This window comes from Engystomops pustulosus, chromosome 3 (genome assembly GCF_040894005.1).
Source record: "Engystomops pustulosus chromosome 3, aEngPut4.maternal, whole genome shotgun sequence".
NCBI classification, from domain to species: Eukaryota; Metazoa; Chordata; class Amphibia; order Anura; family Leptodactylidae; genus Engystomops; species Engystomops pustulosus.
The window spans coordinates 102,991,450-103,279,807 of record NC_092413.1 but is presented as its reverse complement, the minus strand read 5'-3'; the positions used below and the strand labels follow the sequence as shown (position 1 = coordinate 103,279,807).

The following is a 288,358-nucleotide window of genomic DNA, read 5'->3' as shown; positions in this document are numbered from 1 at the left end:
GAGCCTAATGGGGTTGAATTATACCACGAGCAGACCAGCTGGTCATGGGGCCCAATAAGAGACGCGCTGTCCATGCAGGGCGCCCCCGGGGGCCAGGAACCGCCAATGGAGTCATGCATAAGTGTCCATGCCTAAATAGGAAAACATTGCAAAGTGAACTTAGATGCAATCAGGTCAACCATAAACACTATAGAACTGTAATAAGGTATGACTACGAGACACTGTAAAGGATACTGCAGGAGTCTACTAGAGACCAGTCCAATAAGAACGACTGATAGGAAAGAAAAAGGCCCAAGTGATCCTTAAGAACAGCACAGAGTCCGGATTGGATCAGAAGATGTTCATCTTGGGTGGGGGGGGGGGCCCTGGGCACCCTTATCGCGCCTATCCAGAGAGTGTTTCCTGGCTCTACGTCTGGGAAATCTCTGCTGTCTCAGTGGTTGAGGAAAGGGACCGGTCAGGAGGAAAGAGGGCCAATCTGGGATGGAAGACTCTGGCAGGTTCGGAGCAGCGAGGAACACTGGGAGGTCCCAGGGATGGCGGAGCACCGCCAGGATGCTGTCGCGCCTAACTTGGAGGCAAAACGGAAAGCCCGAAGAGTATGGTATGTTTCTATCCTGTAAGATACCCAGGAGGGGCTTGAGGGCCTTGCATTTCTGTAGTGTCAGGAGGGACAAATCAGGTAACAGCTTGATACCCAACTCCTGGAAGCGCACTCTGCCTGCCTCCCTTGCTTTGGTCATGATTTGCTCTTTCAATTGATATCTATGGACTCTACAGATAATGTCCCTAGGCCGGGATGGGTCAGTTGAGCGAGGGCCGAGAGCTCGATGGGCTCTATTTAGCTCTACAGGTGAGTCCACAGGAACCCCAAGGATATTGTTAAATATGGTTCTCAGAGTCCCGTCAATCTGTTGGTTATCGATGGATTCCGGCACACCCCGAACTCTGATATTATTCCTGCAGCCCCTATTCTCGGCATCGTCCATCTGTTCTGTGAGGGCCAATAGTTGCTGGGAATGGAGCGAAATCTGTATATTTTAGACTGCAAGCCTTTCTGTTACAGCGCGATGGGAGGATTCAGTAGTAGTAACTCTTTGCTCAAGTTGAAGTACCTCATCACGCAGGTTGGATATCTCCACTCTGTACGATTGTTCAAGACGAGCCACGTAGCTCTCCATATCCTCCCTCGTTGGAATAGCTCTGATATGATTACAGAGTGCAAGCAAGACCGCTAGCACACACACCTCTATTATGTTACTTTGGTAACTTGGAAAATGCTGTGGAGAGGTGTGTGCCCCCATTGCGGGTAACCGGTCAAGGGACTGGACAGATATACTGTCTTGGGTATCTTGAAGGCATAAATTTGGCTCTGTGACAGAGATGACTGAGGTGGCACAGGAGATTGCCAAGTCGACGTGTTCTGAGGCCAGGCATCAGGGGAATCAGTTGGGGCTTCCAGAGAGCACTTGGCTGGGCTTGAGTGTGTGTGAAATGACGAGGGGGCCTTCTGCACCACCACCACTGGGTACAGTGCAGCCTGCTGGTATGGGGCAGGTGAGGCCAGCTCTGGGGTTGGGGCTCCTGTTGAGCTTGAGGAGTGCCGCCCAGATGACTGGGGGCAGGGGCTCATAGCCTGAGTGGGGCTCCTCTGTTCCTGTGGTACTAGAATGGGATCAAAGTCCCGGACTGCAGGGGAGAGGTGTTGCTCACCTGCGGCTGCAGCTTGGTCAGTGGGCTGCTGCAGAGTGGAGCTGCACCGTACTGGTGTGAGGCAGGAGCAATCCATCCCTGACCTGAGAGTGGCGAGACCAGAGGGTGACAGGGTATGGCTGGAGGTACCTGTAGCGCTGGCCTCCTGGACTTCCGCCGCCTCAGCAATCCGGTGCGGGGGGTCTCCGGGATGATCCTATGCCAGGATGAGAACCGGGTCTCCATTGGTGGGCGTCCTGGCTGAACCACCACTGAAGCTGCTGGAGCGGGAGGTGTGCAGAGCCGGAAGTGCGGAGACCCACGCCAGAGGGAGCAGAGGAGCCGCGCCGTCCGCCATCTTGGGACCGCCATGCTGTACCGGGGACCCGCAGCCTGCAGAGCCCGATGGAAGGGGGCCATGTTCCAGAGATCCGGAGAGAGGATCAGGAGGCCGTATCTGGAGCGTGGCAGCCGGGAGCGACAGATAGATCAGGTCGCCGTCCTCCTCCTGAGAAGGCTGCATGTCCTGGGAGGGCTGTGGGACCAGGTACTGGCCTATACCCCTCGATGAGGGCTGCGTTGTGGTGGGGGCGGTGTGCCCCGCACCCCTCTTCTTCCTGGGTCCCATGGGGTGTATAATTAGGCAGGATGGAGGAAGATTTGCTGGCTAGGATTCCTGGCTGGCCCTGGAGCAAAGCAAGGTTGCTTCCTCACTCCTCCATAGCCAGGCCACGCCCGGGATTTCTAAGTTTAGTGATCAACTTTATTAGCTCTATTATTTGAGTTGATAGCAATCAAGATTTTTTAAGTATTTGTTTACAGAAATATCAATTAATTAGAAGAAAACTAGCACATGGGTAGCCATGATTTAAACATGACCGTGTTGCTGCTGCTTGTGGCCATGATGGAGCTGATGCTGTCAATAGACCAAACTATATTGAAGCATTGGTCAGTTACATGGTGGACAGTGCCTTAACTTCCACGGGATTATCTTCACAATGCCAATCCTCAATTGGAAGAGCAATGTCCTCTCCTTCAACCCTCCGTCAACGTAGCATAGCTGTTTTAGCCACAAGTCATAGACAGTCACTCATGCTGTCCAATGACTTTTCTAGCTAAGATTCTATGGCCCATCCATCGGCCCATGCAACTGAGATAGAGACTTCCAAGATTCTCAAGAACTTTAATTGAAGCATAAGGGTATTTACAGTGGACCATCAGAAGAGACCTATGATGGTGATAAAACAACTGCGAATGATTAAGAAGGAGGGCAGTGGTGAGGGCTCAGTGGTAGAAGCAGGAGGTGATGATGAGGCTCTAGACTAGATATGGGTGGAAGGCATTGATAATTCAGAAAAAAAGAGGTGGTGGTTAGGAAGCCCTGGGCAGCAAGCAGAACATGTGTTAGGGGATCAAGGCACAGCAGTTAACAAGTAGCCACTTAGTCAACTGTTACCTCCTGTGCCCAGGGAGGAGGAAAACTAAGGCCATCCCACAGGGTGTCTGCAGTGTGGCATTTTTATCACAAAATGCAGAAGACAGAACATGTGTCATATGCATGCTGCACCGCCAGTCCATTAAGCATTCCAAAAGCCTTAACAAGCTGATCACATCATGTTTGCACAAGCAGAGTACACATGAACTACAGTGACTCACACACCAGAAAATCCTGGAAATACCTAAGGCTCCCCTGATGCTTCAGTTGGCCAAGCCTGTACCCCCAGCTCCCAAATCATAAGACCAACTGTCTCTCAGCAAAGTGAGGATGAGATGCCACCACCAGTTTTGTATACCCGTTGCAGCAAGTCCAACCCTCTTTGCGACAGGCTCTGGTGAACACCTGGTGTCACTATGAATCTGTCCCAGGTGTCAGCTTCTCATGGGGATACAGTGGGTTCACTTGCCCTGATCCTGGCATATATTGCAGAAAAAATCTAGGTAATTTATCTGTAAAATCTTACATATAGATATATGATGATTATATAACCACAGAAGATAAAGTTCAAGTAATAATAGTGTTGATAAACCATGCAGGGTCACCTGCAAAAGAGTACTTTTGATATAGCCCATAAAAAGAAATCTAACACTAGGGCTTCTTTACTTAACAATGTGACACATACTCAATACTTCTAGAAAAAGAACTAAAGTTCTAGTGACTGAAATAATAACTATCTTTAAAACAATGATTCAATTGATTTTGATCCATATGAACAGTTTTCAAGAATCATATATTAGTAGCACACTGGTGTTATCCGGGGGACTCTATACTGTAAATGACTGTGGTATTTTTTATTGCCGCAGTGTGGAGATATGCTGCAAGGAGTCAAAGCCATAGGTGAAACAATTCAGTGGGAGAAATTAGTTATTATTTTCTTGATCCAATTAGACAGAATTATCACCTGGAAGTTGCTTGATGTCATTTCGAGTATTTCAGTATTGAAGACACTGACTAACCTTCTAGTTTGTGTAACAATTATATTGTGCTCATATATAAGGTTGTACTCAAAAAGAGTTTGTGTAATGTGTGCTTAAAATGTAAAGGTAGGCATAGTTGTTGTCTCCGTTTGACCACTATACGTCAGATCCTCTGAAAAAGGCAGAATGGAGAAACATAGCAAGCTATTTTTTCCATCCTGCTGCCTCCTGCTGAGAAACATATACGCTCAGCGGAGGAAATAGAAGGCTATACGGAGCAGATGCAGTGTATTGAATCCTTCTACTGCCCCCTCAGGGGGACCTGCTGATGTCACTGTCCATATTAGGACAGTGACATCACTGGGGAAGCACCTCATACATTGGCAGCAGCCAATCGTTTGTACACTCCGCCGCCCACATTTAGGTTGGAGGGGGGTTTTTTGGAAACATATCCCACTGTATGAGCATACAGTGGGATATGTCTGTGCAATACACTGTAAAGACATGTTGGAATCCCCCCTAGTGTCCTAACATCGTATGCAGGGCCGCATCTGCCATGAGGCGAGATGAAAATCTCGCCTCAGGCGGCAGAATGCGGGTCCCTGTAAAGGGCGGCGAAATTTGCCGCTCTAAAGTGGGCGATTCGGGCGTCCATTAACGCCCGAATCGCCCACCAGCTAAATAAATCGCGCCTGTCTCTTTAAGACACAGGCGCGATTTATATGCGGAGCGACGCAGCGCCTTTCCGGCAGCTGCGCGCTCCGTCCTAAGCAGTGACACAGGCGTCATGACGTCATGCGCCTGTGTCACTGCGGAGCCGCGGCTCACAGGAAGACCGGAGTGAAGGCCGCGTGAAGACCGGAGCCGCGCCAAGGGAGCAGCTGCCTGCAGGTGAGTAGGATTTTATTATTTTTCATGTACTTTAATTAAATGTGGGGAGGTTTTATGTTATACTGGGAGGGGGGGTACTATATAGGGCTAGAAAACGTTTAATACTGGGGGAGGGGGGGGACGCTATAGATATCATATGGGGCCATAATTATCTTATACTAGGGGGGGGGTGCTATATGTATTATTTGGGGCCATACTTATCTTATACTGGGGGGGGGGGGTGCTATATGTATTATTTGGGGCCATACTTATCTTATACTGGGGGGGGGGGTGCTATATGTATTATTTGGGGCCATACTTATCTTATACTGGGGGGGGGGGGCTATATGTATTATTTGGGGCCATAATTATCTTATACTAGGGGGGGGGGTGCTATATGTATTATTTGGGGCCATAATTATCTTATACTAGGGGGGGGGGGGTGCTATATGTATTATTTGGGGCCATAATTATCTTATACTAGGGGGGGAGATGCTATATATATTATTTGGGGCCATAATTATCTTATACTAGGGGGGGGGGTGCTATATGTATTATTTGGGGCCATAATTATCTTATACTGGGGGGGGGTGCTATATGTATTATTTGGGGCCATAATTATCTTATACTAGGGGGGGGGGTGCTATATGTATTATTTGGGGCCATAATTATCTTATACTAGGGGGGGAGATGCTATATGTATTATTTGGGGCCATAATTATCTTATACTAGGGGGGGAGATGCTATATGTATTATTTGGGGCCATAATTATCTTATACTAGGGGGGGGGTGCTATATGTATTATTTGGGGCCATAATTATCTTATACTAGGGGGGGGGTGCTATATGTATTATTTGGGGCCATAATTATCTTATACTAGGGGGGGGGGGGTGCTATATGTATTATTTGGGGCCATAATTATCTTATACTAGGGGGGGGGTGCTATATGTATTATTTGGGGCCATAATTATCTTATACTAGGGGGGGGTGCTATATGTATTATTTGGGGCCGTAATTATTTTATACTAGGGGGGGGGGATGCTATATATATTATTTGGGGCCATAATTATTTTATACTGGGGGGGGGTGCTATAGATATTATTTGGGGCCATAATTATTTTATACTAGGGGGGGGGATGCTATATATATTATTTGGGGCCATAATTATTTTATACTGGGGGGGGTGCTATAGATATTATTTGGGGCCATAATTATTTTATACTAGGGGGGGGGGATGCTATATATATTATTTGGGGCCATAATTATTTTATACTAGGGGGAGGGGATGCTATATTTTATTTGGGGATTTGGGGCTATAATTATTTTATACTGGGGGGATGCTATATATTATATGTGGGGCAAGATTTTATTTAAGCTGTAGGGGATCTGTATATTGGAGCTGTATATAATTTAATTGGGTGGTGAATAACGAGGCCTTTAAATATATGACAGCAGGGATATTGAAGGGATGTGTTATATATGGGGTAGCGTGCGATCAGTTGTGTTGTGAGGGGTATATAATATTTAGGAGCGCAGTGTTGTTATCCAGGAGACTTTATACTGTAAGTGACTGTGGTATTTTTAGGGACGCCGGGGGGAGAAGCTGCACGGAGCTGAAGATATCCGGCCGTGAATTCACCTTTGATACGTCATGGATTGGAGAACCCGGAATAAAGTCCTCCTGATGGAAGAGATTGTCATCTATAAGGTACTAGATGCCACTAATGACTCCCAGAACCTGTAGTCAGTCACACAGTGTCAGGGAGCTGTCTGTAGGGTTGTTAGTAAAGTTTAAGGATTTACTTAACAGGGAGCGGGGGGTGGGGGGGCAGCATTTTAATATTCGCCTCAGGCAGCAAATATGCTAGAATCGGCCCTGATCGTATGGCATATAACATGATGTAAACCCAGACTTATGCCTCATGCACATGACTGTTAAAGGGACAGATATACGCCCCCATAGAAAGCTATGGAGCACGGGTTCGGTACTGTGAGCACAATGTGTGCTGACCATGGCAGCACAAGCCCTACCCAATAAATAAATAAAGAAAAGACAACAAAGCTCTTTTGGATAAATAATGGCCGTGGTGTTTATTAAAGGGTGACTTAAAATGAATCCATTAAATAATTTAATAAATAAATAAATTCATTACTAATAAATCATTAAATATTACTAAAGCAAAATAACTTCAATTTTATTAATATAAACCCAGTCCACCCAGCATTGCTGGGTGACAATGCCCTACTAACGAACACCACGACAGTTCATAAGCCAAGAATTAGGGAGGGAGGGTGGGTCTCTTCTCTTCTTCACAAACGACGTCTTCTGGCAATCGCCGCCCGGCAACAGCCGTTTAAGTACTTTTTCTCCCCAGCGCAGCAGCCAATCATGAAGATGCCGACATTTATCTGCCCGGAGACCCTGAACGTGCCAGAACGGATAAACCAACTCACGAACAAACAGAGGTGGGTCAGATTAAACCAAAAACCCCCAAAAAACAACTAATGTAAGTTCAACCTAAATAAATAATTAATAAAATTAACATTAAACAGGGAGGGCTGTGCGGCCATGTGTCCCCCAGATTAGTCAATCCTGGGGGGCCCCTATTTCATGGCAACACAAGCCCTACCCAATAAATAAATAAAGAAAAGACAACAAAGCTCTTTTGGATAAATAATGGCCGTGGGGTTTATTAAAGGGTGACTTAAAATGAATCCATTAAATAATTTAATAAATAAATAAATTCATTACTAATAAATCATTAAATATTACTAAAGCAAAATAACTTCAATTTTATTAATAAAAACCCAGTCCACCCAGCATTGCTGGGTGACAATGCCCACAAGCCACGCGCTATAAGCGCGAGGCCCCCCCCCAAAACACCGCAGCCATAAATCTAATATGTTTTCAAAACCAGAATTTAAAATATCATTCCCAATATCGGACAAATGAACAAAGTCCGATATGTACAAACCGTACTCGAAACCCTCTAATTCCACATGCCTATAACTGAAACCACCTAAATTGGGAAGGTATTTAGCCACTGCCCTATTTATCCTTTTCCGAATTTTTTCAATAAACGTGCATTGCCCAAAAGCATAAATGCGCCTAGGTACTATTTCCGAAAAGACAATAAAAGTGTCAGGAAACATACCTTTGATCAACACGAAATCTCTCTTCATGGCCCACAGCAGATCCATAGTCTTTAGTTTACCTAAATCGTTACCTCCAAGGTGTAGAATTAAAAGATCTGGGGAAGGCAATGACACTGCTGATTCGCGCAATACCCCCAGCAAATCCTTCCACTTTAAACCCCTTTTTCCTATCCAGGAAACAAAAAATTGCTTCTCATTTAAAGATAAGTTAGTAGTATACGGCCTAGCTTCAGCCCGCTTCTGGGCCCAATATACAAAAGAATGTCCCACTATTATTATCCAAATAATAATACGACGATCTGTAAAGACAAAATTAACGAGAACCTATGATTAACTCAGGTCTAACATAAAGTCTAAATCTATTGGATGACCATCTACCAATATTTTTAATAACGCCCTCCCCGAGCCCCAAAGATGCCGCTTCAGTTGCAGCTCCAATACGAAACGAATGTGCGGAAAACTTCTCTTCATCAATACCCAACTGTAAAATACATTTTTTTAGTACTGCATTAAACTGAAAACCAGTTAACAAGGATCCATCAAAATGAATAAAGAGATAACTACCTACCGCAGGCCTAATATTCAACCAGGATTTTATATTAGCCACAGGACACAACGGTGAATCAACTAATCTAGCTAGCTTAATGACAGCTCCACGACCACTCTGGTCCGTTTTAGAGCGATGAAGCAAAATCCGCACAAATAGGGGGCAACAAAAAACATCCTGTAACAGTAACCCAGAAGGCTTATACTTACTGATAGAAACCAATTCACTAATTCTAAAAGCCCCAAAATAAGCGAAAATAAAAGCAGCACGAAAAAGAATTACCTCAAAGGTATCAGAACAAACAACTGGCAAAACTTTCCATATTTTATTCAATAACGCAAAAGAAATAGGCCGTCTCCTAACCCGCATAGGCTCGGATTTTTTATAACCCTTAACTAATTGTTTTACCAAGAAATGAGAAGACAAAGGAGATAAACCCCTTACCTTAAAAAAAAAAATGAAATACCAGCTAAAGTCTTAGATATATATGAAGATGACAACTTCAAGGTCATTAAAGAACAAACAAAACTCAAACATACATTTAAATCAATCCACCTTATTTTCTTGGCAAAAATAAAACCAACGTTGCTATGCAGCCTCATAACAGGCCCATGTATTATCTGATAAAGACTTCCTTAAGCACTCAAAGATTACACCCATATCAGATTCCACAGATGACCAGGGCAAGGTATCCCAAATTCTTCCGCCTCTGGAACTAAGCTCTTGAACTTCTCCATCTGGCAACGAGATAAAGCATCAGCGATAATATTAGATCTACCTTCTACATACTTAGCTTTTAACCAAATATTACGTTCCAAACAAATAAGCAGTAAATGCCTGAGTAATCGAACCACCATGTCACACTTAGATGATAAAGAATTAATAGCAAAGACCACCCCTTCGTTATCAGAAAATAATAAAATTCTCTTATTAACAAAATACTCACCCCAAATAACTACAGAAACTACCACCGGGAATAATTCCAATACAACTATGTTTTTTGTAACCTTGCTAATATGCCAAGATTCAGGCCAAGGTTCGGCAGACCACTTCCTATCAAAGTACGCCCCATACCCTAAACTGCCTGCTGCATCAGTAAATAACGATAATGCATCAGAATCAACAAATTCCGATTGCCAACAAGTATGACCATTAAATTTATCCAAAAATTCCAGCCATAGGGACATATCATCCTTAATTTCCCTAGTCAACCAAATATGTGAAGATGGGGACCGCAACCCACGTGTAGACATATAAAGTGCTTTACAAAAAACTCTACCCATAGGTATAATCCTAGTAGCGAAATTCAAAGAACCCAGAACTGATTGCATCTCCCTAAGAATACACTTACGCTTAGTCAACAATCTAGCCAGCAAGCACTTTATTTTGTCAATCTTATCTTCAGGTAAAGAGAACTCCATCCTATTAGTATCGATGGTAATCCCCAGGAAATCAAGCCTATTACAAGGGACCACTGTTTTTTCCTTTGCTAATGGAATACCGAATTCCTCTGTAAGAACACCAAATAAATTCAATAAGTCTAAGCAAACATTAGACCTAGCCGGGCCAACAAAGAGAAAATCATCTAAATAATGCAGAATTCCCCCCTCCTTCACCAATTGATATAGGACCCATTCCAGAAATGATGAGAAAGACTCAAAATAATAACATGACAAAGTAAAACCCATATGTAGCATTTTATCAAAATAATAATGGTTATTGAATTGAAAACCTAGTGAGTTGAAACCAACTGGATTCACTGGCAAAAGTCTAAAAGCAGATTTAATATCAGCTTTTGCAATTAGCGCATCCCGCCCGAACTGTCTCAATAGCACAACAGCTTGATCAAAAGTAGAATAACTAACACTAGCATGTGTCTTATCCGTAAAATCATTCAAAGATTGTTTCAAAGGGAATGACAAGTTGTGAATCAACCTAAATGAATTAGGTTCCTTTTTAGGAACCAGACCTAAAGGTGACAACCGGAAATTAATAAATGGAGGTGAGGAAAATGGCCCAGCGATACGACCATCTTTTAACTCCTTTTGTAACTTACCAAATACAACATCAAAATTCGCATTAACAGAACTAGCATTCTCAACCCAAACACAACCTGAACCTGTAAATGGAGGCACTTCAAAACCATCTGTAAATCCGTTTATCAATAAATTAGCTTTCTGTTTGTCTGGATATACCCTTAGCCATGGGAGCAATCTTTCCAGAATCACTGGCGTACAGGCTTTTTGAAAGCTGCTCCCTGGCGTTCGGGAGTTGAGCTTGGTTTGCCTTTTTAAAAAATCGTGACATTGCGTGTGTCCCACTACAGAAGGAACACTCATGGCGATATCTACAGTTCGATCCCCACTTACACTGGGCGTCATTGAATGCGAAACATACACCTTTTCTAAAAACTGAATTCTGTGTATTGGGTGTTTTTCTACTAAGAAATGATTTCTGAGTTATTAAATTCAACCATAAACCTACATCCTTCACTCCCCATTTCAAAGACTTAGGATAAACCGCCAATTTCTGACGAAAAGACTCATCATAAGAGCACAAGGACATGCCACCAAAATTACGATAGGCATCCAATACAATGTCCATATGGCGTATCAAACCTCCCACATTTGGGTGACGTTCATTTAGAACGGAAGCATAAATAAAAAATGCTCGTAACCAATTAAATATAGATTTTGAAGGGGAACGTTTTTTGTCATCATCAACTTTTTCATTTTTTGACTCAACTTTCACTAACGGCTCCTTAAAAGAAGGCAGCAAAGTAAAAACATCAACATATTCTTCACGCCAAATCTTATCTTTAACTACCAGAGGCAAATGAAAGCCTAATGGTGACAATTCACATGGCAAAGCCTCTTTTGCATAGACTTGCATAACACCAATACCTTTATCAATTTCAGGAAGGACAATATCATTATCAACATTAGTAACATTATCCACATTTGCAGAAATGACCTCAGAATTAACGGGTAACCATGCATCAGCAGGTGAAGAAACTACCCCTGACGGAGTAAAATGTACATGTGAGACACACCCTCTCTCCTCTCCCTGCACTCAACTGGCTCTCCTCATGGCTGCCATGGGTTGCCTGGAGTTCTAAATAATGTGATAATAACATATCTACACTCTTATCTCAAACCTCAGTTTTCCCTACAACACATATATACAAATACACAGCCTCACCTGCCCCCTTCACCTCATGGCAGCAGAAAATGTCAGACAGGAGAGAGCAGAGATAATGGGGCACATTTCCTAATTTTACTAAATAACAGTGTAATGTACAGGGTGCACCAGAGTCATGATTTGTGTCACATTATTCATGAATCCGGTCCACCCCCCCCCCCCCCAGAACAGTTCTGACACAAAACACCATTTTCTGGTGTACCTTTAACATGGGGCATGCAAAACATTTCTGTCGGACTTTGAATGTTAAAGGAAACCTGTCACCACATTTTTTAACAAATACAGCTAGTGGCAGGTTCCTGTAGAGTAACTATCTGGCAGCCTGCTTTTAGTTAAATGTAGTTTCCCCCAGAACCCCATAAAATTAGAGTTAAAATCTTGCCTGGTATCAATGTATCTTTGGAGTGAGTCATTGGGGTGTGGCCTAATGTCATGTGACCAGGGTTACATCATCAAAGGTCCTTAACCCCTTAAGGACCAGACCCTTTTTCGCTTTTGCGTCTTTATTTTTCACTTCCCACCTTCAAAAATCTATAACTTTTATATGGGCTTGTTTTCTGCATAGCAAATTGGTATAGACACAAAGGTGACATTTACTTAGCTGGTCACTGGAGTTCACAGAAAGTGCATTGTCCTACTATAATACAGTGTGTGGTGATTCAATAAGATTGTGCGCCCGAAATCATGAATATGTCGCTTCCCCGCTCAGGTCGGACAGAGTTCACCATCTTTTTTGTGGTGCATCTTAGGGCAAGGGCTCGCAACACAATTTAAAAGTGAAATAACCGCACTCAGTCCGAATCAGTCGGTCAGTCAGACGGAACCCCCCTTACTTTGCATTGCATGGAAGCCAGCGCAGCTGCGCCACAAAAGGGTCACATGTGCCACAATCCCAGTGCAGACACTTCTTAAATACCTGTGTAAGTCGTTTTAGCCCTACAAAAGTCCAACAAAAGTGCAGCATGCGACCCTAAGTAAATGAGCCCCAAAGTGTCACGTGCAACACAATTGTGTTGTATGCACCAGAAATGTGTTTCAGACACTTCTTAAATAAGTGCAAGCATTTTGTAATGCAAAGAATGTGCAAAGTCTGACAGAAAACTGGTGCACGGCCCTTAGTAAATGTGGGCCAATGTGCACTCTACAAATCTTTAATCTGTCCCATGTGCTGTGCTGCAGTTTTACATAGATAGATAGATATGAGATGGATAGATCAAGATAAATAAATAGATAGATGATTGAGAAGATAAAAGGTGTGATAGATGGAGGGAAGGGGTGGATATTTTGTTATTAAACTCTTCTCTAAGTACACCACAAAAAAAGGAAACAAACACCAAAATGTAGAAAGCCTAAAATACCACTTTATTAGATCAATTAAAACAAATCCATTTAAAAAGACAACATACACAGAAAAAGTCCACCAATGGTCAAATATACCTGAAAATAGATCACAATAACCTGTATAGAGGTATAGAAGGTCAAGTCCTCAGAACAAGTCAATGTATCTGTTTATAAACAAGTATTGCACATTACCCAGAGGAATAACAGAGGACAAGGGGCACATACACAGGTATATACAGACAAAGGGTGGACCCCACCCGACACGTTTCGCCTTGCTTTATCAGGGGTATGTGTGTATGTAGACCTGTGTATGTGTCCTGTGTCACCAGTTATTCCTCCGGGTACATTGTGACCATTCCCCCTATTACTCTTGCCCCTTTATTACTGTTCCCTCTTCTGGAGTTTCAAAAGTTATAATACTGAAACTTTTTTGTCATTGAATAAACTTTCACATTTTCATGTATGTATATTATTTAGCCACCAGCTCCCCACTCGCCTGTGTGGGTGTGTCTAAGATGCACAAGCTATGCTCTCATTGGTCAGCAGCAGGTGCTTGTGATGAGGTGACAGGAGGCAGGTCCTGCCCCTCCATCTTGCTGATTGTAGGTTTTTGCTATGGGCCAAAAAATTTGGGACTGGGCAAAATACTTTGAGAAATGGTTTCCAGGGACACCTGGAGCAAAATTGTGGCTCTTTTGTTTTTGTTTTTGCTCAGAATAACCCTTTAAGCAGTTTGCTCCAAGTAGCCAATCAGCAAATTAATGAATGTGTTCTTCTCTTATCCAGATTGTGTTCCTCATTCACCAATGAAACTCACAGATCAGAGTGGATGAAAACAAAGCATATTTTCCTTCATCATAGTCCTATGTTGTCATTTCAGCATGTACTGTATAGTAGCCAGTATTCCATTTCCATCACTCCGCTTTTCTCTTGTCACAATTACAAATATAGCAGAAGACTTGACATAAGCGTGCTGACCTAATATGTGCTATCAATGGAAAAATATTACTCAAAAAGAGAGCTGTTACTAAGACAGTTTTTGATTTTGTAGATGATAGTTATACAGTATCTCACTTCTTTCTCTGCATTTAATAATCAAGCAAATGTATGCACACCAGTAGCCTTAATGATAAAGCATCTGAATATCAGCTCCTTTGCTTTGAGAGGCTGTGATTAGGCATTGAAGACAGAATCAGATTTTACCACTTATTTCTTCTCTGTTTCACATACTCACATAAATGAACATGTGATCTATTTGATGATTGTCAAGATGCCAGGAGTAGTAAGAGACTTATGAATCCAACTAGAAGCAGCCCAGCCCTCACAGTGACAGCTGTCACTCTAACACTGCAAATTTCTGCACAGCTGCCATAGTTATAGTGGATAATAATAATTAGTAAAACTAACAGACTTCATATTCAACCTTAATAATTTAATTTAGAGTTTTCAAAGTACTAACAACTGTTATAGTTTTCCCTTTACTTATGGTCTTTAATTAATCGGTCAATGAGTCAACATCCATTAAACCAGCAGGGGCACTATCTATCTATCTATCTATCTATCTATCTATCTATCTATCTATCTATCTATCTATCTACCTACTCACAAGAAAGTCCAAGCAGCACAAACCTTAGAGAAGGGGAATGGGTGCAGGCATCCCAGGACTTGGCCACAAGTCCTCCAGTTACAATATGAAGAAAGCGGGCAGCACTCCGTTGTAGGTAAAAATTACAAAAGTGTCTTTATTCCATGGTGAGTGAAAATGACAGCGACGTTTCGGCTCTGCAAGAGCCTTTTTCAAGCGGGAGGTGGAATAAACACGAAGTTTTTTTCACTAATTTGGAGTGCTGCCATTTTCATTGATTGGATGTCTATGGGACTCTGACTGGTTAGAGTCAAGGATAGCACCCATTACAACCTCTCACCAGGACTGTGCTGCTGCTTTTTCGATTTTGTATCTATCTATCTATCTATCTATCTATCTATCTATCTAAGTTGAGGAAAAGGCAGCACTCCGTGGTTGGTGTCAAATAAAGTGGGTGTCTTTATTCCATGAGCAACGTTTCAGCTCCTTGCGGGCCTTTGTCAAGCATGGTGAAAGTGGCCAGCACACAAACATATATAGGCTAACAATGCATTTCATTGGTTCACATAGATTGTGCATAAATGACAAATGGTTAATAATAATACAAGTGTCGTTTCAAAATGTATATACAAATGCCATAAGAAGACCAGTGTGGTCTAATTAAAGTGAAAATACATAGTGAGAAGTGAAAATAATACATGTGTATTTGTTACATAAAAACAAACGTCCACCAATCGGCTTACAGATCCTCCCACATCTCGGCACTTTCATTCATAAATCCTGATGTAATTGTGTCTCGTGCTGTGTTCAGGCGCGAAATCTGTCGCTCCCTGCAGGAACCACGTGGTGTTCTAAACTTGGTCCTCCGGAATACACGGAAGTCTTGTGTGTGCTGTAGTAGTGCCGTCGTCCCGGAATTGGCGCATGCGCCCTTAGACATTTGTGAGCCGGTGGCCATCTTAGTTGAGGGCTAATGCTCCACCAGACCAAGTTCGATGCCGTTGACGTATAAAAGGACATCTGGGGTGCCATGGATACCACAGCAACAGAGGTAAGTCACGTATCGCCTCTCCAAGATCCAGGTGTGCCGGTGGACCTAAGTGGTAAAGTTACCTCTCAAGTCCCCGTGCTCGGACTCACAAGCTCTGTCGCGGCGCTGTCCAAAAGGACTGTCACCCTCATTGCTCGGTGTCCTCCTGGTCCATACGGAGATATGGCTTTGCTTACTTGAACCTCTGCCCGTCCTGCGTCAGGGCTATCATGCATGGTACTGTGAATAGGAGTAAAAGCATTATAAATGGACGAAAAACTACATATAGCACTAAGAAAAGTGTGAACACTGTGTATTCATGCTGTGCACGAGACTAGTGGGGTACAGATCCTGGCCGATGGGGGTTGCAAATCGTTATTAAATCTAGAGAAAAAGAAAAACGAAATTCAATAAGCATGTATAGAAAATTACATAATCAAAATAACTTGCCACAGGAGTATTCTCTCCGTACCAGCATCGCCTTATTAGTTGGATTTACAGGAGGGTTGTGTAGAAAATTACAGAACATCAATCTGAACATACTTTTGTCTCTTATAAAATGCTTCCGAGATTATATTCAATGTTTAGACCCTTGGGTTGTAATGTCCCTAGTGTCTGTATCCATCGTAACTCTTTTTTACGTAAAATAGCTTCCCTGTTACCTCCTCTTCTGAGGGGGGGAATGTGATCAATAATCCTGAATTTCAGGTCGCTTTCCTTGTGTCCTGCCTCAAAGAAGTGCCTGCTAACAGGTAAGTCGTTCCTTCTTTTTCGGATCGTGTATCTATGTTGTGTGAATCTTGTTCTAAAATCTAGTGTTGTTTCCCCGACATATTTTAGATCACATGGACATGTAAGTAGGTAGATAACGAAGTCACTATTGCAGTCTAAATAGTACCGAATCTTATATTGTTTCCCGTTGTGGGTAAAGGTGTCACCTTTAATGGCATAAGAGCAATTGATACAGGATCGGCAAGGATAATTCCCTTTGCGCGTGGGTCCACATATACCCCTCTGTGTGAATGTTCTTGTGGGACCAACGTCGGTCTTGACTAACCGATCTCTGACATTTCTGGCCCTCCTGTAAGAAAAAATCGGAGGATTACGTAATTCAGGTACCCCTGCTGGGTCACTCATGAGAATTTTCCAATGTTTCCTAATTATCGCGGAAATTTTGTTACTTGTGTCACAATAGGTAGAGATAAATGGAATTCTCTGTTGTTGATCTGACCGGGGTTTGGGGACAAGTAGTTCCTCTCTATTTTTTGTATCTAGAATCTGTTTGTTTTTTACGGGACTCTTTGTGGATAGCCTCTTTGTTTGAATTTTGACAACATCTGGCTTGTGTTTTTCTCTAATTTGACGTGGTCACTTGATATACGTCTGACTCTGTATAATTGACTAAGTGGAAGGGAATATGGTGTTTCTGTCGGTAGTTTTGACAAAAACATCTGTGGAGATTCCATTTGGTGTATTTTCCACAAGTATGTCGAGAAATTGTAAAGTATGCTGTGAATGTACCATGGTGAACTTAATGTCATTATCAACAGTATTTAGGTACCTGTGAAAGTCTGTCAATTGTTTAAGGCTACCTGTCCATAAGAGGAAGACGTCGTCTATGTATCACCACCACCTCATGACATGTTGGAAGTGGTGGGACACATAGACGAAGTCCTCCTCAAGTGTAGTCATGACAATGTTAGCATATGTGGGGGCCATATTGGCCCCCATTGCCACACCCTTAAGTTGTATAAAGAAATCGTTGCCGAACAAAAAGTAATTATTGTATAGAATTAACTCCAAGAGTTCCAAAATAAAAGTTGTTTCCTGTGTGGTGAAACTTGAGTTCTGGAGTTGTTTTTCTACGCATTTGAGACCCATCTGGTGGTTGATGGAAGTGTACAGTGAGACTACGTCAAAAGAAACTAATGTCAGTTGAGAGGTGTCAGGAAGATGAATTTGGCGTAATTTGCACAGAAAGTCAGTCGTATCCCGGATGTGTGATTGTCCCCTGGTGGAAAGCTCTCTGAGAGCCTGATCTAAAAAGATGGATATATTGGATGTGATAGAGTCCCTACCCGACACTATTGGTCTCCCAGGGGGATTTTCCAAATTTTTGTGTATTTTGGGCAGCATATACAAAATAGGGGTGCGGGGATTCAATACTGTAAGATATTTGTGCATATTGTCACTGATGATTCCTCTGGCTTTTGCCGAGTCAAGAATACTTGAGATGCGACGTTTCAATTCAAATTTAGGATCAGCATTAACATGTTTATAAACTGTAGCATCATTCAATTGACGCTTAATTTCTGCGATGTAAGTTGACGTGTCCATAACAACAACCGCACCGCCCTTATCTGCGGGCCGTATGGTGAGGCTGTCATCACGGGCAAGTTGATTTAATGCATTGATCTCATCAGTGCTGAGATTAGCATGTGTGAGCGTGTTCCCACTGTTTAGTTTCAATGTCTCAATGTCATGTTTAACAGCATTTATAAAAGCCAAAATGGACAGACTTTCTATGTTGGGGCCGAAGCTACTCCTATTGGATAAATTAAATTGTTTCGGATCAAGATTCTCATATACCTTAGGTGTGGTGGGATTATTGTGAAACCAATATTTTAAGCCAACATTGCGATATAATTTAAATAAATCAACATCAAGCTCAAACCAGTCAGTACCAGAGCATGGACAATACGATAAACCCTTTTGTAAAATAGATAGTTCATTATCAGTTAACACTTTAGAGGATATATTTACCACTACTGTGTCGACGTTTTCTTGTTGTTGTTTACGGCTCGCGGTGGCAGTGTCCTGTTCTTTGACAGTTAGTTTTTTTCTTTCTCGGTGATGGCGCAATCCGCCCCTCCGGGTTCGTCTGCGTCTTGGTTGTCCACTAAAAAAGACGCCTGTGATGCATCTCCCTCGGACTTTGAATTGATGTCATTCTCCTTTGTTCTCTTAGGTTGGCCCCGTCTTTTTCTCTTGTTGGGTGACTCTCTAGTTGTGGTCCCGGCTGTGACTGTGTGTGTTCCTTGCCAGTTGTAGATTCTGCCGACTCTGTAATCTTCATTGTCTCTTGACCATTTCGTTCTTTTCGTCAGTTCTTGTTCGCTATGTAGATGAGTGACCCTGTTGTCTACCATATCAAGGAATTCTTTGAATTCGCTGGTTGGGATGACGTCCTTCAGTTTATCCCTTAGTTCCGTGATCAGTGTCTCTACTTTTTTAATTTCAATTTGTAAAAACTCAATGTTCAACATGATGAGGTCCATGGAATACTTATTCGAAATATGCATAAACTTCAAACAAAAAGATACATCTTGAGAAAAAAGATTAGGGCGGACATTGGACCGCATACCTCTGGGAAGTTGCTGTGCTGCTCCGAACTTTCCTTTTCTATCTATCTATCTATCTATCTATCTATCTATCTATCTATCTATCTATCCATTGTATAAAAAAGATGGCAGGGCTTAAAGGGACTCTCACTAGATTTTACCCATCAAAACTACTAGCACTATTTTTCACCAGTTACAAAATCTCCTCCGATGCCATGTGAAAATGAGCAGAGAAGAGTCATATTTTGCATGAGACGTGTCAAGTTCAGAGGCTGGAGGGGGGCATCACTTCAGACACTGAAAATGTGCAGTGATTCTTCTGCATGTTGGCATCATGTTTTAAAGTATATGAATAGAGACAAGGGGGTATTCATCAGGGCCTCTGTGCCAAGACAGGTTCTGAAATAATCACAAATGTTATCTTATTGTTAACACTTGTGATTATTTTCCCCTTTTCACTACCTCCATGCCAGGGAGCTGTGGAGGGGCGTGAACTGAGGGTGCCGCTTGCCGGGGAGTGGGTTGGTGCGGGAGCTCCTGTCCCTGCACAGGCACTCTCTACGCAGCCTGTGACTTTTCAAATGCCTTTTTAAGTATCCGGCTGCACCAGGAGCAGCAGCAGGACAATAATACACTGGTCCACTATACCCAAGAAGTTTATTCCAAGTCCTGGTAATCCTATTTTTTGTTAATCACTTCAGACACCCTTATATTTGGTTCTTTAATTTCCTGTATCTTTAGTTCTGTAGCTCATAGGAACACATCCTGATATGAAATAAAAGAAGAATTTTTATCTCTAATACAGTTAGGTCCATAAATATTTGGACACTGACTCAAAATCTGGTGAGGACCCCCACTGAGTGTTATCCAGACAGGAAACAGCAATCGCTATATACAGACTCCCAGCAATCACTATATACAGCTCCCCTAGCAATCACTATATACAGCTCCCCTAGCAATCACTCTATACAGCACCCCCAGCAATCACTGTATACAGCTCCCAGCAATCACTATATACAGCTCAGCCAGCAATCAAGATATATAGCTCCCCTGTATTCACTATATACAGCCCCCCAGCAATCACTATATATAGCCCCCCAATAATCAATGTATACAGCCCCCCAGCAATAACTTTATACAGCCCCCCAGTAATCACTATATACAGCCCCCAGCAATCACTATATACAGCCCCCCAGTAATTACTGTACACAGCCCCCAGTAATCACTGTATACAGCTCCTAGTAATCACTATATACAGCCCCCCCTGTAATCACTATATACAGCCCCCCCCCAGTAATCACTATATACAACCTCCCAGTAATCACTATTTAAAGAGCCCAGCAATCACAATATACAGCCTCCCCGGCAATCACTATATACAGCACCCAGAAATCACTATATACAACTTGCAAAGCAATCACCGTATACTGCTCCCAGCAATCACTGTATATAGTCCCCCAGCAATCACTACATACAGCTCCCCAGTAATCATTGTATACAGCCCCCCCAGTAATCACTATATAAAGCCCCCCCAGTACTAACTGTATACAGCCCCCATTAATCACTGTATACAGCCCCCAACAATCACTATATACAGCTCCCCAGTAATCACTGTATACAGCCCCCCCCAGCAATCACTATATATAGCCCCCCCAGTACTCACTCTATACAGCCCCTATTAATCACTGTATACAGCCCCCAGAAATCACTATATACAGCCCCCCAGTAATCACTATATACAGTCCCCCAGTAATCACTATATATAGCTCCCAGTAATCACTGTATACAGCTCCCATAAATCACTATAAACAACCCCCACGGCAATCACTATATACAGCACCCAGCAATCACTATATACAGCAAATGCACAAATAATGAAAACTCATATAAAAAATCTTTAAGTAACTTAGCATTTTTAACATTTACCACTAACCTGCCTTGTTACTGATAAAAGTGCTATATGTCTTCAAACGAAAATTAATGTCCAGATCAAAGCCTGCTCATTATAGAGCCAGCACATCATGATGGGAGGCTATTTTTAAAAGGTCTCTACCAGTACTGTGCAGAATTGATTTCACTGAATGGATTACAGAAGTTAAGATGTTGGCAGCACTACATGTTTTTGCCTTTACTGATTTGAGGACACAGCAGGAAGGATGAATACCCTTTGCATTTAATTTTCTCATTTCTTATAAAATGTCTTGGTAAATAAGAAATTTACTACTTACAAGTGTTTGCTTAATGCTTTCTAAACTGAGTGTGCTTTAAGTGCACTATTAGATGTCTGCATCTTAATGGAAATGTAAGGTTCTTTAGTACCAGAAAAATCCTTTCTTAAAGGAGGTTTGCAAGAATGGTTGTAATACTAATAATGATTTTAGTTTCCTAATGTTTTCATGTATAGAAAAATAACTCACCTTGTAATATTTTAGATTTTGAAAAACTACCCTGGTCTTGCACCATCAGCATCTGTCAATTCACAGATTGTGGCACAATGATGTGTTTGTTCATAGTGATGAACAGTACCAGTTAACAGTGACAGAACAACCAATTTTATTTGGGAATGCGCTGCCAACAAACGCAAACTGTTTCTGGATGAATGAGTTCTTCCTCACCATACAGTAAGGGGCGCACCTGCCATGAGGCGAGTTGAGACTTTCGCCTCAGGGCGGTGCGCCTCCTGCTGGAGGAGGGGGCAGCATTGTGGAGGCTGCTATGCTGCTCCGCTACTACTAACAATCATACTGGCATCATTCCGATGCAAGTACTATTGCTGACAGCACCGCGCAGGAGGTCGTGTGCAGCGCTTCCTGTCTCACTACCACAGAGGTCTGGAGGAGTGAGGGGGGGGGGGAGGAGCGGGAGCGCCACATTCAAAGATGTGGCTGATCTCCCTGAAGGTCCAGGCCCAGGCAGTGCTGACAGGAGAAGCCCCGCCCACCAGCCCAGGCCTCCTGCACAGAGCAGACAGAACCATCCACTGCTATGATGTATCCCCTGCCTGACCTGGACCTGCTGCTGGATATCAGGTAGGTGTAATGTGTATATGTGTGTGTCTTCCCTGTGTATATATGTGTGTGTGTGTCCTGTCATGTATGTATGTATATGTGTGTGTTCCCTGTTTATATGTGTTTTGTCATGTGTATATGTGTGTAAAACATGTCATGTGTGTGTGTGTATATAGAGGTATAACATGTAATAGATGTATATATATATAGGTGTAATGTGTATGACATGTAATAACTGTATATATATAGGTGTAATGTGTGTGTGTATATAGAGGTATGACATGTAATAGCTGTATATATAGGTGTAATGTATTATATGTGTGTGTATATAGTGGTATATATACATGTAATAGGTGTGTATATATAGGTGCCATGTATGTGTATATGCAGGTATGCCATGTAAAGGGTGTAGATATAGGTGTAGTGCGTGTATACTGTATATACAGGTATAACATGAAATAGGTTTATATATATATATAACCTAGTGATTGCTTGCTTTGGGGGGAGCTGTATACAGTCTTTTCTTGCTTGGGGGAGCTGTATACAGTGATTGCTTGCTTGGGGGAGCTGTATACAGTGATTCCTTGCTTGGGGGGAGCTGTATACAGTGATTGCTTGCTTGGGGGGAGCTGTATACAGTGATTGCTTGCTTGGGGGAGCAATATACAGTGATTGCTTGCTTGGGGAAGCTGTATACAGTGATTGCTTGCTTGAGGGGAGCTGTATACAGTGATTACTTGCTTGGGGGAGCTGTATACAGTGATTGCTCGCTTGGGGGAGCTGTATACAGCGATAGCTTGCTTGGGGGAGTTGTATACAGTGATTTCTTGCTTGGGGGGAGCTGTATACAGTGATTGCTTGCTTGGGGGAGCTGTATACAGTCATTGCTGGCTTGGGGGGAGCTGTATACAGTCATTGCTGGCTTGGGGGGAGCTGTATACAGTCATTGCTGGCTTGGGGGGAGCTGTATACAGTCATTGCTGGCTTGGGGGTTATATTGCTGTTCCCTGTCTGGACTACATTCAATGGGGGCCCTTGCTGTATCTGTTTTCTACTACATGACAGTACTCTATGAATTTTATACTACATGGCTGTACACTGTATCTATCTTGCACTACATGGTGGTACGCTGTATGCATTTTATACTACATGGCGGTACTCCGTATGTATTTTATACTACATGGCGATACGCTGTATGCATTTTATACTACATGGTGGCACTCTATGCATTTTATACTACATGGCGGTACACTGTATGCATCTTATTCTACATGGCGGCATGCTGTATGCATTTTATACTACATGGCGGTACTCTGTATGTATTTTGCATTGATTTATATTCACACCAAACCAATATAATGGATCTGGTCCTGACACTCCCTTATATATTGCATAAATGGGGGGGGCGTCTCTCTATGGCTCGCCTCAGGCAGCAGACAGGCTTGGTACTGATCAGAAGCAAACATGCCTAGGAATGTCTATTCCTAGAATAAAGGGCCTACAGTGGGGTTTAAGTTTTGAACCTTTTCAGTGTAATGTTCAAGTACATTATGACAGTTTCCAGCTACACGCTAAAATTGCTTTATTGATATCCTAGAAAATTTGGCCTATGCATTAATTCTTTATCCAGAGATAAAGGATTTGTAATGCAGGTCCAATGGGGAAAATGGACTGATGAGAATGTGTATAATAAATATATAATTAACAAGTGATAAATGAACACTATTTACTGTATAATGTGCGTGTTTCAAGTACATTTAAATTTAATAGACTATAACTGGTCCAAATAAAATGTAATTTCTTTATTGCATATATAAATAACATATACACATACAAATGCAATGAAGCCACTGCCGTGTTATTACAATAATAAATACAATAACATTGTCCAAACACAAAAGCAAATAAGCTGTAAAGCTGATTAAATATATCAACCCATGAAGAGTGATAAATAATGTCATTTTGCACTTTTAGTAGCAGTTATAATATGACCAGTATTGAACATCCCTCCCTATGAAGTATAGAGCCCTGATGGATAAACAGTTTTTTCTTTTTTCTTTCTTACAATGTTCCAGGCCATTCCGATTGAGAGGAAAACAAAAAATATAGTGGTGTATCCTGTACAAGATGTTAAACGCTTTCTCCTTTCCTCAGAGGCTAGGCAAAGTAAGTAATCATCTATGTGTTATAAGGCCATAAGTCCAGCCAAGAATTGGGTTCTGATTCAATCATTTGTACATCTTTAATTTGAAAGGGTTGTCTTAAGAGGTTAGCTAAAGGCGCATAGCCCATCTATATATCTATATCAGTCAGCCACCAATTGTACAAGTTCTCCCACTTAAAAAGATGAGAGACTGTAGTTGACATCATAGATAGATTCAACTATGAGAGACAAAATGTGAAAATAAATCCTAAAATCACGCTGTCTGATTCTTAAAGAATTTTTTACCAAATTATAGTGGAAAAGGAGTATTTGGCCTTTGGAACACAGCTCCATTTTTCAAAACTGTCCTGTGTCACTGTAAGACGTTATAGCTTTGGAATGCTATAACATATCCAGGGGATTTTGAGATTGTTTTCTTGTGACACATTGTACATAAAATTAGTTTAAAAATTTGGAAGATATATTTTTTCTGTCTAGTAGAAAAAATGGAAATCTGTTTTCAAAGTTCTAAATTCTCTACTTTTGAAGCAAATGGCACCCAAATTAATTCATAACTAACATTTCCCAAATGTCTGCTTTATGTTGGTATGGTTTTTTAAGAATTTATTTGACTAGAATGCTATGAGGCTAAGAATTTGGGTGCCATTTTTCATTTTTTTGGAAAACTGCTCAATTGACTGTGAGAGGGCTAATTACCAAGATTCGTAAATTACCCCATTATGGTAACTGCACCCCTCAACGTTAGAACAAAATGGAGGAGTAATATTTATGGACAATGCATTCATTTTGAGCGGAAAATGAAACATTCGCAATGGATTAAATGAAAAAAAGCTCTACAAAGTTTGATATTTTTCCTGAGTGTACTGATAACCCAAATGTGGTGGTAAACTTCTGTATGGGCACACGCCTAAGCATAGAATGGAAGGAGCGCCATACATAACAGATTTGCATTGTCAAATTATACAGGCAATCATTTTTTTTAATGTTTATATATAGGAGTTAAATTTTTTGCCACATCACTTTTCTTGTACATCATTTTGGGGCATCAGTAGCTAATTGGTGAGATTTTATAACCTCTTTGTTGGTGGAGGAAATAAATATCATCCAGATTTTTTGCTTTTCTGGACATTGTTTTTATTCTGTGGGTCCCACAATTCTGGAATACCTCATTTATATGGATTTATTTATATTTTGCCAATTTTACTGAATGAAAACTAATTTGGAGAAATCTTGTAAATTTTAGCTTCACCATCTTTTCAGAGGCATAACATTATTATTTTATGCAAGCAATGGCTTATTTTGTTCTTTTTAGTGATCTTACTTTTAACCCCTTATCACCGACACTAGTTTTCAGCTCAATGACCAGACTCGATTTTTCAAATCTGACATGTCTCACGATAATTGGTTATAACTTCGGAACGCTTTAACATATCCTGGTGATTTTGAGAATGTTTTCTCGTGACACATTGTACTTCATGTTAGTTATAAAATTTAAGTGATAAGTTTTGCGTTTCGTTCTGAAAAAAAGTGAAAATTTGGCAAAAGTTTGTAAAAATTCTTCATTTTCCAAGTTTGAAATGTTCTGGTTTCCAGACAGGAAGTAAAACTACCCAAAAAGTTTGATAATTAACATTTACAGAATATCTGCTTTATGTTGGGATGATATTTTATGCTTCCGGTCATTTTTCTAGGATGTTATGAGGCGCAGAACTTTAGGTGCGATTTTTCTTATTTTCATGAAAATTGCCATAACTCACATTTTGAGGGACAACTCGGCTTCCAAGTGACTTTGAGAGGCCTAAATAATAGTAAAACCTCATAAATTACCCCACTATAGAAACTTCACCCCTCAACATATGTAAAACAACTTCTATTAAGTTCATTAACCCTTTAAGTGTTTCACATGGGTTAAAAAATATGGACCTGCGATTTAGAAACTATGGAATTTTTTTGGAAATACATTCATTTAGGCCAAAACTGACATTTTCAGAATAAATTAAATGATGAAACGCACTGCAACGCTTGATGCCCAATTCCTCCCGAGTTTACTGATACCCCATATGTGGTGGTAAACTGCTGTACGGGCGCACGGCCGAGCATAGAATGAATGGAGGCGCCGTCCACAGCAGATTTGTATTGCCACATTGTACGACCTATAAATTTTTATTTTTTTTGATAATGCGATCATATGAGGGCTTATTTTTTATGGGATGAGATACAATGTATAAATAATTTATTTTGGGAGTCTAAAGCTTATTCATGAGATTTTATTAACTATTTCAAGGGGGACACAAACAAAATCATCAATTTTTATTTTGGATTGTGAGCATTCCCCCCCCCCCGCTCACCGTAACATAAAAATAATATTTTATCTTTATTCTCTGGTTCACTACGATTGCGGTGATACCTCATTTATATAGTTTTTCTTATTTTGCTCAATTTTCCTGAGCAAAACCAATATTGGAGAAAATCGCATTGTTTTTACTATTGACAAGTTTTCAGGGCCATAACTTCTGTATTTTTCTGTTGTCAGATCTGGTTGAGGGCTTATTTTTTGCGAAAACAGTTGTTCTTTTCAGTCGTATCATATTAGGTACCGTAACTTTTTTTGATCACTTTTTAGAACATTTTTTGTGATGGTGTTTGATGAAAAATTGTATATTATGGGAAGTTTTTCGAGTTTTTTTTTACGTAGTTCACCGAGCGGGTTCAATATTGATTTAGATATATTGTACAGATTAATACGGACGCGGTGATACCTCATTTATATAGTTTTTCTTATTTTGCTCAATTTTCCTGAGCAAAACCAATATTGGAGAAAATCGCATTGTTTTTACTATTGACAAGTTTTCAGGGCCATAACTTCTGTATTTTTCTGTTGTCAGATCTGGTTGAGGGCTTATTTTTTGCGAAAACAGTTGTTCTTTTCAGTCGTATCATATTAGGTACCGTAACTTTTTTTGATCACTTTTTAGAACATTTTTTGTGATGGTGTTTGATGAAAAATTGTATATTATGGGAAGTTTTTCGAGTTTTTTTTTTACGTAGTTCACCGAGCGGGTTCAATATTGATTTAGATATATTGTACAGATTAATACGGACGCGGTGATACCTCATTTATATAGTTTTTCTTATTTTGCTCAATTTTCCTGAGCAAAACCAATATTGGAGAAAATCGCATTGTTTTTACTATTGACAAGTTTTCAGGGCCATAACTTCTGTATTTTTCTGTTGTCAGATCTGGTTGAGGGCTTATTTTTTGCGAAAACAGTTGTTCTTTTCAGTCGTATCATATTAGGTACCGTAACTTTTTTTGATCACTTTTTAGAACATTTTTTGTGATGGTGTTTGATGAAAAATTGTATATTATGGGAAGTTTTTCGAGTTTTTTTTTTACGTAGTTCACCGAGCAGGTTCAATATTGATTTAGATATATTGTACAGATTAATACGGACGCGGTGATACCTCATTTATATAGTTTTTCTTATTTTGCTCAATTTTCCTGAGCAAAACCAATATTGGAGAAAATCGCATTGTTTTTACTATTGACAAATTTTCAGGGCCATAACTTCTGTATTTTTCTGTTGTCAGATCTGGTTGAGGGCTTATTTTTTGCGAAAACAGTTGTTCTTTTCAGTCGTATCATATTAGGTACCGTAACTTTTTTTGATCACTTTTTAGAACATTTTTTGTGATGGTGTTTGATGAAAAATTGTATATTATGGGAAGTTTTTCGAGTTTTTTTTTTACGTAGTTCACCGAGCGGGTTCAATATTGATTTAGATTTATTGTACAGATTAATACGGACGCGGTGATACCAAATATGTACGTGTTTTGTGTTTTATATACTTTATTTGCATTTTATGTGTTACTGGGGAGATTATGGGACTTTTATTTTATTTATTTATTTAATTATATTATAAAAAGATTTAATTTTTTTTTTTTTACTTTTTTACATTTTCTACTTCTTGGCTTGAATAAGCGATCATCCGATCGCTTATTCAAGCCTTTACACTGCAATACACTTGTATTGCAGTGTATAGTGTAAGTAACTGAGCATGCCGCGCATGCTCAGTTACTTACAGCCGGGTCCTGCCAGGAAGGCAGGACCCGGTGAGAAGAGGAGCCGACAGCCCCGGGTCACTCGTCGGAACCCGGGGCAGCGGCAGGAGGGATCGGATCCCCCGGTAAGCACACCGGGGGGGTCCGATCCACGGGGGACACACTTGCACGCCGCGGTCATGCTTGACCGCGGCGTGCAAGGGGTTAAACACCCGGGATCGGAGTTTTTCCGATCCCGGGTGTTAGTGCCGGGTCTGGGCTGTAATATCACAGCCCGACACCGGCACTATAATAACCCGATGTCCCGAAATCTTCTTCTGATGCGCCGCCGTAGAAAGGCGTCGCATCAGAAGAAGTACCCTTAATGACCGCCGTAGAATCCCGATAGGGCGGTCATTAAGGGGTTAAGCATGTTTTTTATTGAAGGACACCAAAAACAAAATTGTAGACCTGCACCAGACTGGAAAGACCGAATCTGCAATAGGAAAGCAGCTTGGTGTGAAGAAATCAATTATTGGGAGCAATAATTAGAAAATACTGTTTTTCCCACCACTACTCACATATTTCTATTAATATTGATGTTAAATGACATTTAAGGAGTTCTTTCAACATACCATCAAACATGTATAAAATACCACAATTAGTCCCTAATGTCAGTTCATTTCTTATGTTCATACCAAAAGGGTACATTGTATTTACATTGTAGGATCCATAGAGCTTCACAATCTGACATCAATCTCTTGATCCCACCTCCCTTTTGGGGCACCTGATGGGTTCTATAAAATTGCTGTCAGTTAATGAGGTTGTCCATCATGTTTTTTTAGAAAATGTTGTAATGGTCTGCTGTTAGGTTTCCCACAAAAATGACTAACCACCTAATTCTGCAATAATAAATCAGGCTTAAAATCAGACACAGGACATTTTTCAAACACAAGCAGGGGCCACCAGGTCTGCCTGTACAAAAAAATAAACTTAAAAAATGTTTTATTAACTACAGGCAGTCCCCGGGTTACATACAAGATAGGGTCTGGAGGTTTGTTCTTAAGTTGAATTTGTATGTAAGTCGAAACTGTATATTTTATAATTGAAGTTCTAGACAATTTTTTTTCTTTTGCCCCAGTGACAATTGGAGTTTCAAAATTTTTGCTGTAAATGGACCTATAATTATCAATAAAGCTGCATTACAGATACTTTACAGCTCTTCATTGCAGTCTGGGACTATGGTAAAGCTTCCAGAGAGCTTCACCAGAGGTCGCAGTGGGCAGAGGGGTCCGTCTGTAACTATGGGTTGTCTGTAAGTCGGGTGTCCTTAAGTAGGGGACCGCCTGTACTGTAGTGCCACTTGGGAGAGGAGGTGCAAAGTAATTTGTTTTCATTATTTAGATAATTATTAGTATTTAGAAAGTGTGGCAGATCTATGGGCTTTGCACCATAATCCAAGCTCAATGTAAGGCAGTGACTTCTTAAGCTACACAGGGTCCTGGTGATGAAGTGATCACTAAGTAAGGTGGAAAATAATTAGTAGCTGGGTTGCATTTTAAATTTATTCCTTTATCTGAACTAACTAAAACATAGTTGTGAATATAGATCTTGCCTTTTACAGGTTACAAAACACAAGCAACATGATATCAATATACAGCATGTCTGACTTTTGCAAATCATTTTGTATAACTCCCTGGTCTTCCCAGTTCTACAGCATCAGACTATGTAGCTACCTTTAAACCATACTAAATGAATGTACTATTAATCAGACATTTGCCAAAAAGTTAGACTTGTTTTATAAAAAGTTATTAAACTGCAGAATTTAAAGAAGAGACAAAAAAAAAACATTTGATATACAGTTTTGGTACACCCCAAATCTATTTGGAGTACTGAAAAGCATTTATAAGTATACTTGGTGTTAGTGCATACTAGTTCACCAATAGAGATGAGCGAACATGCTCGTCCGAGCTTGATGCTCGGTCGAGCATTAGGGTACTCGAAACTGCTCGTTGCTCGGACGAATACTTCGCCCGCTCGAGAAAATGGCAGCTCCCACCGTTTTGCTTTTTGGCGGCCAGAAACAGAGCCAATCACAAGCCAGAAGACTCTGCACTCCACCCAGCATGACGTGGTACCCTTACACGTCGATAGCAGTGGTTGGCTGGCCAGATCAGGTGACCCTGGCATAGACTAGCCGCTGCCCGCGCTGCTCGGATCATTCTGTGTCTGGATGCCGCTAGGGAGAGAGCTGCTGCTGGTCAGGGAAAGCGTTAGGGTGTTCTATTAGCTTACTGTTAGGCAGGAGTGATTCTCAAAGAACCCAACAGCCCTTCTTAGGGCTACAATAACGTTCTACTTTTTTTATTTTAATTTGCATCTAGTACCATTTTGTGAGGAATTAGCAGGGGGACTTGCTACCGTTGTGTTTAGCTCTTAGTGGCACACATATCCATAGCAAAGACCGAAGTGGGAAAATTTAGTAGGGGTTGGATTTCAATTAGGCACTAACTCAGTGTCATCTCATCTGACAGTAGTGTGCTTTGATACTTGGCTAGAAAATAGCCATAGGAGAATACAAAGAGCTTACTTACGCATACAGTAGCGTTCTATATATTTGATTTCTGGTTGATCTGCTGGTGGCTGTACTTTTTGCAGTGCATGTACTAGCCAATTCTGAGCAATTTGTAGTGAGACTTGCGACCGCTGTGTTCTGCGCTTAGTGACGCACATATCCATAGCAAAGACCGAAGTGGGAAAATTTAGTAGGGGTTGGATTTCAATTAGGCACTAACTCAGTGTCATCTCATCTGACAGTAGTGTGCTTTGATACTTGGCTAGAAAATAGCCATAGGAGAATACAAAGAGCTTACTTACGCATACAGTAGCGTTCTATATATTTGATTTCTGGTTGATCTGCTGGTGGCTGTACTTTCTGCAGTGCATGTACTAGCCAATTCTGAGCAATTTGTAGTGAGACTTGCGACCGCTGTGTTCTGCGCTTAGTGACGCACATATCCATAGCAAAGACCGAAGTGGGAAAATTTAGTAGGGGTTGGATTTCAATTAGGCACTAACTCAGTGTCATCTCATCTGACAGTAGTGTGCTTTGATACTTGGCTAGAAAATAGCCATAGGAGAATACAAAGAGCTTACTTACGCATACAGTAGCGTTCTATATATTTGATTTCTGGTTGATCTGCTGGTGGCTGTACTTTCTGCAGTGCATGTACTAGCCAATTCTGAGCAATTTGTAGTGAGACTTGCGACCGCTGTGTTCTGCGCTTAGTGACGCACATATCCATAGCAAAGACCGAAGTGGGAAAATTTAGTAGGGGTTGGATTTCAATTAGGCACTAACTCAGTGTCATCTCATCTGACAGTAGTGTGCTTTGATACTTGGCTAGAAAATAGCCATAGGAGAATACAAAGAGCTTACTTACGCATACAGTAGCGTTCTATATATTTGATTTCTGGTTGATCTGCTGGTGGCTGTACTTTCTGCAGTGCATGTACTAGCCAATTCTGAGCAATTTGTAGTGAGACTTGCGACCGCTGTGTTCTGCGCTTAGTGACGCACATATCCATAGCAAAGACCGAAGTGGGAAAATTTAGTAGGGGTTGGATTTCAATTAGGCACTAACTCAGTGTCATCTCATCTGACAGTAGTGTGCTTTGATACTTGGCTAGAAAATAGCCATAGGAGAATACAAAGAGCTTACTTACGCATACAGTAGCGTTCTATATATTTGATTTCTGGTTGATCTGCTGGTGGCTGTACTTTCTGCAGTGCATGTACTAGCCAATTCTGAGCAATTTGTAGTGAGACTTGCGACCGCTGTGTTCTGCGCTTAGTGACGCACATATCCATAGCAAAGACCGAAGTGGGAAAATTTAGTAGGGGTTGGATTTCAATTAGGCACTAACTCAGTGTCATCTCATCTGGCATAGTAGTGTGCTTTGATACTTGGCTAGAAAATAGCCATAGCAATAGGATAGCATTGTTTGGTTTTAAAAACTCAAAAAAAAACAAAAAACACAAAAAAAAAAAAACACACAAAAAAAAACAAAAAAAAGTAAAAAAAAAAATAAAGTTATAACTCTCATTTTAAAAATGTTTAACCCGAGGGCTAGGGGTAGAGGACGAGGGCGGGGACGTGGGCGTCCAACTACTGCAGGGGTCAGAGGCCGTGGTCCTGGGTGGGGTGAGACACCACCTGCTGATGAGGGAGCAGGGGAACGCCGCAGAGCTACACTCCCTAGGTTCATGTCTGAAGTTACTGGGACTCGTGGTAGAGCACTGTTGAGGCCAGAACAGTGCGAACAGGTGATGTCGTGGATTGCTGACAATGCTTCGAGCAATTTGTCCACCACCAGTCAGTCTTCCACGCAGTCCACCCATGTCACCGAAATCGCCACTCCTCCAGCTCCTGCACCTCAGCCTCCTCCCCCCCAGTCTGCCCCCTCCCAGGAAAATTTGGCATTTGAACCGGCATACTCTGAGGAACTGTTTTCTGGACCCTTCCCACAGTCACAAACCACTTGTCCGGTTGCTGCTGAGCAATTTTCCGATGCCCAGGTTTTCCAACAGTCACAGTCTGTGGGTGATGATGACCTTCTTGACGTAGTGGAAGTGTGTAAAGAGGTGTCCGACGATGAGGAGACACGGTTGTCAGACAGTGGGGAAGTTGTTGTCAGGGCAGGAAGTCCGAGGGGGGAGCAGACTGAGGGATCGGAGGATGATGAGGTGACAGACCCAAGCTGGGTTGAGAGGCCGGGTGAACACAGTGCTTCTGAGACGGAGGAGAGTCCTCGACCAGAACAGGTTGGAAGAGGCAGTGGTGGGGCCAGACGGAGAGGCAGGGCCAGAGCTGGTGCATCAGCGCCAAATGTGTCAACTAGTGAAGCTCCCGTGGCGAGGGCTCCTGCGGCGAGGGCTAGATCTTCAGAAGTCTGGAGGTTCTTTAAGGAAACACCGGATGACCGACGGACTGTGGTGTGCAACATTTGCCAAACCAGGCTCAGCAGGGGTTCCACCACTACTAGCTTAACTACCACCAGTATGCGCAGGCATATGAATGCTAAACACCCCACTCAGTGGCAACAAGCCCGTTCACCTCCGGCCGTGCACACCACTGCTCCTTCCCCTGTGTCAGCTGCTAGTCAGCCCCCTGCCCAGGACCCTGCCACAAAAACCCCATCGTCGCCTCCACGATCCTCCACAGCATCCACCAGCGTTCAGCTCTCCATACCCCAGACGCTGGAGCGGAAACGCAAATATAGTGCAACCCACCCGCACGCCCAAGCCCTTAATGTGCACATCTCCAGATTGCTTAGCCTGGAGATGCTGCCCTATAGGCTAGTAGAGACCGAGGCCTTTCGCAACCTCATGGCGGCGGCCGCCCCTCGGTATTCGGTCCCCAGCCGCCACTACTTTTCCCGATGTGCCGTCCCAGCCCTGCACCAGCACGTGTCAGACAACATCATCCGTGCCCTGACCAACGCCGTTTCTGACAAGGTCCACCTGACCACGGACACGTGGACGAGTGCTGCCGGGCAGGGCCACTATATATCGCTGACGGCACATTGGGTTAACTTGGTGGAGGCTGGGACCGAGCCTGACACTGGGGCTGCTCATATACTGCCGACGCCGAGGATTGCGGGGCCTACCTCGGTCCAGGTGTTTCAGGCCTACTATGCCTCCTCCTCCTCCCACCCCTCCTCCACCTCCTCCTCCGAACTACCATCCGTGGGCACGGCGCCATCAGTCGGTAGCTCTAGGCACAGCAGCAGTGCCGTCGCTAAGCGACAGCAGGCGGTGCTCAAACTGCTGAGCCTAGGCGACAAAAGGCACACCGCCCAAGAGCTATTACAGGGCATCACGGCGCAGACTGATCTGTGGCTGGCACCGCTGAACCTCAAGCCGGGAATGGTTGTGTGTGACAACGGCCGTAACCTGGTGGCGGCTCTGCAACTCGGCAGACTGACACATGTGCCATGCCTGGCCCATGTGTTAAATCTGATAGTTCAGCGTTTCCTCAAGACATACCCCAATCTGTCTGATTTGCTCACGAAGGTGCGCCGCATCTGTGCGCATTTCAGGAAGTCCAGCCCAGATGCTGCCACTCTCAGGGCAGCGCAGCGCCGCCTCCAACTGCCCGCTCACCGACTGTTGTGCGACGTGCCCACGAGGTGGAATTCAACACTGACCATGTTATCCAGAGTTTACCAGCAGCGCAGAGCGATTGTAGACTGCCAGATGTCAACTTCCACCAGAACTGGTAGTCAGGTCAGTCAGCTTCCTCAAGTCTACAATGAGGAGTGGACGTGGATGTCTGATATCTGTCAGGTGCTGAGTAACTTTGAGGAGTCAACACAGATGGTCAGTGGCGATGCCGCCATCATCAGCCTCACCATCCCGCTGCTTGGCCTGTTGAAAAACTCTCTGGTCAGCATGAAGTCGGAAGCTTTGCGCTCGTCACAAGAGACAGGGGAAGAATATTCCCTTGTTGATAGCCAAAGCACCCTCAGGTCTGTTTCTCAGCGCATATCGGAGGAGGTGGAGGTGGAGGAGGATGAGGAGGAAGAGGAGGAGAATGTTGGTGAGACACAAGAGGGGACCATTGTTGAGTCCTTTACTGTTCAGCGTGTATGGGCAGAAGAAGAGGAGTTGGAGGAGTTGGAGGAGGAGGAAATGGACAGTCAGGCCAGTGAGGGGAGTGAATTCTTACGCGTTGGTACTCTGGCGCATATGGCAGATTTCATGCTAGGCTGCCTATCCCGTGACCCTCGCGTTCAAAGAATTTATTCCAGCACCGATTACTGGGTGTTCACTCTCCTGGACCCACGGTACAAGCAAAATCTTTCCACTCTCATCCCTGCAGAGGAAAGGAGTGTGAGAATGCATGAATACCAGCAGGTCCTGGTGCACAAGCTGAAACAGTATTTCCCTTCTGACAGCGCTAGCGGCAGAGTGCGTAGTTCTGCGGGACAAGTAGCGAGGGAGAGTAGGCGAGCAGGCAGCTTGTCCAGCACTGGCAAGGGTACGCTTTACAAGGCTTTTGCCAGCTTTATGTCACCCCAGCAAGACACTGTCACCTGTCCCCAGTCTCGGCAGAGTAGGGCTGATCTTTACAGAAAGATGGTGAGGGAGTACGTAGCTGACCATACCATCGTCCTAAATGATCACACAGCTCCCTACAACTACTGGGTTTCAAAGCTGGACATGTGGCACGAACTGGCGCTGTACGCCTTGGAGGTTCTTGCCTGCCCTGCCGCTAGCGTCTTGTCCGAGCGGGTTTTCAGTGCAGCTGGTGGCATCATCACCGATAAGCGTACACGCCTGTCGACTGACAGCGCTGACAGGCTGACGCTTATTAAAATGAATAAAGGCTGGATTTCTCAGAATTTCCAATCTCCACCAGGTGAAGGAAGCTCAACCTGAATAATTGATCCACTCCTCCTCCTCCTCATTTTCCTCCTTCTCCTCCTCTTTGTACAGTAAAGCAGAGGAAAATGGCTATTTTTTGACAGGGCCCACTGGCTCTTGCTATAGTACTTCATGCATTTAATTTTTCTGGAGGGCCACCTACCCGGTCCTCTGTTTGAAACAATTTTTGTGAGTGCCACATACAGGCACTCAATCTATTCCATTTTACTGCAGGGCCACCTACCTGCTCCTCTGGTTTGAAACATTTTTGGGACTGCCACATACAGGCACTCAATCTATTCCATTTTACTGGAGGGCCACCTACCTGCTCCTCTGGTTTGAAAAATTTTTGGGACTGCCACATACAGGCACTCAATCTATTCCATTTTACTGCAGGGCCACCTACCTGCTCCTCTGGTTTGAAACATTTTTGGGACTGCCACATACAGGCACTCAATCTATTCCATTTTACTGGAGGGCCACCTACCTGCTCCTCTGGTTTGAAAAATTTTTGGGACTGCCACATACAGGCACTCAATCTATTCCATTTTACTGCAGGGCCACCTACCTGCTCCTCTGGTTTGAAACATTTTTGGGACTGCCACATACAGGCACTCAATCTATTCCATTTTACTGGAGGGCCACCTACCTGCTCCTCTGGTTTGAAAAATTTTTGGGACTGCCACATACAGGCACTCAATCTATTCCATTTTACTGCAGGGCCACCTACCTGCTCCTCTGGTTTGAAACATTTTTGGGACTGCCACATACAGGCACTCAATCTATTCCATTTTACTGGAGGGCCACCTACCTGCTCCTCTGGTTTGAAACATTTTTGGGACTGCCACATACAGGCACTCAATCTATTCCATTTTACTGCAGGGCCACCTACCTGCTCCTCTGGTTTGAAACATTTTTGGGACTGCCACATACAGGCACTCAATCTATTCCATTTTACTGGAGGGCCACCTACCTGCTCCTCTGGTTTGAAAAATGTTTGGGACTGCCACATACAGGCACTATCCAAATTAAATTGTCTCCATAGCAGCCTCCACACGTTGTCTCCATTGCTACCTCCAAAAGTCGTCCATATAGCTGCCTCCATACATCGTCCCTTTATCAAACGAGGTGTGTCAGGCAGAAATTTGGGTTGTTTTCATGGATTCCACATCAAAGTTGTTAACTTTGTCGCCACCCTGCTGTGTTATCCACAAAATATACTGGCAAACTTTTACCATTTAGGGATATTATTTCAGCGCTTCTTGCGCATCTGTTTACATTCCCCTCACCCGGCATATCCTAAACTTATAAGAACGCTACTACACTTGATCTTATACAAAAGGTTCTTAGAAGTGCTGTTTGGGGAGTAGCCTAGAGACAGGGGCTTGAATTGGCGAAAGCTCGCCTGGCAGCGGAGCGCCAGCTCCATGCGCATCATGCGCTTCTTGCGCATCTGTTTACATTCCCCTCACCCGCCATATCCCAAACTTATAAGAACGCTACTACACTTAACTTGGTGCAGGCTGGGACCGAGTCTGACCCTGGGGCTGGTCATATACTGCCGACGCAGAGAATTGCGGGGCCTACCTCGGTCCAGGTCTCAAAGGCCTACTATACCTCCTCCCACCCCTCCTCCACCTCCTCCTCCTCCGAATTACCATCCGTGGGCATGGCACCATCAGTCGGTAGCTCTAGGCACAGCAGCAGTGCCGTCGCTAAGCGACAGCAGGCGGTGCTGAAACTGCTGAGCCTAGGCGATAAAAGGCACACCGCCCAAGAGCTATTACAGGGCATTCCACATCAAAGTTGTTAACTTTGTCGCCACCCTGCTGTGTAATCCACAAAATATACTTGCAAACTTTTACCATTTAGGGATATTATTTCAGCGCTTCTTGCGCATCTGTTTACATTCCCCTCACCCGCCATATCCTAAACTTATAAGAACGCTACTACACTTGATCTTATACAAAAGGTTCTTAGAAGTGCTGTTTGGGGAGTAGCCTAGAGACAGGGGCTTGGATTGGCAAAAGCTCGCCTGGCTGCAGAGCGCCAGCTCCATCCCAAGATCCAACTAACATAGTTGCAGCACCTTTAATCTACTACTAGTTCACTGCCTCCATAATAATAATAATAATAATCTTTATTTATATAGCGCCATCATATTCCGTAGCGCTTTACAAATCATAGGAAACAAATACAAATGTATTGTAACAGAGCACAACATTTGTATGGAACAACAGGAGTGAGGTCCCTGCTCGCCAGAGCTTACGGTTTATGAAGATGATGGGGTAACACGAGGTAAAAGAATATTTAACGGTCAAGCCATTCTTCTTAGGGAATAGAACAAAATATAATAAATGGAATTGCTGTCGCTTGAACCACTCAGCCTTCATCTTATATACCAGGTCCAGGGTGAATGGGACTGCAGAGAAGTCTGGTGCCTGTTGGTTGCTGGATAACAGATGGGAGGACGACACAGGACGGGTTAGTAGAAGAGTTAAAACTTCATGCAGTTAATGAGTGTTATAGGCTTGCCTAAAGAAATGGGTTTTAAGAGCACGTTTGAAACTTTGGAGGTTAGGTATTAGTCTGATAGTCCAGGGCAGAGCATTCCATAGAATTGGTGCAGCTCTAGAGAAGTCTTGGAGACGCGAGTGGGAGGTCCGCACTAGGGTAGAGGTTAATCTAAGATCACTGGCGGATCTAAGAGCACGGGTTGGGCGATAGACTGAGATAAGAGAGGAGAGGTAGGGGGGTGCAGCATTATACAGAGCTTTATGGATGAGGGTTATTATTATTTTAAACTGTATTCGAAAGGAGACTGGCAGCCAGTGCAGCGACTGGCATGAACTGTAAGCATACATGGTCCCCTTATCAAACGAGCTGTGTCAGGCAGAATTTTGGGTTGTTTTCATGGCTTCCATGTTAACTTTGTCGCCACCCTGCTGTGTAATCCACAAAATATACTGGCAAACTTTTATCATGTACCGATATTATTTGAGCGCTTCTTGCTCACCTCCTTTGGTTCCTCTCTGACACCCATTGGTTTGAAGCCTGAGTCCAATTAGGGTATGTCGCCATGCCACTCTCTAGCCTGCTGCCGCTGCCTCTGCCTCTGCATGCCGTCCCCTATAGTGTCAGGGTCAATTATTGGATGTTTTACATGCTATCTAGCTTCATTCTGTCACTCTGTCATGGCCATGCTGTTGCCCATAATTTCGGCATAATGGTGCGATTAAGCAGCCTCAGAGGCATCCATGCATGCTGCCCCTGCTGTTTCCTGTCCATTTCCGTGGTGTTTCCATCCTTTTCTGAGGTTCCCAGGTGTTTGGCCAAGCTTCCCTGTGCAGAGCCTTGGTCCCCTTGAAAAATGCTCGAGTCTCCCATTGACTTCAATGGGGTTCGTTATTCGAGACGAGCACTCGAGCATCGGGAAAAGTTCGTCTCGAATAACGAGTACCCGAGCATTTTAGTGTTCGCTCATCTCTATTTAAGATCAATTTTGCTGCGGTTCTGCCCGGGTCCACTACCAGCGTTTTCAGGTAATTTCAGTGGCTCTATCAGGCTGTAAAATGAGTATCTGTGAAGAGTTGTGACACCACATGTCTATCACAGAGCCCATTGATGTATGTCTTTTGATTATTATTAATGATGTATAGTAACAGTCTTTTTTTGTGTTTCTTATCATAATAGGTAACAGGAGTAGATATTTGCCAATACTACATAGCAGCTTTTCAGTAAATACTATGACACACAGAGTGTGACAGACTTACTATGTACTCTAACAGCATTTTGGTTAAAGCTTAATACGCAAAACACTAAAAGATGTCATGCATTTATCCCATATCAGCATCATGTAAGGGAAGGTGAGGAAGGGGAGATTTAAAGAAAGTTAAATCATTTGAAATATGATAAGGTGCAAATCAGTTTTATTCTGAATTTACAATTCACAAACATTGTACACTACTGTGCATGCTGATGAACTACAAAATGCCAGATCTGCTTTGCATTATGCATTTTTGATGAATTGCTTATGGCTCAACATTTGAGCAATGGCAGATTGTAAACCCGGAGCAAATCACTTTCCTACCTCCGTGGCATGAAAGATAACGTCTGCATTGTGATGTTCAGCGCATAACAATCACATATAAGCAATTAGGAGGTGTTCATTGTTTGTTTTGATACTAGATTAGTAAAACAGCATGTATTTCCCTCACAAATCATAGTACAAAAACGGACTGCTACTGGAGTAATAAAACTTCATCTACTTTATTATTAATTCTGCTAGTTTAACACATGCAGAGTTTGACAAGAAATGTTAAATCCGAGCAAGTGAATTATTAAATGTTCTGTTATAAGTAGGATTAACATGAGAAACAATGCATCATCAGTACAAAACTCTGACTACTCGTATATTCACTGACAAAAAATTCTGTCTTTTAGAATATTTAAATAGTAAAAATATAAAGTTGTCATTGTCAGACCCGGAAAATTACTTCTTGAAATTTAAGATTGTATAATGTTGTTCTGTGCACAGGCTTCTTGCATCCAACTGCTTTAATTATGAAGCACCAGTTGGAGACCTGTAATTTGGCTATGCTTCTAAATCTTATCCTTTTTTATTGTTTTCACTCTTTTTTTTAAAGAACACTATTTATACTAAAAGTAAACAGTCATCCTTTAGGCTTGGTAGAGCAATGTTGAACACTTTATAGTTATATAGGTATATATTCCTAACATAACCCCTGAGAAGAGGTACTGAATCCCGTAGGCCGGCGCCACACGCACCGCTTTGTCGGTGTTTTGCATTAAACTAACGCAAAACACCGGCAGCTCATTCCCGATCGCAGGCGTTTCCATAGAAACGCCGATGCGATGGGGCCGAGGCCCGTCCCGGTGGGCACGACTTTATCTGCGTTTTCAAACGCAGACAAAGTGGTGCGTGTGGCACCGGCCTTAGGGGATGCTAAGTGAATAGGCAATAATTCCGCAGGGACAGAATAATAAGAAAAGGATACTATTAACACAGCATTAACAGAGTCAGAACTAATCTATGGGGGATATGTATCATTATTTCTGCTAGTCAAATAGTCTCATTTTTGTGACTTTTGTCGTTTTTGCGACTTTTTTGCAACTTTTCACTGTGACTTTTGTTGTCATTTTTCAAGTACGCCTTGGTTTGCACCTTGTGCAGTGTGCCTTATGTATCTTTGTTTTCCAGATGTTCGGTGCGACTTTACACTTATGTATCACTTGTTTTGCTCATATTTGCGACTTTTCAGGCGCAAATCTGAACCTTGTAAAGCGCAGGTGTAAAGAAAGTATTTTTTTTCATGGACACTATTTTAACATGTAAATTGGAATTATTACACATGCTTTAAATGTTTAAAATTTTGCACAGTAATCTCGTTTTTCAAAATTCAGAAATGTTTGCATTATCATTTCTTTTCATTTATTGGTTACTTCTGTGGGCACAGTCACACGTTTAACGCATGTGTTTAAAACAACAACAGCTAAAGAGATATTTGCCTAATTAAACAGCTGTTAACACATGTGTTTACAAAACGCAAATGTTAATGTTTACGTTAACATATGTGTTAACAATGTGTTGCCAAACAAATGTGTTAACGTGATGTTAATGCATGCATTACCAATGTGTTAACAATTGCATTTTGTAACTGCAGGTGCTAACAGCTGTTTGATTAGGCAAATCTCTCTTCAGCTGTTGCAATGCGTTTTTAAACACACATAGGTGACACGTAGCATTTATATTGCACTTTAATTGCATTTTGAAACCTATTACAACAGCTGAGGAGAGGTGATTTGCCTAATTACATCACAAAATGCAATATAAACGCGATGTTAACACATGTGTTCACATAGCATTTACTATGTGTTTTGAAAATGCAAATGTTAACAGTAATGTAATTAGGAAGATCACCTCTCCTCAGCTTTTGTAATGTGTTTCAAAACGCAAACAAAATGCATTATGTGACCGCACTCTTAACACCACAGGTGAACGCAGCCTCATGTCATCATCTCCCTGGGGTGTGACTAGAGCGCTTAAAAATGCAGGACTCAAATCCCAAATTAAGAGTAGTGTCCACTCCTGTATATAACCCCCTCACGTGGCTTGTGTCCACTCCTGTATATAACCCCCTCACGTGGCTTGTGTCCACTCCTGTATATAACCCCTTCACATGGCTTGTGTCCTCTCCTGTATATAACCCCCTCACATGGCTTGTGTCCTCTCCTGTATATAACCCCCTCCCATGGCTTGTGTCCTCTCCTGTATATAACCCCCTCCCATGGCTTGTGTCCTCTCCTGTATATAACCCCCTCCCATGGCTTGTGTCCTCTCCTGTATATAACCCCCTCACATGGCTTGTGTCCACTCCTGTATATAATCCCCTCACATGGCTTGTGTCCACTCCTGTATATAACCCCCTCACATGGCTTGTGTCCACTCCTGTACATAACATCCCTCACGGGGCTTGTGTCCACTCCTGTATATAACCCCCTCACATGGCTTGTGTCCACTCCCGTATATAACCCCCTCACATGGCCTGTATCCTCTCCTGTATATAACCCCCTCATGTGGCTTGTGTCCACTCCTGTGTATAGCCCCCTCATGTGCCTTGTGTCCTCTCCTGTATGTAACCCCCCTCACATGCCTTGTGTCCTCTCCTGTATATAACCCCCTCACATGCCTTGTATCCTCTCCTGCATATAACCTCCTCACGTGGCTTGTGTCCACTCCTATATATAACCCCCTCACCTGGCTTGTGTCCACTCCTGTATATAACCCCCTCACGTGGCTTGTGTCCACTCCTGTATATAGCCCCCTCATGTGGCTTGTGTCCACTCCTATATTTAACCCCCTCACGTGGCTTGTGTCCACTCCTGTATATAACACCCTCACGTGGCTTGTGTCCACTCCTGTATATAACCCCCTCATGTGGCTTGTGTCCACTCCTATATATAACCCCCTCACCTGGCTTGTGTCCACTCCTGTATATAACCCCCTCACATGGCTTGTATCCTCTCCTGTATATAACACTCTCACATGGCTTGTGTCCACTCCTGTATATAACCCCCTCACCTGGCTTGTGTCCACTCTTGTATATAACCCCCTCATGTGGCTTGTGTCCACTCATGTATATAACCCCTAACATGGCTTGTGTCCTCTCCTGTATATAACCCCCTCACATGGCTTGTATCCTCTCCTGTATATAACCCTCTCACATGGCTTGTGTCCACACCTGTATATAAGTCCCTCACCTGGCTTGTGTCCACTCATGTATATAACTCCCTCACCTGGCTTGTGTCCACTCCTGTATATAACCCCCTCACGTGGCTTGTGTCTACTGCTGTATATAGCCCCCTCATGTGGCTTGTGTCCACTCCTATATATAACCCCCTCACGTGGCTTGTGTCCACTCCTGTATATAACACCCTCACGTGGCTTGTGTCCACTCCTGTATATAACACCCTCACGTGGCTTGTGTCCACTCCTGTACATAACACCCTCACGTGGCTTGTGTCCACTCCTGTACATAACCCCCTCACGGGGCTTGTGTCCACTCCTGTATATAACCCCCTCACGTGGCTTGTGTCCACTCCTGTGTATAGCCCCCTCATGTGGCTTGTGTCCAGTCCTATATACACTCACCGGCCACTTTATTAGGTACACTATGCTAGTAACAGGTTGAACCCCCTTTTGCCTTCAGAACTGCCTCAATTCTTCGTGGCATAGATTCAACAAGGTGCTGGAAGCATTCCTCAGAGATTTTGGTCCATATTGACATGATGGCATCACACAGTTGCCGCACATTTGTCGGCTGCACATCCATGATGCGAATCTCCCCTTCCACCACATCCCAAAGATGCTCTATTGGATTGAGATCTGGTGACTGTGGAGGCCATTTGAGTACAGTGAACTCATTGTCATGTTCAAGAAACCAGTCTGAGATTATTCCAGCTTTATGACATGGCGCATTATCCTGCTGAAAGTAGCCATCAGATGTTGGGTACATTGTGGTCATAAAGGGATGTACATGGTCAGCCACAATACTCAGGTAGGCTGTGGCATTGCAAAGATGCTCAATTGGTACCAAGGGGCCCAAAGAGTGCCAAGAAAATATTCCCCACACCATGACACCACCACCACCAGCCTGAACCGTTGATACAAGGCAGGATGTATCCATGCTTTCATGTTGTTGACGCCAAATTCTGACACTACCATCCGAATGTCGCAGCAGAAATCGAGACTCATCAGATCAGGCAACGTTTTTCCAATCTTCTACTGTCCAATTTCGATGAGCTTGTGCAAATTGTAGCCTCAGTTTCCTGTTCTTAGCTGAAAGTAGTGGCACCCAGTGTGGTCTTCTGCTGCTGTAGCCCATCTGCCTCAAAGTTCGACGTACTGTGCTTCAGAGATGCTCTTCTGCCTACCTTGGTTGTAACGGGTGGCAATTTGAGTCACTTTTGCCTTTCTATCAGCTCGAACCAGTCTGCCCATTCTCCTCTGACCTCTGGCATTAACAAGGCATTTCCGCCCACAGAACTACCGCTCACTGGATGTTTTTTCTTTTTCGGACCATTCTCTTTAAACCCTAGAGATGGTTGTGCATGAAAATCCCAGTAGATCAGCAGTTTCTGAAATACTCAGACCAGCCAACAACCATGCCACGTTCAAAGGCACTCAAATCACCGTTCTTCCCCATACTGATGCTCAGTTTGAACTGCAGGAGATTGTCTTGACCATGTCTACATGCCTAAATGCACTGAGTTGGCACCATGTGATTGGCTGATTAGAAAAAACGAGCAGTTGGACAGGTGTACCTAATAAAGTGGCCGGTGAGTGTATAACCCCCTCACCTGGCTTGTGTCCACTCCTGTATATAACCCCCTCACCTGGCTTGTGTCCACTCCTGTATATAACCCCCTCACATGGCTTGTATCCTCTCCTGTATATAACCCTCTCACATGGCTTGTATACACTCCTGTATATAACCCCCTCACCTGGCTTGTGTCCACTCCTGTATATAACCCCCTCATGTGGCTTGTGTCCACTCCTGTATATAACCCCATAACATGGCTTGTGTCCTCTCCTGTATATAACCCCCTCACATGGCTTGTGTCCTCTCCTGTATATAACCCTCTCACATGGCTTGTGTCCACTCCTGTATATAACCCCCTCACCTGGCTTGTGTCATCTCCTGTATATAATCCCCTCATGTGGCTTGTGTCCACTCCTGTATATAACCCCTAACATTGCTTGTGTCCACTCCTGTATATAATCCCCTCACCTGGCTTGTGTCCACTCCTGTATATAACCCCCTCACATGGCTTGTATCCTCTCCTGTATATAACCCTCTCACATGGCTTGTATACACTCCTGTATATAACCCCCTCACCTGGCTTGTGTCCACTCCTGTATATAACCCCCTCATGTGGCTTGTGTCCACTCCTGTATATAACCCCTAACATTGCTTGTGTCCACTCCTGTATATAATCCCCTCACATGGCTTGTGTCCTCTCCTGTATATAACCCCATCACGTGGCTTGTGTCCTCTCCTGTATATAACCCCCTCACATGGCTTGTGTCCACTCCTGTATATAACCCCTAACATGGCTTGTATCCACTCCTGTATATAATCCCCTCACATGGCTTGTGTCCACTCCTGTTTATAACCCCCTCATGTGGCTTGTGTCCTCTCCTGTATATAACCCCCTCACATGGCTTGTGTCCACTCCTGTTTATAACCCCCTCATGTGGCTTGTGTCCATGTGGATTTGAGACATTTGCAACAAAAAGTCTCAAAAAGAAGCCAAAATTTGTGCCTGCCAGGATAGGAAAAACTGAACATTTATCACAACAAAAAAACATGATCATACATAAGGCGCAAAAACTAGCCGCCAAAAGTCTCAAAAATTCACCACAGAGAGACAAAACTATGATACATGTCCTATTATCAAACACCAGTGGAATAATAGCACAAAGTATAGTTGAATACATCAGGATGACTGGATCAGGGGACTGACAGATAAATGGATGACTAAAGACCTCATCTGTGAAACGCATAGCAACTGTTTTGAACAAGATTCAGTATCATTTCTAAATGCTATACTGAAGTGTATTTCAATTGTTTTGATAAATGAAATGTATTCTACAATGTCTAGAATGAAACAACTACTTAAATAAAACTTTGCATAATTCAGTAGCGCATGATGATAGCAATTACATGTGAACTCTTCCATTACTCTAATATGATTGTCGTCTTAAAAGCTCTGATTTGAACTATGTGCATGAACAACAATGCATGAATAGGGCTGTAGACTCTCCTGGCTTCCTGCCAATGTCTATAGTTTTAAATGAGGCATAAGAGGCTAAGGGAAGGTGGATGATACTGTATTAGCCTTGAAAATAACCCACACGGATTCAACTGCATTTGATTTAAATAAATATAATTTTATTAAAATGATATTCAATAATGGCCTGCATAATTTAAAATAGCTTTTATATACATATACTACCGTAGCTGTAGCTACTGGCATTGCGCGGGATAGTAAATAACTGTTCTTAGCTGTAACAAAATAGAATGGGTTGACAAAAATATTTTACATGTTCTTTTTTTTTTTGGACTATAAGATCCACTTTTTAGCAAGAAAAAATCTTGCTAAAAGTTCCTGCATCTTATAGAGGAGGATACAGCACTGGCAGACCCTCCTGACCGCTGTAATGGAGATCGGATGATGCCCTGATATAGAGCTTCATCCGATCTCCCAGAGAGAAGAGCCTCCGCACTGCTCTCCTCTCTGCCTACAGGACCTGCAGTGATGTGAGAATCACCACATACCGCAGAGAATGGGGACATGTTACGCTGGGACAGGGTAAGAAGAAGAGGAGAAGAGAAGAAGAGTGGAATAGGGGAAGAGGGGAAGTGGGGAAGGAAAGTGTGTGTGTGTGTGGGGGGGGGGGGGGAGTCTGGGCGTGTAGAGTAGTTCCCTGTGTGTTCCTTATGTGTGTATAGTAGAGCTGTGTATGTATTCATGTGTAGAGTAGTTCCCAGAGTGTTCCTTATATGTGTATAGCTGATGTGTGTGTAAATGTATGGATGTAGCAGGGCTGTGTGTGTAAATGTATGGATGTAGCATAGCTTGTGTGTATAAATGTATTGATGAAGCAGATCTGTTTGTGTAACTGTATGGATGAAACAGAGCTATGTGTGTAAATGTATGGATGCAGCAGAGCTGTGTGTATAACTTCATGGATGAAGCACAGCTGTGTGTGTAACTGTATGAATGAAGCAGAGCTGTGTTACTTTATGGATGAAGCAGAGCTGTGTGTGTAAATGTATGGATGGAGCAGAGCTTTGAGTGTAAATGTATGGATGAAGCAGAACTGTGTGTGTAAATGTATGGATGTAGCAAATCTGTGAGGGCTGTGCCTTACTGCGACCAACAGGGATATTTTAATTTGTGTAAAATATATCTTTCCTTTTTGGAAGCCTAAATCTGGGGTGCATCCTATAGTAAGAAGCATCTGTCAGGGGCACTCTCATTCCAGTGACTGTATGTTTCGGGCACTCTCATTCCAGTGACTGTCTTGTACACTCTTATTCTAGTGACTATCTCGGGCACTCTCATTTCACTGAATGTCTGTCTCGGCACTCTGATTCCAGTAACTGTCGGTCTAGGGCACTCTCATACCAGCAACTGTCAGTCTTGTGCACTCTCATCCCATTGACTGTCTGTCTCGGCACTCTCATTCCAATGACCGTCTGTCTTGGGCACTCTCATTCCACTGACTATCTGTCTCGGGCACTCTCATTTCACTGACTGTCTCGGGCACTCTGATTCCAGTAACTGTCTGTCTTTGGACACTCTCATTCCAGCGTCTGTCTCTCTTGGGAACTTTTATTCCAGCGACGGTCAGTCTCGGCCACTCTCATACCAGCGATTGTCGGTCTTGGGCACTCTCATTCCAGTGACTGTTTGTCTCGGACACTCTCATTCCAGTGACTGATTGTCTCAGCCACTCTCATTCCAGTGACTGTCAGTCTCGGGCACTCTCATACCAGCAACTGTCAGTCTTGTGCACTCTCATTCCAGCAACTGTATGTCTCGGGCTCTCTCATTCTTGTGACTATCTGCTTTGGGCACTCTCATTCCAGCGACTGTCTCTCTCGGGCACTCTCATTCTTGTGAATGTCTGTGTCTCTGACACTCACTTTCTCTATGGAGAGATTTATCAGAAGTGTCTGAGAGCAGAAGTGCTCTAGTTCTGTCCATGGCAACCAATCAGAGCTCAATTTTCATTTTTGCACAGCGGTTTATAAAATTACAGCTGATCTCTTATTGGTTTCCATGGGCAACTGGAAGAGTTTTATCTCAGACACTTCTGCCAAAAATCTTCCCCTGTCTCTGTATCCCTATCTAGCTTACCTCACACATAAGTGTCTTATACTCATTAACTATAGTAACCAATCAAAGCTCAGAGATCATATTAATGACCTGTGGAAGAACAACAACCAATCAAGGTTCAGCTTCCAACAGCAGCAGAAAATGGCTCCTGTATATGGTGGGTAATAAGTGGATTAAGAAAAGCGTGGGGTGAAAATTTCCGCTCAAAACGTGGTCTAAAAAATTCCCTGAGTCACAGGCAACAGCTGTACAAAATTTGGTGATTGTAATTGCAACAGTGCAGATTCCTTTAGTGGTCATACATACATACATCCATACACACATACATACATACATACACAAACATACACTCAGTTTTATATATTAGACTAGCTGAGCTCAGGTTTCATTTCTGCACAGCTGTTTATAAAATTACAGCTGATCTCTGATTGGTTTCCGTGGGCAACTGGAAGAGTTTTACCTCAGACACTTCTGATAACTATATCTGTCTCAATCAATCTTACCTGACATGTAAGTGTCTTATACTCAATGACCTGTGTCAGAGCAGTAACCAATCATGGCTCAGATCAGGGTAATATAAGGATTTTGGAAAGCATGGGGTGAAAATTTTGGGTCAAAACTTGGCCTATGACGTTCCCTGAGTTACAGAGAACGACTATGCAAAATTTGGTGACGGTAAACGCAACAATGCAGATACCTTTAGCGACATACTGTACATACATAAATACATACACACATACATACATTCATTCAGCTTTATATATTAGATTTAATTCTTAAAGACTCCAGTGTATCCCTATTAATTTTATCCCTAGTTCCCCAGTATAACTAAGCCAGGGAGTATTACCTTATTTAGCTATTGGCACTTTTTAAAAAACAAAACTCCTGTCACTGAGGTCATGTGATCTCATTGTGACCTGATACAAATACAAGTATTTGTGTATCTGACAAGAGATCGGTCTAGCACTTTCTGTTTATGAACTATATCACGCAGTTGCTTCACGGAGGCCAGCACACTTCTTATCAAACGACTGCTGGTGATGAGAGGCTTCTGCCATCCAGTAATAGTGATGGATGGACTGTCAATGTCCGCTCAGAAGGCACAGATGGTACAGTCACTTTCTTTTTGATATAAATGACAGAAGCTATCCTTGCTTACTATCGGAACGAAAGGTTACATCTCATTGGCCCACATTTATTAAAGTCAATGCACAAGTTTTTTGACTGACTTAGCACATTATTTTCAGTGCTAGCTGCTTGCACATGTATTTGTAAAGTGTCATGAAGACCATGCGACACATTTCATGAACCATGAATCACACACTGCACCCTCCACAGGCAAAATGCACATAGTGCAGTTTGAACTATTTTTTTTTTTTTTTTGGTGGTATATGCTTATTATGTTTTTTTTTTTTTTTTTTTGAAAAACAATTTTTATTAAATTTTTTCAACAGTACAGCTGGTTTGAGTAAATACATGCGACAGTACATTGTCATTAGCAATAAGAATATAATGTTCATCCACACAATTTTAGAGCATAGCGATTTTCTCCTGGGCACTTTGCCTTATGTTTAACTTCCAGAAATAGTAAACTCCATGCTGGTATTGGGTGTCCAAGAGGATAGTTATCCTGTTCTGCATCCCGATCAAGATTGGGTCCTTCGGAATGCCTTGACAAGATGGGCTTCATAATTCCCTTCCTTATGTGGAAGATAACCTTGATGCCAAGGTGGTTACAGCTGTACAACAAACCAATTAACTCTAAACTACAATTGAACTGAAATGAACTAACTGGATCGACCTGAGTGAGCCATTCTATATTGTTGCTTTATTCTTTGTAGTATGCACTCTCTATCCACCCTCTCCAGACCTCTTTGAATCTGTTATATTTTAGTTCCCGTTGCGCTATCGCTTTTTCGTAGGTACAAGTAGTATTAATTTGCCTTATTACTTCTTCTATACTGGGACTTAGTATGTTTTTCCAGTGTTTTGTGATTGTTAATTTAGTGGCCATTAGAATATGTGCTATCAGTGTTTGCTCTTTAGTCGGAAATTTGTCTAAATCCACAAGTAAGATGGCCATAGCTGGTGTCAGTGTTGGTGGGTTGCCTACAGTATTTTTTATGATTATTGTTGCATTGTCCCACAGGTTCTTGATCACTGGACATAACCACAGTATATGTAGAAGCGTCCCCTTGTTCCCACAGTTTCTCCAGCAGAGGGGTGATGAGGCTGGGAAACATTTATGTATCCTAGTGGGGGTAAAATACCACCTCATCTGAGATTTTAGAATAGCTTCACAGTGTGAAGTGCATCTGAAACATTTATTTGCCGCAGATATGGCGTTCTGCCACTGTCTCTCTGAGAAGTTCTCTTTTAAATCTTGCTCCCACCTAACCATATGTGGTAGTTTTACAAACTTTGTTTTATCATTAAATATGTTGTATATTGTTGATGTCCCTTTTTAGTACCAGGTTCTGCATTTAGAAATTTTTCTAGGCCTGTGATGTACAAGGGGGTGGGGGATTTTGCCGAATGTAGGAAACTCCTTATTCGCAAGAATGCATGAAACTGTTGAACTGGGATGGAATATTTTTTCATAAGCATCTCAAAGGGGGCTATTTCAGTTCCTGATAATATGTCCTGCAAGGAATGGGCTCCATTTATTTTCCATATTGAGATATCCAAATTCTCTAATAGAAACTCCAGAAGTACTATTGGGGTCTGTCTCGATGGAATTGGCTTTTTTTGTGTAGCATTTTGTGTAATTTTCTCCCATGCTTGGTCTAAGGCCTGGATAGTGAGTAACGGGGATTGTGGTATTTTAGCCTGCCATAGGTGTGAGAGTAACCTAAGCTTTAGAGGGTGGTGGTTTTGATAATATTTTTCAATTTCGCACCAAGACTTTTCGCTTGAGTTGTGCCACCAATACTGAGATTGATCTATAATCGAAGCCTGATAGTAGTCCCTCAATTCTGGGACTCCCAAGCCTCCCATTTCTCTGGGTTTTGTGATAATCCAAGATGCTACTCTTGGGTGTTTGCCTTGCCAAATAAATTTGTTTAATTGGGCTTTGGTTTTTGTGAAGAAAGACTGAGGGATTGGGACAGGGATAGTGCGGAAAAAATATAGATACTTCGGAAGGATCATCATTTTATATGTGGCGATCCTGCCCAGCCATGAGAGCATTAACTTTGAATATTTTGCGAGTTCTACTTCTACTGTCTCTATCATTGGTCTAAAATTATGTGGAAAAAGTTTTGATGTAGGGTGTGTGAGTTGTATCCCTAGATAAGTTATTTTAGAATCTTGCCAATCAAGGTCGAATTTCTGTTTGAGGGAATTTAGCTGTTGACAGTGAATATTGATGGGAAGGACTTGGGATTTTGAATTATTTACTTTGTAAAAAGAAATATTACCGAATAATGTCAATGTTTTAAAAATGTTTGACAGGGAATGATCCAAATCTGTCAATGTTAAAATAATGTCGTCGGCAAAAAGCGTGATTTTATGTTCTGTTGCTCCAATTGTAATGCCTTTAATCTTGGGATTGGTTCTTATGGCTATTGCTAAGGGCTCAATGGAGAGTATAAAAATTATGGGGGATAAAGGGCATCCCTGTCGGGTCCCGTTGGTTAAAGTGAATTCCTTTGATCTTACCCCATTGATAAAGACCGTAGCTGAAGGGTATGAGTATAGAGCCTTGATTGCCATAAAAATATGGCCTTCAAAGCCCATCTTGTGCAATACCTCGAAAGTATATGCCCAATTGACTCTGTCGAACGCCTTTTCGGCGTCGACAGTTACTAGAGCTGCACAGATGTTTTTTAATTCGCAATGCTGGATTAAGTTGATCACTCTTCTAGTATTATCGTATGCCTGCCTTTGTGGGGTGAAGCCTGCTTGGTCTCTAGACACTAGGTGCGGTAGGACCGCTTTCAACCTATTGGCTAGCAACTTGGCATAAATTTTTACGTCCGCATTTAGTAAGGAGATGGGACGGAAATTAGCGGGCCGATCTGGGGGTTTCCCTGGTTTGGGAAGGGCTACTATTACTGCCTCTAACATTTCCTTGGGGAATTCTCCCTTGTTGGCTGCCAACGTGAACACGTTTGATAAATGGGGTGTGAGAATTTTTGAAAATTTTTTATAAAAGTCTCCAGGGAGGCCGTCCGGCCCTGGGGCCTTGTTATGGGGGAGAGATTTTATGGTTTTGATGATTTCTTCTTTTGCAATGCTAGCATTAAGATTGAGGAGTTGTTCTGAGGAGAGTTTAGGTAAAGATATTTCCCCTAAAAAGGCATGTATCATGTCTAAGGGTGGATCCCCTGATGGGTTTTCCCTGGATATGTTATACAAATTGGAGTAATACTCCTTAAAAGCATCTGCTATCCCTCTAGGGGTCATGATCTTCTCACTCGTAGTTGGGTGGTAAATATATGGGATTTTAGACTTTTGTATTCTTTGTTTCAGTCGGCGGGCCAGTAGTGCTCCGGCTTTCTGATCTTGAGAATAATATTTAATTTTCATGTTCTGAAGGGATTTAGCGTATTTATATAATAATAAGTTTCTGAGTTGCAACCTTTTTTCATTTAGCTCGTTTATTAAGGGGTGTGAAGTGTTCGCTTTGTTTTGCCGTTCTAGAAATTGAATGTGCATGAGGATTGCATTAATTTCCCTATTTCTTTCTCTACGTATTTTACTCTCTATTTTTATAAGTTCTTCCTTAGCGAAGAGTTTAAATATGTGCCATGCTGAGAATGAACTTACATCCTCATTGTCATTTATATTAAGGAATTCTTTGAATCTGCTTTCTATGTTAGTAAAGTTGTCTTTCAAAGCTAGAGAAGAAAGATTGGCCCTCCATATATAGTCTCTGTGTTGTGAAAATGTGTCCATAAAGGTTGCCTCTACTGGGGCATGGTCTGACCATTTTATACTTCCGATGGCCGTGGATTCAATTCTATCTAGCATATTCCTGTCAGTAATGATCATATCGATGCGCGAATACGACTTATGTCTGGGTGAGAAATACGTGTAGTCACGTTCTGCAACATGTTGTACTCTCCATGTATCAAATAAATCGTTTTTCCACAGCAGAGGATTTAGGGTGAATCTACCATAAGTTGCCTTACTTGTTGTGTCCCATGCTTTGTGGCCTATTGTGTTAAAGTCCCCACAAATGAGAACATTTCCCCTTTTTATTTCTGCTATTTTGCGAAATAGCTTCCTTAGAAATCTTCCCTGCTTGTTATTAGGGGCATACAAATTAACAATTGTGTATTCTATGTTGTTAATGGAGCAAATTAATATTATATAGCGGCTTTGCGGATCCACTAAAGAATGAAGAATGTTGACTGCTAAGGAGTTACTAAATGCTATAAGAACACCCCTCTTTTTTTGTGGGTAGGAGGAGGCCACTATTTGAGGGAAGCATTTATGTGCTAATTTGGGAGGGTTTTTAGACCCTATGTGTGTTTCTTGAACACAAATAATATCTCCTTTACTTTTTACAGCCTCATTCCACAACATAGCCCTTTTAAAGGGGCTATTTAGCCCTTTGGCATTTAACGAGATTAGTTTAACCCCCATCACAAGCAATGATGATTTTTTTGGAATATAATTCTTTGCTTCTTAGTTTAGACATATTGGCATAGCATAACAGATTAAATATAGCAGTTAACATCGACATGGTTCTCAGGTCAATGAACACACCAACAACTGACCTCATGTTTGAAGTCATAACAAACAACAGATCGGTACTAAATGTATATTAATTAGTACTAGTCCGGGTACTTATCGTAGTCCTGTGGAACGTGAGTAGGACGAGCTCCTCCTCTGGCCGCCCTATGGGTGACAGGATTGCAATTCAGGGATGATCAGGTTGGGTTTTGCACCCGCCACTCTGGATCCATTCTAGGCTGTGTGTTCTGCCTTGTTCTTGTAGACTGAAGGTCTTCCTTAGGGATTCCCCATGTCTCCAGGAATTCAAACCCTTCTTCAATCTTCAACGATAAGGGATTTCGTGCTTTCTCAGTAGAGATGTGACTGGAAGAAAGTCTCTTCTGGCCTGGAGTGTGGCTGCTGAGAGGTCTACAAACAGTTGAATGGAGTCATACGGAGCCGGCAGGGACTTCAATTTTCTTGATTGAGCAAGTAGCCTTTCTTTCACGTGATAAAATGAGAATCTGGCCAATACATCTCGTGGGATTGAGTCTGGTAGATTTGAGGGTTTTGGTACCCTGTGTGCACGGTCAATGCAAAGCTCGTATTCAGCGAGGTCAGGTAATAGAACTTTTGTCATCTGTTGCACATATGCCTTAAATTGAGCATTAGGGACTATTTCCAGGATTCCCCTGATCTTTACGTTGTTGCGTCTATCTCTGTCCTCTGAATCAACCAATTTTGCTTGGATTGCTGTCACTGAGTCTTCTAGTGTATTGTGAGCATCTGCCAGCTCATTAAATGTGGTAGCATATTCTGCCATTTTATTTTCTACGTGGGAGACTCTGTCTCCTATTTCCTCAATGGTGGCTTGAAGCGGTTTTATTATTGTGGATAAGTCTCTTTGAAGAGAAGACCTCAATGCTTCTAACATGGCTTTGAGCATACTTTCTGATACGTTTCTATCAGAAGCTTGAAATGCTGCAAAAGTGTCGGTTTCATTACTCTGCCTTATTGAGTTATTGCTGCATTCACCCACCTCAACTGATACTAGATCAGAGATGCCTTGCTTTTTAGCCTTCTGCTTGGCTGGGCTGCTGGTGGGGGTTCTTGCCTCACTGGAGCCCGAGGATGCTGGAGACGCTGAGGCCTCAGAGCTGCTCTGCATCTGCAGCTGGAGTGGCGGCAAACTAGCTTCTTCCTCCATGTGTGCTGGCGAGGGGATGCTGGGCGATTGTCTGGACCCTGTGCTCCATCTCCCCGGAATATCAAACAGGGGAGAGGATCCGGTAAGTGGAGCGTTACTCCGTTTGGTGGTCTGTGCCTCTTTTCGCTGCGATCCCGCTTCACTAGCAGTGTGCTTTCTTGAACCAGCGCCATCTTTGCTCAGTCCGGGATCTATGTGGAAGAAGCGCTGAATCGGCTTTTCGGCCGGACCCTTCGCTCCTCGCTTCCTCCCTTGCTGTCCTCCGACACTTATGGGCAGTTTGCTGGGCATCTTCTCCCTGTGAGAGCTGGTATTAAACGCTTTCGGGCAGTTGAGGTAGCGGAGCTCAGCTCTCACGCGGCCATGTTCCTTCGCGGCCTAACCACGCCCCCCAGTTTGAACTATTTTGATAAATGTGGAACAGATTAACAGATTCAGACAACTTAGTGTTTAGAGATGAGCGAGCACTAAAATGCTCGGGTGCTCGTTATTCGAGACAAACTTTTCCTGATGCTCGAGTGCTCGTCTCGAATAACGAGCCCCATTGAAGTCAATGGGAGACCCGAGCATTTTTCAAAGGGACCATGGTTCGGGAATAAAATGTGTTATTTAATTGAAAAAGAATGTCTTATGATAAGTTAGCAGATGTATGCAAACATCTGCAATCTAATCTTCACTGTTCCGCGCGTATATTATCTCCCGACAAGTTAGCAGATGTGAAGAACAGTGAAGAATAGAATAAAAACAGTGACCACAGGATCATTTAAGTGAAAAACACAGTGAAAAACACAGTGAAGAATAGATTGCAGATGTTCGGCAATCAGATGTTACTTGTTGGGAGATACGCTGTCCCTGGATCCGCTCCTCTTCTTCCACTGAAGAGTATTGGTAGAGGAAAAATGGCGCTACAGATGGGTGCGCTTGTAACCCAGAAGATTTTTACCAAAACACGAATTGGTGTAGAAGCAAGGTAAGTATTTATTATAAATGGTTAAAATTTGGTTTCAAACATAGGTACATTGGTTACGCGTTTCGGGATGGTGACCCTTCATCAGACCAGTACTACAAAACATGATAACAAAGACAAAATAGATATATAACAAAAATAAAATTTTTTTATATAGATATATAAAAATAGATAAATACAGATTGGTTCACATGCAATGTGTATAGATAAATATATATACATGCGCGGAGGAGGCGAACATGAGAGGTAGAGAGACCGTGCAGGGATAACTTAGGGAGGCGAAATACAGCTAGATTTAAAAAGGCACAGATTACATCATTAAAAAAATTTTTTGGGTGTATAAATATAAAATATAAAATATATATATGTCTTAACTCAGTTACAATAGGAACTGAGTTGATGAACAATGAGTGATTGGGTAAAAAAGTAGGGTTAATGGTAACAATAATGAAGTAAATAGGTGGCCCAGGTGAATAAACCAAAGATAAAGGGGCTGTAAGGGGTTAGCAGTACTTACAAATTGCAGCGCCCGGCAGGATGAGCTGGAGCTGTATAATAGGCGCGCGCTGTAGCGCCGACTGTATATAAACAGTTCGGGCGCTGGTGCGCGCGCGAAAGCAGGACCGTGAGTGCGCATGCGCACTAGGTGTTTTTCGGCCACAGGCCGTGCTCAGTAATGATGGAAGTGGTAGACGGAGTAGGTATGTGAAAGGCGCACGCATTGCTGCGCCGTATATGGCCACAGGTAGTTATACTCGGCTCAGAAACATAGTGGCAGCAAAGAATACATATTGAAATCGTTAACCATATGATGGGTAATTAAAATAACTTAACGCAATACTGAATAAGGACAATGGATACATAATTATATAAATGTATAAGGATAAATGAAATCTAAAACATGAAATCTAAAACATGAGAATACAATGAGTAGTAATGCATAAAGGCAGATAATATGAGGAATAAATATGAATAAATAATTAATTAATTAAAAGAGATAAACTAAATATGCAAAGATGAATATAAGAACACAATGATTAAAGGATAGGACGATAATACTTGATTGATTAAAAGGGATGCAAAGGATAAATACAAGAACATAATGATTAAAAGATAGCAAAGATTGGGGAATCAATTAAATGAGATAATGATATTGATAATAATAATATAAATATAATATGAATAATAGAGGGGAAATGGTAGAAGATGAATGTGATGGGAAGTTAAAAAATGTTTTCAAGTGATTCATTCAGACCCGCTGGTGTGAGAGTTTGGAGTTTAAAAATCCAATACATCTCACGTTTAATGAGAAGATTGTATCTCTGTGGAGTAGACGGGGGGATGTGTTCAATTGGGGTAATTTTGAATTCTTTATAGTTGCTTTTGTGAAATTGTGCTGCATGTCTGGATAGGCTATGTAGAGGGAAGGCGTTGTTGATATTACTTCTGTGCTTATTTAGCCGTTCCCTCAGGGGTTGAATAGTACGTCCCACGTATTGTAGTCTGCAACTACATTCAATTAGGTAGATTACATAATTCGAGCTACAATTAAGAAAGTGTCTAATCTGGAAACATAGCCTATCCAGTTATCCCTGCACGGTCTCTCTACCTCTCATGTTCGCCTCCTCCGCGCATGTATATATATTTATCTATACACATTGCATGTGAACCAATCTGTATTTATCTATTTTTATATATCTATATAAAAAAATTTTATTTTTGTTATATATCTATTTTGTCTTTGTTATCATGTTTTGTAGTACTGGTCTGATGAAGGGTCACCATCCCGAAACGCGTAACCAATGTACCTATGTTTGAAACCAAATTTTAACCATTTATAATAAATACTTACCTTGCTTCTACACCAATTCGTGTTTTGGTAAAAATCTTCTGGGTTACAAGCGCACCCATCTGTAGCGCCATTTTTCCTCTACCAATACTCTTGTGCTAACGGTTCCAACGGATACCGGTTTTCGGAGCGTTTGGGTAGCTGCTGAAGTAACCCGAAGAAGGTTCCACCCATAAGGATAACTGAGATCCCTACATCTATATCTGCCACTAAGCCAAGTGGCTACCAGGTGAGCACCTTCTATCTCTTACCTGGAAACAAACCATTCAAAACGTTATCACACGAGGCGCCGTCCTCTTCGGTTGTGTTTTTTGTTCTTTCCTCTTCATTCAGCTTTACCAACAGAATTATTCTGTTGGGCATCATACAACCGGGAGCGCACAGGCTTTCTACGATTTGGGACCATTCGAGCCCAATCCATAAAGTCTCCAGATCCTACTCCAGTGGACATCAGACGTACTCCTCGCCAACCCACCTGATTTGACCACGATGTGTCCTAAAGACCAAAGATTCCGCGATCGAGAACAAATCTTCATGGACTTCACAAACGCTAAGTACCAACCAGCGTGCAACACAAACATTAATGGTGAAATTTCGAGTTCAGATGAAGACATAATTACAACTCTGTTTCTCGATCTTGAAAGAGCAATGAAAACTGAATCTCAACACCACTTAGACAAGCTCTTTCTGGATACTTACCAGAGAGAGAATATCGTCCCAAGGGGCCTTAGACTCCGTCCCGAACCGGCGTTTAAAAATGACCCCTCCTTTGTTAAATCCTGGGATTCAATATTACATCACAGTTCTATCTCTCTATTGAAATGTCTTTCTGATAAAAGAGCCACATTAATTAACTCTGCTACTACAGCCATAGACACCATTATGTCTAAACTAAAGAAATTTGAACATCATCCACTATACGAGAGATTAAACAAAAAACTAAAAACGGAGACACAAACACTAGAGAAAGAAATTTTGGACAAAAAAAGAGGCAAACTAGAAAGAGACCGCACTGATTATGCCTCATCCAATATTAAATACTGGACTAAAGAGAACAAACTTAGAAAAAATGTATATAGAATGGGTAGGAACTCTTATCACTCTAACCCAGTAACACACGATGGCCCTCGATCTTATCCCCACCCAAATAGGCCCATCCAAAACAATAACAATGATAGTAGACACCAAGGCAATAGATCACGCCCACGTCATCCACCCGTCGGCTCTAGTAGAACCTTCATATCCTCAAACACATTGCCATCAGCCCCCATCTTACGAGCTAAACTCAACGGCACAACATTACCAAAAACCATCCCGAACCGGAGCACCACCACCTCCATACCCCCGGAGACCTCCTCCAACTTTTCTCCTACCCATAGTCCAATAGACCTAAACCTCCCCAGACCAAACTTACCCTCTGGCCTATTTAAAGATCTTAATGACTCTTTGCTCACTACACACAGTAACGGCTCTCGGTCCAGCAGCCCTCTTGAAGAAGCCACATTTTTTACACCTAGAGTCACTCCACTTACTACCACCACTCAAGAGGAACCCGCCCACCCAGTTCCCTCTTCAAATGAGTCTGGCCATTCTTTTTTAGGGCTTCCTCGGGAAGTCAAAAGGACTCCCACGTTCCACTACTCATCAAACCCGGGTATCAGAGAAATAGTCCATCTAGCACCCCCATTAGGTTTAAAAAGAAAAAGCCACACAAGAGAGGAAGCAGAGGAGGAAAACTCAGATCCAGACACTCCACCTGCACTGGAAGACCTCTTAACAGTGATTCCCAAACAAAAAAGGCAAAAATAGTCTGTCCTGAATCAGAAGACCCATCTCCTCCCCCCGTACTACCCCAAAAGCATCCATCCACAGACTTAGTCAAAATATTTAACTTATCCAACTATGTACTAGATGAAATAGAGATCAAGACACTTGAGAAAGGTCTCTCCTTCTGCCCCTCGTCCACTTCCAACGATTTCGATCTATTTGTGGATCTCAACAAATTCGTTCGGAAACTTACCCTTAAACGTCATTTCAACATGACTAATAGTAACCTTTCCACTAAGTCTACCAACACTAAACCATCAGTCTCAATCCCCTCTCCATTCACTCACACAGACCTCAAACCCAGGTCCACCTTCTACCCCACCCACCATAAGGGTAACTATATTGATACTTTTTATGCGTTGGTTTCTACCGACTTCCAGAATATAGAAGCCCGTAACAAAAATAAGGCCAATAAGCATAGAAAAAATAACCTTACGCTCAAAGAGAGAAAAGCTCTGAAGAACCTTTCCAACAATGAAGACATTGTCATCAAATCAGCGGACAAGGGTGGGGGGATTGTTGTTCTCAATAGATCCGATTACATTACTGAATCTCTCCGCTTATTGTCCGACACCAATTTTTATTCTCAGTTTTCCCATAACCCAACTATGGAGTTTAAAACGGAATTATATGCTCTATTAGACGAAGGTCACGGTTTAGGCATACTTTCGAAAAAAGAACTGCAATACTTGAAAACTGAGGAACCACCCACTCCCATCTTTTATTACTTGCCAAAGGTGCATAAAAATACCCAAAACCCACCAGGTCGTCCCATCATCTCGGGAATCAACTCCCTTACGGCAAACTTGTCACATTATGTAGACCTCTTTCTACAAAAGTATGTACGCAATCTCAAATCCTTCACACTAGACACCGCAGATCTGATTAGACATATCCTTCCCGTTCCATGGGAGGACTCTTATTTATTTATAACCATGGACATTTCCTCCCTTTACACAGTTATCCCACATAACCTCGGCATACATGCCGTATCCCATTTCTTAAGAAGCGACCCAACCATGCCAAACACCCAAAGCAGCTTCTTACTCAGAGCTATTCTTTTTATTCTCACCCACAATTATTTTTCGTTCCAGAACAAAATTTATATACAGCAGAGGGGTACGGCTATGGGCAGTAAATTCGCTCCCAGTTATGCGAACCTTTTTGTAGGCCTTTTTGAGGAGCTTAACATCTTCACTCATCCACTATTTGAGAGATGTTTAGTATACAAACGCTATATAGATGATATTTTCATCATTTGGAGGGGTAATAAGGAAGAAGCTCTCAGCTTTATTAATAGCATTAATGATAATGATTGGGGCTTAGAATTCACCTCAAACATATCATCAAAAGAAACCGAATTTTTAGACGTCATTGTTTTCCACAACAACCAAAAAATCAACACCAGAACTTTCTTCAAAGCAGTCGACAGCAACAGTTTTCTGGATTTTTCTAGTAACCATTTTAAAAAATGGAAAACTAACATTCCATACGGCCAGTTTAAAAGAATTAGACGCAACTGCACAACTGATGAGGACTACAAAATACAAAGTAATATTCTGTGCAAACGTTTCAGAGCAAAAGGCTATCCTGCTCCCCTACTTTCTTCTGCATGCTCCAAGGCAAACACTCTCAGCCAATCAGATTGTCTCCAACCGAGGGCAAAAAATGACTCTGAAATGCAAAATGAGATCAATTTCATCACCACTTTTTCAGACAACGGTGGGGAAATCAGGAAAGTTCTTAATAAACATTGGAACCTTTTACTGCATGACCCGCACCTTAAGAACGTCCTGCCCAATAACCCCAGAATTACTTTCAGGAGATCTCGGACTCTCAAAAACTTCCTCGCCCCTAGTCGCTTACGCATGCCTCAAAATAAAACCACCTCATTCTTTCCTAAAATTTTAGGTAGCTTTAAGTGTGGCCACAGCATGTGCAAATGCTGCGAAACCATCTGTCACAGAAAATCGTCCTTCACATCAAACAATTCGGGTGAATGTTTCCAGATTAGACACTTTCTTAATTGTAGCTCGAATTATGTAATCTACCTAATTGAATGTAGTTGCAGACTACAATACGTGGGACGTACTATTCAACCCCTGAGGGAACGGCTAAATAAGCACAGAAGTAATATCAACAACGCCTTCCCTCTACATAGCCTATCCAGACATGGAGCACAATTTCACAAAAGCAACTATAAAGAATTCAAAATTACCCCAATTGAACACATCCCCCCGTCTACTCCACAGAGATACAATCTTCTCATTAAACGTGAGATGTATTGGATTTTTAAACTCCAAACTCTCACACCAGCGGGTCTGAATGAATCACTTGAAAACATTTTTTAACTTCCCATCACATTCATCTTCTACCATTTCCCCTCTATTATTCATATTATATTTATATTATTATTATCAATATCATTATCTCATTTAATTGATTCCCCAATCTTTGCTATCTTTTAATCATTATGTTCTTGTATTTATCCTTTGCATCCCTTTTAATCAATCAAGTATTATCGTCCTATCCTTTAATCATTGTGTTCTTATATTCATCTTTGCATATTTAGTTTATCTCTTTTAATTAATTAATTAATTATTTATTCATATTTATTCCTCATATTATCTGCCTTTATGCATTACTACTCATTGTATTCTCATGTTTTAGATTTCATGTTTTAGATTTCATTTATCCTTATACATTTATATAATTATGTATCCATTGTCCTTATTCAGTATTGCGTTAAGTTATTTTAATTACCCATCATATGGTTAACGATTTCAATATGTATTCTTTGCTGCCACTATGTTTCTGAGCCGAGTATAACTACCTGTGGCCATATACGGTGCAGCAATGCGTGCGCAAGCGCCTTTCACATACCTACTCCGTCTACCACTTCCATCATTACTGCGCACGCGCCACTTCTCTGTGGCCGAAAAACACCTAGTGCGCATGCGCACTCACGGTCCTGCTTTCGCGCGCGCACCAGCGTCCGAACTGTTTATATACAGTCGGCGCTACAGCGCGCGCCTATTATACAGCTCCAGCTCATCCTGCCGGGCGCTGCAATTTGTAAGTACTGCTAACCCCTTACAGCCCCTTTATCTTTGGTTTATTCACCTGGGCCACCTATTTACTTCATTATTGTTACCATTAACCCTACTTTTTTACCCAATCACTCATTGTTCATCAACTCAGTTCCTATTGTAACTGAGTTAAGACATATATATATTTTATATTTTATATTTATACACCCAAAAAAAATTTTTTAATGATGTAATCTGTGCCTTTTTAAATCTAGCTGTATTTCGCCTCCCTAAGTTATCCCTGCACGGTCTCTCTACCTCTCATGTTCGCCTCCTCCGCGCATGTATATATATTTATCTATACACATTGCATGTGAACCAATCTGTATTTATCTATTTTTATATATCTATATAAAAAATTTTTATTTTTGTTATATATCTATTTTGTCTTTGTTATCATGTTTTGTAGTACTGGTCTGATGAAGGGTCACCATCCCGAAACGCGTAACCAATGTACCTATGTTTGAAACCAAATTTTAACCATTTATAATAAATACTTACCTTGCTTCTACACCAATTCGTGTTTTGGTAAAAATCTTCTGGGTTACAAGCGCACCCATCTGTAGCGCCATTTTTCCTCTACCAATACTCTTGTGCTAACGGTTCCAACGGATACCGGTTTTCGGAGCGTTTGGGTAGCTGCTGAAGTAACCCGAAGAAGGTTCCACCCATAAGGATAACTGAGATCCCTACATCTATATCTGCCACTAAGCCAAGTGGCTACCAGGTGAGCCCCTTCTATCTCTTACCTGGAAACAAACCATTCAAAACGTTATCACACGAGGCGCCGTCCTCTTCGGTTGTGTTTTTTGTTCTTTCCTCTTCATTCTTCTTCCACTGAAGTCTCCCCGATCTCTCTGTCTCTCTGACCTTCCCGATGTCTCTGTGCCGCTGCCCCGATGTCTCCTTGCCTGCCGCTGCCCCGGTGTCTCCTTGCCTGCCGCTGCCCCGGTGTCTCCTTGCCTGCCGTTGCCCCGGTGTCTCCGTGCCTGCCGCTGCCCCGGTGTCTCCGTGCCTGCCGCTGCCCCGGTGTCTCCGTGCCTGCCGGTGCCCCGGTGTCTCCGTGCCTGCCGGTGCCCCGCTGTCTTCGTGCCTGCCGCTGCCCAGGTGTCTTCGTGCCTGCCGCTGCCCAGGTGTCTCCGTGCTGCCACTTCCCTGGTGTCTCCGTGCTGCCGGTGCCCCGGTGTCTCCGTGCTGCCGGTGCCCCGTTGTCTCTGTGCTGCTCCCCGGTGTCTCTGTGCTGCTCACCGTGTTCTTCAATGTGTTCTACACATACTATTTTGTTTGCACCGTTCCGCGCGTATCTCCCGACAAGTAAGCAGATGTGCAGAACATCTGTAATCTATTCTTCACTTTGTTTTTCACTTTGTTTTTCACTTAAATTATCCTGTGTTCACTGTTTTTATTCTATTCTTCATTGTTCTTCACTGTGTTTTTTTAATTAAATGCTCGATCTCGAGCAGGGGAAATACTCGTCCGAGCAACGAGCCGTTTCGAGTATCTTAATACTCGAACGAGCATCAAGCTCGGACGAGTATACTCGCTCATCTCTATTAGTGTTTAACCTCTTGGCACTCTGCCCTGTACTATTACGGCGCAGGCTCCTGTGATTCACGCTCAGCGCCATGCCAGCACACCCGTTGCATTGTGTGTAACCATGTCACGTGACATGATGATATCCCGATAGGACTTAAGAATCAGGGACAGCAGAACATCCTACTGATGTCTTCCAGCAAATCGGATTGGTCCTGTCTGCTGATTGCTGCGACTAGAGCGTTTTGGGGCTGAAAAGCGAGGTTTTATCTCCTACCTCCTCATCGAGAGGAGCTGAGCCTTAGGCTGCATTCACACTATGTATGCCCGCCGTACTGTAGTACCCAAATGCACTTTTCAGTGTGCTGTGTTAGTGTTGTTCTGCACTGGGCAGAGTTTTCAGTGTGCTGTGTGAATAGCACTGCACAGTATCTTTAGTGGTGTGCATTTGTAGTGCCTTTTTGCATGGTGCACATTGTCTTTTTTTTCTCCCAGTGCACCCATAGGTGTACCTATAGTTTGGTGCGTATGGAAATATAAAGAAGACAAATGGCAAAAGGTTCCTACAAAAAAAACTTGTGGTATGACTTTTTGTCTAAAAAGTATAACATTTGAAACTTAAAACATTTTAATGTTTTCAAATTTCTCCTAAATTATTGAAATTGTACCCCCAAAAAAAGTAACTGATCAGTGAAATTATACTACTAACATAAACTACAATCTCAAAAACATGGATATGTTAAATTGCTGAAAAGTTATTACCACAGGAGGTCAAATGGCCTGTGTTACCAGTGTGTTAAAACATGCATTTGTTAACACGTGTTAACTCATATGCATTAACGCCTGTGCACACCAGGATGTACTATAATGTCCTGGTGCTGCAGGGGGTGTATTTCTAAAGCTCACGGGCTGAGCCCAACATTTCTCCTTCCCACAAAACCTATACAGAAAAGCCAGCAGTGTGCTGGTTTATTGCTGAATTGTGGAACCAGAAGAACGTTGGATGGTGTGCACAGATTCATCAGAGACGCACATACGGGGATGGGGGGCATTTATCTTAAGGCTGGTGATATATGTGGTGTTTTTGTTGCACTTTTTTCATAGGCTTTTGGCATCCATGCAAAATGCATCTGTTTTGCATATTGGCTTTTTAAATGGGTTTTTGGATAAAGTGTCTTAATGTTTTATCACTTGTGTTTTTTGAAGCTGTGTTCTTTGAGGTGCATTTTCATTGCATTTTTCAAAGTGGTTGTGTCTTTCAAAACACACTCCAATGGACCCACTCAGCTCCAGGTGCACAATCTACCAGGAACGCCTTTCTTTTCCTAGGTAACATAAACTTAAAAATGGTTGAGGTCGGCGCTCACTTGTTCATGAATCCTTTATTGGTCAATGGTAAGAACAGCAATTACAAACTCGCACACATGAATAAAATTGTGATGCTTATCTGACGCGTTTCACACCCATTGATCTTTAGTCATAGAAGTTTTGAAATGCATGTGATTACACGCACCTATCCTATCATTTTTGTTAGGAGGCTTTAGGTGGAACTTTTCACATTTGTATGAAAATTGCCACCACTCGCGTTTTGAGGGACAACTTGGCTTTCCAGTGACTTCAAGAGACCTAAATAATAATAAAAAAACTACACCCCTCAATGTATATAAAACGACAATTGTGGCATCTGTTAACTCTTTCAGTGTTTCATGGGATTAAAACAAAATAGAACAAAAAATCCAATATGGATTGGACATGGATTAAATGATAAAATGCTCTGCAAGGTTTGACATACAATTTCTCCCGTGTATGGCAACACCACATATGTGGTGGTAAACTGTTGTTTGGGCACACAGCTGGGCATAGAATGGAAGCAGCGCCATGCAAAACAGATTTGTATTGTCACATTGTACAGGCTTTAAAATTTTTATTTTTTTGGTAACGCAAACATATTAGGGCTTATTTTTTTTTGCAGGATAAGATATACTGTACAAGTACTTCATTTTGAAGATCTATAGCTTTTTCAAGAGATTTTATTAACTAAGTCAAGGGAGACCCAAAGAAAATCATTCATTTTTGTTTGGGATTTTTCATAATTTTTTTTTGGCCCCTCACCATAAACATAAAAATATGTTATTTTTATTCTTTGGTTCGCTACGGTTATGGTGATACCTCATTTATATAGTTTGTTTTATCTTTGCCCAATTTTTCAAAACAAAAACAAAAGTGGAGAAATTCACATTGTTTTTAGTATTGTCAATTTTTATGTTGACAGAGGTGGTTGAGGGCTTATTTTTTGTGAAAAGATTTGTTTTTTCCAGCTGTATCATTTTTGGGTATGTAACTTTCTTTGATCCTTTGTGAGGGTATTTTTTGAAATATCATATTATGGAATGCTTTTTGTGGTTTTTTTTATGGTGTTCACTCTGCGGTTCTCACAATGATTTTGTTTTATTGTGGAGACTTTTACATATGCAACGGTACCAAATATCTGTGTATTTGTGTTTTTATAGTTTATTAGGTTTTTCTATGGGAATTTGGGGCTTTATGGACTTTTTGTTTTTGGATAGGATTTTTAAATTTTAGGTTTAATAAAAAATGTTTTTCACTATAATTTTTTACTTAATTTTACTTTAAATCGACTTTGACTTGAACCAGCAATGCTCTGATCGCAGGTTCAAATCCAAGACACTGCACTACAATACTAATGTATTGTAATGCAGTGTAAACTGTCTGTGCATGCAGACGAATGTGCAGACCGTGTAGGGTCTGACTGGAGGAGACTGCCCTCGGGGCTGCCCTTCAGAGGATCGGATCCCCCTGGGAATACAAGGATCCGATCCGCATAGAATGTGCAGGGATCATGCATGACCGTGGTGTGTATGGGGTTAACACCCGCGATCGGAGTTATCTCCGATCGTGGGTGGTACAGCGGGGTGCCAGCTGTGTATCACGGTAATCGCGGTAAAACAGCTTCTGGCACTTTCGTGCCGGCACTGTGCAAAAGCTACAATGGCAGGAAGGACAGCCCCGGTGGTCCTTCATTGGACCCCTATCTGTAAAGTAAAGCTGTTGGCACCCAGCAATCGTTTATGCAGGGTGTCGATGAGTGACACAGCGCGGTTAAACACCCGGGATCAGAGTTTTTCCGAGGTGTTAGTGCCAGGTATGGGTTGTGATAACACAGCCCAGTACTGGTACAAAAAGGACCTGATGACCTAAAATCTTCTTCAGACGTGCCGCCGTAGAAATGCATTGTGTCAGAAGAAGTACCCTTAATGACCGACGTAGAAACCCGATAGGGCGGTCATTAAGGGGTTAAGATTGCCGTGGGCCCTGGGCTGTATGAATATTATAGCCCCTACAAGTCTGAAATCACTTCCTACATATGGTACTAGAATTAAGCTTCTTGGGAATTGGGGAATGTGTCCTTTTCTGCCTACTTTCAATCTGCGGTTTTAGGACCCTTGGAGGACCTTTGAAGTTTCTGAAAGGGCTCTTGTGTACATGAACAGATGCCCCCTAGAAGGCTTGGGCCCCGAGCGACCGCCCAAACTGCCTACATTATGATCCACTACTGTTAATTGAATTGAATTGCGCTTAGGACAAAGCCCATGTGTTTTGCATATAAACAATGCAAACACATGTTGGAGCATTTTTTAAACTTTTGGTCTTGTTTGCGGCTTTTTAGCATTTTTGTGCCTTTTTTGTGCCTTTTGTTGGCACTGCACATTGTTTGTCATGTTACTTTTTTTTCAGTGGAGAAACTGATTTGATAAGCTTCCAGATATGGACATCTAAAAAAGTTGCAAATTTTGCGCAATCGTGGTGAAAAGTAACTATTTTTTGTGGAAACTACATTTAGTTCAGAGTAGGTGTAGGCAAGGGGTTAGTTTAAATATTTGAGAATTCTGGGGCGACTTTTCAGACGAAAGTCTCAAAAAATCAACAGACTCATCTGCCTCATTTATTAACCACTTAGGCTGGCGGCACATTTGGCGTTTTGAACCAGTTTTCTGGCCGTTTTTACGCAGTCCGTTAAAAAACGCATTCTTTTTGAAAACGCATCCATTTTTTCAGTTTTTCCTTGATGGTAATTGGGATAAACAGACAAAACGGAAAAACTAATGAGTTTTCAAAAAAACTGATGCGTTTTCAAAAACGCATGCATTTCTGAAACACATGGGTTTTTAATGGACTGCTTAAAAATGGCCCACAAACGTGTTCAAAGCTCCATGTCTTAATAGATAAACAGGTTCAAAGCAGCCAAATGCATGGTAAACAGTAAAATACAGAAGCATTTTTAAACGGACTGAAAAAGCATGCTTAACTCCTTAGTGCTCCGTGGCGGATATATCTGCCACTGAGCTGATGCCGGCTTGGCTTTGGATCGGAGCCGAACTGGCATTGGGAAACACGGGGTGCCGGCTGTAACTAATAGCCGGCACACCAGTGTAACACTCGCAGTCGGAGTGGGCTCCGATCGCAGGTGTGTAACCCATTAAATGCCGCGGTCACCCCGACCGCGGCATCTAACATGCCTCTGGGGGGTCTTTCCCCAACGATCACCCCCAGAATCGCAGATTGCTGCTTTGGAAGTGCTGGGGTCCTATCTGGTCCCCAGCACTGCCCGCAGGCAGTTTCAGTAAGATGGCATCAATGACATCATCTTACAGGCACAGTGTCAGTCTATGTAGAGTATTATCACGAACAAGCAATCATTTTTTATTTAAAAAAAATGTTATTCAATAAAAAATAAAGTAATAAATCAATAAAAATGCCCATAAGCCCCATAACATATAAAAAGACATATAACCCAAAAATAGTCTAAATCATAACAAAAACCCCACATATAGTATCAACGCGTCCATAACAACCCGTGGAATAAAAGTAAATCATTATTGATCACGTACAATGAACGCCGTTAAAAACTGTTGAAAACGCACCAAAAATTATCATTTTCACCTATTCAATCTTACAAAAAATGCAATAAAAAGTGATCAAAAAAGATATGTACTCCAGAAAGATACTGGTGCAAAGTAAAAATGTTATGCCACTTGGAAGATGGCAATGCAAAAATGATAGATTTTTCCCCACATTACGGTTTTATTTGACAAATTTAGTAAAATGTAAGAAACTATATTGAAGTCTGGTATCCCCATGATCGTATTGACCCATAGAATAAAGATAACATGATTATTAGGCTAAATGGTGAACACAAAAAAAAAGTCAAAAATCCAGTACAGAATTTATGGTTTTCTACTCCTGCCCTCAAAAACGAGTTCCTAAATTTTCAACAATAGGTGATACCAACCCCAAAATGGCAACACTGGAAAAAGCATCTCATCCCGAAAAAAAAAATGCTGTCAGATGGCCCCAATAATGAAAAGGCGAAAAATGTTATAGCCTACAAAAGGAGGCATTGAAAACGCAAACGCAGACAAAGCCTCTCCTACCGGGGTGGACTGCGGCCCGATTGCATCGCCGGTGTTTTGCGTTAATTTAATGCAAAACACTGGCGACTTGTTCCGATCGCAGGCGTTTCCATAGAAACGCTGATGCGATCGGCCGCGGCCCGCCCCGGTAGGTGAGGCTTTGTCTGCGTTTGCATTTTCAAACGCAGACAAAGCGTTGCGTGTGGCACCAGCCTATGGAAACGCCTGCGATCAGGAACAAGCCGCCGGTGTTTTGTGTTAATTTCATGCATAACATCAGCGGCTTGTTCCCGAACGCAGGCATTTCCATAGAAGCACTGATGCGATCTGGCCGTGGCCTGCCCTGGTGGATATGGCTTTGTCTGTGTTTGCAAACGCTGACAAAGCGGCACGTGTGCCACCACCCTAAGATAAATCAGTGAAGCTCAAAGGGTGAAGCCACACCTCACGTTTTTTGGACTGTTTTAAAGGAAACCTACCACTTGTAGTGGCAGGTTTCCGATGGCAATACCGAGCACCAGCTCAGGGTGAGCTGGTGCCGGAGCTTATTTTAGTTAGTGTTTTAAACCGCGGTATCGCGGTTTAAAACACTTTTTAAACTTTATAGCCGGCGCAGGCAGGTACGCGCTCGGCGCTTACCGTGCGTGCGGCTACATAGGAAGTGAATGAGAGCCGCGCGCATGGTAAGCGCCGAGCGCGTACCTCCATGCGCGGCTATAAAGTTTAAAAAGTGTTTTAAACCGCGATACCGCGGTTTAAAACACTAACGAAAATAAGCTCGAGCTGGTGCTCGGTATTGCCATCGGAAACCTGCCACTACAAGTGGTAGGTTTCCTTTAAAGCTTGCGTTTTTAGTCCGTTAGAAATGCATGCGGGCGCGGTCATACGTACCGGTAGGCGTCCATCATACGCGACGCTAGCGCACAGGGGGAGGTCCTCGGCCCGAACGCACATGCGTTTCCAGGGAAACGCAAGCGATTGTTAAGCCAATCTCATGCGTTTCTCTGGAAACGCATGTGTGTTCGGGCCGAGGACCGTGCGTTAGCGTCACGTTATGACCGCGGCCTGCGTTTTTTGAACGTTTACCATGCGTTTGGCTGCTTTGAACCTGTTTGGGCGCGTTCACACGTTCCGCTATCGTCGCGTTTATAACGCGACGCTAGCGCACAGTGGGCGGGGCTCGGGCCGATCGCATATGCATTTCCCGGGAAACGCATGCGATTAATAACCCGATCGCATGCGTTTCTGTGGAAACGCATATGTGATCGCCCCAAACTCCTCCCCCTGTGCGCTAGCGTCGCGTTATGAACACGGCGCTAGCGTAACGTGTGAACGTGCCCTCAGGGCGCGTTCACACGTTGCGTTTTGGTTGCGTTTTCATTGCGTTTGAAACGCATACACAACAGCTGATGTGAGGTAATTTGCCTAATTACATTACCGTTTACGTTTATAAACGCAATGTTAACGCATGCGTTAACAAAACGCATGTGTTAATACTTTGTTAACGCATTAGTTAACATCGCGTTTACAATGCGTTTTGTAAATGGAAATGTTAACAGTGATGTAATTAGGCAAATCACCTCTCCTCAGCTGTTGTATATGTGTTTCAAACGCAATGAAAACGCAGGTCAAAACGCAACGTGTGAACGCGCCCTCAATCTTCATTTCTAGAAGTGTAGGCAGCCGTGAAACAGATCAAAACCAGCCAAACACATGGAAAACATTCAAAAATGCATTTTTTTTAAACTGACTGAAAACACATGCTTTAAGGGCGCTGTCCCACGTTGCGTTTGCAAACGCAGACGCAGACCAAACCACGCCCACCGGGGCGGTCCGCGGTCCGATCGCATCAGTGTTTCTATGGAAACGCCTGCGATCGGGAACGAGCCGCGCAGGCGTTTCCATAGAAAAACACCAATGCGATCGGACCGCGGACCGCCCCGGTGGGCGTGGTTTGGTCTGCGTCTGCGTTTGCGAACGCAACGTGGGACAGCGCCCTAAAGCTATCCAAAAACGTGTGCCATCATCCAAAACCTTAGGCCGGTGGCACATGTCCCGTTTTGAACTAGTTTTTGGACCGTTTTTAAGCCACGTTCACATGATGCATTGCGTCACGTTTTTGATACATTCCAAAGGCTTGAACCGGGATCACATGCTGAGGTTACATTGCGTTCCACAAATGCTGTGCAAATGCAATGTAACCTTAGCATGTGATCAAGGCTGAAGCCTTGGGAATATGTCAAAAAAAACCCCAAAAAGTGATACAACGCATCGTGTAAACACGCCCTCAATGTGGAGGATTTCGCAGGTATCAATGAACTTTAACATAAAAGAATGTTAAAAATATATTCATTTTACATCTGTGCAGAGGAAACAAGTTAAGGAACCTGTTGTCTTGAAGACATAGACAGGAAGCAGCCATACACGTCAGCTGCTATCATTTAGACAGGTGGCTCTTGAAATGCATTTGATTACCTCAAAGCATTGCAGGAGGGTGCAGACTGTCACTTGTGGGTCATGGATATTGTCAAGTTGATGGATTTGAGTTTTCTGACAAGCAAAGAGCAGGCAATCATTCAAGAAGTATTAAAAAGAGATGCAAACCTGCGGAAGCGTGAAGAGCGGAGAGTAAGGTATATGTGTAATATATTATTTAAAGAAATCTCATTTAATTGCTTTTGAGATAGAGGCTTTGTGCATGTTACTTAGGGCTCATGCACATGACAGTTTTTCAGATTTGTTTTGTATGGCGTTTTACGACCTATACAGTGCTATGTAAGCTCTCTTAGAATATACTCCATCAGAATCCATGTGTATTGTACCCAATAAGTTTTGCTTCAGAAAAAAACTCTGCCCTGTCATGCTAGAAAGAAGCTGTACCGCAGTACACACACAAAGGTGACAGAGGGTACATGCTCAGGCTGTGTTCACATGCAGCGTTTGTGTTGCATTGCCTGGAGACAGTTTTGGGGTGCTGCCACACATCACAATCTTGGACCGTTTTAAAGCATGCGTTTTCACTCCATTTAAAAATACATTTGAACCTGTTTATCTTCATTTCTAGAAGTGTAGGCAGCTGTGAAACAGATTAAAGCCTGCGGCACACAGCGTTTTGAACTGGTTTTTGGACCGTTTAACCCCTTAGCGCTATGTGCCGTAGCTGTACTGAGCTGAGTCTCGCGAATAGTGCTCAGCGCAGTACAGCTACTGCACAGTGACGATGCCGAATCAGCCCTGCACAGGAGCCGAACCAGCATCGGGGGTCGCGGGATGTCAGCGGTAATCTACTGCTTACATCCCCGGGTAACACCCACGGTCGGAGTGGGCTCCGATCGCGGGTGTTTAACCCATTAAAAATGCCGCGGTCAACGCGACTGCGGCATTTAACATGACTTCCGGGGATCTTTACCCCACGATCGTCGTTTCCCCCCCCACACACGTGGTTTTCAGGGCGCTGATCGCTGCTATGGCACCCCACAGAAGCCTGAAGGCAGTGTCTTTAAGATGGCGTCTGTGATGTCATCTTAAAGGCAAAGTGTCAGCCTATGCATCTGCATAGGCTGACACTGCTACGGCCGGCGCCACACGTAGCGCTTTGTCTGCGCTTGCAAACGCAGACAAAGTCGCGCCCACCGGGGCGGGCGACCGGGAATGAGACGCCGGTGTTTTGCGTTAATTTAACGGGAAAAACACCGGCGGCTCGTTCCCAATCGCAGGCGTTTCCATAGAAATGCTGATGCGATCGGGCCGAGACTTTGTTTGAGTTTGCGAGCGCAGGCAAAGTGCTACGTGTGGCGCTGGCCTAATACCCTGCAATACATCAGTATTGCAGAGTATTGTCATGAACAAGCAATCAGATCATTGCTTGTTCATGTCCCATGGTGGATCAAGTAAAAAAATAAAAAAAAAATGTTTTTCAATAAAAAATAACTTTATAAATCACTAAAAATGCCCATGAGCCCCAAAACATATAAAGAGACATATAACGCTCAAAAAAGTCTAAATCATAAAACAAACCCCACATATATAGTATCACCACGTCCATAACAAACAGTAGAATAAAACTAAATAACTATTGAAAACATATGATGAACGGCGTAAGAAAAAAAACGTTAAAAACCCGCCAAAAATTTGGATTTTTACCTATCATATCCCACTAAAAATGCAATAAAAAGTGATCAACAAAACTTATGTACTCCAGAATGATAATGTTGCAATGTACAACATGTCCCGCAAAAAAACAAGCCATCAACCAGCTCTGTAGCCAAAAAGTAACAATGTTATGCCACTTGGAAGACGGCGATGCAAAAATGATAGATTTTTCTCCACATTAGGGTTTTATTTGGCAAATTTAGTAAAACATAAGAAAAAATATTCATGTCTGGTATCCCAGTAATCGTATCGACCCATAGAATAAATATAACAGGATTATTAGGCTATACGGTGAACACGAAAAAAAAAAGTAAAAAATCCAGTACAGAATTGATGCTTTTCTACTCATGACCTCAAAAAAAGTTCCTAAATTTTCAAAAATAGGTGATACCAACCCCAAAATGGTAACAAAGGAAAAAGCATCTCATCCCGCAAAAAGCGAAAATTTTATAGCCTTCAAAAGGGGCCAATGAGGAAATCCTGGCAGCTGCAGGTCCCTCCTTCACTTCTACGCCTCTCAGTGCGCCCAAAACACGTAATGGCCACATGTGGGGGGTCTCTGCACTCGGGAGAAATTGTAGAACAAACTGTATGGTGGGTTTTCTCTTTTTATCTTTTGGAAATGTGTAAATTTTAGGGCTAAATGAACGTATAACTGTCAAAATTTGACCATTCTAAATTTCACCGCCATTTTGATTCAATTACTATGAAGATCTCAAGGGGTTAACAATCTTCATAAAAGCAGTTTCTGATAGCTTGAGGGGTGCAGATTTGAAAATGGGTTGGTTACATAGGGTGGTTTTAATGCTAAATATGTAAAATTTAATTTCAAACAGTATTTATCCCCAAAATAGTCAATTCTGAAAATACGGAAAATTACTATTCGATTTGTAGGCCGCGTGACGTCAAAATAAATTATCCAAACATTTCAAAAATTATGAAAATGTAAAGTAGACATATGGGAAATGTTATTCGGCAAGTTATTTAGGTGGTAAATCTATCTGCCTGAAAACGCTGTGATTTCGAATTTCGAAAATGGCAAATTTTTCTAAAAAATCATCTTTTTTTTTTTTTTTGGAAATAAACGCAAAACTTGTCAGCCAAAATTTACCACTAAAATGAAGCACAAAATGTGGGGGAAAAACAGTCTCAGAATCGCTTTGATAAGTAACAGTGTTCATAGTTATAACCATCCAAATCCAAAAAAGGGGTTCTCTGGAGGTGGAAAAACATGGCTGCAGTGTGTGGTATTGCAACTAAGCTCCATTCATTTCTATACAGCTGAGCTGCAGTACTGGCAGTAACCATGGTCAGGTGTGGTGCTGTTTTTGGAAGACTGCAGCCATGTTTTTCCACCTCCTGAGAACCCCTTTAAGCTACAAAATGGCTGCGATTTAAGGGGTTAAATAATTGGCAAAACCGGTAAAAAAACAGATGCGTTTTTCAACAGAATGCATAAAAACGGCCAAAAAAATGGGTTCAAAACGCCACATTTGCCGCCGGCCTTAGGGTACGGTCTCACAGCGTTTACAAGTGCAAAGATGGCGCAGGGGGCTGTGCCTCAGCCCCATATCATTAGCGTTAACAGTGAAACGTATGCAATTTCTTATTGGCCGAATGAGTTGGGGCCTAGGTACGCCCCCATTGAGGTAGCGCTGTGCTTGTAAACATACCACTGGAGGTGTGTGGGACTACACCTTTAGGCTGCGTTCACACGTTGCGTTTTGGTTGCTCTTTCAATTTGTTTTAAAATGCATAGCAACAGCTAAGAGGTGATGTGACTAATTGTATTACTGTTTCCATTTGTCAATGCATGTGTTAACATTGTGTTTACATTGCGTTTCGCATAACAGTTATGTAATTGGGCAAATCGTCTCTCTTCAAAATGCATCATGTGAACGCAGCCTTAAACTGCTAGTGTTTCATCAAAGTAGCAGGATGATTGATCTGGCACAATTTAATCCTGATTTAAGTCTCAGGGCGCGTTCACATGTTGTGTTTTTCCTGTGTTTTCATTGCGTTTGAAATGCATTACAACAGCTGAGGAGAGGTAATTTACCTAATTACATTACTGTTTACATTTTTTATGCAATGTTAATGCATGCGTTGACATCTCATTTACAATGCATTTTGTAAACAGAAATGTTAACAGTAATGTAATTAGGCCAATCCCCTCATCTCAGCTTTTGTAATGCGTCCCAAATGTCCGAAATGCGACTTTCACACCTTTTTATATCCCATGAAAAATGATCAAATTGTCGCACAGACCTCAAAATGGTAGCAATGAAAACATCGGCTCATTTTGCAAAAAAATGACATAACACACAGCTCCATGCACCAAAGTATGAAAAAGTTATTAGCGTCAGAAGATGCCAAATTTTTTTTTTTTGTACTAATTTTTGAAAATGTATTAAAACACAAAAAAAAACTATATATAAATTTTATCACCGCGATCGCACCGAACCAAAAAATAAAGCTGAGGTGTTATTTGGAGCGCACAGTCAAAGTCGTAAAAACTGAGCCCACAAGAATGTGACGTGCGTTTTTTTTTTTTTCAATTTTTCCACATTTGGAATTTTTTTTTCAGCTTCATAGTACACGGCATGTTAAAATAAATAACATTGCGGGAAAGTAAAATTTGTTACGCACAAAATAAGCCCTCACACAGGTCTGTACACGTAAAAATGAAAAAGTTATGGATTTTTGAAAAGGGAGAAATGAGCGAAAAAAACGATGCGTCCTTAAGGGGTTAAAAAATGAACATTAGGTCCCACTGTAAGGAGTGCTGCTCATCCTCTATTTTCACTCCACTCCTGGTTTGGGTATCAAAAACTGTGTCTGAAACACATGTTTCATGTGAATGGATGAGCTGGTCTAGCAGCATGTTTCTTTCTGCTCCATTCAACAGGTCAGTGGTGGCAGACCTAAGGCACGGGTGCCTGTGGTGGCACTCAGAGCCCTCTCTCTGGTCACTCGGCCATTAATCCAGAACCGAGTTTGCCTGATAAGGATCAAGGTGTTCTGCTGGAGTCTTGTACAGTCCAGGAAGTGCTATAATATTCATCCAGCCCAGGGCCCACGGTGGTCTTAATCTGCCCCTGGAGGTCATGGTTATATATGACAAATCATCACAGGTTTTCTGTAAAAAATGACAAATAAGTTGCAGGAAGAAAATATAACTACAGTAATTCTTTGCATATTCTCTTATTTGTTCTTGTCACTTGTCCAGGCAGACACAAGGAAGCCAAGTGAGATTGCACAATGCTTGGGTTAATTTCAAGAGACAATTTAGTTTGCTCAGTGCACTGGATGATTGTCAAGTGGAGCATCGAGATAGGATAACACGTGTTTCTCTCAGATTTTTTTTCTAATAAGTGTGCTCATTTTCCAGATATATCTGCTCTCATGCTGACTAGCTATAGATTGCTGGTGGGATTAGTCCTCTACATTCCTTCATATTATTGTTACAATTAGCCTTCCTAAACCTGCATTACAAATTCTAATGACAAATTCAGAAGGGATGTGGCACGCTCTATTTGTTCTTATTTCTAGTGCTCTTTTCCTTAATTCTTCTTAAATGAGCTTTTACTTCCTTCTAAGCATTTGAAGTGCACTCCAGTCTTCCTGCTAGAAGTGTTTTTTTCTTTTGACATTTTAATGTTGTGCTCAGAACAAAGTTAGATCTGGAAATAAGAAGATATTTAGAAACATGTTAACAGTTTGGGGTTTTCTACTTCACACAATTTATAGAAGTTTCTATTCCCTGGATTACACGAAGTATTTTGTAACAGATCTTATACGTTATTCACACTGCCCTAGGCACTCTGTGCTTGTGCCCCCTATTGGAGCTGTCAAGCCTATAACCCATAGAACAGAACTAGAATAGAACAGTGCTGGACCCTGGAGGAGTCTCTCCAATGATCCACTACTACCATTGAGTTCATAAACTGCTTGAGGCATTTTGCATTGTGTTTTGAAATGCATTGGGCAAAATGCTTCATCACATGCAATATATTTTCTTATTATCAACATGTGTGTGACGTTGTTAGACATTACTATTCATGTTAAAAAACAAGACTCCTGTTGCTTTGATGCTTTTACCAAATGCATTGAAATTGCAAATACATCAGCAGAATGCAGCCTCCGTCTGTGTACCCTGTGTTCTTGAATTACATTGAGGGTGCAGTCACACTTAACGCTAGCGCAATGGGGGCATGCCACAGCTCATACGCTTTTGATTTTGCAGTGAAATGCATCCAATCAATAAGCAATCACATGCGCTTCACTGGAAAAGCTAATCGGATTGGGCTGAGGTATGCCCCCACCGTTAGTGCAGTGCTCGGAAAAGCAGCTCTAGCACTACGAAAGCACAGTGTGTGATCGCACCCTTAAGAAGGCAAAACCAGTACTGTGGGGAGGAGTTTCTCCCCGCCGCATCTGAGTTTACACTGAAACACTTGCGATGGGTAATGTGCACCACTTGTTTGCGTTGTGCAGATGGGATCAGGAGAAACTCCTCCCCACTGTGCATGAATTGTTCCTATATATAATTAAAACACCTTGGGGGGGAAATGGATCATAATTTATTTATTTTTTTTTTTTTGCACAATTTTTTAGTGCAGTTATTAAAGGTGGCTCTAATTCGTAAGTTTTTTTGTTGCAAGCAAAAGTTCGGCACATAGCCGTTCTGAGTCTCTGTACCTTATCTGACATAGTGAATGGGTGTTCTGCAGATGTTTGCACTGCATCTATCACTATTTGGCGCCTAAAAAGTAGCAAAAATGTACCTGCACCTGTAAAAAACCTCCCTTTTCATTACTGGCAACAAAGATCAACACTTCAAAAATTACAAATTAACTCTATGCAACGTGAAAAAATATACTTCTGAACAGTTTTAAAATGTAAAATGTCCTCATCTTTCCATTGTAATGGCCTGAAATAACCTCATCATTTTCTATAGAAAATGATGAGGTTCATATTTTTGAGTGGGAATATTGTAAATCTTAATGTGCAGGCTGAATTTCATATACATTATGATAAAAAAGGCAGATACTCATTTGAGCAAGAAATTTTATTTATTTTGTACATATCTTTAACTTTTAGTCTCTACGCTTACAATAAAGTATAGTCTGGACATTGTACATGCAGTTAATTTTTTTTGTGCAAAAATTAAGCTAGGAATGTTCTGTCACCTCTTCTCAGTCTAGCTTCCTTATTGGTTGTAAATGAGATCTACTTTATAGGGGAATAATCTGAGACAATTTAAATCACATTTAACAAGAAAAACGACATACATAAATTACAAGACAAGAAAAGAAAAGAAACCAGGTAAAAAAAAAATGCGAACCTAAGAGACGCAATGATTAATGTCCCCCATTGAGCTGCCCACTAACCCTAAGCAAACTAAACAGCTTTGACTCTTTGATTTATCTTAGAGTGGGACATAACAATGATTTCTAACAATGTGGAGGGAAACCCTTGGGAAAAGCGATCATAACATAATTATTTTCCTCTTAAACTGTAAAAAGCAAAAACAGGTGGGAAAATTGAAAACATTGCCTTTTAAGAAGGCTAATTTCCAGAAATTCAGGGCTGCACTAAAGGATATAGACTGGGATCAGATACTGACACATGATGATACTAATGTTAAATGGGAGAAATTCAAATCTATCCTGGGTCATTATACTTCTAAATTTATTTGTAAGCAACACTTGGAGCAGGCACTACTGAGAATGTAAACAATGTCCACGCATCCCCAAAATCAATATGCAAACACACTTCAGAAAAAGATGGGATGCGTACAAGGGTCTAGACAATAAGACAGAATTTATTTATATCAAAAAATAAATATTCACAGGACAACAAAGAATAAAAACACTTAAAAAATACACCCGAATGGTGTATAAGACTGCCAGGGACTGGTGAGCCCTGCAATCCCTCCCACGTACTGACTAATGCTGACAATAATGAAAAAGCAAATCTGTACAATTTGAAACACCATGTATACAAGATACAATAATGAGTATAAGACAAATATGACAAAGTGCTGAGTGCAAAAGAGGGACCTGGTGCTGAGAAAGCCTGACTGTGAAGGAATACAAGGTTCCTTAAGGGAACGATGTATGAGTAATACCAATCCGGACGGAGTGGACTCCGAATGAGCAGACAGGCAGAGTCAGACGGAGAGGGATGTGGAGGCAGACCCCACGCGTATCGTCGCCCGACTGGTGACTTCTAAATTTATTCCAATAGGTAACAAGTATAGATGGGATAGATCTAAGCTTAATAAAATCAATGTGTACAAGGCTCCTGGACCAGATGGGTTACACCCCAGAGTGTTTAAAGAGCTCAGTTGCTGTAACACTGTCTAAAATCTTCAAGGATTCCGTAATGTCTGGTGTGGTGCCATTGACTGGCACAAGGCAAATGTGGTGCCAATATATAAAAAGGGCTCTAGAACTTCACCAGGCAATTACAGGTCTGTAAGCTTATCTTCCATTGTTGGGAAAATATTGAAAGGGTTAGGCCCCTTCCACACTTGCGTTGCAGATCACATCAGAGTTTGATCAGGGTGTGATCAGGGTTTGGTCAGTGAAAAACGCACATTTTGCATCAGAGTACAATCAGTTTTCAGTCAGTTTGTTCAGTGTCTCAGTTTTTCACGCGCGTTTTCAATGCGTTTTTCACACGCGTTTTCTGCGCGTGAAAGGACTCAGGACTGAGCTCTATCTTTTCTATGGCAATTGCTGCGTGGAAAATGCATTGCACTTGCATTGCACTTGCAAGTGTCTCAGAGTGCAAAGCGTTTTTCACGCGAGTGACTTGTAAAAGTAGAGCATGTCGAGATTTAAACGCGAGTTTAAAAAAATGCAAGTCTGAAAAGACCCATTAATTACAATGGGTGAGAGTGCAATGCAAGTTCTGCACGTCAAAAGCATGCGCAGAAAACGTGCAGAAAAAACGCAAGTGTGAAAGGGGCCTTAGTAAAAGACTTTATACTGGAGTATTTGACATCAAATAGTATAATAAGTGATAGCCAGCATGGGATTAAGAATAGAAGTTGTCAGACTATCCTGATCTGCTTATGAGGAGGTGAGCAGATGCCTGGATGGAGGAGCTGCTGTGGATATTGTGTTCTTGGACTTTGCAAAGGCCTTTGTCACTGCCCCACATAGATGTCTGATGGGCAAAATAAGGTCTATTGGTTTGGCAGGAATCATTTGCAATTGGATTGAAAACTGACTAAAGGATTGTATCCAGAGAGTTGTGGCCAATGATTCCTACTCGGAATGGTCACCAGTAGTCACCCCAGGGTTCTGTACTTGGGCCCACTATTATTTAATATATTTTTTAATGGTATAGAGGTAGGTATTCATAGCACTGTGTCTATTTTTGCAGTTGAAACCAAGCTGTGTAATACAGTCTATGGAGGATGTTCATAGGCGGCAGGTTGACTTGCACAAACTGTGTGTTTGGTCATCCACTTGGCAAATGAGGTTCAATGTGGATAAATGTAAGTTTAGGCACCTGGGGGCTAATAATCCAAAGGCAAAATATTTCCTTAGGGGAGTAAATATAGAAGAGTCCATTGTTGAGAAGGACCTGTGGTACTAGTATTCAAATTCAGAGAAGGAATGGACGGCACTCACCAATCTTCGATAAAAAATCTTCTTGCTCTTTATTTCACTAGTACTGTAGACCATAAATCAAATCACAGCATGCAATGTCAATCTCCTGCATCTCCTTAGTCTGGAAAAGAGACGACTACGAGGGGACATGATTAATTTATATAAATATATGAATGGCCCATACAAAAATTATGGTGGTAAGTTGTTCCAGATTAATTCAAATCAATAGACGAGGGGGCACTGTCTCCGTCTGGAGAAAACAAGGTTTAATCACCAGAGGTGGCAGGGTTTTTTTTACTGTGAGAACTGTCAAACTGTGGAATAGCTTGCTTCAGGTACTGGTCACAGCAGGGACAGCAGAGAGCTTCAAGAGGGGTCTAGATGTCTTTTAACACCTAAATAACATTGATGGTTATGTTATGTAGTCTTGTTTCCCATAAATCTCTTCCTCATCCAATCCCTTCCCTTCTTTGATTGGATTTTATGTCTTTTTTCAATCGTATAAACTGATACTATAATATCAGGCATGTGGTGTTTTGTAACTTTATAAAAAAAAGTCATGCAAAAGTTTCCAATTCTTCTGAAACTCCTTCTAAAGTTTTTCCTATTCCTGTTTGGGAGTGGCGTTCATTTGTGCCAAAATTGTGGGGGTTTTTTTGTTTTTTTTTAAATCTGGATTCTAAAGATATATAACGTACACAATACTGAAAAATTCTGTTACCCTATTGCAGCAAAAAAATTGCAAGTGTAAGAGAAAAAAAGGACTAAGCTAAATGACTTCCATTGTTTTTATCCTAGTGCTGTCTATCTTTATTTGCCGTCATTGGCAGGTAAGCATACTTTACTGACATACGGGCAGCAAATAATGGACTGCGAATCGGTACTTTGCGGTCTGAGAGACTTAGACTACCTGCACACACAGATTTTACGGAAAACCTGCAGCATAATACAGTATTATTTAAGTGAATGCAATTTGGATAAAGGATGCAGACAATGCATTTTTTTCCATTAATAAATTTTTGCTCAATGCTAAAAATAATATGATTTTTTATTTCCTGTGCTTTTTATTTTGTGTGTAATTTATTTACATTGAAGTCATTAGGCATGTGAAAATCTGCATCCAATCTGCAACAAATTTAATCTTGAATCGATTAGGGTAACAAAATGGATAAAAAAACGTATGCAAATCCTCATCAAAATTGCACTACAAATAATATAAATCTGCATCAAACGCACACATTAAAACCATGCGTGTTTGATACAGATTTCATGCATATTTCCATGGGGATTTTCCACATGACAATCCACAAAGTGTGCAGATGACCTTAGGAAGAAAACTTTGCAGATGCCATTTGTAGCTGTCCTACTATTCACAAAGCAAAGTCATTTTCCTATAGACATTATAATGTGACACTATAAATGACTAAACACTTGCAAGACAGAAAAATTCTTGTAAAAATCCCAAAATTAACAGAGTTTTCTAAAAGCTGCATATCTGGTGCATATAATGAGTGAGCGAAAAATTGGCAGGTTTGTTATAATTCAAAAAGATTGCAGTGAAAATGGGAATTCATAATCCTAATGTCTGTTTCCAATGCAATGGATGTTGGAGGAAGGGCTGCCATTGAAACAACATATTGCTTGTCAGATGGATACTGTGTTAATTCATTGAGGCATTGTAAAACTGAGCGGACATAACTAAAGCAGAATAATAAATATCCCCAAACTACTGTTGTTCTTTTGCTATACAGCAGTGTTAAATGAGCTGCAGTCATGCATGAGATGGCACTATAAAACATGCACTCGTACATTAAATCCAGAAGGTAATGCTACTCTAATACATTATTATAATTTGTATGATGTAGAAAAACTTGGTGCACAGAACTATTTAGGAGTACACGGGATTGGATTAGACTAGAAAAGTATTCTGAAGGCTTGGCCTAAGACAGCTGTACAGCTGAATTAATAATTCCCAATTTATTTCAATATCTATAATTGCATTTATATTTTTTCTTTATTTTCTCGGGATTACTTTGGATTTTACGTGTATGTAAATTATCAATATGCAAAGGAGTTTACAGCCTTTTGTGGGGAACATCTTTGACTGTAGCATGCAAGAATCTTAAGTGAGCCAAAAATCAAAAATGGGTTCAAAAAGTACAAACATTTCCACTTGTTAATTAATTTATGTAGATTTGGCTCCTGGTTTTTCCTCTATTGGTGATCCATATGTGGAATGTTTTAAGCAAGTACTGAGTGTTTAAGGCCCTTTATACACTAGTGAGTTTGATCGAGTTGGATGCATCACACTTTCTAGTGTGTCACTTCTGTCTTATGTGTTCAATGTAAACCTGCATTCATGTGTGAAGAACAAAGGGTGCCATTGTCGAATCTACCAATTGTGGTGTTCTCCGGTGTTGCACAATGTTGAGCTACAAGCACAACACCAACTTGTGGACATCAGGTCATCATACCACCCTCAACTGCCAATAATTTCTATCGAATGTCCCATTTACACAACAGGGGGAGAAATTGATTCCCTTACTTTCTATCCAGTGACATTAGCCTAGGTATTTTCATTTGTGCCAGGTCTCATTGCAGTGTAGTAGTGGTGTACAACCCACTGTTCTGAATGCATATTCCCCAATCTAGCCAGGACTTCTCCTTTTAGATTCAAGAGTAACACACTGAACAAGGGAACAGGCCTCTTGTTAACCCCATCCTCGACCAAGCATCTACTCTGCATTATATTTGTTATAAAAAAAATAAATATCAAATACATTTCTAAGTTAAAGTGATACACACAGTAGGATTGCTCTACATAACTTTTATTGATATTATTAAAAATTAATTTTTAGCATCCACACCTTTTCATCTATACTCTATCCTAATCCTTCTATACATCAACAAATTTGGTGGTGTACACCAGTGAGTACTAATTAGATTAACCATCCAAGTCCTTTATCCCTAGCTGTAAATTACACATGTGCTAAACAATGTCAAGCACTTGTCCCAGCAAAACTTATTATTAACCATTATTAATGTGAAAATAAAATAGTGTATAAAAGTACAGTGTTTGAAAAGGCACCACAAAATTTAAATGAAATATTGCACAGACCAAAAATAAACTGCTATTGTAGAATAGTAAATAATAACGCCACAAATCGGCAGAAACCAAAATAGTGGATCTATGTTGAGTGGGGGAGCATAATGTCTAGAAAAAAAGATAAAGATATATATATACATATAGCAAGCACTGGGTACATTTGGAATAGGGGGAAAAGCATTATACAAAGACAACTGATTTTAAAGATCCTTCCAGTCTAAAACAATGTACAAGCTCTTTACTTAATAGACAGATTAGTTGTGTAATTCATTGATGATGTCCTTTTCTCACCCCAAAATGCAACAGAATGGCCAATGATCCACATTACAAAGTGAAATCTTTAGTATAATTTCAAAATAAATTTAGGTTTAATGTGCAGGATGAACTTGCCTGAATCCAAGTAAACATGCTTTTTATCAAAGCCTCTGCTTGAGATTTGCTGTCAACAAAATTAAAAATATGCCAACTTGACCCTTTTGATACATTTATTTCCTATTCATAATAAAACTGTAGTCTCCACCCAACTGAATATCCCCGATCTCCAAACCAGATCTCTTTAAATTTGTTGACACTCCATTTTTCCAAATTTGCCCCAAAAATTCTAAAAGGAAAGCTCTTTTGTTCTTTTAATAGTTTGAATATGTTTTCCTAAGTTAACATACATGCATATTTAAAATTGTTAGGATTTATATTATGCTAGAAACAAACTTGCCTAAACATTTGTAAAGCATCTCTACCTGGCGCCAGCTGATAGAATTCCTGCCACTGAGAACACAACAAGGGTAACGGCACATATTCTGTATTACTTGCATATTTTCTGCCATATATTTCAACATGTCAAATCTGCAGCGTAATACCGTAGCATTGTAGTGTTTAGGATTGATTACAATCATGTACACACATTGCAGAAACAGATGTTCTTTCTCTTTGTCACAAATCTTTTCTTTCGGTTTAGGATCCACAGCAAGCCATGAGAAAATGGCAAAATTGCAGTATTCTTCGAATCACAAAACAGCAAATTGTTTGTTTCTGGTTACTGATGCTTGTAGATTGCCTCTAGGTGTACTATTGGGGTAAATTAGAAGCCATTAGATTTTCTTTAATCCAAATGTTTAATGTTAAATGGCTTAAAACTGAATGACACCATAACTTCGTAATCAGGTCACATTTAGTAGACAGGCATTTACTTGCTTGTAACACTTCCATTTTGTGTACATTCAATAAAATTATTTTCTTCTTAAAATAAAAGCCCCAAATAACCAAATGTACTATAACTAGGAATAATTCAAATAGGGCCATATTCTTTAATAATCCAGCACTTTTTGGCTACATTCACACAATGATCAAGATTTTTCCATCCTGCAGTACCTACATGTAAATATTTTGCACATAACTCTCCAGCCTTTAACCCTTTCAGGACCTGGCCCTTTTTTGTGTTTTCATTTTTTACTCCCCATGATCAAAAATCCATAACTTTTTTTATTTTTCCATGTACAGAGCTGTGTGATGGCTTATTTTCTGCGTAACAAATTGCACTTCATAGAGATGGTATTGAATATTCCATGCCGTGTACTAGGAAGCGGGAAAAAATTTCCAAATGCAGTGAAATTGGTAAAAAATGCATTTGTGCCGTCTTCTTGTGGGCTTGGATCTTACGGATTTCACTGTGCGCCCCAAATGACATGTCTACTTTATTCTATGGTTCTGTGCGATTACGGGGATACCAAATTTGTATAGGTTTTATAATGTTTTCATACATTTAAAAAAATTAAAACCTCCTGTACAAAGTTTTTTTGGGGGATTTTGCCATCTTCTGGCGCTAATAACTTTTTTATACTTTGGTGTACTGAGCTGTGGGTGGTGTAGTTTCTTTGCGGATTTTGATGACTTTTACAATGTTATCAATTTTAGGACTGTTCGACCTTGTGATAACTTTTTAAAGAATTTTTTAAATTTTTTTAAATGACAAAAAAAGTGCCATTTTTGACTTTGGGCGATTTTCCGTTACGGGATTAAACGCAGTGAAAAAACGTTATCATATTTTGATAGTTTGGGCATTTTCGGACACGGCGATACCTAATGTGTTTATGATTTTTACTGTTTATTTATATCAGTTCTAGGGAAAGGGGGTGATTTGAGTTTTTAGGGTTTTTTATTATAAATTTTTTTTTTTTTTTTTACTTTTTTTTTATTTTTAGTACTTTTCAGACTCCCTAGGGTACTTTAACCCTAGGGTGTCTGCACGATCCTATCATATACTGCCATACCGATGACGCCACGGGGAGCGGCGATCCTCGAAAAGATGGCGGCGCCCGCCGTTGCCGGCGATGATCGAGGTGAAAACACCCGCGATCGGTGCTAGCACCGATCACGGGTGTTACCGGTAAGCCTTTGCTGCAATATGCAGCAAAGACTTACCGGCTATGGAGAGGGCTCAGCGCGTGAGCCCTCTCCATGCACCCGCGGCCGACCCGTGACATGCTATTACGTCACGGATCGTGAACGGGTTAAAGGGGTTGTCCGTGATTAATGAAAAATAGTTAGGTGGTCTCCGGGAGGCTGCATAAATTAAGAAATGTGAACTTACTCTATCCATCACTCTTGATGTCCTACATCATGGTCCATTTATGTCGTGCGCCTGTTTGTTTACAAAGGAAGCTCTGCCCTGACAACTTCAAGGCTGCAAAGCATAGCCACCCATCACCATGTCCCAGCACTGTATCAGATGTTGGGTTAGGTGATGGGTGGGGGCATGACTGGCTACCCGGAAACTGTCAGAGTGGAATTTCCATGACCCTGAAAACAAAAAGGGTCAGAGTGCCGAAACAGGTAAGTACATGTTAATATATGCAGCCCCAGGGGACCACCTAACTAATTTTTTTATTACTCTTGGACAACCATTTAATTGACTCCTCCTAGCCCTGCTGTAAGTTCGTTATATGCTAACCTCTGGAGCTATGTTACTGCAGCTTGATGACGTTGCTCCCTTGTAATAAGCTTAAAACCTGTAGCCAACCTAAGATTTTTGCTGTATGGTGGCATTGCCATTTGGCACCCTTGAGGGTACCTGATTCAATCAGCCCTATACGTTTCCAACACATTGGTAAGTGTTGATCAGGCCCCACGTAAACTTCCTATTTTCTATGTCAACTTTCTACTCTTTCTTGGCAATTCAGTCTGTTCCTCATTTTCAGTTATTGCAAGTCTACAATCTGTGCTATGAGCATTCTGTTGTCTTCAGAAACTCCAGCTCCTTACCCTTCATCTAAAGCTTTTGTGTTAGTGACTCGCTCCCAGCCATTCAAGATCCTCCTTATGAACTTATAACCAATGAATCTGACAAGATAATAGGGTGACACAGGTTCCAGGTCTTGGCTTGACTGCAGTAAGTCAGATATTTCAACAATACATTATGCAGCACAAAGTAACAAATGGACTTGCTACAAAAGAATATCAAATTCAAAATAAAAATTATTAACTGTATATAATTTTATGAATATAATTAGGCATCTTTAAACCACAAAAGGAGGTTTCGGGTTTAGCGTTGCACAATAATCCTATGTGCCCCAAATATTGCACTAGATTTGTCTTTCTATTTTCTTCTTTTTTTTTTTTCTTAGTTTTCCTATTTTATGGATAAGTTAAAAATAAATTTAAGCCTTGCAAGTTGTTTACAAAGCCAAAGGGGTACAGAAAACATTTGCATTAGCCTGTGGCCTTTGATAAATTAGTTATGGCCTGTGCTGGCTTAGTTAACCATATAATGTTATATGATGTATAATAAATCATATTGTGAATTCATGCATACAGCCTTAAAGTAATACTTGCTGTGCTCATTTTCTTTTCCTTAATATGATTTTGTTTAATAACCCGGCAGTGCAAAATCAGATTACTGTTAGGTTTACATATACCTGAGATGTTTACTAAAGAAATATAATCAGCATCTGACATTCACATAGTAAATGAAATCATTTTACTGGGTTCGGAAATTAAGTTTTAACATTCACGTTTTCAGCATCATAACTCTTCAACTTTTAGGTTCTTGCAGACTTCAACTTACTTATGGGAAATGTGTATTTTACCATGTTTCTGAAGGGTGAGACTAGATACACAGCTCCAAAGGCAAATAGAATATGAAAGAAGAAAAAGTGTTGTGTTTTGGTGCATAATGAGATGATCACAGCGATTTACTTTTCTGCTTGGGAAACATTTTTGGCCTTAAGGCATACGTAGATTTGTCTCAGCAGGGGATGCACCAAGAAAGAGTATTTGGTTTTCTTCCATGTAGATGTCAAATTACTTTACTTTTGACTAGATGCATTGTTGAAATAGTTTTACTTTAAACAGACTTTTTAGTTAACTGTGTATGTAAAATATGCAGTAGGATTATTCCCTGTTTTTCAATTTATTTTTAGCAATGGAATAGTAAAAAATTAAAGGAAACCTACCACTTGAAGTGGCAGGTTTCCGATGGCAATACCGGGCACCAGCTCAGGGTGAGCTGGTGCCGGAGCTTATTTTAGTTAGTGTTTTAAACCGCGGTATCGCAGTTTAAAACACTTTTTAAACTTTATAGCCGGCGCAGGCAGGTACGCGCTCGGCGCTTACCATGCGCGCGGCTCTCATTCACTTCCTATGTAGCCGCGCACACGGTAAGCGCCGAGCGCGTACCTGCCTGCGCCGGCTATAAAGTTTAAAAAGTGTTTTAAACCACGATACCGCGGTTTAAAACACTAACTAAAATAAGCTCCGGCACCAGCTCACCCTGAGCTGGTGCCCGGTATTGCCATCGGAAACCTGCCACTTCAAGTGGTAGGTTTCCTTTAAGAGCACTCGGATGCTTGTCCAAGGCTCAATAGAGGACATGCTGGCATTTTGTCTTTTATTCAGTCATTAAAAAACCTGTAAAAAAACAGGGATGTCACCCTTGATGATGATCTATACAGGCACAGCACAGTAGTATCCCAGATAATGAAATGATAGGCTGGCTGTTATGTTCGGTCCGCATAATTCTTGATTGGGAGTGTCCCACTTGAGGACTTGTAATAAGGTATTACATGTACAATACAGTGCAAAATGTTGATATTGCAATGTATTATAACTGTCAGTTTTACGTTGACATTAAGCCTATCAGATCTAGCCTATGGCTGGTAGTAACACGCTTCCATAGTTGGCAGTTGGTCACTTGATTGTTAAGAGGTAAAACTGCCCTAAATTGAGTTTTCTTAATTCGGGGTCAGTTATAGCAGGTCAGTTATAGCAAGTCTACTGCTGTTTTTAGGGTCTTCCACATGACTGATGTTCAAAGTATACCTACTTTGGAATAACCTATTCATGGCAGGTATAAAATATTTACAAAAAAAAAATTATGTACAAATTAAAGTTTTGTTCCACTATTTGGACAGAATAAAGGTGGTAAAAGGTGAAAGTCGAGAGGCTTATATTGGTGTTTTTTAACCCTGCATTAAATTTGAAGAGAGAACAAAGATGTTGGGAGATGAAGGGAAAAAGATGTTAATGTGTCTAAGCTTTCACAGCTGGATGAAGGACAGTTTCCAATGTGAACACAATTTGGCTGATCATTAAGTTTGACATTGAATGATGAATACTGTGTGCCACAGTGACCACCCGCACAGTGCAAATCCTTGATAAACACAATGAAATGTACTTCAGGAGGTGGAATGGAAAGGTACCAATGTATGAGGGCTGCTAAACAAGTACAGGTTGTACAAACATGTGAATGCTTGAAATAATGTGCAAATCCCTAGAACAAAATTCACATATATATGAAATGACCTTAGTAAAAACTGCAAACTATTCCCATGTTTTATCCCATTTAATGTATTATACAAATAATTTCTTAAAGGGATGATACTATGATTTATTTTTTGTTAACGTAAAAGATGACATATCATTTTGTAGCATACAGAAATCTAAATTTTGTTCATACATCTGTTGAATTTCTCTTCTTTTAGTAGAAAACAAAGCAGTCTAGAATAAGGCCCCATAAAGATTTCAGTAACCCCTTTAAACAGGGGCCCTTAAGGGTACTTCTAATACAGCATTGTAAAAAGTTGATGCATCAGAAGTAGATTGAAGGACCTAGCATACCTGCTTCTGCCGCATCTGGACCATGTTGTCACAGCCTTGTCCCGGCGCTAACACTCATTTAAGCCTTAAAGGGGTATTCCCACTTTGGCAAATTTAATTTTATTGTTTGTATAATTTAAAAATTTTCACATATAGTTTGTTTCAAGTTCTCTCACTTTGCTAGATCTCTGCTTGCTGTCATTCTATAGAAAGCTTCTATATTTCCAGTAGACAGAAATGTGACCATGGTCACACAGATGCACATCTCGTTATATCGCACAGCTCTGATTACTCTCTGTGATACTAATGAGCTGTCCACCTGTGTGACCATTTTCAGATTTCTGTCCACTGAAAGTAAATAATAAAGATTTATATAGAATGACAGCAAGCCGAGATCTAGAAAACGGTGAGGAATTGATACAGAAAGCATATTGGAAAAGTGTATAACTTTTCATTTTTCAAACAATATCTGTTGCTTGGTGAAATTGGACATTGCAGTCAAACATGTGGGTGGTGGAGGAAGCTCACTCTGTCACCCATTGGCACCCTGCAGCAGAAATTGGGGGATGCCAATGATGTCACAGGTATCCTTTCACATGCATTCTTCCATGGCTGTACCAACCCAGGCTAGAAAAGTATAAAAGTATTTATCCTGTATAACAAAGAAACTTTGGAAAATAAATAACACAAAAAAATCCATCACAGAAAAAAATTATAGTAGATCCAATAAAAACTACAGGTCTTTATGCAAAAAATAAGCCCATTCCCAAGCCACATTGACAAAAATGTAAAAAGTATAAATTTGATGTTGCTGTATGCGTATTGAAAAAGGCTTTTTGTTATTTAGGTAGCACAATAAATGCAGGAACATATTTATTAGAAAAAATATCAAAATAGCAATTTCCTCTTTAACAAAAAAGAAACCAAGACCCTATATATCTATGGGGTCAGAAAAATATAAAAAGTTATAGCTTGTATTAACAGAAGCTGGGAAAATAGCCTTGGCATTAAAGGGAACCTGTCAACAACTAATTCAATTTCACTAAAGACAGGTTGCAAAAACTTCTTTCACCTGCATTGCAAATATGTCTTTGTGCCTTCTATCAGCATTTTCATATAATTGAGTGTTTTAACTTTAATGGCTTTCTGACAGAATCATGTGCCGATTACCATGGTTAGCTTTGGTTTGTATAAGTGTGACTTGTCTGTTCTGCTCACTCATTCCTCAGCTCAGCCCCTACTTTCTGCTCCTGTACAACTCCTCCCTCCCCCACAGATGTCATCTCACCGTGCCATGATCTCCATCTCTGTGCGAGCAAAAGAACAAGAGGAAGAAAAGTGTAGGCTGAGGAGTGAGAGAGCAGCACAGACCAGTTATGTATTTAAGTGGTGAAGGACTTGTGCAACAAAGGGCGTAACTTGATAATATAGGAGGCCTGGCAGCAGGTAGGGAGGGAAAACCCACTTAAAAGGATCTCGGCATGAACTGTGCAATTGCCAATCTGAATGCCAACCGGACATTGTGCCCGAATAATCTCTAAGTTGGGATATACCCTCCCAGTAAAACACATACGAGTTAGGCAGTCTTATATGTAGTAAGGCAGAATTTAATGAGGGACATGTTAGATGAGGATAAGTAAATACATGATGCATAATGTGATACAGTGAGCCATCAGGGATTAAACTCTAGTGATTCCTAAGCTTGTCTTGGTTGCTTAACAAACAAGAGTCGTCAGTCTCGTCCATCAGTCCGAAACGCATAGATCGTGTGTATGGTCTTTATGCAAGATGAGACTTTGCATTTTTAATATTATGGAATAAAATTCATCTATTTTAAGAAGATTAAACGTGTCCCTATTATAAGTGATTGTCTGTGTGACTTAAAAGAAATAAAAGCCCCAAGCTCTATTGTGTTACTTGGTGGGTGCACTATACTGCTTGTAACCTAATCAATTATTAGTAGAGATGAGTGGGTTGTTCGAAATTGGGGTGCAACTGGTCTGAATTTTGCAACCCATGGTCCCAGGCTCGTGAACATACTTTGAGCCAAACACAAACCACTTTAAAGTCAAAGGGGATTTGGATTTTAACACCCAAAAATGGCTGTATAATGTGGCTTCTAAGGGCAGTGAAAGGATCTCTGGGTGTTCAGACCCAGTCATTCTCATAGCAGTAAAATAAGCAATGGCAAAACCACCCACCCCTCCCTCTCTCTGTGGTTAAAGGCACTCTAAATGTTTAGACCCAGTTGTTCAAATGTGGAATTGAAAAAAATATATATTTGAATTCTATTAATCTGAAATTGAAATTTTTTGAATTTTGAAGTTCCATTAACCCGGAATTTAGAAATGTGAAGTTTACATTATGGGAATGCTGAACTTATTCAGACACTGGCAAAACCAAGTCGCTTGGGATGCATTCTTTGTTCATCTTAAGGTTAGGTTATCCAGATTGGTTGTAAAAAGGCAAATCTTGTAACTGATAGCACCACTGGCAGTGCGCTCTCTGACCGCACACTTGCCACAAGACATAGAGGACAAGCTTTGGCCACAGGTCCACTATTCCTACCCAGAAATTGAATGGGGACCATCCTTCAGTAACTGGAGACATGTGGACAAATAATCCTCCACCAGGTGAGTCACTTTATGCCTTATGGGGACAGGAGGGCTGACCTACAGCCTAGCACATTGTAATGAATGAGAAGGAAAATCCCCATATACTGCCATACTGCAGTATGCAGTATGGCAGTATATGATAGGATCGATAAGACAACCTAGGGTTAAAGGTTAAAGTACCCTAGGGAGTCTGAAAAGTAGTAAAAATAAAAAAAAGTTTTAAAAAAAACCTAAAAATTCAAATCACCCCCCTTTCCCTAGAACTGATATAAATATTAATAAACAGTAAAAATCATAAACACATTAGGTATAGCCGTGTTTTTTTTGCCATTTTGAAAAATATTAAAAAATGTATAAAAAGTGGTCAAAAGGTCACACAGTCCTTAAAATTATAGCAATGAAAACACCATCAAAAGTCGCAAAAAATGAAACCATCCACATCTCCGGGCACCAAAGTATGAAAAAGTTATTGGCGCCAGAAGATGACAAAATCCCCCCAAAAAAATTTGTACAGGAGGTCTTAATTTTTGTAAATGTATCATACAAATTTGTTATCCCCGTGATCGTACCGACCCAAAGAATAAACCAGACTTGTCATTTGCGGCACATAGTGAAAGCCGTAATATTCAAGCCCACAAGAAAACGTCGCAAATATGTTTTTTCACAATTTTCACTGGATTTAATTTTTTTCCTGCTTCCCAGTACATGCCATGGAATATTAAATACCGTCACTATGAAGTTAAATGTGTAACGCAGAAAATAAGCCATTACAGAGCTCTTTATGTGGAAAAATAAAAATGTTAGATTTTTGAAGGTGGTGAGTGAAAAATGGAAGTGAAAAAACTAAAAAAGGCCAAGTCGTTAAAGGGTTCAATGCTTATCAGGTCTCATGTTTGCAAGTATTACTGTATAATCAGTAAGAATATCCCTGCACTGTTGCAATTCTTCACAGTTCCCTTATAAATATATCATATTTCCACTTGTCCCTAAGAATATGAGCCTTTTCTATATACATATGTGCCCTGGCCAAGGCAATTGCTGCTGTTTCACAAGTCCCTGCCTAGCTGACTGACGCTATGGTGAGCAGCAAGCCCTCCCTAGATCTGTTATTTGTAATGGCGTCTGTGACCCTGTGACAAGGGACTATGCTCTTATACTGCAGAGTCACATGTCCAGCCCCGCAATTCACAGGCATGCCTACAGAGAACATGCATATAGTTTGCTGAAGGGCTGGCTGTTGTTTGATTGGTTGTTTAAGCAGTCAATCAAGCAGCGTTGTACCTTTTCCCAAATGAAGATCCGGAAAATTGACACATGTTTGCTTATCATTAGTTATTAGTTTTGTGTTTCTGAGGGGTTAAGGAATAAAACCAGCTGGCATATACCTTATTGCAGTAGATTTCACCTGTAACTTTCAAACTTTGCAATGCAACATTTAACAAATACAAGGGCTTGCAGTGTAACATGCAGGTAATCTATACATAAAAATCCAGATTTTTGTTATCTGTTGAGGTGAATGGAGAGAAACACTCTTCTGAATTTGGCTGATGGAAAATTTGCAGTCCTCAAATCATTTGGCCCCCAGCAATATATTTATTGATTAAATCTTTATTCTTTTTTTATAACAATTACATGATAACATTTAATACTGACTTACACTATCCACTTTTCAATTTACTTAAAACGTTTTGGCATATATTTTCTTGTAATTTATAGCCTTTTTCCACTTTAACCTATAACCAAGGCAAATATATATGACTTTAATCATTCTGTCTATAAAAAAAAAGTGCAGTTTGAAGGTAAGGAAAGCGTGTAGACCATCCATTCCCTAAGGGGTTATTAGATTACGATTGCCTTTTCTATATGTAATGGACCATAGAGTGAATTGTCTGAGGATCTATTTACATTGCATAGTAAAAGCCAAGTGTGTGTGCTCTGCTTGCGGGCATAAAACATTTTGTATCCTGATTTAATTGGAAGTTTTTAATACAATGTCCTTTACTCCAAAACAGAGGACACTTTAGGTATGAAATAGGTTACTGTGCTAGCCACGAAACAAATACACATTTAAAGTAAAATGGCTACTACATTGTTTGAAATAATTCAGTATTTTAACCCCTTCCTGCTGCAGCCCTTTTTCGATTTTGCGTTTTCATTTTTCACTCCCCACATTCAAAAATCTGTAACTTTTTTATTTTTCCATGTACAGAGCTGTGTGATGGCTTATTTTCTGCGTAACAAATTACTATTACGTCACATGTCGGGAAGGGGTTAATGGTGTTATATTTTCTATGGATTGCGTGCATTACTTATAGGGAGCATACAATCTTATTCTTTGCTCAAGATTTTCCATTTTGTAGTTAATTATTATTGGCTAGAGTATAAAAAATAGCAATTAAATAAAGGTCACTTCAGCAAAAGAAAACGCCAAGAACTATTTGAGGGGAAAAAATAAATTAATATATATATATATATATTATATATATATAATTTTTTTTTCCACACACACTCACAATTTCACTATTTTTTTTTTTTTTTTTCAGAATTTACAAAAATATGTAAATGTATAATTTGAGGGCTGTGATGAAGGATAGAATGGATAAATTGTTTTACTGTGAAAAGTCAAATGGAAACTATGGGGGACATTCATCAGGGCTTCTATGCCAGAAATCTGTCCTTGATTCCCTTAAATAATTGCAATGTCTTGCAAACTGCCAACGATTGCAATTAGGGTGTTGTTGGGGCATAGTTAGCAGAGGAGTGGGTTAGTGCGGGCATTCCAGTACAAACTTTGGCAAGTGAAAATCCGCAGGATATGGTATATTTCTATATTAGGTAGAACATGGCGGCTGCCCTTCCAGCTGCAGCAGGAGGTTTCCATTGTACACCAGCTCACGATAAATCTCCCCCTATGTCAGTAACTGTGATGGTTGGAGTAAAGTCTAAAAACAATGGCCTCTGGTACCAAGAGACTCGGTCTCCTCCATTTCAGTATACTATATGGTTGCATTGCCTCTGTTTAGTTATTAAGATATATTGGGAGGAAAGTGACTTTATTATGAAATGTTATAAATATTTAGGTTTTTTTTTTTTATTCTCAAACATACAGTAGATATTATTTGATGGGGAAAAAAACCTTCCTGAATTCACAAGTGAGCCACAAGTTCACAGCAGGGCTGGTAACCTGACAGATTACATAGAGGCTATAGTATTCGCTGCAAGATAAATGCTTCATACCCCTAACCAAGCTATAAAAACACAAGCTCTGTATACGGGAGGACTTTTTTACAAATGCACAAAGCCAGGTAGTTAAATTGGTATAACCAATCTAGTTATAAAGTAATCAATGATTGTTTCTAGTTTAGGCATGCTGCAGCCTAATACACTAGAAACACAGATGTATGTACTTTCACCATTCATGAACAATGTATTGCATTTTGTAGGAAAATGAGGAGACAGCCTCTAGATTACAGATCACTGAAACTGCAAACTGGTGAATGGTTTGAAGACCTGAAAGCAAAGCGCTTCTTGGAGTATCCCAGTGCCACAGATCTTCTTAAGAATGTTTTCTATCAGGAAGCTAAGTCAGGTAAACTCCTTAGCCAAGTATTTATTAACACACAAATGTTCTTGGGCAAAACTAACTGTGAAGCTGTTCTATGTATTTCAGGGACTTACTTATGTGGCTTACTGATAATTTCCTTAGCTGTTTTTGGTCCTATTTCTCAATGTAAAATTCAACAATGTGAGAGGCGCTAGCTTACACTTCACAATTCCTCTGTGCTGAGACCGGGTTAAGCTACACTTTCATTTGGTTCTGTAGATTCTACTAGTATCTGATACATAGAGAGAAATGACAGATTGGAGTCATGAAATATAAGACACAATGACTCACTCAGCTCTGCTAGCACATTTAATCAATAATCAGCACTGCTATGTCACCCACTAGCCAGGGATTGGGAACCTTACCTAACTTGTTAAAAACTATATTTTAATAATATGTAAATCAACTGCAGAGGCTACTAGGGCATGTACTAGTCTGGCAGGGCACATACTACTAAAATAGTTTTTAACAAGTTAAGTTAAATGTGCCCAGACCTCATTGACATCAGCCACGCCGATCCGAAACTTTGTTGCGCCTCCACGAGCAATCTACACCTCCAGACCGTGTAGCGAGAGGCACGCGGGTGGAAAGGCAGCCCTGCTACAAGAGCCTCAGAGGCACTGCACAGTCTCCTGATACCATCCAAGGGGAAAAAAATAAAGATACTGCATGGAGATCCCCCCTTTCCATCACAGAACCTGCCAAATGGACACCAACTACAAAGCTTATGCCACCTGCCGCTTAGAGCCCACCATCTAAGCGCTCCTTGGGCTGCAGAACAGAAGCACAGGCAACCTCCCCAATGACTCCTCTCAATGCTGGTGCCCCCATTTTTAAACCCCACACACCTATATAACATGGCTCCTCTGGGACAAGCACCTACTGGGGTAGGAATCCTCTCCACAATGGCCCTTGATATTCCTTCACCAGAAGTTGCTGCTATGACTTTAAAGGGACACCACACCCTCCAAGAGGTACATAGATAATGTAGCATCTGACCTCAAGAGAGCGTGGAACAGAGACCTACAAATGGTGTGAGAAGACATTGAAAACAGAAATCTTGTATGCGGTCATTGACAACATCACCTGGCTGTGCACTTAGATGATATCCAAAACCGTAATTGCCACAACAATATGAGAATACACGACCTCCCAGAAGTGACCCACCAGCCCTACCTTGTTCTACTAGGCCGTACGATCGACACACATATTGAGATTGGGCGCTGAGATCAAGGAGCACAGACTTCCCCAAGCCAAGAGATGTGATCTTCTACTTCTACAAAGTCAAAGAACATATAATTCAAAGAGCAAGGGCTAAAGGTGAACTTATCTTCAATGGTGCGAGGACTAACCTATTCCCAGATCTCTCTCAACGTACACCACATCAAACACCTCACCCTCCTACAGGAGCATGGGGCTTTACCCTATGCCCTTTCGCACCCACTCGAGTACAGCTCAAGAATCTGACACACCCGGAGGATCTAACTGCTTTCCTACAGGAGCTGAACCTCCCCCACCCCCATTAATGTCTTTGCCTGACTGAACCACAGCTATCCTGACCACTCTTCGCCCTTGCTCTCTGGAGGACAGATATCTGCATTACTCTCCTCTTCATGGTGTGGTGAGAAACAAATCCATATCCTAAGCTGTATATGGTTCTGAATATGATATGAGCACTATACAACTCCCCACACGCTCAAGTTCAGGTTGATGGCACGCTGTCTTCCTCGTTCACTATTGACAATGGCACGCCCCAAGGCTGCCCATTGTCACCCCTTCCCTACGCCCTAGTAATCAAGCACCTACCAGAAGCTATCCACTCTAAGAATGCCAAAGTTGCTGTACTTATTTCAGACAAAACTTCTGACACTGCCTAGCCAATTCTTCGGTAAGCTTCAAAAAGTAGCAAATCACTTCCACAGGAGCGCGTCCCCACCTAGGATGGTCAGAAGAACAATCAGAAGGAAGCTACAGGGTGGCCTGGGTTTACCCAATTTTGAAGCATACTACATGGCGATGGTTATGGCACAGGTCCTAGTCCACGCTAGTGCAGAAAAGCTGTGGGTAAAACTAGAAAGCCTACTCTCTCTGCAGTCGCTCTTACAACTCTCCCTTGGTCACCTACGTTTTTAGCACATGACCATCAACTAGTCAGATTGCCCTATGTAACCAATTAGGTCTTAAAAACACTGAAACGCGCAAGGAAAGCCTCACAACTACGTACTGCAGATGACCCAATGACTTCAGTTATTGACCACTTTGACTTCCCACCTGAATGCCACCGAGACTTTCTAGCGCCCTTGTCAAAGAAACCTACACTACTATTCAAATCGCTGCTGGGGGAGACGACAGCGGTTGAGACCTATCCCACTTAAACTAAATGGGAATACACCCAAGTGCAGAACTTTTACAATACACACAAAAACAAACTGAATCTCCATAGATCTTTACTGCATTAACGAATCATCGATTCCTCCATTAGATTTGAGCTATATAAGTCAGACATTCCATATGCTAAAGCGTTGGAACGGGAACTTGAGAGGACTTTCTCTGAGAACCACTGGTCAAAATCCTTTGAACTCTGCCACAGATTCTCAATCTACAGGGAAGCCAAGGAGACTAACTTTAAAGTCCTCTCCCGGTGGTACTGCATCCCAGCTAAGCTACATAAGACTTATCCCAATTGTCCTTGCAAGTGTTGGCATAGTAGACAAGCGAATGTATCTGAGAATGTTGGAATCCCTGCAAAGTTTTGCTGTGTCTCAAAAGATGCCACATGTACTATGTTCACCGGTGCCTGCATGTGCTAAGGGTTTCTTTGTATATGTATCTTGTAAACATGTTTGTATAATCCCCAACGCCCTCAAGCACAAATGGTCTCTCTACTTACTTTCGCTAACATGTTTGTAATCTCTATTTTTTGGCATATGCCTTTCAATAAACGGAATGATTGAAAAAAAACCAGCCATGTTGTACAAAGACCTGAGGCTGTCTGGTTTTAACTCTTCTATTTATGTGCAGTTTTAAAATTGCATACTATCGCAATCCGGCTGTTTAACAACGTAGACGCTGCGGCCAGTGTCTATAGTGCATTGGCGCGATGACTTGGAACCTCTGTGCAGGGCATGGAGGGGTTAATCATTGCCATGGCAACCATGAAATCCGTTAAGGACCTGCCTTCAGCAGCCTATTAGGATCGTTCTTACAGCACGATCTAACAGTGCTGCTGTCAGCCTATGCCGAATGCAAAGGCTGACAGCTGCACTGTTAGATCGTGCTGTAAGAACATATTGGGTATCACCACATCCGTAACAAACCGTACAATAAAATAAAATTGTCACTGAACCCATATGGTGAATGCCTTAAAGTGCAAAAAAATCTAAAAAATTATGAAATTTTCACATCTGACCTCATAAAAGGCACATAAAAAGTGATCAAAAACTAATTTTTAACCCTACATGATACCAAGAAAAATTACAGCTTGTCCCCCCCAAAAAAAGTTCTAAAACTGCACTGTAAACAAAAAACAAGCAAATTTCTAAACACATGAGTTCTATATTTTCTGCAAAAGAAGTTGACTATAAAAAAAAGCTATATATATGGGGTATCACCGTAATTGTGATGACCCATAGAATAAAGATGGCACATTATTTTGGTACATTGAATGTCTTAGGAAAAAAATGCTAAAAACCATAAACAAGAATTAATGATTTTTTTTTTAACTACCACCAAGAAAGAGTTAATAAAATCTGATAATTGGCTATTGAACCCCCTGTAAATAATGCACCTGAAAAGTGGTTCTCATCCACAAAAAAAATAATCCCCCATACGTCCAAATTACAAAAAAAAAAAAAACATTTTATAGCCTGTAAAATGTGACAATGCAGATCTGCTCTGAATGGCGCTCCATCCCTTCTATGCCCGGCCATGTGCCCATACAGCAGTCACCACCACATATGGGGCATCCACATATTCTGGAGAAATTGGTTATCAAACTTTGTGGCTTTTTTTTTTTTTTTCATTTAATACTTTGATGGTTTTATTTTTGGCCAAATTAATGTATTTTAAATTACAACTCCATTTGTGGAGTTGGAAGCTAAGCTGAATGGAAGCATGTGGAGAGAGTTCCTGTGTCAAACCCTGCAGTCAGCGACTTTCCACAGCTTCTGACACGGATACATACCGGCATACGAAACTGGCAATCACGGAGGACCCACCAAGAATGACCAAAAAGAGGAGGAACGTCTCCTCCAAACCCAAAAATTTGATGGACTTTTACTTCGATCCCGCATCGGACCTTAGCCAAGATGTCGCCGTCCTCCATGAGGCCAGAATATCTCCTCTTCAACACGCAACGCAAACTCCCGCTATCGGAAAAGATCATTACTCGCCTCCGAGGCACTAGATATCCGCTCCAGCATCCCCTCAACGTAGCGTGGCAGAGTCGGGGGAGGGGGTGAAGCGATGAGTCAAGGGGAGCCGCTTCTATTAGCTGGGAATACAGGGAAGTGCGTCGGGGAGGAAACAGAGGCCCAGAGACTCTCCCCGGTTCCCTGTTTCCATCTCGGAGCCCTGAGAAAAAGCAGCAACGCATGAGCACGGGTATCTGAAGGGCCCACAGCCAAGGGACACCATATAGATCTCCAGAGACGGACCAGAATGAATTTATGAAGATCCCTGCTATGGACAAAGTGATTATGGAGGCGACAATGAAGCATATGCTGGGGGGCTTCTTCCAATCAGACATTGTTACACTCTTAAAGCCGATATCGGCGGAATTGGAGCAAATAGGTACTAGGGTTAACCACCTAGATGGGGGGAAACGGTGGCATCGTATAACAGCTTAATCGACGCCCATTATGAGCTGGAGGAAGATGTATGGATCGTTCAGAGCAAGATGGCGGACCTTGAAGACAGGTCTCGCTGTAACAACATAAAGTTCAGGGACATAACAGAACTTGTGGGGCCAGCAGAGCTAACAAAATACCTGAATTGGAGTAGTTTAAACTCGTTCTAGAATCTGTGAGATTCCACTCGCTCTCAGTTCACCAGACTAGACTTTTTTCCCCGGATACTAGAGTAGTCTGGACTGACCCTGCTGTATATGAGTAAGATTGTTAGTGTTAGTTTTAACTTGGGTTAAAAGACACCAATTGCGTTCTTTGCTCCTCTATGAATATGAGAAAAAAAACTACAAAAATCTAAGGCATGGTATTATACGCAAGGCAACAAAGAAGGGAAGCTGTCTCAACTAGAAACAAGTCACTCTAAATCAAAGATGGCATAGCTGAGACACCTGAAAGCAGAAGGCAAAATAATCCACCCTGTGGACATAGCCAACAGTTTTAAAGATTTCTATGCCAGCCTTGCCTTGCACCCATCTTCTGAGACAAGATCACAATAGAAAACAAGGTATTGGAATTTTGAGTGTATAATTTTATCCATGTTGGCATAGGTATTGTCAGGTACACCTTCTCCCCCCCCCCCCCCCAAATATCCAGATGTAACGAATGAACAAATATTCGCACCTCATCAAAGCATTACAATTACATGGCCCCCTGTGAGTCCCTTGTTAGTCCATTTGTTAGTCTCTGTTGAGACCTGGTGTTGAAAATGTTGGAAAAGATATGAGCAAATAAGAGTTACAGGTCAAAGAATCCAGTATTCATAAGAGAGCAGAAGGACAAATTGTAAAACTCCTATCTTTATATGATTACCAATGGCATCAGAAATGTTTGTGGACAATATACATACGGAGATAATGACAGCAATTTGAAGATACTTAAAGGGGTATTCCAGGAATAAGCATAATTCATATACAAATGGGTACTCAAAATATAATCCAATGTGCAATTAGTTGTTATTTAAAAATTTTGCTCCCCTTAGTAGAAAATGCTGGTGACATACACTCACCGGCCACTTTATTAGGTACACCATGCTAGTAACGGGTTGGACCCCTTTTTGCCTTCAGAACTGCCTCAATTCTTTGTGGCATAGATTCAACAAGGTGCTGGAAGCATTCCTCAGAGATTTCGGTCCATATAGACATGATGGCATCACATAGTTGCCGCAGATTTGTCGGCTGCACATCCATGATGCGAATCTCCCGTTCCACCACATCCCAAATATGCTCTATTGGATTGAGATCTGGTGACTGTGGAGGCCATTTGAGTACAGTGAACTCATTGTCATGTTCAAGAAACCAGTCTGAGATGATTCCAGCTTTATGACATGGCGCATTATCCTGCTGAAAGTAGCCATCAGATGTTGGGTACATTGTGGTCATAAAGGGATGGACGTGGTCATAAAGGGATGGACATGGTCAGCAACAATACTCAGGTAGGCTGTGGCATTGCAACGATGCTCAATTGGTACCAAGGGGCCCAAAGAGTGCCAAGAAAATATTCCCCACACCATGACACCACCACCACCAGCCTGAACCGTTGATACAAGGCAGGATGGATCCATGCTTTCATGTTGTTGACCCCAAATTCTGACCCTACCATCCGAATGTCGCAGCAGAAATCGAGACTCGTCAGACCAGGCAGCGTTTTTCCAATCTTCTACTGTCCAATTTCAATGAGCTTGTGCAAATTGTAGCCTCAGTTTCCTGTTCTTAGCTGAAAGGAGTGGCACCCGGTGTGGTCTTCTGCTGCTGTAGCCCATCTGCCTCAAAGTTCGACGTACTGTGCGTTCAGAGATGCTCTTCTGCCTACCTTGGTTGTAACGGGTGGAGATTTGAGTCACTGTTGCCTTTCTATCAGCTCGAACCAGTCTGCCCATTCTCCTCTGACCTCTGGCATCAACAAGGCATTTCCGCCCACAGAACTGCCGCTCACTGGATGTTTTTTCTTTTTCAGACCATTCTCTGTAAACCCTAGAGATGGTTGTGCGTGAAAATCCCAGTAGATCAGCAGTTTCTGAAATACTCAGACCAGTCCTTCTGGCACCAACAACCATGCCACGTTCAAAGGCACTCAAATCACCTTTCTTCCCCATACTGATGCTCGGTTTGAACTGCAGGGCATTGTCTTGACCATATCTACATGCCTAAATGCACTGAGTTGCCGCCATGTGATTGGCTGGTTAGAAATTAAGTGTTAACGAGCAGTTGGACAGGTGTTCCTAATAAAGTGGTCGGTGAGTGTAGACTGTAATGAAGAATTAAAATGCTACTGGCCCTTTAATCAGTCCTTTAATTTCCTCCGCACGGTCCGTCACAGAGCAGACACAGGATGGAAGCTGGCTGCTGGTCACATGTCCACATCACATATCCTGCAGCTGCCTGGGCAGGTCATGTGATCTTCACTATGTTTGGCTGTAGTTGGTTGGTTGCAGTGCATCCAGTATGGTCAGTGTTGTGGTGATGGCAGTTACATATCATTACTATGGTAACAGATCAAGAAAACCTGTTACATCATCACTGGGAGAAGAGCATAAGAGGGAGGAGGAGCTACTGAGAACTAAAGGACCATGGAACTTGTAGTTTCCAGTGGCGGCCATCTTGGTGATAACTCCACCTACTTTAGAGAGGCCATTAATTTTGTAAATCATAACAAACTATTTAAGCTCAGTTTTGTGACTAATGACATTGAGTATTGTTGTATTCATTTATTTATTTCATCATGGGTTTTTGTGTCAGACATTCATATTCCCAGAATAACCCTTTAAATATTGTAAGATGGGAAGTATGTGAGGCTCTATGATAACAGCTGTTTCAGATAACGTCTGTATCCCCATATGATTGTATGTTTTCATGTTTAACTTGGAATAACCCAGCAAAAATGGTTGAAACATAAAAAAAGACAGAGGATGCATAAAAATCCACACTAGTATAAAGCAGACATTTGGGAAAAGTTAGTTATGAAGTTACTTTGGTGCTGTGGCTATAGGGCTAAAAAGCAGAAAATGTTGAACTTTGAAGATAAATAATTTTTAGAAATTTTTGCTAAATTTCCGATATTTTCCTAGCTAAGCATAAAAGATGTCATCAAAATGTTTCTATTACTTTGAAGTACAATCTCAAAATCCCCTGGATATGTTTTAAGTGTTACAAAGGTATAACCTCCTATAATGACACAGGGCAAATTTTAAAAATCGGGCCTGGTCATAAAGCTCTAAAATTGCCTAGATCAGAAGGAGTTAATGTTCCCTAGGGGGTCTGAAAAGAAGTATAAAAATAAACTTAAATAAAAATATCTAAACAAATAATTCTAATCACCCCCTTTTCCCTAGAACTGATATAAATATAAAAAAAATTGATATAGTAAAATCAATATAGTAAAAATCATAAACCTGTTAGGTATCCCAAAATGTCCTATCCATCAAAATATAATTACGGTTCTTCCAGTGTAACAGAAAATTACACTTTTTTGACAGTTTGCTAAATGTAGATTTTATAAAAAGTGATCAAAAGGCTGTACAGGCCTCAAAATGGTAGCATTGAAAACGTCCTCTCATCTAGCAAAAAAATTACATCAATCACAGCTAAATAAACTAAAGTATGAAATAAAATATTAGCACCAGAAGATGGAAAAATGAAGAGGAGATTTTAATTTTTGTATCCATGAAAATACTATAAAACCTATATAAATTTGGTATCCCCTGTGATTGCAATGGCCCAACGAATAAAGTAGACATGTTATTTGTGCAAAGTGAAAGCTGTAAAAACTAAGCCCACAAGAAAATGGCGCAAATTCATTTTTTCACCAATTTCACCGCATTTGGAATTTTTTTCCTGCTTCTTAGTACATGGCATGGAATATTAAATACTGTCACAATGAAGTGTAAATTGTTACACAGAAAACAAGCAATTGCACAGCTCTCTACATGGAAAAATAAAAAAGTTAGATTTTTGAAGGTGGGGAGTGAAAAACAAACTCAAAAACTAAAAAGGCCTGGTTGTAAAGGGGTCAATGGTGAAAAATAAGAAAGGATTTATTCATCAATTGTTTTCTTTTAAATCAAACAGTTTTGGCACTCGCATTACTGTAATTGTTTTATCCATGGTTTGTGACTAGGTTTGTGCTTTCACATTAATATTGGAACTGTCTTCACATCCAAGATAGAGTTATTGCACTAAATTGAGATGTATATAATCTAATTCCTTTACATTTTGTTTTATTATAAATGGTTGCTACATTCTTTTTTTGACAGCTATAATGCTTAAAAATCCTTCAACATATTTTTTCCAGCAATTTATAACTGGTGCTATTGATGTCTTCTTTCCTATTAAATTAATATGGCTGAGGAGACACCTGTTTTTAAGACTATGGCTTTGTTTTTAACAAATCTGACCAAATTCATCTTTTTAATGGTCGTTACCCAAAGCAGAAATAGATTTTTTATCTTTTACTCTAATCAAGAAATTGAGGAACAAAAGAAACATTTTTCTTAAATGTGGCCTACCTTTTTGTTGCTCTTCAAAGAGATTTTGTTTCCTTCACAAAAGCTGCATAGAAATTTAACATAGAAAGTGTCTATTCTTTCTAAAAGACAAAATAAGCATACACTGTACCATCAATTAAAAACTCAGAATTTGCCTTTGTTCCTATAAGCTACTGCATGTTGGCTGTGTTCTTATAACTACAGTTATTGCGGTTGTTATAATAGGCTTGTATGAATACAAAGCATGAAATAAACATTTATAGCATACATCATTCATAATAATAATGAGTTTAATGCTCGTCTCTCATAAGAACAATACTTAGGTAGAAGACAAAAGGTTCTGCGTGTTTCTATATAGGCAGTCCCCGGGTTACGTACAAGAAAGGTTCCTTAGGTTTGTTCTTAAGTTGAATTTGTTTGCAAGTCTGAACTGTATATTTTATAACTGTAGTTCCAAACAAAATTCTTTTTTTGCCCCAGTGACAATTGTAGTTGAAAATTTTTTGCTGTAATTGGACCAAGGATTATCAAAAAAGCTTATTTACAGACACTTTACAGCTGATCATTGCAGCCTGGGACATAAGAAAAGCATCCTGAGAGCTTCAACAGAGTTCACAGCGGGCAGAGGGGTCCGTATTTAACTAGGGGTTGTATGTAAGTAGAGGACAGCCTGTATAAAAAATACATTATATAAATTACATAAATAATACTACAGATATGTATGTCTATTATGTGATTTAAAGGACATCTATCATCAGATGTACAAATGGTAGACTGCCCACACTTGCCTGCTTGTTATCTTGTCGTGGGAAAAAAAAATAGCTTTATAAAAATATGTAAATGAACATAAAGTGCTCCGTCAAAAATCACCGGAGCGTCTCTTGGCTCAAGCAGCTCATCCAGCTGGAAAGTATGATCACGAGACTTGAAGACAGCAGGGTGACGCGACCGGATGTCTGCACATTGGCCAGAGGGACTCTGATGGGTGTTTCCTGAGCCCTCAGTGATGTATTTTCACTGGCTGTTACAGTGAGCAGAGCAGGTCTCCTCTCCCCTGCACTTCCTGCTGCTGTTGGATTACACAGACAGAGGAAGGAGAGAGAGAGGAGGGGGATAAATATTCTGCTTATTGTAACAGCCAGCAAAAATACATCATGAGAGGTTCTGGAAAAAAAATGGTGCACTTCGGGCTCATTAGCATAAATGGTAAATTTTAGTTTATTCATGCTTGATTGAGATGGGAGCTTTGCTTTAACAATTTGAAGGCAGCACAGCAATGAACCTGTATTATTATTATTATTATTATTATTATTATTTATTATTATAAATTCTACTGCATCAGGTTTCATAATGGCAATTTGCACATACCCCAGAATGTTATAAAGAGTGATCAGCTTAACAGCAATTAGTTGCAAAGTCAATATTTACCTAGAAAATTAACTTTTTCCCCCCAAAACACATGTCAACTTCATTGCAGGCCTGCATCAAAGGGAGCAGCTAACATTGTTTCAGTGATTGCTCTTTTAACACTCGTGTGGGTGTTTATGAGAACAGGGCTGGAGATCAACATGCACCACTGGACACTTTAAAAGGAGGCTGGTGCTTGGCATCATGGTTTCTCTCCTGTTAACCATGGTTATCTCTGAAGGACAGAGGTTCCATTGTTGCCAAAAAGTCTTCAGGGCGCCCAAGAAGGACCAGCAAGTGCCAGGACCGTCTCTTAAAAGTGTTTCAGCTTCGGGATCAGGCTACCAGCAGTGCAGAGCTTGCTCAGGAATTGCAGCAGGCAGGTGTGAGTGCATCTGCACGCACTGTGAGGCGGAGACTTTTGGAGCAAGGCTTAGTGTCAAGGAGGGCAGCAAAGAAGCCACTTCTCTCCAGAAAAAAAACATCAGGGACAGACTGATATTCTGCAAAAGGTACAGGGAGTGGACTGCTGAGGACTGGGGTAAAGTAATTTTCTCTGATGAATCCCCTTTCCGATTGTTTGGAACATCTGGAAAACGGCTTGTTTGGAGAAGACAAGGTGAGTGATCCCACCAGTCTTGTCTCATGCCAACTGTAAAGCATCCTGCAACCATTCATGTGTGGGGTTGCTTCTCAGCCAAGGAAATCAGCTCTCTCACAGTCTTGCCTATAAACACATCCATGAATAAAGAATGGTACCAGAATGTCCTCCAAGAGCAACTTCTCTCAACCGTCCAAGAGCAGTTTGGTGATCAACAATGCCTTTTCCAGCATGATGGAGCACCTTGCCATAAAGCAAAGGTGATAACTAAATGGCTTAGGGAACAAAACATAAAGATTTTGGGTCCATGGCCTGGAAACTCCCCAGATCTTGATCCCATTGAGAACTTGTGGTCAATCATCAAGAAACGGGTGGACAAACAAAAACCAACAAATTGTGACAAGATGCAAGCATTGATTGTGCAAGAATGGACTGCTATCCGTCTGGATTTGGTCCAGAAGTTGATTGAGAGCTGCCAGGGAGAATTGCAGAGGTCCTGAAGAAGGGTCAACACTGCAAATATTGACTTGCTGCATTAACTCATTCTAACTTTCAATAAAAACACAAACGCACATAAAAACCAGGGGGCCACAGATCATGTGAAAATATATTTGGGTCATTGTCAAAAGTTATGGCCATGATTGTATGAAGCTCGGAGTCTTGTTCTTCTACTCCATGGATTATTTGGAAATGGTGGGAGCTAGAGACAAAATTACATCTGTGGAGCTCCATCAATAACCCTTACAGGACTCTTTCAGTTTTGTGTTTTATTTTTTACTCCAAAAGCAAAAACTTTTTATTATATTTTTACATTTACAGAGATGCGTTAGGGCTTATTGTCTGCGGGAAAAATTGTACTTTTTAGTGGCACCATTTATTATTCCATGCAATTATTCAAGTGAAATTGAGAAACACATTTGTGTTTTCTTGTGGGCTCTGTTTTTATGGGTTTATGGCTGCGCTCCAAATCACACCTTCTCTTTTTTCTTTCGGTTGCTATGATCACAGGGATACCATAATTTATATAGGGTTTTATAAGATTTTAATAGACTTTAAAAAATTAAAATGTTTTGTAAACAAAAAATATTTGCTTGTGAAGGACACGCATCAGCGGTTATTATCACAGAGAGTAATCAGAGCTCATGCACCTGCGTGTCCATCACCAAACCATGAACAGATTCCTATATACTGCACTGGAAGGAAACCTAGAATTTTTCTATAGAATGACAAGCAGAGATCTAGAAAGTATTGATACAAAAAGTATATTGAAAAATTGCATAACTTTTCCTTACACAACCCATATCAATTATTTGCTGAAAGTGGACAACCCTTTCAATAGTCACATTCCATGCTAAATCTCCCCCAGTCTTCCCATAACCATAAGCCATAACGGCCACCTTCATGTCGCTCACCATGCTCTTCACCCATACCTGCTTAAATTTGAACAGTATCTTGTGTATCATCAAATCGCATATTTGATTGCACTATAACAATTTTGTGTCCTAATTTTACAGTTAACTCCTTGTACATCTCCTGAAGCTTGATACACCATTTATTTTTACAATTCAATCATTATTGTTTCAGCATGCTGTATAAGTTTTCACTTGGTTATAGAAGTTGAAAAATAAGATGGCAATAAAATGCGCCAAGGAACGAGTAATTTAATTGGATTCTGGCAAATTACTCATAAAAAGGATGTCAGCATGTGATAATGTTAATATCCAGTGTTGTGTTTTTACCTTTGGCAAATTTAATTATCACCTTTAATTACTTATAGGCTTGTAAAATATAAGTGGGAATGAAAAGCACCATGACTTCTAAATGTAACAAGATGGGAAAGTTGGAATCAATATGTCAATGGGATCCCACATACATTTCACAAGTTCATTGCAAAATGCAACATGCTTCCTTTTTTTGGAAAGGTCAGCTGCCTATTAGCAGTTACTCTCTTAAAACAGTAGCAAGAGCATACAGTTCTTGCAAAGCCATTTATGTTTTCACTTGCTAATGGATTGTATCTTGTAAACAACTTCTCCCATAAGCTTACACCGCTATGTTCTTATTTTATTGTAATTAGAGATGAGTGAACCTGAAGTTCAGGTATGGGTTTGGCATTTGGGTTTGGTTGCCTGACCCAGATATATTGCTGGATTGGCGTTTGAACAGCCAATAACAGCCATGGCTATTTGTTAGGAGCATCCATTTGCTGGGCTGGCCACCAATCCAGCAATATTTCTGGTCACGAGGCCAAACCTGCGCATTAAAACCGAACTTGAACATCAGGTCTGCTTATCTGTAATTGTAATAAATTTTAGGCATGGAACTCCAAATTGCTTTTTTTATGACTGTTTTAATAAAGTATATTGTACCACTTTTACTTTTTATTTGTTTCTAGGATTTTTACAGTCAAGAAAAACTTCTTGTTTAACAAAAATCAAAAGCTTCAAATTTCTCCAGATGATGTTTGCAGACTCCACAAGTTCTGCTGATTTGGCAAAAAGGTAGGTTACCTCTCCCTGTACCCAGGATTTTTGCCTTCACTGTCAAAAAATATTGGAATATCTAGTCTAACGTTGTAGATGAGCAATGTAAGCAATCTAATGTAATACATTTTCTTGATCCCATATTCATTAATGTAGCATCCTGAAAAGTGGAAAATGAAAAGGAAATGAGAACCAAGCAACTGGAAATGAAAAAGATCATTGCTGCTCTTTTCAAAACCGATGTTTCATAACTGACTTTTTATCACCCTACCCCCATCCAAACTGGACCCCCCCCCTCCAAACTTAAAACATCCACTTGGCTAAAACATTTTAGAAGGAATAACATAGGAAATACTTTCTTTAGAAGTATGTCAAGAATAATACATGTATTCATTAAGAGAGCTAAGTCAGGAAAAGTAACCTGTCCTCTATTACAGGATCTTGAAGGAGCAGGATATACATGAAAAAGTGAAAAACTTTATCTTGAGTTGCACAAACATATGTGTAATCTGCAACAGTTTGTATAAATTATGCTAACTCCTTGAAGTCCTTACTGATTTTACTTTCCATACTAACCCCACCTTTTCTTAGAACCTAGTGGAATCTGCATAAAATTGAAAACCAAGTCTTAAATTTTTAACTTTTTTTTTCATGTTTTCAAAAGCATGAAAATAATAATGCAATGAAATGGTAAATGTTACTTTTCAATGCTCTAAAAAATGTTGAATTTGCAAAAGGCAGCAAATGTAAATATGCAAGAAGGAACATCCCAGAACCTAACAATAAGAAGCCTTTCTACACGATATACTAAATCCGGTTATACGATCAGGAAGGCTCCTACACAAAAAATTTCTCTACAAGCCGATATATACCTTAAAAATTCTTTAAATTTATTTCACATCTTGGTAAAATAAGGGATTATACTTCACCAAACTTCTCTCTGTTCATCGTCCATATTTTCATGGTAACATATCATGAGTATAGCGTCTAACTGCTCTTGGGGTTTCACAAAGTGCACAGGAGTGAACCCTGACGTTTCGGTGGCGGCTTCTACTTTTTCAGGCCTGCGCAGTATAGACAGAGGTACGTGTATATAGAAACTTCATTCATTCTTACTTACATCTCTTTACTAATCACAAATTATATACATTCCTATAATTCTCCTTACTGCCCAAACTATCTAAAGAACACCAAATCTATTTTGGAGGTGAATTTTAATAGATCTCAATGTTTGTCCTACGTATGCCATGCCATGCGGGCATTTTAGCATATATATTACATTTTTACTTTGACATGTGAAAAAGCCTCCTATGTCTATTAATGAGCCTTTACATGGGTGGTTAAAATTTATCTTTCTTGATAATGACAATTATGCAATGTTGACATGTTACGCACGGAAGCTTACCCCTTTTCTGAAAACACAAAAAACTTTGTGTGCTGACTTTCCTTTTTTCTCTAATATCTGATTTAATTAATCTACAATGAGTTTACCTTTTTTATATACAAATTGGGGTTTATATTTGAATAATTTACCCTATTTAGGGTCGTGTTGTAACACAGAGCATTTTTTAACAATGGCTTTTTTAATCATATTTGCATGATAATCATATTTAGAAATGGACGGCTTGATCATTTTTCTTCTGAGGTTTTTTCCGTTTCCCTTCCTCTAGATTTTCCGAATACCTACATCCCAATATTTATCATTTTTTCTCTCACGTACACTCGTCAGAAAACGTATCCACTAATTTATGCGTTTGAACACAATATTCAGTATTCTTACTACATATTCTTCTGGCTCTAATAAAATTCCCTTTTGGAATACCATGAAAGATCTGAGGAGCATGTTGGCTATCTCGAGATAGGAATAGCTTACTGTTACTTACTGATGGTTTGGAATATAAAGTAGCAACGAATTTGTGTATGTCTTTGACTTCTTTATGGAGTTCTACATCAGGGTAATGTACCACCTCATAACTATATTCTAATGTAAATTGAATAACACTGATGTAGAGTGTATGATGAAATCGTTCTTGCAACCCCTGTCAATTTATGTTGATTCTTTTTTACAAAATATTGTCAAACAACTGCCTTGAACTTTGCTTAGACCAGACTTGAGGTCCCAGGTTATTAATCTGTATCGCACCATCCTGTCATAAACAGTGCTTACAGCTTCAGAGAAGCTATTTGCCCCATAGCTGACCAAACTGGGAGTATTTTAATTTATACTGTGTGAGTGTGTACAATATACAATATATTATAATATGTAAGGAACTCCAGTATCGTGAGATAACATGTGCTTTGATAATATTGACTGCACAATCCTTCCATACCCTGACTTAATGTTCCTAATAACTTTGGTCACAAATAATCTCAAACCGCATAACCACATATTTTACAACACAGACTGGTTATTTCAGATGTGGCAACTTTTGACTTAAATACACCATCCATGAAATGGCTGTTTTTAAATACTAACATTATGTAGTATATGTCATTTCTTCAGAGCACCTGCTAGCAGAGTCGAGCGTCTGTTTGGTCATGTTTTCGACTAAAGCTCTACCAAACCATTCCATTTTTGGAAGAATAATTTATTCCGCTAATGTTCTTTCGACTTGTTAAAGCAAAATATAAAACTTAATTATATATACTTTTCTTATCCTGCAGCTGTGTCTTATTAGGTTCTGGGCTGATGCTTGATTTTATTGTAATCTCTGACCCTCCTGCCGATATGATCTGGCACAACATAATAATTAAAATCAATTGCGGGGTAGTAAAAAGATAGTGTTTTTTTTTTTTCTTTTTATATTCAGTTTGGGCCTAAAAATTTACTTTGAGTAACATATCATGTGCCATCCTCATAAAGAAAGGTTCAGTAATGGTTATCGGAGTTATTTTAAAAAAAGACATTTTTATCATTTTACTCCTTCTAGAAGTTTTCATAGGAAATCCCTTTGTTTTTAATTTAAATTGCATTTATGAATGTCTGTCTGAAAATGTTACTCTTTTTATATTTGTGCCTAATAAATACTTGTTTAAGCTTTCATGTGTCTTACAAATACCATATTACTCATAGATATTTTAAAACATTGTATACAGCTAGATATATTTTCTGCCCCATAGCACTGACTTTTTTTTTTTTTTTTTTTATAGTGTGGAGGGGGAGGAAGGCACTTTAATGTGGGGGACATTGCTATGGGGCCCATTACTTAAAGAGAACCTACCGCCATGATTCTCCCTATAAAGGTAGATCGGGTGGTAGGTGGATGTAAGGGACGTGAGGATAGCTCTTTTTAGAGCTAATCCTCACGTCGCCGCTAACTTTTGGTACACTTTATTGAGCTAATATGTAAATTTCGTTATGCCCCAGTAGCCACATTACTCCTCCTACCCTCGTAGCTGTGCGCCCTCATCCGACAAGCCGGCTACTGTGCATGCGCAGTAGCTCCGGCCTCGGAGCTGGGGCTGCTCAGCCGCCGGCCTGCGTTCTGTGCATGCGCAGAACGCCATCATGACGGATGAGGGCGCGCAGCTACCAGGAGCTGCGCACCGCACACAACAGGGTAGGAGGAGTAGTGTGGCTACTGGGGCGTGGAGTAGCCGCGCTGCGTAGCCTCGTGCTCGGCTACTCCACGCCCAAGTAGCCACATAACGAAATTTACATATTAGCTCAATAAAGTGTACCAAAAGTTAGCGGGGACATGAGGATTAGCTCTAAAAAGAGCTATCCTCACGTCCCTTACATCCACCTACCACCCGATCTACCTTTATAGGTAGATTTGTGGTGGTAGGTTCCCTTTTAATGGGGACATTTATATATGGGGGCTGATGGGAATATTATATACTTGTGGCTGTGGGGGACACGGTATACTGGGAAATGTGGATGATACTATATACTGGGGCTGTGGGGGATGCTATAAACTGGGTGCTGTGAGGGGCATCACATATTGTGGCTTGTGGGAGACATTATATACTGGAGGCTGTAGGGGTCATTGCATACTAGAAGCTGTGGGGGCAATAATAACTGGGGGCCTTTGTATAGTGGGAGTTATGGGATTCGTTACACACTGGGGGCCATGGGGGCATTACTTAGTGGGGGGGGGGGATTAGTTACTTGGGCTATGGGGGACATTACTTGGTAAGGGCCATTATATACTGAGGGCTATAGGGACATTATATACTGAAGGCTCTGGGGGACATTACTTAATGGGGAATGTGAGGCCTTTAATATACTTGGGTCTGTAGAGGCTGTTCTGTACCGGTGCTGTGGAAGACATTACTTATTACCTGTTCCAGCAGGCCTGTATAGTTGGCTTGGGACCTATGCACCACCAAGTTCAGCACATTCATAAGGATAGAGATGTACGTCAGCCTTGCTCAGGCCAAAGCTGCAACACAATTCTGACTGTTGTTGCACACCACCTTGCCAGGCTTGAGGCTCAGTGGCATCAACAACTCATTTGCCTGCTCCTGGATCCTAGTCCACATTTTCCTCGTGGTATATGTTCATTTGCCCTTTGCATTGACTAGAGGAAGAAATAGGAGAGGAGAAGGCAGGGTAGGATGAGGAGGCATATGAGTGGGGACAGAATGTGAGCCATAGCGCCAACTGCCTCAGGGCCAGCTGCCAGTAGGCAGTTATGGAGATGTTAAGTTCCTGCCGATGCTCATTTTTCCACATGTCATTTATGAGGAGCACCTCTGAAGTAATGTTATTGCACAGTGCACACCAGATTTTGTCCATAACCTGTTGTGTGCAGCACGGTGGGTTAGTGTTTAGCATTACAGCCTTGCAGCGTTGAGGACCTAAGTTCAAGCCTCATGGTCAAGATATGCAAAGAGTTTGTATGTTTTCTATTATTATTATTATTATTATTGATGCAGGGTCAGAATGACCTGCCGGGAAAAGCAGTTGTGGCTGGGATCATCATACTGTGGGACGGAAGCTATCATCTGATCTTTACACGCTTTTTTTCTCCACTGAATGGGAACATTTCAAAGGCCAGCAATTTGGAAATGCTCTTATTCGGGACTAGAGCTCATGCTTGACAAGGCCCGAACTTCAGCTTTCTTTCCTCCCAAATAATGGAGAAAAGGGGTAATAGGTGGTAACTGTGGTGCTGCTGATGATGGTAGTGGTGTCACATCCTCCCTTGGAGGGGAAACATGCCACTCAGATACAGCACAGATGGTACAGTCTGAGCTATCCAAAGCAGCAGAGAGTGCATTACACTGTTGTGGTGTCTCATCTACTAAAGCTTATGTTTAATTTACTGGTGTTCTCTTTTCTACATTCTGTGAGGAATAAAAATGCCACGTCACAGACACCCTGTGTGATGGCCTTTGCTTGGTTCTTGGGCGTGCTTGGTAGTAGCAGGCAACAATGTGGCTATAAGATGACCACTGTGCCTTGGCACCCTTTTGCGTCAACTTTGTATGGCCTATATGGGCCTACCAGGCTGCATGCACCTGAGAATCTTTGAGCAGGCAGAGATGAAATATGTCCTTTCCCCCCACTATGGCCTTGTCTCTGTCTTCAGGCATCGCGGGTGTAAACCCTGCCAAATTTGGTATAGACTCTTTAATATCCATGAATCGTCCATTAAAAGGTTTGTGACTAGGACATGCTCTACATTTAAACAGATGTGTCGCACAGTCTAATAATTGCCATTGGCACTGATCCATTAAAAAGTATTGCATTTAGCACAGTGCATTTTTTCCTGTTGTTCTACCAATAACAATGTCAATACCAATATTACATGTCAAAATTTTTTATATATCAGTTTTCCTATAGAAGAGAAGAAATTGTCTGTTAAAGAAGATTATTCACCTTCACAGGGTGGAGAGGAACAGGTTAGTAGTTTATGGTCTTTTTGAGAACTTCCCTGTTAATAATAATTAAAATGAAACATTCTATTTTTCAGTTAAGCATCACTCAGATACTGAAAGATTTGGAATTAATTCTAGATCTAGAAATCAGTAAGTATCGTCATTTTCTACACAATCTTTAAATGTACTGTACATTGCAGGCTTAAATCTGTTTTCCAAATCTACAAATTACATAATATTTACTGAATGGTTTTGTACATGGGTTTGGTTGCCTTTGACCTCAGATGCTTACCAAACTTACATTTGGATGTTTATTAGCTCTTGCATTAAGAGGATTACTTGTTCAAGCTAACATGTAAACAAAAAAAAAAAAAAAAAAATTTAAAGCTGTTTTTTTTTCCAAGATAAATAAAGCAACCCTGTCAAGCACTTACAATTACCATACACATCACATAAAACAAACAATTTCACAAAAAAACACTTCCATATCTGGTATTGGGGCATAAGAAACAATGGGGCATATTTATCAGGGCCCCTGCGCCATGTCAGTAAATGCTAGCTTATTGCTAGCGCTTGTGATTATTTGCCCCAATCCACCACCTTCATGCCAGTGGGGCATAAAGGGGTGTGAAGGAGGGGCTTGGTTGGCCAAGCTGAGGGCACAGCCGGCTGGGAGTGGGCCGGTGCGGGGCCTGGGGACTAGCTACACTCCAGACAGGGCCTGGTGTAGCATAAGCGCTGCATGGCAGCCTGCCCGATACATCAAGAGGCTGAAGCCTTCTTATGTTTCATGCAGCGAAATTGCATACGCCAGCGCACAATAAATATTCCCCCAATCTGTCCAATAAATAAGAAACATTATTGGACCATCTTGGTAAATTAAAAACTTTACAAAAATGTTAATCTTTCATCAAAAAAGTTATGTGTAACAAGATGGTACCAGTAAAAAGAACAACTCCTTAACAAAAAATAAGCCCTCCACTTGCTCTGTCAACCAAAAAATACTAAAGTTATGGCTCTGAAAAGATGGTGATACTAAAATAAATAAGATTTTCTCATTTAATAGTTTTTCTTCAGTAAAATTGTAAAAATATATTTTAAAAACTTATATCTTCATAATAGTAGTGATCCATATAATGAGGCTAATATATTATTTTTATGGTACGATAATGGTCCCCAAAAAAGCCAAAACTAGAATTGATGATTTTCTTTTCCTCCATATATTCAAGAGTAGAGATGCGTGAATCGATTCTAATGATTCTAACTTCGGTTAGAAATTCAGGAAAAATTGGATTCGCCACGAAGCCGAAGTTTATTCTGATTCTCAGGAACAAAGTTTTTTGTTCCCCCTCTTTTTTCAGCTAAATAGGTGCAAGCACAAGAAGATTAGTAACTAAGAATAACTGATGATAGGACCTAAATCTCTACAAAATATACAAGAAAAATACAAAAAGTGATTTAAAACTTAGCTTTTACTGTAGTATTTAAAAATGGACAATAAATATTGTTGCTTAGAGGCAACTGTGTAAACGCATGGTGCCCATCTGAAAAATAAAGAAACACAATGCAAGTGTGAACCTGGTGGCTTCCTTACAATGTTCAAAAGCAATTATGTATCTGCAAAGAGAAAGGAGAGCTCACCTTTTAGGCTACACAGCACAGTCGTGCAAAGGTTTGATATCTACACTCCGGTCGTCGGATATTCATCCGTTGTGGTGCCAATATGTCAAAAGAGTGGTTACGGGCACCTTGTGTCCATAAAGCGTGCAGAAAGACGTAGAAAGACAGTCCTTCTGACCCTTGCCTTTAACCCTATCATTCTCCTTGTTTATACCCTATGTCTAAAGTCTAATACACCCTGATGACCTAACCTCGGAGTTAGGGGCCCTAAATGGCCCCGACCGGAACCTTACCCTAGATAACTGGCCCTGTTAATGGACCTAATCTATAGGTGTAGTCCCAGTCAAATGTAGGCATGTATCTAATAAAAGATTGGTAAATACCATAGTCTTTTAGACAAAGATAAAGAAAAATATGTCACAGGGTTTGCGTAACCAAATCCCAAATGGGCGTGAGCACAACGTGTTACATGGGGCAGAGAACTATGGGAAGGAGAAATGAACACCCCCGATAACATCTGCAGACCTGTAAGCCAATCAGCAACCGGCAGGCTTATGTGATGTCGCACAGCCCTATAAAACCCAGCCACTTGCAATCTCGGCACTTCACACTGCATGTGCTGTCTGTAGCGTCTAGTTGCTGCTACTGTTCTGTGTAGTAACGGTTCTTCCTGCAATCCCTGGTTGTTCTTTGAGGGGATCTATATTCCCCAAACAGCAGTGTTATTTAGTGACAAAATAGAATAGGAAGAAATCATTTTGACATTCATGCAGCTGCTGTTGTGATTTGTGGACCTCTCACTGGGTGTCAGTTGTGGGGTATCTGTATAACACACATTGCCATACCTTTATGGGGCTATAGTTTACAGCCAGATTTACCTGTCAAATCCGCATAGTTTATAAACCACCCTGGCAGGTGCAGCAGGCAGGATTGGCAGTACAGTAAGGGGACGTTGCAGGTGACTGTGAGGCCAGAACTGCCATTGTCATCTACCGGCAGTGTGTTGATCAACAACCCAAAGGTTGTTTAATGGTTGATTAGGTCATCCAATTCCTCAAATATAACATCTGACAACCCCAGCCATGAGTGCATGAGTTCCTCAGATACAATTCATTGGCATGGCCCAGTGGCCGGTCAGCGGCCCTCACCTGTCCTCAACCAGCCTCTGTTCTGTTCCTTTCCCGCAGCCAGAGAGCTACTAGGTGGTCTTCCGCTGCTTCCTTCAGTAGGCAGGCTGTGCATACTGACACCGGTGAGGAGAGTAGCACTGACCGGAAACGCAAATTGATGATGATGTAGCTGATCGCACATGGGAGCTGGGTGTAGCAGGGGATTCATAATCGTCAGGCAAAGAGAGTGGCAGCTTGTGCGTCGGGCAGCGGAGCAGGCAGCAAGTCGCTACTGTGGCCGTGAGACGGCAGGGTGGCGGCAGTGTGAGGACAGGAGCCAAACATCTGCGGGGTACAAATCCTGATTCGCAGGTCCAGTAAGCAGTGGGCTCAGAGAGACAGCGGCAGTAGTAGTCGCTCAGTGAAGAGTGTTGACGGTAAAATTACCACTTTGGCGGTGTGGCAGTTTTTTATAAAGACACCAGAGGAGCCGAGCGTGGGTATATGTCGTATTTGCAGGCAGAAAGTGAAGCATGGCCAGATAGCTAACGTTGGCACCACGGACCTGCGCCAACACATGCGGCATCGCCATCCAATGGCCTGGGAGAAACGGGTGTCAGATGTGGTCCATCCTGCAGGCGCAGTTACAGCAGGAGCACCTAGTTGCACACATGCTGTTTCAGCAAGTCAAGGCTCCAGCACCTCTGCCGAAGGGAGCTGTTTGTCTTTGACATCATCTCCCAGTCCAGATGCTCCAGCTACTCGCTATGCATGGTGCCAGCAGTCGTTGAGCAAGGCGATTACAAAGAGACAACTCTATGCTTCCAGCCAACCTAAGGTGCAGAAGCTGACTGTGCTCTTGTCGAAGTTGTTGGTACTGCAGTCTCTCCCTTTTCAAGTCATCGACTCTGCACCCTTCAGAGAACTAATGGCTTGTGCCGAACCGAGGTGGAGAGTTCCAAGCCGCAATTTTTTTTTCCAAAAAGGCTGTGCCTTCACCAATATGTACAACAGAAGGTAGGCCAGTCCTTGAGCTTATCAATGAATCTGGTCTGGTGAAATTTGTGGTTTTTCTACTCGGGTGACAGGAGAAGAGGAGCAGGAGCATCCGGAGGAGGTAGAAGATGAGGCAGATGACATCATGGCAGTATACTGTGGAAATGGAGGCCGGGAGTCCCTCAGAGTCACTTGCGCAGATGGCTTGCAGCATGCTGCTTTGCCTATCTAGTGACGAATAGTCAACATAGGGATGACTTTTGGCTCTCCACCCTCTTAGACCCTCGCTACATGTCAAAAATGGGTGACTTTTTTCCAGCTGCTAAGAGGGAGAAACAACTGGCATACTATAGAGAAATACTGTGCACACTATGGCTATTTTGTCCATCCTCTGTCTGGTCTTACTGGGGGATTCCTGGCAGTCATCGCTCACGTACTACTGCCATGGCTGCTGTGGGAAGCTAAGGGGTAGGAGCAGTAGCAGCTCCATCAGCAGCAGCTTAAGTCTGGATTCCTTATTGAGCAACTTCCTTCACCTGCCTAGTGAAGAGGGTAGCCGCCACCAGAAGCAGCAGGACATGGAGCAGATCCTCCACTAGCAGGTGGTGGCCTACTTGGGCAGCACTTTACCACCTGAGGTAGAGGATCAAATGGACTACTGGGCAGCCAAACTTGATACGTGGCCGCAACTTGCAGAGTTTGCAGTAGAGTCGCTTGTCCACCCGTAATGTGGAGAGTATGACCTTTGTCAAGATCAACTGCTACTGATGCCACCTCCACACTATATAATTGTGCCACTCTGCAGGCTCCTGTTGATGCCACCTCCGCACTATATCATTGTGCCACTCTGTGGCCTACCATGTTGCCGTCACCTCCACACCTCTGTCCTCATGCTGCTGCTGGTACCATCTTTGCAGTTCTTTTTTGTCAAAGACCTTATAAATTCAGGAAAACTGTAATGTATCATGGATGTGGCGTCTAGAATCTACAAATTAAAATATACATTGAATATTTGGAATTCAAATTCATTTCCAACTTCATCATTGTGCCACAATGTGGCCCCCTCTGCTGTGGGTTTTGTGGGCTGCTGCTGCTGATGCCATCTCCACACTTTATCATTTTGCCACCCTGCGGGCTCCTGCTGATAGTGATGCCACCTCCACACTTTATCATTGTGCCACTCTGTGGCTTTCCCTGTTGCTGCCACCATGTTGCTGCCACCTGTGGGCTCCTGCTGCTGCTTCTTCTGCCGCTGCTTCTTCTGCCGCCACCTCCACACTCTTATCAATGTGCCACTTTGTGGCCTCCTGTTGCTGCTGCTAATGCCACCTTCACACTATATCATTGTGCCACTCTGTGGCCTGCTGGTGCCACCTTTGCAGTTCCTTTTTGTCAAAGACCAGATATTTTTTCAGGAAAACTGTAAGGTATAATGGATTTGGCGTCTCCAATCCACAAATTAAAATTTAGATTGAATATTTCTAATTCAAATTCATTTCAAACGTCATCGTTGTGCCACAATGTGGCCTCCACTGGTGTAGGTTTTGTGGGCTCCTGCTGCTGCCACCTACACACTATATAATTGTGCCACCCTGTGGGTTCCTGCTGATACTGATGCCACCTCCACACTATATCATTGTGCCACTCTGTGGCTTTTTCTGTTGCTGCCACCATGTTGCTGCCAACTATAGGCTGCTGCTGCTGCTTCTTCTGCTGCCACCTCCACACTCTTATCATTGTGTCACTTTGTGGCCTCTTGTTGCTGTTGAGGCCACCTTCACACTATATCATTGTGCCACTCTGTGGCTTTCCATATTGTTGCCCCCTGTGGGCTCCTTCTGCTGCCGCCACCTCCACAGTCTTATCATTGTGCCACTTTGTAGTCTACCATGTTTCCGCCACCTCCATAATTTGTCATTGTGCCACTCTGCAGCCTACTCATGCTGCTGTCTCCCTGGAACACCCTGTGATTTCCATAATGCTGTTTTCACCCTCCACCACTCTATGACGTTGTTTGGTTTTCCCATTCATTTCATCTGTCAGAAGGATGAAAAGCTTCAGGATTGATAGCCAAAAGCAGGAGTGCATACAGAACACACAGGATATGCAAGTATCCCATTTACTGCTCATCTCTATTCTGGATCAACTCCTGTTTGTTTTTGGCTTGAGCAATACTGATGGATTATTGACCGATTGAAAGAGGACACTGATGGGTGAAAAGAGGGGCAAAATGATCAGTGACGTCAATGCAAAATTGCAATGCAAACACCCTCTCAACTCTTTAGGGGTGTTTTTACATGTATCTGCGTTTAGCAGAACAGGTTCTGTCATAATCTATGGAATCATCTGATGTCAGTGTAAAAAGAGTGCACTCTTTGATGTTATAGTGGGATCTTGGCCATCAGCTCAGTCCTTTCGAGCTGGCACAGACATTACCTGCGTTCCCGCTTCGCTTATTTGGTGAAGTTGGCCTCTAAGTGCACATGGAAGTGGAGAGTGAAGCGATTCTAAGAGCAGCTGCTGTCGTGTGCGTGTCATACTAAAACACAGCATTGTTTGAAGACCAAACCACGCTCCCTATGCATATTTAGGCATGGCACAACATTCTCCAACACCCTACAGGCTCTCTGCAGCCAGGAAATACCTGTTTTTTAATGTGATTCATTATGATTCAATTCGGGTCGAATCAAATTTTTTTCGAAAAATTTGGCGAATCGTGAAGAACCGAATTTTAACAAATTAGCCCATCTCTATTCAAGAGTCAATAAAATCTCACCAATAAGCTAAAATGAAATTTTTTTTAATGCAAATATTTTATTTCAACTTTCAAATTAACAAATATAAAAGCAGTTGATAAACATCTTAAGAAACCTTCAAAGGGTTTATGTAAAGTTTAGGACAATATTGCATTAAAAGGCAATGATATGAAAAAGATAGCAAATACTGTGCACATGCAAAATGACACCAAAGGGACTGAATATCAATATACACAGATTTATCCTTATCTCTAAATGTATGTTTCCCTTTTAACCAGCCGTACATATCATAACAAAGACTAATCTTACAGGCCTCAACACCCAAACCTGACCAAACCGCCTGCCCAGGGGAGAAAAAAGAAAACAAAAAAAGGGAAATAGAAAAAAAAAAAACTTTAATCCCTCCAGATTCTCTCCCAGTACTCCAGTATATTTCTTTTATCGTAGTTTAACTTTTCATAGATTTTGATTTCATCAACTAAAGCCAGCTAGTGTATAGAGTTTGGGTTCAGATTCATCCAATTACGAGCAATCAGTATTTTTTATATTTAGAAAAACTTATAGATTATAGCTTTTGAATATTTGACCAGGTTGGCAAGTTTTCATTAAGAAGATCATTTAATACCAACACATTAATCGATAAGGGCGAAGGAAATTTCAATCTATCTTAGGTAATTTTTGGCAAGAGGTTTACTCTAAGACAGGAAAACTCCAACACATACATGTAAAAATAAAAAAGTTATACATTTTTGAAGGTGGGGGGTGAAAAATAAAAAAAAAACAGGGCCAGGTCCTTAAGGGGTATTAAGTTTTTTCTTTTCCACATATTTTTAATTTTTTTTTAAATTTGTACTTGTGATGCTTGAGGGTCAATGCCCACAATCAGAGTTATCTGATTAGAGGAAGGTGTCAACTATGATGTGCAGCTGACAACCGCAGCTTCTGGCATTGACACTGCTTGTAAGCTGGTGGCAGGAACTGGACGTAACAGTAAAGCAGTTTTTAGGAAGTCAATTCCTGCAAAAAAGGATTAAAGGCCAGGAAAACAATTATAACATTACACAAAAAATATATGTGCTTTTTGCTCTGTTTTTAACAAGAACCACCAGAAAAAACTCAACAAAATGTAAATGATCCTTAATAGTTCACCCAAAAATTCTATTTGAAGCTTTTGATAGAACCATCACTACAAAGAACCAATAGTAAAACCTTTTTCATATTTGGCCAATATGCATTTATTCATTCATATTAATAGCTTTATAAAATATCAAACTAGGAATGTAACATCGGATTTCTATATTAACACATCATATACAATGTTAGTATATGAATAATACTTTTATTTTGCAGTTCCCACCAATCAAAAGTCAATGTGAAAATTGTTTAGGTGAAAAAAAATTTACCGGATATTTTAAATGTGTGCAAGCTTTTATTGCCATGTGGGCACTTTCTTGTCCAGTTCTGTAAGTGCATATGTGTCTACAAGCAATTATCTCTAATCTTCATATTCCTACTTCTCCTAAATACAAGATAGTTTAATCAAGTAGATAGGAGAAAAATATATTTGTATAAAATGTGCAATGTTTATCCATGTGTTTGTATTGTGGAAATGTTTAGAAAACTGCATTTATATTTCCGATCCCGACTGTAACATAAGCCTGGCACAGCTGGTGTACCCTAATCATTATGCCATTGAACAAATAAATACTTGAGTGTTATGGAATTAAATGAAAACTTCTTATTTTAGGGACTTGAATTTGTTTTGGAGAGTCATATTTTTTTTCTTTTGCTCAGTGTTGGCAAAGAATAAATCTTATGTTTTCAATTATTCGCTCCACTGCATAGGTTTCTAAATGAGATTTTTGATGCAACTTCTGTGTAAAGTTGATTACATTGAATGTTCTGGAAAGAAACAATGACAATGCCATTTCCTCAGAAGCACACAATAGTTTAGAGACAATGAATGCTGCGCATTCAAACAGATTGTATTTTCTGCACCTGGATTTCTACAAAGACCACTCGTGCCTATTGTAGTATATCTGTTTGTCATTTTTTTTAAATGATAAATTATATGGGTGAGGGAACTGTTGAGATCGCACACTGCAGCTTCTGACAGGTGTGAGTAAACTTTTAGTTACAGGAAGTTGTGGATGGAACAATTATTGCATATATTGACGTAGTTACATTATGAAAGGTTGAAGTCATTGCATGAAAATGTAAAATATGTCAATATAAATTTTAGCTTTTCTGAACACAGAAGGCTGAACTTGAACTCTTTTACCTATTGCTTTTTAATACTATTTTGGACATTGCCTAAATCCATTAATCCTTGTAATGTACCTGCTCTATATTGTATAATGACTGCAGGAACTTAACTTGAATTTAGATGCAAATATGGGAGTCAAAGTAAATACAGTAAGCCAAACAATACAAACTAATTTTCTTTTGAGGAGCCCTGCAAATTGGTATATAACGCCTTTTAGTCACCTAAAAAAAATATCTTCATAGTATCATAATTTATATGGTTGAAAAAAGACACTTGTCCATCAAGTTCAACCAGTGAAGGGAAGTGATTGGATGATGAAGGGATTTAGGGGAAACAATTCTATACATAACCATCAATGTTATTTAGGTTTAAAAAGGCATCTAGACCCTTCTTGAAGCTCTCTACTGTCCCTCTTGTAATTAGTGCCTGAGGCAGGCTATTCCACAGATTGACAGTTCTCTAGTTCTATTTATTTATTTTTTAAAATCTTTATTTTCCCAACTCTAAAGCTCTGAGATGAACAGTAGCTCTAGCTAGCCATCATTTTAAAGGATTCATCCTAACAAAAGATTTGGATTTGCTTTAATGTCTAAAATAAAATACAAATTTCTTCTTATTCTATGAACGTATGAAAAGATTTGTTCAACTCTACTTGTGAACAATTATAGGAGATTATTTACAATATGACAATAGTAGATTTTTACATAGAGAATTAAATCATTCAAAATGCTTTATTGGTCTGTCCCATCTCAGGTATTTATAATACAATCATTGTAATTAAAGAAAAAACTTTTACAAATACTTAGCTGTAAGCTCAATGGAAGTAAATGTGGAATGGGTTTTTTCTTGTGAAAACCGGTAAAGCTAAAATGTACAGATTTAATTGAATATTTTTTGTATTTCATGGTCTTTACTTCTGTAGAGCGAAACAGAAAGGTATATGAAAGCTTCCCTCTAGTGAAAGAAAATATGCAAGGGAGCTGGATAAAAGCTTTTGTACTTGATGAAAGCATGATCAGTATTTTAAAGTAAAGTTTCCTGACAATCCAAGTCCTTTTATTTTCATTAGTTTCATTTTGTATCAGGACATAGACAATGATCCCATTTGTAATTTACAATTCAGGAGATTATATTTGCCCTTTCCTCACCCAGATAATTACTTTTATTTATTTTGTTATCTTCTCCTCTTCTTTCATGTTATAAAAGTAATTCTTCGCTTGATACTTTTCCATCATTATTCATGATTTGAAACAATATCTAAAAGCCCAATCTTCTAGACCAGGGCCCATTCTTCAAGGTAGATCAGTTTGTGCGAAAATTTGTTTCCCAGAAGGATAATGTCAAGAACTGTCTGTAATGTGTAACAAATTGGATATCTCTCAATGGGGGGAAAATGTAAATGACATTTCTGTATTATTAGGAATACAACATGTGAAAAAAGCATTTAATATCTGCAATAAAGTAAAACTTTTTTTTTTCTTATTCTCTCCTGTGGAAGGAGGATTCAGATTTGATCAGCAGACTTCTACATATTTTATAGCTTTTCATTTTTTTAAACTGCATTTTCTTCATAAAATATACCTTTTTTTTCCTCTAAGATTTCATTCACGCTTTGCAAGAGCCAGAGCGTTCCGAAGGTTGACAAGTCTTTGTACAAAAAGCTAAAATATTTTATGTGGAATAGGAATAGAAACGAACATAATTTGCATAATGTAAAAATAACTTTCTTGTTCTTCTAGTTTCAATGTACTTTTCCTCTAGCTGTCTATATTAGTGATGTAGGTTTTTTCATCTTTTAATTATTTTATTCTAAATAATTATGCAGTAAGTTCCCCATCTTATTTTAATCTAAAAATGAAAAGTTCTCAGCATACAAAGGTCACATTTCAGTTTGATGTATTGCATTTTGGGTACTTTGCCAGAACCTAACTAACCTGTACTGTGCTACGCCTATAACATGCTTTTTCCAACCAGGCATCCATAATTTAATGTGGTGTTCCTATTCTTAGACTATACAGCTGTTGACACGTTCCACTTCACACAGTAACTCACAGCAGCCTTGCTTGGCTACATCTCAGCGAATCCATGTTTGGTACTCTTTACTCTGTCAGACATCCTGACTCTACCTCCTCAAGCTCCTATAGGGTGCTGCTCTCCTATTGTATTAAAGAAACTGTGTGTGCACCTGCATTGATGTACCCTGTCTTTCAGCAGTCACCTGGGGCTGTGTACTCCAGATGCCCTGCTCTCCAGCACCAGAGAAAATATTTCCAGCTTGTCAAGCCCTGCTGTATGGAGTATTTTCTTCTATTGACTCCCCTTGTTTGACCCTTGGCATGTATTGTGACTTACTTTATGATCCAAGTTTCTCCTTGTGCAACCCCATGTTGTTTCTGATAATGTACCACAACCCTTTGGCTGCTTCCTGATGCAACTTGTACACTGCCCGTCTTAAATTCATGCGGACCTTGACCATTTGCTGATCACTATTTGCCATCCACAGGTATCTCTGCACCCACTGGGCTGGCTGCTATTCTCACTGGAGCCACCACAAGAGGATGCTGTCTTGAAATCTCCTGACATTGTAAAGAAAATTATGACCATCCAAAAGATGTTTGCCAAAAATTCATTTATTATCATGTATACAAAGTACAATGGAATATCGGTACAACGTGGTCTCGGTGAAGCCGCGAATGCAGTGTGATTGCAAGCAATGGGCTGCTACTAAAATGAAGATTGGGAGATAAATGAATTTTTGGCAACTATCATTTGGATGGTCATAATTTTCTTTATGATGTCTGGTGAATACTGAAGAGTGAGGGGCTTCAGTGATAGACCTCTGTTCACACTGCAAAGTAAAGGGAGCTAATTTCATGTTTTGATAATTGATGGCCTGCAATCTCCCCAAATCAAAAGGCAAAAAAATTCCCGCTTGCTATAGATAATTTGGAGAAAGAACTCTGAAATGCAAAATCTTCAGTCTTTCATGTTAATTACCTACAATACAGTATTAAAGACATTTCGTAAACTTTATTAGTTTATTAGAGCTTTACACATAAACAATACTATACACATGTATTATTTATTTTGAATTTTTAAGATGTTGTTCAAAACCATAAAGATAGGTCATCAACAGAAGGATGGATTCCAACAACTAGCGGAAGTCTAACACCCATCAATTAGCACTTGCACAGTGTTTGGAGACATTACTAGACCTCTTCATATGTGTTAGTGTAGTTCCTATTGAAATAGTGGGAACTCAGCTGCAATAGATCACTACACAGTGTTCTGGCTCTGCACACTGTGCAGGTGCATTTGTTGATTCTTCTAATAAGATGTATTTTAGCAGTATTTTTGGAGTTAAGGTCTTTAGTGAATTTGACACTTTTAAAGCAAAAGTTGCAAAAAGGCTCCAAAAGGGTGAAGATGTGGTTTTGCACCTTTTGGAATCTAATGATAACTCTGAGAACACTGCAGAAAACTTGAAAGTGTCAACATTTGAAAGCATTCTTTTAGGTGCAATAGATGTTGCAAAAGTGCAGAAAAATTAACAAAAGTGGAAATTTGAAAATCCTTCCTGCTCTTGATATGATGGTAAATAATTTCTCCAGGCAAAGACAATTGGCAGAAGGGGTGGTTTGTTTATATTAGCTGTAGCCACACCTCTTGACACTCTTTAGGTGGCTCTAGAGAATAGCCCATCTTGAATAAAATCCAGGACCTTAGATAAGGTCTTGCTTCTCAATGAGAGGTCATAGGATCAGGGTTCAGGTCGCATTGAATCCATCTTGATCCGTGGATTCGGTACCACCAGAGAGAGATGGGGATCCTCCCTCCAAGGACAGGAAACCTGAGCATAAAAAGAGGCTCCTCCCACTCCACCTCAGTTTGGTTTCCTGTCCTTGGAAGGAGACCTGAGCACCCCGTGATGAAGGTGTCCCTGCGGTGTCTCATTTACCCTTCTCCATGAAAGGAGTGTGGGACGCCGTCAGTTCTATCCTCCGGTGTGGCGATGAGGATCGTGGTGCTTCCTCCCTCTGTACGCGCGGGACATCTACCCGTAAGGCGCACCATAGAGAGTGCAAAATTTGCGCTCATAAACTCCCTTCCAGTTATGAAAAAGCCACCTGTAACACCTGTATTGGCAAGATCTTAACTGAGGAATCTGCCGTTTGGATGGAATCATTAAGGAGCGCGTTTAGAGATGAAGTCCAAAAGGCCAAAGAGTTGTCTTATCCTAACCCCCCCCCCCCCCCCCCCCGTTCACTCAGGAACAGCCAGGCACCTCCGCGGCAGTATAACTCGTCAGGATGACTATGGACAATGAGGACAAAAAGCAACCTAAGTCCGTTCAGGATATTATGTTTGAAGGCCTTAAGGAAAGGCGTAAATTGTCTTTTCCCCTTCATGAGACAGTGTCATCCCTGATACAGAAAGGATGGCAGAAAACAGATAAAAAATCGTATATTCCTAGATCAGTCAAGAGGAAGTATCCCTTTGACTCGGATGTATCCAGTACATGGGGCTCTGCCTCTAAGGTGGATGCGTCTGTAGTGAAGGTCAGTCGCAGGTCATCTCTCCCGTTTGAAGATCTAGGTTCCCTCAGAGATCCTATGGATAAGAAAATTAAAAAGTTTTCTCAAAAGGTCTTGGGATTCGGCTACCTCGGCCTTTAAGCTTAATATTGCAGCCGCTTGTGTTTCCCATTCTATGTTGTTTTGGTTAAATCAACTAGAAACTGATATTTGAAATAAGGTACCGAGGGATGCCCTAGCTTTGTCGGTTTCTAATGTACAGAAGGGAGCTGCCTTTTTAGCAGACTCCTCTGTCGATGCACTTAGACTCGCCTCTCGTTCATCAGCATTGTCCAATTCTGCCAGAAGAGCCCTCTGGCTAAAAAACTGGCCAGAGGACATAGGGTCTAGAAATAGACGATGTGGAATCCCTTGTGATGGGAAGTTGTTATTCGGGAAAGTGTTGGAAGAGTTATTGGAAAATGTCTCCGAGTAGGGGAGCAGAAAGGAATCAGAATTTCAGGCCCTTTCAAAAGAACAGAGGACTCCTGTTTAATCAGTCCAGAGACCCCAAGCGTCAGAGGCCAAATGCCTTATGACACCAGAGCCCCCGTAGGGGGAAGACTGGCCCACTTCTTCAAAGCCTGGTCGGAAATATCAGGGAGCAAGTGGGTGTTACAGACAATTCAGAAGGGCGTCTCGATGGAATGTCTCTCTCCTCCTCCCTCTCGATTAATCATCACGTAACCCGCTTCCAAAGAAAACAAAGAAGCGATGATTACCGAAGTGCGGACCCTGGTCCAGAAAAAGGTACTGTGTCAGGTTCCTCCTGCCGAACAGGGCCAGGGATTTTACTCAAGTCTATTCCTGGTAAAAAAAAATAAAAACGGGGGGTTCATTAAGGGTCATTTTGAATCTAAAGCCCCTAAACAAATTCCTGGTTGTTCCAAAGTTCAAGATGGAAACCCTGAAATCAGCAGTAAACCTGTTGTTCCCCGATTGCTTCACGGCCTCTATAGACCTAGCCGATGCTTATTACCACATCCCCATACATCAGGACTTTCAGAGATAATCGAGTCAGGAGGTACAAAATAAGCTAGGGACATGGTTAGACTCCCAAAGATGGAGGACCTTTCTTCCAGTAGAAAAAGTAGAAAAAATAAGATCACTGGTGCTAGAGGTAAAACGAAATCCCCTGATTTCCTTAAGAAAAAGGGTATGTCTCTTCTGGGTCTTTTTTCAGCCGCCATCCCTGCTGTTCCCTGGGCTCAGTTCCACTCAAGAAGTCTACAGAATTTTCTTCTAGAAAAGTGGCCTCCTTAGAAGTAAAAGTTCTCCTCCCTATAAAAATCTTAAACTCCCTAGATTGGTGGTTAAACGTGAGAAATCTAGAGGTTGGTCTTTCTTGGAACCCCAGTCAAGACAGGCTAATCACGACGGATGCCAGTCCGTGGGGGTGGGGGGCCACATAGAGAATCAGTTTTTTCAGGGTACTTGGGATGTGGCAGAAAGGGACCTGTTGTCAAACAAAAAATAACTATTAGCAGTCTTAAAAGCCCTGATGCAAGCACTTCCTCTATTACAGGGACATGGGGTGGCCGTGATGTCGGACAACACTACAGCAGTTGCCTATATCAACAGACAGGGCGGCACAAGAAATTCAATCCTTATGTTCATAGCCACTCAGATCCTAGCCTTGGCAGAGACCTTTTTTACATCTCTAAAAGGGATTCAAGAGGTGTAGAAAATGTTTCGGCAGACTTTTTAAGTCTAGAGACCCTATATCAAGGGGAATGGGAACTGAGTCAGTCAGTATTTCGGAAGATAGTCAGGCTTTGGGGTTGTCACTGATAGATCTTTTTGCCACAAGGAGAAATCGCAAGGTAGAAATTTTTTTTTCCCTCAACAGGGACCTTCCTTTAGCATCTGCATCTGACGGCATGACTATTGAGAGGATGATTCTCCAAAAGCAAGGTTTGTCTCATGAGGTGATTTCCACTCTACAGAAGAGTAGGAAACCAGTAACATATAAGATCTATCATAGAATTTGGAATGCTTACTTTTCCTTTTCTGGTTAGGACCCAGAGCGGTTGGCTCAGCCTAATGTTAGTCAAATCCTTGAGTTCCTGCAGAAAGGCCTAGAGAAGGGTCTCAAGCCAGCTACTCTTAAGGTTCAGGTTTCAGCTCTAGGAGACTTATTTGATCAGGAGTTAGCCAAACATCCATGGATTTCCAGATTTATTAGGGCAGCAGGTAGAATTCGGCCCACAATTAGGAGTAAGGTGATTCCCTGGGTTCTGTCAATGGTCCTAAAGATTTTGTCAGGCCCTCCGTTTGAGCCATTGGAAAGTATTTCTATAAAGCTTCTCACACTTAAGACCGTTTTTCTTACAGCCATCTCCTCAGCAAGAAGGGTAGGCGAAATGGCAGCTTTGTCCTATAAACATCCATATTGTAGAGTCTTGGATGACAGGGTTATCCTTAGACCAGACCCCGGGTTCCTTCCTAACGTAGTATCCGATTTCCATAGATCTCAGGACATCATCCTTCTGTAGTAACCCCAAGACAGAGGAGGAGAGGGCTTTTCATTGTCTTGATGTTAGGAGTATTGTACAGTATTTGGATGCTACTTCTAGGTGGAGGAAATCAGATAGCTTATTCATTTTCTTTTCAGAAAAGAATAAGGGGAATAAAGCATCTTCCACAGCCATCGCTAGATGGATTAAAGTGACCATTCAGATGGGCTATGAGATTTTCGGAAGTTCCTGTCCCGGACGGCATCCGTGCTCATTCAACTAGATCATTAGCTACGTCATGGGCCGAGTGTAGGGATGCTACGCTGGAACAAATGTGCCAGGCAGCCACCTGGTCTACCCCTCACACTTTCCTTAAACACTATAGGGTGGATGTGATGGGTTCTTCTTCTCTTTCATTTGGAAGAAAAGTCTTATCCTCTATTATCCCCCCTAAATGTTTGTGATTTCTCTGCAATTCTCTCTGGTGGTGCCGTCGTGATGAAGGGGAAAACAATGAATTACTCTTACCGGTAATGTTGTTTCCTCAAGTCACGACGTCACCTGCTATTCCCACCCGGTGCTACTTTTTTGTGTGGTGTTGGTTCACGGGTATCGCAAAAAAAAAAAAAAAAAAGGCATTAAGAAGATAGATAGATGGATATAGATATAGATATATATTATGCCGAATGAATATGTGTATATGTTTTTGTCTACTAACTAAACGGCTCTTCCAAGAATATCTCTGTAACCAAACTGAGGTGGAGTAGGAGGAGCCTCTTTTTATGTTCAGGTTTCCTGTCCTTGGAGGGTGGTTCCCTATCTCTCTCTGGTGGTGCCATTGTGATTTGAGGAAACAACATTAACGGTAAGAGTAATTCATTGTTTTTTTTATGGCTCTGACACTTTTTTTCAGAGAGTTCCCTCCACTTTTTACAAACTGAGTTACTTGGTCCCCCTCCCCCAACAGAGTAAATTACACCTCTGCAGCGTGTCTTCCTGATTTTAAAGGGGTTTTCCCACCAATCAATTTAGGCCCTATACACAGGATAGGGCCTAACTTGCTAATTGGTGGTGGTGTCAGTGATGAGACCCCATAGAATACGAGAACAGGGGGTTCGTAAAGTATAGAATAGATGTCCAAGCTCCTCCATTACACCTGACATTGCCTTTCTTTGTGTATGATTGTTTATCTATGGTCATGCTTTGTTTTTTTTTTCCTTAATTGTTTTGCTGAAAATGTAATAAAAATACAATTAAAAAAAAAAAAACAGGGGTCCGGGGTAGCTCTGTCAGATCCCTTTTCGCTCCCAGAGATAAATGGAGCCGACAGCCACATATGTCCATTCTGCTCCATTCATCTCTGATGGAGATTAACTTGTTTGGTGGGAAAACCCCTTTACTTGCGTTATTCAGATAAGGCTGGGGAAAGTGACGTGTACTGGCACGTTGAACCCTCTCCCCCTGGATGTAAGGTCTATACTTTCATCACGGTGGGGTATTTTAACAGGCTTAACTATATTAAAATAATTTCTTCACACATACTTCCTTAAAAAAGGTATATTGTATCAGTATTGTGCATAGGCTGTATAAAGGGTGGTAAAATGCTAATCCTTTGCTTTCCTGTTCAAGTTCTTTCATTTACAATAACTGCAGATTAAACAAAAGCAGACTGCCACCTGTATATAACATAAAAGCTTTATACCTAACCTTAGTTCCGATATTTGCATAAAGTCTATAATCTAATCAGTACATGCAACATCCATTTGAGAAGTTAGTAGCGTGAAATTACTGAAATATTGCAAAGCCATATATTTTGTGCTCCACTTCACAAATTATCCGAAGATCATACAGGGAGCAGAACTGTGGAAACATGAAGTTCAGAAGTGTTTTCTGTACATGAAATTTGTTGCTTAAGAAAACTCCCATGTGACTACTTCCTTAGATTGTGATATAGTCTTTATAAGGAAGTACCATATATACTTGAGTATAAGCTTAGTTTTTCAGCACATGAAAATGTGCTGAAAACCCAAACTCTGCTTATACTCGAGTAATAAAAAAATAGGTTTTACCAGGTTTTTGTGGTAAAATTAGGGGCCTCTGCTTATACTTGGGTCGGCTTATACTCGAGTATATACGGTGTATATAAAAGAAATGTTACATTTTGCAAAAAACATCCTTATAGTTACATGTTATAGTTACATGGTACTGGGGCTATTAAAATTGTTTTTTAAATGTGTTTTGAAACACTTTATTGTACTTACACAGTAGAATCAATTCTTACAAAACACAAACTACATTTTTTGATTCTTTGTACATGTACATCACATTCTTTCAAGACTGTAACATTTTCCCCATTCGCAATAGACTAATAGACTGAACATATTTTTCTTATTTATCAAGTAAAACTATTTTTAACATTGTCTATAGAAAACCGCAGTAGTAATTCAGAAATTTCAGATATAAATGGTTTCAGTCCAGAGAATGTAATAGTTGACAAGAAGCTGCCTACGGATTACAGCTCACATCAAGTCTGGCATTACCCAGGTATGAAAGTGAAGCTTGAAAAAGTTTTGCTACATCAATTTTCTGTAAATTGTTCAAATAAATAGCAATATAGTACATACCATAAAATAGCTTTATAACACAGCAGTTGAATGTTAGATTTTTTTTTGTTAAGAAAAATAGAACAAGAAAACATGGTCTCTCACATAAAATGTAGCAGAACAAAACTTGATTAGCTGTACTTTTTTTGGATTCAAATACTTGCGGACAATGTGCATATATAATCCTTTTTTTAAAAAAATCTTGGTCAGAGACCCTAACACTAGTTCCTGGTATGTAACACATGGACAAAAGATAAAATGTGAAGCCAATAGATTGCCACAAAGAATTGAGGCAGTTCTGAAGGCAAAAGGGGGTCCAACCCGTTACTAGCATGGTGTACCTAATAAAGTGGCCGTTGAGTGTATAATTTAGTTATAAAAAAACTAAGACATTTGATGCAGTACTGACTACATCAGGGGTGTCATCTCTTTTAGAGAAGTCTGTAATTAATACCAAACTGTGCCTTGTCCCAAACCACCATTGGAATTCACATGTGCACCATCTTACACACCCATTCAGAGTTCCAAACATATGCTAATATAATACCTTCTTTCTGCACAAAGTTTGATAAAATTATGTAAAAAAGAACACAGTAAGGCTATGATGGTTGCCATCTAGGTTGTGTCAGGCTGTATGTCAGGAACCACATCTTTGTAGTCAAAGGCAAGTTAGAGTCGTCATGTTTATCAAGGTTTGGAAAAGAAAGATTAATGCAGGTTCTATCTTGCTGAAAATCTTTTTGCTCAGGTAATTTCTTGTTAAGAAGGTAGTTTTAATCACCAGAGACAAATGCAACCAAGTGACCATGGCCAACAGATTTATACTGGGGCCTCACCTCTATTGGAAAAAAGTGTTTGCACTTGCATGTGAAAGTATGTCCATCCACAAGCCAAGTTTAACCTCATTTTTTTAAGTAATATGCAATATGTTATCACAACCTTTTTTCTACACAGTCCAAACACAGGAATAATGTGTTTTGCTAACTTTGTAAGGTTTACTGTTTTTATGTATGCTTACACCCAGAAACGTGTTGAAATTTGCCCAGTGTGACTACTCGGTGATATCTAACTTCCACAGCGCATCATCAGTTTTAGCCTCAGTGAGAGACAGCACATATTATTTAAGATAGCTTTATGCAGGAATATAGAATTATATTTTGAAAATCTATAGCTGCAGAACAAAATATACAATTTTTGAAGCTCTTACTAATGGATAAATGGAAGCAAGGGTTTGGGCCTTTATGCTTGTCTGTACATTTTTTAAAGTTTTATTTATGCATTGTCAAAGGAGATATTTTTTATTAACATTTGAATTCTGTGAGGTTGCCCTTTTTCATTCCAAGTACATCTAAGGCCCCTTCCACACTTGCGTTGCAGATCACGTCACAGTTTGATCAGCGTGCGATCAGTGTTTGGCAGAGTTCAATCAGTTTTCAGTCAGAGTTTGTTCAGTGTCTCAGTTTTTCACGTGCGTTTTCAATGCAATCTCAATGCGTTTTTCACATGCAGGCAATGCGCGTGAAAGGACTCAGGACTGAGCTCTTTTCTATGGCAATTGCTGCGTGAAAAACACATTGCACTTACATTGCACTTGCGTGTGTGCAATGCGTTTTCTATGCATCTCCATAGACTTGTATGGTGCGTTTTTCACGTGACTTGCAAAAGTAGAGCAGGCTGAGATTTCAACGCGCGTGAAAAAAAAAGTCTGAAAAGACCCATTGATTACAATGGGTCAGAGTGCAATGCAAGTTCTGCACGTCAAAAGCTGTGCAATGGGTAACCAGTGGAGAGAGGCAGAGGAGAAGCGAAAGACCGATGGACTTAAGGTTAGATTGGAGGGGCGTTTGAGCACTATTTGTGAGACCAAAGAGAAGAATGTTGCAGTAGTCCAAGTGGGAGATGATGAAGGCATAGACTAGTAATTTTGTAGAAACTGTCTTGAGGAAGGGACAGATGCAAGAGATGTTTTTAGATGGAGGCTGCAGGTTGCAGTAAGGGTCTGTGTATGAGGCTTAAATGATTGGGCAGAGTCGCAGATGATTCAAAGACAGACTTTAGGGTCTGTGGTAAGTGTGGAGCCATGGAATATGACTGTTAGGTCTGGTGGTAGGGAAGTGGGGGAAATATTGAGAGTTCAGTTTTGTCTATGTTGACTTTTAGAAAACAGGAAAAGGAGGAGGATATGGCTTATGGACACTCTGCAATTCTGGCTAGAAGAGAGGGGATATCTGGACCAGAAATATAGATAGGTGTGTCATCTGCATACGAGTGGTATTGAAAGCCATGAGATTTAATGAGCCGTCTTATGCCAGAGGTGTAGTTGGAGAAGAGTAGGGGTTACAGGACAGAGGTATGCTAACAGAGATGGGGCAAGGTGAAGAGGTAATATGAGTTCCAGGAGAGGGCCAGGTCAGTGATGCCAAGAAAACATAGGGGCAGATTTATCAAGCTGTCTGAAAGTCAGAATATTTCTAGTTGCCCATGGCAACCAATCACAGCTCAGCTTTCATTTTACCAGTGCTCATGAATATTTTAAAGGGGAGCTTTGATTGCTTTCCATGGGCAACTAGAAATATTCTGACTTTCAGACAGCTTGATAAATCTGCCCCATTGTTTCTGCAGTAGGAGGGAATGGTCAACAGTCTCAAAGGCAGATGACCAATGAAGAAGGAGGAGAACAGAATAGTGGTGTTTTGATTGGTTCAAAAGCCAGATTGCAGTTTGTCAAAGATTGAGTTGAAGGAAATGTAGGACGATAGTTGTAGATGGACACGTTGTTCTAGGAGTTTTTAAATAAAATGGAAGTAGTGAGAGAGGGCAATAGTTCAGCTGAGTAAATGAGTCCAGATATGGCTTCTTTGGAATGGGTGTGACCGTTGCATGTTTAAAGGAAGATGGAACAATACCAGTGGATACAGAAAGGTTAAAGAGATGAGTTAAAGCTGGGATGAGCACAGTGAAGAGGTCTGAGATAAGATGCTATGGAATTGGGCAAAGTCCACAAGTAGCGAGGTGTGTGATTGACAGACTGGAGAAAACTTTCTTGTCAGTATGGGAAGAGAAGTGGGAAGATGACTGAACTTACTCTATCTGTTCCGTACATATAACCAAGAGCAGACTTTCACTTTAATAAATATTAAATTAAATTCATAAACTTATAACAAAAATTACATTCACACATAAACCCCGATAAACGTGCTTGCATCTGGGAAGTAACATGTGTATTGCCTTGTGAATTACTCAAATTGTGAAGCTACATGAAGCCCTTTCCTTGAAACCTCCCATTATTTTTGTAAAAATGTAGGGCACAGATTCACTGAATTTCAGTAGTTCAGTGCAAAACTGACCTCAAGACTAAAATTGTGACTTTCATCATATATTTAATGTCAGAAACAACTGTAAAATATATGATAAATCTTCTTAATTTTTCATGATATTCAAGAAACTTACTGAGTCTTTTTCTAAATTGGAAGGATGATGTTTAACATGGACTTGCTTAGGAGATCAAATTAATATTTTTATCCTTCTGTTGTCTGTTGCCTAAATTTTTTTTTAATCCCTTACCAACATGTGACGTAGTATTACGTCACACGCCAGGTGCAGGGAGAGGGCTTACCGGCTGAGCACCTTCCACAGCCGATAAGTCTTTGCTGCATATTGCAGCAACGACTTGCCGTTAACACCTGCGATCGGTGCTAGCACAGATCCTGGGTCTTTACCCGCCCATTGCTACTGCCAGCTGTTTCAAAAAGATGGTGGCGCATGGGCGCTGCCATCTTGCTGAAGATCGTCGCTCCCTGTGAGGTCGTCAGGGAGCAGCGAACCGTCACCATGACAGCCTCCGGTCTGTCGAAGACCCAAGGCTGTCTCGTTTTAATCCCTACATTACGATGTGCTATCAGCACATTGTAATGAATGAGGTGGAAAATCAGGATTGTTCAAACAACCTATGGTTAAAGTTTAATAAAAAAGTTTAAAAAAAAAAGTCTAACAAAAAAAATATAATTCAAATCACCCCCCTTTTCACTAGAACTGATTAGGTATCACCGCATCTGAAAATGCCAGATCTATCAAAATTATTATAATGTTTTTTCACAGCATTTAGCCCCGTAACAGAAAATAGCGCCCAAAGTCGAAAATGGCACTTTGCTATTTTAAAAAATATTTTAAAATTCTATAAAAAGTGAACCAAAGGCCATACCGTCCTAAAAATTATAACATTGAAAACGTCATCACAAGTCGCAAAAAGTGACACCCCCCACAGCTCAGTACACTAAAGTATAAAAAAGTTATTGGCGCCAGAATATGGCAAAATCCAAAAATGTTTGTACAGGAGGTTTTAATTTTTGTAAATGTATGAAAACATTATAAAACCTTTGCAAATTTGGTATCCCCGTAATTGTACCAAGCCAAAGAATAAAGTAGACATGTCGTTTGGGGTGTACAGTGAAATCCGTAAAATCCAAGCCCACAAGAATACGGCGCAAATGCGTCTTTCACCAATTTCACTGCATTTGGATTTTTTTCCCCACTTCCCAGTACACGGCATGGAATATTAAATACCACAATTTTTAAGTGTAATTTGTTACAAAGAAAATAAGCCATAACATAGCTCTGTACATTAAAAAATAAAAAGTTATAGATTTTTGAATGTGGGCAGTAAAAAATGAAGATGCAAAAACGAAAAAAGGCATTGGCAGGAAGGGGTTAAAAGGCAGCAGTTTCAATTTTATACACGGTTAAATACGCACCCCTTTTAAAACCTAAAATCACATCACAGAGGGGAAAAAACTATTAGTGTCTACTATAGGTCAACAGTGCTCTCCATGGGCCTTTATATTCTGAGATTTAAACTGTACCTAAAGCAAAATCTAAAACTGTCAATCTCTGATAAAGACTCATTAGCCATTGATTAAAAAAAAGGATTTGGTGTAGAAGGGTTAAAAAACTGACATTATGTATTGCGATTGAAACTAGATTTTCTTTCTAAAGAGAAGGCTGATAAAAAGAGTTGCTTACTTCCAGATGGGACACGGTGAAAGAAATGATTGCTTTTTTTATGATATATCATCTTTTGTTATTTTATCATGTTTGAGTTGTAGTTTTCCGCTTCTGCTTTGTTTCTTGGCACCTGTTGATGAATACATACTTTAATGCAGTCATTAACAAAACACATGAAAGGAAACTGCAGATGTCTGTACAATATCATCTACACTTTCATCTGTTTATTTTCAATCTGTTTGTTTTTTCCCTACTTTGGAAGACTGAGATTAACATCAAAACATACACAGCTTTATTGCCAGCAACGGCTTCCATAAAAATGAATGTAGTTATCAATATCATATGGACTTTAATTACAATGATTTACATCAAAGAGTGCTCTCTTCCTGTGGCTTCCTTTGTCTATACAGCACATATCTTTGGGACTTTGAATGTGTTATATAAAGTAATGTGGTATATGGTATATTGTATTTTGCATTATCTTATTAAAAAAATAAAAAGTTTTTTTTATAAAGAAGAAATGCATTAGATTTTCATTTTACCCAATTTAAGCCTTAATAAAACCATCAGTTTATTTTTTAAGGATTTATTCTTTTCAGTTACTAAAAACAATTTGACGTTCAGTGGAAGATTGTGTCCCCCACAGATCGCAAAAACGAGGGGTCTGACAGACCCCCTCGTCATTCCATAAGAGTAATAGAGCAGACGACCGTGCCTGACCATCTTGCTTCATTGATCTCTATGGAGCTGACGGAGATCGCCGAGCACGTCCATAGAGATTAATGAAGTAAAAACGGTCACGCGCCACCATCGGATCAGTTAGTCTGAGGAGCGGTGAGGGATCCGTCAGAATCCTCGTTTTCACGGTCTGCAGGGGTCTCAGCACTGAGACTCCCACTGATCAGCAAGTTAGGCCCTAGAAAAAAAATAGCTTGGATGGTATGGAATAACCATGCATAATAATAAACCCCCAATTTTTTTTATATCTTATTGATATAGTTTAAAACACATTTTCAATATGGCAGCTGATACTAAATAACAATATTAGGGATGGACATTGCTTAATAAATAAGCCATGAGTGCAGCCAGAAATGTGAAACTAGTCTATAAAAGCAAAGTACCATACATGATCAATTGAAGCAATGAATCCCAAAAAAAAAATCAAAACTAAAAAATGAGTATAAACATTTCAGAAGGTACATAGATTATACAACTGAAATAATAACCTACTGCTTACTACTTTGGTGTATGAAAAATATCACAAAAACTTGTTACAGTACAACCTAAAGGCAAATGAAAACTCTGGTAATAACAACCTACCTTAAAGCTGGGTTTGCCCACCTTCTGAACACTGCCACATATTTATTGACAATTCTCTTTATTGCAAATACAGGGAGACTATCAAAAGAAAATAATCCCTTAATCCTTTAAGGAAGCAGGGTTTTTTGCTCATTTCTTGCTCTCCACCTTAATCCACCTTAATCCATAACCATATTATTTTTCTGTGTACAGAGCTGTGTGAGGGCTTATTTTGTGTGTAGCAAATTTTACTTCTGTCACATTTATTTATTATCCCATGCCATGTATTGGGAATCTGGAAAAAATATTCCAAATGTGAAAAAATTTGAAAAAAAATCACATTTGCGTCACGTTCTTGTTCGCTCAGTTTTTACGACTTTAACCGTGTACTCCAAATAACATGTTTATTTTGGTTTATTTCTTTGGCTTGGTGCTATCATGGTTATACCAAATTTATATAGGTTTTCTTGTATTTTAACACATTTTCAAAAGTTAAACGGTAGTGTTCGAAAAAGAAAAAAATATTTTTGCCATCTGCTGACGCCAATAACTTTTTGATACTTAGGTGTACGGAGCTGTGTTAGGTGTAATTTTTTGCAAAATGAGCCAACGTTTTCATTGCTACCATTTTGAAGTCTATGTGACATTTTGGTAAATTTTTATTTCATTTTTTATGTGATGTAAAACTGTGTAAAAGCAATAACAGTTTTCATATTTTGATTGGGCATTTTGGGACACGGTGATGCCTATTGTGTCTGTGACTTTACTGTTTTTATTAAATTTTATATCGGCTATAGGGAAATTGGGGTGATTTAACTTTTAAGTTTTTAACTTTTTTAAATTTAAACTTTTTTTAAATTTTTTTTTTAACCCTAGATGGTCTGATCGTTCCTACCATATACTGCAATACTACTGTATTGCAATATATGGGATTTCTGCACAGTATACAATACATTACATTGAGCCACTGTCGAAGACCCAAGCTGTCATTGTAACCAGTCGCCTCCCCCCCAAAGACGTTTGTTGAGCTATGATCGGATCCAAGGTGGTGGTGTCCATGCACTGCCGTCTTTTAGATGCCGCCGGTAAAGCATCGGAGGATGCAAGCACTGACCGCAGTTATTAGCGGTGGGGGTTTGCTGCAATATGCAACAAACCCCCACTGAGTATGAAGAGGGCTCAGCCCGTGAGCCCTCTTTATACAACTCCCCCCCCCCCCCCGCACCTCTGCACCGTATCAAGGGGTTAAGTTGAGTTTTTCATCACAAAAAAAATGTGCTGAAAAATCCCAACTCCGCTTATACACCATTGTATAAAAACCATAAACTTTCATTCTAGGCTTCAGATGCTCCTGCGGCTCTTCTTCCTTCTCTTCACTCCTAACAGAGTTGGCAGAGACGCACCCATGCACTCTTCCCACCAGCACACACTATGAAGCGGCGGCGGTGCTGCTGACATCACAGTGTGCACTCAGGGGTTAAGGGCAGAAGGAAGGGGAGCCCCGGGGAGCATCGCAGTGTCTGAGTATGTAAGTTTATTGTTTTGCACACACACAGGGGCTGCTGGGCATTTCATGAATAAGGGTGCTGCTGGGCATTTCATGAATAAGGGGGCTGCTGGGCATTTCATGAATAAGGGGGCTGCTGGGCATTTCATGAATAAGGGGGCTGCTGGGCATTTCATGAATAAGGGGGCTGCAGGGCATTTCATGAATAAGGGGGCTGCAGGGCATTTCATGAATAAGGGGGCTGCAGGGCATTTCATGAATAAGGGGGCTGCTGGGCATTTCATGAATAAGGGGGCTGCAGGGCATTTCATGAATAAGGGGGCTGCTGGGCATTTCATGAAAAAGAGGGGCTGCAGGGCATTTCATGAATAAGGGGGCTGCAGGGCATTTCATGAATAAGGGGGCTGCAGGGCATTTCATGAATAAGGGGGCTGCTGGGCATTTCATGAAAAAGAGGGGCTGCTGGGCATTTCATGAATAAGAGGCCAGCCTCGGCTTATACTTGAGTTAATAAGTTTTCCCAGTAACTTGTAGTAAAATTGGGGGCCTCGGCTTATACTTTAGAATATATATACTACCGTTTACTACTGTAGTTCTGGACCACAAGCATTTAGTACTCAAAGGGGCACATGTATCATAGTTTCAGCTAGGCAAATTGTAAAATTTTCACGATTTTTGCTGTTTTTTTGCACCATTTTTGCGACTTTTAACTCTGTTCTTTATCAATTACGCCTTGTCTGCACCTTTGTGCCTCATGTATCATTGTTTTCCAGATGTTCCGTGCGACTTTTGCCGTTTTTGCGCCATTTTGCGCTGTTTTTGTGATTTTGGTGTAATTCTGCACCTGGTCAAGGGCAGGTGCAAAGGAAGTTTTTTTTTTTTTTTTTCATGGACTTGATTTTAACATGTAAATTGGAATTATTTCACATGCTTTAACTGTTTAACATTTTGCACAGTAACCTCTTTTTGTCAAAATTTTTAAATTTTTTTTAATTTTTTTTTTATTGGTTACTTCTAAGGGTGAGGTCACACATAGCTGTTTAATTGTGTTTTTAATGCATTTTCAAATGAATTACAACAGCTGAGGGGAGATGATTTGCCTTATTCCATTACTGATAACATTTGCTTTACAAAACGCAATATAAACACCACATAAACATGCGTTTACTATGCGTTTTGTACATTCAAATATTAACAGTAATATAATTAGGAAAATCAACTCTCCTAATAGAAAATCAACTCTCCTAATAGATTTCAAAATGCATTAAAAATGCAACATGTTAAATCCCAAATTAACAGTAGTGTCCACTCCTGTATATAACCCCCTCACAAGGCTTGTGTCCATGTGGATTTGAGACATTTGTAACAAAAAGTCTCAAAAAGAAGCCAAAATTTGCGCCTGCCCGGATAGGAAAAACTGAACATGTATCACAAGTAAAAAGACCTGATCATACATAAGGTGCAAAAACTAACCACCAAAAGTCTCTAAAATGCATCTCAGAGAGACCAAACTATGATACATGTTGCACTTCAAATGTCTTTAACCGGTTAAGGACCGGGCCCTTTCCTGTTTTTTCATTTCCATTTTTCACACCCCACCTTCAAAAATCTATAACTTTTTTTTTTTTACACGTAAAGTGCTGTGTGATGGCTTGTTTTCTGCGTAAATTGCACTTCATAGTGGTGGTATTGAATATTCCATGCCATGTACTGGGAAGTGGGAAAATTCCAAATGCAGTGAAAATGGTGAAAAACCGCATTTGCACCATTTTCTTGTGGGCTTGGATATTACGGCTTTCACTGAGCGCCCCAAATGACATGTCTACTTATTTTTTGGGGTTGGTACGATTATGGGGATACCAAATTTGTATCGGTTTTATAATGTTTTAATAGATTTACAAAAATTAAAACCTGTACAAATTTTTTTTGGGGATTTTGCCATATTCTGGCGCTAATAACTTTGTTATACTTTGTTGTACGAAGCTGTGGGTGGTGTCATTTTTTGCGACATTTGATAATATTTTTAATGATATAATTTTTAGGACTGTACAACCTTTTGATCACTTTTTATAGATTTTTTTTTTTATATTTTTCAAAATGGCAAAAAAGTACTATTTTCAACTTTGGGCGCTATTTTCTGTTACAGGGTTAAACGCATTGAAAAAACGTTAATATATTTTGATCGGGCATTTTTGGATGCGTCGATAACTAATGTGTTTATGATTTTTACTGTTTATTTATATTTATGTCAGTTCTAGGGGAAGGGGGGTGATTTGAATTTTTAGGTTTTTTTATTATAATTTTTTTTTTAAACTTTTTTTAATTTTTATTTTTACTATTTTTCAGACTCCCTAGGGTACTTTAACCCTAGGTTGTCTGATCGATCCTATCATATACTGCCATACTACTTTATGGCAGTATATGGGGATTTTCCTCCTCATTCATTACAATGTGCTGTCAGCACATTGTAATGAAGAGGTTAAAACGAAATAGCCTCATGTCTTCGGAAGACCTGAGGCTACCATGGAGACAGATCGACGCTCCCCGATGACATCACGCGGAGCGACGATCCTAGGCACCGATCGCGGGTGTTATCGGTAAGCCTTTGCTGCAAAAGGCGGGAAAGACTTACCGGCTATGGAGAGGGCTCAGCCCGTGAGCCCTCTCCATGCAGCGGGACATGACCGCCTCCGTGAATACTGGCGGTCGTGAACCAGTTAAAAACACCAAAGGAGATGCAACACAAATTCACACTTTCTTTACAGGTTAAATATATTCTGTACCAGAAACAAACATTAAAAGGATGTTTAAAACGTATAATTAACATTAAATCACCAAGTAATAGTGATCTACTACTGACCATTGTGACAGGTGTGATGAGATCACATGTATATCACCGAAAAGTGCCCGGCTATCCCATAGAACTGAATGACTGCTGCCAGAACTAGAGTCACATGTTAGTACCTCTAGGCCTTCCTAAAATACACATATGCCTTTCTTTTCACCTCCCTAACTCCCACCCAATGAAAGCACTTTCACTAAACAGATACAATGGACAACTATAACAAACCTGTTTATAAAACAAAAGTACATTTGTACATAACATGCTGCCAATAAATTATATTGCTTGGGTAGTTGGTAAACTCCATTTAACATCGATAAGGTAGCAGAATGGTAGGGAAGAGGGAACAAAGGTTCAAGATGCCCCATGGCTAATTAAAATTAAAACTGTTGATGCAAAAGATGTCTGTATGTCAGAAGAGACTGCAAAAAAACAAAAACGTGGAAAAATCAAAAACCTGTAATTTCCCATGTTCCCAATTAGAAAGCTAATCGCATGATGATACCAATGTTAAATGGGAGACATTCAAATCAATATTGGGTCATTACACTTCTAAATTTATTCCTATAGGTGACAAGTATAGACAGGCTAGATTATACTTTGCGTGGCTTACAGTTAAAATGGCAATTAATGATAAAGAGGGCATTCAGAAAACATAAATTTGACTGGTGACCTGAAGCCTTCAATAATTACAAAACACTTAGAAAAATCTGTAAGAAGGAAATAAAATCAGACAAAATACAAAATGAAAGACAGGTGGCCAAAGATGGCAAAACAAATCCTAAGAAATTTTTTAAGTATAGCAATGCAAAAAAATCGGACAGAGTAGGTATTCTGTATCCTGTATTCTGAAAATAGGGCATTGGTGATTGGAGAGCAAGAGAAAGCGGAGATGCTAAATTTTTTTTAGCTACATTTATACCTTACAGAAAAGAACATCTGGAGTGGGTGGTGCCAGTGCGGGCCATGCATCCTATAATATACTAGACTGGCTGATTGTAGACACGATCCAATCTACGATCAATAAAATCAATGTGTACAAGACTCCTGGACCAGATGGGTTACACTCAGAGTGTTTAAAGAATTCAGTTCTGTTATCGCTGTACCATTGTCTAAAATCTTCAGGGATTCTGTAATGTCTGGTATGGGGCCAAGTGACTGGTGCAAGGCGAATGTGCTGCCGATATATAAAGAAGGTTCTAGAACTTCGCCAGGCAATTACAGGCCTGTACGCTTGACTGCAATTGTGGGGAAATATTGCACAAGTTACTAAAAGACTTCATACAGGAGTATGTGACATCAAATAGTATAATACGTGACAGCCAGCATGGGTTTACCAAGGATAAAATTTGTCAAACTAACCTGATCTGCTTCTATGAAGAGGTGAGCAGATGCCTGAATGGAGGAACAGCTGTGGATATTGTGTTCTTGGACATTGCAAAGGCCTTTGACGCTGTCTCTCATAGACGCCTGATGGGTAAAATAAGGTCTATTGGTTTGGAAGGAATCATTTGCAATTTGATTGAAAACTCCATGAAGAATCATATCCAGAGAGTTGTGGTCAATGATTCCTATTCAGAATGGTCACCAATTATGAGTGGTGTACCCCAGGGTTCTGTGCTTGGATAGTGCTATTTAATATATTTATTATAGAGGTAGGAATTAATAGCACTGTCTATTTTAGCAGGCGACACCAAGCTGTTAAGTGTAATACAGTCTATAGAGGATGTTCATAGGCTGCAGGGTGACTTGGACAAATTGAGTGTTTGGTCATCCACTTGGCAAATGAGGGTCAATGTGGATAAATGTAAGGTTATGCACCTGGGGTTTAATAATAAACAGGCAACCCCCCTTGGGGGAGTAAATCTGGGAAAGGTCCCTTGTTGAAAAGGGCGTACTAGTAGTTCATAAATCAAATAGCAGCATGCAATGTCAATCAGCTGCCTCTACAGCCAGCAAGATCTTTCATGTATCAAAAGTGGTATGGACTCTCGGGATAGGGATGTAATGTTACCACTATACAAGGCATTGGTTCAACCTCACCTGGAATATGCAGTCCAGTTCTGGGCACTGGTCTATAAAAAGGATGCCCTGGAGCTGGAACGAAGAGCCACAAAAAGATAGGGGATATGCAGAGTCTCAGTTATGAAGAAAGATTAAAACAACTAGATTTATTTAGTCTGGCAAAAAGACGACTAAGAGGGGACATGATTAATTTATATAAATATATGAATGGTCCATACAAAAAGTGTGTTGGAAAGTTGTTACTGATTAAAACATATCAAAAGACGAGGGGGCACTGTCTCAGTCTGGAGAAAAAAAGGTTTAATTACCAGAGGCGACAGGGCATTTTTACTAAGAGTACTGTCTATCTGTGGAATAGCCTGCCTCAGGCGCTGGTTACAAGAGGGACAGCAGAGAGCTTCAAGAAGGGTCTAGATGTCTTTTTACACCTAAATAATATTGATGGTTATGTTATATTTATATAATGGTTTCCCCTAAATCCCTTTCTCATCCAATCCCTTCCCTTCCTTGGTTGAACTTGATGGACATGTGTCTTTTTTCAAACATATAAATTTTGATACTGTAATGGTACACAGAGAGTCTGCTGGTACATAATATGAACACCAGCAGTGTATGTGTATATGCCTAAGAAAGGTATATTCCAGGTCTCCAAGACTTACTGAATGTTAATTCACTGTGTCAAAGTGTGGACATGTAACAATACAGACAAACAGATAACACAGGGAGATTGTCAATCTGAGTCATAACTAAAAAGGCACAAATCACAGATGTGACGGATAGTCAAGTAGAAAAGCCAAATATCAGAAACAAGAAATACAGAGAACCAAACGAAGCACAGATTGAGCTAGCAAAAAATCTTTAAACCAGTAATGGAGGATTTTTTTTTTTTTTTAATCAGAGTATGATGTATGCTCCAGGTGAGAGGGGCAGAGCTTTGAAAGTATGAGCATGTTAACCCTGGTTTAAAGCAAAATTTGGAGAGCGGGCATGATTGCTGACTGAAATGAACAAAATGAAATTCAGTCTGACAGTATGACTTGCTGAAGACCCTTACTCGGATGAAATGGTCATAACCGTATTTCCCAGAATGGTAATGCAAGAAAACATATCTATCTTTCACGAGAAGGAGCATATGCTGCCATAAAACATTATCTTATTTGAAAAAGGGTATGCTACCTCAAAACCTTCTACTAGAAGCAAGGTTACGCTGTACCCAATAGATCACAAAAGTTTACTTTTTAAATGGCCAGCCTTTTTTCTTTTTTCCCCAAGTCATGTTATCCATAAAATCTGATTTAGTTATATATTAAAAAAAAATCCGAAGTCATTTGCCCCATTGCCAGCTTCTAATATAATCTTCTATTACTTTGCTTTAAAGAGGTGATGCAAATGTGACATAAGTATAACTAAACATACTATTTGTAAGCAAGGTGATTGAATACAGCAAGACATCTGTAGAGCTGGAAGAGGTCATTTTACTTTGGTTAACTGGTTGCAGTCATTGCTTTTTTCCAATGCGGTGCCGGGCGTTCGTTCTTTGAAAAATTGCCCTGGGAATGATGCAGTGGGCACTTCAGTAATTAGAAGCAAAATACATAATATGGATAATTCATTTGAGCTGTTGATTTTCTGTCTTTTTTCCACAAATTACAGAAGGAAAAATGGGTTTGTAACTATATTCCTTTGCTTTTCTATTACAAAAAGGAAATGAATTGTTACATTTCCCTGAAGCCATTGGGGAAGGTTCACATTTATGGAAACATTTACCAAATAAATCACAGCAGGCATTTTCTTTGAAATGCATTCTGCACTAAGCAAAGTAATCCCGGAAACCTCCAAGACAAGTCCTTAGTGAATGCACATTTACTTGATGTGAGCAGAAATCTACATCACATCTCCAGATTATTAATAATAATTATCTTTCTATAGCACCATCACATTCCATGGCACTTTTATTGGCAAAAGCAAGTTATTAAAATGTACACAGCTCTATTACATACTTTTGCAAATTTGTATCCATAAATATTCTATGCCCCTTTTACAACCTTTGCACTGGGCCTATAAGTCTGTTAAAACAGCCCTTGGTCCTATACAACATCATGATGAGCCCTTGTCTGTTTGTTACTGCTTGGGAAGTATTGACTGTTTAGTACTTTTACTACTAGCTAAAATATTCAGAATTATCCAATATTATTTTATTTTCATTTGTTATTTGACCGTAAGTTAAAAAACAAACATTCAATAACTTATTTTAAGCCAATGACACTTCAAGCCTTGATAAATCTTCCATTATGTGTATATGCTGTTCTAGTACAGACAGCTGTCGACTATTAATATAATGATTACACAGTAGGTGGTGAGTTCTCACCTGCTATGAGGCTTAGACCTCATGATGTATCCTCCGGCCATGCTGACTGGCAGACAAAACTACGCCAGGTCCAACCTAGCATAGTTTTCGGCAAAAATCTGCAAATATTCACCAGTTAACAGGTATTGATTTTAAAAAAAATTGCAAAGGCACTGGGCAGGAACACCCCGTGTTCGCCCACTCTGCCCTCAGCTGCACCCCTCCATGCTCAAATGGCGTGGAGGTTGCGTAGTCGCCGGAATGATTGCAATTTCTCGCAGCGCAAAGAAATTTTGATTTCTATCAGTGCTTCTACTCCAGAAAACTGACCTAGAAGCACTGATAAATCTCCCCCAATGAGTTTTTATTTCATGCTTTTAGTTTCGGCAGCAGTAATATGCTGCAGATTGGCACTTACTGCCCTTGCATTGAAGAGGTTGAATTCCACACCACAATCCTTTGCGCCTTTGGTGTATGGAATTGATAGCCATACTACTATATTACACTTCAGATTTGCTGAGTGAAAATTCCACACAACCTATCCACAGGTATAATTAACTAAACCAAAATAAATATATGACCCTTTAACTAGCATGCCCTCACTCCCTCTTTCCCCACATAACCCTTCACGAAAAAATAAGCAATACTCTCATATTAAATCTCACTACTGAGGATTTAACATGACATTGTTGTTTGTTTTTACCATATTGTCTATTGAATAGACACTGGCCCAGATGTATATAAAGTTGTGCAATGTGCCTATTTTAGTTTGTTGTGGCACCACATTATTTAATGGTTTCGCAGGTTCTTAGTTGATCCGATCCGTTTTCAGGATGTGCAAACAGTCTTGTCTATTTTTCTTGGTGCATTTTGCTTCATGCTGTTGTGACAGAATTGTGGCTTATCTCAGTAATACATGTCTCGCAAACTACAAACACACACTGCCACACCACATTACATGCAAGATTTTAAAAAGCAACCACAATTGTGGTACACAAACATAGCAAATAAATGCACAAATTCCAAAGATACTTTTTTTTTTCATGCAAATGTTGACAAACTGGCACAGACAGATTAATATATCTCGCCCACTTTAAGGCTAGAAGTGCCATAAATTTCTTGGAGACAGATCATGTTTAGAGATGAGCGAACATGCTCGTCCGAGCTTGATGCTCGGTCGAGCATTAGGGTACTCGAAACTGCTCGTTACTCGGACGAATACTTCGCCCGCTCGAGAAAATGGCAGCTCCCGCCGTTTTGCTTTTTGGCGGCCAGAAACAGAGCCAATCACAAGCCAGGAGACTCTGCACTCCACCCAGCATGACGTGGTACCCTTACACGTCGATAGCAGTGGTTGGCTGGCCAGATCAGGTGACCCTGGGATAGACTAGCCGCTGGCCGCGCTGCTCGGATCATTCTGTGTCTGGATGCCGCTAGGGAGAGAGCTGCTGCTGGTCAGGGAAAGCGTTAGGGTGTTCTATTAGCTTACTGTTAGGCAGGAGTGATTCTCAAAGAACCCAACAGCCCTTCTTAGGGCTACAATAACGTTCTACTTTTTTTATTTTAATTTGCATCTTTTACCATTTTGTGAGGAATTAGCAGGGGGACTTGCTACCGTTGTGTTTAGCTCTTAGTGGCACACATATCCATAGCAAAGACCGAAGTGGGAAAATTCAGTAGGGGTTGGATTTCTATTAGGCAATAACTCAGTGTCATCTCATCTGGCATAGTAGTGTGCTTCCTTTGATACTTGGCTAGAAAATAGCCAGAGGAGAATACAAACAGCTTCTTGAAGCCTACAGTAGCGTTCTATATATTTGATTTCTGGTTGATCTGCTGGTGGCTGTAGTTTCTGCAGTGCATGTACTTGCCAATTCTGAGCAATTTGTAGTGAGACTTGCGACCGCTGTGTTCTGCGCTTAGTGGCGCACATATCCATAGCAAAGGCCGAAGTGGCAAAATTCAGTAGGGGTTGGATTTCTATTAGGCAATAACTCAGTGTCATCTCATCTGGCATAGTAGTGTGCTTCCTTTGATACTTGGCTAGAAAATAGCCAGAGGAGAATACAAACAGCTTCTTGAAGCCTACAGTAGCGTTCTATATATTTGATTTCTGGTTGATCTGCTGGTGGCTGTAGTTTCTGCAGTGCATGTACTTGCCAATTCTGAGCAATTTGTAGTGAGACTTGCGACCGCTGTGTTCTGCGCTTAGTGGCGCACATATCCATAGCAAAGGCCGAAGTGGCAAAATTCAGTAGGGGTTGGATTTCTATTAGGCAATAACTCAGTGTCATCTCATCTGGCATAGTAGTGTGCTTCCTTTGATACTTGGCTAGAAAATAGCCAGAGGAGAATACAAACAGCTTCTTGAAGCCTACAGTAGCGTTCTATATATTTGATTTCTGGTTGATCTGCTGGTGGCTGTAGTTTCTGCAGTGCATGTACTTGCCAATTCTGAGCAATTTGTAGTGAGACTTGCGACCGCTGTGTTCTGCGCTTAGTGGCGCACATATCCATAGCAAAGGCCGAAGTGGCAAAATTCAGTAGGGGTTGGATTTCTATTAGGCAATAACTCAGTGTCATCTCATCTGGCATAGTAGTGTGCTTCCTTTTGATACTTGGCTAGAAAATAGCCAGAGGAGAATACAAACAGCTTCTTGAAGCCTACAGTAGCGTTCTATATATTTGATTTCTGGTTGATCTGCTGGTGGCTGTAGTTTCTGCAGTGCATGTACTTGCCAATTCTGAGCAATTTGTAGTGAGACTTGCGACCGCTGTGTTCTGCGCTTAGTGGCGCACATATCCATAGCAAAGGCCGAAGTGGCAAAATTCAGTAGGGGTTGGATTTCTATTAGGCAATAACTCAGTGTCATCTCATCTGGCATAGTAGTGTGCTTCCTTTGATACTTGGCTAGAAAATAGCCAGAGGAGAATACAAACAGCTTCTTGAAGCCTACAGTAGCGTTCTATATATTTGATTTCTGGTTGATCTGCTGGTGGCTGTAGTTTCTGCAGTGCATGTACTTGCCAATTCTGAGCAATTTGTAGTGAGACTTGCGACCGCTGTGTTCTGCGCTTAGTGGCGCACATATCCATAGCAAAGGCCGAAGTGGCAAAATTCAGTAGGGGTTGGATTTCTATTAGGCAATAACTCAGTGTCATCTCATCTGGCATAGTAGTGTGCTTCCTTTGATACTTGGCTAGAAAATAGCCAGAGGAGAATACAAACAGCTTCTTGAAGCCTACAGTAGCGTTCTATATATTTGATTTCTGGTTGATCTGCTGGTGGCTGTAGTTTCTGCAGTGCATGTACTTGCCAATTCTGAGCAATTTGTAGTGAGACTTGCGACCGCTGTGTTCTGCGCTTAGTGGCGCACATATCCATAGCAAAGGCCGAAGTGGCAAAATTCAGTAGGGGTTGGATTTCTATTAGGCAATAACTCAGTGTCATCTCATCTGGCATAGTAGTGTGCTTCCTTTGATACTTGGCTAGAAAATAGCCAGAGGAGAATACAAACAGCTTCTTGAAGCCTACAGTAGCGTTCTATATATTTGATTTCTGGTTGATCTGCTGGTGGCTGTAGTTTCTGCAGTGCATGTACTTGCCAATTCTGAGCAATTTGTAGTGAGACTTGCGACCGCTGTGTTCTGCGCTTAGTGGCGCACATATCCATAGCAAAGGCCGAAGTGGCAAAATTCAGTAGGGGTTGGATTTCTATTAGGCAATAACTCAGTGTCATCTCATCTGGCATAGTAGTGTGCTTCCTTTGATACTTGGCTAGAAAATAGCCATAGGAGAATACAAACAGCTTCTTGAAGCCTACAGTAGCGTTCTATATATTTGATTTCTGGTTGATCTGCTGGTGGCTGTAGTTTCTGCAGTGCATGTACTTGCCAATTCTGAGCAATTTGTAGTGAGACTTGCGACCGCTGTGTTCTGCGCTTAGTGGCGCACATATCCATAGCAAAGGCCGAAGTGGCAAAATTCAGTAGGGGTTGGATTTCTATTAGGCAATAACTCAGTGTCATCTCATCTGGCATAGTAGTGTGCTTCTTTTGATACTTGGCTAGAAAATAGCCATAGCAATAGGATAGGATTGTTTGGTTTTAAAAACTCAAAAAAAAACAAAAAACACAAAAAAAAAAAAAAAACACAAAAAAACACCAAAAAAAACAAAAAGAAGTAAAAAAAAAAAAAAAGTTATAACTCTCATTTTAAAAATGTTTAACCCGAGGGCTAGGGGTAGAGGACGAGGGCGGGGACGTGGGCGTCCAACTACTGCAGGGGTCAGAGGCCGTGGTCCTGGGCGGGGTGAGACACCACCTGCTGATGAAGGAGCAGGGGAACGCCGCAGAGCTACACTCCCTAGGTTCATGTCTGAAGTTACTGGGACTCGTGGTAGAGCACTGTTGAGGCCAGAACAGTGCGAACAGGTGATGTCGTGGATTGCTGACAATGCTTCGAGCAATTTGTCCACCACCAGTCAGTCTTCCACGCAGTCCACCCATGTCACCGAAATCCCCACTCCTCCAGCTCCTGCACCTCAGCCTCCTCCCCCCCAGTCTGCCCCCTCCCAGGAAAATTTGGCATTTGAACCGGCATACTCTGAGGAACTGTTTTCTGGACCCTTCCCACAGTCACAAACCACTTGTCCGGTTGCTGCTGAGCAATTTTCCGATGCCCAGGTTTTCCACCAGTCAGTCTGTGGGTGATGATGACCTTCTTGACGTAGTGGAAGTGTGTAAAGAGGTGTCCGACGATGAGGAGACACGGTTGTCAGACAGTGGGGAAGTTGTTGTCAGGGCAGGAAGTCCGAGGGGGGAGCAGACTGAGGGATCGGAGGATGATGAGGTGACAGACCCAAGCTGGGTTGAGAGGCCGGGTGAACACAGTGCTTCTGAGACGGAGGAGAGTCCTCGACCTGAACAGGTTGGAAGAGGCAGTGGTGGGGCCAGACGGAGAGGCAGGGCCAGAGCTGGTGCATCAGCGCCACTGTCAACTAGTGAAGCTCCCGGGGTGAGGGCTCTTGCGGCGAGGGCTAGATCTTCAGAAGTGTGGAGGTTCTTTAAGGAAACACCGGATGACCGACGGACTGTGGTGTGCAACATTTGCCAAACCAGGCTCAGCAGGGGTTCCACCACTACTAGCTTAACTACCACCAGTATGCGCAGGCATATGAATGCTAAGCACCCCACTCAGTGGCAACAAGCCCGTTCACCTCCGGCCGTGCACACCACTGCTCCTTCCCCTGTGTCAGCTGCTAGTCAGCCCCCTGCCCAGGACCCTGGCACAAAAACCCCATCGTCGCCTCCACGATCCTCCACAGCATCCACCAGCGTTCAGCTCTCCATACCCCAGACGCTGGAGCGGAAACGCAAATATAGTGCAACCCACCCGCACGCCCAAGCCCTTAATGTGCACATCTCCAGATTGCTTAGCCTGGAGATGCTGCCCTATAGGCTAGTAGAGACCGAGGCCTTTCGCAACCTCATGGCGGCGGCCGCCACTACTTTTCCCGATGTGCCGTCCCAGCCCTGCACCAGCACGTGTCAGACAACATCATCCGTGCCCTGACCAACGCCGTTTCTGACAAGGTCCACCTGACCACGGACACGTGGACGAGTGCTGCCGGGCAGGGCCACTATATATCGCTGACGGCACATTGGGTTAACTTGGTGGATGCTGGGACCGAGTCTGACCCTGGGGCTGCTCATATACTGCCGACGCCGAGGATTGCGGGGCCTACCTCGGTCCAGGTGTTTCAGGCCTACTATGCCTCCTCCTCCTCCCACCCCTCCTCCACCTCCTCCTCCGAACTACCATCCGTGGGCACGGCGCCATCAGTCGGTAGCTCTAGGCACAGCAGCAGTGCCGTCGCTAAGCGACAGCAGGCGGTGCTCAAACTGCTGAGCCTAGGCGACAAAAGGCACACCGCCCAAGAGCTATTACAGGGCATCACGGCGCAGACTGATCTGTGGCTGGCACCGCTGAACCTCAAGCCGGGAATGGTTGTGTGTGACAACGGCCGTAACCTGGTGGCGGCTCTGCAACTCGGCAGACTGACACATGTGCCATGCCTGGCCCATGTGTTAAATCTGATAGTGCAGCGTTTCCTCAAGACATACCCCAATCTGTCTGATTTGCTCACGAAGGTGCGCCGCATCTGTGCGCATTTCAGGAAGTCCAGCCCAGATGCTGCCACTCTCAGGGCAGCGCAGCGCCGCCTCCAACTGCCCGCTCACCGACTGTTGTGCGACGTGCCCACGAGGTGGAATTCAACACTGACCATGTTATCCAGAGTTTACCAGCAGCGCAGAGCGATTGTAGACTGCCAGATGTCAACTTCCACCAGAACTGGTAGTCAGGTCAGTCAGCTTCCTCAAGTCTACAATGAGGAGTGGACGTGGATGTCTGATATCTGTCAGGTGCTGAGTAACTTTGAGGAGTCAACACAGATGGTCAGTGGCGATGCCGCCATCATCAGCCTCACCATCCCGCTGCTTGGCCTGTTGAAAAACTCTCTGGTCAGCATGAAGTCGGAAGCTTTGCGCTCGTCACAAGAGACGGGGGAAGAATATTCCCTTGTTGATAGCCAAAGCACCCTGAGGTCTGTTTCTCAGCGCATATCGGAGGAGGTGGAGGTGGAGGAGGATGAGGAGGAAGAGGAGGAGAATGTTGGCGAGACACAAGAGGGGACCATTGTTGAGTCCTTCACTGTTCAGCGTGTATGGGCAGAAGAAGAGGAGTTGGAGGAGTTGGAGGAGGAGGAAATGGACAGTCAGGCCAGTGAGGGGAGTGAATTCTTACGCGTTGGTACTCTGGCGCATATGGCAGATTTCATGCTAGGCTGCCTATCCCGTGACCCTCGCGTTCAAAGAATTTATTCCAGCACCGATTACTGGGTGTTCACTCTCCTGGACCCACGGTACAAGCAAAATCTTCCCACTCTCATCCCTGGAGAGGAAAGGAGTGTGAGAATGCATGAATACCAGCAGGCCCTGGTGCACAAGCTGAAACAGTATTTCCCTTCTGACAGCGCTAGCGGCAGAGTGCGTAGTTCTGCGGGACAAGTAGCGAGGGAGAGTAGGCGAGCAGGCAGCTTGTCCAGCACTGGCAAGGGTACGCTTTACAAGGCTTTTGCCAGCTTTATGTCACCCCAGCAAGACACTGTCACCTGTCCCCAGTCTCGGCAGAGTAGGGCTGATCTTTACAGAAAGATGGTGAGGGAGTACGTAGCTGACCATACCATCGTCCTAAATGATCACACAGCTCCCTACAACTACTGGGTTTCAAAGCTGGACATGTGGCACGAACTGGCGCTGTACGCCTTGGAGGTTCTTGCCTGCCCTGCCGCTAGCGTCTTGTCCGAGCGGGTTTTCAGTGCAGCTGGTGGCATCATCACCGATAAGCGTACACGCCTGTCGACTGACATCGCTGACAGGCTGACGCTTATTAAAATGAATAAAGGCTGGATTTCTCAGAATTTCCAATCTCCACCAGGTGAAGGAAGCTCAACCTGAATAATTGATCCACTCCTCCTCCTCCTCCTCATTTTCCTCCTTCTCCTCCTCTTTGTACAGTAAAGCAGAGGAAAATGGCTATTTTTTGACAGGGCCCACTGGCTCTTGCTATAGTACTTCATGCATTTAATTTTTCTGGAGGGCCACCTACCCGGTCCTCTGTTTGAAACAATTTTTGTGAGTGCCACATACAGGCACTCAATCTATTCCATTTTTCTGGAGGGCCACCTACCCGGTCCTCTGTTTTAAAAAATTTTTGGGACTGCCACATACAGGCACTCAATCTATTCCATTTTACTGCAGGGCCACCTACCTGCTCCTCTGGTTTGAACAATTTTTGGGACTGCCACATACAGGCACTCAATCTATTCCATTTTACTGGAGGGCCACCTACCTGCTCCTCTAGTTTGAAACATTTTTGGGACTGCCACATACAGGCACTCAATCTATTCCATTTTACTGCAGGGCCACCTACCTGCTCCTCTGGTTTGAACAATTTTTGGGACTGCCACATACAGGCACTCAATCTATTCCATTTTACTGCAGGGCCACCTACCTGCTCCTCTGGTTTGAACAATTTTTGGGACTGCCATATACAGGCACTCAATCTATTCCATTTTACTGGAGGGCCACCTACCTGCTCCTCTGGTTTGAAACATTTTTGGGACTGCCACATACAGGCACTCAATCTATCCCATTTTACTGGAGGGCCACCTACCTGCTCCTCTGGTTTGAAAAATGTTTGGGACTGCCACATACAGGCACTATCCAAATTAAATTGTCTCCATAGCAGCCTCCACACGTTGTCTCCATTGCTACCTCCAAAAGTCGTCCATATAGCTGCCTCCATACATCGTCCCTTTATCAAACGAGGTGTGTCAGGCAGAAATTTGGGTTGTTTTCAAGGATTCCACATCAAAGTTGTTAACTTTGTCGCCACCCTGCTGTGTTATCCACAAAATATACTGGCAAACTTTTACCATTTAGGGATATTATTTCAGCGCTTCTTGCGCATCTGTTTACATTCCCCTCACCCGGCATATCCTAAACTTATAAGAACGCTACTACACTTGATCTTATACAAAAGGTTCTTAGAAGTGCTGTTTGGGGAGTAGCCTAGAGACAGGGGCTTGGATTGGCGAAAGCTCGCCTGGCAGCGGAACGCCAGCTCCATGCGCATCATGCGCTTCTTGCGCATCTGTTTACATTCCCCTCACCCGCCATATCCCAAACTTATAAGAACGCTACTACACTTAACTTGGTGCAGGCTGGGACCGAGTCTGACCCTGGGGCTGGTCATATACTGCCGACGCAGAGAATTGCGGGGCCTACCTCGGTCCAGGTCTCAAAGGCCTACTATACCTCCTCCCACCCCTCCTCCACCTCCTCCTCCTCCGAATTACCATCCGTGGGCATGGCGCCATCAGTCGGTAGCTCTAGGCACAGCAGCAGTGCCGTCGCTAAGCGACAGCAGGCGGTGCTGAAACTGCTGAGCCTAGGCGATAAAAGGCACACCGCCCAAGAGCTATTACAGGGCATTCCACATCAAAGTTGTTAACTTTGTCGCCACCCTGCTGTGTAATCCCCAAAATATACTTGCAAACTTTTACCATTTAGGGATATTATTTCAGCGCTTCTTGCGCATCTGTTTACATTCCCCTCACCCGCCATATCCTAAACTTATAAGAACGCTACTACACTTGATCTTATACAAAAGGTTCTTAGAAGTGCTGTTTGGGGAGTAGCCTATAGACAGGGGCTTGGATTGGCGAAAGCTCGCCTGGCAGCGGAGCGCCAGCTCCATGCCAAGATCCAACTAACATAGTTTTAACTGCAGCACCTTTAATCTACTACTAGTTCACTGCCTCCATACATGGTCCCCTTATCAAACGAGCTGTGTCAGGCAGAATTTTGGGTTGTTTTCATGGCTTCCATGTTAACTTTGTCGCCACCCTGCTGTGTAATCCACAAAATATACTGGCAAACTTTTATCATGTACCGATATTATTTGAGCGCTTCTTGCTCACCTCCTTTGGTTCCTCTCTGCCACCCATTGGTTTGAAGCCTGAGTCCATTTAGGGTATGTCGCCATGACACTCTCTAGCCTGCTGCCGCTGCCTCTGCATGCCGTCCCCTATAGTGTCAGGGTCAATTATTGGATGTTTTAGATGCTATCTAGCTTCATTCTGTCACTCTGTCATGGCCATGCTGTTGCCCATAATTTTGGCATAATGGTGCGATTATGCAGCCTCAGAGGCATCCATGCATGCTGCCCCTGCTGTTTCCTGTCCATTTCCGTGGTGTTTCCATCCTTTTCTGAGGTTCCCAGGTGTTTGGCCAAGCTTCCCTGTGCAGAGCCTTGGTCCCCTTGAAAAATGCTCGAGTCTCCCATTGACTTCAATGGGGTTCGTTATTCGAGACGAGCACTCGAGCATCGGGAAAAGTTCGTCTCGAATAACGAGTACCCGAGCATTTTAGTGTTCGCTCATCTCTAATCATGTTGCATTCCGCTTTAATAGATTTGCATCTTCATTCCCTCAGTTATTCTCATTTAGTATTCTTTTTTTCTTGATAAAAAAGTGTGTTGGGATTGCTGTATGTTGAAGGCCTGTTAATGGAAAGGCTAATTCTGTTTTCTGATGAGGCCTGTGAAATATGCTCCTATAAAATTACTCTAAGAACAGCTGCAATCTAAATAGTGCATACAGAGCACAGGGGATAAACTACTTCCTTATTACTGTGAGTAGATGTAAATTATGAAGGACAGTACTCTTTGTTTTAGTCTGCACCAAATGGATTAGAATTTTTACATTTACAGGCAGTCCCCGGGTTAAGTACAAGATGGGGTCCGGAGGTTTGTTCTTAAGTTGAATTTGTATGTAAGTCGAAACTGTATATTTTATAATTGTAGATCCAGAAAAAAAAAAATTTTGGCCCCAGTGACAATTGGATTTTAAACATTTTTTGCTGTAATGGGACCAAGGATTATCAATAAAGCTTCATTACAGACACCTTACAGCTGATTATTGCAATCTAGGATTATAGTAAAGCATCCAGAAAGCTTCACCAGAGGTCAGAGGGGTCTGTCTGTAACTATGGGTTGTCTGTAAGTCGGGTGTCCTTAAGTAGGGGACCGCCTGTATTTATATTTATTGTCTCAGATGGAAATTCCTGTTGGTTGAGTTCAATAAGTTGATACAATGTAAAAAATACTAAATTTCAAAATTCTGTGTATTCTGCATGTTGGAGAGATAAAGCTGGGGGATTTAATTAAGGTCTCCTGCACATGAAGATAATTTTTTAGCATATGCCAGCTGTATTTTTTACCAATAAAACATGCCCCAAGAATCCCAATCAAAATATAAAAACTGTCATTCTTAACAGTGAACCTTCTAACAGAAAATAGTGCCATAAGTCCAAAACTACACTTTTTCAACTGTTTCACCACAAATAATTGAATAAAAGTGATCAAACGATTATAAAGTCACTACAATGGTGTCAATAAAAACGTCAGCTTCTCCCAAAAAATATGACACCTTACACAACGAAGTACACCAAAGTATCATTTTCACTGGATTTGGATTTTTTTTTCCAGCTTCCCATTACACAGCATGGAATATAAAATACTGTCAATATGAAGTACAACTTGATACACAGAAAACAATCCCTCATACAGCTCCATACACAGCAAATAAAAAGCTCCTGATAAAAGAACTTTGTGAAAACCTGTAAATGAGCCGGAGCCTCATGGCTCCTACGACAATTAATTATGCATGCCACCCTCCCACACTGTCCATACTTAACACACAGGCGGCGAATATATGCACAAGATTCACAGACAGCCGGCTGACGCCACTAGCCCACTGGCTGTCTGTGGAGAGAAGCAGGGAATGCATGATTTGTTGTCGACAGAAATGTGAGGCATCTAAATTCCTGAGGAAAGAGCTTTGTAAAAATATGTAAATATGTAAATCAATTAAAATGCTTATAAGCCCCATAACATATAAAGGGATATATAACACAAAAAAGTCTAAATCGTAACACAAACCCCACATATATAGTATCATAAAAATTATAAAAATTATAGGCTAAAAATTAAATAATTATTGAACCTGCACAATGAATGTCGTAAAAAAAAAACTGTAAAAAAAACTGCCAAAAATTCTGATTTTTATCAATTGAATCCCACAAAAATGCAATAAAAAGTAATAAAAAAACCTTGTACTCCATAATGATACCATTGAAAACTACAACATGTTTTGCAAAAAGCAATCCACCAATCCACTCCATAGCTAAAAAAGTAAAAATGTTATGCCACTTGGAAGACGGCAATGCAAAAATGATAGATTTGTCCCCACATTAGGGTTTTATTTGCCAAATTTAGTAGAACGTAAGAAAAAATATTCAAGTATGGTATCCCCATAATTGTATCAACCCATAGAATAAAGATAGCATGATTATTAGTCTAACGGTGAACATGAAAAAAAAGAGTTAAAAATCCAGTACAGAATTGATGCTTTTCTACTCCTGCCTTCAAAAAAAAGTTCCTAAATTTACAACAATGGGAGATACCAACCTCAAAATGGTAACACTGGAAAAAGCATCTAATCCCGCAAAAAAAAAATGCCATTACATGGCCCCAATAACGAAAAAGCGAAAATTTTATAGCCTGCAAAATGGGTCAATGATAAAATCCTGGCAACTGCATGGCTCTCCTTCTGCGCCTCACTGTGCGTCCATAAAACAAGAAACGGCCACATGTGGGGGGTCTCTGTACTCGGGAGAAATTGCATAACAAATTGTATGGTGGGTTTTCTCTTTTTATCTTTTGGAAATGTGTACATTTTAGGGCTAAATGAATGTATATACCTCAAAGCTTGGACAAGACTAGACCCCTTGGCCTACCTGCGCATGAATGAGCTTTGCAAACAATGGATCCACAATTAGTTGTTTGTCACACATGTTCCATCAGTGTGTGCAGCAATGACCGTAGATACAACATAATTATAGTCCTATGTCCCATTTTGTCAGGTTGCCTGTATCAATGAAAATATCAGCTCATCCTGCAAAAATTATGTCTTACACGGCTTTGTATACCAAAGTATGGGTGGGTGTTATAGTATGATGTTACAGGCAAATATTTTACACATTTTTTTTAAAGTATTAAAAACATAAATCTAAATAATCTATACAAGACAAAATTCTGCCGTAAACTGATTCATAAATCTGCCCTAATGTGTTTTGTATCCTGTAAAATTCTCTAAAAATTCAAGATCCCATTCAGAAGAATCTGTTTACACTTATTGCAAACTGGTCATAACTAAACTGTAATATCCATCAATATTTCTTTAAAGCCAGAATAACAATATCAAATCCAAAGATAGAACTAAAAGCTACAATATTAAACAATTTGGGTGAAAAGAGCTACTTTATGACCTTTTCAGCATAAACTGTTATGGTACTCCTTTGTCCCTAAATTGACCATATTGTGAGATATTGCTTTTACCTTCTACATTCTCTGAAAGCCTTTAGTGCTACACTCTGTCTTAAGCAGAATTATATCCTAATTCAAGTACTACTGTGTCTTGTATAAAACTCTGAGAGTGATGTGTTATCTGGTATTCGTGCAATGACCTTGTGGTCTGAGTCATTAATCAAAGTATGACCTACTTCTAAAATATCTTATACCAAGGACATCAATATAGATCAAATTTAGGAGGCAAAAAGAATGTGATTTACTAAAGTGTACAAAGCATAAAATAAGCTTTTCTTGGAATGTATCCATTAATTTTATATGTGTGTATATGTATATATGTATATTATTATAATCTAATGCATTTGTACGTATTTATGTGCACACTCATACACACACATGCACAGTGACAGTAAGTCAAGTTTTATTTAAATTTTGGAAATGAAGAGAAAGATGACATACTTTTAAACCCCAGCAGGTAACGGGTGAGTGGACCTATTCTTTAGGCTACATCCGCCTTCATAGAAGCTTCCTAATTGAATAAAGGCCAAGTTTTTCAAAATGGCATATAGCATAGGAACTATCTGTTTTTATAACATAAACCACAAGATATATTGCAAATTCACATTGTGGAATTATTTTTTCCCCTCATATATCTTTAGTAGGGGGTGTCTCCAGGGCCAGGACAAAGCATTTTGCTGGCAGAAAAGGCACCAGCACCCCCTCCCCCCCCCCCCTTTCACACACACAATGTGAGATAGTGACCTTAAATAAGTGTATTTTTAGCCCTCTCTCCTCCATAAAAAAACCGGTGCACGGCCACACACATGGGGGAAAAATAGAGCACCATACCGACGCGGGACTACCAATGCCGTCTATGGGGACATATATGTGGCCGCAAATTTGCGGACGCATATACATCCCCATAGACGGCTGTCTGAATGTACCCTTAAACTTCTGCCAACCCTTTCTTCCACATCCACATCGTTTATTATGGCACACTTATAGATGATATGCTATTGGTTTGGAATGGTAAACAAAAGCTTTGAAAATTGTTTAAATTACATTTAATGAGAATCGCTTTAACGTGTTTTACTGGTGAATTGTTTCTGGACAAGGTCAATTTCTTAGATTTGACATTATATTTGACATTATATGGGAATATACATTAAATACTTGGCAAATAGAAACATCTACCTATATAAAGCCAATAGCAGGTAACACAATATTGGATGCAGGAAGTTGTCATCCATTCCACACGATAAAAACAATACCCATAGGTGAATACGTGAGAACAAGGAGAAACTGTAAAAATATTGATATTTTCATAAAAGAATTGTGAAATAATTGAATTTTAAAATAAAAGGCTATAAAGTTTAAATGCGGGAAAAAAAGCGCAAAAGCACACATAGGAGACAAAAAACAATTTTTTTCTGAACAACCATAAAAAGCAAGAAAAAAGTATTCTCCACTTCATATAGTAATGAATATACAGATATATGTGGCATTCTAAAAAAAAAAAATAAATAAATAAAAAAAATACATCCCAACATTAAACAAAGTTAATATTTTTAGAAGCAGTCTAGGAAATGGCTTTCAATGTGTAGTGAAAAGGGGAAGATCTTTAAGATCTATGTCATCACCAAGATACTATATTGATAAAAACTGCCAAAAAACTAAAACTTGGTTATCAGTAAATCGATTTTATGCCTGTGGAGAGAGTAAGTGCAATACTTGTCAATTTGTGAAAAAGAAAAAAGCTTTGGAAAATGAAGATAAAATCTAGAACATAAAATAGTTCATAAATTGTGATACTTTCTATGCTTTTTGTCATTAGAGTGCATATGTTGCAATAAAAAATACTATGTAGGCAGCACCATTCGTAAAATAAAGACTGAATAGCTGAGCACTTATCTGATATTTAAAGGAAAAGTACAGGAATATCGGGAGCCTCTAGGCATTTCATTGAAACTCACATAAAAAAGGTGTATAGTCCTAAGAGAGGTGGAGACTGGGAGAGTCTAGTGATAAAAAGAGAAGCTTATTGGATTTTAGTGTTAAAAACTGTATTTCCTTTTGGTTTGAACAAAAAAATGTGTATTCAGCTCTCTATTGTTTAAGGTGTGTTTTAAATAGGAGGGTATTTTGAGTATACAATAGCCATGATGAAGAGTCTTTGAACTCGAAACGCGTAAATGTTACATGGAATATCTCTGTATGCAGACAAAGTTTAAGTGATGATCCAATAAAAATGTAGTTTCATTTAAAAGTGCTGGATTTTATGATTTTTTTTCATTGTATGTGCAGTAACTTGTTGAAGATGTACTCTACAGTATTTCATAGCTAAAGCTCTTACATCTCCAAAACAATAACAGAAAGAGTTGAAGCCAAGAGATATTGTAGCATAATGGCCCTTTTCAATGCATTTAACACAGATACTGTAAATCTAGGTTATCAATGTTATCAATGGTTTTGCACCAGTTTTGTGGTGCCCAAAAGCGGCAAATTTAAGCATGTACATAGGAGAATTTACACAAGCCCTTTTGTATCACTTGTGTGCCAGAACTATTACCCTCCATGCCCCCAATTATCAAACTCTTTAAAAGTAGAAATAATTAACCTTAAAGGGGTTGTCCAGTGTTTAAAAAAATATCATATATCTGGCTGGGGAGCAGTAAAAACAAACAAAAAACTTTCCTTGCTTAGCTTCTCTGTTACTCCCGTGGCCCCGTGATGATCCAAATCAGCACCATGACCCTGTTTGTTTAGAGGCAGGTGCTGCCATACAACTAATTCTACTTACTTGCTACAGCATTACATCTAATGATGTAGCAAATAAACCGTGGCACAGCACTGACTGCATTCACATAAAACAGCAGAGAAGGAAAGCATACTTTTTTGGTTTGTTTTTATACACCCCGAGCCAGATATTAGATACATTTTTTTAAGGCTGGACAACTTTAATGTGATCATATCATATCTAATTGAAATAAAAATATAGCTTACGAAAGATATTTTTCAAAATTTCTTTCAGCATCAACAAACATGGAAGACAGTAAAGACATTAACGCTTCATCAGGTTATGACTGTCCGCTATCAACGCCTCAACAAGGTAACATACACTTCTAAATTTTATTCAGTTAGATATTTTGTATGAGAATACTGGTTTAATAATGATAAATGCTGGTGGCAGGGTACCTTTTATCTTTGCGATGTAAGAATTTAAGAGAAAAAAGGTGATCACAGTAAAAACACCCCGTTTTCAGGTGAACTACAAAATGGCCATGATCAGACGAAACTTCTGAGCCTTTTCTGGGCTAAGTTTGTTCTTCCATCCATGATGTTCTACACAGAGTTGTAGAGGGAATGAATTTTCTTGATCCCTTGGAGTATAGGGTAGAACAATGGTACATGTTCTTTTCCTTGCTGGTATAGTGTAAAATAATAAAACAAAAACCTTGTTTTACATTGGTTTACTCAATGTCTTTGTGTTTACATGAGCGCTGTACTGATCATAATTCACGCCTCAAATAAAGAGTATTTTATTAGTAACAAAGATCTACTACTTGACATTCTTATTGATCCCTCCATGTCAGTTTGGTAAGTATAAAACCGGCTAAGGGAGCACAACAATGCTAGGACATAAGGCTAATGCACACTAAAGGTAATTATGCGCAATCTTTATTGTGCATGAGTTTTTTACATGGTTCAGCCATTTTTCTAACCCTAACTTTTGCTTGGTTTTAAAACTAGAGATGAGCGAACATGCTCGTCCGAGCTTGATGCTCGGTCGAGCATTAGGGTACTCGAAACTGCTCGTTGCTCGGACGAATACTTCGCCCGCTCGAGAAAATGGCAGCTCCCGCCGTTTTGCTTTTTGGCGGCCAGAAACAGAGCCAATCACAAGCCGGGAGACTCTGCACTCCACCCAGCATGACGTGGTACCCTTACACGTCGATAGCAGTGGTTGGCTGGCCAGATCAGGTGACCCTGGGATAGACTAGCCGCTGCCCGCGCTGCTCGGATCATTCTGTGTCTGGATGCCGCTAGGGAGAGAGCTGCTGCTGGTCAGGGAAAGCGTTAGGGTGTTCTATTAGCTTACTGTTAGGCAGGAGTGATTCTCAAAGAACCCAACAGCCCTTCTTAGGGCTACAATAACGTTCTACTTTTTTTATTTTAATTTGCATCTAGTACCATTTTGTGAGGAATTAGCAGGGGGACTTGCTACTGTTGTGTTTAGCTCTTAGTGGCACACATATCCATAGCAAAGACCGAAGTGGGAAAATTTAGTAGGGGTTGGATTTCAATTAGGCACTAACTCAGTGTCATCTCATCTGGCATAGTAGTGTGCTTTGATACTTGGCTAGAAAATAGCCATAGGAGAATACAAAGAGCTTACTTACGCATACAGTAGCGTTCTATATATTTGATTTCTGGTTGATCTGCTGGTGGCTGTACTTTCTGCAGTGCATGTACTAGCCAATTCTGAGCAATTTGTAGTGAGACTTGCGACCGCTGTGTTCTGCGCTTAGTGACGCACATATCCATAGCAAAGACCGAAGTGGGAAAATTTAGTAGGGGTTGGATTTCAATTAGGCACTAACTCAGTGTCATCTCATCTGGCATAGTAGTGTGCTTTGATACTTGGCTAGAAAATAGCCATAGGAGAATACAAAGAGCTTACTTACGCATACAGTAGCGTTCTATATATTTGATTTCTGGTTGATCTGCTGGTGGCTGTACTTTCTGCAGTGCATGTACTAGCCAATTCTGAGCAATTTGTAGTGAGACTTGCGACCGCTGTGTTCTGCGCTTAGTGACGCACATATCCATAGCAAAGACCGAAGTGGGAAAATTTAGTAGGGGTTGGATTTCAATTAGGCACTAACTCAGTGTCATCTCATCTGGCATAGTAGTGTGCTTTGATACTTGGCTAGAAAATAGCCATAGGAGAATACAAAGAGCTTACTTACGCATACAGTAGCGTTCTATATATTTGATTTCTGGTTGATCTGCTGGTGGCTGTACTTTCTGCAGTGCATGTACTAGCCAATTCTGAGCAATTTGTAGTGAGACTTGCGACCGCTGTGTTCTGCGCTTAGTGACGCACATATCCATAGCAAAGACCGAAGTGGGAAAATTTTGTAGGGGTTGGATTTCAATTAGGCACTAACTCAGTGTCATCTCATCTGGCATAGTAGTGTGCTTTGATACTTGGCTAGAAAATAGCCATAGGAGAATACAAAGAGCTTACTTACGCATACAGTAGCGTTCTATATATTTGATTTCTGGTTGATCTGCTGGTGGCTGTACTTTCTGCAGTGCATGTACTAGCCAATTCTGAGCAATTTGTAGTGAGACTTGCGACCGCTGTGTTCTGCGCTTAGTGACGCACATATCCATAGCAAAGACCGAAGTGGGAAAATTTAGTAGGGGTTGGATTTCAATTAGGCACTAACTCAGTGTCATCTCATCTGGCATAGTAGTGTGCTTTGATACTTGGCTAGAAAATAGCCATAGGAGAATACAAAGAGCTTACTTACGCATACAGTAGCGTTCTATATATTTGATTTCTGGTTGATCTGCTGGTGGCTGTACTTTCTGCAGTGCATGTACTAGCCAATTCTGAGCAATTTGTAGTGAGACTTGCGACCGCTGTGTTCTGCGCTTAGTGACGCACATATCCATAGCAAAGACCGAAGTGGGAAAATTTAGTAGGGGTTGGATTTCAATTAGGCACTAACTCAGTGTCATCTCATCTGGCATAGTAGTGTGCTTTGATACTTGGCTAGAAAATAGCCATAGGAGAATACAAAGAGCTTACTTACGCATACAGTAGCGTTCTATATATTTGATTTCTGGTTGATCTGCTGGTGGCTGTACTTTCTGCAGTGCATGTACTAGCCAATTCTGAGCAATTTGTAGTGAGACTTGCGACCGCTGTGTTCTGCGCTTAGTGACGCACATATCCATAGCAAAGACCGAAGTGGGAAAATTTAGTAGGGGTTGGATTTCAATTAGGCACTAACTCAGTGTCATCTCATCTGGCATAGTAGTGTGCTTTGATACTTGGCTAGAAAATAGCCATAGGAGAATACAAAGAGCTTACTTACGCATACAGTAGCGTTCTATATATTTGATTTCTGGTTGATCTGCTGGTGGCTGTACTTTCTGCAGTGCATGTACTAGCCAATTCTGAGCAATTTGTAGTGAGACTTGCGACCGCTGTGTTCTGCGCTTAGTGACGCACATATCCATAGCAAAGACCGAAGTGGGAAAATTTAGTAGGGGTTGGATTTCAATTAGGCACTAACTCAGTGTCATCTCATCTGGCATAGTAGTGTGCTTTGATACTTGGCTAGAAAATAGCCATAGGAGAATACAAAGAGCTTACTTACGCATACAGTAGCGTTCTATATATTTGATTTCTGGTTGATCTGCTGGTGGCTGTACTTTCTGCAGTGCATGTACTAGCCAATTCTGAGCAATTTGTAGTGAGACTTGCGACCGCTGTGTTCTGCGCTTAGTGACGCACATATCCATAGCAAAGACCGAAGTGGGAAAATTTAGTAGGGGTTGGATTTCAATTAGGCACTAACTCAGTGTCATCTCATCTGGCATAGTAGTGTGCTTTGATACTTGGCTAGAAAATAGCCATAGGAGAATACAAAGAGCTTACTTACGCATACAGTAGCGTTCTATATATTTGATTTCTGGTTGATCTGCTGGTGGCTGTACTTTCTGCAGTGCATGTACTAGCCAATTCTGAGCAATTTGTAGTGAGACTTGCGACCGCTGTGTTCTGCGCTTAGTGACGCACATATCCATAGCAAAGACCGAAGTGGGAAAATTTAGTAGGGGTTGGATTTCAATTAGGCACTAACTCAGTGTCATCTCATCTGGCATAGTAGTGTGCTTTGATACTTGGCTAGAAAATAGCCATAGCAATAGGATAGCATTGTTTGGTTTTAAAAACTCAAAAAAAACCAAAAAACACAAAAAAAAAAAAAAAACACAAAAAAAAACAAAAAAAAGTAAAAAAAAAAATAAAGTTATAACTCTCATTTTAAAAATGTTTAACCCCAGGGCTAGGGGTAGAGGACGAGGGCGGGGACGTGGGCGTCCAACTACTGCAGGGGTCAGAGGCCGTGGTCCTGGGCGGGGTGAGACACCACCTGCTGATGAGGGAGCAGGGGAACGCCGCAGAGCTACACTCCCTAGGTTCATGTCTGAAGTTACTGGGACTCGTGGTAGAGCACTGTTGAGGCCAGAACAGTGCGAACAGGTGATGTCGTGGATTGCTGACAATGCTTCGAGCAATTTGTCCACCACCAGTCAGTCTTCCACGCAGTCCACCCATGTCACCGAAATCGCCACTCCTCCAGCTCCTGCACCTCAGCCTCCTCCCCCCCAGTCTGCCCCCTCCCAGGAAAATTTGGCATTTGAACCGGCATACTCTGAGGAACTGTTTTCTGGACCCTTCCCACAGTCACAAACCACTTGTCCGGTTGCTGCTGAGCAATTTTCCGATGCCCAGGTTTTCCAACAGTCACAGTCTGTGGGTGATGATGACCTTCTTGACGTAGTGGAAGTGTGTAAAGAGGTGTCCGACGATGAGGGGAGACGGTTGTCAGACAGTGGGGAAGTTGTTGTCAGGGCAGGAAGTCCGAGGGGGGAGCAGACTGAGGGATCGGAGGATGATGAGGTGACAGACCCAAGCTGGGTTGAGAGGCCGGGTGAACACAGTGCTTCTGAGACGGAGGAGAGTCCTCGACCAGAACAGGTTGGAAGAGGCAGTGGTGGGGCCAGACGGAGAGGCAGGGCCAGAGCTGGTGCATCAGCGCCAAATGTGTCAACTAGTGAAGCTCCCGTGGCGAGGGCTCCTGCGGCGAGGGCTAGATCTTCAGAAGTCTGGAGGTTCTTTAAGGAAACACCGGATGACCGACGGACTGTGGTGTGCAACATTTGCCAAACCAGGCTCAGCAGGGGTTCCACCACTACTAGCTTAACTACCACCAGTATGCGCAGGCATATGAATGCTAAACACCCCACTCAGTGGCAACAAGCCCGTTCACCTCCGGCCGTGCACACCACTGCTCCTTCCCCTGTGTCAGCTGCTAGTCAGCCCCCTGCCCAGGACCCTGCCACAAAAACCCCATCGTCGCCTCCACGATCCTCCACAGCATCCACCAGCGTTCAGCTCTCCATACCCCAGACGCTGGAGCGGAAACGCAAATATAGTGCAACCCACCCGCACGCCCAAGCCCTTAATGTGCACATCTCCAGATTGCTTAGCCTGGAGATGCTGCCCTATAGGCTAGTAGAGACCGAGGCCTTTCGCAACCTCATGGCGGCGGCCGCCCCTCGGTATTCGGTCCCCAGCCGCCACTACTTTTCCCGATGTGCCGTCCCAGCCCTGCACCAGCACGTGTCAGACAACATCATCCGTGCCCTGACCAACGCCGTTTCTGACAAGGTCCACCTGACCACGGACACGTGGACGAGTGCTGCCGGGCAGGGCCACTATATATCGCTGACGGCACATTGGGTTAACTTGGTGGAGGCTGGGACCGAGTCTGACACTGGGGCTGCTCATATACTGCCGACGCCGAGGATTGCGGGGCCTACCTCGGTCCAGGTGTTTCAGGCCTACTATGCCTCCTCCTCCTCCCACCCCTCCTCCACCTCCTCCTCCGAACTACCATCCGTGGGCACGGCGCCATCAGTCGGTAGCTCTAGGCACAGCAGCAGTGCCGTCGCTAAGCGACAGCAGGCGGTGCTCAAACTGCTGAGCCTAGGCGACAAAAGGCACACCGCCCAAGAGCTATTACAGGGCATCACGGCGCAGACTGATCTGTGGCTGGCACCGCTGAACCTCAAGCCGGGAATGGTTGTGTGTGACAACGGCCGTAACCTGGTGGCGGCTCTGCAACTCGGCAGACTGACACATGTGCCATGCCTGGCCCATGTGTTAAATCTGATAGTTCAGCGTTTCCTCAAGACATACCCCAATCTGTCTGATTTGCTCACGAAGGTGCGCCGCATCTGTGCGCATTTCAGGAAGTCCAGCCCAGATGCTGCCACTCTCAGGGCAGCGCAGCGCCGCCTCCAACTGCCCGCTCACCGACTGTTGTGCGACGTGCCCACGAGGTGGAATTCAACACTGACCATGTTATCCAGAGTTTACCAGCAGCGCAGAGCGATTGTAGACTGCCAGATGTCAACTTCCACCAGAACTGGTAGTCAGGTCAGTCAGCTTCCTCAAGTCTACAATGAGGAGTGGACGTGGATGTCTGATATCTGTCAGGTGCTGAGTAACTTTGAGGAGTCAACACAGATGGTCAGTGGCGATGCCGCCATCATCAGCCTCACCATCCCGCTGCTTGGCCTGTTGAAAAACTCTCTGGTCAGCATGAAGTCGGAAGCTTTGCGCTCGTCACAAGAGACAGGGGAAGAATATTCCCTTGTTGATAGCCAAAGCACCCTCAGGTCTGTTTCTCAGCGCATATCGGAGGAGGTGGAGGTGGAGGAGGATGAGGAGGAAGAGGAGGAGAATGTTGGTGAGACACAAGAGGGGACCATTGTTGAGTCCTTTACTGTTCAGCGTGTATGGGCAGAAGAAGAGGAGTTGGAGGAGGAGGAAATGGACAGTCAGGCCAGTGAGGGGAGTGAATTCTTACGCGTTGGTACTCTGGCGCATATGGCAGATTTCATGCTAGGCTGCCTATCGCGTGACCCTCGCGTTCAAAGAATTTATTCCAGCACCGATTACTGGGTGTTCACTCTCCTGGACCCACGGTACAAGCAAAATCTTTCCACTCTCATCCCTGCAGAGGAAAGGAGTGTGAGAATGCATGAATACCAGCAGGCCCTGGTGCACAAGCTGAAACAGTATTTCCCTTCTGACAGCGCTAGCGGCAGAGTGCGTAGTTCTGCGGGACAAGTAGCGAGGGAGAGTAGGCGAGCAGGCAGCTTGTCCAGCACTGGCAAGGGTACGCTTTACAAGGCTTTTGCCAGCTTTATGTCACCCCAGCAAGACACTGTCACCTGTCCCCAGTCTCGGCAGAGTAGGGCTGATCTTTACAGAAAGATGGTGAGGGAGTACGTAGCTGACCATACCATCGTCCTAAATGATCACACAGCTCCCTACAACTACTGGGTTTCAAAGCTGGACATGTGGCACGAACTGGCGCTGTACGCCTTGGAGGTTCTTGCCTGCCCTGCCGCTAGCGTCTTGTCCGAGCGGGTTTTCAGTGCAGCTGGTGGCATCATCACCGATAAGCGTACACGCCTGTCGACTGACATCGCTGACAGGCTGACGCTTATTAAAATGAATAAAGGCTGGATTTCTCAGAATTTCCAATCTCCACCAGGTGAAGGAAGCTCAACCTGAATAATTGATCCACTCCTCCTCCTCCTCATTTTCCTCCTTCTCCTCCTCTTTGTACAGTAAAGCAGAGGAAAATGGCTATTTTTTGACAGGGCCCACTGGCTCTTGCTATAGTACTTCATGCATTTAATTTTTCTGGAGGGCCACCTACCCGGTCCTCTGTTTGAAACAATTTTTGTGAGTGCCACATACAGGCACTCAATCTATTCCATTTTACTGCAGGGCCACCTACCTGCTCCTCTGGTTTGAAACATTTTTGGGACTGCCACATACAGGCACTCAATCTATTCCATTTTACTGGAGGGCCACCTACCTGCTCCTCTGGTTTGAAAAATTTTTGGGACTGCCACATACAGGCACTCAATCTATTCCATTTTACTGCAGGGCCACCTACCTGCTCCTCTGGTTTGAAACATTTTTGGGACTGCCACATACAGGCACTCAATCTATTCCATTTTACTGGAGGGCCACCTACCTGCTCCTCTGGTTTGAAAAATGTTTGGGACTGCCACATACAGGCACTATCCAAATTAAATTGTCTCCATAGCAGCCTCCACACGTTGTCTCCATTGCTACCTCCAAAAGTCGTCCATATAGCTGCCTCCATACATCGTCCCTTTATCAAACGAGGTGTGTCAGGCAGAAATTTGGGTTGTTTTCATGGATTCCACATCAAAGTTGTTAACTTTGTCGCCACCCTGCTGTGTTATCCACAAAATATACTGGCAAACTTTTACCATTTAGGGATATTATTTCAGCGCTTCTTGCGCATCTGTTTACATTCCCCTCACCCGGCATATCCTAAACTTATAAGAACGCTACTACACTTGATCTTATACAAAAGGTTCTTAGAAGTGCTGTTTGGGGAGTAGCCTAGAGACAGGAGCTTGAATTGGCGAAAGCTCGCCTGGCAGCGGAGCGCCAGCTCCATGCGCATCATGCGCTTCTTGCGCATCTGTTTACATTCCCCTCACCCGCCATATCCCAAACTTATAAGAACGCTACTACACTTAACTTGGTGCAGGCTGGGACCGAGTCTGACCCTGGGGCTGGTCATATACTGCCGACGCAGAGAATTGCGGGGCCTACCTCGGTCCAGGTCTCAAAGGCCTACTATACCTCCTCCCACCCCTCCTCCACCTCCTCCTCCTCCGAATTACCATCCGTGGGCATGGCGCCATCAGTCGGTAGCTCTAGGCACAGCAGCAGTGCCGTCGCTAAGCGACAGCAGGCGGTGCTGAAACTGCTGAGCCTAGGCGATAAAAGGCACACCGCCCAAGAGCTATTACAGGGCATTCCACATCAAAGTTGTTAACTTTGTCGCCACCCTGCTGTGTAATCCACAAAATATACTTGCAAACTTTTACCATTTAGGGATATTATTTCAGCGCTTCTTGCGCATCTGTTTACATTCCCCTCACCCGCCATATCCTAAACTTATAAGAACGCTACTACACTTGATCTTATACAAAAGGTTCTTAGAAGTGCTGTTTGGGGAGTAGCCTAGAGACAGGGGCTTGGATTGGCAAAAGCTCGCCTGGCTGCAGAGCGCCAGCTCCATCCCAAGATCCAACTAACATAGTTGCAGCACCTTTAATCTACTACTAGTTCACTGCCTCCATAATAATAATAATAATAATCTTTATTTATATAGCGTCATCATATTCTGTAGCGCTTTACAAATCATAGGAAACAAATACAAATGTAATGTAACAGAGCACAACATTTGTATGGAACAACAGGAGTGAGGTCCCTGCTCGCCAGAGCTTACGGTTTATGAAGATGATGGGGTAACACGAGGTAAAAGAATATTTAATGGTCAAGCCATTCTTCTTAGGGAATAGAAAAAAATATAATAAATGGAATTGCTGTCGCTTGAACCACTCAGCCGTCATCTTATATACCAGGTCCAGGGTGAATGGGACTGCAGAGAAGTCTGGTGCCTGTTGGTTGCTGGATAACAGATGGGAGGACGACACAGGACGGGTTAGTAGAAGAGTTAAAACTTCATGCAGTTAATGAGTGTTATAGGCTTGCCTAAAGAAATGGGTTTTAAGAGCACGTTTGAAACTTTGGAGGTTAGGTATTAGTCTGATAGTCCAGGGCAGAGCATTCCATAGAATTGGTGCAGCTCTAGAGAAGTCTTGGAGACGCGAGTGGGAGGTCCGCACTAGGGTAGAGGTTAATCTAAGATCACTGGCGGATCTAAGAGCACGGGTTGGGCGATAGACTGAGATAAGAGAGGAGAGGTAGGGGGGTGCAGCATTATACAGAGCTTTATGGATGAGGGTTATTATTATTTTAAACTGTATTCGAAAGGAGACTGGCAGCCAGTGCAGCGACTGGCATGAACTGTAAGCATACATGGTCCCCTTATCAAACGAGCTGTGTCAGGCAGAATTTTGGGTTGTTTTCATGGCTTCCATGTTAACTTTGTCGCCACCCTGCTGTGTAATCCACAAAATATACTGGCAAACTTTTATCATGTACCGATATTATTTGAGCGCTTCTTGCTCACCTCCTTTGGTTCCTCTCTGACACCCATTGGTTTGAAGCCTGAGTCCAATTAGGGTATGTCGCCATGCCACTCTCTAGCCTGCTGCCGCTGCCTCTGCCTCTGCATGCCGTCCCCTATAGTGTCAGGGTCAATTATTGGATGTTTTACATGCTATCTAGCTTCATTCTGTCACTCTGTCATGGCCATGCTGTTGCCCATAATTTCGGCATAATGGTGCGATTAAGCAGCCTCAGAGGCATCCATGCATGCTGCCCCTGCTGTTTCCTGTCCATTTCCGTGGTGTTTCCATCCTTTTCTGAGGTTCCCAGGTGTTTGGCCAAGCTTCCCTGTGCAGAGCCTTGGTCCCCTTGAAAAATGCTCGAGTCTCCCATTGACTTCAATGGGGTTCGTTATTCGAGACGAGCACTCGCGCATCGGGAAAAGTTCGTCTCGAATAACGAGTACCCGAGCATTTTAGTGTTCGCTCATCTCTATTTAAAACACATATTTTCTGTGTGGAATCTTGATTATTTGCAGGAAGCTGGGAAACCTTTCATGTGAGCAACAATATTAAGACACAAAGCACCACAAATGCCCTATCATACTGTTATGGTCTGAGTTCCAGAACAACTTTCTTCTTGTCCTGCACTGAGAGCTTCAGTAGTTCTAAAATTCACTGAATTAGAACCACTGTTGAACTGGGACATCTGGAAAAACTATAGTTGGGCTGAAAAACATGTACACATTTTAGGAAACTTTGGGAGCCAGGTACATATTTTAATAAGCATTTATGTATAAAATATTATGTAGACTTATTTGAGACCTTTTTAAGTTTTTTCTTTTTCACAGACAGAAATTTTTTAAGCTTTTTTAAGAATTTGCAGAATTAAAAAATCCTTTCATTTCAAGTCTTCTTCTCTGAATATTTTGCCAGCTTGTACATTGGGATGGTTTATTTTGTAACATTTAAAATGCAACACAGGACAAAAGAGCATCTAAAAGGAAAAATATACTAACAAGTTTTATTTATAATTTTTCCATAGACTCTCTAGTAACATCGGGCCACAATATTTTTGATATCTATAATCCCAACATTTAATACTAAGGCGGTGTGTTAATCTGACCGGTGTCATAACATCAGATCTTCTGAATTTTAATTTGGCCAACTAGGATGCTTCTGTAAACAGCCAATGCCTGAAACCTATGCTTGTGTGTTGCACTTTTATTTGCTTGACATGATACTTATGTTGCATTATTTTAATTAAATGAGTAATTTTCTAAATTTCTCATTTGCAGGTCTCTTGAATTTAGATGCGTTTCAGACTAGTTTATCGCCAATTAAAAATGGTAAACTGGCTACAGAAAAAGGTGAATCTAATTATCTGAAGGATGGTGGAATAGAAGATGTTCAGCTTTGTCACACAAATCAGAATACAGAAAGTATTTCCGTTCCTGTATCTTCTGGACTATTGAAAGAACCATTCTGCTCATCACCTTGTTTGGGAATGCAATATCTATTTTTTGGAGATGACCTTGAACATTCTACTAAGTGTACTGACACATTTTACAGTAAAAATTGTCATTTAGATCTGAATGAACTTGAAATTTCTTCTGAAACTACACTGGAAACTGAAAGCACCATAGAATTGCCCACATTGGTAGCAAATAACTCCTTGAGTGTAATGGAAGAGTATGTGCCGTTTCTTGATACAACTTCAAAAAGTAATGGATTATAGATGAACACATTTAGAAGGCTTGCTGTGTACTAATTTCAAGCTGGGTTTACTTATAGAGGGTTTTCTGGATTTGTCTTTGACCCTATTGTAGAGACAACCAGTCCCTGCTTGTAAGTGTATGGGAATTAATGAATTCCCATGCATATACATGTCTAGTAATATATAAGGACATTCTGTGGTTTTTTTAAACCACGGCATGTTCTAGTTTTTGTATTTTACAGTCTTTTTTTCTATGCTGATTTTCAGAAGGTAAAACTCCTGTAAAATACAAAGTGTTAAATATAATTTTAACTTCTCTTAAAAAATTTGCTATGACAATAAAACTTCATGTAGAAACATATAGTTTTATTGTAGTGAGCCCTGCCCTGGAGGAAAAATGAAATCCGTTAAGATAAATAAAGACAGCCCTTAATGTTGGTCACTTATCCATCAGCCTACACAATGAATATAACTCATTACTAAACATATTTACACATGCATTTACAGAACTGTGGTATTCTGTGAGTGTTACTGATGCAAAACTACATTTGTTGCAGTTTTTTTAATTCTTAAAGTAATTACTATATTGTTGGAGTTTGTTTAATTGACTGTATTTAGTTTTGTATTTTTATGTATTTTGAACATGTTTGGTTGCTGTAGAATGTTTGTTAGGTTTCAAAAGCGAAAACATTGATTAGTCACTGAGTAAATCAGGTAGTACTCAAACATAAAAATACAATTTACAGAATTGCATGAGGTAGAGTTTTTTGGGGGGTTTTCCACTTATTTAAATGTTGTTAGTCACATTTTGTACTGTAAGATGGCTAAAAAAATATGTACACTTGTTTTGATAATGTGTTTTTTAAAACACAATATGGAATATTTATATAATGGTTTAATAGTATTAAATAAAATCTTAATAAAGTCAGTGAGAGTGTGTTCGATAATTTTAACTAAACCTGGTATTATGCAGTGAGATAGACGAGAAGCATGTTATAGAGCAGGAGGAGCCAAACGCATTGATGAATACAGGACACCAATTTTCATATTTTTAAAAGCACAGACATAGTTTACACCAAATATGAAAAATAAAAACCTGACACTAGTAGTGATTGGCAAATGCACAGCATAGGTCATAATCTGTATGAATAAACACACTTGCAACTGGTAGGAACTTCGGATTCAACCTTCTGTCTAGTACTATGAATTACAAATCTACTCCCATGAGCCACAAGGTAGTTTCTTAAATCTTCCACTTGCCATCATTATTGAAGTCTTTTAAAATGTTACATCACAGTATACAGATAGAATACAGATAAAATCTCAGGTATGTTGTTACCTACATGTTTAGGTGTTTCGCCTCATGGCTTAATCGTATCAGACCATGATTAAAGGGAACCTGTCACAAGGGACCTCATTTTCACTAAAGACAGGTTGCAGAAGCCCTTCACAGCAGCCGTGCAAATATGCCTTTCTGCCTTTTCAAAGCATTTGCATTACAATATACACTCACCGGCCACTTTTAGGTACACCTGTCCAACTGCTCGTTAACACTTAATTTCTAATCAGCCAATCACATGGCGGCAACTCAGTGCATGTAGACATGGTCAAGACAATCTCGTGCAGTTCAAACCGAGCATCCGTATGGGGAAGAAAGGTGATTTGAGTGCCTTTGAACGTAGCATGGTTGTTGGGGCCAGAAGGGCTGGTCTGAGTATTTCAAAAACTGCTGATCTACTGGGATTTTCACGCACAACCATCTCTAGGGTTTACAGAGAATGGTCCGAAAAAGAAAAAAACATCCAGTGAGCGGCAGTTCTGTGGGCGGAAATGCCTTGTTGATGCCAGAGGTCAGAGGAGAATGGGCAGACTGGTTCAAGCTGATAGAAAAGCAACAGTGACTCAAATCACCACCCTTACAACCAAGGTAGGCAGAAGAGCATCTCTGAATGCACAGTACGTCAAACTTTGAGGCAGATGAGCTACAGCAGCAGAAGAAGACCACACCGGGTGCCACTCCTTTCAGCTAAGAACAGGAACCTGAGGCTACAATTTGCACAAGCTCATCGAAATTGGACAGTAGAAGATTGGAAAAACGTTGCCTGGTCTGATGAGTCTCGATTTCTGCTGCGACATTCGGATGGTAGGGTCATAATTTGGCGTCAACAACATGAAAGCATGGATCCATCCTGCCTTGTATCAACGGTTCAGGCTGGTGGTGGTGGTGTCATGGTGTGGGGAATATTTTCTTGGCACTCTTTGGGCCCCTTGGTACCAATTGAGCATCGTTGCAACGCCACAGCCTACCTGAGTTTTGTTGCTGACCATGTCCATCCCTTTATGACCACAATGTACCCAACATCTGATGGCTACTTTCAGCAGGATAATGCGCCATGTCATAAAGCTGGAATCATCTCAGACTGGTTTCTTGAACATGACAATGAGTTCACTGTACTCAAATGGCCTCCACAGTCACCAGATCTCAATCCAATAGAGCATCTTTGGGATGTGGTGGAATGGGAGATTCGCATCATGGATGTGCAGCCGACAAATCTGCGGCAACTGTGTGATGCCATCATGTCAATATGGACCAAAATCTCTGAGGAATGCTTCCAGCACCTTGTTGAATCTATGCAACGAAGAATTAAGGCAGTTCTGAAGGCAAAAGGGGGTCCAATCCGTTACTAGCATGGTGTACCTAATAAAGTGACCGGTGAGTGTAATTGTTTGTTATAACTTACCTTGCTCCCTGACAAAATCCTGGGGTAGTCACTAGAGATGGGCGAATCAATTCTAATGATTCTAACTTTGGTTAGAAATTCAGGAAAAATTCGATTCGCCACGAAGCTGAAGTTTGTGCTGATTCCCGGGAACAAAGTTGTTTTTTTCCACTCATGTTTCTGCTAAATGGGCGTGAGAACAACGTGTTACATGGGGCAGAGAACTCTGGGAAGGAGAAAGGAACACCCCCGATGACATCTGCAGACCTGTAAGCCAATCAGCGAACGGCAGGCTTATGGGATGTCACACAGCCCTATAAAACCCAGCCATTTTCTACCTCAGCACTTCACACTTCATGTTGTAGCGTCCAGCTGCTGCTATTGTGCTGTGCGATTCTTGCTGCAATCCCTCGCTGTTCTCTAAGGGGGATCTGTATACCCCAAATAGCAGTTCCATTTAGTGACAAAATCGAATCGAAAGAAATCTGTTTGACATTCATGCATCTGACGTAGTGAGCTGTCAGTTGTGGGGTATCTGTATAACGCACATTGCAATACCTTTTTGGGGCTCTAGTTTATAGCCAGATTTACGTGTCAAATCCACGTAGTTTATACAGTGATTTTCGCTGAAATTACACTGTCAGTTGTGGGGTATCGGTATAACGCACATTGCAATACATTTTAGGGGCTCTCGTTTACAGCCAGATTTACGTGTGAAATCTACATAGTTTATACAGTGGTTTTCATTGAAATTTCCCTGTCAGTTGTGGGGTATCTGTATAACGCACATTGCAATACCTTTTGGGGGCTCTAGTTTACCGCCAGATTTACGTGTGAAGTCCACATAGTTTATACGGTGATTTTCGCTGAAATTACACTGTCAGTTGTGGAGTATCTGTATAACGCACATTGCAATACCTTTTGGGGGCTCTAGTTTACAGCCAGATTTACGTGTCAAATCCAAGTAGTTTATACAGTAATTTCCGCTGAAATTACACTGTCAGTTGTGGAGTATCTGTATAACGCACATTGCAATACCTTTTGGGGGCTCTAGTTTACAGCCAGATTTACGTGTGAAATCTACATAGTTTATACAGTGATTTTCGTTGAAATTTCCCTGTCAGTTTTGGGGTGTCTGTATAACGTACATTGCAATACCTTTTGGGGGCTCTAGTTTACAGCCAGATTTACGTGTCAAATCCACGTAGTTTATAAACCACTATGTCAGACAGAAAGGTGGCAGGTTAAGCAGGCAGAGGTGGCAGCACAGTAAGGGGATGTCGCAGCAGGGATGACTCTGTGAGGCCAGAACTGCCATTGTCATTTACTGGCAGTGTGTTGATCAACAACCACATGTTGTTGAATGGTTGACTAGGTCATCCAATTCCTCAAATATACCATCTGACAACCCCAGCCAAGAGTCCATAGGTTCCTCTAATTAAACAATTAGTTGGCATGGCCCAGGAGCAGGTCAGCGGCCCTCACCTGCCCTCAACCAGGCTCTGTCCTCTTCCTTTCCCGCAGCCAGAGAGCTACTAGGTGGTCTGGGCTTCGCGCCACTATTCAGCAAGGATGAAGTGTTTGAGGACAGTCAGCAGCTGCTTTGCAGTGAAGAGGTGGGGCAGACTTCCGCTGCTTCCTGCAGTAGGCAGGCTGTGCATACTGACATCGGTGAGGAGAGTAGCAGTGACCGGGAAATGCAAATTGACGATGATGTAGCCGATCGCACTTGGGAGCCGGGTGTAGAAGGGGATTCATCATCGTCGGGCGAAGAGTGTCAGCTTGCGGAGCAGGCAGCAAGTCGCTACTGTGGCTGTGAGTCAGCAGGTAGGCAGCAGTGGGAGGACGGGAGCCAAACGTCCGTGGGGTACAAATCCCAATTCGCAGGCCCAAATAAGCAGTGTCACAGGGGCTCAGCGAGGCAGCGTCTGTAGTAGTCGCTCAGTGCAGAGTGTTGGTGGTAAAATTACCACCTCAGCGGTGTGGCAGTTTTTTGTAAAGACACCAGAGGAGCTGAGCTTGGGTATATGTCGTATCTGCAGGCAGAAAGTAAAGCGTGGCTAGGGAGCTAACCTTGGCACCACGGCCCTGCTCCAACACATGCAGCGTCACCATCCAATGGCCTGGGAGAAACGGGTGTCAGATGTGGTCCATCCTGCAGGCGCAGCAACAGCAGCAGCACCTAGTGGCACACATGCTGTTTCAACAAGTCAAGGCTCCAGCACCTCTGTCGAAGGGAGCTGTTTGTCTTTGACATGATCTCCCAGTCCAGATGCTCCTGCTCCTCGCTACGCATGGCGCCAGCAGTCGTTGAGCGAGGCGATTACAAAAAGACAACTCTATGTGTCCAGCCATCCTAAGGTGCAGAAGCTGACCGTGCTCTTGTCGAAGTTGTTGGTACTGCAGTCTCTCCCTTTCCAAGTCGTGGACTCTGCACCCTTCAGAGAACTAATGGCTTGTGCTGAACTGAGGTGGAGAGTTCCAATCCGCAATTTTTTTTCCAAAAAGGCTGTGCCAGCCCTTCACCAATATGTACAACAGAAGGTGGGCCAGTCCTTGAGCTTATCAGTTTCTTCCAAGGTGCACGGCAACGCGGACGGGTGGAGCTGTAATTATGGTCAGGGCCAGTATATGTTCTTTACGGCCCACTGGGTGAATGTGGTTCCCACCCAGCAACACCAACAACTTTAACAAGAGGTGACAAACAATGGGAGGAACATGGTGTCCGCGCCGCATCAAGGAGGGATGTTCCATGCGCCCTGCATGGCGCTTGTGTTCAATCTGGTAGTCAACAAGCTCCTGAAGTCTTACACTAGAGATGAGCGAACATACTCGTCCGAGCTTGATGCTCGTTCGAGCATTAGCGTACTCGAAACTGCTCGTTGCTCGGACGAATACTTCGCCCGCTCGAGAAAATGGCAGCTCCCGCCGTTTTGCTTTTTGGCGGCCAGAAACAGAGCCAATCACAAGCCAGGAGACTCTGCACTCCACCCAGCATGACGTGGTACCCTTACACGTCGATAGCAGTGGTTGGCTGGCCAGATCAGGTGACCCTGGAATAGACTAGCCCCTGCCTGCGCTGCTCGGATCATTCTGTGTCTGGATGCCGCTAGGGAGAGAGCTGCTGCTGGTCAGGGAAAGCGTTAGGCTGTTCAATTAGAATAGTGTTAGGCAGGAGTGATTCTACAAGAACCCAACAGCCCTTCTTAGGGCTACAATAACGTTATACTTTTTTTTTTTATTATTTGCAGCTAGTACCATATTGTGAGGAATTTGCAGGGGGACTTGCTACCGTTGTGTTTAGCTCATAGTGACACACATATCCACCTCAAACACCAAAGTGGGAAAATTTATTAGGGGTTTGATTTCAATTAGGCATAGTCTGCCATTTACTTTTTATTTTACGTTTATTTTTTCATAACTCAGCGTCATCTCATCAGTGTGCTTTCATACTTGGCTAGAAAATAGACAAAGGAGAATCCAAACGGCTTACTTACGCCTACAATAGCGTTATATATATTTTATTTCTGGTTGATCTGCTGGTGGCTGTCCTTGCTGCAGTGCATCTACTACCAAATTGTGAGGAATTTGTAGTGAGACTTGCGACCTTTGTGTTTAGCGCTTAGTGACGCACATAACCATCGCAAAGACCGAAGTGGGAAAATTTATTAGGGGTTGGATTTCAATTAGGCACAGTCTGCCAGTTTCTTTTTATTTTACGTTTATTTTTTTAATAACTCAGCGTCATCTCATCTGGCATAGCAGTGTGCTTTCATACTTGGCTAGAAAATAGCCAAAGGAGAATCCAAATGGCTTACTTACGCCTACAATAGCGTTATATATATTTTATTTCTGGTTGATCTGCTGGTGGCTGTCCTTGCTGCAGTGCATCTACTACCAAATTGTGAGGAATTTGTAGTGAGACTTGCGACCGTTGTGTTTAGCGCTTAGTGACGCACATATCCATCGCAAAGACCGAAGTGGGAAAATTTATTAGGGGTTGGATTTCAATTAGGCACAGTCTGCCATTTCCTTTTTATTTTACGTTTATTTTTTCATAACTCAGCGTCATCTCATCTGGCATAGAAGTGTGCTTTCATACTTGGCTAGAAAATAGCCAAAGGAGAATCCAAATGGCTTACTTACGCCTACAATAGCGTTATATATATTTTATTTCTGGTTGATCTGCTGGTGGCTGTCCTTGCTGCAGTGCATCTACTACCAAATTGTGAGGAATTTGTAGTGAGACTTGTGACCGTTGTGTTTAGCGCTTAGTGACGCACATATCCATCGCAAAGACCGAAGTGGGAAAATTTATTAGGGGTTGGATTTCAATTAGGCACAGTCTGCCATTTCCTTTTTATTTTACGTTTATTTTTTCATAACTCAGCGTCATCTCATCAGTGTGCTTTCATACTTGGCTAGAAAATAGCCAAAGGAGAATCCAAACGGCTTACTTACGCCTACAATAGCGCTATATATATTTTATTTCTGGTTGATCTGCTGGTGGCTGTCCTTGCTGCAGTGCATCTACTACCAAATTGTGAGGAATTTGTAGTGAGACTTGTGACCGTTGTGTTTAGCGCTTAGTGACGCACATATCCATCGCAAAGACCCAAGTGGGAAAATTTATTAGGGGTTGGATTTCAATTAGGCACAGTCTGCCATTTCCTTTTTATTTTACGTTTATTTTTTCATAACTCAGCGTCATCTCATCTGGCATAGCAGTGTGCTTTCATACTTGGCTAGAAAATAGCCATAGCAATAGGATAGCATCGTTTGGTTTTAAAAACTAAAAAACACAAAAAAAAAAAAAAAACACAAAAAAAAGTTAAAAAAAAATTAAAGTTATAACTTTCATTTTCAAAATGTTTAACCCGAGGGCTAGGGGTAGAGGACGAGTGCGGGGACGTGGGCGTCCAACTACTGCAGGGGTCAGAGGCCGTGGTCCTGGGCGGGGTGAGACACCACCTGCTGATGAGGGAGCAGGGGAACGCCGCAGAGCTACACTCCCTAGGTTCATGTCTGAAGTTACTGGGACTCGTGGTAGAGCACTGTTGAGGCCAGAACAGTGCGAACAGGTGATGTCGTGGATTGCCGACAATGCTTCGAGCAATTTGTCCACCAGTCAGTCTTCCACACTGTCCACCCATGTCACCGAAATCGGCACTCCTCCGGCTCCTGCACCTCAGCCTCCTTCACCCCAGTCTGCCCCCTCCCAGGAAAATTTGGCATTTGAACCAGCATACTCTGAGGAACTGTTTTCTGGACCCTTCCCACAGTCACAAACCACTTGTGCGGTTGCTGCTGAGCAATTTTCCGATGCCCAGGTTTTCCACCAGTCGCAGTCTGTGGGTGATGATGACCTTCTTGACGTAGTGGAAGAAGTGTGTAAAGAGGTGTCCGACGATGAGGAGACACGGTTGTCAGACAGTGGTGAAGTTGTTGTCAGGGCAGGAAGTCCGAGGGGGGAGAAGACTGAGGGAATCGGAGGATGATGAGGTGACAGACCCAAGCTGGCTTGATAGGCCTGGTGAACACAGTGCTTCTGAGACGGAGGAGAGTCCTCGACCAGAACAGGTTGGAAGAGGCAGTGGTGGGGCCAGACGGAGAGGCAGGGCCAGAGCAGGTGCATCAGCGCCAAATGTGTCACGTAGTGAAGCTCCCGTGGCGAGGGCTCCCGCGGCGAGGGCTAGATTTTCAGAAGTTTGGAGGTTCTTTAAGGAAATACCGGATGACCGACGGACTGTGGTGTGCAACCTTTGCCAAACCAGGATCAGTGGGGTTCCACCACTACTAGCTTAACTACCACCAGTATGCGCAGGCATATGAATGCTAAACAGCCCACTCAGTGGCACCAAGCCCATTCACCTCCGGCCGTGCACACCACTGCTCCTTCCCCTGTGTCAGCTGATAGTCAGCCCCCTGCCCAGGACCCTGGCACAAAAACCCCATCGTCGCCTCCACGATCCTCCACAGCATCCACCAGCGTTCAGCTCTCCATACCCCAGACGCTGGAGCGGAAACGGAAATATGGTGCAACCCACCCGCACGCCCAAGCCCTTAATGTCCACATCTCCAGATTGCTTAGCCTGGAGATGCTGCCCTATAGGCTAGTAGAGACCGAGGCCTTTCGCAACCTCATGACGGCGGCCGCCCCTCGGTATTCGGTCCCCAGCCGCCACTACTTTTCCCGATGTGCCGTCCCAGCCCTGCACCAGCACGTGTCAGACAACATCATCCGTGCCCTGACCAACGCCGTTTCTGACAAGGTCCACCTGACCACGGACACGTGGACGAGTGCTGCCGGGCAGGGCCACTATATATCGCTGACGGCACATTGGGTTAACTTGGTGGAGGCTGGGACCGAGTCTGACCCTGCGGCTGGTCATATACTGCCGAAGCCGAGGATTGCGGGGCCTACCTCGGTCCAGGTGTTTCAGGCATACTATGCCTCCTCCTCCTCCCACCCCTCCTCCACCTCCTCCTCCGAACTACCATCCGTGGGCATGGCGCCATCAGTCGGTAGCTCTAGGCACAGCAGCAGTGCCGTCGCTAAGCGACAGCAGGCGGTGCTCAAACTGCTGAGCCTAGGCGATAAAAGGCACACCGCCCAAGAACTATTACAGGGCATCACGGCGCAGACTGATCTGTGGCTGCCACTGCTGAACCTGAAGCCAGGCATGGTTGTGTGTGACAACGGCCGTAACCTGGTGGCGGCTCTGCAACTCGGCAGACTGACACATGTGCCATGCCTGGCCCATGTGTTAAATCTGATAGTTCAGTGTTTCCTCAAGACATACCCCAATCTGTACAAGCAAAATCTTTCCAAAGGAGTGTGAGAATGCATGAATACCAGCAGGCCCTGGTGCACAAGCTGAAACAATATTTCCCTTCTGACAGCGCAAGCGGCAGAGTGCGTATTTCTGCGGGACAAGTAGCGAGGGAGAGTAGGCGAGCAGGCAGCTTGTCCAGCACTGGCAAGGGTACGCTTTACAAGGCTTTTGCCAGCTTTATGTCACCCCAGCAAGACACTGTCACCTGTCCCCAGTCTCGGCAGAGTAGGGCTGATCTTTACAGAAAGATGGTGAGGGAGTACGTAGCTGACCATACCATCGTCCTAAATGATCACACAGCTCCCTACAACTACTGGGTTTCAAAGCTGGACATGTGGCACGAACTGGCGCTGTACGCCTTGGAGGTTCTTGCCTGCCCTGCCGCTAGCGTGTTGTCCGAGCGGGTTTTCAGTGCAGCTGGTGGCATCATCACCGATAAGCGTACACGCCTGTCGACTGACAGCGCTGACAGGCTGACGCTTATTAAGATGAATAAAGCCTGGATTTCTCATAATTAGCAATCTCCACCAGGTGAAGGAAGCTCAACCTGAATAATTTATGCACTCCTCCTCATTTTCCTCCTTCTCCTCCTCTTTGTACACTAAAGCAGAGGAAACTGGCTATTTTTTGACAGGGCCCACTGGCTCTAGCTATAGTACTTTATGCATTTAATTTTTCTGGAGGGCCACTTACCCGGTCCTCTGTTTTAAACAATATTTGGGAGTGCCACATACAGGCACTCAATCTATTCAATTTTTCTGGAGGGCCACCTACCTGCTCCTCTGGTTTGAAAACTTTTTTGGACTGCCACATACAGGCACTCAATCTATTTCATTTTTCTGGAGGGCCACCTACCTGCTCCTCTGGTTTGAAAACTTTTTTGGACTGCCACATACAGGCACTCAATCTATTCAATTTTTCTGGAGGGCCACCTACCTGCTCCTCTGGTTTGAAAACTTTTTTGGACTTCCACATATAGGCACTCAATCTATTTCATTTTTCTGGAGGGCCACCTACCTGCTCCTCTGGTTTGAAAACTTTTTTGGACTGCCACATACAGGCACTCAATCTATTCAATTTTTCTGGAGGGCCACCTACCTGCTCCTCTGGTTTGAAAACTTTTTTGGACTGCCACATATAGGCACTCAATCTATTTCATTTTTCTGGAGGGCCACCTACCTGCTCCTCTGGTTTGAAAACTTTTTTGGACTGCCACATACAGGCACTATCCAAATTAAATTGTCTCCATAGCAGCCTCCACACGTTGTCTCCATTGCTACCTCCAAAAGTCGTCCATATAGCTGCCTCCGTACATCGTCCCCTTATCAAACGAGGTGTGTCAGGCAGAAATTTGGGTTGTTTTCATGGATTCCACATCAAAGTTGTTAACTTTGTCGCCACCCTGCTGTGTTATCCACAAAATATACTGGCAAACTTTTACCATTTACGGATATTATTTCAGCGCTTCTTGCGCATCTGTTTACATTCCCCTCACCCGCCATATCCCAAACTTATAAGAACGCTACTACACTTAACTTGGTGCAGGCTGGGACCTAGTCTGACCCTGGGGCTGGTCAAATACTGCCGACGCAGAGGATTGCGGGGCCTACCTCGGTCCAGGTCTCAAAGGCCTACTATACCTCCTCCTCCTCCCACCCCTCCTCCACCTCCTCCTCCTCCGAATTACCATCCGTGGGCATGGCGCCATCAGTCGGTAGCTCTAGGCACAGCAGCAGTGCCGTCGCTAAGCGACAGCAGGCGGTGCTCAAACTGCTGAGCCTAGGTGATAAAAGGCACACCGCCCAAGAGCTAATACAGGGCATTCCACATCAAACTTGTTAACTTTGTCGCCACCCTGCTGTGTAATCCACAAAATATACTGGCAAACTTTTATCATTTACCGATATTATTTCAGCGCTTCTTGCGCATCTGTTTACATTCCCGTCACCCGCCATATTCCAAACTTATAAGAACGCTACTACACTTGATCTTATATAAAAGGTTCTTAGAAGTGCTGTTTGGGGAGTAGCCTAGAGACAGGGGCTTGGATTGTCGAAAGCTCGCCTGGCAGCGGAGCGCCAGCTCCATGCCAAGATCCAACTAACATAGTTTTAACTGCAGCACCTTTAATCTACTACTAGTTCACTGCCTCCATACATGGTCCCCTTATCAAACGAGCTGTGTCAGGCAGAATTTTGGGTTGTTTTCATGGCTTCCATGTTAACTTTGTCGCCACCCTGCTGTGTAATCCACAAAATATACTGGCAAACTTTTATCATTTACCAATATTATTTGAGCGCTTCTTGCTCACCTCCTTTGATTCCTCTCTGCCACCCATTGGTTTGAAGCCTGAGTCCATTTAGGGTATGTCGCCATGCCACTCTCTAGCCTGCCGCTGCTGCCGCTGCCTCTGCATGCCGTCCCCTATAGTGTCAGGGTCAATTATTGGATGTTTTAGATGCTATCTAGCTTCATTCTGTCACTCTGTCATGGCCATGCTGTTGCCCATAATTTTGGCATAATGGTGCATTTAAGCAGTCTCAGAGGCATCCATGCATGCTGCCCCTGCTGTTTCCTGTCCATTTCCGTGGTGTTTCCATCCTTTTCTGAGGTTCCCAGGTGTTTGGCCAAGCTTCCCTGTGCAGAGCCTTGGTCCCCTTGAAAAATGCTCAAGTCTCCCATTGACTTCAATGGGGCTCGTTATTCGAGACGAGCACTCGAGCATCGGGAAAAGTTCGTCTCGAATAACGAGTACCCGAGCATTTTAGTGCTCGCTCATCTCTATCTTACACCCATCTGCAAGACATTCTAAAAATGGCCAGAACACTGTGCACGCACTTCAACCATTCTTACAAAACCAAGCACCCCCTCCTCGAGTTGCAGCGCCAGAACAGCCCACCCCAACATAGTCTGATATGCGATGTTTCCACCCGTTGGAATTCCAGCCTCCATATGTTAGACCGCCTGTATGAACAGAGAAAAGCCATTAATGATTTTTTGATGATGCAAGCAGACCGTAGTATGTACGTTCGTAGTGTGTAACTTTTGTGTGAGCCACTGGCAGCTCATGTGTGACACCTGCCGTTTGCTCAGGCCTTTTGAAGAGGCCACGTTATTTGTCAGTCGCCAGGACTGCAGGATGAATAACATCATTCCCCTGCTTCATGTCCTGGAACTCATGCTGCAAAATCTGTCTGGTCACTGGAGAAGTGGAGACTACATCTCATGGCCACATGAGTCCGGTGGGGGCTGAACTGGAGGAGGAGGAGGAGGAGGAGGACATTGGAGCACAAGCAGAGTCTGGTGCAATTTGTGGTTTGTCTACTCAGGTGACAGGAGCGGTGGAGCAGGAGCATCCGGAGGAGGTAGAAGACGAGGCAGATGACCCAGAAGCACTGTGGCATTATACTGTGGATATGGAGACCAGGAGTTTCTCAGAGTCACTTGCGCAGATGGCCCGCAGCATGCTGCTTTGCCTAACTTGTGACAGCCGAATAGTCAACATCCTGCATAGGGATGACTTTTGGCTCTCCACCCTCTTGGACCCTCGCTACTGGTCCAAAATGGATGACTTTTTTTCTGCTGCTGAGAGGAAGGAAAAACTGGCATACTATAGAGATATACTGAGCACATAGTTGGCCCCTGCCTATGTGCGCCATTGTCCATCCTGCCTATGTGGCCCCTGTCCATGTGCGCCAGGTCAGACCGGGGGATTCATGGCAGTCATTGCTCATGTACTACTATCACGGCTGCTGTGGGGAGCTGGGGGGGTAGGAGCAGTAGCATTTGCATCAACAGTCGCTTAAGTCTGGATTCCTTAGTGAGCAATTTCCTTCACCCGCCTAGTGAGGAGGGTAGCCGCCACTGGCAGCAGCAGCAGGACATGAAGCAGACCTTGCACCAGCAGGTGGTGGCCTACTTGGACAGCACTTTACCACCTGAGGTAGAGGATCCCATGGACTACTGGGCAGCCAAACTTGATGCGTGGCCGCAACTAGCGGAGTTTGCAGTAGAGAAGCCATTCTGCCCGGCCAGTAATGTGGCATCAGTGCGCGTGTTCAGTGCGGCAGGAGCCATCATTACCCCCTGGAGAACCTGCTTGTCCACCCGTAATGTGGAGAGACTGACCTTTGTCAAGATGAATCAGGCTTGGATCGGCCAGGATTTCAACTCGCCAATGCCTAATGCATCAGATTAGATCAGCCATGACGCCTCCTCCAAACGTTGAGAAATGAGTTGGGGTTCTAACTACCTGCCTCAGCTACAATTCTGATGCTGCCACCCGCCTGATGCCACACATCTGCTGCTAGTTGCACCATCTGCCTCCTACCATCTTTACCAGGGACTGGAATTGTCCGCCACCTCCACAATATATCATGGTGCACTCTGCAGACTCCTGAGGCTTCTGATGCCACCTTCACACTATATCATTGTGCCACTCTGCGGGCACCTCCTGCTGCTGCTGCTACTGATGCCAACTTCACACTACATCATTTTGCCACTCTGTGGGCTCCTGCTGCTTCTGATGCCATCAACACACTATATCATTGTGCGACTCTGTGGGCTCCTCCTGCTGCTGCTGCTACTGATGCCACCTTCACACTATATCATTTTGCCACTCTGCGGGCTCCTGCTGCTTCTGATGCCGCCTTCACACTATATCATTGTGCCACTCTGCGGGCTCCAGCTGCTGCTGCTTCTGATGCCAACTTCACACTATATCATTGTGCCACTCTGCAGGCTCCTGCTGCTTCTGATGCCACCAACACACTATATCATTGTGCCACTCTGTGGGCTCCGCCTGCTGCTGCTGCTACTGATGCCACCTTCACACTACATCATAGTGCCACTCTGCGGGCTCCTGCTGCTTCTGATGCCACCAACACACTATATCATTGTGCCACTCTGTGGACTCCTCCTGCTGCTGTTGCTACTGATGCCACCTTCACACTATATGATTGTGCCACTCTGCGGGCTCCTGCTGCTGCTGCTTCTGATGCCACCTTCACACTATATCATTGTGCCATTCTGCGGGCTTCTGATGCCACCAATACACTATATCATTGTGCCACTCTGTGGGCTCCCTCTGCTGCTGTTTCTACTGATGCCGCCTTCACACTATATCATTGTGCCACTCTGCGGGCTCCTGCTGCTTCTGATGCCAACAACACACTATATCATTGTGCAACTCTGTGGGCTCCCCCTGCTGCTGCTGCTACTGGTGTTACCTTCACACTATATCATTGTGCCACTCTGCGGGCTCCTGCTGCTTCTGATGCCGCCTTCACACTATATCATTGTGCCACTCTGCGGGCTCCTGCTGCTTCTGATGCCGCCTTCACACTATATCATTGTGCCACTCTGCGGGCTCCTGCTGCTGCTACTGATGCTACCAACACACTATATCATTGTGCCACTCTGCAGGCTCCTGCTGCTTCTGATGCCAACTTCACACTATATCATTGTGCCACTCTGCAGGCTCCTGCTGCTACTGATGCCACCTTCACACTATATCATTGTGCCACTGTGTGGGCTCCTGCTGCTTCTGCTTTTGATGCCACCAACACACTATATCATTGTGCCACTCTGCCGCTCTTGCTGCTTCTGATGGCACCTTCACACTATATGATTGTGCCACTCTGCAGGCTCCCGCTCCTGCTTCTGAGGCAACCTTCACACTATATGATTGTGCCACTCTGCGGTCTCCTGCTGCTTCTGATGCCACCAATACACTATATCATTGTGCCACTCTGTGGGCTCCCCCTGCTGCTGCTTCTACTGATGCCACCTTCACACCATATCAGTATGCCACTCTGCTGGCTCCTGCTGCTTCTGATGCCACCAATACACTATATCATTGTGCCACTCTGCAGGCTCCTGCTGCTTCTGATGCCAACAACACACTATATCATTTTGCCATTCTGTGGGCTCCCTCTGCTGCTGCTGCTACTGGTGTTATACACAGCAGTAGATGGTCCTGATAAGTTAACAGGAAACCAGTCTTTTGACCTGGCAAAAAGAATTCAAGTTCATAAGCAAATGCCTTAAATAATTATATAAAACTTAACATTTAATAATTCTAGATAAAAAATTGTCTCAGCATTAAATACATAAACAGACAAACACAGATGTATTGTATGTCAAACCTAGTCGGGGACAATCAACACAGACCAGGACAATTGGTCCTGAACAATTAAGCATACACAAAGTTTAAGGGCATAAAAATTCCTAAGGTATATAGTACGGTGGCATTGTAGGAGAGGGGAAACCATACATGAATTGTGAATAAGTAGAAAGGCTTGGTCTCACCAGTCTTCATTCCAGGTCAGCCTTTTAAGATGCTCTCCACAGAGATAGGGGTGACATTCTGAGGAAACAGAGTAGAAAGGATGACGATAAGATCATCAGACTCATCACCACTTTCAACAATGGGGCAAATGACGCTAGACAGGTACTGGAGAAACAGTGGGACATCCTTTTGATGGACCCTGACATTGAGGACGTTATCAGTTCAAAACCTATAGTTACCTACAGGAAAGGCCGTTCCCTCAAAGACCGCCTTGCCCGCAGTCACTTCAGTGAGGAACGTGAATCTACATGGTTAGGAAGATCAACCATTACAGGCCATTTTGGATGTAGTGGCTGCATAGCCTGTCCTCACATTTTGAGATGCAAATCTTTTACATCATCAGTTACAGGAGTAAATTACAAGATCAAACAATTTATCAATTGCAGGACAGAGGGAGTGGTGTATAGGGCAGTATGCACATGCAAAATTGAATATGTGGGGAAGACAAAATGTGAATTTAGGCGAAGAATAGGAGCACATCTAGGTGACATAACCCACAAGAGGGATACGCCACTGGCCCGCCATGTCAATCTAGTCCACAATGGGGACTTGTCATCAATACAGTTTCACGGCATCGAGGCAGTTCCTAGACCCCCGAGGGGAGGCGACTGGGATAAAACCATCTTGCAAAAAGAGACAAGATGGATTTTCCTCCTGGACACGGTTGCTCTTAAAGGTCTAAATGAAACCCTGAACTTCGCAAGTTTTCTCTAGTCTTATCCCTCCTGAATACACGCCCCTCCCACCATTGATCATGTTTTCCGTAAAATTAGAGGTCTAACCTATAACAAACATTTATCCACCTCATATCCAGGACATTTCATCCTACTCATACTGTAAGGCACTGATCCATAGAATAGCGTCTGGATATGTTTACTCCATATACTCCATTTACACAACAGTGCCCGGATATGTTCACTCTGTACACACGTTCTGTCGCTTTATGATTGTTTGATGGTGGTGATAATCATGCTAACTGATAGATAGTCATCTTTTAAGCTTAATCCTTTCCCTCTTAGCCCCCTTTTACGAAGCGTGACGGCTTTATGTAGTTCCTATCTATTAACCCTCTTCCTCAAGCAGTAGTTCGAATGTGCCCAAGCAAAACTTTCTCTAAGATTACAAGTCATAGTTCGGTACATGAAGTACGGAACGTATTCGGAACCAGAACCGAAATTGACCCCCGCTTTAAGCCTCAAAGAGTGGTCTGGAGTTGGGGGGCTTACCTGGCCCGATGTAACTTTATCCAGGCAACTCCTATTGTAATCCTGCGGATATGGACCCCTTAGTTGTGACCCCGCACGATTTGAGGTAGACATTCCCCCTTACAAGTGTACTGATACTTACCCGTCGCGATCGATGGGCGTGCTAAGGTGCGATTCCACGGTCATGTGCCGGAGGCGTGGTATGGGAAGGCCTATCTCAGCCTATTTCAGGCGCATGCGCAGTGATTCTGGCGCCGATGCCGTCCTGAACCTAGCGTTTGGGTCCATGCTTACACAGGGAGGATAAGCCACTGCCCGTCTCCCGTAACTATGATGGGCCGGCGTCCATTATATTTTTAAGCTGACGATTTCAACTAAATCTTGCACACTATTCCCCTGAGGAGTGTACCCTGGCCGGTACATGAAACGCGTAGGGAAGTGAATTTGTTATGCATCCCCTAGTGTGTAGGGCATAATAGCCACATTCAGGGGCAGACTGGGGACCGCCCTTGTAAGGGCCGGGAGCTATTCCAAGGGATCAGGGTGAAGATAAAGTAGGGTAAACTAGGACAGCGCTACAGCACATTTCCCTACTCCCGCTCCTTGGGTGAAGACAGGTGAGAGCTTAACCACATGCTTGCTGTACCTGGAATGAAGACTGGTGAGACCAAGCCTTTCTACTTATTCGCAATTCATATATGGTTTCCCCTCTCCTACAATGCCACCGTACTATATACCTTAGGAATTTTTATGCCCTTAAACTTTGTGTATGCTTAATTGTCCAGGACCAATTGTCCTGGTCTGTGTTGATTGTCCCCGACTAGGTTTGACATACAATACATCTGTGTTTGTCTGTTTATGTATTTAATGCTGAGACAATTTTTTATCTAGAATTATTAAATGTTAAGTTTTATATAATTATTTAAGGCATTTGCTTATGAACTGCTACTGGTGTTACCTTCACACTATATCATTGTGCCACTCTGTGGGCTCCTGCTGCTTCTGATGCCGCCTTCACACTATATCATTGTACCACTCTGCGGGCTCCTGCTGCTGCTACTGATGCCACCAACGCACTATATCATTGTGCCACTCTGCAGGCTCCTGCTGCTTCTGATGCCACCTTCACACTATATCATTGTGCCACTCTGCAGGCTCCTGCTTCTACTGATGCCACCTTCACACTATATCATTGTGCCACTCTGTGGGCTCCTGCTGCTACTGATGCCACCTTCACACTATATCATTGTGCATCTCTGCGGGCTCCTGCTGCTTCTGATGCCACCAATACACTATATCATTGTGCCACTCTGTGGGCTCCTCCTTCTGCTGCTGCTATTGATGCCACCAACGCACTATATCATTGTGCCACTCTGCAGGCTCCTGCTGCTTCTGATGCCAACAACACACTATATCATTGTGCCACTCTGTGGGCTCCCCCTGCTGCTGCTGCTACTGGTGTTACCTTCACACTATATCATTGTGCCACTCTGCGGGCTCCTGCTGCTTCTGATGCCGCCTTCACACTATATCATTGTGCCACTCTGCGGGCTCCTGCTGCTGCTACTGATGCCACCAACGCACTATATCTTTGTGCCACTCTGCAGGCTCCTGCTGCTTTTGATGCCACCTTCACACTATATCATTGTGCCACTCTGCAGGCTCCTGCTGCTTCTGATGCCACCTTCACACTATATCATTGTGCCACTCTGCCGCTCTTGCTGCTTCTGATGCCACCTTCACACTATATCATTGTGCCAGTCAGTGTAAAAAGAGTGCACTCTTTGATGTTATAGTGGGATCTTGGCCCTTAGCTCAGTCCTTCCGAGCTGGCACAGATGTTACCTGGTCAGGCTGCGTTCCTGCTTCGCTTATTTGGGGAAGTTGGCCTATGTAAGTGCACATGGAAGTGAAGAGTGAAGCGATTCTAAGAGCGGCGGGTGCCATGTGCGTGTCATACTTAAACACAGCATTGTTTGAAGACCAAACCACCCTCTCTATGCATATTTAAGCAAGGCACAACGTTCTATAAGACCCCACAGGCTCTCTGCAGCCAGGAAATGCCTGTTTTTTAACGTGATTCGTTTTGATTCGATTCAGGTCGAATCACATTTTTTAGAAAAATTCTGCGAATCGGGTCGAAACGAATTTTAACAAATTCGCCCATCTCTAGTAGTCACAGGGGCTGGACTTTGGTTTGGATGCATTTCAAAAAACAACATGTGGCCTTTCTGTGTTGCCCACTCCTCAGAGCTTGGCCCCCACCTTTGTGCTCCTGTCTAGGTCCACTTCCTGCTTCTTCTCAGAGGGCAGATGCCTTGTCAGCCTGACATCAGTGGGGGAGGGGCAAGCTGTACAGGAGCACAAACATGGAGACAGCCTGCAGCTCAAACAGGTCACATGTTGTTTTTTGAAATGCATGCAAACCAAAGTCCAGCCCCTGTGACTACCCCAGGATTTTGTCAGGATGGAAGAGTAAGTTATAACACACAATTATATTCTAATGCAAATGCTTAAAAAAGGCAGATAGGCATGTTTGCACTGCAGGTGTCATGGGCTTTTACAATCTGTCTTTAGTGAAAAATGAGGTTCCTGGTGACAGGTTCCCTTTAAGCTGTCAGAAAGAAGGCAATGATGACATAAAAAAATTAGATATACCAATATATAGATAGCTGCTTAAAAAAAGTTGCATAACAATGTGAAACTGTGTTCATATGGAGTATTAAACAATAATGGAAAATGGCACAAAAAGAAATGGCCAACAAATAATACACATACGCACAACGTGGCACAAGTAGATGCTCTTAAAATAGGCCCAATAATTATTGCAGCAAAATTTCATAAATTAAAAAATGAAAAAAGTCAACAATGCCTGCGTGAGCAAGGCCATATGTGGCGGTCAAGTTTTATGGTGCAAAAAGAAGACAAGTTTGAATAAGATGCACCTCTGGTAGGTGAATGACTGTGAAAACATATACAGCATGCAAACACAACTAAATATAATGGTAGAAATAATATAAATAGATAAAAGAATAAGAATCCAAATGCATATGTATATACTGTATATATATATATACACTCACCGGCCACTTTATTAGGTACACCATGCTAGTAACGGGTTGGACCCCCTTTTGCCTTCAGAACTGCCTCAATTCTTCGTGGCATAGATTCAACAAGGTGCTGGAAGCATTCCTCAGAGATTTTGGTCCATATTGACATGATGGCATCACACAGTTGCCGCAGATTTGTTGGCTGCACATCCATGATGCGAATCTCCCGTTCCACCACATCCCAAAGATGCTCTATTGGATTGAGATCTGGTGACTGTGGAGGCCATTTGAGTACAGTGAACTCATTGTCATGTTCAAGAAACCAGTCTGAGATGATTCCAGCTTTATGACATGGCGCATTATCCTGCTGAAAGTAGCCATCTGATGTTGGGTACATTGTGGTCATAAAGGGATTGACATGGTCAACAACAATACTCAGGTAGGCTGTGGCGTTGCAACAATGCTCAATTGGTACCAAGGGGCCCAAAGAGTGCCAAGAAAATATTCCCCACACCATGACACCACCACCACCAGCCTGAACCATTGATACAAGGCAGGATGGATCCATGCTTTCATGTTGTTGACGCCAAATTCTGACCCTACCATCCGAATGTCGCAGCAGAAATCGAGACTCATCAGACCAGGCAACATTTTTCCAATCTTCTACTGTCTAATTTCGATGAGCTTCTGCAAATTGTTGCCTCAGGTTCCTGTTCTTAGCTGAAAGGAGTGGCACCCGGTGTGGTCTTCTGCTGCTGTAGCCCATCTGCCTCAAAGTTCGATGTACTGTGCGTTCAGAGATGCTCTTCTGCCTACCTTGGTTGTAACGGGTGGCGATTTGAGTCACTGTTGCCTTTCTATCAGCTCGAACCAGTCTGCCCATTCTTCTCTGACCTCTGGCATCAACAAGGCATTTCCGCCCACAGAACTGCCGCTCACTGGATGTTTTTTCTTTTTCGGACCATTCTCTGTAAACCCTAGAGATGGTTGTGCGTGAAAATCCCAGTAGATCAGCAGTTTCTGAAATACTCAGACCAGCCCTTCTGGCACCAACAACCATGCCATGTTCAAAGGCACTCAAATCACCTTTCTTCCCCATACTGATGCTCGGTTTGAACTGCAGGAGATTGTCTTGACCATGTCTACATGCCTAAATGCACTGAGTTGCCGCCATGTGATTGGCTGATTAGAAATTAAGTGTTAACGAGCAGTTGGACAGGTGTACCTAATAAAGTGGCCGGTGAGTGTATATATATATGTATATATATATATATATATATATATATATATATATATAAAATAATTGGTATTTTTGCCATACAACCACTGATGAAAGAATAATCATAAAATCATAATGCCTAAAGTACTGAATACATGTCTCCTGTGTGTCCTGCTCTTATACTGCAGAGTCACATAGGGCAAGCCTGTGGCTTCTAAGGGGTGGGAAGCTGCTTGATCAAGCAACTTGGCAATTTTCCCCTAAGGTAGAACCAGATCCCAAATGGTAGTGCTAATTTGTTCACTGGGTTCATGGGTACCACACCTGCCAAATTTGGTACAGCCCGGAATAGTGCTCTTCAGTTTTGCTCCTCACTATAAGAGATAAGCAATGTTTTAAGAATCATGTTTACCCAATGAAGACTATATCAAGGGTATTTGTAGAAACAAGATACTGCACAGTAGTTACTGACTGAGAGGTCCGATCCCACCTCCAAGCTATGGGCATGCATAATTACCATACTTATGGTCTTGCGCCAGCCTACACCTGAGGTGAGTGGGAGATGTGGGTTTATAGAGAAGAGGCTACAGGCCATAGAGTATTCAAACCCTAAGAAAGTCAAGATGGTGATGTAGCACGTGGGGTGCTCCATGTTCCCCTGACCACAACTGCCTCTACTCCTCTATTAGAGGAACCCTGATTTCTGTTGGTCCAATTGTCTCTGACCATTAATTTGCACTGTATAAACCGAGGGCTTATTTAATATACTAGTATACATTCTACTTTGTGCATATTATTTTGTGCCCCTATTTCACATAGGATTTTTTTTTTTTTGCTTGTTAACGGAAATCGATTATGAAAAGCATATTACACCAGTAACACTTTCTCATATATCCAGGCAATTTGACTGTGGTTATCTGTTTTAAATTTGTCATCCATGGCTTTCTTCCTTCTAAAACCTACTTAATTAATGCTATTAATTTAAATTGATGCTATTGAGCCTTATGGGTTCCTGGGGGTGTTACCAGAACCCCGTCATGGTATAGCTTTACAAGCTGTTACAGTGTTCAAGAGCATTAAGCCCCTTCCACTGTGTACTGAAACTTCCTCTGCTGCAGTGCGATTGCATCAGACAGAAGGCGGGGAGTGCTGAGGTAGCAGGGGGTAGAAGGAGAAATTGTAACAGCCTGTGAAGTGGGAGAATGAAGAGGGGCTCTGGTAACACCACAGTAGCCCATCAGGCTCATTAGCATAGTTATAAAAGTTGATTTTAGAAGGAAGGAGACCATGAAAAATAAATATAAGAAGTCTACCACAGTCACAGTTTCTGGATCTATGTGTGCGTGTCCCTGGTTAATCATGCTTCATGGCAGATTTCCTTTAAGGTAAATATGACTTTTTGTCCTTGTTAAGATAAGCAAAATCTGAAGCTTTCCTTGTAAGTACTTGTAAGTATTGTTTATTACCTTCAGTTTTTCTACTAAGCACTGTTTTTCATACAATACTTCAAAAAATCACAAATCATCATAACATAGACAGGCGAGGTTTACATCTCAATGCTTAGCTAATTCTTAAATACTATGATGTAGAAAATTGTGCATTCCTGGCTCTATTTCTTTTTGTCATTGTAACAACATGACACAGTGTCCAATAATTCCGTCATTCTGCTCACAGCCTTTAGATTTGTGTCTTCCAACCTTCACATTCTTCCTCTTAATCTTTACATTTATTCCAAAATGTCATGTTAAATAAAGACCTATTGGATACTTAATTGCTTAACTCTGAGGGACACTAGAAGGTTCAACCCCTTAAAAAAAGAATAATTGGAATAATTGGGGATGACAGATTGAAGGTTGAACTGAAGGACAACAGAATTTACATTAGTGGAGCTGATGAGATGAAAGACTTGCTGCCAATGTTTTATGGAATATTTAATATGTATATATGACTTATTGTACTGTCTCTGTAAAAGGGATGTCACCTTGAACCCACCTCAAGTGAGGGTTGCTGGAATATTCTGTAACATTGAAAATGCAAGATTTTCTTCTGACCTATTTGAGATTTTATCAACTGTTTCTATTCATAACTTTTGTATTTTACAATAGGCAACTCACAGATTACAACAAATGTGAGTTGCTGAGTGTTGGATCCTAACCTCCTATTCAGGGATACTAATCTGTTTAACAACCGTGATTATCCCCTTACCTCAAACCCCTGTAATAGTACGTCGGTGGGTGGCAACTGGAGTATGGAGAGGGTTCTCAATCCCTCTCCATGTGATGGCACTGATCATTGGTGTTATCCCGCTAAATATCTCTGACAATACTATGATAGGCATTCAAAAACCTGCAGCGTATGAGGGCCGCCATATTCGTTAAGATCGTCACTCTCTCTGATGTCATCAGAGAGCAATGGTCGGTAACAATGTAATTTTTGATATGCTGGGGGAACAGAGGGGTTTCTTATGTAGATTCTTTAGAAGTTCAGTGTGGGACATTGTTTTATCCAGGTGACATTATACTGTTAGTAACTGTGGTATTTTTAGGGGCGCAGTGAGGGGGATCTGATTCCCATGAGCTGAGCACATATGCCAGAAAATTCTGCAACCAGATTTTACGTTGATTCTGGATGGGAAGGAGTCATGGACGTGTCACCTATGAGGTACTAGATCCTACTTCTGCCTGTGTCAGATTTGTATTGTATTCACTGACTAACCTTCTAGTGAGACAGCTCTCAGCTTATGTACTGTTACATCTATAGGGTCAGAGAGCCAGGTGTGACTTGTCTATGTGGTGCGGGGATGCCAAAGTAGGGTTATTGTCATCAGTTCTTATAAATGTTTTCAGCATTTCCTTATTGGAAGGTTGGTGTACAGTGCAAACACTTACATCCCTAACCACAGCCCAGTCACCTGCAGAAAGCCCGGGAAACTAGGGGTAACTCTTACACTATCCCTTACATTAATGCCCTGAGATAACGTCACCACTGCAGCCCCTGTACACACACCAAGAGCCGAGCACTAGCAGAGAGGGAGGGCGAAAGAGCTTAGATTATCCTCTGCTTTACTAGTGATTAGAAATTCCCTTATCCCAGAGTATTTCTATGTAGTAGTAGGTGGGCCCCAGGCACCCCAATCCGACCCTGGATCTATATAAGACTCCATTTGATCATTATATTATATGGTGGTAGTAATGAAAAAATCATTTTGTCCAACAAAAAAATGACACCTTTCAAAATAATAACGACATAATAATGTCTATATAAATTTGGTATCACTGTGATTGTAATAACCCAAAGAATAAAGGAGAGGTGTCTTTGAAACGAGTATGGAATGCCACCGTTAAAACACAAGAGTCCACAAGAAAATGGAGCAAATAAATTTCTTTCTCAATTTTGTCACATTTGGAATTTTTTGCCGCTTCTCAGTATATGGCATGGAATATTAAATACTGTCACTAGGATGAACAATTTGTTATGCAAAAAGAAGAACTCTTATAGCTCAGTACACAGAAAAATAAAAAATTTGGGATTTTTAACCCTTTCAGGTCGCAGGGTTTTTTTTTGCTCATTTCTCGCTATCCACCTTCAAAAATCCATAACTTTTTCATTTTTCCGTGTACAGAGCTGTGTGAGGGCTTATTTTGTCCACAACAACTTTTACTTTTCCATGATGGTAGTTATTTTTCCATGCCATGTACTGGGAAGCTGGATAAAAATTCCAAATGTGGAGAAATTGAAAAAAAAAATGCATGTGCGTCACGTTCTTGTGGGTTCAGTTTTTGCGACATTTTGATCACTTTTTATTACATTTTTTATGTCATGTAAAATGCTGTAAAAGTCGCATTTCTGGCATTTGGTCCCATTTTCCGTTATGGAGGTCGCCGCTGGCCATAACCGTTTTTATATTTTGATAGGTCATATATTTTGATTGGTCATTTTGGAACACGGAAATACCTAATCTATTTTGTGATTTCTACTGTTTATTATGTTTTATATCAGTTCTAGGGAAAGGGGGGTGATTTGAATTTTTAATATTTTATCAATTCTTTAAATTTGTTTAACTTTTTATTTCTTTTTTCACTATTTCTTAAACCATCTAGGGTACTTTAAACCTAGCTGGTCTGAACGGTCCTACCATATACTGCAGTACTAGTGTATTGGCGTTTTTGCATAGGATTCACAAATCTTCAGAAACCCGAGGCTGTCATGGCAACCAATTGCTGCCACCCCGATGACTTTCGGGGGAGTAAAAATCTCAAGAAAGATGGCAGCGCTCATGCGCCGACATGTTTTAAGTACCGCCGGCGTCTTTGCCGGCAGGTTGACACCCGCGATCGGTGCAAGCACCAACTGTGGGGCAGCAAAGCCCATCTCTGTATGAAGAGGGCTCAGCCTGTGAGATCTCTTTATACACCCTTTATAGCTCTGCTATAAGAACATGATGGTCCATGGTTATGTTACATTGTAAATCAGCCACTAATTGTTTCAGAGTGGATATTGTAAGTTGCACTTGTAAGGAGTCCGCTTAGCTTAGCCCAATTTAAGCTGGAGAATAAAATTATGATTTATTACCTCATGTACTCAGGGTGGCAAAGAGAGAAAATGTAGGAGTGCATAGGTTGTCTCTCTAAAGGGTTATGAGAACCAGTTCCTGAGTATAAGTAGATGCTGGACTGCTCACCAGAAGAGACTCCAGCACCAGAATAGACTTAAAAAGCAAATAAGACTGCAGTTGCTGTACCACAGAGCTCCAGCTTCAATCTGGTGATATCAATGCATTGTTCCTAGTCCTGCAGTGCGTAAGAATACACAAATGGATTTAAATTCAAGTACTGTAACTAGAGCTCCAGTGAAGTGTCCACAAGCTACAGTGGTCTTTGTTCTCTGAAAAAAACTGCTCTGCTGTAATATCTAGCCAGAAGAAGGAATTACACAGAGCAGGGAGGAACAGCTGTGCTGTGGGATCTAACCCAGATGAGCACCTCAGTACAATAAATCCAGCTACGACCCTTCAGAATAAGAACCCAACATCGTCTACAGCTTTGTATGGTCTGATTAAACTGGTGATAGTCTTAACATAGATTTTTAGTTTCTTAAGTGTGGCTACCCTACTGTGCTACGGGACCACAACCTTTCAAAGTTTTGTTATGATATAATGTTATTGTGCCTTTTATGAAATATTGCATTATTCAACCAAACTGGAGATCATTGTACAGTATACATTCTTACATATTTATCCTATTGCATAAGCAGTAATATTTTGTATGACTTCTTTTAATTAAAAAATATATAAATGTCAACAAATAAATCAGATGTATATGGTAATGTATCCTTATTGGAGGAATTTATCTGTCAGCACACTTCTATGTAAATACAATTGAAAGAAATATGAGTTCATCTTTTGAAGACGTGAAGTGACTTAATAATGCAATCACAATGCTAGACTTTTTAAAACTCTTCCCTGCTGAGAATTTTGAAGAGTCAGGTAGTCTAAACTTGTACAGCCACTTATAAGAGAGATGTGTGATTTCATTCCCAGTGTGGTATCTCTCAAGCTCTGTATTTTTAGAGATTTGCAGTAATATGACCTAGTGGCAGTAAATAATCCTGCTATCTCTGCTTTAATGGAATACATGATATTTTGCTTTCTATCTCTACCTTTCAATAAGACAATATTTTATCAAAACAATAATGAAAATGATAATGCAATGTTGTTTTATTTATGGGTAGCACTGTATGTATCACAACGTGTCAAGAGGGTACTCATGAATAGAATGATATTAATCAAAGCAAGGTGGCTTTACAACGGGCATCGCTATATATATATCAAACAAGACTTTATAGTTTCTGTAGAATAACAATTTTATATGAAATACAGAATGCTTTCAAATGATATGTATAACTGGGTTTTGTGCACTACTCATTATTTTTCTTGCACCACCTTCCTACTACTTCTTCAATTATTTATAATTGTTTCAGGTTGAAAAGCAAATAATCCTGAAGTAAAAAAATGTTTGTTTACATGATTTGACTAATACATCTGATTCATAAATGGGTCAGGTATGTTGGCGATTTCATCGTACTGTGGAAGGGAAATGCTGATGAGTTTCGTGAGTTTGAGAACTATTTAAATGATAGACATGAACTTATTGGGGAAAATTTATCAGAAGTGTCTGAGGTAAAACTCTTCTAGTTGATCATGGAAACCAATCACAGCTCAGCTTTAATTTTATAAACAGCTGTGGGAAAATTAAAGCAGAGCTTTGATTGGTTTCCATGAGCAACTAGAACAGTTTTGCTCTTAGACACTTTTAATAAATCTCCCCAATTAAGTTTGCAGGTGAATTCAGTGAGATCATGATCAATTATCTGGATGTTGAAGTACAGAAAATTGGTAATAAACTTTAAACTATCGGTGCAGCATAAGACTGTCGGTTCCAACTTTAGACCTACTTTTAGTTGGTCTAAACTGTGCGCCAGAATTTTCGGCGAGCAGACAATCCCTGCAAACCATGCCCTTTCTCACAAGGCCATGCCCAAATCACTCGAAAGCCGTGCCCCTTAATCGGGCAAGTCGGGAACGTGCCAAAAAAGGTCTAAAAGCCTTGGTAAATGTGGTGGAAGGCATTTTAGACAGTGTTTTTGGTGCAAAACCACCACAATTGTTAATAAATAGAGATGAGCGAGCACTAAAATGCTCGGGTGCTCGTTATTCGAGACAAACTTTTCACGATGCTCGAGTGCTCGTCTCGAATAACGAACCCCATTGAAGTCAATGGGAGACTCAAGCATTTTTCAATGGGACCAAGGGTCTGTACAGGGAAGCTTGGCCAAACACCTGGAAACCTCAGAAAATGATGGAAACACCACGGAAATGGACAGGAAACAGCAGGGGCAGCATGCATGGATGCCTCTGAGGCTGCTTAATTGCACCATTATGCCAAAATTATGGGCAACAGCATGGCGATGACAGAGTGACCAAATGAGGCTAGATAGCATCTAAAACATCCAATAATTGACCCTGACACTATAGAAGATGGCATGCAGAGGCAGCGGCAGCAGTGGCAGGCTAGTGAGTGGCATGGCGACATACCCCAAATGGACTCAGGCTTCAAACCAATTTAAAATATTCATTTTGGCGAGGATAACGTGTAGCACTGTATGTATCAGTATTTTGCCTGGTTAAGGCAGCAGAGAGGAACCAAAGCAGGTGAGCAAGAAGCGCTGAAATGATTTCCTATGTGAACAAAAGGTTGACGGTATATTTAGTCGATAACACAGCATGGTGGCGACATAGTGACCAAGTTCCATAACGTATCTGGTGAAACACCTGAAAATTCTGCCTGACACAGCTCATTTGATAAGGGGATGATGTGCTGTATTTCCTCTCGCGCTCCAGCGTCTGGGGTATAGACAGTTGAAAGTTGCACTAGAGACATTGGTGGACGCTGTGGAGGATCGTGGAGGCAAAATGGACAGGAAACAGCAGGGGCAGTATGAATGGATGCCTCTGAGGCTGCCTAATCTTGGGATGGAGCTGGCGGTCCCCTGCCAGATGAGCTTTCACCTGTCCAAGCCCCTGTCTCTCGGCTCCTCCCCACCCAAAATGGGCCTGGGGACCAGAAGCGTTTACTTTGAAAAAAATTTTAATTTTCAAAGCAGACGGAGCCGTTTGAATATTTCATCTAGGAATAATGGAATAGCATAGCAGTTCTATTTTTAATTGTTTTTTCGGAAATGGTTCCATGATTAAGAGCGACAGTATGGGGCATCCATATTGCGCTGCTATGATTGCAACTTCAGGTCTCCAGCATGGCGGCGACAGATGTGACGAGTTCCATTATGTATCTGGTGAAACACCAGAAAATTCTGCCTGACAGAGCTCGTTTGATAAGGGGATGATGTGCTGTATATCCTCTCCCGCTCCAGCGTCTGGGGTATAGACAGTTGAAAGTTGCACAAGAGACATTGGTGGACGCTGTGGAGGATCGTGGAGGCAAAATGGACAGGAAACAGCAGGGGCAGTATGAATGGATGCCTCTGAGGCTGCCTAATCTTGGGATGGAGCTGGCGGTCCCCTGCCAGATGAGCTTTCACCTGTCCAAGCCCCTGTCTCTCGGCTCCTCCCCACCCAAAATGGGCCTGGGGACCAGAAGCGTTTACTTTGAAAAAAATTTTAATTTTCAAAGCAGACGGAGCCGTTTGAATATTTCATCTAGGAATAATGGAATAGCATAGCAGTTCTATTTTTAATTGTTTTTTCGGAAATGGTTCCATGATTAAGAGCGACAGTATGGGGCATCCATATTGCGCTGCTATGATTGCAACTTCAGGTCTCCAGCATGGCGGCGACAGATGTGACGAGTTCCATTATGTATCTGGTGAAACACCAGAAAATTCTGCCTGACAGAGCTCGTTTGATAAGGGGATGATGTGCTGTATATCCTCTCCCGCTCCAGCGTCTGGGGTATAGACAGTTGAAAGTTGCGCATGGAGACATTGGTGAATGCTGTGGAGGATCGTGGAGGCGAAATGGACAGGAAACAGCAGGGGCAGTATTCATGGATGCCTCTGAGGCTTGAGGATGGAGCAGGCGGTCCGCTGCCAGGCGAGCTTTCGCCTGTCCAAGCCCCTGTCTCTCGGCTCCTCCCCACCCAAAATGGGCCTGGGAGTAAGAAGCGTTTACTTTGAAAAAATTGTAATTTTCAAAGCAGGCAGGAGCTACAAACAGCACTTCTAAGAACCTTTTGTATAAGATCAAGTGTAGTACTGTTCTTATAAGTAATTAGCTTGGTTATGGTGGGTGAGGGGAATGTAAACAGATGCGCAAGAAGCACTGTAATAATAACGGTAAATGATAAAAGTTTGCCAGTGTATTTTGAGGATAACACAGCAGGGTGGCGACAAAGTTAACAAGTTTGAAGTGGAAGCCATGAAAACAACCCAAAATTCTGCCTGACACAGCTCGTTTGCTAAGGGGACGATGTATGGAGGCAGCTATATGGACGACTTTGGGAGGCAGCTATGGAGATGATGTGTGGAGGTTGCAGTGGAGACAACGTGTGGAGGCAGCTATAAAAACGACGTGTGGAGGCTGCTATGGAGACAATTATATTTGGATAGTGCCTATATGTGGCAGTCCAAAAAAGTTTTCAAACCAGAGGAGCAGGTAGGTGGTCCTCCAGAAAAATTAAATAGATTGAGTGCCTGTATGTGGCAGTGCAAAAAAGTTTTCAAACCAGAGGACCGGGTGGGTGGCCCCCCAGAAAAATTAAATACATAGAGTACCTGTATGTGGCACTCCCAAAAATTGTTTAAAGCAGAGGACCGGGTAGGTGGCCCTCCAGAAAACTGAAATACATACTATACCTAGAGCCAGTTGGCCCTGACAAAAAATAGACAGTTTCCTCTGCTTTAGTGTACAAAGAGGAGGAGAAGGAGGAGGAGTGCATACATTATTCAGGTTTAGCTTCTTTCACCTGGTGGAGAATGGAAATCCTGAGAAATCCAGGCTTTATTCATCTTGATAAATGTCAGCCTGTCAGTGCTGTCAGTCGACAGGCGTGTACGCTTATTGGTGCCACCTGCTGCACTGAAAACCAGCTCAGACAACACGCTAGCGGCAGGGCAGGAAAGAATCTCCAAGGCGTACAGCGCCAGTTCGTGCCACATGTCCAGCTTTGAAACCCAGTAGTTGTAGGGAGCTGTGTGATCATTTAGGACGATGGTATGGTCAGCTACGTACTCCCTCACCATCATTCTGTAAAGATCAGCCATACTCTGCCGAGACTGGGGACAGGTGACAGTGTCTTGCTGGGGTGACATAAAACTGGCAAAGGCCTTGTAAAGCGTACCCCTGCCAGTGCTGGACAAGCTGCCTCCTCGCCTACTCTCCCTCACTACTTGTCCCGCAGAAGTACACCCTCTGCCACTAGCGCTGTCAGAAGGGAAATACTGTTTCAGCTTGTGCACCAGGGCCTGCTGGTATTCATGCATTCTCACTAGAGATGAGCGAACACTAAAATGCTCGGGTACTCGTTATTCGAGACGAACTTTTCCCGATGCTCGAGTGCTCGTCTCGAATAACGAACCCCATTGAAGTCAATGGGAGACTCGAGCATTTTTCAAGGGGACCAAGGCTCTGCACAGGGAAGCTTGGCCAAACACCTGGGAACCTCAGAAAAGGATGGAAACACCACGGAAATGGACAGGAAACAGCAGGGGCAGCATGCATGGATGCCTCTGAGGCTGCATAATCGCACCATTATGCCAAAATTATGGGCAACAGCATGGCCATGACAGAGTGACAGAATGAAGCTAGATAGCATCTAAAACATCCAATAATTGACCCTGACACTATAGGGGACGGCATGCAGAGGCAGCGGCAGCAGGCTAGAGAGTGTCATGGCGACATACCCTAAATGGACTCAGGCTTCAAACCAATGGGTGGCAGAGAGGAACCAAAGGAGGTGAGCAAGAAGCGCTCAAATAATATCGGTACATGATAAAAGTTTGCCAGTATATTTTGTGGATTACACAGCAGGGTGGCGACAAAGTTAACATGGAAGCCATGAAAACAACCCAAAATTCTGCCTGACACAGCTCGTTTGATAAGGGGACCATGTATGGAGGCAGTGAACTAGTAGTAGATTAAAGGTGCTGCAGTTAAAACTATGTTAGTTGGATCTTGGCATGGAGCTGGCGCTCCGCTGCCAGGCGAGCTTTCGCCAATCCAAGCCCCTGTCTATAGGCTACTCCCCAAACAGCACTTCTAAGAACCTTTTGTATAAGATCAAGTGTAGTAGCGTTCTTATAAGTTTAGGATATGGCGGGTGAGGGGAATGTAAACAGATGCGCAAGAAGCGCTGAAATAATATCCCTAAATGGTAAAAGTTTGCAAGTATATTTTGGGGATTACACAGCAGGGTGGCGACAAAGTTAACAACTTTGATGTGGAATGCCCTGTAATAGCTCTTGGGCGGTGTGCCTTTTATCGCCTAGGCTCAGCAGTTTCAGCACCGCCTGCTGTCGCTTAGCGACGGCACTGCTGCTGTGCCTAGAGCTACCGACTGATGGCGCCATGCCCACGGATGGTAATTCGGAGGAGGAGGAGGTGGAGGAGGGGTGGGAGGAGGTATAGTAGGCCTTTGAGACCTGGACCGAGGTAGGCCCCGCAATTCTCTGCGTCGGCAGTATATGACCAGCCCCAGGGTCAGACTCGGTCCCAGCCTGCACCAAGTTAAGTGTAGTAGCGTTCTTATAAGTTTGGGATATGGCGGGTGAGGGGAATGTAAACAGATGCGCAAGAAGCGCATGATGCGCATGGAGCTGGCGTTCCGCTGCCAGGCGAGCTTTCGCCAATCCAAGCCCCTGTCTCTAGGCTACTCCCCAAACAGCACTTCTAAGAACCTTTTGTATAAGATCAAGTGTAGTAGCGTTCTTATAAGTTTAGGATATGCCGGGTGAGGGGAATGTAAACAGATGCGCAAGAAGCGCTGAAATAATATCCCTAAATGGTAAAAGTTTGCCAGTATATTTTGTGGATAACACAGCAGGGTGGCGACAAAGTTAACAACTTTGATGTGGAATCCATGAAAACAACCCAAATTTCTGCCTGACACACCTCGTTTGATAAAGGGACGATGTATGGAGGCAGCTATATGGACGACTTTTGGAGGTAGCAATGGAGACAACGTGTGGAGGCTGCTATGGAGACAATTTAATTTGGATAGTGCCTGTATGTGGCAGTCCCAAACATTTTTCAAACCAGAGGAGCAGGTAGGTGGCCCTCCAGTAAAATGGGATAGATTGAGTGCCTGTATGTGGCAGTCCCAAAAATGTTTCAAACCAGAGGAGCAGGTAGGTGGCCCTCCAGTAAAATGGAATAGATTGAGTGCCTGTATGTGGCAGTCCCAAAAATTGTTCAAACCAGAGGAGCAGGTAGGTGGCCCTGCAGTAAAATGGAATAGATTGAGTGCCTGTATGTGGCAGTCCCAAAAATTGTTCAAACCAGAGGAGCAGGTAGGTGGCCCTGCAGTAAAATGGAATAGATTGAGTGCCTGTATGTGGCAGTCCCAAAAATGTTTCAAACCAGAGGAGCAGGTAGGTGGCCCTCCAGTAAAATGGAATAGATTGAGTGCCTGTATGTGGCAGTCCCAAAAATTGTTCAAACCAGAGGAGCAGGTAGGTGGCCCTGCAGTAAAATGGAATAGATTGAGTGCCTGTATGTGGCAGTCCCAAAAATTTTTTAAAACAGAGGACCGGGTAGGTGGCCCTCCAGAAAAATGGAATAGATTGAGTGCCTGTATGTGGCACTCACAAAAATTGTTTCAAACAGAGGACCGGGTAGGTGGCCCTCCAGAAAAATTAAATGCATGAAGTACTATAGCAAGAGCCAGTGGGCCCTGTCAAAAAATAGCCATTTTCCTCTGCTTTACTGTACAAAGAGGAGGAGAAGGAGGAAAATGAGGAGGAGGAGGAGGAGTGGATCAATTATTCAGGTTAAACTTCCTTCACCTGGTGGAGATTGGAAATTCTGAGAAATCCAGCCTTTATTCATTTTAATAAGCGTCAGCCTGTCAGCGCTGTCAGTCGACAGGCGTGTACGCTTATCGGTGATGATGCCACCAGCTGCACTGAAAACCCGCTCGGACAAGACGCTAGCGGCAGGGCAGGCAAGAACCTCCAAGGCGTACAGCGCCAGTTCGTGCCACATGTCCAGCTTTGAAACCCAGTAGTTGTAGGGAGCTGTGTGATCATTTAGGACGATGGTATGGTCAGCTACGTACTCCCTCACCATCTTTCTGTAAAGATCAGCCCTACTCTGCCGAGACTGGGGACAGGTGACAGTGTCTTGCTGGGGTGACATAAAGCTGGCAAAAGCCTTGTAAAGCGTACCCTTGCCAGTGCTGGACAAGCTGCCTGCTCGCCTACTCTCCCTCGCTACTTGTCCCGCAGAACTACGCACTCTGCCGCTAGCGCTGTCAGAAGGGAAATACTGTTTCAGCTTGTGCACCAGGGCCTGCTGGTATTCATGCATTCTCACACTCCTTTCCTCTCCAGGGATGAGAGTGGGAAGATTTTGCTTGTACCGTGGGTCCAGGAGAGTGAACACCCAGTAATCGGTGCTGGAATAAATTCTTTGAACGCGAGGGTCACGGGATAGGCAGCCTAGCATGAAATCTGCCATATGCGCCAGAGTACCAACGCGTAAGAATTCACTCCCCTCACTGGCCTGACTGTCCATTTCCTCCTCCTCCAACTCCTCCAACTCCTCTTCTTCTGCCCATACACGCTGAACAGTGAAGGACTCAACAATGGTCCCCTCTTGTGTCTCGCCAACATTCTCCTCCTCTTCCTCCTCATCCTCCTCCACCTCCACCTCCTCCGATATGCGCTGAGAAACAGACCTCAGGGTGCTTTGGCTATCAACAAGGGAATATTCTTCCCCCGTCTCTTGTGACGAGCGCAAAGCTTCCGACTTCATGCTGACCAGAGAGTTTTTCAACAGGCCAAGCAGCGGGATGGTGAGGCTGATGATGGCGGCATCGCCACTGACCATCTGTGTTGACTCCTCAAAGTTACTCAGCACCTGACAGATATCAGACATCCACGTCCACTCCTCATTGTAGACTTGAGGAAGCTGACTGACCTGACTACCAGTTCTGGTGGAAGTTGACATCTGGCAGTCTACAATCGCTCTGCGCTGCTGGTAAACTCTGGATAACATGGTCAGTGTTGAATTCCACCTCGTGGGCACGTCGCACAACAGTCGGTGAGCGGGCAGTTGGAGGCGGCGCTGCGCTGCCCTGAGAGTGGCAGCATCTGGGCTGGACTTCCTGAAATGCGCACAGATGCGGCGCACCTTCGTGAGCAAATCAGACAGATTGGGGTATGTCTTGAGGAAACGCTGCACTATCAGATTTAACACATGGGCCAGGCATGGCACATGTGTCAGTCTGCCGAGTTGCAGAGCCGCCACCAGGTTACGGCCGTTGTCACACACAACCATTCCCGGCTTGAGGTTCAGCGGTGCCAGCCACAGATCAGTCTGCGCCGTGATGCCCTGTAATAGCTCTTGGGCGGTGTGCCTTTTGTCGCCTAGGCTCAGCAGTTTGAGCACCGCCTGCTGTCGCTTAGCGACGGCACTGCTGCTGTGCCTAGAGCTACCGACTGATGGCGCCGTGCCCACGGATGGTAGTTCGGAGGAGGAGGTGGAGGAGGGGTGGGAGGAGGAGGAGGCATAGTAGGCCTGAAACACCTGGACCGAGGTAGGCCCCGCAATCCTCGGCGTCGGCAGTATATGAGCAGCCCCAGGGTCAGACTCGGTCCCAGCCTCCACCAAGTTAACCCAATGTGCCGTCAGCGATATATAGTGGCCCTGCCCGGCAGCACTCGTCCACGTGTCCGTGGTCAGGTGGACCTTGTCAGAAACGGCGTTGGTCAGGGCACGGATGATGTTGTCTGACACGTGCTGGTGCAGGGCTGGGACGGCACATCGGGAAAAGTAGTGGCGGCTGGGGACCGAATACCGAGGGGCGGCCGCCGCCATGAGGTTGCGAAAGGCCTCGGTCTCTACTAGCCTATAGAGCAGCATCTCCAGGCTAAGCAATCTGGAGATGTGCACATTAAGGGCTTGGGCGTGCGGGTGGGTTGCACTATATTTGCGTTTCCGCTCCAGCGTCTGGGGTATGGAGAGCTGAACGCTGGTGGATGCTGTGGGGGATCGTGGAGGCGACGATGGGGTTTTTGTGCCAGGGTCCTGGGCAGGGGGCTGACTAGCAGCTGACACAGGGGAAGGAGCAGTGGTGTGCACGGCCGGAGGTGAACGGGCTTGTTGCCACTGAGTGGGGTGCTTAGCATTCATATGCCTGCGCATACTGGTGGTAGTTAAGCTAGTAGTGGTGGAACCCCTGCTGAGCCTGGTTTGGCAAATGTTGCACACCACAGTCCGTCGGTCATCCGGTGTTTCCTTAAAGAACCTCCACACTTCTGAAGATCTAGCCCTCGCCGCAAGAGCCCTCACCACGGGAGCTTCACTAGTTGACAGTGGCGCTGATGCACCAGCTCTGGCCCTGCCTCTCCGTCTGGCCCCACCACTGCCTCTTCCAACCTGTTCAGGTCGAGGACTCTCCTCCGTCTCAGAAGCACTGTGTTCACCCGGCCTCTCAACCCAGCTTGGGTCTGTCACCTCATCATCCTCCGATCCCTCAGTCTGCTCCCCCCTCGGACTTCCTGCCCTGACAACAACTTCCCCACTGTCTGACAACCGTGTCTCCTCATCGTCGGACACCTCTTTACACACTTCCACTACGTCAAGAAGGTCATCATCACCCACAGACTGTGACTGGTGGAAAACCTGGGCATCGGAAAATTGCTCAGCAGCAACCGGACAAGTGGTTTGTGACTGTGGGAAGGGTCCAGAAAACAGTTCCTCAGAGTATGCCGGTTCAAATGCCAAATTTTCCTGGGAGGGGGCAGACTGGGGGGGAGGAGGCTGAGGTGCAGGAGCTGGAGGAGTGGGGATTTCGGTGACATGGGTGGACTGCGTGGAAGACTGACTGGTGGTGGACAAATTGCTCGAAGCATTGTCAGCAATCCACGACATCACCTGTTCGCACTGTTCTGGCCTCAACAGTGCTCTACCACGAGTCCCAGTAACTTCAGACATGAACCTAGGGAGTGTAGCTCTGCGGCGTTCCCCTGCTCCCTCATCAGCAGGTGGTGTCTCACCCCGCCCAGGACCACGGCCTCTGACCCCTGCAGTAGTTGGACGCCCACGTCCCCGCCCTCGTCCTCTACCCCTAGCCCTCGGGTTAAACATTTTTAAAATGAGAGTTATAACTTTTTTTTTTTTTTTACTTCTTTTTGTTTTTTTTGGTGTTTTTTTGTGTTTTTTTTTTTTTTGTGTTTTTTGTTTTTTTTTGAGTTTTTAAAACCAAACAATCCTATCCTATTGCTATGGCTATTTTCTAGCCAAGTATCAAAGGAAGCACACTACTATGCCAGATGAGATGACACTGAGTTATTGCCTAATAGAAATCCAACCCCTACTGAATTTTGCCACTTCGGCCTTTGCTATGGATATGTGCGCCACTAAGCGCAGAACACAGCGGTCGCAAGTCTCACTACAAATTGCTCAGAATTGGCAAGTACATGCACTGCAGAAACTACAGCCACCAGCAGATCAACCAGAAATCAAATATATAGAACGCTACCGTAGGCTTCAAGAAGCTGTTTGTATTCTCCTCTGGCTATTTTCTAGCCAAGTATCAAAGGAAGCACACTACTATGCCAGATGAGATGACACTGAGTTATTGCCTAATAGAAATCCAACCCCTACTGAATTTTGCCACTTCGGCCTTTGCTATGGATATGTGCGCCACTAAGCGCAGAACACAGCGGTCGCAAGTCTCACTACAAATTGCTCAGAATTGGCAAGTACATGCACTGCAGAAACTACAGCCACCAGCAGATCAACCAGAAATCAAATATATAGAACGCTACTGTAGGCTTCAAGAAGCTGTTTGTATTCTCCTCTGGCTATTTTCTAGCCAAGTATCAAAGGAAGCACACTACTATGCCAGATGAGATGACACTGAGTTATTGCCTAATAGAAATCCAACCCCTACTGAATTTTGCCACTTCGGCCTTTGCTATGGATATGTGCGCCACTAAGCGCAGAACACAGCGGTCGCAAGTCTCACTACAAATTGCTCAGAATTGGCAAGTACATGCACTGCAGAAACTACAGCCACCAGCAGATCAACCAGAAATCAAATATATAGAACGCTACTGTAGGCTTCAAGAAGCTGTTTGTATTCTCCTCTGGCTATTTTCTAGCCAAGTATCAAAGGAAGCACACTACTATGCCAGATGAGATGACACTGAGTTATTGCCTAATAGAAATCCAACCCCTACTGAATTTTGCCACTTCGGCCTTTGCTATGGATATGTGCGCCACTAAGCGCAGAACACAGCGGTCGCAAGTCTCACTACAAATTGCTCAGAATTGGCAAGTACATGCACTGCAGAAACTACAGCCACCAGCAGATCAACCAGAAATCAAATATATAGAACGCTACTGTAGGCTTCAAGAAGCTGTTTGTATTCTCCTCTGGCTATTTTCTAGCCAAGTATCAAAGGAAGCACACTACTATGCCAGATGAGATGACACTGAGTTATTGCCTAATAGAAATCCAACCCCTACTGAATTTTGCCACTTCGGCCTTTGCTATGGATATGTGCGCCACTAAGCGCAGAACACAGCGGTCGCAAGTCTCACTACAAATTGCTCAGAATTGGCAAGTACATGCACTGCAGAAACTACAGCCACCAGCAGATCAACCAGAAATCAAATATATAGAACGCTACTGTAGGCTTCAAGAAGCTGTTTGTATTCTCCTATGGCTATTTTCTAGCCAAGTATCAAAGGAAGCACACTACTATGCCAGATGAGATGACACTGAGTTATTGCCTAATAGAAATCCAACCCCTACTGAATTTTCCCACTTCGGTCTTTGCTATGGATATGTGTGCCACTAAGAGCTAAACACAACGGTAGCAAGTCCCCCTGCTAATTCCTCACAAAATGGTAAAAGATGCAAATTAAAATAAAAAAAGTAGAACGTTATTGTAGCCCTAAGAAGGGCTGTTGGGTTCTTTGAGAATCACTCCTGCCTAACAGTAAGCTAATAGAACACCCTAACGCTTTCCCTGACCAGCAGCAGCTCTCTCCCTAGCGGCATCCAGAGACAGAATGATCCGAGCAGCGCGGCCAGCGGCTAGTCTATCCCAGGGTCACCTGATCTGGCCAGCCAACCACTGCTATCGACGTGTAAGGGTACCACGTCATGCTGGGTGGAGTGCAGAGTCTCCTGGCTTGTGATTGGCTCTGTTTCTGGCCGCCAAAAAGCAAAACGGCGGGAGCTGCCATTTTCTCGAGCGGGCGAAGTATTCGTCCGAGTAACGAGCAGTTTCGAGTACCCTAATGCTCGACCGAGCATCAAGCTCGGACGAGCATGTTCGCTCATCTCTAATTCTCACACTCCTTTCCTCTCCAGGGATGAGAGTGGAAAGATTTTGCTTGTACCGTGGGTCCAGGAGAGTGAATACCCAGTAATCGGTGCTGGAATAAATTCTTTGAACGCGCGGGTCACGGGATAGGCAGCCTAGCATGAAATCTGCCATATGCGCCAGAGTCCCAACTGGCAAGAATTCACTCCCCTCATTGGCCTGACTGTCCATTTCCTCCTCCTCCAACTCCTTCAACTCTTCTTCTGCCCATACACGCTGAACAGTGAAGGACTGAGCAATGCTCCCCTCTTCTGTCTCGCCAACATTCTCCTCCTCTTCCTCCTCATTCTCCTCCACCTCCTCCGATATGCGCTGAGAAACAGACCTGAGGGTGCTTTGGCTATCAACAAGGGAATCTTCTTCCCCCGTCTCTTGTGACGAGCGCAAAGCTTCCGACTTCATGCTGACCAGAGAGTTTTTCAACAGGCCAAGCAGCGGGATGGTGAGGCTGATGATGGCGGCATCGCCACTGACCATCTGTGTTGACTCCTCAAAGTTACTCAGCACCTGACAGATATCAGACATCCACGCCCACTCCTCATTGTAGACTTGAGCAAGCTGACGGACCTGACTACCAGTTCTGGTGGAAGTTGACATCTGGCAGTCTACAATCGCTCTGCGCTGCTGGTAAACTCTGGATAACATGGTTAATGTTGAATTCCACCTCATGGGCACGTCGCACAACAGTCGGAGAGCGGGCAGTTGGAGGCGGCGCTGCGCTGCCCTTAGAGTGGCAGCATCTGTGCTGGACTTCCTGAAATGCGCACAGATGCGGCGCACCTTCGTGAGCAAATCAGACAGATTGGGGTATGTCTTGAGGAACCGCTGAACTATGAGATTTAACACATGGGCCAGGCATGGCACATGTGTCAGTCTACCGAGTTGCGGAGCCGCCACCAGGTTACGGCCATTGTCACACACAACCATGCCTGGCTTCAGGTTCAGCGGTGCCAGCCACAGATCAGTCTGCGCCATGATGCCCTGTAATAGCTCTTGGGCGGTGTGCCTTTTATCGCCTAGGCTCAGCAGTTTGAGCACCACCTGCTGTCGCTTAGCGATGGCACTGCTGCTGTGCCTAGAGCTACCGACTGATGGCGCCATGCCCACGGATGGTAATTCGGAGGAGGAGGTGGAGGAGGGGTGGGAGGAGGAGGAGGCATAGTAGGCCTGAGAGACCTGGACCGAGGTAGGCCCCGCAATCCTCGGCGTCAGTAGTATATGACCAGCCCCAGGGTCAGACTCGGTCCCAGCCTCCCCCAAGTTAACCCAATGTGCCGTCAGCGATATATATAGTGGCCCTGCCCGGCAGCACTCGTCCACGTGTCCGTGGTCAGGTGGACCTTGTCAGAAACGGCGCTTGTCAGGGCATGGAGGGTGGATGTCTGACTTGTGCTTGTGCAGGGCTGGGACGGCACATCGGGAAAAGTAGTGGCGGCTGGGGACCGAATACCGAGGGGCGGCCGCCGCCATGAGGTTTTGAAAGGCAACGGTCTCTACCAGCCTATAGGGCAGCATCTCCAGGCTAAGCAGTTTGGATATGTGGACGTTGAGGGCTGCTGATCCTGGTTTGGTACAGGTTGCACACCATTGTCCGTCGGTCATCCGGTGTTTCTTTAAAGAACCTCCAGACTTCTGAAAATCTAGCCCTCGCCACGGGAGCTTGACTACGTGAAACATTTAGCGCTGATGCACCAGCTCTGGCCCTGCCACTCCGTCTGGCCCCACCACTGCCTCTTCCAACCTGCTCTGTTATAGGACTCGCCTCCGTCTCAGAAGCACTGTGTTCACCCGGCCTGTCAACCCAGCTTGGGTCTGTCACCTCATCATCCTCCGATCCCTCAGTCTGCTCCCCCCTCGGACTTCCTGCCCTTACAACAACTTCACCACTGTCTGACAACCGTGTCTCCTCATCGTCCGAGACCTCTTTACACACTTCTTCCACTACGTCAATAATGTCATCATTACCCACAGACTGCGACCGGTGGAAAACCTGGGCATCGGAAAATAGCTCAGCAGCAACCTGACAAGTGGTTTGTGACTCTGGGAAGGGTTCAGAAAACAGTATGCAGGTTCAAATGGCAAATTTTCCGGGGAGTGAGCAGACTGGGGGGAAGGAGGCTGAGGTGGAGGAGCTGGAGGAGTGCTGATTTCGGTGACATGGGTGGACTGCGTGGAAGACTGACTGGTGGACAAATAGCTAGAAGCATTGTCCGCAATCCACGACATCACCTCTTTGCACTGTTCTGGCCTCAGCAGTGCTCTACCACGAGTTCCAGTAACTTGAGACATGATGAACCTAGGGAGTGTAGCTCTGCGGCGTTCCCCTGCTTCCTCATCAGCAGGTGGTGTCTCACCCCGCCCAGGACCACGGCCTCTGACCCCTGCAGTAGTTGGACGCCTACGTCCACGCCCTCGTCCTCTACCCCTAGCCCTCGGGTTAAACATTTTCAAAATTAGTTTTTTGTTTATTTGTGTTTTTTTTTTAAACAAAACAATGCTTTCCTATTGCTATGGCTAGTTTCTAATCTACACTGACAGCACACTGACAGCACACTGGATTTTGTGCTGTGCCTGAGGACTTTGAGTTTTAATAGTAAATAAACGTAAAAAAAAAATTAATCAGCAGACTGTGCCTAATTCAAATCAAACCCCTAATAAATTGTCCCACTTCGGTGTTTGAGGTGGATATGTGTGTCACTAAGAGCTAAACACAACGGTCGCAAGTCTCCCTGCAAATTCCTCACAATATGTTACTAGCTGCACTACTAGTGCCACCAAGCCCAGCCACAAGGAAACCAAAAAAAAGTAAAATATAACGCTATTGTAGGCCTAAGTAAGCCGTTGGGGTTCTCCTATGGCTATTTTCTAGCCTACACTGAAAGCACCCTGCTTTGCGAGATTACTTTGAGTTATAAAAGTAAATAAACGTAAAAAAAAATAAATCAGCAGACTGTGCCTAATTCAAATCAAACCCCTAATAAATTGTCCCACTTCGGTGTTTGAGATGGATATGTGTGTCATTAACAGCTAAACACAACGGTCGCAAGTCTCCCTGCAAATTCCTCACAATATGGTACTAGCTGCACTACTAGTGCCAGCAAGCCCAGCCACAAGCAAATAAAAAAATATATATAATGTTATTGTAGCCCTAAGAAGGGCTGTTGGGTTCTTGTAGAATCACTCCTGCCTAACACTATTCTAATAGAACACCCTAACGCTTTCCCTGACCAGCAGCAGCTCTCTCCCTAGCGGCATCCAGACAGAGAATGATCCGAGCAGCACAGGCAGGGGCTAGTCTATTCCAGGGTCACCTGATCAGGCCAGCCAACCACTGCTATCGACGTGTAAGGGTACCACGTCATGCTGGGTGTAGTGCAGAGTCTCCTGGCTTGTGACACAACGGCGGGAGATGCCATTTTCTCGAGCTGGCAAAATACTCGTCCGAGCAACGAGCAGTTTCGAGTACACTAATGCTCGAACGAGCATCAAGCTTGGACGAGTATGTTCGCTCATCTCTAGTGAAGATCCAAAATGTCTCGTGATTAAGCCGCTTCCGTCTGTGATCTCCACCTCGGACAGGTTTCCACACCTTCTCAATACCCATGAATGTGAAGGAACTACAATCCCCATAATGCATTGCTTTTAAATGACGTGAGGCCATAGATATATTGACTGCATCCTGGTTTCTCGCTTCCAATAAATGTTTTCTAATGCAAGTTTTAACATATTGGACATTACATTTGTTACACATAATTACATAAATAACATTGGATGTATTGCAATTCATGAAACTTGTAATACAGTAATTGACTCCTGCACTACAAGAAGAAATTTTTTTTAAAGAATTCACAAACTTGCAGCATAAACAAATGTTATGTCCACATCCATAGAAAGAATTGAGTTTAAAGTAGGGGCTCTCCTTGAAACAAAGTTAACTCTTTTTCCTAAAATTTTAGACACCTTATTGTCAATATGTAATAATGGTAGGTATTTTTGTATAATATGCACCACATATGGTTGCTATATGTGGTTGAGAAGACCACTGGTGCCTTATCTTCTAACCAATTCTTTTTTTGTCTTATATACAAGGTCTTTTCTGTTGATGTTATCAAATGTGTGTTGTGCCCTATATAATATCCATTTGGGATATTTCCTTATGGAGAGTTTACTGCACACATTTTGGCTTTCTGTATTATAGGTCACTGGATTCGTACAGTTTCTTTTTGTTCTTATTAATTCTCCAATGGGAATGTTTTTAATTACATGGGGTGGGTGACATGATGTAGCCTCCAAAATCGAATTGGTGGCTGTAGGCTTAATGTAAGGAGAAATCAAAACAGATTCATCACCTATGAGATTGATGTCCAGGAAATTGATGGAATTTAGTTTCATATCATTTTCATTAATGAATTCAATAAAATCTGGGATGCTTTCCTCCAGTCCCTCCCATATCAGGAGGAGATCGTCGATATAACGACCAAACCACCTGATATGGAAGAGACACGGATTTGCTGAAGGAAAAAGAAAAAATTCTTCCCAGTATGACATATAGATGTTCACCAGGGAGGGAGAACACCTCCTCCCCATTGCTGCTCCCCATTTCTGAACAAAAAATCTGTCAATCAAGAAATAATTGTTTTTAAGCAAAAAATCAATGGATTCCAACAAAAATTCCTTTGTGGCATTTGTGTACTTACTATATCTCTCCAGATGGTGACCCAAGGATTTAAGAACCATTGAATGTTCTAATGAGGGTTAAAGTCCTATAACATCACTTGACATCACTTAGACACCCGGGTCCCCAAAGGCATGAACAAAAGGTTGAATATGATCTGTCATTATTGAACATATGCATACTATTGTTAAAACTGTGTTTGTTCTCATGTTTTTATGTATATATCAGGTTAAATGATCAGGATTGGTGTAGAATCCATCATGTGATTCTACCCAACCAGTATTTATTACCTTAAGCATATGGTTGGAGTAGTCATGAATAAGGATATGTGATATCCGAAACGCGTAGACCGTTCTGCTGTGCTATTGAAGATTTTATTACCTGGCATTTCTTGATAGCTGGATTGTGTGAAGTGGCTTTCCCTTCCTTTCTTTCTTTCAAGTTGCTGCTCTCAAGCCAGAGTGATCCGTGTGTGGATGATCCCAGGTGCTACAAGCCCATTCCATCAGGGTGAGCTGACTACAATTTTGTTTGTGGCTTACATTGGTGCTTAGTTGTCATGCACACCACTTTGGAATAGGCATAGAATTATATCTGTTTAGTCATGGAAGTGGATACTTGCAATGGGACTGTATGCTTATCAAATGTGGAAAATATCACAGATCAGCTTTAAATAGCCGCAAGTATTTTTGATTTTGATGTAACTACCCCAGAAGAAAAAACAAAAAAAGAAAAAACGCTTATCACCTTTAACTTCAGAAGATTTTTCAAATTCTTCCATAGGTTCTTCACAAAACAACAGCACTCCTTCATCTAGAAAAGCTGCAAATAATAACAACCCAAAAAATAAGAAAGCGAAACCGTCAAAAAACGAAGGAGAGCCGGATGGAAGCATAACAAAATCGATATCCTCTGAGGCAACAAAAGTAAAGGAGGTTCCGATCAACAACTTATCAAGTTATGTTTAGTCATCTGAACAAATATCGGTACTGTCCAAAGGACTAGGATACTCAACCTCCTGTAATTTTGACCTGTTTTCCACACCCTTAGATGTGAACAAATTTGCTAGAGCAAAATGTTTTTTCTGAAATTGTTTCCCATGAAGATTCCGATAGCACCCATGTGTTTGAAAATGTGGAGTTGAGTCTCAACAGTAATACTAATTCTTTTTCAGATGAATTACATATATGTGGCCGGGAGCGGGCTGCCTAAAACAATAATGCTGTACTTACCTTCCGGTGCCCTCCGGTATGCATTCAGCTTCCGGACGGACCCGACAACCTTCCGGCCCCCATACACAATGCTGTGTATAGGGACGGATAGGCGTACCCGGCCACGGCCGGCTGGAAGCTGAATGCAGCACTGCTCCAGCGGCCATGTTTGTTTACATGGCGCCCGGACCGGAGCGACAGCAGTGCTGGATACCGGAGGGCACCAGAAGTTAAGTACAGCTTTATTGTTTTAGGCAGCCCGCTCCCGGCCACATATACAGTATATACTCGAGTATAAGCCGACCCGAGTATAAGCCGAAACCCCTAATTTCAACACAAAAACCTGGGAAAACCTATTGACTCGAGTATAAGCCAAGGGTGGAAAATGCATTGGTTACAGCCTCCCAGTATATAGTCTGCCAGCCCCTGTAGCATACAGCCTGCCCAACCCCTGTAGCATACAGCCTGCCCAACCCCTGTAGCATACAGCCTGCCCAGCCCCTGTAGCATACAGCCTGCCCAGCCCCTGCAGTAGGAAAAAAAATAACACTGTACTCATCTTTCCGACGTCTCCCATAGATCCTCTTTTGTCTCAGACACAAGAGGACCTATGATGTCAGATGATGTCAGAAAGGTGAGTTTTGACTTTATTTTTTTAGTTGACTCGAGTATAAGCCGAGTTAGGGTTTTTGAGCTTAAATTTTGTGTTGAAAAACTAGGCTTATACTCGAGTATATAAGGTATATACTCGGACAACCCCTTTAAAGACATTTAAATTTTTTTTAAAGGGGTTGTACGGTCCCTTAACCTCCAAAACAAACTCCTGGGTGTAATAAATACACCCACTATGCCAACTACTACATCAACTTTCAGTTTTGTGTTAATAGCTATTTTTGCAAAGAATTACCTCTTTATTCCTGCAGGCAGGAACCGAGGAAACAAGATGGCCGCCGCACTCTGCATTGAGACTACAAGTCCCATGTTGCTTCACTCCCACCAAGCAGAGTGTGCTCGTGCACAGAATACACAGCACAGCAGCGATTGGCTGCTAGTGCTGTGGGCTTGTGCTTGTAGAGGAGTCAGAGGCAGGCACAGTAGTAGATGCTGTACTGCTGCACTGACTGAAGGCACGGCTGCTACAAACAAGCTTTACCTCTTTTGGCGCATAGATGCATGCACACAGGAGGAGGGAGTGTGGAACTGGCAGCAGATCACAGGCAGCTGAACACGCATGCGCGGCCAGCGGAGGGTACAGTCAACATGTTGTTTCCTAGGAGATCAGGTATTATAAACGAAAGCTAACCTTATAAGTTCAGATTTCATTATCTCTAAACGTACCTAAAATCGCTGATAACATTGTATTTATGTATTGAGCTACTTTTGTCTGCAATGTGTAGGTCAATGTCTGCCACCTCACAACCACTTTAAATAATAAAAATTAGATCTCAGGAACCCTAGAACTTGACAAATTTTTGACTCTGCGGTGAGCCTGAGAGGTCCTAAAAACCTTATTTTACCTCCTAGAGCTCTTTATGGTATGCCAAATAGGAGTGCCAATGTAAATGGCTCATTTTGCTGCCAAAATCATCTGTAGTCATAGAGATTTATTGTACTTCCCTGGCCAGGCAGAAGGTAGGAGGTTTAAGTACAGATGTATATCTGGGCAGTTCCACCAAATAAATAGAAGGAACCCTTTGCTTGGTTAATACCTCCTGTACAGGTAAGATATGTTAGCTTTATATTTGTGTAAAACTATGGGAGTTTTACTAGATTGTAGCTAGTCTCCTGGGGAGATGTACATCTGGAGGGACAAGAACAATGCTTGAGAGAAAATAACACATTTTTTGCAAAGTTTTTTGTTTTGTTTTTTTTCTTTAGAAATAAACACCAAACTTATCAACTATATTATAAATTTACCACTAACATGAAATACAATAAGTGATGAAAACAACAGTCTTTGGTAGTAAGTTAACCCCATACCGTTGTGTAACGTATTAGTATGTTCAATTGCTGGCTGCAGGTGTTTGGTGAGGGCTCCCAGCTGGGCCTTCTCCATGCAAGGTGGGTGTTTGCTGCATATTGCAGCAAAAACACCGGTAGCATCCGGGGCTGGTGCTAACACTGATCGCTGGTGTTAACTCTTTGATTGCCTCCAGCAAAGCTGCTGGCGGCATGGGAGTTGCCATTTTGTATTAGATCGCCACTCCCTGTGTCATCATCAGGAAGCAACAATCTGTCACCTTAATTCTTTGTAAGGCTCAAAGCTTTATGTTTTCCGCCCATTTGTTAAAAGCTTATATAATGCCATACTATAGTATGGCATTATATGTTAATATCAATCAGACAACCAAAGGTTTAAGTACCCTAGGGCAATGATGGCGAACCTTTTAGGGACCGAGTGCCCAAACTACAACCAAGACCCACTTATTAATCGCAATGTGCCCGCACAGAAATTTAATTTGTGATTTATACTCCCTGCTCTGTCACAGCTTTCATTGATACCGGCACCCTGAGGACACCAATAAAGCAGAAAATAGAGGAAATTTGGATGATCAAGATCTGTCCACAACTTCCCACTCCTCCAGTAGTCCCAGGTACCTTAGAATAGCTCTATGCACAGCAAGTCCTGGGCTGTCTGGGACTGCAGGAAGATACTTGGAGTAATCTCTGGCGAGTGCCACCTCTGGCACCAGTGCCATAGGTTAGCCACCACTGCCCTAGGGGGTCTGAAAACTAGTAAAAATAAATAAATAAAAAGAATTAAAAAAAATAAATAAATCAACATAAAAATTCACCCCATTTCCCTAGACCTGATATAAAAATAATAATATAATATAGGTTTTGGCGATTTTCATAAAACTGTGAAAAATTGCAGCCAAAATTCTAATACGAAAAATTAGAGGGTGCATAAAAAATCTAGCCAACATAAAGCAGGCATTTGGGAAATGTTAGTATTAAAGTTATTTGGGTGCTTTGACTATCTGCCTGAAAAGCAAAGAATTTAGGAATTAGAATTTTCCAAACTTTTTACCAAATTTACATTTTATACATAACTAAATGCAAAATATCATCCAAATTTTTCAACTAATTTGAAGTACAATCTCCCAATTTCTGGATATGTTAAAGCATTCCAAAGTTATAACCACTTATAGTGACACAGGGCAGATGAAAAAAAATCAGGCTTGGTCCCAAAAGCCCTAAAGTGGCTTAATCCTTAAAGTGGGAAATACATGGTTAATAAAACGGGAAAGGTGTAATATGTTAATGTTTTTTCAAAGATTACATTATCTAATCACAATTTTGTAGGGTAAATCATTCAGACATGTTTAACTCGTACAGCACAAATTCACATTAAATACAACCTTTTTATGTAATACATTATTAGATATAAACAGGATTTGTAGTAATGAACAAACTGTCAGGAGTTTTTGGTTTTAATACACCGTGTATATTGTCTCTCAACAGGACAGCAGATGGACAGGCAACAGAGCATGAAATTAATGTTATCTGTTTTATATTCCCTTACTTTTATCTCCAGACTTTAAGGGTCAGCTTAGAAGGCTTCTATTTTAAAAATTTTATCAGAACCTTTTTTCCGTTACACTGATTTTTAAAAATAAAATAACATTTTTACATTATTTTATGTGGAGAATCAATTTTTCTATAATAAAAAAATATTTTTTATAGTTAGTTGATGTCAATCTTAGGAATCTCCAAAAGGAAAAATTGATGTACTTTATACCTCATACACAGCAGGTTGAAATAATTTCTTGGTTATGCAAGATCAACTATCGCTGCTATTATTCGGTGAAATAGAGTGAAGCTACTGTAGTAGAAAAAGCTTAAAGGGGTATTCCCACTTTGGCAAATTAATGTTATTGTTTGTATGATAAAAAATGACACAGAAAGTATATTGGAAAATTGTATCAATTCCTCACAATTTTCTAGATCTCTGCTTGCTTTCCTTATAGAAAGCTGCATCATTTATTTCCAGTGGATAGAAATCTGACCATGGTCACACAGGTGCGTGACTAGTCAATATCATAGAGTAATGATACTAATTAGTAATTAGAGCAGTGGGTTATAACGAGCTACGCACCTGTGTGACCACAGTCAGATTTCTCTCCACTGGAAATAAATAATGCAGCTTTCTATATAAGGACAGCAAGCAGAGATCTAGAAAACTGTGAGAAATTGATACAGAAAACATATTGAGATTTATATAACTTTTTATTATTGAAACAATATCAATTACTTGTTGAAATGGGAATACCCCCTTGAAGAGCACTCCACCACCACAGGGGTTACCACACGATGTAAAGTCACTGTGTGTCTGGGATCTAAACACCGGTCAGTGCATCAATCCGATAAAAGAAAACTGTAAAGTGATCTAGCACTAGGCATATTCCTCTTTAAACTTAATGTTTATGAAAGGGGTTTGCCCATAAAAGAAAAATTTCAATTTTCAATCCCTTAAAGATTTTTACACAATAAAGATAATTTTTACTCAGTTTTATTGCTGTGGAGACTCTCTAAGCAGACACTTCATATTTCCTCTAGTGTTGTGTGCTCATAATGTGGTTATATTATCAGGGTACAGGCTTATATACACTTTTATTTAGCTTCTGAACATTCTACTAGTATCTGACACATAGAAGAAAAGATGAGAAAGACCAGAGATGAGAGATGATGAGATCCATGAGAAGCATATTACACATGACATTCTCAGCTCTACTATTGAGCCGTAACATACACAGTTCTGCTATATGCTTCCCTCACCCTCCCCTGGATAAGACCTTATCTGCCTGTAGATTTACTCTCCTCACGATGCAGCTGTTTTTTTAGCTGGCAGGAAGTGAGTGTCTGTGTCTGTGTGAGCTCGTCCTGCAATGCAAGGTTGGGGGCTAGAGGGAGGGAGAAGCTCAGCTAAGTGCAGCGTCAAACAGAAGAACAAAATGTCTGCTGACCCCTAAAGTCAGATGTTCCAGGGTTGGGTCCAGGGGTAACTAAAATTATGTGCACCAGGACTGATACGGACAGGTTGGAATTATATCTGTGAAATCCTATTTTTTTGTTAATAACAGTGAATTAGAGAATGTGTTTTTTTTGTTATCCTGAGTATATTTAAGTAACTTGTCTTTGTGGGAATACCCCTTTAAGTCAGGCAAAAGCATCCAACAGTACAATTGTGGACATGTTTCAGACTCTTACTAAGACCTTAATCATCACATACAAAAAACAATTACATGTGCAGAGTGTTTAAAATCATTTAACCCCACACATAAAAAAATTACAGGGTTCTTTCCTGCAGGACATCATGTTTAAGTACAGCTGGAAATAATGTTAAACCAAACTAACTAATTGCATGCAAGATGAGGACAGGTGGACCTGAAGGAGGGTCATGCAGATAGTACATATGAGACCTGAAGCAGAAATAACATCATTTCTGGAAACTGTCACAAGATGCAGAGTGGAACAGAAGTGGGCTAGTAGAGTCTAGTAAAGAGTCTCACACTGTGGAAAAACGAGAACTCAAAAGAGAACATTCCCCGCTGGGTCCTAGCCTTTTTTGTGGTTTGGGGGCAGCAGGAACCTTGTGTACCTGAGCGGCTGGGTGAGCGCGACCTATTCTTTTTTGTGACACTTGAGAAAGGAAAAGGTTCGCAGCACATCCAGCAAAATAAAAGCACTTTATTCTTCATTCTTTAAAAGATACATCGTGGGGTGTGAGTAGGCACAAGAGACCTACACGTTTCAGCTTATCTAAGCCTTACTCATGGTATGATAAAAACATGATGACAACAAACATTAAATGCTCTACAAACACCTGATAATCAGGATACGTGTATCCGGTTGGTGTGGGAACAGAAACAGGTAAGACACATCATGGAGTGATCCATAGGGATCGGGAGCAGGTAAGATGCATCGTGGAGTGATCTGTAGAGATCAGAGATCGGGAACAGAGGAAAATAGTTCTAAAATCGGGTCATGCAAATGTAGGGGCATTATACACAATATTAGAGATCAGACAAAGGTGCAGCACAAAAGGAAACATCAGAAAACAAATATTGAGTAAGTATTGAGGCATATGCACGATATAATGGTAAACATAAATGTTTACCATTGTTTACCACTGTAAACATAAATGTTGAAATATAGGTATTCTTATTTGAGGAGCATCTCGATATTAATATATATATGAAAGGTCGTTTTTGGAGTTCATGCCATCAGGATATCTGCATCCTAGGGCCAAGATCCAGTATGCCTCCCATTTTAAAAGCAATTTTCTCCAATCCCCCCCTCTGGAGGGACAGAAAACCCGTTCAAGTCCTAAAAAACGGAGGGAGGAGAAATCTTTATTGTGACGCTCAATAAAATGTTTGGCAGCACCTGAGGCATTAACATCCCCATTTTTAATGTTGGTAATATGTTGGCTGATTCTAGTTTTCAACTTTTGGTTTTCTGTCCCTCCAGAGGGGGGGATTGGAGAAAATTGCTTTTAAAACGGGAGGCATACTGGATCTTGGCCCTAGGATGCAGATATCCTGATGGCATGAACTCCAAAAACGACCTTTCATATATATATTAATATCGAGATGCTCCTCAAATAAGAATACATATATTTCAACATTTATGTTTACAGTGGTAAACAATGGTAAACATTTATGTTTACCATTATATCGTGCATATGCCTCAATACTTACTCAATATTTGTTTTCTGATGTTTCCTTTTGTGCTGCACCTTTGTCTGATCTCTAATATTGTGTATAATGCCCCTACATTTGCATGACCCGTTTTTAGAACTATTTTCCTCTGTTCCCGATCTCTGATCTCTACAGATCACTCCACGATGCATCTTACCTGCTCCCGATCCCTATGGATCACTCCATGATGTGTCTTACCTGTTTCTGTTCCCACACCAACCGGATACACGTATCCTGATTATCAGGTGTTTGTAGAGCATTTAATGTTTGTTGTCATCATGTTTTTATCATACCATGAGTAAGGCTTAGATAAGCTGAAACGCGTAGGTCTCTTGTGCCTACTCACACCCCACGATGTATCTTTTAAAGAATGAAGAATAAAGTGCTTTTATTTTGCTGGATGTGCTGCGAACCTTTTCCTTTCTCAAGTGTTGCAAGCTCAGGCCAGAGCCTCGCGTGCACTCCAAACATCTGATCTCCACCACCTGGGACAACAGGGTATGTGAAACCTCTACCTATTCGTTTTTTTCTCTGTTATTTTTGTATTCTTTTTTGTGGCTTGGGGGTAGCAGGAAGCCTGTGTACCTGAGCGGCTGGGTGAGCGTGGCCTAGTTCTCAGCCTGGCAGGTCTCCGGCAGGTGGCAGGTACAAGAAATGGAGGGAGAGGCTAAAGATGTAGGTTTCTACCTGGAGCAACTAAATGTAAATATGGGATCCCTGATGGTGGTGAATGGGGTGCCGGTGGTTGTAATACAGGGATCACAGGCAGAGAGTATAAAGAATTTAACATACAGTTTGTTTATTAGGAACTCGGCAATGGCCACAACATCAATTGGGTCGAGAGGGATGGTTGGATATAGTTCCATAGGTGATGCTCACAGCCTGGTATAGGTAGCTTCGGATTGGAGATGAATAGTTGGCTGCTTCAGCAGCAGGATAAGTCAGACTCCTGGAGATGGATGTCTCCTCTGGGACTGATGGCTGCAGCCCATGTGCTGAGGAGTGCTGTGTCTCAGCACTCTCTGGGATCTCCCTGGAGAGACCTAAGGAGAAAGACACAGAACCATCCACAACAAAGGTTTATATAGCCTTTTGGAGTGTTTAACTCAGGTGGATCATCCAACTAGCACCTCTGTACAATGTAACAATAACAAAGCATGAGATTGGTCATCATTAGTGTGATAATAATATTGCTCCTCCACAGTTTGTTTTATATCTTTTATTTTTCTTTCTTTTGTGTTGTTTCATTCTGCCTGTTATGAGCCATTAGGCTCCATTTGTTTTAAAACCAGCCAGGAAGAGGAGCCTGGCAGTGTGTCTATAACACCCCAGGGAGTCTCTGTTTGATCAGAGGAGCATGGTCTTCTTAAGTGGTAGATACCTTTGGCCAGAGATGTGGGGGATGAAAATAATCCGCAGACTTTAGTTTTTCCCTCCAAATTTAGACAAAGGGAATATCATAGCTGTCCATAACTGGGGAATATCAAAAGTTATGGGGTTTTGATAAAAACCCAGAAGCAAAAAGTACCTCACTGATGGGAGGGGGATATAAAAAACTCCCCCTCACAGCGACATCACAGCGAGGGGTGGGGGTCAAAATTCCCCTGCGTTTAAATTAGTGAAACAGCCACATGGGGTCGTTCAGTCTGGGGATTCTATGACAATAGAAGGCTGGATCGATGTCTATGACCTGTCCTCGGGCCAAAGAATTTCTTCCTATTCAACTAGCAAGAATTTTTTGTTTCTTTCTTCCCTAACTGTTTGTAAGTATTGTATGTGCATTGTTTTAATTTTTTTTTCATTTTATCTGACAATTTAATTCTTTGAGTGTACTGCATTTTTATGTAAATTAAAAACTTTTAATTAGTCTCTGCTTGTAGCCTTAAAGAATCTGAGTCTCTAAAGGGAATCACGTTACCAGAGGTCATTATTAGCATAGTCCATGTAGTAAGCGATTGCATGTTCTGTGTGAATTTATAATTGTAATATCGTGTAAGTAGTGAGTGCATGTGCTGAGTTATCATTAGGGTGTATTGTCTGTGTGGTTGAGGTGCCTACGGCCTTCTTTGCGTAAGTAACTCATGGGTGGTGGCAGTGGATTGACGGGGTGCTGAGATTGCGTGGTGTAAATTTAGCGCTAGGACGCCATTTTGTGGAAGTGGGCAAAGTTTAAGGGCTAAATTCTGGTACTCCATAGAGTAGGTATCTCCGTGTATGAACTCCAGTGAGTTGGGCTCGTGAAAATTAGTAACATTCATTTTCAGGCAGATATTGAGCAGCTGCAGTACCAAATAAGGCAAGTAGATTGTGGTGTACATTAAGGGAAAAATACTCTTCATAAAATTATTGTCCTATGGAACCTATACAGATTGCAGGATTATTGTGCCCTCCTTCTCCTACATCTAGAAGGTATTTAAGTTTCACACTTTCGTAACATAACCCGTCTTGTCGGAATGTTACACAATAATGGCGGACCTGAAGGAAACTAAAAGAACACGAGGTGGATTACCTCAAATCTGTGAAGTACACAGTCCTTTTTACTTTGTATAGAAACTCACATTGGACTTTGGGCAGAGACTATACACATAACGAGACCTGTGGTGTAGCGGTATCAGCTGTATCCTGTGACATTACGGGAAATGGCACTTTGCGAATATACCTCAATATTGTATGACTCATATGGACTATGCTTGTTTTATGAATCTTCTGGTTTAAATATGTTATACAAAGAAAAGGTATGTGAAGTTTTGAATTTTCCTATTGAATTACTAAAGTGCATGAATCGTATCTAAATTGTGTGGACTATTTTTTATAAGCAGCTTATTCTTAATAATGTCATTAAAAAATACAGAATTTAACAGATAGTTTTGTAACCTCATTTCTGATTATGGTTGTGCAGGTTTTTCTCTCTGGTCAAATTCCCTCACATGAATTTGCATCTCCTGTACTAGAGCATATGCAAAGTATTCCCTCCCCTTCGCCCTATAGCTGATATCCCTGTGGATCAGCACTGGTCACTGCACTGCCCCTCACCACGGTGTTCATTGGCAATCTACTGCTAACAAGGACGCCATAACCGCCTATGCTCTGCTCGCTGACTAAAATTACTATGGAATTACGATTTCTTTTTTGTGGGCAAACCCCTTTAATGCTGTGCGTGCTGCTGTTCTGCTTTTGCTTCTACCATCTGTTCTCATATGCTAATTGTACTATGAATGCCAACATGTCCAGCCCAGCCGGGATTGTCAGTGAACAGTCTGCAGAAGTGGTATTGGAACCAACAGAGCAGGGATTGTACCCTTTATTTCTGCTTTCAATGCCTGGCATGGTCTTCATGGTCTTTACCAGAATTCCTGTGAAGCTTTCAGGATAGACTGAAAGTTTCAATTTCACTGCAGCTTGTGAAGTGGAGAATAGAATGTAGGACATCTCAGGATTTTCGGGAAGATTTTTCTTTTTTTTTAAAGTAAATTACAAATATATTGAACCAGCAAATAATACTAAAATGTAAGTTACAGTTTAAAAAATATTGATTAAAATCAAGTTTCCAAAGAAAGCAATCTATGTTATTGAGCTATACTAACACAGGTCACTTTACAACTTCCTACTAAATTCACCAGCACAGTGTGTCTAGCAGAAGCACATTATGAGCTCATATGACACAGTGAGAATCATTTAGTGACTGGCTCATGGTTTAGATTGCCTCCTCTCTACTATGTGACATTTACAGCTATGAATGCAGAATGCTTTATCAGTATCCTTCCTTTCCCCATTCTGTCGATATTATTTTAAATGTAAATTTGGTTTGAGAAATAACTCAATTTTCATGGCTATTTGATTTTGTCCTTTACTTTTTCCATAGTGAAGCGATTTGATTGAATACATTACTATGAAATCTATTGGAGGTCTACACTTTTCCCCCTACTTTAATTTTCAAAGTAGTTTGTCATTTTGAATTGCTCCAAAACCAATAAAGTTTTTATCATGACCTTGACATTTTTATATGTTATTAATATGGTGTTAAATGTTTTCCCTTCAGTTAATGACTGCATATGTATTGTTCGGCTGTTCTCAATTTTCCACATATTTCCTTTTTGCAGAATGGTCGTATGAATGTTAGGGAATCGGGTTGATAACAAAACTCATTCTTGTGCTAGTACTGAATGAAATAATTAGCAAGCAGATGGTACAATAACCCCGCAATTCTCCACCATTACAGTGATTCTAACCCAGACAAATGTTGGACATTTCATGTATGGTGGGAATGCGCAAAAATCTGCCCCAGTAATTTATAAATAAGACCCGGGGCCCTTCCTCTCTCATAGTGTTTCTTGTTCCTGAACCTACTCCCCTAATACCACTCCACTGGTGATCAATTTCCACCCTCACCCATTTGCACTGGACCAACAAAGTTTTCCAACTAAGCCATCTTGGATAAATATGTGCCCTTCAAGACCACAATTAACCAAAAAAATCCTATACAATAAAAGTATTTATGTATTGAATAAGGTACATTAAAGCAAGAACATCTAGCATACTTATATTTATTGTTCTTTAATAGAAGAAAATGTAGTATGGAACATCACATATGTGTACAGTGTTATCATCATATACATTTTCCATTTGTACACTGAAAATATATGTTAGGAGGATACCTGATGTATACTCACAATAATGGGTTTCAAAGTATATACTCTATAGGCATACTCATCCTCTTATTTATCCTCTTACCCCCTGAATATGGGAGGAGCAAACAGCAGCAGGAAGAAATTTGATGTTGATGTTCAGAGTTTCTCCCTAGTGACATAGCAATTATTTTATGTGTCAAGAGAGAATTATAAAAACTTGATATCTATGTTAATAAATCATATGAATACCAAAGACAACAAATTTAACTGTGTCATCTGGTTTTTAATGGAAATTAGGTAGGCAAATAATATAACGAGGCAAGGCTGGGCTCAATAGAAAAATGTTAGTTAGATCTTCACACAGGACTAGTCTAAGCTGCATATTAGATGAGGCCCTATTTTACAACATGGGACCATTAGCATCTGCTATTGCTACTATAGTTTTAATTAAGCCCTTACACTCCCTGGCCACTCCATCATAGTATTATACAGAACACTCTGTCCAAAGAATTTCAGCATGCCTTCATTATCAAGCTGTGAACAGTTCATTATCAAGCTGTGAACACTGATCATTATTCATAGCATTCCTACAAAGCTGTCACGATTCTGCACTGATTCTTCCTGTATTCTGCATTCTAACCCCCCTCCCAGTGGCAAATATACAGATTACTTGCTAAACCCCCTCTGGTTGCTGGTTCTTAGCATAGCAGTCATTGCCCGCAACTTCCTTCTGAGGTCACGTGATCCGCTCTGTGGGATGGGCTATAAATGTGTTTTCTGAACCATTAGGTTTGGCTAGAGTATTAGGTCTCATCCATGTGCTCCAGCCCACTCTTGATATGTGCAATCTTGTGTTTGTGGCTGCAACTCCGTAAACTGTTTGGGATCCAGTCTCTGACCCCACACTCTACTCTGCCAACAGCTAGAAGTCATGTCCTTAGCTTGTAGCAGTCACTAAAAATCCAGCTTTTCACCACCTGCCACTTCCCTACGGGTTAAGTGTCCTGTAACTCCTTGGCAGCACTGGTGAAGACTAGGAGTCTGTAGTTTCATAGCAAAACAGCACCTAGGTAATTCATAAAATCAAAGTTTATTAGAAAATATTCTAAAAGAGCTTATATTCACTTAAGAGCGAATAAGTCATATCGCCTTGATTAACACCACCAAGAACAGCGTCAAAAATAAACACACCAAAAAGAGAAAGTGAACATATTAAGGCTTGCATCAAGATAAACATAAAAATGGGTAAATGATGCTAGGTAGCGGGTAGGAGATATATTGCTGAAGAGTATTTTTGGCCTTAAGTTATCTTACATTATACCTCCACCTGTTAGGTGTTATGTCTTACCGTACCAGCATACGAAACCCATAGATGATGTAGGGCTAGGCAGGAGCCATCTGATCCTGTCGTCATGTATCATGGCAGGAGGGTGATGGACCCTAAAAGTCTTGCCCTATCACCCCAAGACTCCCGCCCATGCAAGGGCAGTACCAAAACTGTGACCTGTACTACACACATATCACACCTCCCTGACGCGTTTCGACAGAGGTCTCATCAGAGGGAGAATATACAAGTACAAAAATAGCCCAGCAAACAAATAGATAGAAAAAGCATATTGTTTAGTTGGGCTCAGAGATCCACAAGTATGATTGAAGGTACAGAGCAGAGTGCTGCTTACCATAGATCAGATGCCTTCAAGTATGGTTAGCCTGAAGGTGAAGGGGAAGGAGTGCTTTCAACCTTCAGAAGAGCCGTGTGTTCACACGGAACGTTAACCAATGTGCAACATCCAGCTCCTATGTGAGTAGGTTTAAATAAGTGGAGAACGGCGTTCACTTAGAATGCCGCGCTGCTACTCGGCCGTCTGCGCCTGTGCCGCATTGTGTCGCGACCCGGAAACTCTCAAGTTACTTCCGGGTGATAGTCTCAGGTTCCAAAACGGGTTGCCATAGCAACACGTGAGGCTAGTAGCAACACATTCGCGCCTTTCTGCTTTTAGTGTATACAGCTAAAGGATTACAGCGCACGGACAAAGAAACTGTGGCGGAACTTAACATATTGTCGGAGGTGAACAGAGGGCCATGATAGCATAGATCAGCAGCAGAGGAACGCGTCATCATATTCACAAAGGGATGCAGACTTGGAGAAGTCACGGGTAGTGCTATCCATAAATTAGTATCTAGACACATTTTTAGGGTATATATTGTATTTCTATAATTAGTACATTATTTACCTTCCATTATTTACAGAGAGAAACACTATTTATACATGATTATTATTATACTAGTCTCCGATCATGACACAGAGAGATATATATCAACAAAGCATGCACATACCGCTATGTAGATCACGCCCTTTGACCTGCAGTTTATAAAATCTCTAATTGTATATCCCCTATTGGTGTTATTTCCAGCAAACATTTTTCCTGTTGTCAGTAGAAGACACGCTATACAACCACTGCATCTAAAGCAGCCCGATATTTTGCGCTCTAGCCACATAGTGGCTATGTACCACCCTGTCCCGTATTGATCTCCCGTGCCTGAAGGTAACCAGTGGTCTCTCCCCAACCACGTCCTTCAGGTCTGGGTCCATCAGGAGTATGGGCTAGTGTTTCATCAGGATCTCCTTGGCTGCGCTAGCCCCATTGTCAAAGGTAGTGATAAGTCTTATTGCTTCATTGGGGGGGTCTCTGTCTTTCCACATTAGTAGCCAACAGATCATGTCTTTCTCTCCCCGATGCATATTGGAATGCTGATCGTAAACAGCGGTCAGGGTACCCCCTCTCTTTAAATCTGCGTTGGTTGATGTGGGTTTCCGGAAAACAGTGGTCTGGAGTAGACTCATATGGATTTTTGTTATCATCACATCAAGGAATGATAGACGTTCCTGATGAATCTCACACGTAAAGTGTAAGCTGATGTCATTAACATTCAATTCCTTTACAAAGGTGCAAAATGATTCCTTGTCACCTCTCCATAAAACGAAGATGTCATCTATATACCTCAAAAATAACTCCACCTTCTCAAGACCATTGGGTGGAGAATCCCCAGATATCATGGTCTTCTCCCACCAGCCCAGGAGCAAATTGGCATAAGTGGGCTCCCCATCGCCGTGCCCCTGTGCCTCCACAGTTACATTAGCCTTTATTTTAATCCAAAATATATTCAATCTACACAGGTGTCCAGAGAGGATTGTATCAGAAGATCAAATATGCATGATACAATGCTATTAGCCCCAATGTGTGGACCAGTAAGGACAGGCAGGGACTTACATCTCCATAACTGCTCACAGAGTTAATGTAGTGAAGGCTTGTGGCAAGGCCGGAGGTGGCTCACATTCTGTCTCCACACAGGATTTCCGGATATCACTCTTTGCCTCCTACTCTTTTTACTCCTCTTCTGCTTTCTCATTCAATCAGCACAGCATCCACAGCACCACTTTTATCAAAGACATGGGAAAATGGCAGCAGGCCATGCTAAAACTTCCAACTTCTTTGGGTTGGAATCCAGAAGCACACAGATGATTGGTTGATTCCACTAAATCTAAAGCATGGCAAAGCAGTGGGCGACAACGGACAGAACCTTGTAGCAACTTTGGGCCAAGCCAAGTGAACGCACTACCATGTATCATGCATGTACTCAAATTGCAACAGTGTGCGACAATATGGTACAACATTATTTGTCCCATTCGACAGACCTGCTGGAGCTTTTGCTTTAAGTGTGTGCTGTGTGTTTGGATTTTCCGCCTTCATACCCTGCTGTTGCTCGCCTGCACTACAGAGGAACATTGTCCGGCCAACCCCCCGCCTCTTATGTGATATAGCAACTAGTTGGAATCCACTTTATATATGCTGGAATGTGTGTGTCAGCAGCACCAGGCAATTGTGGAATTCCATATTTCTGGGTCGAAATAGTGACCAGCAGCACTTCACCACCAATGACTGGGACTCCATGAGTGACATTTGTTCAGTGCTGCACTCTCCACCTTTCCCCTACCAGAAAAAGCTCTTCAGGCCATAACGGAGGAAGTAATGGTGGCAGACACGGAAAGAGAGTAGAAAAGGGTGCCAGTCCAGTCCACACAAGTCAAGTAGAGTGCATTCCCAGACTGGTAGCCTGCTACTGCACTGTCCAGCCATGCAAAAGCAGGCGAAGAAGGAATTGGGTGACAAGCAGCTCATGGGCATCACTGGAGCATGATTGGGGAGATGAAGAGGAGGGGATACGTCCCATCGAAACAGTCTGTCCTTGCTTCAGGACAGACTGTGGAAATCACATGAAAATCTAGATCCCCATAAACTTCAATGGGGTTTATGTGCAGGTCCCCAACCGAATCACAAAATTCAAATAAACCCATCAAACCTGAATTTTGAACAACCCACTCATCTCTATTTATATACTGTTACTGACCTGTATCCACAAATAGTTTTCTAAAAAAAAATGTTATAACTACAATTGGAGCATGTGGTCCCCCAGCTCTAATCACCTGGATAAAATACTCTTAGTACAAATGGTAATTCTTAAGCTTAAAGGGGTATTCCCACCTCACCTACTACAGTATCTGACCCACTAGACAGACCTGCCAAGGATGCTGCTTTATGTGTGTGCCTATCAATATACTGTTTTTCAAAAAATTGTTATAACTACATGCCGGGTATGTGGTCCCCCCAGCTCTAATCAAATATGCAGTTCAAATGGTAATTGTAAAGCTTAACTTTTACTTTCATGTATTAAAAGGTATAATGTTGATGAGTACACAAACCTGTAAATAGACATGTCTCTTGCTATTTGACTCTCAAAGTCCCATTCTTAAAGCTTGTAAGGTTATATAGATTTAAATAAAAGGAACATGCAGATGGATAGAGGAATTGTGGGGAATTACAGTCAAAGAAGGTCACAATGGGACTGTAACAACTGCCCCTGTTCTGTCCTTGTCTAACCATATGACCTTTCACACCCTATGCCTCAAATAGCAGCTGCAGCCTTGAATGGCTGTCAACCCAACTCGAAGCATTGCAAACATTGGCCTTGCTATAGGCCTAACAGTTGTAAGCCTCTGTCATGACCCTCTGCTTGTGAGCTTCAATCATGCCCAGCAGTACAGCCCTAAACTGAATCAAGATCCAGCTGTCCAGGGAGACTTAAAATAAACCAGGAGGTTCTTGATTGAGCTCAGAGCTGCTGAAGGCAATATTCTGGGGCAGCTTATAAGGTTGTGCCTCAAGTGTCTCGAGGGAGATTATTATACCTGTATACTGGTTACTGGACCAGACTGAGTGGATGTCAGCTTTGCTGGTGTTTCCGCTAATCCGGAACTCTGAATCCTGCAGTCTCACTGGAACTCTCCATGAACCTTGCCAGTTCCGCTAGAACTATGTTTGTTTCCTGCTAGAGAATATGGAACTCACCTTGAACCCTGCCAGCAGCACTGGGACTTTGTATCTATCCCATCCTGCCAGCAGCACTGGGACCCTGTATCCATGCCATCCCGCCAGCAACTCTTGGACTCTGCTTCCATGGCATTCCACAACTAGCTTTAGGACTCTGTATCCATGCCTTTCCACCTGATGCTTCGGACTGTGTGGCAGTATGTGTGGCATTCCGCCAGCAGCTCTGGGACTCTGTATACATGCTATCCCACCTGCTGCTCTGGGACTTGTCTGTATTTCGGTATCCTGATTTTGTTTTTTGTTGCTTGTTCCACTGGTTTTCAGTTTTTTTGGGTCTATGCTTCCTGCTTGCCCTTGCGGTTTAATTGTACAAACCACTACTGGCACATCCTATATGTACCCCCAAGGTACCCTGCCCACTGCCCCGGGGGCCCAAATTAGTGAGCCCATTCCAGAGATTTGTAATGTATTGGCTGTGAGTGTGCAGGGAAATAACACACCCAGTGTCAGTGCCCAAGCCCAGCCAAAGGATTTATCAATCCACACTGCCTGACTGAGGATAGAGGTGGCGAACCAAAGGGAACGTGTCATCATCAGGAGGAGGTAAATTCGCACAATGGAATTAACCTCCAATGAGTCGGATTCCATTGTAAATAAGTATACAGATAAATTCCCCTCTTAGGACTAAATAGTCCACAAAATAAAAAAAAGGCTTATTGTATGGCTCTTTATTCGGGTCCCGAGTCAAGCTTCCACTTCACGCGTGCTCTATATAATTTTTTCTCTTTCACTGACACATTAAATTACTCATGCAGTTTGAATTATAGTAGCTCCTCTTAAGAGTCGGTGGTCACTCTTTAGTAACTTTTATCTGTTCTCTATTTACAGGTTTGTGTACTCAACACACAACTTTCTGTTTATTATGATACCTTTTAATACATGAAAGTAAAAGTTAAGTTTTAAAATCACCATTTTTACCAAAAGACAAAAATAGTTTTCCTATCATTGTTATTGGGGAAAATAATCGCAAGTGCTAGCTATAACCATTTGCGATTATTTTAGGGCTTGTACGCCACCAAAGTGGTGCAGAAGCCCTGATAAATATCCCCCATTATATGCATTAAATGATAAGTCTAATGGGATATTTTCGGTTACATTCATCTCTTAATCATTCTGCAATTGTATATTGGCACTTAAAAACACAGAACAGAAAACTAAGCCTCTCTCCAGTGCCGGACAGAACATCAAAGGAACAACAAGCCTATGTTTTAGAATTCCTACACATACAAGTATATTTCCTTTCCTAATCCTTTGTGAAAACAAGGCCATATTGTGCAGATCTGTTCATCTTCAAATCTTTGTTTGAAGTAAATAAACCCACAAATACGTTCAGTATCCGGCTTGCCTCCCTTTAATTTATTTCCTGTTATTTTAAAATATTTGTGATAATAGTATCTCTCTTATTGAAGTTTGAAACCAGATAAAAAGAGGCAGGAGATTTGGGAATGTATAATATATGACTTTCTATTATGTTTCATGTTTTATTTGTTTCATTACACCATCCAAACACCAAATGTTTCTGTTATCAGCAAAATAGAAAGAATATAATCTGTATGTTAATTTTTCAGTAAAAAGAGAAAGTACATAAACTAATATATAATATATATAAACTAATATATATATATATATATATATATATATATAATTTTAGATTACAGATATGTAAACAGTTAATTGATCTCTAGTTTTCATAACAACTATGGCATTTGCATTCTTTAACCCCTTATCACCAAGGCTTGTTTTTAGCTTAGTGACCGGACTCGACTTTTAGAATCTGACATGTGTCACAATAATGGGCTTTAAGATATTCGGGTGATTTTGAGACTGTTTTTTCATAACACTTTGTACTTCATGTTAGTTTTAAAATTTAGGTGATAAATTTAGCATTTCGTTCTGAAAAAAAATGAAAATTTGGTAAAAGTTTGTAAAAAATTCTTCATTTTCAAAGTTTGGAATGTTCTGCTTTCCAGACAGGAGTTAAAACTACCAAAAAACTTGATAATGAACATTTACAGAATGTCTGCTGTATGTTGAGATTACATTTTATGCATCCTCTCATTGTTCTAGGATGTTATAAAACTTAGCACTTTAGGAGTGATTTTTCTCATTTTCATGAAAATCACCAAAACCTAGCCAAAAATCTGACAACTAAGCTTTCAAGTGACTTTGAAAGGCCTAAATAATAGCAAAACTACCCCACTATAGAAACTTCACCCCTCAACATATGTAAAACAATTTCTGTTAAGTCTATTAACCCTTTAAGAGTTTCATATGGGTTAAAACAATATGTGATTTAGATCTTTTATTTTCGGAAAATACATTCATTTAGGCCAAACCTGACACTTTGATAATGAATAAAATGATGTTATGCTCTGAAAAGTTTGTTGCTCAATTTCTCCCAAGTGTACCAATACTCCATATGTGGTGGTGACTGCTGTACGGGCGTACGGGCGGGCATAAAATTAAAGCAGTGCCATTCAGAGCAGATTTGTAGTGTCACATTGTACAAGCTATACATTTATATTTTTTTGGTAATGTGAACATATGAGGGCTTATTTTTTGCAGGGTGAGAAACACTGTGTAGATAATTCATTTTCAGGGTCTAGTCTATAGGTTATTCATGAGATTTTATTATTTCAAGAGGGACACAAACAAAATCATCAATTTTTTTTGGATTTTTCGCACTTTTTTTCCGTCGCTCACTGTAACATAAAAATAATATTTAATCTTTATTCTGTGGTTTACTACGATCACGGTGATACCTCATTTGTATGGTTTCCTATATTTGCTCAATTTTATTAAGTAAAACCAATATTGGAGAAAATCAATTTTTTTCTTTTTCTTTACAGACGTATCATATTAGGATGCATAACTTTTTTGATCCCTTTTTAGAACATTTTTTGTGAGGGTTTTCGTATTTTTCTTCCATCATTCACCGAGCGGGCTCAATAATGATTTAGATTTATTGTACAGATTAATACGGACACGGTGATACCAAATATGTACGTTTGTTTTGTGTTTTATATACTTTATTTGCATTTAATATATAACTGGGGAGTTTATGGGACTTTTATTTTATTTATTTATGTAATTGTTATTATAAAATGATTTTTACAGTTTTTTTTTTTACATTTTTAAAGTTTTCCATACTTTGGCTTGAACAAGCGTTCATTTGATCGCTTGTTCAAGCCCTTACACCACAATGCACTTGTATTGCAGTGTACAATGTAAGTTGACGCATGCTCAGCTACTTACCCAGCGTGAAGAGGAGTTAAACACCAGGGATTGGAGTGTTTCCGATCTTGGGTGTTAAAGCTGGCTCTGGGCTGTGATGTCACAGCCAGACACCTGCAATGACAGGACCCAATGTACCGCAATCTTCTTCTGATGCATCAACAAGGCGGCGCGTCAACAGAAGTAAGCTTAATGGTCACTGTAAAAACAACATACAATGGTCATTAAGTGGTTAACTGGTGTCACTCTACTGATTTTAGCAAAGTAGATTTTTTTGCTGTAGCTCCACTGTCCCTGAGCATTCAATACCATTCATTATTGTTCTATATATGATTAGTAGGCTCTCATATATCAGGTGGGCAGTACCAGGCTATCTGATACAGCCAAGTATTATTCATCTAACATTAGACACTGAAAGTAAATTCAGTGTATAATGTTGTAATCACTTAACGCCAACATCAAGTTGCTTTTAGCTGCTGAAATTATGATACAAATATCTGGTCATGACCCTAAAAATGGATAGGGAAGGGACAACTGATCTATAATATACACATATCTTCAGTTTAAGTTCAAATAAAAAGTTTGTAATGCTGAAAATTTCTGCGAAACAGACCTAACTTATTGAGATGCAGAATCGGAAAACAGCCAAAAAATGGTCTAAAACCTTTGATAAATGTGGTGTTCAGCATTTCAGGTTCAATTTATTCTAATTTCAGGCATAGACAGATTGATACATCTTCCTCTGTGTGCCAGGTCACCTCATCTACCCTGCTGCTTACAGTAACCACTGTTGATGAGCCACCAGCAAGTGTTGAATATGACCTGTAAGATCTCATCCTAATTGTATAGATCCATGAAATGCCACCGATAGAGCACTTTCTGTGCTTCATGGGACAATATAATTGTGGGCAAGACAAAAGTATTGATCCAGATAGATGTTAGGAAGGTAATCATAATAACTTACACAGGCATATATCAGTCTGTAAATACACAAATTATATAACAGAGTTATTTCCAGTACAACTGACGCAATGGTCATCAGCATTATGACATGCTAGTAGTCCCTGCCTCCCCACAGTAATACTTTCTATATTATACTCTGCTGTCTGGGAAATACAGCCACCATACTGTACATTCTAATATGCAGACAAACTGCATTTATGAGCCCTGAAATTAATAAATAATTAAAGTAAACATGTATGGTTAGCCCCTTCTGTGTTTTAAATTAAAATGGGTCATCCCTTGATCACAACCTTGGTATTTATGTCATATACTTTCCTGAAAATATTTCAGGAATATTACCTGTGCTGGTCCAAGAAGTCACCACAAATTCATGTATGGAACAGCATCCGGTCAACCAACAAATTAGTAATAACTCACCGATGTTGATCCTAGATACAAGAATTTAATTGTACATAAAGTAGAAAATATCAGCAGCACTACAGGATGAAGTATTAAATCAAAAGTCTTCCTTTATTCATCAGAGGTATGGTGCAACATTTTAATCGTATACATTATTATAAAGCTTTATAAAGACCTATATGGTTGAAAGGTTGCACCATACTTCTGATAAATAAAGGAAGACTTTGGTTCAATAAGGCAGACACACATCTTTATCACAACAAAGGTGCATTTATCTCCATCTTAATTGCTTCTCGAAAGCAATCACTAAGCATTCAATTTTAAGTCCTGAAAATAGCCAAATGAGAAGCTTTTTTTGCACTCCTATGGATTTGAATGAAGATCATGTTGTCAGTCCGATCAGTGCTTAAATCAAAATGTGAGTAAGACCAACATAATGAGACCTTCCGGCCAGGGTCGGACTGACCCGCCGATGTGTCAGTGAAAGCATCGGTGGGCCCTGAACCTGCTGGCTCCAACCCGTCGCTGTGAGAACTCCACCCTCTTGCTGCGTAAACTTTGCCCTCTTTTTCCATTCAGGATTTCGACTCTGCCCGATGGAGTCAAAAGCAATGATGATGCAGAGAGCTGCGAGCTCTCCACAACTTCATTGTGTCTCTCTGTTGCTGTGTGCAGCAGGTCGGCCGGTGCCATATGATGACGCCATATCATTGCCTGCCAACCTGTTGTACACAGCTGCATAGAAAAAGAGGAGATGCTGTGGAACCTGTGGTGCGGTATGTGGTGTTTTTTTTTTAACCATGCTACAAAGAGGAGAGGGGTGATTAGAGGGGTCCCCATTAAAAGGAAGGGGCAAACAGGATGGGGGGCACAATGAGAGGTGGAGTTGAGAGTGGGACAGAAAAAGAGAGGGGAAGATGAGAGAGGGAGATAGCTGGGGCGTAAAAATAAGAGGGGGAGCTGCATGGGGACAGTAGGGAGGTGAGAGGGGCCATAAATGATGGGGGAGGGGAGAAAGGGGGTGCATACAATCTTGGGGCCCCACAATGAGAGCAGGAAAAACCAGTGGGCCCACAATAAGAGTGGGCTATACAAGGGGATAACATTAAGAGGAGGGAGGTGAGAGGGACCATAAATGAGTGGTGTGTAATAGGATACAGAAGATCAGGGGGGCCCACAATGAGAAGTGGAGATACCAGGGGGCACAAAATAAGATGAGGGGGCTGTGGAGAGAAAAGGGGGCCCATAATAATAGTAGGATAGACAAGCGGGCAACATTACCACAAATGAGAGGGGAACAGAAGATGAGGGGGGTGGGCAACAAGATAGGGGAAGATCAGAGTGGGTTAGAAAAAGAGGGGGAGATGAGGGGGAATACCAAGGGACCCACAATAAGAGGAATGTGAGGGGCTACAAAACGAGGTGGAGATACAAGGGGCAACATTAAGAGAAGGGAGATGAGAGGCAACAAAGAAAATGAGGGGGCCCACAATAAGAGCAGGTTAGTAAAAGAGGGGTAAATACCAGGGGGCTCACAATGAAAAAGGGGGAGATAAGGGGGCTACAAAATGAGGGATGAATACAAGAGGATCCACAATAAGAGTGGTATATATAAGGGGGCCCATAATTAGAGGGGGGAAGAGAAAAGCCACAATAAGAGGCAGAAATAAGAGGGACCCACAATTTTTCAGTGTGGCCTAAAAATGTTTTGTATATACTCCAGTATCAGCCAAGATACCTAATTTTAACACAAAAAAACTGGGAAAACCTGTTGACTCGAGTATAAGCCTAGTATATAACCTGCCATCTCATGCCTACAGTATATAGCCAAAAGCCCCTTGTCCCCAGTATATAGACAGCCTACTTATGCCCCTAGTACTCTGCCAGTTCTTTGCCTCTGGTATATAGCCTGCAACCCCTGCGCCCATTAAATAGCCTGTAGCCCCTCCACGCAGAATGCTCAACCTATGAGGAAAAAAACAAAATATCGGCTCACCTTCTGACGCCCCCCAGAAGGTCCTCTTCTTTCCATCGATTGTGCCGGCTTTCATGCAACACAAATCAGGGGGCGGGCTGATGGATGATCCGACAGATTCGGACAAACCGCGGGATTTAACTTTAAAATTGTGTCGCAAGCCAAGCACTTACATACACTGGGGAGAAGATGGTGAACTCCGGCGGACCTGAGCAGGGAAGCAACACAAGACTACCGCACGGTTGTAGTGAATCACAGCAGAGTTCAACCTCGTTGTACATTATGGATCTTGGATCATGCATGAACCGGGTAAGTAAATGTACCATAGTGTTTTGTAATATTTCTGCCTGAACTTCCACTTCCAAATTTGACAAATGCTGTTATCGAACCATTTGTCCTGTGAAAGAACTGTAATGTTGATGCATTGCTGAACCTCATAAGCATTTTGCAAGCATTATGCAGCACAATATGTTGTAACATGTTGTAACATGACATAACATATACATTGCAGTAACACAATAATAATGATACAAATAAAAATATTAACCTGGTGACAAATCAACAGTCAACCATAACCAGGATGCAGCACTTCAATTGCTTAAATGGTGATCTCTCTTATTTGTTGTTTCATTGTCATGTTTCTCGTTCCCACTTTGGTGGAGGGAGGTACTTTCTTCTAGTTGTCCCATATCACCTAGGATATGCAGAGGCAAGCAAGCAGGGGCTCACTGTCATTTTTGTCCTCCCTGAATCCAATTCTGTCATTATAGTTGGTCTTGTTGCTGTCCTTTTGTAAGTAACTAGTAAATCCATTTGAACCTTCCTGAAAGCACATAGCCTTTGTATGTTTTTACAATATATTTCTAAACTGTATGCAGTGGAATTATTTCTGATATAGAAAAGACTTATCAATTATAACATGTACTCCAAATTAAAAAAGGAAACTGAATGTATATACTGCAAATCCTTGACCTAGCTGTCAAACTTCTAAGTTATTATCTAAAGAAGATAGAAAAGCTTCCTCCATAAATGTAATGTAAACTTTTGACAAAGGCTATAAAACAATCATAGCTAAAGTGCATTACAGTATACAGCATTTATTGTAGAATTCTTTGAAGCTTGACTTTAATAAATTCCCTTGCTGCATTAAATTCAAACCAATAGGCTGGAAAGTGTCTATTGCTGGAACGTTTCTTGTGGCAGAACACAGCTTAAATATGCCCCTCGATACAGTATCTTTCATAGCAAGTTCATTACACTGTATTCCTTGATGGCAAGAGACGCTTATCAGATCTCAGAGCATTGGACAAAGTAGGCGCTTAATTTATTCCTAGTCCATTGACAGATGTAGTTTGACTGTTTCTATTTTTAAAACCACACTCAGGATATCTGAAATATCATATTCTATATGTCTCTCGTGTCCTTCTATTGAAGCATCTTGCCAGGAAAAATCTCTCTTTTAAAAAAGGTTACAATTTACATTTGAATCACATAACATTTTGGAGTAAGGTTAGTTTATTGAATTACAGCTCATCAAAACTTAAAAACTCATGAAACCGTCAAACTCTTAATTTCTTTTTTTTACTATTGTGCTTCTTTTTTCACTCTTTTTATAACATATTTGCTTAATACACAGTGTACTTTTTTGTCCTGATAGCCATGGACATTATACACAAAATACACAAGACCCCATATTTTTTTTAAATGAACCTTTCTCCATTCCCAATTACAACAAAAGATTTTGTTCATATACAGTCAGTCACTTTTATCTCTGTTTGGACATTAACAGAATTTAAAGGAACAGATTTCCTTAATGTATACACTTAATAAATGTATTTATTAATTTTAGGCAGAAGAGCAAACAAATAATATTACACAATGTAGTAAAAAAAACTAAGCAATGGGTTTTTGGAATTTAACTTTTAAATTGTGTCGCAAGACAATACACTTACATACACCGGGTAAAAGAAGGTGAACTCCGGTGGACCTGAGCGGGAAAGCGACACATGCAGGGTATTGGGCACATGATCCACATGAATCAGGACACAGTGCATTATCATCAGACAATGCACTGTGAACTCCGCGGACATGGTAAATAAATGTGCTCCAATGAGTCACTAATGAGGCTTTGTGTAATAAGCAGGATGTCACTGTGTTATTGAAAAATATGCAAATAGGCTTTCCTAGATGGAAAACCATGCTTCTTTTGCTACCTTAACAGCAACCTTAATATGGAGCATAAATTTCAGGAAGCCTAATGACATGACAAGAGATTAAAGTCAACATATTCCCAACTGTAAACAGCACTGTATAGCTTTAATCCAACATCATGTCATTAGGCTTCCTTATAGTCATGCCTGATGGTAATGGAGCAAGGTAGCAAAAGAGGCATTGTTTTTCCTTGTCCCATCTAAGAAAACATATTTGCATATTTCCCAGAATCCCCTAGTGAAGCATTAATAGCTATACATCTCCACACGCTTGTAAGGGGGCCTTAATTGGCAAATTCTTCATAAGGAGAGCTCTTACTCCCTGACTAGTCAAAAGCCTCTCACTCAGCTAAACCAGTTCCCTACACTGTACTGAAGAGACACAAACAAATCAAAACATTGATGTCTACAGTTGGGAATATGTTCCTTCTGCAATAGATATACTGGTTTTGCTTTAATTTTGCATCATGTCATAATGCTTCCTGAAAATCAAGATTAATGGTAAGGGGGGTGCCTTATAAGGTAGAAAAGGAGATAAGGTTTTCCTTGTCATGTCTAGGAAAACCTATTTTCATATTTCCCAGAATCCCCTAGTTTTTATGTTAATACCACCTTTAAAAAACAGACACCCAAAAACGTGAAATTAAATTTTCAGAAATAAATAATCATTTTCTCTATGACTTTATCAGTCTCTTACATCATTCTGCATGAATTTTAGAATGCTCCTCTATTCAACTAAGCTCAGTTTAATTGAAGGTATATTTACCTTGTAAAAGGTTCTGTCACAGCCTTATAATTATATTAAGGTCAGGAGATTGACTGAGCCATTACAAACTCTTGACTCATCAGCCATTCTGTTGCTGGTGTGGATCCCATTTGCTTTACATAATTGTCCTGGGGCATCCTTAGGTGTTGTATTGATTGCTTCAACTGTGACACTATAATACTTAGGTAAAAATAGGAGTCCTTATTTAATTGTAACGTACCGCGGTATTGTAAGGTTGCTAAATAAGTCGGAATTTTATCAGTCTTCAATTAGTGTGAGCTATAGGAAATTAAAGCCATAGAATGAAATTTTCGGATAAAAATAAAATTCCCGCCTTTTCTCTTTAACCCTTTTACCATCAGAGACTGCTTTGGCCTTCCTGGCCTGATTTTTAAAAATCTGACATGCATTTTATTCAAAATTTTTTAAGTTCTAAAGTTTTTTCTTTCCAGGCAGTTAGTCAGATTACCAAAATGACTTGATAATCAATATTTCCCAAACGTCTACCTTATATCGAAGTCCTCTTATTTGAGTAGCATGTTTTTAGGCTCAGAAATTTCAGTGCAATTTTTTACATTTTCATGAAAATAGCCAAGACGATAGCAAAAATAATAGCAAAAGCCCCATACATTATCTAGTTATGGGAACTGCAAACTGAAAGGCCCACATTTATCAAGAACAGTGCAAACAGTTTGCCTGTAGAGGGTGCAGTATGCCACACATTCATGAAATGTGGCAAACATTCTTCATGAATCTGGCGCCCCCTGCACTACTCCAGCAGAATGCACTATTTTTTCGACACTTTCTTCATACTTTAGAATTGTGGCGCACATTTCAACTGTGCACTGGAACGCCTCTTTTGGTACACATTTTTTGTGTCTTGTCGAACACAGTACAACTGCGACACACAACTGGCAGAGACACTTCTTAAATACATGTGCACGCAGTTTGCACATTCGTTCTAGTGCAAAATCAGGCAGAAAACTGGTGCGAACAATTAATAAATGTGGTCCGATGTTTCAAAAACAACTTTTAGGGAAGTATTTCATATGGGTGAAAACAAAACAGAGGTGCGATTTAGAAATTGTAATTTATTTACAAAAATAAATTAATTAAGGCCAAAAAAATGACACATTCACAATGAAATCAAATATAAATTGCTGCACAAAGTTTGATACCCAGTTTCTCACGTGTATAATAATACTTCATATGTGGTGGTAAACAGCAATATGGGACACGGCTGGGCCGTGAAATAGTGCCATCCAGAGCAGATACTGTATGTATTGTCACATTTTACAAGGGATAAAAATTTTAATTTTTGTGAAATGTGGAGATATGAGGGCTTATTTTTTTTTAGGATGAAATTCAATTTACAGATACTTCATTTTAGGATGAGTACACCTTATTCATAACCTCTTTCAGGGTGGAGGATAAGAAAACCATTAATCCTTTTTTGGATTCTTAGCCTTTTTTTGTTTTCCCATTAACATATTCTTTTTTAAAATGATATGTATTTTATGGGTCACTACGATTATGGTGATGACTCATTTATATAGTCTATTTTATTTTTTCACAATTTTACTGCATGATCACAAAATTGGAGAAAATCTCATTACATTAACATCGATATCTTTTCAGAGGCGCAAATTCAACATTTTTCTGTTGAGTGCATATTTTTCTGGAACAAGTGGTTCTTTTTATTGTTATCTTTTTGGGGCACAAACCTTTTTTATCACTTTTTACAACATTTTTGTGAACATTTTTCATGTTTTTTTTTCCAGTGTTCACGGTGCGGATTTTATGTTTATTGTACGGATTGGTTGCAGATGCAGTAGTACCAAATATGTGGGGGGAGTTGTTTTTATATATGTAAAATATGTGTTTATGGGGACTTTTTCATTATTTATGTATACTAAAAACTAGAGATGAGCGAACATAATCGTTCGAGCATTAGCATACTCGCAACTGCTCGGTGCTCGGACGAGTATTTCACCCGCTCGAGAAAATGTCATCTCGCGGCGTTTGGATATTTGACGGCCAGAAACAGAGCCAATCAAGAGCATGGAGACTCTGCAGTACACCCAGCATCATGTGGTATACTTACATGTCGATAGCAGTGGTTGGCTGGCCTGATCACGTGACCCGGGAATAGACTAGCCTCTGCCCGCACTGCTCGGATCATTCTCTCTCTGGATGCGGTTAGGGAGAGAGCTGCTACTGGTCAGGGATAGCGTTAGGGTGCTAGTAGATTACTGTTAGGCAGGAGTGATTCTACAAGAACCTTACTGTTAAGCAGGAGTGATTCTCCAAGAAACTTACTGTTAGGCAGGAGTGATTCTCCAAAAACCCAACAGCCCTTGTTAGGGCTACATTAGCGTTTTTCAACAGTTAAAGTAACACACTCAGTCACAGCACAAAATCCTTTTGTGTGCTATCAGGGTAGGTTAGAAACTAGCCATAGCAATCATCTTCTGTGGTTGCTGTATGATTTCTTCTGCACGTTTTGTTCTATTAAAAAAAACATACAAAAAATAAATTAAAAAAAAATAAAAATTTTTTTTAAAAAACACACACAAAAAAATCAGAAAGTTTATTTTTCTGTTTTGTCAATATAATAGACTTTAATTTTGAAAATGTTGAACCCGAGGGCTAGGGGTAGAGGACGAGGGCTTGGGCGTCCAATTACTGCAGGGGTCAGAGGCCGTGGTCCTTGGCTGGGTGAGACACCACCTGCTGAGGAGGGAGCAGGGGAACGCCGCAGAGCTACACACCCTAGCTTTATGTCTTAATGTACTGGGCCTCGTGGTAGAGCACTGTTGATGCCAGAACAGTGTGAACAGGTGATGTTGTAGATTGCGGACAATGCTTCTAGCAATTTGTCCACTAGTCAGTCTTCCACGTAGTCCACCCATGTTACCCAAGTGAGCACTCCTCCAGCTCCTCCACCTCAACCTCCTTCCCCCCAGCCTGCTCCCTCCCAGGAAAATTTGGCATTTGAGCCGGCATACACTGAGGAACTGTTTTCTGGACCCTTCCCAGAGTCACAAACCACTTGTCAGGTTGCTGCTGAGCTCTTTCCCGATGCCCAGGTTTTCCACCAGTCGTAGTCTGTGGGTCATGATGACCTTCTTGACGTAGTGGAAGAAGTGTGTAAATAGGTGTCAGACGATGAGGAGACACAGTTGTCAGACAGTGGTGAAGTTGTTGTCAGGGCAGGAAGTCCAAGGCAACAGGAAGGGGGGCCAAGTGAGGGATCGGAGGATGATGAGTTGACAGACCCAAGCTGGGTTGATAGGCCGGGTGCACACAGTGCTTCTGAGATGGAGGTAAGTCCTATACCACTGCCTCTTTCTAGGTTGGAAGAGGCAGTGGTGGGGTCAGACGGAGAGGCAGGACCAGAGCTGGTGCATCAGTGCCAAATGTTTCACGTAGTGAAGCTTCCGTGGTGAGGGCTAGATTTTCTGAAGTCTGGAGGTTCTTTAAAGAAACATCGGATGACCGAAGGACTGTGGTGTGCAACCAGTGCCACACCAGGATCAGCAGGGGTTCCACCACTACTAGCTTAACCACCACCAGTATGCGCAGGCATATGAATGCTAAACACCCCTCTCAATGGAACCAAGGCCATTCACCTCCAGCCGGTTCCACCACTGCTCCTTCCCCTGTGTGATTTGCTGCCTCTGCTAGTCAGCCCCCTGCCAAGGACCCCGGAACAAACACCTCCCAGGTGAAAACGATACCTTCGCCTCCACGATCCTCCACAGCGTCCAGCAATGTCTCCATGCGCAGCGTCCAGCTCTCTATACCACAGACGCTGGAGCGCAAGAGGAAATACAGTTGCACCCACCCACACGCCCAAGCCCTCAACGTCCACATCTCCAAATTACTCAGCCTGGAGATGCTGCCCTATAGGCTGGTAGAGACCAAGGCCTTTTGCAACCTCATGGCCGTGCCCGCCCCTCCATTTTCGGTCCCCAGCTGCCACTACTTTTCCCGATGTGCCGTCCCAGCCCTGCACCAGCATGTGTCAGACAACATCGTCCGTGCCCTGACTAATGCCGTTTCTGACAAGGTCCACCTAACCACGGACACTTGGACAAGTGCTGCCGGGCAGGGCCACTATATATCGCTGACGGCACATTGTGTTTACTTGGTGGAGGCTGGGACTGAGTGTGACCCTGGGGCCACTCATATACTGCAGACGCCGAGGATTGCGGGGCCTACCACGGTCCAGGTCTCTCAGGCCTACTATGCCTCCTCCTCCCACCCCTCCTCCACCGAATAACCATCCGTGGGCATGGCGCCTTCAGTCGGTAAGCTCTAGGCACAGCAGCAGTGCCGTCGCTAAGCGACAGCAGGCAGTGCTCAAACTGCTGAGCATAGGCTATAAAAAGCATACTGCCCAGGAGCCATTACAGGGCAATACGGCGCAGACCGATCTGTGGCTGGCACCGCTGAACCTGAAGCCAGGCATGCTTGTGTGTGACAACGGCCGTAGCCTGGTGGCGGCTCCGCAACTTGGCAGACTGCCACATCTGTGCGCATTTCAGAAAGTCCAGCACAGATGCTGCCACTCTCAGGGCAGCACAGCGTCACCTCCAACCGCCCGCTCACCGACTGTTGTGCGACGTGCCCACAAGGTGGAATTCAACATTAATCATGTTATCCAGAGTTTACAAGGAGCGCAGAGTGATGGTAGACTGCCAGATGTCAACTTTCACCAGAACTGATCGTCAGGTCAGTCAGCTTCCTCATGTCTACAATGAGGAGTGGATGTCTGATATCTGTCAGGTGCTGAGTAACTTTGAGGAGTCAACACAGATGGTCAGTGGAGATGCCGCCATCATCAGCCTCAATATCCCACTGCTTGGTCTGTTGAAAAAGTCAACATAAAGTCGGAAGCTTTGCACTTGTCACAAGAGACGGGGGAAGAAGATTCCCTTGTTGATAGGCAGCACATATCGGAGGAGGATGAGCAGGAGAATGTTGGCGAGACAGAAGAGGGGAGCATTGCTCAGTCATTAACTGTTTAGCGTGTATGGGCAGACGAAGAGGAGTTAGAGGAGGAGGAAATGGAGAGTCAGGCCAGTGAGGGGAGTGAATTCTTGCACGTTGGGACTCTGGCGCATATGGCAGATTTCATGCTAGTCTGCCTATCCCGTGACCCTCGCATTCAAAGAATTTATTCCAGCACCAATTACTGGGTATTTACTCTCCTGGACCCACGGTACAAGCAAAATATTTCCACTCTCATCCCTGATGGTGTGAGAATGCATGAATACCAGCAGGCCCTTGTGCACAAGCTGAAACAGTATTTCCCTGACAGCGCTAGCGGCAGATGGCCTACTTCTGCGGGACAATTAGCGAGGGAGAGTAGGCGAGCAGGCAGCCTGTCCAGCACTGGCAGGGGTACGCTTTACAAGTCTTTTGCCAGTTTTATGTTACCCCAGCAAGACACTGTCACATTTCCCCAGTCTCGGCAGAGTAGGGCTGATCTTTACAGAAAGATAGTGAGGGGGTACATAGCTGACCATACCATTGTCCTAAATGATCACTCAGCTCCCTACAACTACTGAGTTTCAAAACTGGACATGTGGCCTGAACTGGCGCTGTACGCCTTAGAGGTTCTTGCCTGCCCTGCCGCTAGCGCGTTGTCAGAGTGGGTTTTCAGTGCAGCTGGTGGCATCATCACCAATAAGCGTACACGCCTGTCGACTGACAGTGCTGACAGGGTGACGCTTATCAAGATGAATCAAGCCTGGATTTCTTATGATTTCCATTCTCCACCAGGTGAAAGCAGCTCAACCTGAATAATGTATGCACTCCTCCTCCTCATTCTCCTCCTTCTCCTCCTCTTTGTACACTAAATCAGAGGCAACGGGCTATTTTTTGCCAGGGCCAACTGGATCTAGCTATAGTACTCTATGTATTTAATTTTTCTGGAGTGCCACCTACCTGGTCCCCTTTTTTAAGCAATTTTTGGGAGTGCGACATACAGGCACTATCCAAACTTAATTGTCTCCATAGCAACCTCCACATGTTGTCTTTATAGCAGCCTCCACACGTCTTCTTTATAGCTGCCTCCACATGTTGTCTTCATTGCTACCTCCACATGTCATCTCCATAGCTGCCTCCAAAAGTCATCCACATAGCTACCTCCATACATCGTCCCCTTAGCAAACGTCAGGCAGAATTTTGGCTTGTTTTAACGGCTTCCACATCAAACTTGTTAACTTTGTCACCACCCTGCATTGTTATTCACAAAATATACCACCAAACTTTTGTCTTCGACCGATATTATTTCAGCACTACTTGCGCATCTGTTTATGTTTCCCTCCCCCGCCATAACCAGGCCAATTACTTATAAGAACAGTACTACACTTGATCTAATACAAAAGGTTCTTAGAAGTGCTGTTTGTAGCCCAAGCCTCCTTTGAAAATTATAATTTTTTCAAAGTAAACGCTTCTGGCCCCCAGACCCATTTTGGCTGGGGAGGATCCGAGAGACAGGGGCTTGGACAGGCAAAAGCTCGTCTGGCAGCGGACCTCCAGCTGCATCCCAAGATCCAACTAACATAGTTTTAACTGCAGCACCTTTAATCTACTACTACCTTACTGCCTCCATACATCATCCCCTTAGCAAACAAGCTGTGTCAGGCTACATTTCCGTGTGGTTTACCGGCTATTATTTTCTGGTGTTTTATATGGGTCCTTCATTTTGATAATGGATGCAAAGATGTATGACTGAGTGCGGTTCCCCCCCGCCCCCCACATGCCTCCACACGTTGTCTCCTCAGCTGCCTCCAGATGCCATCTCCGTAGTTGCCTCCTCACGCCGTCTCTATAGCTGCCTCCACACTTTGTCTCCATAGCAGTCTCCACACGTCGTCTCCATAGCAGCCTCCAGACGCCGTCTCCGTAGCTGCCTCCAAATATCGTCCCCTTAACAAACGAGCTGTGTCAGGCTCATCTTTCAGGTGTTTCACCAGATACGTTATGGAACTTGGTCACTATGTCGCCACCATGCTGTGTTATCGACTAAATATACCGTCAACCTTTTGTTCACATAGGAAATCATTTCAGCGCTTCTTGCTCACCTCATTTGGTTCCTCTCTGCCGCCATAACCAGGCCAAATACTGATACGTACAGTGCTACATGTTATCCTCGCCAAAAGGAATTTTTTAAATTGGTTTGAAGCCTGAGTCTATTTGGAGTATGTCGCCATGCCACTATCTAGCCTGCCGCTGCTGTTGCTGTTGTCCGCATGCCGTCCCCTATAGGGTCAATTATTGGGTGTTTTAGATGCTATCTTGCCTCATTCGGTCACTCTGTCATCGCCATGCTGTTGCCCATAATTTTGGCATAATGGTGCGATAAAGCATCCTCAGAGGCATCCATGCATGCTGTCCCTGCTGTTTCCTGTCCATTTCTGTGGTGTTTCCATCATTTTCTGAGTTTTCCAGGTGTTTGGCCAAGCTTCCCTGTGCAGACCCTTGGTCCCCTTGAAAAATGCTTGAGTCTCGTATTGACTTCAATGGGGCTCATTATTTGAAACGAGCACTCGAGCATCGGGAAAAGTTCGACTCGAGTAACGAGCACTCGAGCATTTTAGTGCTTGCTCATCTCTATTAAAAACATGTACTTAACTTATTTCACTTTTTTTTTCTTTCTGATTGCTTATTTAAACTACTACACTTCAATACATTAGTATTGCAGTGGTATAACTGACTGAATGACTCTTGCTGAGCAGCCCAAGAACACAGATCAGGCCCAGGGGCTGTTATGAAGAAGGTTGGTTCCCTTGTAAGGGGTTGGCAGCATGTAAGGGGTTAACTCTTACGATCTGAGTTCTCTCTGCAGGTGTTAGAGTGGAGTGTCAGCTGTATTATACAGAAGCAGCTCCATGGTGCCCTACTATTATGGCATTGTGCTCTCTCTGCTTGTATAGCTCACAGAAATTCAAGTCAGATGGGAATTCAAATATGAGATTCTTACATGTAATTAAATACCAAAAAATACTTTAGGTAGCATAGAGCCCAAGATATGGGCATCGCAAGTGACATTCCACCTTCAGCCTCTAAAATTGAGTCATCGCAGACAAAAAGTTACTCTTTTCAGCTAATTAAGGTGTGGGTTTTGAGACAATTTCTGTAAAGGTAAACAGATGTGTTATAAGGGGTATTGCTTGATATTTCATACCCTACCGCAGGGTGCTGGTAATGTATTTGTCTAAAAATGGTGACAGTGTCTCTTTAAATCTAAAAGTTAAATTAATATAGGGATTTCTTACTGAGCCCATAACATTCTGTTGCTCCTATACCTTAGATTATTTTAGCATTCAGGTCTATTTACCTGGGTCTTTGAATTAAATTTGATTTTGTGTGTGCCTTTAGCACAGCTCCATACCTAATTTAGTGTTTTACACTGTTATATAATTCATGTTGGTTTTAAAATGGCAAATAAAATAACCTTATTGAGATTGTGATACCCTGTCTGTCCAACATGAAGAAAGTGTAATGTGGAAATAGTCACATTTTTCTAGGACTTTCTGGAATATTTATAGTGTTCCTGACATGGTATTGAAAATTAATAACACATTTTGTTTTCCTATTTTGATTCATACATTAGTACAATGATATATTACATTTTACTCTGATACAAGTATATTTGTGCTATGTTGGTATTTGGATATCTTCACTTACTGAGAAAAGGGATTATTTCAAGTTAAAGTAATAGATTTGGATGGCATACCACATTGAGACTTGAAATCACACTTCCAAGCTATGTTGGCAGTTAAAATGCTTTTCTGAATCTACCATTTAACAGATATGTTGTTAATATTTTATACTCCTTATCTACAGCTGTAACTATGGAAACCTACTGTGTAGTGCAATGTTTGTTTGTATGGTACAATACCCTCCAGGGATGTCAGATGTTCATAACATACATACCAAATGAGCAGCCATATGCGATTCTTCAAATACTGAGCTAAGCCAAAAATTACATTATGTTAAAGTCTCTATGAGAAAACTTGCTCTACATATTTACTGCCTTATTCCTTTTTAAGGGCTTACCAACCTGCTCATACATCTGCTGAATTTGTTATAAAGCATGCACATAAATGGAAGCATGCAACTGAAGAAATGGTAGGAAAGGAGAGACAAGTAGGGTAATGTTCACATGAGAAAGACTGAATAATACATGTACAAACTGCAAAATGTCTGGAATTGCAATGTTAGAGAGAACCTGTCACAAACCGCACACAGTACCTTCAAGATGTCTTTTTCAATGTCCCACAGATGCCTCTATCTATGAGATTAAAGCCACAATGGAGATGGGGTGCTGCAGTATGCAGTCTGTGTACCCCACCTTTTCAATGACACTGCTAGCCTTACCCCGCATGAATGAAACAGACATGTGACTCTCTGAAGGGATCTCCTGATAGCAGTGTGAGGTTTTTTTCTCTTTACATAGCCAGTCACTATTGCCCTTTCTTTTCTAAGGGAGTTAATGATGTTGCAGGGCTGTGTCACACACAACCACTGTCTCTCTGTATCTTAAGGTTCCAGCAAGGCATTGTGTGGCATTTCCTACCTCTGATTAGAAGTAAACAAAGATGTATATGCAGTTGAATATTAGCAATTGCTTAGTACTAGTTCCATTTTGGCAGCATGGTGGTAGCAGGGGGACCTGTCAAGCAGAAACAGGAAGCCAGTGTAATGCAAGGAAAAATCTAAGGGACTATGACATACATTTACAGTAGCATATGCTATATATTCTGTAGGCAGTTTACAATGCACCTTTACAGTCACAGCTCAGTTAGTACTGCTCAAGAGCATCTCCAATAGACTAGTAAGGGCAACACTACAAGGCCTCCATTACTGCCAAATATAAACTAAATGATTATGTAATTGTTTTCTATCTTAAGAGAAATTAATTTTCAGTTAAGGCAGTCCCCAGGTTAAATATAAGATAGGTTCTAAAGATTAGTTCTTTAGTTGAATTTGTATGTAAGTCTGAACAGGTATATGTTATATGTATGGTTCCAGACAAATAGTGTTTGTCCTTGTGACAGTTTTATTTTCAAAACTTTGGGTTGTTCTGGGAACAAGGAGTTCAAATAAAGCTTGATTGAAGACACATTTGTTAACTGTTACAGTTGATCATTACAGCCATGGGCTAAAACTCAGTGCAATACCAGCATCCAAAGGGTCCCGGTGTACTCAAGTTTTGGACCGCCTGCTTGTATGTTTTATGTATGTTTTATGTATAATTCTTGAAATGTCAGACATTGGGGGTCATTAACCTTATCTCTGTTTGTTTTGGCTAGTTTTTGCCTGTCTTTTGTCTGTCTGCTTCTTTGGTAATTTATCAAACTCACTGTTAAATGGGGATTTTTTTTAGATCTCTTTTTGAGACATTTGTTACAAATGTCGCAAAAGTTTTGCACAAATGTCTCATGTCACTTCTCTCCATTTTCTAAGTTTTCCATAAGTATGGTTTCATCTGGAGTTTTTGATGCCAAAAATGTTGCAAATTTGAGACAATTTGAAATGCTTTGTGATATTTTGCACATCTAGAATAGAAGATAAATGTGTCTTACTGAAGAAAAACAAATGTCCGGTGGACATTTCAAAATGTCCCCAAAAAGGCGCAAATATTGCAATGCGCCAAAAAATGTCTCAAAAAAGACAGAAAAAGCAGGAAGAAAAATAAAGATAAATGATCCCTATTGTGTTTATCTGGATTTGTTTTCACATTTGTCAATTTCAGGTCTTTCTTTATCTTTATCATTTTAAGTGGAGAACATGCACAATTGATGGCTGGCTTTTTTCCCCCGCTGTATCGTGTTACAGTATTCCTTGAGGAGTCTAGTTTTCAAAATGGGTTCATTCTTCTATATTAATATTTTACTGTTCAACTATTTTTGTGGTGATTCAGAGTTCTGGTACTACAGGAACCTTTCAAATGCATAAAGGCGCCTGACAATTTCCTCACAATCTGCCCTCCAAAAGCTCAAAGGTGCTGTGAGGTATTGTCATACTCATAAGTAACTGCACAAGAAAATCTGAGATGTGTTTTATCTTACATAAAAATTTAAATTTTAGAGTGGATAATATTTTATTGTGAAATTTAAAAAATTCCAAATTCCAAAAGAAATAGAACAGCTTACCAAAGGCTGTTTTGAAAACTTTGAAGAGTTCAGTTTTAAAAATGGGGTGACTTTTCAGGGAGTTTCTTATAAATAGAACTTTGAAGACCCTTACAAAAAAGAATAGTCCTCTAATATAATTGAATCTGAAATTTACTAATTTGGAAAATCCATGTTTGAACTGTAAGACTCTTAACATCATAATTAAAACAAAATAACATATAAAAAATTATTTCAACATAAAGCAGACATATGGTTAAGGTTAGATGTAACTGATGAGCATAACATTTAGAAATAAGAAAATTGCTAATTTCTTAAAATTTTTACCACATTTCTAGTTTTTTTTATAAATAGGTGCAAAAAATTTCAACCAAAACAATAGCATGAAAAAATAAAATTGGTATTTTAATAATAATAAATAATAATCTTTATTTAGCGCCATTATATTCCGTAGCGCTTTACAAATCATAGTGAAGTTATAACTTCATATTGACATGGCAGATTTGAAAAATCGGGCTGTGTCCTATAAAGTGAAACTGAGCTTAGTCCTTATGGATTTAACTTAGCTACAAATACATTTAGCTTTATAGAAGAAGTCTATATGTTTTTAGGCAAAGCAGTGCCCTCTATTGTATGAAATCAGATAGTAGCAGATCTTTGGTAATGTAATATGGTATATTGCAAATCATCCTTCCTACTTTATCAATGGTAGCTGCAGGATTTGTGGATTTAGGATACTGTTGTATAGATTGGTTATGTAGCTTTGTGCATCAGTGTTCATACCACTGCATCACAATTATGTTTTTTTCTTGTGAATAGGGATATTTTTTTTAAGTTTAAGTACATTTTGCAAGTACTTTATGAAGAAAAATATTAATGATATATTATTTATGATAATATTATCTATGTATTTATCTACATTTTGATGAACTTGTGCACCTTTTTATCAGCAGCACATATAAAACATAAAGCCTGTACCCTCGGGGACTATCCCCTGGAAACTTAGAACACCTGCCACTCATACATGATGGCAGCATGTCAGCATATTAAATGGGTATTCCCACAAAAGCAAAATTCTTAAAGGGGTTTTACCATGAAAGAAAGTTCTCAAATTTTAATCCCCTAGTGACTTTTTCACAATAAAGATAATTTTTAACCCCTTAAACTCATAAAATAAGTTTTATTGCTGTTTTAGCTCCTATCACTCAGTGATGGTCAGAGTAAGATTCCAGAGTGTGGGCGGGGACTCTCTAAGTAAAAACATTACGATCCCTCTAGTGTTGTGAGATGCAGCGTGCTGACAATGTGGTTAGATTATCAGGGTCCAAGTTTATATACACTTTTATTGTAAGGATCTGAGGTAGTGGATCTTCTGTACCACTGTGAGAGATGGCGTAAGCCGATACCTGGGAGCTGAATCTAAGTTGCACCTTGCTTTCACCAGAGCCCGCCGCAAAGCGGGATGGACTTGCTGCGGAAAGGTACCACCAGGTCGCTTCATAGGAACAACTTTGCCTGCAGTGGTGGTCAAGGCGTGGTACAAAGTCGTGAGGCAGAATAGTGGTTGGGAACAGGCAAGAGGTTGAGACAGGCAGCACAGGATCAACGTCAGGAATTAAGCAGGAGGTCAGGACAGGCAGCACAGAGTCAAAGTCAGGAACGGACCCAAGGTCATTACGGGAAATCAGCAGACGGGCACTGGGCAACAATACAAACTGGGAAAGGGCCAGCAGCAATTAGTGGTGTGCTGGCCCTTTAAATTTTTGCCTGGCTGCGAGTAGAGGAGCAGGAGCATGGAGAGGTAAGACAGCAGAGCGGGAAGCTGGGAGCCAGAGAGGAGCACGGGTGTGCCCGCAATCCAAGTCGTTGTTCGCGGTAGCACCCGTGACCTTCACATTTAGCTTCTTTTTCCATAGAAAATATTTTTGCATTCATCAGGCAACTATGACAGGTCACAATAATCCTGTGTAATCTGATGTAGAGCTGTACTGTCTGTACTCAAAGCATCATCTTATCTGTATAATGCAATAGTTGGACTGGGGGTTGGGCCTACAACATATAGAGGTATTCACAGGTGCAACAAAACATATGCTTCCTTATATCCATATAATGGCTAAATACAGGACATGCAGAGAATAAGTCATAGACACTTTAGAATGGGCTTTTGAGACCCCAAACTGTGTTGTGTACTTTGTCTTATGGAAAGAAAGATTTGTTTTGATCCACCTGTTAATATGTTTATATAGTGTATACCTTACCCCCAATCTCTACTATGCTGACTTCAACCAGTGTGGCAACTCAGATCTGGGCAGAATCATGTTACATGCCATGGTCATGTGTGAACATGGCTTGTGAGCACATAACACCCACTATTGGCATTAGCTCTGGTCATTGGTGTTAGAGGCTGGTGTCAGCTGTGATACTGACACACACAGATTCTAGCACCAGCACCACTTGTGAGCCAGTGCCAAAAGCATGACATAATAGTACTGCACGGGTACAATGTAACCATACTGGTAAAATACAGTAAATTTCATAGGTTGGATGCAAATATTTTCAAATTAGAAGGGTTATAAGTAGTGATGAGCGAGTATACTCGTCCGAGCTTGATGCTCGGTCGAGTATTAGCATACTCGGACCGGCTCGTTGCTCGGACGAGTATTTGCCCTGCTCGATAACGAGCATTTAATTAAAAAAAAAAGTGAAGAACAATAAAAAAATACAATTAAAACATTTAATTTAATCGTTTTAATTGAAGAAAACAGTGAAATAATACAGTGCAGAATAGATTGCAGATGTTCGGGAACATCTGCGATCTGTTCCGGAGACACGCGTGCAGAACGGTGTTCTCCGCAATAGTATTTGAAGAACAATATGTGTGAAGAACAACTTGCAGATGTTTGGCAACATCTGCAAGTTGTTCTCTACCCATATTGTTCTTCAAATACTATTGCGGAGAACACCGTTCTGCACGGGTGTCTCCGGAGCAGATCGCAGATGTCCCGGAGACACGCGTGCAGAACGGTGTTCTCCGCAATAGTATTTGAAGAACAATATGTGTGAAGAACAACTTGCAGATGTTTCCGAACATCTGCAATCTGTTCTGCACTGTGTTATTTCACTGTGCTCGGTCAGTTTGTAATTTTACTGAAAAATGCTCGGGTCTCCCATTGATTTCAATGGGGCTCGTTACTCGAAACGAGCACTCGAGCATCGGGAAATGTTCGGTTCGAGTAACGAGCACCCGAGCATTTTAGTGCTCGCTCATCTCTAGTTATAAGACTTGTGTGCCATATGTTTGTATACGGAATGAAAACGAAAGAGTCTACAAGTAAAGTATATGATATACTAAAAAATTTCAACCTATGCTGATAACCTCAAAACTATTCAATAAGTGACAGGTATTTTCCAATGATAAAATAATCTGATCATAACAGATTCATTCCAATCAGAGTAGTGATTTCTCTCAGTTAGTGAAGAATATGAATCATTTAGTATGCCTACAATGTCGGACAGAAAATATAAAATGGGACTATTAATTTTCCCTTATCCATGGGCCATTGTGAGGGTAATCTGAATGCCCAGAACAATTATAAATTGAATTTTTCATAATGAGCTGAGGTATAAGACTTAATATCTAGTACCCATACATGATATATTTTATAACATAGCAGGATTTAATTGCATACCTTGTAATTATAAGAGATCATAATAATATAGTTACGTAATTTAATTTGGAATGACTGCCATAAAATATGCAATGTATGTGATTAAATCTCTGTATTCTTCATGACCTACAGTATATCTTTCCAAATCCACTTAACAAAGCTCATGTAATTTTTCCCTCCACAGAACTTGTAAAACTATTTAGACAAAACAGGTCTAGAAAACCCTCACTGGCATTGAATTAATATAGACAATCGAAAAATTAGTTACATCAGAAAATGGCCTATTTTTACAGTATATTTATTGTCACTACCTACACTTGAAATTGTAACTCATCCAACATAAAGAAAGGAAAAGCTTCACTCACAAGTCCCCAAAACTTTGCCTTTATTGTTTCCTCACTTAAAGCAAACCTACCACTTAAAAGTGGTAGTTCTAACCCACAGATACATGGCACCAGCTCAGGGTGAGCTGGTGCCAGAGCATATTTTCATTAATGCAAGAAACCCCCCCATTGCTGTTTTATAACTTATATTAGAAACAGGTCATGTGAAGTTGCGCAGGCGCGAGTGTGCCCGAGAGCTTGGTGACATGACCGGCTCTCCGAGACTTCAGAATCAGCCGCACGCGCGGTCGTGCGCATGGTGCGCTGTGCCGTCATCTGATGCGCCGAAAAGGCTTTCAATATAAGGTATTAAACAGCAATCGGCGGTTTCTTGCATTAATGAAAATATGCTCCTGAGCTGGTGCCATTTATCTGTGGGTTAGAACTACCACTTTTAACTTTTTTACCACTTCTTTAAAATCAATTGAACAATTCTTTACCACTGTACAAATGTGCTGTAAAACTGCTGCACAATTCCACCCGGAGGGTTAGCTCAACAACCCATTTTATTTTATTTTTTTAGCACAGCATTATATACTTGTGTCACTTATAATATATTTCACAAACATTGCTGCACACATCAAATATATGCTGCACACATCAATGTAAATATACAGTATGTTTATCAAAAACACAAATATAATAGAAGTGACATATTAAAGAAGAATAATAACTATCATCATAATGGGACCACAACATATAAATACTAATGATGATAGCCTCATAAAGACCATACTAAAACAAAGATAAAAAGTTAAGATGTTTCCTCTAAAGGAAAAATAGCATCCTTATCTTTGAAGCCCAAAGATTCCATGAAGCTTCTTCTCTAAGGAAGGACCCTATAACTATCCTTTACACTATATAGGGATGTATACCTGCCCTGCAAACCTCAAAACTCTTTGTTTCCTCTCTGAACGTGAATACTTCAATATTGGGCCATTTTCTCCTCCATGGCAGACATTTCTATAATTTTATTGGAATTTATACTAGTCTTAGATGTTAAAATAAAGATAAAAAGTTAAGAAAAATAGGTGTGGGGGTGTTTCCTCCTAAGGAAAAATAGCTCTTATTTTACAAGCCCAAAGATTTTCCTAAGAATTCATTAAGCTTATTTTCTAAGGAAGGACCCTATAGCTATCCTCTCTGATTGTGAATACTTCAATATTGGGCCATTTTCTCCTCTATGGCAGACATTTTATAATTTTATTGGGATGTATGCTAGTCTTAGATGTTAAATGCCTATTGTAAATTAGTAGACAAAAATGAGTACAACAAACAACAGTTGTCTCCAAGCAGTGCGTTGTGAGCCACACAAGGCTTTCTACCTCATGCTTTGCAGATTCACCATGGGGACCGGAGTTAGGCGCATATGTACCTGCAGATTACATGATTACAGATTTATTCTATAATTGACAATTTCAATTATAGTTAGAATTTTTTTCTTTTACACTGCATATGACATATTTTCCACAGAGAAAACAAATTTAGGATTCTAAACACTTGATTTTACCATTTTGGTGCAATGGCTTTTTTTTTATTTTTTGTAATAATGACTTAATAAAGGCATCAAACAAAGCATAAAGTTAATTAAAACAACATGATTAAAAATATTTTCTTCTATTGATGTACTGAACGTTGAGTAATTCTAAAAGCAGGAGAAAACTACATAATAATGCAAATAACATTAATCATATAGGTTAAATAGGTAAGCACAATGCCTCCAAAGACCTCCATGTGCACCGGAATTCATGCTTTGCACTACATTTATAATTCCTGGCTTAGTTTGGCAATAAGATGTGACCTAGCTGGAAATGGGCAAGACTTCAATAGGTGAGGCTTGAAATAAAACATTTCAGTGCAAACAAACAGAGTGACATGTTAAAAGTACCGACTCAATGTATAGTTTTTGAAAAAATATCAAATATCTTTATTTAAATTCATACTACAGACAAGTTAAAAACATTTAAAAGCACCAACATCTGCAAATTCATGTCCTATGTAATCAGTCAAATATGTAATAATAATAATTAAAAAAAACCGTAAAGAAATGGGTGAAATTTTTCAAATGGATCTGTTAAAGGTGTCCATCCATGCTTTGCAACTAATGTATACGATCAGAAATTTGCTTCAATTACAATACATTAAAAAAACAGAAACTGTAAAATGGAAGCAAAAATGCAGAAGGCAAGTGACCCCAAAGGTGCCCCTCATAGTATCAAACTATTTTCCAACCTGTATTACCACGTATTACTATTGTTAAATTATATTCACTATATTCAGATCCTCGCTCTCTGATTTCTTTTTCGACACCTTCAAATAGCTTCCGAAAGGCATTCAAATAGTTTTACCCTGACCCGAAGGTCAAAGTAATGTAAGATAACAGCATGTTGACATCACAGAATACAATGGCAGGCCCCTGACAGCTAACATCAGCTCATCCAGCTTTATTTGTCTGTGAATCTGCGGCATCTTGCTAAGAGCGGTCACTTCTGGTTACTAATTCAGCCTTTCAGAACATGTAGTGTGCCAGCTTTGTTCTAGCTAATTCATTATTAAGCCTGTTGTCTCACACTGGTCACATAACTCATTCCTCATCTTTGATGTGTGCTCGCCAGCATTTCTAGTTGGTACTATATCCAGTCCAGTGACGTGAAATGACTGTGTGAAAGGTATGCTATAAAATACGCTGTGAATGAAATATGCAGGAGCTCAACTACTTGCTGTCCTACGAATAGTGATAAATAATTCACGGTGACAAAGGTGCCTAATGTCTTAAGTGAGCTACATTTATAACATCAATTCTGAAGTCTACCCTTTGATGACTCAGAACTCTGCTTGTTGAAAGGCTAAGTCATTAAAAGTATTTACTGAGTAAAAAAGTTTCTAGTAGTTATATTTATGAGCAGAAAATATAGTGGTAATAAAGAGATCCCATATGTAGTTAGCTGCGGCTTAATTTCATGTTATCTCAACCTGATCTTAATGTTAATGTCTTTTCTAATTTCATTTAATGTTATCAAAATGTGATCATCTGCACTTATTACAGTGCCTCGAACTCTCTCACACATAGCAGAAAATTGCATTGGATGATTAATTGCCTTCATTTTAATTTTCAGAAAAAGCTAATTAGACTTTTTATCATTGGCTGCATCAAAATCTTTGTTAATCAACACTAAGGAAGCCACGTTACAACTAGCTTTATTATAACATAAGGAGTCTTATTTCTATTTTATCACTATACTTTCATGATGCCAAACCATGGGTAGCATGAAATCCTGACTTACTCTTCTAAGTGCAGACAATTGTGTAACATGACATTTTAGAAAAAAATATATAATTTAATTATGTGTCAGTGCACACCCCGTCTATGGCAATGGTAGAACCTCCTAGCCTATAGGCATAGAGGATGCCCCCTTGTCCTGGTAACAGATCTAGGAATAAAAAGATCTTCGGAGAGATCCTTGTACTGTCCGTTCAGGTATTTGTACATTTGTACCCTCAGCCGTCTATTTTCTAAACTGACTAACCCCATTTATGTACAAAATATGTAATTTGTGATTGTATTCTATTCCCCCCATTCCCCTAATAATCCTGGTTGCTCTCCTCTGCACCCGTTCCAGTTCTACTATGTCCCTTTTATACAATGGTGGCCAAAACTGTACACAATATTCCATGTGTGGTCTGACCACGGATTTGGATAAGGGCAGAACTCTGTCCTTATCATGAGAATCAATTCCTCTCTTGATACATCCCATCATTTTTTTTTTTTAGCAGCAGCTGCCTGGCTGTGGTCACTGAATTTAATTTACCATCCACCAATACCCTCAAGTGTTTTCCAGCTGCAGTTTTACCAAGTAATTAACTGTTTAGAACATAATTGCACCTTTTGTTTCCATGGCCCAAGTGCATAACTTTACATTTATCTACATTAAACCTCAACCATTTCTTAGCTCATTCCTCCAGCTTACACAAATCCCTCTGTAATGCTAAACTATCGACCTCAATATTTATTACTTCACACAGCTTAGTATCATCTGCAAATATTGAAACCCACTACAAGATCATTTAAAAATATTAAAAAGTGGCCCCAATACTAACCATTGTGGCACTCCACTGGTATCGACAACCCAATCTGAGAATATGCCATTAATGACAACCCTCTGTTTTCTATCACTAAGCCAATTACTTACCAAGATACTTATATAGATTCATCCTACTCCCAACAGTTTTATGTACCAAGCTTTAATGCGGCACAATATCAAAAGCCTTGGAAAAGTCCAGATATACAACATCCACAGCGTCCCCCAGGTCCAGTCTGGAGCTTATCTCCTCATAGAAGACAATCAGATTAGTCTGACGGGGCCTACCCTTCATAAACCCATGCTGACGCTGGGTTATAAGGTTATGCACAGTGTGATACTCCAGGATAGCATCTCTAATAAACCCCTCAAGTATTTTCTCCACAACAGAAGTTAGACTATTCTCACCTCATTTCCACATAAGATGAGTCAAGTTTTAGTGGTTTACAGACAGTTAAAAAAATCTGTATTTATATAGCTCACAAAGCCATAAGCCCAGAGACTTGAAAAATCCAAAACTCTAAAATGGCATATGGGAAAAGTTGGGTAACAACAACACAAAGGACATCTGGGCGGGTCTGAGGAATATCACAGGCATATGTGACAAACTAACACACAGCTCTAAAGGGGAACAAAAGGTAGATGGAAGCCCCCCCTCCAAGCGATATTCTACCGTTATTTCATGTGTTCATCTGTGTTTCTGACTGTCTATGATTTTTCTTTTGTGTACTCTAAATTCTAGAGCCATGTACACCACTAAGGGATCAATAAAGCTTTATTGTATTGTTTTGTATAAGATTCTTAGCTTTAAAATTACTTAAAAGCATATTTCTAGATACTATGCAACTGAATATAGGAGCTTCTGAAGTGACGCTACCCCTGCAACCACTAAACTTGATTAATTTCATGTGAACTTGAGGGGAGAAGAGTCATATTTGCCTGACTTTGGTGGATATTTTTTTATAGGTAAATGGGTGAGATTTAACATAAAAGAGGGAATTCTATAAAGTTAATTTAATTCTCTACCTGAGGGTGGTAGTAGTTCAGTGGGGTTAAACCTGCTAATAGGTTCTCTTTAAGACGTGTGGATTGGTATGATAAATCAGGCACAACACAAGAACACTTGGTTGAGGCACACATTGCAGGGAAAGTGTCATCATTAACAGTTACTCATCCCTTCTCAGGCACAGTCACCATTTCTGATGATTTGGGAAAGTGGAGTGTTAAAGAGAACCCGTCATGCAAAATAACCCCCCTAAACTAAATATATTTTCATAAACTGCCATTAGAGAGCATTGCCTCTATCCCTTTACTGTCCCTCTACATGCCTGTAAACCTAAGCAATGAGGTCCTAAAGCTGTATGCAAATGACCTGTGAAATGTCCAATGAAGCATTAGCATATTCAAGCTGTCCACTCTATTCATGAGTGGGAGGCACAGCCACACCCCCAGTGCATGACTGACAGCCTGTATAATGGTGTGAGGCTGTATAATGATGTGCTTCCTGGTGCTGCTAGCCACGCCTCCTGCAGCCTGTGTGTGCATGTGTGTGTGTATATAGGAGAGATACAGCAGCTCCAGGCAGCCATGTTACAGCAGAACATGTCAGATTCATGTGTAGCTGATGTCTTTGTCTCTCACCTGTATATTAGGAGGATGCAGCATGTCAGCAGATGCAGCACTGATACCAGCAATACTTTACTATACATTACACACAGACATGAGCAGGGGGAGGAGAGGGGAGGGGGAACAGGAGTGACATCACTGCCTCTGATCATGTGACCAGCCTCATTTACATGATAAAGAATAGATGATTTTACAATGATTAATGTATGAAATAACTAGATAAAGGCTGGGATGGGATCCTTGTGAGCTGCTCCAACAGGTAGAGGTGACAGGACAAGTGACACAGACCTGATGACAGGTGTCCTTTAACAACAATCGGCCACTATAATATCTCTTTACATGTAAATAAGCATCTCATCTGCTGGCCCTCTCTAGCTGTACACAATTGTTTAATTGTTTCCAATATATTAATCTTTTAATCATATTATACAAATCTCAATTTAATAAGCATTCTAAAGAAAAATCTGTTATTTTTGTAAGCCAGCTGTTACAAACGCTGCTATATACAGTAAGACTGCCTCCTCTGTAAGACTTTTTTTAAGAAATCAAACAGGGCAATGTTTATTTTAAAATGACATTTATCTCAGAAATGTCTTGAAAGCTTTTCAGTTCATTGATTCCCCTTTCACAGATGGCTGACTTGCTTACCAACTGTTGCTTGATATTTATTACATTTAATTTACTTATGAAGCTAAGGTTTCACTCCAGAGTGCAGAGGTATTTTACACCTAGCTGACAAATCTGATGCCATTCTAATTGGACTGCCATACTTGGATTGCCATGCCTGACCTTGGTCATAAATCAGGGTGGTCCTTGTTTCACACACTAACCCACACATGAGCGCAGCAGAAATATTGATCGAAATGCAGGGTTATGCTATGAGTTTTTAAGGAACTGGCAATATTTATTATTTGAAAGATGAAGCTATAACAAATAATTTTAAGTGAAATTCTCCTCCGAATGTCCACATATATTTGCAAAGGTTCTGTAGATGAATAGCATATGACATTTTGAACAATAACATGACAATTTCTATATGACAGTCTTTTATGTGACACCTAACAGTACTCCAGATATCTATAGTCTATTGCACTAACCTCTCCTAATCATTACCCCTTGGAAGAAGGCTGGAGTATCTTTGCGTGTGTCGGGGCAGGCACTGCACCGATAGTTTATCTAATACTCTTACATGTTTGGTAGGATCACTCTGCATAATTGTAGACACAGTTTCTTTACATACCTTGTGCTTGTAAACATATATTTTATCCTGACTTTTTTTGCATTAATAAAGACATTTTTTTACAATACATTTTTTGCTGACAAGCTTCAATTCTTAGTGTTTTTGGTTTGGGTATTGTACTAATCTTTCTATTCACTATTGGCTATTCTGATATGCCCTTATGGTACTCTGGAACACTAATCCCTTCCAAAGCCTTCCATTCATTCTCTACTCACATTGCCACACTAGTCATTTAGTCTGATCTAGAAGAGTACCCTTATATGTCCACATGACTGCTCACTACTCATCACAGACGCTAAACTACCAAGTACATATTGTGCTTAGTACAGTTTGGTACATAAACCCAATCACAACTTTAAAGCAACCTCCTTAATGACGTGTGCAAGCACTGACCAAAATACTTTGACCTGGAACTGACCTTCAGTTAATGCACAACTGGGGCTGCACGGTGGCTTAGTGGTTAGTAGTACTGCTTTGCAGCACTGGGGACCTGGGTTCAAGTCCCAGATTTAACATCAGCAAAGAGTTTGTATGTTCTCACCATGTTTGTGTAGGTTTCCTCTGGGTCCTCTGGTTTCCTCCCACGCTCCAAAACATACTGTTAGGTTTATTAGATTGTGAGACTCATTGGGGACAGGGACCGATTTGGCAAACTCTGTGTAGCACTGTATAATCTGTGTCTGCTATATAAATAAAGGAATAATAATAATTATTATTATTATTAATTAGTGGACATTACTCTCCCTTAAACTAACTTTGTAGTAAATGAACACAAACCCCTAAAGACAGATCTATAGAGCACCTAAACTGACATAGACCTCGCATCCTCTTTAATACAGATACCTGTCAAAAAGTACACATTGTTCTCTATTGATATTCCCCCTTCATAACATGGTTCTGCTATAGATAATTTAATGATGTCAATGTAATGGACCCAGGAACAAAAAGAGGGGAAAATAATTCAAAGAAGTGGAAACATACTGGAGACTTGATTCCTCTATCACAAGTCAGAAATTATTATAACTAGAAGATAACACGGGGGGCCAATGTTAAAGATTTTATATTAGGGTTATGGTTCTCATAGGCAATTAATGTGCTACCATATTGGGCTTTTGTGATGAAAGGCATTTTTCCCCTGTAACAAAGTTCAAGGAGGAGAATATCAGGCAGGCATTTATTCTTATAAGCTTCCGAACACTAAAAGAAACTTGACATAACAATATAAATAGCAAGTGTTATTTCACAACATTACAATCTAGAGACAATATAATAGTGGTTAAATGCAAATAGTTGCTTTCCCATTTATTGTCTATTTAATTTCATGTAATGTTTCTAAGCAAATTAGTTGGAAAATTAGTCCCTTGTGCCTAACTAAACAAAAGTATTCTTACTAGTCCAAGTATCATGATATACTAAGTCCAAAGTAATTTAACAAGCTAAAAAAAGTCATTGTGATTTCCAACTTCAATTAACAAGTGGAATATACATAAACCTTGACAAATAACCTTTTCTACTTGTTGCTTATTTGCCTGTGTAGAATTTAATATCTTCTAAAGCAAATGGTTTAATGAAAAAACATATGTGCTGCAATTGAATGAAAAAAAATCAATAGCTTTGCACTGTATTGTTCATTGCTTTCTCCAAATCCGAACAGCTGTGACTGCTGAAAGTCCGACCATTAAACCCGGTTGCCTCATAAAATCCCTCATTTTATATTAATGTAAAGTATCAAAACAAGAGTACTTTCTTTTATACACTCCACTGCGGAGTCCACTCCTGCTCGGAATAAACTGAAATACACTAGATCTCTTGGGGTTTATTTTAGTCTATTACGGCAATCAATTAAAATGGCTCCTTCTGTTGAAATTAGGTTTTATACTTCATTACTGAAAATAATCTGTGTCTCTTTTCTCTAAATTTGAAAACATACCAGTGTAATATGTATACAACCAAATTACACCCCTTAGATCCTACTTTCATCTGATCTAACTTGACAGACATAACTAAAGAGTGATAAAATCCAGAGCAAAAGTTTAGCATTGGGTCTCCATGCAACATTAACACATGCCAAAAAGTACTTTCTATTTCACATGATACACATTAAGATATAGAAAGGGGTGCAAGCCCTAAACTACCCACAACCAGGCTGTGCTACCCACAGAAGACAACAAGGAGGCAAATCGTAACTCTCAGTAGGTACTCAGAAAAGATGACAAAACACAGAAGGGCAAACAACAGAAAGTGAGTTCAGACAAACCAAGATCAAACCCATGATGGTGTCGAGGCACAGAATCAAGTGAGAAGAAATTGGTAAAAATTACAAAGTAAGGGGAGCAAGAGAGAGAGAACTACAATGCTCATAAGACTAGTATTAACCAGTAACTGGCTGAGGGGAAAGCAAACATTTAAAGGCATACTTGGACACCACCACAACAGCTGACGGGTTAAGATGAAAAACCGACTCTCAGAAGACACTATCCAGCTTCCCCAAAGAACACACATCCGACTAAACTGAGGGAACTGACTCTGGGGGATTCACAAGAACAGAAGTCTAAAACCAAATCCCAATCACATGGTTCTGACAATACTCTTTTGAATCTAGGTCCATGGCATCACACTTTCTTTTCTTCTTTTTCATCAGCATGGCTCTCCCTCACATTCAAAGTTGCTAACAAGGCTTTTCCACTCACTCCTAGTTCACAATATGGCTCCCTGCTCATTCTTATTTTCCAGCATCGCTGGAAGCCACAGGAGCCACTGTATCTGTGCCGGCTATGTGGCTGGGTTCACAACATATTTAGGAATAAGGCAGAGATCTGTAATCTACCTCTGTATCTACTAAATGGTAGAATCCAGATGATAAATTTCCTTTAAATTGTTTTTGGATGTGTGCAAGCTGTTGTTTAAGTGACTAGCACACATCTCATTTATTTCTATGGGCACATGCACACGGCCATGGTTTACAATGCAGTCCGCCAGAGTTTGAGTGAACCTCAAACGGCAATGACACATGATCCACAGACAACAGACCATCGTTAGTGGCCTGTGAAAAGCATACATTCATGTGCAAGAAGCTAAAAGGAATCCTACCACCACGGATCTACCTATTAAGGTAGATTGGGTGGTAGGTTCCTCTATTGTATGTGAGGATAGCCCTTTTAAGGGCTAATCCTCATGTGTCCTATATCTTTTTCAAACTTTTATTGCGCTAATATGCTAATTTTATAAAGAGGCTACTGGGGTGTGGAGTAGTTATTCCACGCCCCAGTAGCCTCTTTGATCCTCCTACCTGCACATCTTCGGCTCACAGCTCCTCGTAGCTGCGTGCCATCGCCCGTGAGGCCGGAGTTCTACGCATGCGCAAAACTCCACGGCGGCACGGTCACTTCTCCGAAGTCGAAGCTACTGCGCATGCACAAAACTCCAGCTTTGCGGACGAGAAGATCTATGGGTAGGAGGATCAAAGAGACTACTGGGGCGTGGAGTAGCCGCGCAGTGTAGTCTCAGCTCCAGCTACTTAAAACTCTTTAGAAAATTAACATATAAGCCCAATAAAACTTTGCAAACTTTGATATAGGGGATGTGAGGATTGGCCCTTAAAAGGGCTATCCTCACGTACAATAGAGGCACCTACCACCGGATCTACCTTGAAGTCAGAAAAAGCAAGGCACATGATTAAAAACAGACTTCATTTTTCTAATCATTTTTTCTTATCAAATGATTTGAAACAAATCAAACATAACCAGTTTAAAGTAAGAGTTAACTTATTAAACCCACTTTAACCAATACAAATACCTAGGTCAACGCCCTTTGGCAATACGTTTATTGATTAAGTATTAGTGGGTCCCAACAACATGCAATGTATGTTGGTTCATCCCAGCCATACCCAATGCACACAGATAGACATAGACGTGTTTCAATGGGTAAGAGGGAGTTAGCTGAGACTATGCATATATCCTTCCACCCTAGGTGCTTCTAGGTGAAATAATAGGAGGTGCACAGTGAGACTAAACAGTCAAACTTTTGCATTAATCATTAGGCACCTTGATAAATCTGGTGCAGCAAGACACAGTCCAATCTTACTGGATTCTGTCCCTTTTGTATTTTTCAAGTTTTTTGTGCTGGGCAGTTTGTAAAACTTGAATTTTACCCTTTCTCCTGTCTCCCTTTCAAAAATGTATTGCCCGTATCAATCCTTATGCCTAAGTAACCCACTGAAAATTTTAACAGAAAGAAGTTATCACAAGACCCTCTTGATAAAGGCACTGATGAGGCTATAAAATGGATCCACAATAAAATACTTTTCTTTTTTACCACTCTTTGTTGTGCTTAAATTTCTATTAGAATAAAAAATGTCTATTTTCCATCCTGGCGAACTCTACACATTAGTGGGGCAAGCTGCACATAGTACAGTTTGCACTCTTTTTTTTATAAACGTGGTCCACTATTTATGAAAGAGCAGTTATATAATGGATTTATAGCTTTTATGCGTGTGAGCTGTATGCAAATTGTACAAATTTATCTTGGAAGATAAACACCATCAAAGGAAAAAAAGTCAAAACAGTAGGCATCAAAAGACAGAAGAAAACGGGCGCTGTGTACCAAGCATATGTAGAATTCAATACAACTCCCAGTCAACTTTTACCAGGCAGCCTCACACACAGCAAGAGAGCAATGAAGAAATGTATCCATCCGCACATGAATCATACATTATCATGTTTTTCATACGTATTTATTTCTTTTTACACTGGGTAAATCATTTCCCACAGTTTAGCTTTTGATTTATTGATGTAATAATAACACCTGGTACTGCAGTGAGTTATTATTACGTTTGATTGCCTGCGTGGTTTTAAGACCTATAAAAACATCCTTATTGCTTAACACCTGGTGAGTCTTTAAAGCTGGAATAAAGCAGTCTAGTTATTTGCCGCTGTCAATGGGATAGTTTACAGAATAATCATCTCTACATTGTTCTTTGAATAATGTTTTAGACTAAAGCAGTTTCTCATCCGATGATACTTTATATATATTTCACAGCTCTGTTCTAAGAAGACAATATTTTGAAAAGATTGAATGCTCATACATATGCAAACTTCAAGTCAGAGAGTCTTTGATTGCAATTCATGTATCTGCTCTGCATATAGAGACACATTGTAGCTCAGCAATGGAGGTTTTTCTTTACATTAGTTTATGTGCACATCTGTGTCAGAGCCACAGTCAGAGAACATGGGTGCTGGCAGCAAAAGTTTACCAGCCCTAAATTGAAGTCAAACAGTCCCATCTTCCCTGCGCCCCTTTATGATTAAATTAAAGATACTGTAAGGATAACCTCTATGCACTACTAGGGAACAATCTTGAGTAGTTCAATGCTGTTTGGTCTTCCTAGAATTCCTTTTGCACCAGATTGCACCTCTGTGCCAATGGCAAACCCTCAACATTTGCTGGGCTTTAATTTGTGGACTAAATACTTTTCTTTACTCTCTGTTTCTATTGCTGGTCAATGGGGTAATGATCTCAAGATATGGATAATTCATTGTTGTACTCATTTTTTCCTTGTTTTTTTCTTTAATTGTACCTTGTCCTATTTCTTTTTGGTTTGTTACAAAATATCAAAGGAAATGTATATAGGCCCACCTAAATTTATCAAAAATAGTGCAAACTGCACAATGTGCAGTTTGCCTGTAGAGTGTCCAATGTGCGACAGATTCATGAATTATATCGCACGTTCTTCATAAATCTGGTGCCCGCTTCACTACTCTGGAAGTGTGCACCATTTTTTTTGGTGCTCTTTGTTCATGTTGCAGAATTGTGCCGCAGACTCATTGGGGCACATTTACTTACCCGGTCCAGTCGCGATCCCGCGGCGCAATGTCCGATGCTGATTCGGGTCTGCCGAGTTTCACTAAGGTACGTGCACCCGGTATCCAGCAGGTGTCGCTGCTGCGCAGAGGTCCGCCGGAGTTCACCTTCTTCGTCCCGGTGCACGTAAGTGCTGATTTTGTGACACAAATTCTCTTTTAAATTCTGCGATTTTTACCAATACGTCGGGTTGTCTGAAGGCCACGCTCCCCGATTTCTGTTGCGTGAAAGCCGGTGCCGAGGCGACACAATCTGATGGTGTGCGCCAAAATCCAGGAGCAATTCAGGGCAAATCGGAACTATTCGAGAAACCCAATGAAAGTGCCGCGTTCGGACCCTTAGTAAATGAGCCCCATTGTGAAGAATTGTAGTGCACTAACATGTCCTTTTAGTGCATTTTTTGTCTCTCTTTTCAGACACTTTGCAGCCACACTTAATAAACACATGTGCAAGCAGTTTGCTTGTTCTTTTCATTGTAAGGTCAGAGAGAAAACTGGTGCAAAAACTCTAATAAATGTGGCCCATAGAGTGAAAAAAGTGGGCCTTTTTAAGGCGATTTTCCATAGTCGCCTAATTAAACAGAAAATAGATCTGTAATTCATCGGTCTGAAAGAAGTGTATAAAGTAGAGAAAGATCTACTATTGAAAATGATCGAACAGGACATAGTTATCCAGAATTTGTACAGATGCTGTAGAATCTATGTTTGTTGCTACAGTATATTACTGTACATGTAATACAGTTTTAAAGCTTTGTTGTTCTTCAGTATTCAATCAATGAATATTCAAAAGCATTTATCAATATGAACCACGAATAGCCTGAATCATCTTCTTTCTGAACACTATCCAACGGGAAGCTTTTATATCTCTCATCTAACTCATTCTTATTGTAAAGAAAAACTTTTTTGAGCATGTAGCCCGGCTGTAGAAATATAAAGCTATTTTATAGAAACTTTCTACTTACCATTTAATATTGACTAGAAGTAACCTAAGTCCTCTGTGTGACCTCTCTAGACAGCGCTGCATCAATCCCAAGTATAACTGACTTTTTATTGGCTATATAATGTTTTTCCTATAGCAAAAACTGGTAGCTCTCATGCTCATAAACTGCAAACAAGTCATTAACAGAAGCTTCACAGTTCAGGGTTCCTGATAAAACTGATGAGAGAAATGACCTGGGAGAGTTTCATCTCCAACAAAGGCCAGAACTTAAGTGGAGACATGTGAACACAAGCACTTATTCACTGTCAAGTCATAGTCTGGGGAGACATAAATGTGTAAAAATGTATGATTGGCAAGGTTTATTATGTAGTCCGCATTCTGTCTGGTTCTAGAGAATTGCACATAAAATATGCTAGAACATGAAGATGGCAAAACATATAACTAATCCAATCTAGCAAATATGTAAATACTGTGCAGCCAGAGTAGAAGGAGGCAATAAAAGTTTTCTACAAAAAACTTTAACTATTTCCCATTCCTAGTTTATCCAAGGATTCACTTTATACTTACTGTATTTAATTTGCAACATGTCTAAATTGCAGGAAAGAGAGGATTGCAAGCCCCTTTTCTACTACATCGTCAGCTTGGTTCAAGCTTGGCACCATATATACATCACGTGGTACATAAACACAATTTGAAATAGGCATCTGTATCTTTATTTACTGTTAACTAAGGCAAAACAGTGGGGTAATGGTAAAGGTAAAAATCGACACACAATTGTCCAAAATGGTAATGTAACTCCTATAAAATCCATCCTATCCCATATAATATAACTTTGAATACAACCACATATAATTCACCAGAGTTCCCTACATTAAATTGAAAAGCTAAAGCTGACCCTGCATATAATCAGTTAAAGGAATTTCATAGACTATGATGTGTCTTCCTGAAGTAGTGCAGGTGTCTGGAATGTGAACATATACTATTGGATACCTGAAAAGGGAAAACCTGTGCAACAAAATTTCCAGCAACAGCACAACTACACCAGACTTGGGGAAAGCCGTTAGACTGAGTATGTTTATGATTTTTACAGTTTTTGTATATTTATATCAGTTCTAGGGAAACTTTTTTACTTTTTACTTTATTTTTTACTATTTTTCAAACTGCCTAGGGCACTTTAACCCTAGGTTGTCTGATTGATCATACCATACATTGTACTGAATGATGATGAAAATCGCCATATACTGCCATACGTATGGCAGTATATGGCGATTTTCATCATCATTCAGTACAATGTGCAAAATGCACATGGTTATGAAATAGTAACTGTGACCAGATTGCCGCTCCCCCATGACCTCACGAGGAGTGATGATCTCCAACAAGATGGTAGTGCCCAACTTTACCGGTATCAATCGAAATGTAAACACCCGTAAGCACAATGCTAGCCCGGATTGTAGGTTTTACTGGTGGGTGTTAGCTGCAATATGCAGCAGACACCTTCCGGGTATGAAGAGGTATCACCCATGAGCCCTCTCCAATATTGCCTGATGACATGTGATGTCATATGTTGTTAAGGAGTTAACCAATTAAAAAAAAACATTGGGGCTTATTTACTAAGGGTCGTCGGGGCTATGAACTTTGGGTGAACTCCTCGGACAGGTACCGTAAGTAAATGTGCCCCATTGACTTCATAGCATTACAACTTTTCTGTTTTGCTGTGGATAAAGTTGTGCTAGGAATCTTTGAGGTCGTATTTCTATTGATAATTTTTGTTCTTATTTTAGTTAAATACTATATAAAAAGAGCCGTTAATGAGAATATAACCTTGCTTGTGAGATTTTGCAATGCATTGCAGTATATTAGCTGAACACACAACATACAAATCTGAATATTGCGGCCCCTAATTCCCTGTAAGAAAATATACAGCATCCCCTTTAGTCATTTATATTCAAGTCTTGTTTCCAGTTTATAATTTTACTTGCTAAGTCTACGGAGGCTATGTAATTTAACAAGTCAATGTGTGAGAATAATAACTAATTTGCCTGTTCTCCCATAACGCACCTATTTATCATACTGCAGTACCTTGCAGCCTGTAATCCTCTGCAGGTCTATACCTTCTGAGCAGAGTACATTACATGTGTTATGCTCTTGGGTTTACAATTTCACATATTAATATTAACGGACAATAAGAAGCTAATGAATTATGGAACACATATAAAATATTGAAGAATAGTTGCTGTTTGGGGGTAGTCACTGCCTTATTATGGCTCCCCAATGAAATTCACATGGAACGCTTTATTAAAAGCTGTACAATGGTAATACAGCCACTATTTGCTTCCTGGTTTCCTCAGTGTTTTAATTCTGGAGTTTGCACTTCAGTAATACATGGATTTGATTTCCTATTCCTGTGGTACACTTGCTATTTGCACAGGCTAATCATTCTTGTGACCTGGATTAATTTCGAGCTGCTGCCTGCTTCACTCTATACTCATGAGTTCAGCTCCAAGAAGAGCAAGTCCCAGTGGCCTCACACAGCATTCCTACTCATGGAGAACTAATGGTAATTCATGGACTGTATATGATATCCACAGAACAGGCAATTTATTTTTAAATTAAAATGCAAAGTAAGAAATAAGATGAAAGGTATCAAGGTAGAACTATGGAAATGTATAACTGCAGCACCACTATTTCAGGGTACAACTTTCATACCAAAGCAGACTGGAAATAGCAAGAAATTACCTAAAATACTGCCATGTATGTTCTTAGATCACAATTAGATCATGAATTATCACCTTCTATTCCCTATTAATAATGTCTGCTCGCTTACACAGGCTTTTATAGGTCACAGTTGGTCTCTAGAGTATATTTGGCTCCAACAAAGTCTTGGATAGTTTCTAGACAATCATAGATGTAATTTACACATACAGGCTATTTTTCCAAATTAGATTTTTCTGATATATTTGTGGACATGGTTGGTTCTGATCAATGATAAAGAAATTCTATATACTGAGTTACATTTTCTTCAGTAATAGCTATTTGGGGATTTAAGCATACTTGTATGATGTATTGGATAGGATGGAACTGTAACCCCACTAATTAAACTCTTGGTGCAGTTTGGATGGCTACATTTCTATATATAAAAATCTAATTGGGGTAACTCCTTATTCTTGATGTCTTGCTTTTAAAAACGAATTTAAAAAGCTATGGTTTCATGTCAGGTTTGCCCTATTATTCTACAGAGAAGGTTAAAGCAAAAGGATGTTTTATTTATATGTGCAAGTAAGTAGTTTTTTAAAAGGAATTAAAAAAAAAACTTTTCACTTGTTCACAGTGTAGTTGATACATGTCTAATATCTGGGTGCCTAATCAAAGCTTGGAACTAAGGGCACATGATTACTTCAACATATCAGGGGACAGAGCAGTGATGTAGAACCTGATTGGCTATAAAATTCAGGTGCAAATTTTTTCACAACAGAAACTGGAAGCCCTGATGAACGTACACTGTTGCATTCTGGGAGTAAACATAAGAGTAAACATTATAATATTATGCCAATGTATAAGGGTCCTAATGTGTCTAAATATGTGTTCTAGTTCATCCTACACTGTTCAGCTTACCACATCTGTTGGGTACATTAAAAACAGAGCATTTAAAGATGTCATTATTAATGACTATTAATGATATTCATTTTAATTATAAAGAAATTTAACAGGGACACAGTAATATGTTTCCAGCTACATGCATATAGGACTCATTGGAAACCAATGAAGTCCAATAGTGTTGCAGTATTGCATCTATTGTTTTGAGTAGAAGCGCTGCGCTGCTTGCAATGCTATTGCTTCCATCAAATCATGGTATCTACCCGCAGTAGTTGGCAAACTGTGGGAGAATACAGTAATTATAGAGAAAAAATAACACATCAGTCAGCAGCATCTTCTAAATGATAGCATGTTAACCAATAATCAGATTTGTATACTAAAGATCAGAATAATAGCTGTTGATTTCGCTTGAATTATTAGTATTGTATTTCAGAAAATGTAGAGGAAAAGGATTTGATGATGAACGTATCACTTAACCTTAAAATTCACTCTGATATATTGTATTTCGACATAAACATTGGCTCTAAATACAGTCTTGCTATGAATTTCCTGCCATTTGCAGCATGATGTGAACCTAAAGTGAATGTCTTTTATTGATTACATTGTTAGAGTAGATCAATGATACATGGAACAAGGGACAGAGAAACCCCAAGCTTTATTAATTTCATCTTACACAGCAGGATTATAAATCATATTTATGATAATACCCAAGATGCATTCTCATAAAAAAGACATATTTTCTGTTCAACTTCTAAGAAAATTTCAAGTGGAATGAGTTGACAATTCATGGCAGACATAGACATAGAAGTTAAAATTGCCCTTTGCTGTTTTAATGTCAAATGACTTAACATATTATCTACACTGTTCAATATAAACTATACATTTAGGATCATTCAATATTAACAATATTACATTAAAATTTACCATGAATCATGAGTTAGTTTTTAGCCCAGTGGATCTCGACATTGCTGCTCTTTGCTTCATTAGAAATTTCTACTTTACAATTTAATGTTTATGAATATTTGGGTCATTAGAGTATCTTTTAAGAAGTCCATAAACTCTAACTCTTTACCTCCTGTATGGGCGCATGTCCAATTATTCTGGCGTAGTTGGAATTTTCTATCTAACCCCACCATGCCTAAGTTATCAATTGTCAGGAAGATTTCTCATTATGGAGAGTTTTCCAATTAAGGTTGCCTTATAGGTGTGTGTATAGTTATCAATGTTATTATGAGATTTCTATCGTCAGATGGGTGGAGCTTGGATGCCTGTTCACAGACCCATGGACTGTCTGACTTCACGATCTACAATCTGGATGTAGTAGTGAATTATAATAGGGGCGATTAGGGCAGTAGCCCGGGGTCCAAACCTTCTAGGGTGCCCATGGCCACCCCAAACACCCCCAAATTCCATACTCAGAAGGCCTTCACCCATGAAATGCTCGTATATCTGTTCTTGCTATCAAGCACAAGAGCCATTTCAAGGCCCATGAAGGTCCGCCGAAAGTCGTGAAACTGCAGATTAAAAGCAGGCAGTAGAGACACAGAGTACAATCCCCAAGAAGCTTTATTCTAGTACCAAAAGTGAAAATTTAACAAAGGAGTAACCTCTTAGTGACCAAGCTTGTATGCGCCTTGATGAAGGCCTATTTTTCAAAACCAGTGTGTCACTTTATCCGGTAATCAATTTAGAATGCTTTAAAGGACACCTGTCATCAGGTCTGTGTCACTTGTCCTGTCACTACTACCTGTTGGAGCAGCTCACAAGGATCCATCCCAGCGTTTATCTAGTCACTTCATACATTAATCATTGTAAAATCATCTTTTCTTTATTATGTAAATGAGGCTGGTCACATGGTCAGAGGCAGTGATGTCACCGCTGTTCCCCCTCCCCTCTCCTCCCCCTGCTCATGTCTGTGTGTAATGTATAGTAAAGCATTGCTAGTGTGTGTGCTGCATCTTCTGACATGCTGCATCCTCCTAATACACATGTGTGACACAGACATCAGCTACACAAGTACCGGACATGTTCTGCTATAACATGGCTGCATCCTGGAGCTGTTGGATCTCTCCTATACACACACAGGCTGCAGGGGGCGCCAGCACCAGGAAGCACATCATTATACAGCCTCACATCATTATACAGGCTGTCAGTCAAGCACTGGGGGTGTGGCTGTGCCTCCCACTCATGAATAAACTGGACAGCTTGAATATGCTAATGACTCATTGGACATTTCACAGGTCATTTGCATACAGCTTTAGGACCTCATTGCTTAGGTTTACAGGCATGTAGAGGGACAATAAAGGGATAGAGGCAATGCTCTCTAATGGCAGTTTATGAAAATCTATTTAGATTAGGGGGGTTATTTTGCATGACGGGTTCTCTTTAACTTACCTAAATGTTTTGAGTTTTTTTTTCAAGACATTTTGTACTTCATGTTAGTGAGCTACCGTATATACTCGTGTATAAGCCGAGTTTTTCAGCACAAAAAATGTGCTTAAAAACGTCCCCTCGGCTTATACACGGGTCTGATACAAAAAAAATTACCCACTTAAAAAAATAAACTTAAATACTCACCCTCCGATGTCAGCGCGGCTCCCCGATGTCGGCACGGCTTACCGATGTCCCCAATGTCAGCGTGTTCCGTCTTCTTTCTTCTCCGCGGCTCTTCTTCTTTCTTCCGGCATGGAAGCGGCCATGTTTTCTTTGTGGCCGCGCATACTATGACGTTAGCAGCAGCCGCGTCATAGTATGCGCATGCTAGAAGAAAACATGGCCGCGTCCATGCCGGAAGAAAGAAGAGGAGCCGCGGAGAAGAAAGAAAACGGGACTCGCTGACATCGGGGACATCGGTAAGCTGCACCGACATGAGGGAGCTGCGCTGGCATCGGAGGGTGAGTTTTTAAGTTTATTTTTTTAAGGGCCGTGGGGGCAGGCTGCTGTATACAACTAGGGGCTGCTGTATACTACTAGGGGCTTGCTGTATACTACTAGGGGCTTGCTGTATTCCCACCCTCGGCTTATACTCGAGTCAGTAGTTTTTCCCAGTTTTTAGTGGTAAAATTAGGGGTCTCGGCTTATACTCGGGTCGGCTTATACTCAAGTATATACAGTAAATTTAGCTTTTATTTAGGAAAAAAGGTGAATTTGGTAAACATCTTGAAAAAATTAGCTATTTTCAAAATTTTCTGTTCAAACTGTTCAAATTTTCAAGAAATTTTTAGAGTCAATTATTTTAGGGTCCATTTTACTTTTAGAGGGGATTTGGAAGTTCTGTTAATAGAAACCACCCACATATCAACCCGTTCTATTAACTTCACCCCCTTAAACTAATCAAAACAGTGCATAGGAAGCTTGTTAACCCTTTAAATATTTTACAGAACTTCAAACAAAATGAAGATTTGATTTGGAAAGGCTATTTGGAAATTTATCATCATTACGCTCATTTAGCTGCAAAATTAACCCACACTGAAACTGAATAAAAGTAGGAAATTTATGAATTCACGAATCTCCGAATTATGTTATGCAGTTTCTTCCAAGTAAAATGTGGATGTAACCTGTTGTCTGAGCAAATGGCGGGGCGCAGAAGGGAGGGAGCATCCTCAATCTTTTGTAGGGCAGATTTTGATAGAATAGATGTCAAAGTGCCATGATGTGTTTGCAGACACGTTCACAAGTGGCATTTTGGTTGCATTTTGAAACACAATCCAAAGGTTCCACATGTTGAGGTAAAATTACATTTCCTTTGCGTTTAGTTAACGTGTCAGAAACACAATGGAATTTGCGACTTTTTAAAACAAATATGGGAAAATATCTCCAAGAGTCGCTAACAGTTTTTTTTTAAACCTTTTTTTTTTAAGTCACAACTTTCACATCTGGATTTAGGTGATAACTCACGGGACGTCGCAGAAAACTAGACAATGGCAAACTTTGAAGGGAGACAGTTTCAGGCATAGGAAAAACGTTGCAATAATCACAAGCACCATGAAAACTCTCAAAAATTAAAAAAAATGGCAAGCTAAAAGTTTGATACATTTACCCCAATTTTACCAAAAAATGTAATTACTATTGGAGCCTTTGGATTGCATTAACGCAACTAAAATGCCATGTGTGAAAGTTGCCTCAGGTACCACAAATCCCTCATCCTAGAAAATTTGTAAACTTTTTATAATTTGGTATGTGGGGCATATTAACCCCTTGCCACTGATGGTCATTTTCCATTTTACTTTCTGTTAATCGCTCCCCATTTTAAAAAATCATAATTTTATTTTTCTGTGTATAGAGCTGTATAAGGGCATAATTTCTGCGTAACAAATTGTACTTCCTAGTGACTGCATTGTATATTCCATGCCATGTACTGGGAAGCGGAAAACTGACAATTTGCAACATTTTCTTGTGGGCTGTGTTTTTAGGTCTTTCAATGTGTGCTTTAAATGGCATCTCTAATATATTCGGAGTACGGAGTTGGCTGAGGTGTTATTTTCTCCGGGAAGAGCGAATGTTCTCATTGCTACCATTCACCGCCATGAATAACTGTCTTATATGTTATAGATTTGGGGAATTTGGGACGTGCTGATACCTAATATGTTTTAGGTCTTTCAATGTGTGCTTTAAATGGCATCTCTAATATATTCTTTGGTTCGGTACGATCACAAGAATACCAAATTTATATAGGTTTTATCAGGTGTTCATAGATTTTTAAAAAATATATAAACCTTTTGTACGAAAAAGAATGTCTTGTTTATTCATATTCTGACTCCAATAACTTCTTCATACTTTAGAGTACGGAGTTGGCTGAGGTGTTATTTTCACCGTAAATAGCTAATGTTCTCATTGCTGCTATTCACCGCCATGAATAACTGTCTTATATGTTATAGATTTTGGGAATTTTGGGACGTGCTGATACCTATTATGTTGTTTTTTGTTTTTACTTGTTTCCACTTTTAATAAATATATTGTTTTATATGTGTTAGGGGCTTTGGGACATTTTAATGAATTTTATTTTTAATTTTAATTTTTTTGTGTGTATTTCTTTACTTTTTATTCTCACATTACTAGCATATGAACTAGTGATCATGTGATCACTAGTTCTTACTAAAGAACTGCAATAACCATGTATTGCAGTGTATTAGAAGTGTCATCCACGTGAATAGGCTGAATGGAAGACTACTCGGTCAAGCCAGGGCCTAGCTTTTTCCCTTTCTAGCCCAAGGCCCCTTAGTGACCGACGGAGAATTCCATATGGGTAGTAACTAAGGGATTAAGATGGGCAGGATGACTCAGTTGGTCTAAAGCCACAATAATCTTATTCTTATACTGTATTTACTGTATCAATAAAGAACCTTTATAGGGCATATGATTATAATCAGAAGCTAAAGGCATGTAAAGTCCAATAACTGATACTTTGTAGATCATAAAAAAACTTGTGTTTTACGTCACTGATTTTAAACAACATACAGTATTTATATTCAGCCTTGTGTTTTATTTAATAGGATTTGTTTGTATATAAAAGTGTCTTATGAATAATATTTTGCTGCCATTTGGGACCATGAAAATGTCACTGCTCATCCTAATCTACTTAATTAGGTTTGACTTTTTTAACTGTCTGCTTCAAATAGTTATGTTCATTGACCTCAAAAGAACAAGGTTTGGGACATGTGATTTGTCAATCAAAATAATGAATTCACATTTAAATATGTCATCCTTTTAAAGAAATCTTTATTTTTTTTTATTCTCATTTAAATATTAAATGTGGTTTACCTGACAAATCTTTGTACACATCAAGTGAAACTAAATGTTGAAATTGAATTAATATTTCATTTTTGCAATGGTGTGATAATTAAGGTCTAAAACTCAAACCAGTCTATATGATATACACTGTGGGGGGATATTTATCAAGGCTTCTTTGCAACATCAGGGCTTCTGCACCCTGAAATAGTTGTAAATGCTAGCTTATAGGTAGCACTTGCAATTATTTTCTCCATAAAGGGGAAACGGGCAGATTTATCTGAAAGTCAGAATATTTCTAGTTGCCCATGGCAACCGATCACAGCTCCCCTTTAAAATATTCATGAGCACTGGTAAAATTAAAGCTATACTGTGATGGGCAACTAAAAATATTCTGACTTTCAGACACTTGATAAATCTGCCCCATACTTTACACAGGACCACATTGGATTCATCAAGAGACCAGAGCCTCTTGATGTATCCGAATGCGATAGATGCATGGCGGGCTATCACACGCTGGTGTATGATAAATAGCCCCCTGTATCACTAAAGACCATATAAAATGAATAGAGCAGATTTACATCTCAAAATGAGCCAGAATAATGACATAGCTAAGATAAATTACCCCTTACTGACATGTGACGTAATAGTACGTCACACGTCGGGTGCAGGTGTATGGGGGGGGCTCATGGGCTGATAGGGCCTAAC

General features: G+C 41.7%; 1 protein-coding gene across 2 annotated transcripts; it reads left to right on the top strand.

The window, feature by feature from the left end:
- Positions 1-72,225: 72,225 nt before the first annotated feature.
- LOC140121707 (uncharacterized) lies at positions 72,226-178,635 on the top strand. 2 transcript variants are annotated; one of them, XM_072141679.1, is made up of 8 exons: positions 72,226-72,450; positions 96,852-96,997; positions 110,803-110,908; positions 116,671-116,740; positions 116,812-116,866; positions 134,921-135,037; positions 166,146-166,223; positions 177,295-178,635. In XM_072141679.1, the coding sequence occupies exons 1-8, from the start codon at positions 72,335-72,337 to the stop codon at positions 177,732-177,734; spliced, it is 1,128 nt and encodes a 375-aa protein (XP_071997780.1). In that variant the 5' UTR covers positions 72,226-72,334; the 3' UTR covers positions 177,735-178,635. The 2 variants fall into 2 exon arrangements, with proteins under 2 accessions (XP_071997780.1, XP_071997781.1); XM_072141680.1 differs by lacking the exon at positions 134,921-135,037 and having other exon boundaries at positions 72,227-72,450.
- The last annotated feature ends 109,723 nt before the right edge of the window (positions 178,636-288,358 follow it).

Coding starts and splice junctions, on each gene's coding strand:
- LOC140121707 (XM_072141679.1), top strand. CDS start 72,335: ATGGATATTGTCAAGTTGATGGATTTGAGTTTTCTGACAAGCAAAGAG. Junction 116,741..116,811: donor CACAGGGTGGAGAGGAACAG/GTTAGTAGTTTA, acceptor TCTATTTTTCAG/TTAAGCATCACTCAGATACT. Junction 135,038..166,145: donor TCAAGTCTGGCATTACCCAG/GTATGAAAGTGA, acceptor AATTTCTTTCAG/CATCAACAAACATGGAAGAC.